The following is a 267,224-nucleotide window of genomic DNA, read 5'->3' as shown; positions in this document are numbered from 1 at the left end:
GAAATAAATGGAATCATCATCAGATTTTTAAGTAAAGCTTATGCGCTCAGAAGCAGCTTTATTTGAACTAACTGAGAAGGCAAATGTGTTTAGTTGCTAACCTGCGGGCAAAGGGGACCATACTTTGCATTCCTTTCAATGTTACTTACAAATAATCAAGCAAATCAAGTCCCCCAGAACACTAATTTTGGGGCCCAGGGCCCAGGTCAGACACATTTGCATAAAAAGCCAGGCTCTCGTAAATTACAGTGATGTCTCAAGAAACACTCACCCCAGTGCTGAATCAGAAAATGTGAACTGAAGTCACAGCCCTTGAGGGGATTTCAAAGGCACTCAGTACCTGCCTGATGCTACCACTTCTCCTCGAAAGAGGTATCAGAGAAGGGGACAAGGTGTCAGATTTCCTGGGTTCTGTTCTTGGACCTGCCAATGACTTGTGGCGTGACCTTGGGCAAGCTCCATCATCTCTCTTTGCCTCGGCTTCCTCATCAGTACAACCTGTCAGGAGTAAATAATTAATAACTTGACCAATATTTTCAGACCTAGGGTGGAAAGGCACTTTAATAAGTTATTACATTTTTACTTTGGAAATCAGGTACTGAAAGTGTTCATAGACTCATTGATTTTTTAAGGCCAAAATGGACCACTATGCTAATCTAATCTGACCTCCTGCATAACACCAGCCCTTAGAACCTCACCCAGTAATGTTTGCAGCAAGCCCATAAGTTCTGTTTGAGCGATAGCATATCTTTTAGAAAGATATCCTGTCTTGATTTAAAAGCTCTAAGTAATGGAGAATCCACCACATCTCTAGGTAAATTGTTCCAATGGTTAATTGCTCTCACTCTTTAAAAAATATACTTTATTCCTAGTCTGAATGTATCTAGTTTCAGCTTCCAACCAAAAGCTGTTCTAACTTTTTTCCATTAGATAAAAAAACATCTTCTACCAGAAATCCCTTCCCCATTCAGGTACTTGTAGGCCATGACTGAGTCACTTCTTAGTCTTCTCTTGGATAAGCTAAATAGATTTTGCTTCATAAACATCTCACTGTAAGATATGTTTTTCGAACCTCAAATCATTTGTGTAGCTCTTTTTTGAATCCTTTCCAATTTGCCAACACCCTTTTTGAAGTATGGAACATCAGAACTGACATAGAATTCCAGTAATGGTCTCACTAAAGCTGTATTCAGAGGTAACACCATTTCCCTACTCCTATGTGATATTCCTCTGCTCATATGTCCAAGCATCACATTAACCTTCTTAGCCCACAGCACTGCATTGGGAGCTCATGTCTAACCGGTTACCTTCTATGACCCCTAATCCTTTTCAGTGTTCCTGCATTCCAGAAAGTATTCAGTGCTGACTCTCAGGTACCCTGTTTGTGACTTGATCAATGTTTAAAATTAGGGATAGGTTGAGGAGCTGGAGTTCTGATCTAAGTTGGCTTAAATTAGGCAAGGGTTCAGGGTTTGGGTTGGAGGTTGAGCCCCATTTGGGGTTGGGGTTTCAACTGCCATATCTTGAGAGCTCTTCTTGTAAGATTTCAGCCCCAAATGACAGAATCCTTGGAAATCAGCTGTTCACACGAGACTCCTGCCATCTTCTGCTAAATCCAAACCACATTTGGAAAAGTGGCTCCCTTTGTGCTTTGCTCTGACCTGGAATAAAAGCTGGGGGAGCAAGTTCTGATCTAGGGATTCAAATCCAAGCCACCCATCCCTGAAATTTGGGGTTCTATTTCAGTTTCGAGTTGGGGATCCATCTCTGTAATACACAGAAGATGGCATTAGGCTTATAAAAATGGACTGATATTACTCCTCTTATGATAGCGACATTCAACAAGTACACAGCAGAGAAATGGTGCCAGAAAAGAGGTGGGAAAAATTATTTTAAAATTCAAGTCAAGAAGACGGGGGAGGGAGAAGTAAGATTATGCCCCCGCCCCAACCCTTGGAGCGGAGCAAAAGGAAAAATATACCATCAGGGTAGCAGAAGGGGGTAAAATTATACATGTGAGAAGGGGAGAGGCAAGAAATTTAGACAGGGGGAGATGAGATTTTACTGGCATGCATGTGAGTGTGTGTGAGAGAGAGAGACTTCTGTCCTCTGCTGGACGGAATGTTAGACCAGTTCAAATCTGTGCAATTCTGCTGCCCTCTACTACCCATAAAGGTTTCTTAATATTACGCACAGACTCATAGAGGGTCTGCCCTAATGCCACTAGAGATTACAGATCAAATGGAAAAGGCCTGCAGGAGAAGACCCTTAGTTTTGTCCCTATGACTCTAGGGCTGTGGAATTACATGATCCTTCTCCTACACCATTGCACAAGATCCTTGAGTTACTGTGGGACTAGCACAGAGGAGTCTTAGATACACCCAATAAGGACCAGTCATAAATGGCTGGTTGTAAGAACATAAGAATGGCCACACTGGGTCAGACCAAAGGTCCATCCAGCTCAGTATCCTCTCTACTGACAGTGGCCAATGCCAGGTGCCCCAGAGGCACAGTCGCATCAAAGTATGAAACAGCTCAGAACCTCTTTGAGTGACTAGGCTGATAATGTAATTTTCAAAAAGGGATATTTATTAAAAATTAATTCAAATAGAAAAGCTCACACTACTTAGAAGTGACTGAGAGATGCGCTGTCTTCCAAGGAAAGGGGAGGCTACAGTTTTACAGGAGGCCTAGGATTTTAATTGCCTCTAAACTAGCTTCTGCCATCTGCACCGTCCTTCGTTGATTTATTATTACCCAGGTTCTACTCTTTGGTTCTGTTGTTTTACATTTGCCCAATCTTAGTTGTTAATGAATAGACAGAAAGGAAAAATGCATCAGAGCAAAGCCCTGGCCCACCCTGGGATCCAGCCTTGTAAAGTCCTGGTGCTCTAGTATCTCTTCAGGTTTGTTTCCTGTAACTCATCAAGACAGTAGCTGTACTTCACAGAGAAATTATCTGGGTCCAAACTAGGCAGGAGGCAATAACTCTTGGTGAGAGGAGTCTGCACAGAGCAGCTGACTCCACTCCTGTGCTTCAACCACAGCCATGCTGAAACCTGATGTTTAAAAAGAAACGGATTTTCACAGCAAATTAGTTCCATGACTATTACTGCAAATGCTCCTCGGAAGGAAGGCCCTACATTCCAATCCTCTACCTTCTCACTGTAATATAACAGGTTGATCACTACACCTGGGTCCTAGAGAGGCCTCCTATGGCAGTTTCCAGCCTGCATGTTCAAATAGCTACATATAATCTTCAGAGAGATTTCTGTATTGCAGTGTACAGAATTTGACCAGCGGAACAGGCAGTTGCATTATTTACCATTTCATACGTTAAAAACAGCAGATGATGGCACTGCGGGTATTAGTGTGTCCAGCGGAATCTGTTGTGCTCCTGGTGAAGAAGCAAGCATTTCCCCCAGGATTTCAATCAATAGAATGCTTGTCTTAATTCCTATTATTTGCCTGTTTTTCTCTTCTTTTTGAGTTTCTTATGATGAGAAAACCAACACTCTGTGATGTGCTCCGAGCTCTTTCATTGCTCTGTTCTGTGCCAGTCACTGGAGCAGCAGCTACAGCAAAGATCTCATGCAAAATCCATCTGGTTTAGGGAAACCCAAGATTCCTCAAGGAAAGGGAACACTGAAAAACACCCAGCTGTCTTGGGCCATAGTTGGTGCTTTCCAACAAGATACTTGAAGGCATTATGTGTGGCTTAGCCTCATGATGGTGACAAAAGCTACTTATCCAGCTATAGTAGCATTAAAGCTTCCCAGGCATAAAGGGCTGGAATGCGAATGCTTATACTTCTGATACAGACAGCTTTTTCTCCAAGACATCTGGCTTCTGTGGTGCTTTGTTTACAAGACAAACAGGTTTATGCTACTCTCAAGCTCAATAGGATCATGCCAGTGTAACAAAACCTCCTCTTCATGCCTGAGAAGGAGGCAGAGCAGTAACCTGTAGCAGTAACCTCTCGCTACTTGCCAGGGGTGGAATTATGGAAGGGTGTCCGTTGACTAGAGAACTTCCAAGGGTGAGGGAGTTGGGGTGGAACCAAGGGCTGACTGTCAGACTGCTGAGCGGAGAACATGCTTCATCTAATCAGCTCTGGAGCAGAGCCTTGCCTGCCGAGGCTGAATAAATTACCATGATATCTGCAACAGCTATGTTATCTTCTGTGCGCCCCCCGCCCCCGGCCAAGCCTGCCCCCTGCTGGGCATGTGACAGTTGCTGATATTAGCCTCGTAGAATAAAGTTGTCTCTGCCATCACAACCTACCAACATCAGGAATAGCAATGGAGGGAGGGAACAAAGCTAACGAACCTTTGTTCCCATTCCGCGGGTGTCTCCCCAGCTCTTAGTGCTTGCTCTGACTCACTTCTTCTTTCTGGGGGTGCCTTTATCCTCCCCATTCCTCCAAACCCCTCTCTTGTAGCTGAACTTAACGTGGTCTAGCGATTGGAGCAGAGCTGTGAGAGTCAGGTTTTCAGGGCTTATTCCCAGCCCTGGCACTGACTCACTGAGTCTGGGCAAGTTGACTAAACTCTCTGTGTCTCAGTTTCCCCATTTGTAAGATGGATAATACTTACACCACCCAGGAAGGCTCAGTCAGTGTTGGCAAAGGGCTTGAAGCTCTTTGGATGAGTGCAGCTGTAAAAGTGCAATGCATTATTACCTGTGGCAGAGCAAAGCACCATTCTCCGACTAGCAGTGGTTACTCCGGAGAGAACTGTAGTCGGCTGCTCACACCCGATAGATTCCATGTGTTGCTGCTGAGATGGTGCCGCTCTCTGCTGGTCTGAGCAAAGGGAGTCACCGCTAAAAATAAAAAACACATGACTGCTTCTCATCACTTGTAGGCCAATTTTTTAAAGCGTGGATTTCACGGACATTCTCTTTTAAAAAAATATAAGAGCAAAAAAACCGCTCCTATAAAGAAAGGTAAAACCAGAGGCCTCAATCCTGCATTGAGACACACCTGCCAGCCTCAGGGCAGCAGAGAGGCAGTGAGGTCTACTGAGGTGAGCACAGGCTGGGGAGCCTGGAGTTCCTAGACCTATTATCTGTATCACAGCAATGCCTAACGGCACCGCCTGGGATTGGGGCCCCGCTGCGCAAGGTGCTGTGCATACATGGAAAGAGTCAGTCTCAGCTACAAAGAAGTCATAGTCCAAATAGACAAGACAAGAGAGTGGGTGGGGAAACAGATGCACACAAAGTAAAGTGACTGGCCCAAACTCATGCAGCAGGTTCGTAGCAAAGCTGGGAATAGCATCCAAGTCTTCTGAGTCCTAGTCCAGTGTCCAATCTACTAGACAATATTGCCTCTATTCCCAGCTCTGCCACTGATCCTCTCTGTGGCCTTGACTAAGTCACAACAGCTCTGTGCCTCAGTTTCCCCAAATGTAAAAAAGGTTACTAATACCTACCTCGTGGGGGAGGAAGGGATGTGAGGATGAATTTGCTCCATTTTGGACAGTGGTTTGAATGTGCAAAGTGCTACATATTGTTACTGGGTTTTGGCACAATGGTTTTACATGGCACATCAATTCTTTAACCCCAGTTCAGTGCCAGCAAAGCTAAAAATTCCTCTGAATTTTGCTATCTGTGGATTACATCCAGTTAGATTTTAGGCTCAGTGGTGCTGTAGCATTGCAAGAAAAATAGCCGTACTTCAAAGGAAATCGCTGCTGAAATGTCATGTCTTCTGGACTGAGATTGTCAGCTAGGATGCAAATTAGTGCTAATTGGGATAGTGGCTTTGATGAGTCAAACACTAGTCCAGTGGGAATTGGATTAAGATCCCTAATTCATTCAATTTAGGCTTCTGAACAGATATCAGATGTTAATTACACGGTTGGTCACTACTGCCCTGGGTCACACTGGAACCCAGTGACTTAGAGGTGAAAGTTCTGTCTCCCATTAACACGTCCCTTGTATCATCCAATGACTCCAAATAAATGACATTGGAATATTAATTTCAGAGTGACTCACCTGTGCTTGGTGTTGCCTACATTCCGAGTGCATTTTGCATGTGCTAAGTTCTTTGTGAATACACAACCAAAACCCTGGAGAAAGTAAATAATTTCTACACTGGTAGGTCCCGCTACTTGACAGACTCATTATATAAAAGGATGCAGGTTTATGATGGGAATAAGCCCATTCTTGTTTCCACTTTTGAAGAGGGGCAGAAATGCTTTGGAAATAAATAGGGACAAGCAAGCCAGGCTGGAGACTACATGAACCCACATGGTCCGTCATCCAAGACACAAACTGATCTCAGAGAAGATCTATTTTGGAGGAAGAATGACCTATGTCCTTCCTACTCTTTTTCATTTAGCTGCTGCTCTGCCCTGCCAGAAGTAGAAGCAGAATAATACTACAAGAAAGGCTGTTTTGGTGAAAGTGCTCAGTGCTGCTCAAATACAAAGTTAGACAGTCTATAGGGCTGGTCAAAGATTTTCCATCAAAATATTTTTTGATGGAAAATCTGGGTTCTCAGTGAAATAAAACATTTCATGGCAAATGTCTGCTTTCCTTCAGAAATTTCAATTTTTCATTAGAAAACCTCAAATTGCCAGCTAAAAAACAATCTCTCCCCCCTGCCCCGCTAGAATTTTGGCAATTTTCTGCTGAAATTTTTCAGTTTTGGGGGTTTTGTCAAAGTATAAAAAGTTTCCATCAAAAAAAAATCCATGTTTCTGACCAGCTCTATTGGTCTATGGTCCCAAGGATCTTTTTGTATAAGTCAAATGCAGACACTAACGTCCAAAAATGATAGGTTGGAAGTCTGAATTTCAAGCATTAAGAGGTTTTGCATTTGTGGGTAAATTTGTTTGTTTGCATACATGTATCTATACATGTGGATTATTGTTGCAAGGCTTCCTGGGGGAAGTGTACTTTACCAAGGGATACAATACAGTGTCAGAAGCTGTTTTTCTGTTCTCGTGCAATTGCCAGCTCTGTTTTGGAGACCAAAGAAAGTCAGAAAGTTCAGGCAAGGTGCTTACATGAGCCTCGAAAGGTTTGCTCCTTTGCTTCCATCAGTGGAGTATGCTTCTCACTGGGCACGCGACACCTTCATCTTGCTCAACTCAGTTCTCTCCCCACTGAAATGATCTAATTAAAATGACCCTCCCAGGAGCAGGATGAGTAACCCCCTGAGTAATGAGGGTGATGGAGCTCCGTTGAGACATGCAATCAGTCCTCCGTGACTGACTGAATTGGTTGGTCCTATGCAGCAATCTTTGAATGTGACAGAAAAATAGGAGGAAGGGGGGAATTCACAAAGGATTCTCACACCTTATAAAACAAAAGAACCAGCCTGGAAGTGCCCAGGATGCTAAAACAGACTGTTTGGTTGGGGCAAATCTGTCTGTGTTATGAATTCACCTCTGTGAAAGGTGAAGAAACATTCCCTAAGGAGAATACCCCTCATCTTATGATAAAAGGCTCCACTTCTCAGTGTAGCTGGTACCTGAGCAAGGAAAGAGGACAACATGACAAAAATGGAGGAGGTCACGCTTTTCGAGTCTTCTTTGGAGAAAAACATGCTAGGAGGGTGAAACCTCCTAATTATTGTTTGAGCTGACTGGCATGAGCTTTGGGGAAGACTGTGGTGGTTAGAAGAGAATATCAGCAAATGCACTCAAATGAGGAGGCACCAGGACAAAGAAACAACAGGAAAAACAATGCGTAAAACACAGACACAGCTTATGCAAATGTGAGTCTATGACTTTCCAGGCACTGACTGGGAAATAAATTTGATTTACTTATGAGCCCCTTCAGCAGCAATGGGCTGTCTTTTAAGGCCCCCGATAGACCTGGTGTTGGTCCTGCTTTGAGCAGGGGATAGGACTAGATGACCTCCTGAGGTCTCTTCCAACCCTAATATTCTTTGATTCTATGTCCTAATCCAAACTCACTCCTCCCTTCCTCAGCTCCTGTTTTCTCCACCTTAGGTCATGGCCAGGATATTCAGAAGACTAGCAAGTTAGTGAAGTCTTCCATTCAACACATGTCCTGTAAATGAGGCTCAGGACATGGTTGATGAACTGATAAGGGTTGTTTTGAACTTGTCCTGAGTGAAAACTACTTTTTGAATATCTTATGAGCTGCACCTTTCTTGGTCTTTTGGATGCTATGATATACGGAGATTTGTCTCCCATGTACCCATGTGAAGGAAGGTCTGGGAGGAGAGGAAAAGGAAACATACTGAAATAACTCTTAGATTAGGCTTACTTATTGCTGTCCTTACAAGAGAATGCAACTTTCCCATCTACACTCGTAGAGGTAGGGTGAGATAAGAGATACCAGATAAAGGACATTTTGAGATGGTAGAAATACTCCACAAGAATCAACAGATGGGATCCTTGATAATAAAGAACCATGTGGTCCGATGCTGAGTATCACTCACTACCAGGAGGATCTTCTGACACAACAGAGGCCACTTTCTACATCTTAAAGGAGTACTTGTGGCACCTTAGAGACTAACAAATTTATTTGAGCACAAGCTTTCGTGTAGCTCACGAAAGCTTATGCTCAAATACATTTGTTAGTCTCTAAGGTGCCACAAGTACTCCTTTTCTTTTGCGAATACAGACTAACACGGCTGCTACTACTTTCTACATCTTGCAAGCTACCATCCTAAACCCATTTCTTCTTGACAACAGGACCAGCTGAGACTGGCCAATGGCCTTTTTCATTGGCATCCGGCCACTTGTAGTTGGCCAGGAGCACAGGCATGCCAGGAGGCATTATGGACCTCTTCACTTAGTACTATGGGCTGGATTCCTGCCCAATGTGACAAAGCTCTGTCCTTGTCTCCGTGGGTCCTGCGTTTCCTGGTGGATTTCGCTGGTGACCCTTCACGTAGCCCTTCTCTCTCTAGAGGCGAAGGTCACAGCCTACTGAGCCATTTTCATCATAAGCCAGTGAGGGAGGTGAGGAGAAGCTATCCTCCCTTGCATAGACTCTGCTGTCTCCTAGTCTCAGTGATTAATCAGGGGGCAAAAGTGGGGAGCCCAGGCCCACCCTCTACTCCAGGCTCCAGCCCAGGGACCCTAATAGTATCAGCTATGGTAGCTGACTTTTTAGAAACAGGATGCATACAATTCCCTGGGCTACTTCCCCACAGCAGCCCCCACTTCCTCAAGATCCACTTCACTCTTACCACAGGGCCTCCTTCCTTGTGCCTGATATGGTGTGTACTGCTCAGTCTCTCCAACAGCGCAACTTCCTCCTACAGCTGCTGACATGCACACCCACCTGACTAACTGGGAGGCTTTTATCTAGTTTCAGCCAGCCCCGATTGGCTTCAGGTGTCCCAATCAACCTACCTGTCCTCCCTGCCTTCTGGAAAGATCTTAATTGGCTGCAGGTGTCTTAATGGACCTGACGCAGCTGCCATTTGCTTATACTGGTAACAGGGATTTGTTTAGCCTATGGCTAATATATCTGTCTCCTATTACTTTACTATAGCCATCTGGCCTTGCCCCGTCACGCCAAGCATATGGAAATTTCCTTTCATGCCTGGCATTATGGTGATACGCCTTTGCCAGTCAAAAGAAGAACTGCAGCCATTTAGAACATACTCTGAAGCTTGCACTGGAGAAAATGCAAATGTCCAGAGCCTCTCTCTGGCTTGGATAAATAGCCACATCATCGTTTTAGAAGGGTGAATGTTGTGAGCACCAGTAGACTGTTAGGCAGCCTATGTGACATGAGCCTATTGGGTCCATCCCTTTCTCAGTGGACAGGTCTCCAGATAACAAAACCCACTGCCATAGCTGGCTCCCTTCTGAGAATCACAGCACAGACAGCGTGGGCCACAGAGTCTGAACTCCCCGGTGACCCATCGAGAAAGTACCTCCCGGTGAGGCATGCAGAGTAGGGAATCTTGTGTACTTCACTGTTTAGTGTGTGTTCCACATGTCACCTCCAGTACCAAGTCCATATAAAAGGATAATAAGCTCGTTACAGGTGCCAGCTAAGGGGCTTAGTCATTTGTGGCTTATGCTTTTACCATTGTACATTTTGGGGTCAACCCCACTAAGGCTGCCTACAGCTGAACAGCCACTTCCGTGCTATACCTGTACTATGGATATACAATGCACTCCACACTCCAGGCTCTCAAACAGATGCTTTTCTAAGCATTACTGTGTAACTCCATCCTTTGGGTGGAACAGGCCTTCACGTTTCTACAACAGTCAAAGCAACGAACAATTTTTTTTCTAAAGTGAAAGCTCTCGGTACCTATTTTTCAAATTCCCTTTTGAAAACTGTTCTTAAATCTTGTAGCTTAATTTGCATGTTTTTTTTTAATTTCTCATCCTCTCTGGATTAAGAATTGAATCTGTTCCATGCAGTATTTACCTGCTGGAGAAAGACTTGAGTCTTTTTCTGAAGTCCCCAGATCATTGCATTTCAGCTTCTTTCTCCCCAGCTGCCTTTGCCTCTTATTATTTCCTGGAAGGAAATGTATTTCATTTGGTAGCAGTTACTAATCTGTCAGTCAGCTTCTCAGGGATATTGAATCTATTACAGAGAAAAACCTGCTTTTAAATTACATTACACATTAAACTACCTCATTACCTCCGAAGTGAGATGAAACACAAATTTATATGTATTTTATTGTACTGCTTAATATCAGTCTCCATTCAGCGGGGCTGTGTTTAGCCTAGAAGATTACAGACCAGGCAGTAACCAAAAAACGGACAAAAGGATTTACTCAAGTCATGTCAAAGAGACCTCATAAAGCATACGCAGATCACAGTGCTGCCCCGGTACTAGCCTGTGAATTTATCCTGCTGGATGAATGGGGGCATTTTATAGATTGGGCAGAAATGATATGTAAGAGGATTCTATCTAGAATAGGTGTGTAAATTACTGGTGCTTATCTGTGAGTATTTCCCTTGCATATGCTGTCTACCCACTTACAACCTATGGCAGAGACTTAGATTACCTTAGATTCAGAATTGCTTTGGGCTAAAGAAACAGCTCACCTCTATTGGGTTGCATTTATGTATCTGGCTGGGACCATCAGTGGGAACGGTCTAGAAATGGACACTTCAGCTACAAGTTTTTAAAGCCAACCTTCCTTTTTGTGGACGCGATTGGTGTAATTTAACTGCCTGATATGCCTTAACTGTCTGTCTGTTTTATATATAATATTTCTAATGGGTCTGTCTAGGTGCCAGTCAGAGAGGCAGACATTTAAGGGCATGATTTTATGGCCTGTCTCTCTTTCTATGCCTGTGATTTTGAGGGCACAAATTCTGCAGGCATAATTGCAGTCAGCCTATAGGGCAATTGCACCCACAGCCATTTGCACTTATAAAACCATGGGCCTGATCCCAATCCCAATGAAAATTTTTCCATTGAGCTGTTCAGATCAGGCATTGTTTGTGCAAACAACAAGGGTGGGCCGCAGCCAGGATGAAAACCAGGCACTCAGTATGCAAAGAAAAGTGATGAAAAGTTAGGATGAAAACCAGGCACTCAGTATGCAAAGAAAAGTGCATTTCTCAATGCTCAGACATTGAGCATATCCCCTCTGTCAACATTATCCTCCACGTCTCATGCAAACATTGTATAGGATTTGCTTGGAGTGAGCTAGGTTTATAGCTCCACTACTTCTCAGAAATGAGATCACTACCTCAGATCACTACCTCAGCCTTGAGGTCAAAGCAACTCTTTCCAAGAGGGGTTTGTTGGCCATTGAACCTTATCTTATGGGCCAGTGCCAACTACATCTGACTGAGAGGCAAATTCAACACACACAAAAACCTCAGCTGATCTAAGACATTCAGCTAACCAGAGCAAAGCAAATAAACTTACCTGTGCAGAGCCTAGCATAGCAGGTCCTGGATTGGGGTTCCTGAGTGCTACCGTAATATAAATAATCATTATAAATTGGGGTTAAGACATTTTTTTTCAGTAGATGATGTTTACACTTCAAGATTTTTTTTAAGTTCATGCTGCATAACTAGATCACCGTTCACACTGTTATTTTACCTAGAAGTAATAAATAAAGCTGGCTTTGTTTGCATGGGTGTATTTCCAAGTGAGGGAAGATGTGCAGAGCCAGAATCTCATTTTTTGTGCTCAGGGCGCCCCGGCAGAATGTTACGCTTAAGGTTTTGGTTAAGAAAACACTCTAGTAATCAACAGGAATAGGCATCCTTATTGGCTTTTCCCATGAGAAGCACACAAGTCAGTTTGACTTTTCATACATTGCCTGCAAATCCAAATGACATAGACACTCCATAAAGGCTAGGGCATCAGTATAGGCTCCAGGTAGCAACCTGTATCTCCTGGGCCTAAAATAGTGCCTCAGAGCACTAGGGGATCTCGGTGGATGCAGTTCACAGTTCCTTGCTGGTGGAAGTTGCTGTTAAAAATTAAAAATCACTTAGACAAGTTAGATGTCTTCAAGTCACCAGGCCTGATGAATACTCATGGAGCTGACTGCAGAGATATCTGAGCCATTAGCAATTATCTTTGAAAAGTCATGGAAGACAGGAGAGATTCCAGATGACTGGAAACGGGCAAATATAGTGCCAATGTATAAAAAGGGAAATAAAGACAACCCAGGGAATTACAGACCAGTCAGCTTAACTTCTGTACCTGGAAAGATAATGGAGCAAATAATTAAGCAATCAATTTGCAAACATCTAGAAGATAATAAGGTGATAAGTAACAGTCACCATGGATTTGTCAAGAATAAATCGTGTCAAACCAACTTGATAGCTATCTTTGACAGGGTAAAAAGTCTTGTGAACGGGGGGAAGCGGTAGACGTGGTATATCTTGACTTTAGTAAAGCTTTTGATATTGTCTCGCATGACCTTCTCATATACAAACTAGAGAAATACAACCTAGATGGAGCTACTATAAGGTGGGTGCATAACTGGTTGGAAAACTGTTCCCAGAGAGTAGTTATCAGTGGTTCACAGTCATGCTGGAAGGGCACAATGAGTGGGGTCCCACAGGGATCAGTTCTGGGTCTGGTTCGGTTCAATATCTTAATCAACGATTTAGATAATGGCATAGAGAGTACACTTATAAAGTTTGTGGATGATATTGTGCTGGGAGGGGGTTGCAAGTGCTTTGGAGGATAAGATTAAAATTCAAAATGATCTGGACAAACTGGAGAAATATTCGGAAGTAAATAGGATGAAATTCAATTAAAAAAAAAGCAAAGTACTCCACTTAGGAAGGAACAATCAGTTGCACACATACAAAATGGCAAATGAATGCCAAGGAAGGAGTACTGCGGAAAGGGATCTGGGGATCATAGTGGACCACAAGCTAAATATGAACCAACAGTGTTACACTGTTGCAAAAAAAAGCTAACATCATTCTGGGATGTATTACAAGGAGTGTTGTAAGTAAGACAGGAGAAGTAATTCTTCCACACTACTCCGCGCTGATTAGGCCTCAAGTGGAGTATTGTGTCCAGTTCTGGGTGCCACATTTCAGGAAAGATGTGAACAAATTGGAGAAAGTCCAGAGAAGAGCAACAAAAATTATTCAAGGTCTAGAAAACGTGACCTATGAGGAAAGATTGAAAAAAATTAGGTTTGTTTAGTCTGGAAAAGAGAAGACAGAGAGGGGACATGATAACAGTTTTCAAGTACATAAAAGGTTGTTACAAGAAGGAGGGAGAAAAATTGTTCTTCTTAACCTTTGAGGATAGGACAAGAAGCAATGGGCTCAAATTGTAGCAAGGGAGATTTAGGTTGGACCTGAGGAAAAGCTTCCTAACTGTCAGGGTGGTTAAGCATTGGAATAAATTGCCTAGAGAGGTTGTGGAATCTCCACCATTGGAGATTTTTAAGAGCAGGTTCGACAAACACCCGTCAGGGATGGTCTAGATAATACTTAGTCCTGCCATGAGTGCAGGGGACTAGATGACCTCTCAAGGTCCCTTCCAGTTCTATGATTCTATGCTGTGGGTCTTCTGGCTGTATTCCTTTCTATGCTTGCCCCAGGCCCCTCGCTCTATTTATCACGTACCACTATAGTGGTACATTTCATTACACAGAGTTTGTTGCTGATGTCAAACCAGACACACTTACCTACACTGTTGTGTTTTGATTTCCACTGCAGTTGCTCCACATCCACACAAGAGCTATATAGATGCACTTACTCCTTTCCATCCCACCTTCTTCTGCCCTCCAAGCATCATGTCTTTGCTACCAGCTTTGTGGCTAAAGAACCCGTCCATGTAGTTCTTAGTAGCACAGGAGAGGGAGAATTTCTGGTTTCAAATGTAAGGAAAGAAGAACACAAACCCTGATAGATTCAGCAGCTGGGACCAACCCTTATTATTCAGGGAAAGATTATTAAAAGTGACACATTGCCTGCCACTCCAGAGATCTAGTCTGGCACTCCTTCATTCTCCCAGCATTAAACAGAGTCAATTGTATTTCAGTCCAGCCAAGCCCTGGTAATGAACGCCTTCGTGTCAGTTAGGAAACCCCTAGGGGGGTCTACTCTGTGGAAATAACTCCGCTTGCTTTCAGTAAGGCCACAAGGTTGGTCAGAACAGGGCGCACCCCCTGCTAACAGAGCTCCCCGTCGCTCTGGCTGCTGGCAAACTGGAGGAGCCTTTGTGCCAGGGGTTCAGATTGGTTCTATTCTGTCCCGTTTCATTTCTGGGTCTTAGACCACATCAATGGTCTCTGTGTGCTGTGTGGAAAAACCAGCTTCACGCAGCGAGATACCCACAAGTCTAAAGCTGGGATGTTTCGCCCATGGCGCTCTTCCTAGTGTAGAGTGAATGAGGTGAACCAGAAATCCATGGTGCTTTCTCTCTCTCTCTCCCCACACACGCATACACTCACACACACACTCAATCAATCCCATTCTCTCTCTCTTACAGTCTCACTTTCTCCCCTCCCCCTCCTCTCCAGTTACGTGAGGTAATTTTTCAGGGAGGTCTATCCTTGGGGCAGCCCTTATGTAAGTGGGGGAATAGTCCCGCTATTGTGGGGAACTTTCCTGGCTTCTGCACCACCCCGGTGAAGTGGGCCAGCGAAAGGATCGGAGTCCTCGCTCCCACTTCCTTTACCCAGTGGCCTCCCTGCCCTTGAGGACTCCCCTTCCACTCTCCTGTCTGGCAGAGTCCTCATAACCCTGACAAGGCTGGGCCCAGGATTCCTGGGGGGCTCGACCCCCAACCCTGCTGTGGTCACATAGGACAGGGGCTAGGGTGTCCCCACTCCAGGGTACTCTCTCTGCACTGGGCACTTCTATGACCCACTGACCATTACACACAAGTTAAAGCAAATGCAAGTTATTTAATCAACAATTAATTTTAAAAAGAATAAGGAAAAATGGGAAAGGTTAAAGGAAACTCATCACCCCGCTCTGTGGCAGGGAACATCACAAACGGTAACTCTGGAACATCAGGGCAGTTCACAGTCTGTTCCTTGTAAGTCCCAGGCCTTCTTCTCCGGCCCTGGCTGTGCTGCAGGGATGCTGTGGGTTGGACACTCGCTCTGGTGGTGGCCACACGCTCTCAGGCTCTAAGTGGTAGGACCCTTCTTCCCAGTGTTGCCCCTGACCTGTCAGGGTTACGATCCAAGCCTGGCCTGCAGAGCCCCTTGGCTGAGGCGTCTCCCTGTGCTGGGCCCGCTGCCCAGGGTCCCCCTCGCTCTCCCCAGCTGCTCACAGCACCCAGCTCCGGTCTGCTCCAGCCCCAGCTGCACTCTGTCTCTGCACTGCTGCTGCTCTGCCTCCAGCTCCCTGGGCTGCTGCTCTGGCCCCTCTGGCTCTGGTTGCTGCAGCTCTGCTCCCAGGCAGGTCTGCTCTGCAGGCTGCTTCTGTGACTCTGCTCCCAGCACTGACCTGCTTCCTGGGCTGCTTCTCTGGCCCCTCTGGCTCTGGTTGCTGCAGCTCTGCGCCCAGGGCAAGTCTGCTCTCTCTGGGCTGTGCCTCTGGCTTTGGGGCTGCAGCTCAGCCCCCAGGACAGAGTCTGCTCTCTCTGCGTTGCTTTTCTGGTCCCTCTGGATCTGGCCCAGCTCTGCTCCCCAGCTTAGCTCAGGCCCCTGCTTTCTCCTTAGCTCGGCCCCACACTGACCCAGGCAAATCCAGCTCACAGGGAGGACGGGACCTCCCTGGCCTCCTGACTCCCTGATTAGCCTGCCCGCCCTGTCATTCAGGCTGACCTGGAGCATTGGCCTCTCCCCATTGTTCCTGGGGGCTGTCAGTCTCAGGGTCCTGGTTTCCCATCGACCCTTCCCTCTTTTTAGTACTGGGAGCTAGCAACTAAAACACCCCCACTGAATGTTAGTAAGGGGGCAACAGTCCCCTTACACTTAGAGTACAGACACCGCATGCCCCACAAGCATGGCTCTAAAGAGCAGTGTAGACAGTGAGGCACGGCTTAGACATGCCTGAACCCTTAGGTTCTATCCCTACATGGCTCTCTACTCACCCAAGCGGTGCTGTTTTTAGCAGTGTAGTGTCCTGTTGCCTCACCACGGCTGGAGCCTCTCCCTGCCTCAGGAAAAGACGCCGGCCGCAAGGAAAGGCTCTGGCGGGGAAAGGCTCCGGCACCCGGAAGCTGCATGTACCTTACTCACCACCGCAAGTGTAGACAAGACCTTGATTGCACCCTTACCCAAATCAGCACATCAGACAGATCTAATCCCTCTCCTCACCTGCACACCCTGCCAGGCTTTCCCTGGTGTAACTCTCCCTGCCTCGCACAGGGCAGCACAATGAGCAGGGCACAGAAGCAGCCACCACTTGGAGGGGGCCAGATCCAGGCAGCAGCTGTTGTAATCGTGGCAAGCAGCAGGCGCACACCATTTCAGAGGGCACATTTTAAAGATGCTGACTCAGTCAAGCTCCCCTGGCTTCTGAATACCATCCAACTTGCCATTCTTCTGGTGGCCCTCAACCTGCAGCTGGTAGCATCACTCACTCTGTGCATCATGGAAATGTTGGCTTTGGGGTCACTGGGCTTGCCTCTTCTCCCTGGACTCTTGGCTTCACCTCACTGAGCTTTCTTCTTTGGAAAGTGCTAGGCAAAGAGCCCTCCAGATGGTTGAAACATGGCCCCTCTGAACTCGGGTTGGGAAAGACCTCCCATCTCCTGCTGCTCCTATTTTCCATGGCCAATGCAGGATTGCTTGCAGTGGGATATTGCCCAATGGATTTTAAGTATCCCAAGTAGTAGAACCTCCACTGCTTCCCTTGGGAGATGAATCATTAGCCTAATATGTCTCCTCCTCAGCAAGTGCTCCCCATTCTTCTGAGTCAGAGCCTGCCTTGTGCTCTCCCCAGAAATTCCTTGTCCTCCTCAGTGACACCTGCCCTTGGCCTCTGCAGCACTGGGAGCCACTCAGAGCTCAGCTCCCTCTTCCTAGCTTCAGCCTGGCTCTTGGGGATGGCACAGTTGGACCCGTTTCCAAAAATGCTGCCTTGTCAGGGGAATTGCTGTGGTTCACAGATGAAGGCTCTGTTTCCTCCTGTCGCCTCCTCCCCGCCACCTCCCCACAAACCCTCACGAGGGTGATCTTGACGAGAATCCAAAGAGACAGTGTGTGTCCTGCTGTTATTTTGTATGAGAAGCTGCCGGGCCAGATTAAAGCCACGTGGGAGGAAGCGCCTTTGCGCTCGTCTCTTTTGCTGACATTTGCGAGCTGCCAGCTGTCAGCCAAGGAGAACCTTTAAAACAAACCTGAGGCCAAACCTTCGATTCAGCAGCAAACGAACAGCCCCCGAAACAGCCCCAGACATTCACTGAGAACAACACCTCATCCCGCTGCTCTGGGTCTGGGTGTCAAGTCAAACAAAGCCACACGCAGGTATCCTACAAACCACAGGGTTGGCTGAGTTTTCAGCGCCAAAGGAAACTAGACTGAAGGAAGTGTGCAACCAGTATATTTTCTCTCTCACTGGCAGTAGGTTTCCACCTCAGTGGCTTGTGAGCCTGGATACTATTTCTGCCTTCTCATAGCACTGCTGCAAGATGGATCCTCTCCCCAAGGGGAGAAGAGTCACCTTGCTATCTAAAAATAGCCTTAAAGAATGCAGGGTGACTCAGATAGCAGGGAAACCTTAATCTGATTAGCAGCACAATGGCAACGAGCGAGAGGGACACATATATACAGATGAAAGAAAAGGAGTACTTGTGGCACCTTAGAGACTAAGGATGCATACCCAATGAAGTGAGCAGTAGCTCACGAAAGCTTATGCTCAAATAAATTTGTTAGTTTCTAAGGTGCCACAAGTACTCCTTTTCCTTTTGTGAATACAGACTAACACGACTGCTACTCTGAAATATATACAGATGGATCCTGGTTTGATGGATCCACAGGAAGCATGGGAAGGACTAGAACATACTGCCACTTTGGTGCCATGTGAATGTGGACTTAGACAAGGCCAGGTCCATCATGGGATTACTACTGGTGGTAACAGCAGAGTAGCAGTTTGCTGTATGCAAGTACACATGCCCTACTTGCCTTCATTTCCTCTAACAGGGATACTGGTGACTTTGCCTGGGGTTCCCATACGGCTGGCATGCTTGCTTCTTTCAATCCATGAGTGAGTTTACTGCTCGCAGTAGGGTGAGCTGCAGCCCCATAGACTATGAAAAGTGCTATGCAAACTCACCCCACTGGCCAATGCCTCTGGGGCACTTCACTCGTGACCTGTAGTCCCCTCTGCTATCCCAGTTGAGATTCTCTACCCACCTTCCCCCCCAGGGCTGCCAATGCATCTTCATCCAAGTCTGCAATATCCCATGCTTTTCTGGTCAAGGATCATCACGCAGCTCTGCGGACACCCCTCAATCCTGGCATGCAGCAACGCCCAGTGATTCAAAGTCAGGCCCTGAAAATAGCTCTGCTGATCCACTTCAATCTTGACTCCGCTCTGAGCCCCACTCCCCAATTTCTCTACTGATGCACTCAATCCTGACTTGTAACGCCCTTGCTGTTGTTGTTATTCTCCAGAGCACAGACTGATTGTGCTGCTGAATGCAGCTAAGCTGCGTGGTACACCAGTTCTCTGAAGTGCATACACGTCACTGACTGGCAGGCTGTCGTGTCGGTTTCTTGCAGATAAGAACAGACATTTGCATAGCATGTTTTATCCAAAAATCCCAAAGTGCTCGGCAAACCTTACAAAGCGTGTGCACTGGAATCATGTCACCCATTGCTGAAACGCAACTACCATTGGGCATAAGTATGGCAAATTTTAAACCACCCAGGGCAACACTGCACAAACATTCACCACGGAAGAAAATGTACAGAACAATAACACATTCAGCTACCACTGTGGCGGAGCATTAGCCAGGACATTAGAAATAGCACCCCCTACGTTTGCTAAAAAAGCCTGGGGATTGTAATGATCAGAAACAATCCAGGCCTCTGAAAGATGGAACTTCCTTCTGGGATCACAGCATTCCCCTTGCTCAGAGACCTCATCACCTGCTGCAGTATCCCGAGGCTCTCTTGGAGGTCTCCCGGCTGGAGAACCACAGAAAAGACCTAAAGCCTGATTTTCAAAAGAAGCTGGGTACTCACAACTTCCACTGAATTCAATGGGAAGGGATGCTGTGGGTAATCAGCACCTCTGGCAGATCAGACCACTTGAGTCTACCTTATAAGAGGGCTGAAAACTTCCGGAAGCTTCAGAACAGATTCCCTATTAAAAAAATCCATACTGTAAACCATAGGCTCCCTGAATGAAGAAAGTAATATAAAGACAACAGAACCTGTGTGTACTCGCTGTTCGGAGCAAGGACAGCTGGGGGGTTGGTTTGGCACCTCTTGGAAATAATCAATAACTGTCTCTGTACAAATGGATCTCAGGATGCAGAAGGCCTTTAAAAGATGTGCTCTTTCTAAAATCTGTTCTTTCTCTAGAGCTTTTTGACCTTTTCCAAGCTGTGACCACAACTATGCTAGGGAAAAAAAATTCCTCTCCTTTAATTCCTCCAATTTATGTGCTTCAAGGGATGAATCAGAGCAATGAGCATCCATCAGTCGTGCACTCAAGAATGCAGCAGCAAATCAGGTAATGCAGCCATACATCAGGGTGCACAGCCAATGATCCTTATGCTGGGTATTTCAGCCATAGGATGCCTGTGCTGGATGGACTCACAGCTGGCAGTTGCCTCTCACCACTGGTACTGCTTTATTCCCACATTTTTCTTTATCGTTTCTACTACAGCAGCTGAGATTGGGGCCCATTGTGTGAAGTGCTGTACAAACACAATAAAAAACGGTCCCTATCCCAAAGAGCTTGCAATCTAAATAGACAGGACGGACAAAGAATGGGGGAAAGGAAGTTGTCCCTCTCCCCATTTTATAGAGGGGGAAAGGAAATGGAGGATTAGAAGTCATCTGTGGCACAGCTGGGAATTGACTCCAGGTCTTTGGAGCCCCAGTCTAGAGGCCTGAACCACAAGGCTGTCCTCCTTTCTCTGAAGGGACCCTCATCAAATGAAACAACAAGAAGCCTGAAATTCAGCGAACACCTTGGTGGCATAATTGTCACCTTCAGTAACTCTTCTGCTTGACCCCACCAGTTATGAGCAAATACATATGCTATAGGGAGCCTCCACATGATACTGTCCATGATGACAGGTGACTTGGAGATCTCTGCAGAGGCAGGCTTGGTGAGCTGTCCACATCTCCATGGCAAAATCTGTGCAAGCACAGATGGGCAAATACATCAGTGACGTAATTGTGAAGCTTCAGGCAACTAAATCCTGAGAATTTGCATCAATGGTCATTGTGACCTCTTCCATTCATTGGCCATATGAATGGCCTCTTTGCTTGCAAGAACATTTGCAGAAAGGGAAATTCTCCCAAATACACACTCAAGTGAAGGTTCACAATGAAAGGACACATGCAGCCAATCTAAAAATCTCTATTCTGTTTATAAAAGTTTCAGTCATTCAGTAAAGGAAGAGAAATATTCTGACTTGGGTAACTCATCACACATGACAGAAAATAACAATGAAATAATGGCAGGTAGCCAAAAACATAGCTCAAGTGAACCAGTAGACTGAGATATATCTCTGAACATGTTTGAATAGGGAACACATTCATAAAAATGAAAAGTCTTTTCATGAACAATTTATTATCAGCAAAAAGAATTGTATTTGTCATTTAAATTATTCACTGTGAATATGAAATAACCTCCTGTCTGGGTTGTGAGCTGGGTTTGAATCCAGGACCTCTGGATTTGAAAGTATAAGTATCTACCACTTGTGCTAAAAGAGTAACTCTCACCTAATAGCTGTAGTAGGTTGTTAACCACATATGCAGACCAGCCACTTGAGGGGATGTGAAACTCACTGAACTAATGTGGATAACAAATACTATTCCCAGCTACCAGGGCAGGGTCCTCAGGTCAGCTCTTCAGCACCATGCACAAGAGCTTTGTTGCTGAACTGGAAATCATCTCTCTGTTGTGTTTTCTCACCCATACTCTGATCGGGATGTATGCTGAAGGCATTTCATCTGAATTTTATACCATAGGCCTCAATTCATCAGATCTTTATAGGTAGGGCCCTACAAAATTCACTGCCACGAAAAACATGGACCATGAAGTGTGCCCCCCCCCCCCCCGTGAAATCTGGTGATTTGTGTACTTTTACCCTATACTTTAAAGATTTCACGGGAGAGACCAGTGTTTCTCAAATTGGGGGTCCTGACCCAAAAGGGAGTTGCAGGGGGGGTCACAAGGTTATTTTAAGGGGGTTGCGGTATTGCCACTCTTACTTCTGCGCGGCCTTCAGAGCTGGGCGGCTGGAGAGCGGCGGCTGTTGGCCGGGTGCCCAGCTCTGAAGGCAAAGTCACTGCCAGCAGTGCAGAAGTAAGGGTAGCAGTACCACAACCTCCCCTCCCCTGCCCCATAACCTTGTGACACCCCCCCCCAACTCTTTTTTGGGTCCGGATCCCTCCAATTACAACACAGTGAAATTTCGGATTTAAATAGCTGAAATCATGACATTGCAATTTTTAAAATCCTCTCACCGTGAAATTGACCAAAATGGACCATGAATTTGGTAGGGCCCTATTTATAAGGAGAGAGCAGATCCAGACACCTCTCAAATGGTGGAACCTACCTGTGGAATCTGTATAATCTCAAACCATCTTCAAAAGCAAAGGAATCCATCAGTGCAGGCGTTCTCCAGAGATCGCCCTAGGCCTCAGGTGGGATTTAGGCTTATCAGGACACATTGAGTCCAGCCCAAGCCTTTGTCAGTCAATTCTTTTATCATGTCTGCCAAGTTTTCAGATCCAGTGACTGTCTTTAGAAAAATAAGGGGGAAAAAAGGAGTGTGCGTGTGTGAAAAATTAAATCAACCTCACAACAGATGCTCTGACGCTGCTTCTCAGCCCCTCAGCAAACGCAGCGTGCTCTGGTGCCCTTATGGCTCACTCCTGAGAGACCGTGCCGCACAATCACTTAGCGTGAGAGTTTCGGCAGGGCATAGATATCTTGTGTTTAAAGTGGGACTTCCGGATCTGTGTGGACAGTGACTCTCAGTCTCCCACCCTTACTGCTCTATGATGGTTTGTGGACTGTGTCAGAGGACATTAAAGACACAGCTTTAAAAAGGTGTCCATTTACTCGTATCCACATCATCTTCATCATTCCAATCATCTTGCCGTGCTTCTCCTTTTGTAATGACTTTCTCTTCCTACCAGCCTGGATGAAAACCAGTAAACTAGAGACTTCAATGGATTTTTAAAGTTACATAAAGCTGCGTAAACTTTCTTGCTCCTCAACAAGTTGCATAAACTCTGTGGGGGTGTCTCGCCCACCATTATGGTATGTTTGTTAACAAAACCTTCTCACTCGCTCATTAATTTATTTTCCTTGGGGGATACTCTAGTGACAAGGAGGCAGATGGGTTAATTTTTTATCAGGAAGCCAGCAGAGAAATCAGTATTCAAATGAAGACAAAGTCACGTGCGTTGCTCTGAGAAACATTTATTTTTCATGTGTTTTTCCAGGGTGTGATGATATCGCTTTTATTTTTTAACTCATATCAAATCCACTGGGCGGAATGCCCTGCAGTGTAGACTGCATACTGCCCTGGCTAATGCTACACTGCTTCTAGGTATAGAAGAATCTGTCATTTTCAATTAATCTTGTGTAAGTGGACACATTGTAACAGGGAAGTCAATAGGCGGCTTCATTAAATTGAGCTCCGAGAAGTGAAAAACTCATTTTCACTTCTCTCGGGGAGGTTAAGTTGTTAGATGCAAGTACATTGGGTTCTATGAATGTCCTATAGAAACACATGTGCTGTTTAAACTCTTTGGGGAGGTTGTTACCTTTAAAGAGAAATGCCTCAATGAAGCCAGCAGGGGCTTTGTTTTGGGTTTTTTTCCTAGTGTGAAAAATATGGAGAATGAAAATGTTCAGTAGATTCTTAGACTGTTTTCTCCGGAGGTAACTGAAGGACCATTCTGGTACATTCAAGCTTTGTTTGCTCTGAGTTGGAGTGTGAGGAAAGAAGAAGAGGTGAAGGTTGCTCCGGCACTAAACATACCCAAACTGGGTTTTCATTACTTTTTAACCATGGAAAAGGTTTCTTTATTGTTCTGGAGCTCCCACATACCAACCACGGTGACACAAGACTCCAAGAAGCGCTCATGTCACTCCTGGTAATTCAGATCAAGTTCAGCCCATGAACCCAGCTTCCCTGGCAGGTGTGAACAGAGAAGGAGATTTGCTCCAGTAAGGTTTATTTATGAAACCTGAGAACTCCCTTGTTCATCACCCACACATTTTTCCTTTTCACAGATATCCTTAACATTCATTTGAGAAGGCTGCTTTGCTAATGGAATAGTTTTAGTGCAGAGAAAACATATTTATGTAACTGATTTATTCCTTTTCTCTCATGAGTTTTCTATGTCTTTTGGCCCCTTCTGCTCAGAAAATATATTTAGCTTTAGCAGGTTTTATTTCTTCCATCCTTTTAAATGCCCTCTCTCTCATGCACACATTCATGGAGGTGCCTATCAAAAAAACACATGCAAACACAAATACACATGCATTTTGCACACACATGCACCCTCTCACACACCAGCCCCGAAACCTACCAACACACACTAATCTACACACACCCATCCACTGAACACCTGCATGCACACACATTCAAACTCTGCCAACACAGGTACACATCCATATGAACACTCACATATCTAATGCCACTTTGAACCCCCCAACTGGCTGCTATGCAGCTGCCCTAACATCTGGCTTAGAGAGTCCTATTGAAAGCCTGGCCCTGAATTCTATGTGCCTGATTTCCTCGCACATCAGTTTTGCAGCTCCATCAAAATTCAGTGCAGCTACTCCTGCTTGACATCAGTGTCAGTGTAATCAGAATCAGGCCTTGAAAGCTAACAAAGTCCCTTATGAGAACATGCCCACAAACTAACAACATTTAATATGCTGTTCACGTAGAGTTTCATGGTCTGAAGGTATAGTCTGTATATATGGACAGGTGGAATGTGATCCGCAAGGTACCAAATTTTCTTTAGGCCTCACCTTCTGTTGCAAAGTGAGTTCTTGTGGTGGGCAGCTTGTGATTTGCAGTACAATAACCTGTTATGTGTTTCCACATGCACTTTCAGATTCGCTGGCATGTTTACAATAGTGGCAAATTAAACACCTCTTTGTCCAAAAGTTACTGCAACAAAAAGCTCCACTATTCTGTGGCTCCAGGCTTTGCCCAGCCGTCCAGATTTCTTTCAAGTGGCTCTGCTTCAATCCAAAGTCACAGAGAGGTTGTGTGTGTAAATACTGGATGAGTGTTAATTTTGGTGGGGAATTAATACATGAAATGAACGTTGAAGGCATGCTTCAAAAACACAGACCAGCTGGGAAATGGTCTCATGGATTCTACGGGGAATGCATCTCATGTTATTAATCCAATTAGTCATTGGATGCTGCCTCTCCTTCTTAATCATGTTTCTCTGCTAGCGTGCTGCCCACATTTGCAGGGCGTTAAACTAGACCAGACTCAGAGCTTATCTACACAAAAAAGTCAGGTATAGCTAAAGCCGCACAAACTCCTCAGTGTAGATGTAGTCATATTAGTAGTGACAACACCAACGTAGCGTATGCCCCTAAGGGAAGAGGAATAAGCGATACAAGCATAATCGCATATAGACTTGGGCTTGTACAGGTAAAACTAGACAGTAAAAATCACATCCCTAACCAAAATACTTAAATTGGTAAAAAGACCTGTGTAGATCAGGCCTTACTGTTACTGGGGGTTAAGCAAAGGCATGGGGCAGAGATGGAGTGAGCTGTAGCTCACGAAAGCTTATGCTCAAATAAATTTGCTAGTCTCTAAGGTGCCACAAGTCCTCCTTTTCTTAGAGCTAATATAGAATCTCATGGACCCAGCATGCATGCATGCAATGCTCCATGCTGGAGACTTTACTTTCATGTTTCTTGCTTTGTTTCCCTAAATCTTAAATGAAAGCCAGCCAGTCAAAACTGATTAGGCAGCTGGTGTGCTGAAACCACTGCCTATATCATGCCGACCAGTATTTTCTCATTGTATCCTTGAGTTCTTCTGCCTGCCTGTATGCACCTGTTATCTTGTCTTTCACTTAGATTGTTCCTTTCCCAATCTCTTGTTCTGTGTTTGTGTGGCACCGAGCACATTGGGGTATTGGTCTATTCCTGCAGCTACTAGGTACTACAGACAATAAATAATAATCAAATGTGGGCTGGTTGTATCTGTTTTGCTTCTAGTATGTGCAGAAATATAACCCCATACGACTGACGTTTGTGTTTATTGAGCACAATATCTAAGCCTCCTAAGTGGTTGCATTGGCACAATTTTCTCCTGCAGTATAGAAGACAGTCTGTTCATTTGGGGGCAATGGAAAAGGAAGAGTTGAATGGCATCGGGCTGGAGCTGACTTGAGTAGCTTGGTAAGGTAGATCCTAGTGCTCCTTCTGTGTCCCTCCTTATCTGTCTTGGTCCAGTGTAAGGGCAGGTCTACTCTTCCACCGCTGCAGCTTGTGCCACGGTAGTGCTTTAATGACGATGCTTGATGCCGATGGGAGAGAGCTCTCTTGTCAATGCTGGGTTGGTGGGAGAAGCTCTCCCGCCGACATGCACTGTCTATGGTGGTGCTTAGGTCGGTGTAACTTACGTCGCTCAGGGCTGTGGATTGTTCACACCTCTGAGTGCCATAGTTATGCCGAAGTAATTCTGTAGTGTAGACCAGGGTCGAATATCCTTACCTGACAGAAGAGAAACACCAGTAAAAGCCTGTCTGTCTAGAACACACCTGCTGTTTCAGAGCTGTAGCTGAAAGAGAAACCTTTGAGTTTCCAGTCTGCTGAAAGCACCCACCTGATTTTATTACACTCTATTAACATTCTGATCCAGGATCTCTCCCTAAAGAGCTGGGCGGTAGGTCATGTTAAGAGTGAATGTCAGAGCTATCAATGGGCAGGGTCAGCTGCCTTTAAAGGGATAATTCCTTTCTTATGGTGATGAGACTCCCTTGGATTTACTGTGTGAGAAGATGGCATTATACCACATCACGGTAAGTGCGTACAAAGGCAAAGCTAACCTGGCTGCTGATAGACCTGCATGCTGAAAGTGCCTGATTAGAGTCTGGTTGCAGAATCTTTTATAACAAGCAGGGGTGATGAGTTAACTGTCTGACAAGGCACAAATTCATGCTCGTTCCTGACCTATATTTATTACAATGGATACACATAGGAGGGAGGAGAAACTATGCACAGGAAGCAAACACAATAGGGGCATGAACACAGGCAAAGCAAATTCTTTTTAACATTGGAATGAATATTCCCAGCAAACATGTCATGGTATGTGCCCAGCTCTGCTTCCCTGTAGTAAAGAAACTACATTTTAGGAGGATTGTCAAGTTCTGTGCAGATCCAACAGTTTCTGCTGGGCTAGTTGCTGAATATACATTGCATGTGTTTTGGGGCTATTTCATGTTACTTTTGCACTGGGAGAAAGGGGATCAAATGTGTCATAGAGTCATAGAGTCATAGAATATCAGGGTTGGAAGGGACCTCAGGAGGTCATCTAGTCCAACCCCCTGCTCAAAGCAGGACCAATCCCCCTGAGCCCATGACCCAGACCGTGCAGTCGAGAATCCCCACACATACTCTGGAGTCACTAGGGCACAGTGGTGCCTCTCCCCTCTCCCCAGCTATGTGGCGGTGATGCTGGCAAACCAGGCGCTAGCTCATGCCAAGGTCCCCAAATCTCAAGTGAACACTGACAAATACACAGCTGGAGTCAGGCTGGCTCACCTGTGTGCTAGCATTGTTAAAATAGGCATTCGAATGATAAGAATGCGTTTAGTGCTTAGCCTTTATTAAATACGTGTGAGTTGCTGCCTGCATTAATCTCACTGATCACATTTGAATCCTGTGCTGTAAGGCAATATTTGAGAGGTTGTACTGCCAGCCTTAGGTCTGGACTACACTGGGGAGCGGGGAATCAATCTAAGTTGCGCACCTTCAGCTACGTGAATAACGTAGCTGAAGTCGACATACTTAGATCTACTGACCACAGTGTCTTCACTGTGGTGAGTCAATGGCTGCCACTCCCCCGTCAACTCTGCCTGCGCCTCTTGCTCTGGTGGGGTAGGAGTTGACGGGAGAGTGCTCGGTGGTCGATTTATCATGTCTAGACTAGACACGATAAATTGACTCCTGCTGGATCGATTGCTGCCCATCAATCCTGCGGGTAATATAGACAAGCCCTTAGTGACTGTGAAAACCATGAGAGCGGAGAGAGACATTAATTAGTGTGGGGGGCTGATCTTCAACAGAAGGAATGTTCTACAGACACCAGACTATTGTGGGAGGTTGCAACTGGAATTTCCCTACGTATCGTCTACAAGAGGACAAAAGACTTTTGTTCTGCTCTCCTTCCTGCGAAGATGAGTCGTGCAACTGGACTCCTCCCACCAACTGAACTAGCAGCTCAGAGCATATGGCAGGAGGGGAATAAAGTCCTGAACAAGGAGGAACTGATTATTTCTATGCTGCTTGGACTGGGAGGGTGGGAAGTATTTTTAGGCATAAGCAAGAGATCCCCAGCTGCTTAGCCTGGGTTAGCCCTGAAGGACATACAGAGCTTGCTTATTAGAGTAGCTTCTATTACCTTTTGAAACTTAAGCTTGTAACTCATTTGTGTATATATGTCAACCTGCTTTAACCTTGTAAATAACTCGTTTCCTTTTCCTATTTAATAAACCTTCATATAGCGTATCATAAGATTGGCTACAAGCAGTGTCTTTGGTGTGAGATCTAAGGTGCAATTGATCTGGAGTAAGTGACTGGTCCTTTGGGAGTGGGGGTAACCTGAATATTGCTGTGATTCTTGGTGCAATGACCACCCATCAAAAAGGCATGTTCACTTGTGGGGTGACATAGATGGAGCACCCAAGGGGAATTGACTGGGACTCTGTTAAGGCTGTTAAAGTGTCTGAGGGGTTTACACTTGATAATTGGCTGGTAAAATCCAAGTATAGGGTTGGCACTCATGCTCTTAAATCAGTGAAGGCAGCATTACAGCGGTCTTGGAGAGAAACTGCAAGGAGGAATCGGCCAGAGGCTCTGGGATGGTAGGAGCAGAAGCAGGCAAAGCAAGGACCTGTGGACATTCAGACAATTTCCTACAGTTTTTACTGGACTTTCTCTGCCCTGACCTCCTTGGCCATTTGCTCCTGCCCTCCCTCTCCCCCTCCCTCATAATCTCTTCACCTTGCTTCACTCCATAGCCCCTCTTCCCCCTTGCCCTATCCTCCTCATCCACTTCTCTTCCATTTTCTTTCCAGTTTGCCGATCCCCTCCTATCTGCCCCCACCCCCTAAAAATCGTGGAACTAACATGCTGTGTGCTGCCATTCCATTGTTCACTCTGCTTGTGTGTTCTACCCCTTCCCCCACCCTGTGTCTGGCCTGTCTATTTCCCTTGGAAGCTCTTTGGGGCAGGGACTTTCTGCTCCTCTTTGTGCAGCTCCTAGCACAATTGGGTCCCATTCTTGGTTGGGCCTTAGGTATTCCTGTGATAAACATGATTAATAATAATAACAACAACAACAAAGCTTGGATCAGGACAAGGAGGTTGGGGATGACAGCAAAGACATACATCAAGGAGGGCTAGAAGAGAGGGAGGGAATTAATCTGAACGGGCTATTTACACTGGTAATGTGTCTCATTTGTGGGAGAGGACCTTTCTGATTAAAATGAGTGGCGTAGCACACTCACATACTGCACACAGCTGCTAATTAGGGAGGCCTGAGACCCCAAACATTAATCTTCGAGTCTCAAACCATTAACTTGACCAGGTGTAATGTCTTCCAGGTGACAGAGGTTAATAATCTGCATCCAAAACAAAGCTCTTCAGTAAATACAGTCAGCTAGTTTCAGTGGCAGAGACAGCACCATGCTGGGTCTGGAATGCCCAAAACAGGGGCTTAAAAATCATGGTAAAAGAGAGACACTGCAGTGCTGGACACGCTGCTTTTGGGGTGGGATGTACCACTCAGGGCCGGACCACTTATGGCAACGGAAAGTGGGTAGCGTCTTATGCAAAGAGCTCAAATGCTAGCCCTGGTGTCCAGATCAGATTGCAGTACGGGTAGTTACTAGATCTGGTAAAAATAAAAATAAAAATGCCAATGCTTTCCAAGAAGTGTTTTCGAACAAAACAAAACAAAATTTAATTTCATTCAACATTTCCCCCCCCCCCCCCCCGCATTTTCAGGGTTTTTTCGGGGGGTGAATCAATGCCAATAAAAATGTTTTGAGTCAAATTGAATGGAACAGAAACTGAAATATTCTGGCTTTCAGTCTTTGTTGATTTCTTCTATTTACCCTTTTCCTCACCAGCAAAGGGGGGGGGGGGAAGGGAGAGAAAACAAATAGAAACAAAACAAAAGCACTGAAAAACAATAATCCCATTGCCGTTGAACTAAAATGAACGTTTCTTATTTGCATCATTTTGTCAAAAATTGGAAAATTTAGATTTTTTTTCACAAAAATAGTCATATAGTTTAAACAGGCATTTTTCATTGAAGAAGAATTGATGCAAAATGTTTGCCCATCCCTAGCAGTTACCATTCACTCTTTCTTGTCAACTGCTGGAAATGGCCCATCTTGATTATCACTACAAAAGGTTTATTTTTCTCTCCTGCTGGTAATAGCTCACCTTAACTGATCACTCTCATTATAGTGTGTACGGTAACACCCATTGTTTCATGTTCTCTGTGTATATAAAATCTTTCTACTGTATTTTCCACTGCATGCATCTGATGAAGTGGGCTGTAGCCCACAAAAGCTTATGCTCAAATAAATTTGTTAGTCTCTAAGGTGCCACAAGTACTCCTGTTTTTTTTGCGGATACAGACTAACACAACTGCTACTCTGAAACCATTCACTCTTTGTCGCTAGTAGATATAAGTATCTCACACCACATCCTGTCCTAGTCTGCGTAGTGTTGCTTGGTTCCATGCCACAGCTCCCGCAGTGTCTAATAACAAGGAAGGAATTACCTAGGTCACTAGACAACAATAAATGGTACAAGTGTGGAGTAACCCTCATGGCTACCTAGACCCATTTAACTTAAGCCCCCAGGGGCAATTGGACCAAACTTACCTTCCTTCCCCTCTCTCGGGAAAGACCCCTTGCTGGAGATGAAAAGAGAAGCACTGCGCAGAAGTTAGAGAAAGAATATCTGAGGGATCCAGTGTGACTCTCCCACGTTGCTTTGCAGGGTTCAGCCCACGTCATCACTTTGATTTGTTTTTAGCATGAGGAAAGACTTTGCTTCTCATTAGGTGAACTGACAGGAATGAAAAGCTGAATAACGGAGACAGTTTAATTAGTTGAGCCAGCAGTCTTGCCCCTCCCATCCAGACCCCTTAAATGTCCATCTCCCACCCCCTGTGAACCTCCTCACTCTCCATCACACTCCAGTAAGCTCTAGCTCGCACTTCCTGCAAACATCCAGTAGGCCCCAGTTCTCTCCCTCCATAAAACCTTCCACTAGAACCCAACTGCCTCCTCCTCCTTTCAATAGGCCCTTACTACAATCTTCCTTGTGTCCCCCAAATATGCCTCTGCCAAATCCCTGCTAATGACTTTCCAAAAGGCCTCACACCCCTCCTCTTTCCCCATGACCCTTCAAATGGACCACGACTCCCACCCACTTGTACCTCCGGTGTGTGTGTGTGGGGGGGAGGGGCTGCATGTGTGCACATGTGTGTGTGTGAGTGAGAGATGGGTGACTTAGTGGGGTTAACAAAGAAATATCTAAGACCTTAAAAGCCCCATTGCTGGGGCTGGGAGCTCTTTGGCAGAGGTACCCAGACAACCTGGCCAGCCAAGAACCAAATAAAAGGATTGCCAAGGAGATCACCCAGTGAGGCAGAATAAGAATGAAAATAGTGCTTTTAATATAATTTACAGCAAACTTACAGTATACATTTTCACATCACGCATTTCTAAACTGCTCATCTCGAAAATATAGCTGCAAAAATACAGAATGCAGTACTCAAAATATACTGAGTATATGCTCAAATAAATCTCTAAGGTGCCACTAGTACTTCTTTTCTTTTTACTGAGTATGTAGTTTCTTTTTCTTTCTTCTCTCTTTCTTCTCCCCACCCCCAAATCAATCGTACAGTAAAATATTTTCTTTTCCAAACCAGGTTTGGATTTATTTCGGAAGTGCTGCTAAAAAGCCCTCAAAATCAGAAGCAGTCCAGATAGCACATTTCAAAGAATTTTTAAAAGAATCCTTCCACTCTGGCACAATAACAACGGATTAACATGCAGCCCAAGGTGGGGAAAAGTCAGCTCATCAAGGTTCAAGGGAAGGAAGCTGCAGGTCACTTGTGATATGAATTCTTGGAAACAGATGTGGCATCAGCCTATGCAGAGAGGTTCTTGCACGCAAAGGCAGGGTGGCATATACAGGGGGCTCTAAGTGGGCAGAGAGAAGAATGTGGAAGGCTTGCATGTTCATAATCAGAGTAACCTCCACTCAGCCATCTTGTATATGCAGCCGGGGGACCTCTGTGGAAGAGTTTCATAGGCACAGGCAAAGCAACCTAGGTGGGATTGTCTTGCATGTTCAACAGGATGACCTACACATGGAAGTGTCTCATGGGCATGGCTAACGCTGTCTGACAGAATCATAAAAATGCAGGGCTGGAAGGAACCTCGAGAGGTCATTACATCCAGCTCCCTGTGCCGAGGCCAGATCAATTAAACCTAGACCATCCCTGATAGGTGATTGTCCAATTTGTTCTTAAAAATTTCCAATGATGGGAATCCCACAACCTCCCTTAGCAGCCTCTTCCAGAGCTTAACCACCCTGATAGTTAGAAAGCTTTTCCTAATATCTAACCTAAATCTCGGTGCAGATTAAGCCCATACCTCCAGTGAACATGGAGAACAATTGATCGCCATCCTCTTAATAACAACCCTCAACGTATTTAAAACCTTATCAAGTTATCCCTCACTCTTCTTTTCTCAAGACCAAACATGCCCAGGTTTTTTAACCTTTCCTCAGAGGCCAGGTTTTCCGAACCTTTTATCATTTGTGCTGTTCTCCTCTGGGCTCTCTCCAATTTGTCAACATCTTTCCTAAAGTGTGGCACCAAGAACTGGACACAGTTCTCCAGTGGAGGCCTCGCCAGTGTCAAGTAGAGAAGGACAATTAGCTCCCTGGCTTACATATGACACTCCTGATAATACACCCCCAAATGATTTTAGCCATTTTTAGCTAATAGAAGATCTCATGCACTTGGGGATGTCACCCAAGGAGGGTCTTATACCCAAGAGCAGTGACATCAAACTTTTGCCAGTGAAGACTTGAACTTTCTAAGAATGGGGGAAAAAATTAAAACAAGATTCCATCAGGATTTGGAAGTTCTCTAGAAGGGCAAACATAATGCTGACTGGGGCAGGTGGTAGGTCTTCTGCATCTTGACACACTGGCACTTTGTTCCCTCTAGTTTCACGGAGCAAAAGATAAGGAGGAGAGAATGGAGGCAGGGAATAAAAGTCTCTAAAGTTCCCATTTGCTTAAAAGCCTGCAATGTTTTCTAGAGCCCCGGAGGGATTAGCTGGCTGAGTCGGATCAGGGAAGCTTGTTTCCCAACCGGCTCTGATCTTAACACTCCCAGTCTATTCAGTGGGAACTACAGCTGAAAGATCTCAGGGGATGAGGAAAGTAATAAAGTCACACTGGCATGGCAAACTTTCCTAACCATTAACACCCTACATAAAGAAAACAATGAAAGAGAAATCAGATCCTCAGTAATGTTGCTTTTCCCACCATCATGAATGAGATTGACCAGTTCAGGCTGGGAAATACTGGTTGTTCTACTCACTGCCCACTTTAACTAAAGAGCTGCTCTTTCTTGTATAAATCGCCTGCCTCGTTGAGGTTCTGATGGTGCTCATGTATCGTACATACGGCAAAGCAATGCTGTATATAGGCAGTGTTTTCCCATTGAATGCCTTTGCCACATTTCTAGTTTACACAGTCACAAACATTCCCAAGTCTGGAATGGTTTTTAAGCCCATATAGCAGAAGACGAAATATTGTTGTTGTGGGGTGCATCACAACTCTAATGAATACCACATTTATGATACTTTATTTACATGGTAATCACGTATAATACAATGCAAAACAACACAGCATTCCATTTCAACGGTAGGCACTATGGGTTTAAAAAGGTCACAATTCTTCTCCCCCACCCAGTTGGGCATTGCACCAAAGAGAAACAAGAGATCACTTTTGCTTGAAAATACTATCTTGTCCCAGGGCCACTGGACTTCCCTGCTGAGCTCTGATCTAGGACAGATGCTTTCCAGGTGTGGATGATGGGAACTGCTTTCATGCACTAAGGAATAAGACGCAATGGCTAGAACTCTTCAGCAAGTGGAAATGTCAGGGAGCCACCAGGTGCCTTAGAGCATTCAGGTCTGGCAGAAAGCATCAGAGACTGTGGGAGAAGGGTTGCATCTTTATTCGAGTGTGTGTTAGCAAGAGACATGAGGACCCCAAAAGACAACACTGAGATGAGGGTTGACAACAGTAAATGCCTCAATGTTTGTGAGAGACTATTCTGTAGGAAGGATAAGCATTTTGAAGGGTAAAAAAGTATGGGGCAGAGAACAGATACCTCTTTGTTGTCCTGACGATTGACAACCTGGTTAGGTAGGTGGACTATGTTAGGCCTTTCACAACGCTGACTTCTACGATTCTGTTGGGCTATTGTGCCTGATATTATAGCTGTACAAACAATGCAAACAAATTTCCACAAATACTTAACTTTTGGTACCTGTTTGCTTTGCCAGTGATCATGTTTGTTTTGTGGTTGCTCTCTGGGATTATTCTAATGAAGGGACTAACTGGCAGAAATGTTCTCAGAAGCAGAAAAATTTAAGCAGCTATTCATGTACCTGAACAGTGAATTTTTAGAGTCAGATCCTCAGCTGGAATTAATTGACCTAATTTCTGTAGAGCTATGCTGATTTACACCAGCAAAGGATCTGACCCTGGACTCCTAATCATGAATAGAGGCACCAAAAACCCGATTCTAAAATTACATCCATCTGGTTTGGAAATAGAAACATCCCGCCTGACTTACATGTCCAATCAAAATTAACCAACCCAGGCCAAGTATCAAATATTCTTAATAAGTGGTTCACAATCAATCTACAGGTGAAGGGTTATATGCAGAAATTTTGGGCAAATAAATTAGAGAAATTTTAAAACTATTCCCTGACAATTCACAAAGGGGGGCGGAAATGGAAATTCAGCTAATAAATTATTTGTCCACTCTTCCTGATGTGTTTCTTATTGCTTATTGCCAGTGGTGACACCCACTTCATGGAGAATCGCTCTAAAAATTATTGCACTTGAAATTATTGGCATATAACTGGTATTTTCCTTTTTTATTGGGACTCCTCACATCAGACTGTGACTGTCTGCTCCAGCCCACTTGACAATTGGCAGCTTTTGTTCATAATTTTCTCTCTTTTCTTTTTAATCACAAGGATAACATATTTTCACTCATTCCAAGGAAAAGAACATGACTAATTTGCTCATAATTACCCAGAACCTGCCCTTGCCCCATTGAATTCAGGGAACAAGATCAGAGCCAAAGATTTTACTAGGCAACACTAGTTAAAAGAAAAATACCCAATATCTAAAAACTGTCTAGAGAGTATGTTCTTGTGAAGCAATTGAATTAAGACTTGCATTTCCTGGAAAAGTCAGTGGAATGATGGAAAAATGTCATTTACACCTTATAAGGAATGACAGATTTAATATGTAAAAGCAAGAAAAAATGGGTCATGTTTTTAGTGTAGCTGATGGGCCGAAACTAAATGAGATGTTCTGGTCTCTCAGGCCAATGCAAATGACAGTGTTAATATCTTTGAATAGAGATTATTGGCTTGATAGGACTAAATTGCATTATTTGCATTTGCATTATTAAGTGGGGGGAGGAGGAAGGCACCATCTAGCTAAAGGAACTTTAACAGTCTTTTGCAAAATTACTGGTGTGAAATTCAGGCTGGTGAAAGAGCCCAATGGACAGCCTGTAAGAGATGCCTAAAGGCGGAGGCTTTGAAATATGGCTAAAATCCAAATCTTATTGAATGCTAGCTGAAGTTGGGTGCCTAATTCTCTTAGGGACCTTTAAAAACCCAGCCACAATGCCCCCTCATTGTCATTTCTTCCCTTCTAGAGTCCGTCTGATCCATCATAAGATCACACCAAGCTTGGCTTATACTAAATCACTAGAACAATCACTGGCTCATGCTCATTTACAAGAAGTGTATTTTAGCCATCTCTAAGCAAGGATATACTGCAGGGGACTGAAACTGCCAAGTCACAGCAAACTGAGAGTGCCACAACCTTCCAGGATTGGAACCCCGGCTCAGTGGGATCATAGAATCATAGAATATCAGGGTTGGAAGGGACCTCAGGAGGTCATCTAGACCAACCCCCAGTTCAAAGCAGAACCAATCCCCAATTTTTGCCCCATATCCCTAAACGGCCCCCTCAAGGATTGAACTCACAACCCTGGGTTTAGCAGGCCAAAGCTCAAACCACTGAGCTATCCCTCCCCCCATGGTGAGTCATGAGAGGAGTAGGTAACACGGGAACAAGTGAACTTTGCTTTAGACAAGGAGAAGAGCGCAGGGGCCTTTGCCTGTTCTCTCTCGCTCTCTGCAAGGTCAAAGCAGCTCAGAATCACAACCTTTATTACTTATACTTAGGACGTGTTTTTCCAGGGCCCCAGGCACAAAGAAATGGTGTGAAGTTTGCACACATTAATCACATCTAGTGAGCAAGAATGTGTGAGTGATTTGGAAGCCTTATATCTATAAAGATGGCTCATGTGACACTAGGGAGGGATACATATGGATAACTGGCTTTAAAGGCAGAATGGGAATTTGTTTGGAAACCTCTCTGAACAAAGAACAAAAAAAATGTTTCAGTCCTATGACGTATTTGCCTAAGAGCTTTTAACACCAATTTTCCCCACTCCCTCTGACAAAAAACAAAACAAACAACGCACCTAGCTCATCTGAATCACAGGGGAAGTGCTGAGCCCAACGTGTCCAGCTGTGAGAAATATTCTCGAACAGCAGCAGCAACAGACTCTGCCTCCTGGTAAAGTTTCACAACTCACAGTGTTGGTAGCCTTGAGAAAAGGAGTACTTGTGGCACTCCTTTTCTTTTTGCGAATACAGACTAACACGGCTGTTACTCTGAAAGGTAGCCTTGAGGTTACCTCTGGGTCTGTTGTGGAGTGAGACTGCTGATTGCTAAACTGAGTCTGCTTTCCCTCCCAAGACACGGTGCACCCTGGGAGAAAGCACAACTGGCTGATGCAGAAAGGTGTGGGTACGATGCACAGCCCTTAGCATCCCTTTAGTTAATGAAAAATAATTGGGGATCACATATTGCATTTTGAAGGGAGAATATAAAGATAGTCTAAAGATTTTCTTAAAAGATTCTTTTTACATGCCCTAACTATTGGGAAATTCTTAAACCCCTCTTCAGATGTCTTCTGCTCACCCCATCATTTCATTTGTAAGCATTGCTAGTTCAACTCCATGGGAGTGAATTACTCCCCTCTCCCATAAGGCTCATATCCTTCTCAGACAGGATAATGGTAGCATGAGAGCTGAGATTTGATGCCTCGAATGTATGGGCTCTCCAGAGCGTGGTGTAGGACCCTCCTATTGAACAGGGGGAAGTGGGTGGGTTTGGCTTGGTAATTCAAGTGATCTTAAAATTCTCGTCATGTCATCGTGCAACCAAAACGCTGGGGAAGGCCGGAAATTTGAATGGAAAGATGTCTCCTCCTCCCGACAATGCTCTTTGCTCTGGTGAGATGCACAAAAGGGTGGGATAGGAACTTTGAGAGATGATTTCCACAAGTATAAAGGGATGGTCTCAAAATGCACCAAGTCATTTAAAGAGCCCAATGTGCAAAGTACCAATGGCCTGATTCTGCTCTCACTTGTGCCACTTTCACACTGGGATCCCCCCTACACTAATTTCATTGGAGCCACTCCTGATTTACATCTGTGAGAGTGAGAAGAGAACCAGGCTCCAAATGGTATGCTGCATTTCCCAAAATATCTCCTTAGAAGGCTGTCACCAGGCAGCAAGCACAGGGTTTGGGGGCATTGTTGATTCTGAGATAGGCTCAACAAAAAACCTGAATCCAAAGGCTCTGAGCCTGGGGGAAGTAGGATCTGAGCTTCAGAACTTGGGGCTTGCCTCTGCTTTCTCCTCTCAGGAAGAGAATCTTTCCAATTCCATCTCCTGCATGGTTAAGTTATTCTTGAAAAAGGAATTGAAGTGCCCCCTAAAGCAATGTGGCACCCATTTTTGGGGTGTAGGAGGCGGAGTTGAGATTATTCACCCCTGACTGTACAATTAAAAGTAGGGAACATGCAAAACTTTGAAATGAGCAAAGCAAAGAAACAGCTGGGGCACTCCGAGTATTTGGTTTCAAGTTTTGTTTTACATGCATGGATACACCTCTTTCCCCTGTGACAGCACCAAAACTCTATGATTAAAGCCCTTGATGATACTGGGATCTGACGCTTCCTAAAAAAGAGCATTTCAAAAGCAATGTTATCAAAAGAAAGAAACAGAAAATCACAATTTCACAAGATACAAAATAATTAGGTACAAAAGTATAAAACAACCCAGCTCAGGCTGAGCTTCCCATACACAACCAAGACATCAGATTAAGATAAAAAAAAAGGAAAAATAAAAAAATCCCCCAAACAAACAAGTGAAGTGACAGTACATGCCCTGCAATCTTGTTTCCCGTAACACTGGTAAGATGGGCTTTTGATTGTACATTCAATTACTGGCAAACCATAGCTCTAGAACGCCTTTCAGTTTGTTTTGCGTCATGCCAGCATATTATTCTCATTCACCCTGGATTTTGAGAGAAAAAGAATCCAAACCGCAAAAGGGGTTATAGATTTTCAAGAAATCAGGCATTGAGACATGTTGTTTGTGACGCGCGCGTGTGTTTAGTATAAAACGATGAGTTAGCGTCTGAAAAAGGCAGCATTCTATAAGCAATACATTTTCAAAATAAGGAAAACTGTACAGAAAGATTTCAAAGGCTTATAATTGACAATTATACATATTTTATGAGACAGTTATGCAACCTGTCCCTTTGTTTAATTCATTGGCTTATGGATGCAGTATCTCTATTTTAGCAGACAGGATATAATAAACTGATCTAAATATCATTTACCACCCAATAGATACAAATGGTACTGCATAATGCTCCTTTCTCCCCTCCCACTCCTCTCTTTATCAAATGATTCTGAACAAGGCTCCAAGCCAAGAATAAAAACATATATAGTTACAATATTGGTTGAGTATTTGGCACAGTGCAGCTTATTTGATATACTGGGTTCTTTGCCCTTTTTGTTGCTGAACATTTAATGCAGTGCATAAATTACAAAACACGCCAGTAAAGTAAAGTAAGTCAGCTGGAAATTGTCTTATGCTGCCAGCTTTTAATTGTCTCAGTTAGAGCAAGGTCTGCTAAAATGGTACTGAACACGAGTGGCAAGGTAACTTCACTGTTCCATTCTGAGGATTTTGGTGTGTCCATTGCCAGCAATGAACATGACTCTGGGAAGCTCACCCACTCCTGGGATACATGGGAGTTACATCCTGTGTTTAGTCTGACATGATGGGTTATGTTTCTAAATGTTTGCAGGTTCACAACCGCTTTAAAAGACCAACCAAAAAAACCAGGATTTTGAATTAATAATGCTAACCCTTAAAATGCTACTGACATTTACTCCATTGGAAACATGGCTGGTTTCAATTATGGTTGGAGAAAATTCATTACACACAGCCACTTTTTATTGCTTAACAGTAGGAATGTCCTGGAAAAAGATCATATAGGAAAAGTCCGATCCAATGCCCACCGAAGTCTACAGAAAGACTCCCCTTGATTTCAAAGGGCATTGGACAAGACTCTAATTCAAGAGATCATGCCAGTTCTTTCCGAGGATCCATGGGGGCATTTCCTATAGAATCTGGGTGTGATTTTCAAAAGTGCTCAGTATTGCCCTAACTCTGGTCCAAGTGAGTAATGGTCAATATTTGGGTGCTTTTGAAAATTCTGCCCCTTTATGGGAGCCCTGAATGCAACTCTAAGGGCAACATTTGGCCCTTAGTAAGTCAGATCCTGCACTGTTTCCTCACTTGAGTGGTCTCCTTGAAATTAATGGGACTACTCATGTGAATAGAAATTGTCTAAGTATGGATTGAAGGACAGAGCTCAGTATTCTCTCTCTCTCTCTCTCTCACACACACACACACAATAATTTTAAGGAACACTCCCATCTGACCTTTGACTGCAAATAATATATATTTAAAAACTGGAGAGTACATAAACAAAGGGTCTCTCCATCTATGTATTCACAGAGCCATATGTCATATGAAGAAATAATCTGTAAATTATTATAGTATACTAGAATTCTCCAACTGATAATTATTTTCATAGAGACACAGAGCATTCACTCTCTCTTTTAATTTCTTTTTAATAATGCATGTCCTCATTGGTTTGACAGTGCATCAGAAAGAAGGCATACAGATTAAAAAAAATGCAATGGATTAGCTGAATCCCTGGCATGATGTTGTGGCATATTGAAAAGAAACCAGAAAAAAAATGCAATTGGTATAATAAGTTCCTCCCATCGAACACGGTCAGTGATTTAAGGGTTAATATAAATTTGAAAGTAGTTTAAAAAAATCTTAAAAGGATTATACAGACAAATGTTTGGAATTTTTTAAAAAATGACAGAACATTTGGCAAGTGTAAGCAAATGACTTGAACTTTACTGGGTTTTAAAGATCTGAGCACAGCCATTCACAGAGAACCGAAATCTGAGGTCTGCTGGAAGGACAGTGGAGCCTTTTGACCATCAATGTGTGCTGGCTAGAAGGTATACGGGCGCATTCAAAGTATCTATCATGGAATCATGGCTGGTGACAGAGTGTAAGTAGTTTAATAACTCCAGCACTCTTCCCTCTCTGACATCACTGAGAGAGTGCATTGGACTTCAACAGCACCCAGACTGGCTAACCCTTTAGCCCATATTGCAGAGATGACAGGGCCACACAGATCCCTAATGGCATGCAGAGTCACTAACGCTTATTCTGGAATTGCTGTTATTTGCTTGTTTCTTCTCACCAGGTGCCCAAGAATGTCCATCTGATGAGGTCTCCGACAAAACCCTGGGTTTGCAGCTCCCAATGCCCTTGCAGGTGATTCTATCCTGGAAGATTGTACCATCATCAAAGGGGCTGGTACCCAACAGAAGTGGTTTCGTGTTCTCTCCAGCACTCCGGCAGGATTTCAAAAATGATCCCATTAAAAGATTTTGTTATTCTGAATCCTTGGCTCTGATTTTTGAGAAAAGGACAAAAGTTTCCTGTTTTTTAAATTTTATTCTCTCTCTCTCTTTTAATTAAAAAGGACCCATATATTATTAATATAGAGTTCATCCATCCTTAGTCACTATAAAACAGACTCCATGTTTTCACACCATTCGTGATCTTCAAGGTTATAGATAAATTTTGTCCTCTGTGACTGGTTTTGGGGCACAGAGTCCCGCCCCAGATTGTCTAGAGTGAGAGTAGAGGCAAAGAATTCACTAGTGGTCAGCCCACCTTCATGGTTCTTGATGTATCTTTTATAGTTTTTCCTCAAGCACTGCCAGGTGGTTGTGTATAAGATGAATGCGAAAGATTTCAGAGCTATAGCAATGCTAACATACAGGTATCTATAGACGACATTGTCATATAATACGCAGGCTCCTTGCTCGCCGCAAAACGTGCTCCAGAACAGACAGGTTGAGTCAATTCCAGCCCCAAAGATCAAGGGTGGCGGGATAAAACCTGTCAAAATAAAAGAGACATGCTGTAGTGACCCTTGGGGTAAAGGGACAGGACTCAGCCATAGTGAGTGCAAAGGGGATTTTTAATTAAGGCTGGTGGATGCCGACAAATCTTGTGGTTCTCTCAGGATCTCTAATTCCAAGGCAAACTAAACGTATCTGGTGGGGACTGTCACCCCACGTGATCCCCTGAAGAACTGGCCGGGGTTCAACAGTTATGGAGGGGATCACTCACTATCCCACAAACACCACAACTCAGTTTTAAGTCGTTTGTCCTTACACTTCTGATTTGCTGTTTGAACATAGCCTATTAAGGCTGGTCACAGAGTTTCATAAAGAAGCAGAGAGGGGCCTAAGCTATGAAACTTGGCTCTGGATGGTTCATGGTGTTCACATCCAGGGTTTTCCTGAAGTCCACTACAAAGTCTGAAATTAGCTGTGGAGTTCAGATCCAGATCTGAACTTTCCCCAAGTTTGGGGGCGTCCAGATTTAGGATCTAAGGAAGAGGGAGAATGATCTCTAATAAGTGCAGGGGAATGGACCTGAAAGAAAGTGATTCTGTCATTATCCCACAAAGTGAAATACCACAGCAGAACTCTCTCCTTGAATCACTGCAGTTAAGGGCAAATCAGCATTTCTCAGCTGAACTCTGCTGCGAGTGGTTCACAACAGGGCCATGACCTTAAAGCAATGCTCAAAGTCTCATTAAACTCACTCAGCAATACAATCTTTGGGTTCCCCTTTCTGCTTGGATACTGCAGGGGTCTTCAGTCTTACATAATCAAATACATAAATGTCTTTCATTCTGACAAGATCCACAAGTGCTTTACAGACAGTGGGCACCGAAAGAGGAGATTTAAATCCCACCTTTGAGCACATAAATTGGCATTTGTGCACACCTTAACAATCAAAAGAAAGTTCTGGAAGCTTTATGTAGTAGGAATCATTTCACTCACCTCTAAGATAGTTTTGGGTAGTGGAAAACAACATTGATTTAAAACTGATTACTAACATCACTGCTAGGGTTTAGGACAGGAAGTGAAGAAGAATATAGTCTCCAAGAAAACAACAGAGCCAATTTTAGGTTGGCAGAACATAATTTCTCCTTCTGGAATTTGGCCAACACCCCATTTCCAGATACTGAGGTGACTGGAGCTCTAGAAATACGAATGTAGACAGAGAGACATATGGGTTGCACTATCTGGCAGAGGGCTGATGAATTAAGGATCAAGCTTCACCATTAACTCTGGATTTCTTGGCATAAATGAGACACCATTCCTTAGCTTGACATGAATGCCATTTCTTTGCTGTATGACAATATATGGCAGGAATACAAATACGTTGTTTGCCTTCTCCTTTGCCTCTGGGATGTGAAACCTCTTTATTTCACTCTGTTAATGACTAGAACTCTGCAGATTTTTGTTTGATCTTTCACATTGGCTAATAAATGCAGAAGTTATCAGGCTATGTCAGCTTTCAGTACTTCCTTTAATCAGTTATTAACACCAGGGATATAAACCAGTAAATAAAAACAGATAACTGGCCAACAAAAGGATATTCCCTTCAACTGTAAAGTGTGGTAATGCCCTGAGAAATGACACTGCACCTCTTGCTATTTGTTTTCTTAACGCTTTCCAGATCAAGCTGGGCTGGTTTGCAAGTTAAAAGGTGATTTTCTTTTTAAATGAGTGTGGACAACCACAAACTCAACCTCGGATCTGAAAATTCAGCTCCAGAACCAAGCTAACAGATGGTGTTGATGATACACAAGGCAGAATGGAATCCAATTTACTCTCCCAGCGCTGAACTGGCTCTAGAGTGCCATAATAAGAGTAAAAACTAGATGTTGGCATGAACAAAACGCCCTGGGATCCTTAAGCTCTTGGGACCTGTTTCATTGTCCCCAAGAGCCAAACCTGAGCTGCATAGGAGCTGTGAATAAACTGAGGTCTTTAGGGAAAACAGCTGTGAAAAACTTTCAACCCAAGCAACCAGTTTGCGTTGAAGACCTTTTTGAGTGCTATCTCCACAAGGACAAGGGCTAGAGACTTCCAACAAGTGAGACTAGACTTGACATGTAGAGTGCTTTGGAATTAAGGGAGGTCTATGGCCTCCAAAGCCTGGCTCGATGGACATGCCTTGCACTTTCAGTGTGTCACACTGAGTGATGCTAGGAGGCTGGATTTAAAACAAAACTATCAGAAACTCCATTGGTAGCCAGATATTGCACTTGAGCTGCATGTTTTGGGGACAAACTGCAAACACCATCTGGAAAGGGGAATGTCCAGGATCTTATTGTCATGCATAAATCTATTTGCCATTTCAGTCGTGCATAGTTAATGCTGACAGTTGCCAATGCAATCAGGATGGAATTACCAGACATGTTTGACTTGTGCCATTTGCAAAAGTTTTTTCACCTTTAGATAAGCCTGAGATGCAAAGTTCCAATCCAGATCTGAACTTCCCCAGCTACTAGGAGTGGGGTATTTAGGTATGCACTTTCAACTCAGGTCCTTTCAATGACAGCATATATGAAGAAGTGAGATGGTATTTGGAAAAGAATCTCCATATCAGAGCCTCTTATACAGTAGCTGAAGCTTTCAATACCATGGGGGCTCCACCGGAACTGTTTTAGTTTCTTTTCTAAGAACCCACAGTAACACTTTCATACCAAGACATTAATATGCTGCTCTATCATATCAGAATTCCTATGGAATAAGATAATACATCTGGCAGGATATCAGGAGACTTCAGTCATGTTTCATGTTATTACAGTGAATATTAAAGAGATTCAATCATGCTCTACTTCTTATTGCAAAGTGTTGAACAAATTGCTGCTATATACATTTTAGAGCAGAAACTGCAGAGCTGTTTAAAGAAGCATCCTCTGCCTTACTAAAATCTATTAACTCAGATTGCACCTCTGGGTCTCGTACCTCAGATATTTAATACTCTCCTTTGGTTCAAGAAGAAGCTATTATTAGTCCCCTTTTAAGTCTAAGCTGAAAGGTGAACTGAAAAAGCTTTTAAAATCAACCTACCCAGAAAACCTCAAATTATTAAGGGCGCGTTTTGGATATCTTCACTCACATTGAGTAATACCTTATCCTCGTGTAGTCCCCCATAGCTGGGCTGATATCCTCCTGGCTGTATTATCGTATTCCACAGGGATTCTGCTGCGATAGGGCAGCATGTGTTTTGCTACAAAAAAGAGTTACTGCAGTGTCCCGGGGACTAATGGAAGAGTAAGGTGCTTCTTATCCCAAGTACTGGTGGCAGAAAATAGCCCTCACAGAATCATACATGCAGACTTCTCAAACAACAACAATAATAAGCTACAATACAATAATACAAAATTAGTAACTACCATCGCAAATACATTTACATTTGGAATGTAAAATCAAAATCCCTCCCTTGCTTAACTGCCAGGTCCTGCGTTTGGGATTCTGCATTCAACCTGCAAGAGCTGAGAACAGGACAAGAACCTAAAACAGTATGGACAGCAAAAGCAAACACCGTGCATTAAGGGACTGACCCAAAGTCAACGAGAAGACTCCCAGTGATTTCCCTGGGCTTTGGATCAGCCACCAAAGTCTTGTGGTGTTTTCTTCTTTTCTGAGCACTGAGCAAAGCGTTTAGCTTTTGGTGAGGGAGTGCATTTCAGACCTTTGACCAGTGCTGAAAGATTCCCATTGACTTCAGTGGAAGCTGGATTGGGCCTTTATGCTCATGCATCTCACTGGCTCCTGGAGAAAAACTTGGCACCAGAATTCTGATGCAAAATAAGGACCTTACACTCAGAGACCATTCAGTGGGATACATGGGACTGTGGGGTTTTAAGCCCCTCTCTATGAAAGAAAAAAGGCTGCCCTAGTGAAGGCCAATGAAGGGATAGCTCAGTAGTTTGAGCATTGGCCTGCTAAACCCAGGGTTGTGAGTTCAATCCTTGAGAGGGCCATTTAGGGATCTGGGGCAAAAATTGGGGGTTGGTCCTGCTTTGAGCAGGGGGTTGGACTAGATGACCTCCTGAGGTCCCTTCCAACCCTGATATTCTATGATTCCAAACTGCACAAGTAAATAATCGCCTAGTAGAGAAGAAACGAGTAGCCAAATCCTGAAGGACTTCATTGGAATAGTGGCACTTCCGTCTATACCACACTGTCATAGTATGGGGTAAAATCCTTCTACTACAACCACACAGTAGATGGATCTACGCTACAAAAAACTAACATTGAGCTAGATTCTGACATATCTACTCATATTGAATTGCACCTTGCTCAGTGAAATCACTGGGAGCACTCATAGAATAAGGGACTATTCCACTCCTACTGGGTGAGAGTGAAGTCTGGCCCACTGAATCAGCAGAAACCCACGAGTAGAATACCAACAGAACACATCAGTGAGACCGACCCCAGAGCAATGCATCAGACAAAATGAGGTCCAAAGTTCTGAGAAACAGGGTCTGTGCCTTTAAGCCCACTCCCCCACAGTCATCCCGTTACAAGGGAAAAGACAATTACAGATAACGTTTTCTCTTTTATTCAGGCATGAAGAGACATACATTGATCCAACGGTTTGACCAAATGTATTTTAATGGGAGATTAAACCCGGCAACAGCATTCAGATAAAGCCTGTTTTTTTTTTCCTTTTGTTTTCCTCCCACAGAGACCAGGAGGACTCAGCTGCCACCCAATGGAATAACAAAGCTCCTATCCTCAAAGTGGTGTGAAATTGTTTATCCCTGTAAGTCAGCAGCACAGTAAAGAAGTAATTTCACAAGCAGCTGACATGTTAATAATGACTGTGGAGAATTAACTAGCTGGGAGGGAGGCTATCTCACTCAACACCACGATTTCCAACATGAGCGTGATTGAAATGGCAGGAGAGCCATGTGCCATGACCCTTGGAGGCCTTTCCATCCGCACTGCAGAGAAAGGATTTGGATCTCCTCGCTTCAGACCCCAATGATAAATGACAGCATAGGACAGGCGTTCAACATCCAAAGAGGGGGAATCAATGGGCACTCACACCTTGACGCACATATAAATATTTAGTTACTTTTTAGGGTGTGGGGGAAGAAAGAAGAAATCACTGCACGTACCTAGCAAACGGAGCAGCAGGAAAAGCACACCCAAAGCATAAGACTTAAGTTCAGGGCTCACTGTTCTGTATAGAGGAGAAAGGGAGAGAGGAAAATTGATTGTTACCATACTGCTTTCATTAACAAACCCCGTCGCTGTGCTTTGCTGTCAATCAGGACGCCACTGTCACCTCTTCAGAAAATCATTAACAGGCTTCTTCTCTTTTTCTTCCCCCTTGGTCCATCTGCCTGAAGCCTGAAAAATAACTGCAACTGCAGCCGCATGATGGGTTCTGGAATTTAGCTGCGTTGTTAATAATGGGAACTAATCTTGTCATTGGAAGGGAAAAAAATGCAAATCCATCCCAGTAAATTATCATTGATAGAATCCCTGTATTATCTTTCAGGCCCTGGCTGCTTTGAATCAGTAGGTTATAAACCAACAAAATCGTTTTTATTATAACTTAATTGCGTGTGAGATGGGGTGGAGGGAATGTGAGTGAAATAGCAGGGAGGACAAATGACCAACTTGTCATTCCCAGGTCCAGCTATTAAATCAGCCAGATCAGCAAAGGTTGATACGCCGACCTGCCCATACAGGGTGATGTTTGTGAAAGTGAGATTAGTTTCTGATTAGTTTTAAATTGGGAAGATAATAGGCCAGGCTAATCGTGGCCCTTCACTTTGAATGTAACCCACTCTATCTGGCTGGCATTAATCTCTGAAGACACCTTAAGAACAAGCATTAACTTCCCATTCACATAATTCATATGATGCTATAGGCTAAAGTCATGCCACTGGTATAAACCCACTGAAGTCATTGGAATTTTACCAGGGATTAATCTGATCATGAACGTGCATTCTCTTATTCAGCACTTTATGTTCCACAGAGCATAATGGTTCAGGGAAGCAAGGCAATGAACCCCTGATGAAAAGGTCTGTGTTGAAAGGAAACTTAAAAGTGTCCGGTCCCTGCTTCTATTAATCCCTTGCATGGTCTCGTTAGGTGTTGTTAGTGACACCTGTGCTTGAAACGGGTGCCTGCCATACATGTGCAATGGAGGGAAATAGTGTTTTGAAAGACAACCAGTCTTGATTTAAAGACTTCAAGTGATGAAAAATCTACCTCAACACTTGCAAAGGCATTTCAGCGGTTAATGGCCTGGCTCAAAGGAGGTCCTGTGAAAGGGAGGGAAAAAGTGAAAAATAGACGGTTACCAAACTTAACCTCAGTCAGGTTTCTTACATAGGTTGTTGTGTTTTGTTTTGTTGGGGTTGTTTTAGAAGTGGCTAAAGTTTTTCAGTTGAAACTTTTAAAATAAAAAATGGCTTTTTAAATTTTTGTTTAAAATTTTCAATTTTTTCAGTTAAAAAAATGAAAAATTGTCAGTTTTCGACTTTTCATTGAAAAATTTGAAGAGGGATTTTTTTTTTATTTTTCTGTGTGAAACATACTTATCAACCAGCATTAATGTTCTTCCTTTTCTTCCATCTGTTTTTGTATATTTAGAATCTTATCTAACTCCCACTGAAGTTAGTGTGAATTTTTCCATTGAATCTAATAGGTACGAGATTGAGTGTAAACTCTTCAGGGTGCCACCTGTCTTAATTTAGGTCTGTGTAGCACTTACCACACCTTTGGGTGATGGATAAATAACAACAATAATAACACCAGAGAGTCCCGAAAACGTCCTTTATATCTCTGATCACAGCACTGTTAGGACATCCCGGAATGACATGAAGTTATCTCCCATAGTCTCCTTAGTTATCTGGTTCCAGGCTGTGTTGAAAACTTCAGTGCCTGAGATTACAGTATGGACATTTAAACCAGACTTCAAGGTTGTGCAAAGAGCCAGATGTCCTGGTGAATCCTCTGAATATGTCCCTGCTGGCTGGACCAGGAGAAGACACTTCCCTGCTCAGCTGCATTCGGCACAATTGCAACCGGGTCAGCCAGGGATGGGCTTCACTTTGGCTGATCTGGGAGAACTGGGAGTTCTAATTCAAACTCATCACTAGTAACACCTGGGACCCACATACCAAGTGACATTGGTTTGTGGAACCAGTTGATTCAAACCTGTGGAGTGTCCAGAACACCAGGTGATGCTTGGCCCGTCACTGTCTCTTCTTCTGTGCATTTATGATAGATATTGGTGGTTCTGGCAGGAATATAGTTAAGATATGACTTTCAGGGCTGTGAATTGTCAATTTCAAAGGGTTGTGAAGTGAAGTTTTTGAATCTTTCCACTTTTCTCTTGTGTTCTCTTTCCCACCTGGACATTGGCTTGTTGTATTTGAAGATGCACATTAAGAAGACTCTGTTCAGGATCCTACGAGTGCTGATAATTTCTCTCAACAAAGAACCCTTCAAGCCTCAAATTACCTTTGCCACAATATTGATCACTGAAAATTTGATTTCCGTTTAGCTACTACAGATGCCAGGAGAGAAATGAACTAGTAGGTGGAATATCTCATTCTATTCTCTGCAGGGAGACCTGCCCTCACATAAGCGATCTGCCTGAGATCCACTCAAAAGTGTTTCTAACACAGACCCTATTGATTGAACTTTACTGGAATTTTCCAGACCGCAGAATGGATCTGCTTATTGCCCCTCAGATTAGAATAGGCTGTAAGCAATGGCATGGATGGATGCAGTGATTCTGAATAAAGGCGAAGTTAGGTAGACACATGCATCTCAGGGGGCAGACAGTTGTGTGTGTGTGGAAATAGCACACAGTAATTCAGCTGGAGATGATGCTTTTGTCTTTGTATGCATGTTGGGCCAAATCCAGAGAGATACTGAGCATCTCTAATTCCCACTGATGTCAGCATTTGGGCCAGCATGAGAGTTTTCGCTTCTGGTGATGCGTGCATGTTGTCCTACACTAGCTCATAAATTCATCCCTAGGCCTTTTTGGGTTTCTTTTTGCAGCCTCCTAGGATCTCTAGGCTATATCTAAAAAAGCCTCATGAAACCACTGCTTGCAGGTGTCATGCAGCTGCGATCCTGCCACCTGACTGATTTTAGCTTGAACACATTTATTCCCTGCAACAGAAGCAGAACTCTCCTAATTTCCTTTCCACTTCATGGTTTCTAGACAGATGGGGAGAACAAGGTCTGCCCTTTTCCTTTGCAGCATACCTGCATGGACCCCTCCTTACCAGATTCACAGCCCTCCTTGCCCCTTGAGCTGCACAGAATCAATTCCCTTATTCTTTCCTCAGGTCAGTATTAGACACTGAAGTAAGTGGAGCTACCCCAGCAATGAATGTGGTCATGCTGAACCTAACAGAGACCTGCAGAGACAAAGTGATTGACGTGTGCACAGCATCCAGCAGCTGCCACTGTGCTCGGGATGCGGAGATCTTTTGAAACTCTGGCTGCTTCTTTCAGATGCCTAAATGGGAGATGAGCATTGTGACGTTGCACTCTATATGATTTTATGAAAATGTGCTAATGACTGTGAATATAATGTAACTGGAATATGCTTCAGGCAAAAGGTCTCTTGTAAGGTATCATTACAAAGCTTATAATCTACTGAGTGTGGTCATCCTATTTGTATGTATGTAACATTCTTGTATCTGAAACTAGAAATATGACATATAACTCTGAGGGCCTACTGTAATTATGCAAAGTGTGGGCCGTTAATGGTGGTTTGGAATCTTGATGGCACCCATTAACCAGGACAATTGACTGTGGATGGCTCTGTTTGCAGGCAAGCCTTCCTGTGAGTCAGGCTGGGAGGAATGAAGGCTTGTGTGTCTCACAGGACATGTGACCGTGTCACCTGGCACTGGAATCCATTTTAAACCTGGTGCTTTTCCATTTAGAAGGAGGGGTGGGAACACAGAGAGGGACAAAGGATTCCCGCCTTGTGCCAAAGCTATATAAGGGGGTGGAACAGAACAAAGGAGGCAGCAATCATGAGAAATCCCCTAGCTACCACCGGAGCTGAAAACAAGGGCTGTGCCAGGGGAAAGGATTGTGCCCAGACTAGGAAGGTGTCCAGTCTGTGATAGAAGCTTATTGAAACATCTGAGGGTGAGGTTTTATCTGCATTCAGTTTTCTTACTGTACTAGGCTTAGACTTGAGTGTTTTATTTTATTTTGCTTGGTAATTCACTTTGTTCTGTCTGTTATTACTTGGAACCACTTAAATCCTACTTTTTGTATTTAATAAAATCACTTTTTACTTATTAATTAACCCAGAGTAAGTATTAATACCTGAAGGGGCAAACAGCTGTGCATATCTCTCTATCAGTGATATAGAGGGTGAACAATTTATGAGTTTACCCTGTATAAGCTTTATACAGGGTAAAATGGATTTATTTGGGGTTTGGACCCCATTGGGAGTTGGGTATCTGAGTGCTGGAGACAGGACCACTTCTTAAGCTGTTTTCAGTAAACCCTGCAGCTTTTGGGGGATGTGGTTCAGACCTGGGTCTGTGTTTGTAGCAGGCTAGCATGTCTGGCTCAAACCAGGCAAGGCATTGAAGTCCTAAGATGGCAGGGAAAATGGGCTCAGAGGTAGTCTAGGCACATCAGGTGGCAGTTCCCAAAAGGGTCTCTGTGACCCAACCCATTACAGCTGCTTGTTTGTAGTGCCTAAATGGTTTAGGCACTACATAATAAGGGGCCTGGTTTTCAGGGGGCCCGAGCCCCCATTGAAGCCAAAGGGAACTCTCAGGGTGAATTCAGTGCAGCTGAAAGTATAAGGTTGGGTAATTTTGTAGTGCCCTCCCACTCAAAGCAGGTCAAATCTTGAGATTTGCTGAGCATCTGTGGCTCCTGTCAACTCCAATGGTAGTCAGAAACACTCAGCGCCAGGAGTCCATCCTCCCTACACACCCATGGCCTGTGGGCCACCACGGTCCCCCTCGATCTAGACCCAGGGGAGGAGCCTTTCAGTTTTCAATTAATCTGTGGCAGCCTGTTGAAAGAAGCGGTGGATTGAGAGTCAAGCAACTCATCAGATCCTCAGCATGGCTCTTACCTGATGAGTATGATAACTGACGGCGTCTGTGCCATGGCTCCAATCATGCTGCAAACACACATCACGCAGAGGAATGTCAAGAAGGCCTCTTGGCAACCAGGACTGGGGCATTTTCCGTGCATTACTGTAGCGTTCTCGGCTGGGACCAAACTGAGGCATGAGCAGCCAGTGAGATTCTGGAAGGGAGCACAGGGCACGGAGGTGAAGGGAGAACAAGGCCCACTTTCCAAAACAACAGGCACTTTACAAGGAGGGGTTTGCCGGCTGGCAAGTGTGCACCCTCCAGCGGTCAATTAATTAGCTGCTAATAAGTCATGTGCTGAGCTGGTTTGGAAAGGCTTTTCAAAAGAACTCCAGCTCCAATGCATTCTACTGGCAGGGTAGCTTCTCCTCCTCCTTGTTCTTGGCTTCCTGTCCTTTCGCATCCCAAACAAATGTGTCTGTAAGAAAATTACCACCAAATTGGACCCTTGTGAAAAGAAGAAAGGAAGGATCTGTGTACCTTCATCATGATAAAATATTGCCATATTAAAGTTACAACTACTTCCCAATATACCCCTGGCTGTGCATTTCAAGAAGGCACATTTCGCTGCTGCGGGTTCAACTGCCTCATTCTGGCGTCTTTAACGATGGCAGGGAGCGTACCAGGATGTGTGCCTACTCTCACAGCGAGCTAGGTATCAAAGGGAAGGCGACAGAGACACTAGTGATTATGGAACCAACCTCAAGGGTGTTACAGGGCTAACAGATGCCACTTAGTTTAGAAGGATTTGCACAGAACTGAAAGCTGCAGTCAGACAAGATAAAGTTTATCAATATGCGATCAGAAGGAGGAAAAAGCAACCCCATTCCCTTTGATCTTTCCTGCAAGCACAGGATGTCAAAAGAGGCTTTGTTTTCCAGTCACAGATGTTTTTGCGCTCACCCCTCCCGGAATTTCTGATGGCGGGGATGTCAGCACAATTAAGGCACAGAATAATAGCCAGGAATCCCTTAATGAATACAGAGCAAAAACTATCATAAATGATTCATTGCTTGTCTGTCTTTGCAAGGCTGCTAGGCTTGCAGGTCACATGCGTGTAAGAAAAAGGAGCACTAAAATAAAATAAAACCAAACCTCCAGTATTCAAATAGAAATTCCTATGCTTTTATGCTGGGGTTTCTTTAGGCTCCACACTACCACATGTTCTAGTTCAGTGCCTCCACATATGCACGGATCCGTGGGGACCCCAGTCTATTCTTTCTGACATTGATCTCTTTTTCTGCATAGGAGTCGAAAGCATTGCCTTCTAAAACAACTGCATGGAGTGCGGCAGAAACAGAAACTCAGAGCTCGGTGAACGTTAATGATATGACTGCAGGTGACTATACGGCTGGCAGGCACTAATGAATGCAAAGAGGCCCTCTCCCAGCAGTGACATGGCCACCTGAAGGCTCGTCTAGACAAGGGCAAATAACACTAGTGTAACTATATTGGTGTACTTACACCAATGCAAAGTCTCTAATGCAGATGAGCTGCACTGGTGTGACTTGTCCTGGCAACTTAACAGGGTAAACCTCAGCCATGCAAGCCCTGCATAGTGCATCTCCACGGGGGGTTGCACCAACATGCTCACATTGCAGTAACTATCCTGGTGCAAAAATCCCAGCATAGACAGGGCCTAAGTTAACTTTGCTAGCCCATCTGTTACGGGGATGGCTGACTGTTCAGGAAGCCAAGTGGGTCACATCCCTGTGCACTGACCTGGCTGATCATTCCACATGACTTATATACAGTTGGAAGGAGAGACCCATCTCTTCTGTGCAGCGGGCCCAATTCTGCTCTTACGTACGTGAATCCAAATCTGATGTAACTCTATTGAAGTCAACGTAATTAAACTAGAATAAAGCTAGCATGAGGTCAGAATCCAGTCTCCCTGCATTTATGGTAAGTAAAGGGCTAGACTGTGCTTTGTTACTTTAGAGAGAGTGACAAGGGACTGCATAGGAACTGGAATCTGATTTGGCCAGGAATCCTCCTGGATGCTGGCAATTCAAATCAACACAGCAGTTGCACCATCCGTAAGAAGCTCATGGCATATCCCCCAGTCCCTGTGTGTGTAGCTCCATTGCCTGATCCTTCTCCCCTCTGCCCCGTTTCAATCACCGTGCACCAAAGCTGTTATCCCAAAGTACTTTAATGTAAACAGAACTGAATGCAACAATTTTTTTGGTGCTCTTCTGAGTTCTTCCCTCGGAGACCTTTGATCCTTTGTTACCGACACTGTAACATGTGCTATAGTAACACACCGACATCGAACACTGACTTTCATCCTCTTCTATGAAGAGGCAATATTTTGCTGCATGTGCCAAATTGCTATTGATTTTCCTGAACTACTCTGCAATCCCATCACCATTCTGTTGTAAATGGAACTTTTGTCTTTCTGCAGCTCAACAGCTCATGCACCAGGAACGAGATTTTTGAACGTGCACGTGTACAAAATTTGCACACCCAGGGGCCTCAATTTCTTGTGGAAATTATGTGTGCAAATGACCCATGTGTTGTGGTTTTAAAAACCTGGCTCTGATTGGTTAGGAACAGGCTGGCATGTTGATGTGAATCCCTAAGACTTCAGTGCTACAACATTAGATTTGGAATGCATATTCCCCCAGCCAAAGGGGAAATAGAAAAACAACACCATGAAACAAAAAAAGATATATGGACAATGGCTTAACTCACAAGGGTCACTGAGAGTAGAGGACTGGTTAGAAAAAGAATTCGCTGAAATAAAAGCGCCACCCCTACGCCCCTTTAGCACTAATAAACCCAAAGCCTCTCTGCAGACCAGTTTCATCACAAAGAACAATGGCATTCATACGAGAAAGGTAAACTAACTCAGTAGACTACAAAATACCATTAGAGACCATTCACAGAGGGAAAGGGAAAGCAGAGATACATGACTGGACACATACAGTGCAGTAAAGTTAAATAAAACATTCAGAGAATTTTATGCCCCAGTAAAAAGCAACTCTTGGCTCATCACACATATATAATAGCCACAAAACCCTCTAGACAGGTCATTTTCTGGATTATGGGCTTAAAGCAATTTGGCGTTGCTTCAGGGCCATTACATGGCCAAACTGGTCCATAATTCTTGATAATGCCCTTTCCAGAGGATGCTGTTGCTTCATTAATTCATGTCCAAAACCACTATTTTGAAAAAGCCAAGATGATGGTGCCAATGAAGAGGTTAAACTGGAGAGAGCAAGTGAGAAAGAGGAAAGGGAGGAAGAGAGAGGGAGACTTTTGCTGGATGGGTTTATGCTTATAGAAGGTTAGCTCTGATAGTTACATAGCAGAGAGACTTGAAACAATTCCTGGAGAGAGAGTCTGAATTTTCTTTACTATGCTCATTTCTAAGGAGCAATTGGTTTGCTTTGAGCAATACAGTGTAAATGCAACTTTTACACCCTGCCACTAGCTAGCATTATTTTTCTCCTTGCCAATGAATGATTTTGGCACAGCAGGTGGATGCTTCTTTCCTACTGACACTTTGCTCCGTGCCAAAAGTTTTGCTGTCTAAACAATCACATTGAAGTGAAGTGCTAGTTGTAAGGCAAATGGCAGAGGAAACACATGAGATTAACATGTACAGCTTCTGCAGCTTTGCATCCAATGATCCCAGATAAAATTATTTTCTTAGCTATAACATGAAGATCCAGGAGTTGGCATCATGCTATCTCCTTTGCGGCTAAACACTTCGGTAGCTCAGAAGCCATTTCACTCATCTCAGTAGAATGCAAACAAGTCAGGTGCTTGAGTGGGAAGCCAGAAGTTAGGGTAGTAAAGAAGAAGTCCAAATATGCACCCACTTGTTGTCCCCCTCCCCGCCGCACACTTGTCCTTGTACAGTTTACTTGCAATGCCCTGAGGTAGAGGTTGCAGTTTACCCACAGACAGGTGAACCCTTACTGAATGAGTCTGACTTGGGAAAGGATGGTTTACAAGCAAAGTGAGGACCTGAGGATGTGTCTGGAGATGAACACAGACAGAGAAGGGTCACCTTCAGCTCCCAGAATTCTGCTTGTCTGGGCCAGAGGGGCACTTAGAGACATCTAGCAATGCACTAACTAGAGGGCTAAATGGAGGGCCATCCAAATTCACTTGTCACAGATGCCACTCCCTCTGGCAAGTAAAAATTGCCAATGTAGCACCTGCCTACTGACACTCTCTGACTCTGTAAAGATGGCCATGAAGTCAAAGTGCCAATGCTGCGGCTCCACGGAGCAAGGGAGCTAATGGAGACAAGATTTCTGTTCAGCTGCTGCGGTGATTCTTCACTTGTTAGTCGGGAGCTTTTCTCTCAGCTTCCTGGCACCTCCAGGTCCATTAGACACTTCAGGGAAGGAACCAAGGCTTTGCTACACACCTCACCATTTGGGTTTGATATCTCCCCTCTCTCTTTTCCTAAAGCACCAGCCTGCTCTTTGGAGTGGCCTGCCCCTCCCGCGCACCCGCCAGCAGCACAGCGGGTACGTCTCTGGACTCTCCCATCTGTGCTTTTGGCACAATGGAGAAGGGGAGAATTTTCCCTGAGAAGTGGGGATTTACGCTTCCTGCTGGAGTGTTTTAAGACCAATCCGAACTGTCCACACATTACAGAATGGAAAGGAGAGGCTCAAGATATCGTAAGAGATTCCTTATCTTAACAGGTATCTTAGGAGATTCTGAGACCCCAAATAGCAGGTCTCCTTCACACAGAGAGGGTTTGCATTTTCTAAATGAAATAAACCCTTAGGTTTTGGGGATACAGAATACCCATGGCTATTAATTTCAGGGGGTTGCTGGAGGCCCCGCTCTTCATTTGCTCCCCTGCTCTTGGTGTTGACTCAGAGAGGAGAGGAGGACAGGAAGTGAGTGAAAGAGGAGAGGAAACAGAAGAAATGGAGGGAAGGAGCGAGAAGAGGAAATGGGGAAGGCAGCACCAGGGGACAGCAGGAGGGAGGGGAGGAACAAGGGAAGGAGAAATGGGAGTGAGCAGAAACAAGAAACGAGATGTCTGTAGGACCTGACGGTAACAGAACACAGTAGTCCCCATGATGGGACTAGACTCTGCCTCAGGCTGGTTGGTCGGCCTTCGAGTTGTGCTCTCTCTATTTTGGTGTCTGACTGATTTGCATTTGCAGTAGGGAGCTGTGGGTCAGCTGATTTTCATCACATTTGAGAGGCTAGAAGCCAGGTGGCAAGTGCAGACCGTCCTGTAGCTCTGCCTGTGGTCTCCCTTTGAGTGATTCTGCCCATGACATGGCTTCCCACAGAGCCTCTGGGCTAAGAGGAGACAAGCACCACATGTGCACCCAAGAGCACAGAGTCCCGTGGATGGTGGAGAGGAGAAGGGAGCTCCCTCCTCACTTAGAGACGATCCCATTGGACCACGGCCAGAGCTAACAGGACATTTGCATGAGAGAATAAAAAATGAGGTACTCAGTTTCTCTCACCCTTAGGTGCGAAGATTCAGCGAGGCCCTTCACAGTCAACCCTCACCCTACCTATCATGTCTCATTCATGACTGAGCTGTCAATGCTCACCTCTGATTGGCCCTGATACCAGCCTCCATCGCTCACTTGTTACATTTTCAAAAAAGCACCTTTGCGTTTTCTCCCATGCTGCCCCCTAAGCTTGGGAGGTGCAAAAACTAACTCATGATCCTCCTTCAGAGTCCTCCTCAACTCTCCTTTGACGTGACACCTACCAAATACTTGACAATGGTCATGGCTGTTGGTATGGATAGACCACTGCCGATCATTGACCAACGTTGTTTCATTTTCCTTGTGCTTCCCCATCTGTCTGTATCCATCTGTTGTCTCTTGTCTTAAACTTAGATTGCAAGTTCCTTGGGGCAGAGACTATCTTTTTGTTCTGTGTTTGTACAGCACCTAGCGCAATGGGTGCCTGATCCATTGCTGGGGCTCCAAGGTACTATGGTAATCCACATAATAATAATAAGAAGAAGTCAATCTCTGGGGCCTTCAGACATCCTCAATTGTAAATGAATGACTCTTACTGTATATACACTAACCTCACAACCACACATGGATAGGAGATGTTGAGTAAATCACGACAATTACCGTGCTCCTGCAGCCCGCGAAGCAGGCGGACAAGTAGGTGATCCCATCTGCCCCACAAACTGGAGTGAAGGAATCGGTTTGGCATTCACAGTTGTTATTGCAGGGGGAATATGGGTCCAAGGGCAAGGTCGGAGCTGATCTGCAAAAGAATCAGAATCAGAAATGGATGCACAGTGCAATAACGCCAGCTGGCTTTTCTGAGAAGCGTCACACGAAGGGGGCTTAGCCAACCACTGCAAACAAAGGGAGAGAAGGGTGGGTGGGGTGTTTGGGTGCCAGCAGAAGGGACCTGAGGCCATATGCTCCTTCTGTGACAGAAACACATTGAGGTTCATTATTTCCGGCTCCCACCATCTCCCCAGGGTGGCTCAGGATGGTGCTGGAAAAATCTAATGTGAAGTTGTGTGGGCGTTGTCTCAGCCCTGGGATCAGACCTCCAGGACAGGAGGGGTTGTATTTACCTAGCACAACAACAGCAAGCTGAAGATGTGCTGACGTTTTCCTCCTCAAAGAGCCACTGTCCCATGCTGAGAAACTTTGGAAATACAGAATCATTCTATCTGTGTTAGGACCCAGCTCTGCGGGGCCTCCTGAGTCCTAATACCCTGCCTCAAAATGGGTCTCACCTGCAGCCAAGCAGCAAGTGGGAAAGCGCCTTTTGCTCATCATACAGGCCCCAAACGTCCAAAACTGTGTGCCTAGAATTTGACTCCTAAATCCCCTTTAGGCCACCTCAGTAAAAGCACCCACAATTTCCCTAGATTTCAGTGGGATAGGTAGGTGCTTAGCACTTGCAAAGATCAGGCTGGAGTGGCTTCACTTATTTCAGTGCTTTCACTCTGTGTTTACACCAGCCTACTTGAGAGCAGAATCTGGCCTCATGTTTCGAGCCACTTGGGTCAGTTTCAGTTAAGCTCAGTGGAATTCGGCTCTCAAACTTGTTATTGTTCCGACTCCCCCAAGACACTTCTATAGAATGGGCCTAATACAGCCACGGTGGAAGTGGGTGCCACTCCACTGACTTCAATGGAGTCCTCCCCACTTGTGCCAGGAATGCATTTACTGTAACACTATTACTCTACACTGTTCCTTACTCCTAGAGAGACAAGGTGGGTGAGGTAATATCAATAAACAGATGTTGGTGCAGTAAAAGATATTACCTCAGGCCACAGGTGCCAACTCTGTGGGTGCTCCAGGGCTGGTGCTGAGCACCCACCAGTGGCCCCACTGATCAGCCTCCCCACGCCTCCTGCCTGCCGCAATCAGCTGTTCAGGGGGAGGTGCGAGGGTGGGGCATGCTCGGGGAGGGAGCAGAATGGGGCAGGAAGAGGTGGGGCAGAGCGGGGGTGGGACTTTGGGGGAAGAGGTGGAGTGGGGGCGGGGCCTGGGATGGAGCAGGGGTCAAGCACCCCTGGGGAAATGAGAAAGTTGGCCTGTGCCTCACCCACTTTGTCTCTCCAACATCCTGGGACTAACAGCTACATCAGCACTTCATACAACTTAATCCTAGAAGCACTCAAATATCAGTGATGTGGGTGGTATAAAACCCTAGAAAAATAGAGAAACAGCACTGAAAAGAGCAGGTTAGTTTAGCTAACACCGCTGTGCTATACTTCCTGGGTGGTATCATAGGGCTGGAGGTGGGAGACGGAGCTGAAATTCTCTCTGTACTCACTTGTTTCCATAGGGAACAGTAACCCCAGCTACGGGCCCCGTGTCACAGCCCAGGAATAGGAAAGAGACATAGCAAGCTATGGACACTAGGTTAACGAGCATGGCCATCCTGATGGCTCCTAGAGCAGACAGGCTGAGCTTCTTCACCAGGAGACCGCCCAGGAATATGCCCAGACATGCACATGGGATCGCTGTCATCCCTGCAAGAAGGAAGAAGAGTCAGGAAGATGCACAAGGAGAAAGCAGGAGCTGAAAAAATACACTGCATGTCGAAGCATTTTATTTTCCAGTGACTAGATCAGTGCACTAGTGATGGGGGAAGCGCTAAAGGCTCAGAGTACCCACTAGATGCTTATCCATTCATGTGGGTTCTCCTTAGGAGTGACTATGTGAGACTTCAGGCCCCAGAAGCTGTTAGCACTCACCTGTAGCAGAGTTACATCGTCCCTGGGATGATGGAAAGGCTATAGGTCACCGCTCTCTGCCTCCCTGTTGCCCCAGCCAGCAAAGAACTGGTCCTCCACAGTGCTTTGTCCAGGCAGTGGAGTCTCCACTGCTTTTCCCAAGGGAAACTAATCCACAGTCTAATAGATCTTGTGCAAGATTTCCAAAATTGACCAGTGATTGTGGTTGCCCAACATGAGACACTTTCAAGGGGCTTGATCTTCAGGGGAGAGGTGTTCAGTGCTGTCTGAAAATCAGGCCTCTTTATGAAGTCTCAAGTTTGGTACTCAAAATCACTAGTCACTTCTGAAAATTCAGCCTCCCACTTCGGGAAAGTTCTCACAATATTCAGCCTCTTTTTGCTCACTTTCGCCCCATCGCTGCAGGCCATACCCAAGCCCATTCTGCAAAAAGGTCTCTGGATTCTGGGGCAGGTGGGAAATTCTGCAGCAATTTCATTTAAATTTAAAAAAAAATGGAGGTTTTCAATTAGTTCAGCAGAAAAATGCATAACAATCAGGACAGCAGCCTGTGTGCTATTCCTTTTGATATTAAACCAGTCTCATTGTATGCTGTCAGTGTTTGATAGGTCCATGCCAGGGGCCCATGTGGATGGTGGTGATTGCAGGTTATTCAGAATCAACACCTAGATGCCTTAACTGGGCGCTGGGGAAAGGATGCCTGTCACAAACAGAGCACTAGAACTTTGTGGGGAATAAGTGTCAGGAGCAGATGAATAAAGAGCCTGTGTTCGTATCCGTGTCCTTTCATGTAAAGGAGGGAAGAGGAGAAGCACAGAGAGTACAGGGGCAGCAGCAGGATGGCTCCGAAAGAAAATGTTGTAGTGGTGACCAGGATGTATCAGATGGGCTAGCAGAACAACTGCTTGCGTCTCTTTTGTTGGCTGTGTTTCCAATTTGACGCAGGCCAAATTGCAGGGGAGATGGGAGCTCAGCTGGGGAACTGGGCTCTCCACCTCAAACTGAGAACAGAGGGCTCATCAGGCAGGCAGTTACGGGGCAGCACTCAGTCAGACAAGGAGTTCTGCCCCTGCGTTCCCAGGTTTCCCGCATAGCATCGTGGGCAGCAGGCTGGCATCTCTGCTTTAGGTGAGGAGCTCTAAAGGCTATTTATGCCCTTGCTGCAAGAATGAAGAATGATTTCTCACAGAAACAACTGATTCTATATAAAACAATTTATGTGAGCCCTTGGGGAGGGAGCATAGTTTAGTGCATCGAGCATGGGTCTGGAAAGGATGACTCCTGGGTTCTGCTCTTGCCTCTGTTGCTGACTGACTCTGTGATCTCAGCCACTTCACTAAGAACCAAATTTTCTAATTGAGGGTGACCCATTTTTGGGGTGCCAAATTTTAAGACAGAGCAGGTCTGATTTTCAGAAGTGCTGAGCACCTCCCTCAGTTCCCAATGGATTCAAACTGCACTTGTGGGAGCTCAGAACCTCTGAAAACAAGGCCCTTGGTGTCTAAAATTGGGTTCCTAAAAATTGAGGCACCCCGGTTTTATTTATTTTTATTAATATTGCGCCTTAGCCGTAGGCCACTGCTCATAATACTATAAAGACAAATTGTAAATTCACAGCTCCAAAAACCAGATACAAATTTTAAAAACTGATACCTTTTCACATCACCACTCCTTAAAATATGTAGGAAAATAAGAAAAAATATTAGGAGTATATTATTTCACTTAAGTCAAAATAGCCTCCCTTTCACATAGTTTTCTTATTTTTGTGGCTGAACAGGCACCCAGGACAACAGCCTGTGCAAGTGAAACATTTGCACTATGTAGCCAGGATCCTAATTTCTGAGCTGGTGTGGCAAAAGGCCTCTGAGCCAGGAATGGAGATAGCCGTTTAGTTCTCAGGTGGCAGTACAGGTCAGAAGGCATATAAATAGTGTGGCCAGTCTTCAACCTGGCTAGACCAGCATGGACAAAGATGATTACGGCTTTCAGGACATAACTGCATAGTTTGGAAAGAGTAGGAGACCTATACTGGTCCTTCCAGGGGTCGGCACCATCATGTTGGACGACGGACTCTTGACAAAATTACCGTACTTAGTGACAGACATTGGTGGGGGGAAGGGTGTTATGTCATTCAGTCATACAATTTTTCAATTGTTCAAACTTCTTATTCGGCATTTTTTTTATATTCGCTTCTAAGGATAGCAAGTTTCTTACTAGAATCTGGGGAACCATTATTTCTAGCAGCCCTTGCCATGATCTGAAGCTGTTTCTTCTGGCTGGAGCAATCTGAATCATACCAGATGCTTTTACCTTTTAAAGGTAAACATGACCCTTGGTGGTGGTTAGGTCATCCTGTAATTTTTCAACGATCTTAATAAATGTTACATGGACTCGTGCTGAATCGCTAAAGTGAAAAAGCTGGTTCTTTAAAACTAACAAATCACTGGATGGAAGTTTCTTTCTGATTTAACTAATGGAGTCAACTTAATTTGCCTTGAGGCTAGAGCTTCAGAATTAGGAGTAATACCCAACCTGCCAGAATTCATCTGGGAAAAAGTGGCTGGAGGTCAGAAATTCACTTGCAGGGGTTGGTGACAGCTGTCCAGTTTAAAAGCCACTAAATAGTTAGAGAAACAAGACCAGCGTAAAATCAGAACTGTGATATAATCTGTCGCACTACTTTCTCTAGAAGAGGTGACTGTAAAATGACTCTGCAAATGATCACCATCTCTACCACTCTACATCTAAAATTACAGAAAGTTTATGACCCGAAGAATTTCTTACTGGGGGAAATGGAGGCAATACCCCTTTACTGAGTTACAGGAAACCTTTAACATTTTCTTATCCTTCGCACCCAATCAGGTGTTTAAAGCTCCCAAGAGTACAAAATTTGCTATTGGAACCTTTTCCATAAACCGGTCAATATCCATCAAGCTCTGTCCATAAAGATTCATTACACAAAGGAGAGCCCAAAGGAGGCAAATAAACATTCAGAGCTAACAAAATAGATTTAGCTGAGAAACTAATACGATAGTCCTGGAAATAAGAGTTATCGAAGACATTAACATGCTAGTTATGACTCTTAATTTGGTAGAATGAAAAGGGCCAGTCCACATGCCAGTCTAACCATTCTTAACGTCCCTTCTCAGAAGGATTCAAAGCCCAATAAATAAAAGGACTCCTCGTTCGTAAACCAGGTTTCCTGGAGGAAAACTAAATTAAATTGAGACAAATAATTCCTAAAATCCAATTCCTGGGATTTACTTTTGAGGCCTGTAATATTCTATGAGGCAATTTTGCTAGAAATGTTACAAGAATCCTGATCAAGCCTACTTCATCAATCCACCTCCCTTTTAAAGTCTTCAACTGAGAAACTATCATGAACAATAACACCATTAGCTTTTGTAGCTAGGGCCAATTCTCCTAGAATTATCATCTTCAGCCTTCTGAATGTGATCTTGGTCAATTCACCGATGGCCACATTTTCTAATTTGGGGCAAATCATTTTTGGTATGCAAGCATTTAGACAGCTCGGGCTTGATTTTCAGAAGTGCTGAGCACCCCCCATAATCAGTGAGTTCAACTGCAGTTGTGAGAGCTCAGAACATCTGAAAATAGGCCCTTGGTGTCTAAATTTGGGTTCCTAAAAGCCAAGGAACCCAAAAATGAGAGGATTTATATACACATACACACACACACCTCACCTCTCCAGGACCCATTTTCTACTCTGCAAAATGGGGATTCTAACACACTCTGTCTCTCTTTCTGTATACCCACTCATTTCACAAAGAGCTCTGAGATCCTCGGGTGAAAGATCCGCAGGTGGAAGGCCAACATATTAGAGACAGCAGAGGGATTGCGTGGCTGGTTAATGTAGTTACTTACCCAAGAGCTGATTGGCTGATGAGGTGGTAAGGTTGAACTGCTGTTCCAGGTACTTCCCCAGGAAGGCTGCAAAGCCAGCGACCACAGCAATCTCCATGCAGGCAGCAAGGATGATGCAGGTGAAGACAGGATTGGCCAGCAAGTGCTTTGTTACTTTAGGTATCACTGCAACAGAGGAGACAGAAGACATGGTTTCATTAAGGTTCTTCCCATATACTGAAGAAAGGGATCTGGGAGTTATAGTAGATCACACACTAAATACGAGTCACCAGTGTAACACTATTGCAAAAAAAAAGAAGAAGCAAACATAACTGTGGATGTAATAACAGGAATGTTGTAAGCAAGACACAAGAAGTAATTCTTCCACTCTTCTCAGCACTGATTAGGCCTCAACTGGAGCGTTGTGTCCAGTTCTGGGCACCACATTTGGCAAAAGAAGTGGACAAAATGGACAAAGTCCAGTAGAGAGCAACAAAAATGATTACCAGGAAACATGACCTACCAGGAAAGATTGGAAAAAAATGGGTTTGTTTAGTCTGGAGAAGAAAAGACTGAGAGGGGACATGGTAACAGTGTTCAAGTACGTAAAAGTTGTTACAAAGAGGAGGGGGATAAATTGTTTTCCTTAGCCACTGAGAACAAGACAAGGAGCCATGAGCTTAAATTGCAGTAAGAGATTCAGGTTAGACATTGGGAAAATCTTCCTAACTGTCAGGGTGGTTAAGCACTGGAAGAAATTACCTGGGGAGATTATGGAATCCCCATCATTGATGGTTTTTAAGAGTAGGTTAGACAAACACCTGTCAGGGATGCTCTAGATAATACATAGTTGATGACCTAACAAGGTCCATTCCAGTCCTACGTTTCTATAATTCTTTCATTTCTTCTGTGGGGAAAAAATACTAAGAGCGCCCTCTGATTCCTGGTTTCCTTCTCTCTACCTCCATCTGCCTTCTTCCTTGTCCTTCATTATTCCACCCAGTTCCCGCATTAGCCAGTGTGTGTCACGGGTACTCAGGTCAATATTACACCTTCAACTTCTTTTCTTCCTTTTTTATTTATTTTGCAAACTTCAGTCATAAGCAGAGGTAGATTTTAGCTGCTTTCACTTTTTTCTGTAGTATGAAGAAGCTCTTTCTCTGTCTCTCATACACACACACACACACAGAGCAGAGACTTGACAGCTGTGATGGACTGGGCTCCACCCTCCCAGACACACCCAGTGGTGAGCTGGAGCCGATTCGCACCGGTTCGCTAGAACCGGTTGTTAAATTTAGAAGCCCTTTTAGAACTGGTTGTTCTGCGAGGGACAACTGGTTCTAAAAGGGCTTCTAAATTTAACCAGCCAAAAGTGGCACCTTAAGGCACTGACTCCATGGATGCTCCAGCCCTGGAGCACCCAAGGGGAAAATTTGGTGGGTACAGAGCACCCACTGGCAGCTCCCTCCCCCGCCCCCAGCTCACCTCTGCTCCGCCCCTGCCTCCTCCCCTGAACGCGCCGCCCCGCTCTGCTTCTCCTCACCGCCCCCCCCGGCTTCCCGCGAATCAGCTGTTCGCGCGGGAAGCTGGGGCGGGCTGAGAAGCAGGTGGCGGCTTCCCGCTCAGGCCCAGGGAGGCGGAGATGAGCTGGGGCAGGGGGTGGGGGGGCACAAGGAGGGCCACCTGCGCCACAGCAGGTAACCCCGGGGGGAGGTGCTGGAGAACCGCTCCCCGCCCCAGCTCACCTCCGCCACCCTCGGCCTGAGTGTGAAGCCGCCGCCTGCTTCTCAGCCCTCCCTGGCTTCCCTCCGAACAGCTGATTCGCGGGAAACCAGGGGAGGGGGTTGAGAAGCAGAGCGGGGCGGTGCGTTCAGGGGAGGAGGTGGAGTGGAGGTGAGGTGAGCTGGGGCCGGGTACGGAGCGGGGAGCTGCTGGTGGGTGCTCTGCACCCATGAAATTTTCCCCGTGGGTGCTCCAGCCCCGGAGCACCCAGGGAGTCGGTGCCTAAGGCACCACTTTTGATGTGATCAGAGGGGGGAGTGGCCGCTCCCCCTGCTCCCCACCTAGCTACGCTCCCCCGCCCCTAGGAGCCAGAGGGACCTGCTGGATGCTTCCTGGGAGCTGCCCTAGGTAAGCACCTCTGGGACTCCCCACCTCGCCCCCCGGCAGGTGCCTCTGGCTCTTAGGGGTGGGGTGGGCACCCACTACGGTGGCCTACGAGACCCTCCTGCTCGGTTCTGGGGGCAGTCAGGGGACAGGGGAGGGGGGTGGATGGGGCAGGGGTCCTGGGTGGGGCATCAAGGAACGCGGGGGCGGTTAGATGGGGCAGGAGTCCCAGGGGGGCGGGGGTGGGCAACGACCCCCCTCATGGGGTGAGGAGGGAACCTGTTGTTAAGATTTTGGCAGCTCATCACTGGACACACCCCACCAAATCCACTGACTGAGAACCTTGTACTAAGCTGCAATGCACACACTGAGTGGTTAAATATGCTCACTCCATCCCCATGATCCCCTGGCCCCTCTGTCTTTATCCATGAAGACCTGAGATCCTCTTGGCCCCATTTCTCTATTTCCAATAAACCAAACATGAGTTGGGGTGCAATTACCTTACAAAGAGAAATTTGACTAATGAATCAGATACCACATTTGCTACTTCAGTGAGCATTTTAATTATTCCAGAGATAAGACAGCTTGAACAGGATGGAATACTAATACAGGCGAGAGCCTTGCTTTATCTTAATACCTGGTGACTAATTTCTCCCTGAATTAAATGTGAAAATCATTTAGTTTAAAAATTCTCTCTCTGAAGTGCTGGTGAAGCCTCAATGGGCCTTGTTTGCATTTTAAAATATTTCCCCCCTCATTCTGCTCTGCGTATTAGGCTCTGGCAGCCAACTGATTTCTCCAGTGCACACCTCTGTTTTCTCACAGGTTTTTCCTTCTTTTTGCAAAGTTTAATAGCACTGGGCAAATGCAGGGTCTTTGTTAACGCTCTGCTTGGGTTCCATTGGTGAGACTATAATTAGCTCGATCTGGCCCTTTGCAAAGGGCTATTTCAGTTTCAAGTCCCTTTCATCCCAATGGTTTTCCATGCTGCACAAAATACTTGCTTCCTGAGGACTTACTGGGCATAATGAATGTTCGACGGAGACAGCATTTTTCAGATAAACTGAAAAAAAATTTCAGCCTCACATCAGTTCCCAATGGCCACCCTGCCATCTCATTCAGTCCTTTGGTGGCCATCTACTGAATTTGTCCTCTTAGCGGAACTTGGAGGATGAAAACAAAGCTGAGCTCAGAGAGTCATATTTAATATGTTATCTCCTCTTGTGCCTCTGGAGTTCAATTAGTAGAATACCAATGGATTCTGCAAGATGCTGGTTTGCCCCAGCTCAAAGGTAGACACAAAAAAATCTGATAGTTTTTTACAACAGCAGGATACCTTTTAAAGTGATGGAAAAATATATCTCAGAGAGTCATTTAGACACTCTACATGGCCAGTGCCAAAAATACCTTGCAAGACCAAGGGCGAAAGCTTTATCTTGCACTGTACCAGCTTAGAGAGAACAAAGATTATCTTGCAGTATTAATTATCTTGTACATCAGAGGCAATCTGATCACTGGACAGGGGACTGGATGGAGAGGCAGGAGACTTGGGTTTATTCCCAGCACCACCACTGACTCATTGTGTGATGTTCGGCAAATCACTCCACTTCTCTGTGCCTGTTGCCCATCCCATCCTTTGTCCAGTTAGGCCATGAGCTCTTTGCAGTAGGTACTGTCTATTATTGTGGGTATATACTGTGTCTAATACAATAGGGATCAATATCAGTTGGAGCTCCTGTAACATAAAATAGAAATAGTTCAAAAGGGAAGAGGACAGATATCGTGCAGCCTATGTCTTCTCATCAATAAGGTCCACATCATTTCCTTTAATTTTACACAGGAAAGAAAAACAAATTGGAAGCTTTCCATAGAAATAGAACTCCTTTCATCTCAGCTCTGCCACTTGCTCCATTTGCCATCTGATACTGGCTGAGGTGCATCACTGCCTGGGGTGAAATACCTCTGGGAATTAAATTAAAAGTTGTCATGGAGTTTTAAATTCCCTACCGGGAGGGAGGAACAAATGTTGTGCTTGTGGCTGTCTAGACTAGGGTGCAGGAGTGAGCAGTTTGATGGAGAAGGGCTAATCCATGTGTAAACTGGCTAAGTGTGTCTGTATACTACTCTGTAGCTGATCCACAGTGGAAGCCACCTGCTACTGCTCCCAGCTAAGGCTTTGATTCAGAAAAGCACTTAAGTATGTGTTTAACTTTAACATGTGCTCAAGACTGGTCAACTTTAATGGGACTTAAGCACATGCTTAAGGGCTTTGCTGAATGAGCAGAGTCGTTGAGCTCACCTGGTGGACAGTTGTACTTTGGAGCTACAGGCCTTAGTTTCAACTCATACCGATAGCCTGGGAGCAGGGGTTTGTTGCATGCAAAATAAAGAGAGAGTCTCAGAGAAGAATCTGTCGGCCAGAGCAGATGCTGTGAAGGAAGAATCACACTGGGATACTTGAAGGGAGTAACTCATCAGTTCATGTCCCTACCACTATCACCACATACTAATACTGTGGAAATAGATGTCACGAGAGATTTTTGCTGTCATTGCAATATCTGTCTTTTTGATTTCCAGTACAATCATAAATGCCTGAGTTTCTCCTCACTATGAAACGTTTCATTCAAACGCTTAACAGAAGAGGGCTTTCCACTTTCAGCCATTCGCTTCCCGCAGACCCCTCCCCTTCCTTTTCTTAACATCTCTACCCCCTTGACTTCACTTCTATAATACTCCATACTCCTTCCAGAATCAACAACAAGGGGGCTGATTCTCAGAGGTGCTGAGCAGTCCTGGCTCTAGTTGTGGTGGCATTTTGGGTGCCTGACTCTTCTGACATTAAGGCCCTCAAAGTCATTGGCAAGTACTTTATTTCCAGTGAGTAGCTTTGATTTGCACCTAACCACTGGAAAATACAGGGGATAACCTCCTTATACCAGGGTTAGCTATTCTCCAGAAACAACAAACTACAATAATCATGCTTGAAATGAATTGTTTGGGACACTATTATTGTTGGGGGCCCTTTTTCCAGTGGGTGCATCTTATGGAGACATGTTTTCAATTTACAGTAAAGACAGGAACATAGAAAGCATTGGGGGAGAGAGGTTTAATAGCCTAGTCCTCCTACAACAGTGCAATGAGAAGAGGGTCATATTAGGTATTGAGCCTAAGACCCATTCCCAAGCAATACACATCTTGTATCTGAATCAGAGACACAGGCAAAATATCAACCTGGCTGCAGGGTAAGAAAAGAAAAAGAGGGAAAGAAGATGAAGAAAACATCTCATGGAAAGAGACAGCTCATAAAAAAGAGAAGATGGAAGAAGCAGAAAGACATCAAAGATAATGAAATTTACTTTAATATACCAAGCTGTACAAGGCCTCGAGTAAAATTAATATCACAAAGGGCATGAAGAAATCAGATGACACCATGTCAAATGGGTTTCTTGTAACAGACATGGGCTCGAAACAACTACAAATATTCTTACATTGCCATGTACTGTGAAAAGGATTGCTGATCCTTCTGATCTATTATCCTGCCTCTGGCAGTGGCCTTTATTTGACTCTTCAGAGGAAGATGCAAACCTCCCTCACCCCTATCAGCCAGCTGTGCAATACGACCTCATGGAAACAGATTCTCTTCCTGACCCCAGCTGCTGATCAGTTTAGTATGCCCTGAAGCATGAGGCCTGCAAGCCCTTGTGAATTAAGCATAGCGAGTGACATGCAGATGCTGTACTTGAGAAGGGCGAGGAAAGAATGTGCAGATACAGATGACGTGCAGACAAAAGCTCAAGTCACCAGGAACTCTGCTACACTGATGAGAAGCATCAAAGCCTTCTTTGACATGCCCCTACCTAGTTCAAAGAGCTACAGAAAGCAACTAGGAATGTGATTTGGGGCCACGCAGCATCACTTGCATTTTTATGCTGATGAACTCTGTCTAGTTAACAGCTCTGGAGACTGTTCGCACTACCCCTTTGCCCACTTCAGACTCCCTCTGACCTCTTCTCCCACCCCCAGCTCCATCCGTGCTGCTGCCTAGTATGCCCTCCCTGTCCTGGTGCCACAAGATCTAACCCTCTCCTCTTTATCCACAGAGCCCATCAGGGTTGCCTCCTCACCCTGCTGAACAGTTGAAATATTAAGATTTCTCAACATTCCTTCTCACAGGCTGCTGAGACATTAAGTATCTCTACTAGTGATGCCCTGGAGCCTGATCCTGCAAGGTGCTGAGCTCTTCCTGGGTGATGCTAAATCAATGGGAGTTTCAGGGTGCTTGGCCCCTCTTATGATCAGACCTCTGGTACGTTAGGGGCTTTAACTGAGTTCCATGTTTGTCTTCTGGACTGTAAGCTTCTTGGGGCAGAAGCATCAAACACTGGGGATGCGCAGGGAATAAACCAATGAATAATAGTAAACAGATGCTCATTAGAAGAGTTTTAGGCCATAACTCCCCCGTTCACCTTTACAGAGTGACTTTCATGTTGGGGCATTCTAAGGGGGATCATTCTAAACCATGAATCCATTTGTCACCCAGAATCTTCCTTGCTACCTTAACATTCAAAGATATTTGGCGGGGGGTTTCAAAGGCACCTAGGAATGAAAGGGAATTGTACTATTTAGCTTAACAAAGAGAAGGTTGAAGCTAAATAAATTCAGACTGGATATAAGGCACACATTTTTGACAGTGAGGGTAATTACCTCAGGAACAATTTACCTAAGGTCAGGATTCTCCACCACTGACCATTCTTAAATTGAGGTTGGATGTTTTTCTAAATTATTTTGGAATTATTTTGGGGAAGTTCTATGGCCTGTGTTATACAGGATAGCAAGCTAGATGATCATCGTGGTTCTTTCTGGCCTTGGAATCTATGAACCTAAATCCTCTGGACAGCTTTTATGTTCAAGCAAGAGGGTTTCATTCGTAATTGAACTTTGTAATGTTACAGTGCCTTTTGCATGAGGATCTCAAAACACTTTACAACCAACCAACCAAATAATCAAGGCTTGGGAAGCAGGTCATTCTTGTTTCTTCTTTTATAGACGAGGACCACCCAGTGAAGTAACTTGTCCAAAGCCACACAGAGGCAGTGTCGGAGCTGGAGCCGAGAACCCTCGCTCCCAGTCCTGTGCTTTAACCACCAGACCATGCTTCACATTTATCAAATATCAGAATAGCACCAAATGTTAAATCTAGAATGATCCTATAGCATCAGTATAAGGGCAGTATCATTGTAATACCTCAATATTGGGGCATCCTGGGATAATCAGAGCGGGAAGCAGAAATACTAGGGCATAAGAAAAATTCTTCTCATGGCATCTTTGACCCAGTCAAAACCAGGCAGCTCTGGGACTCTTACAAGAGAACTTGATCGTGGTGCGATTGCCAGACCAAATTGGTTCACATCCCCAGAAGCACCCAAACCTTTGGAGGCTTTTCCATGTCTAGACAGAATGATCAAATCTGTGGCACCATTTCCATGGTACCAGAATGCAAAGTGGTAAACCAGGGATTATAACTGGGCTGCAGGATTAAGGGATCAGGCTCAGATTCTAACACATACACTGCAACTCCCCTATCTCCCATTCCACAGACAGGATGCAGAAAACGACAAGGAGGTTATAAGGACAAATCTAATCCCATTAAAGTCAATAGCAAAACTCCCACTGAGTTCAGTGGGAGCAGGCTTTGGCCCTTAGTGCCTGATTCATTGCCAGTGAAATTAATTGGGAAGATTCCCATTGACTTTTAAATGGATTTTTAGGGAGTACATATTATTTATATTACAGTAGAGCCCAATTGGGATCAGAGCCCCATTGTGCTAGGTGCTGTACAAACATATAGGAAGAGACATTCTTTGCCCCCAAAAGCTTCCAATCTCAATATCTACAGGACCTTTTAACTCTCTTCCAATATCACACCCCTCTTTAAACAGACAAACAGCCTGTGGAAGTTGTGAGCGTTCCTCACCCCACATGATCAGACCCAACCCGATTAATCTCTGATGCGGCTGCTCTGAAATAAGCCCTAAGGGCAGAGTAGTTCAAGCATAGAAGCTGGAGAGTGGGATGGAATGAAAATGTCATCCAACAGATTATGCTCAGCAGAAGCAAGATAAGCAGACTCCGAGTGCTAAACTCTGTTCTAATTTAATCCTGGCTGAATCCAGAGCAACTTCACTGACACAACTGTTTTACACAAGTGTAAGTGAGAACAGAGTACGGCCCAGAATATGATCCGTTATGCCTCTGATTTGGGGGATTCTTCCCTTTGCATTACCATCGAGCCCAGACAGACAAACGCAAGAGGAAACGTGCTAGGTGAGAGTACATCTAGAAAGACAAATTGCAGGGTGAAAACCAATCTCCCATTTAGCCTGCAGAGCAAGGTCTCTCCAATCACCAGCTTCTCACAACAACAATAGGGCTGAGAGGCACAGCCCCTAATTAAGAAAAATGTAGCAGAACACTAGCGCTAGCTGGGGAAGGATGGAAAGGGCATTGACAGGAGCCAAGGACGGAGCAAATCACACTATCCATGGGCTAAGAAGTGATTGCAAGGGGCAAAGTGCAAGGGACTGCCCCAGAGAGAGCACACCCCCACCACTGCTGCAGACGGGGTGCACAGGCTGCTAGCTGACTACAGGCACTCTCACCCAGCCCCGGCTCACCAAGGCGTCTGACAGTTTTCACTAATGATCAGTTAGCGCTTTGAAGGTGGAAACCATTGTGCATGCTAATGGTTAATTACGATTATTATTATTATGTCCCGCTGTGGCGTACAGCCCTTTAATTGCCTGGAATCCACCTGTGGGATCTGGGAGCCTCTTGCCAGCCAGCAGCATTCTCTTCCCAAGGCAGAGTTTCCTGGGAGGTGGAACAAGGGAATTTGGCAGCTGTCACACTCAGGTATCCAGAAGCACAGCAAGGAAAGCTGTGAGGAAGGCACTGGGCAAGGAAACAGGGCAGCTGTTCTGTGCAGACAAAAGCTCATATATTGCCGCAGAGACGAGTAGGGGACTGTTGGTTAGTGGCAGAAGGTGCTGCCAGTTATCATTCATTTGCAATGGTAGAGCTAGGTGGCAATCCCAGGCCTAGATCAGCTGGGGGTACAGGCGAGGACTGAGGTACAGTGGCAGAGTTGTACACTGTCCCAGAGTTGGAATAGCAGGGTTGGAGGGGCAGGTCAGGACTGAAGGTAAATTAGCAAAGCTGATCTGAGTGCCAAGCCCTAGGATAGCAAGGGATACTGCAGGTCAGAAGTGAGGTGCATTCACAGGGCTCTATGTGGGGAGCCTAGGACTGGAGTAGCAAGGGGCACTCCAGATCAGGAATAAGGTGCATTGGCAGAGATGCCAGGGAAAACCTGGGCAGCATCTGCCTATCCTTTCCCTGCTGTAAACCCGTGCTATTAGCCCTTCCCTTTCCTGCACTCTAACACACATTCACATTTAATGACACACAAAAGAAGAAAGAGAGTGTAGTATCCCATTCCCAGGTGCAACAGTGTAAAGCCACCACCTGGATTGATCTAGAATATGCCAAACTAGGGGAAAAAAGGATGGGCCAGTTGATTAGGTGCTTGTTAACCAGTGTTCAATTCCCTGTTCCACCCCAGACTTCCTGACTGACCTTGGGCAAGTCACTTAAATCTCTCAGTTCTCTACCAATAAAATGGGCAGAATACCATTGTCCTACGTTAGAGCAGTGCTGTAAGGATAGAGACTATGAGATGTTCAGACACTACAGTAAAGGAGGGCCATAGAATCATAGACTATCAGGGTTGGAAGGGACGTCAAGAGGTCATCTAGTCTAACCTCCTGCTCAAAGCAGGACCAATCCCCAACTAAATCAGAAGTACCATAGATAGATAGAAACCCAGGTAGGAATCCACTCTGGTGCCTCCCCAGATGTAAATTCTTGCCCACTAGAACCAGAACCCCAGGGTAACCTCTAATAGCCCATTACACAGAGTTTCATCCTTCCCTCCTTCCGAGTGGGAGCAGAGTTCCTGGGTCACTCCCCTAGGCTGGCCAGGGCACAGCTCCGTTCAAGAAACAGGATTTGATGATCAAGCGTCGTTTTGAGTTTTTTACTTCTGGAACCATGGAGCGACTATATAAGCCAAGGCTTCAGATGACATGACCGGAGTACCTCAGCCAGTGCTAGGTTCTTCAGGGAGTAGGTACAACCCACACAAGTAATGACCAATTGCTTCCTCTCAGAAGCCGTGAGACAATTAACCTACTTAGCTCTGGAACCAGATGAGCCTCCTGCAGTTCTTGGTCATCCTCCTATCAGCTGCCCAGAACCGCTGGTTAAACCAGATGGCACAGCTCCCACTGAAGTCGGGGGGTGGGGTGGGGGGTGGGGGGCAGTGTTTGGGGAGGGGCCGTCACTGTTTCCTTCCTTGAGGTCTGCTCATACGTGATGCCGTTCCATCATTAGAGACCGGAGAAAGCTGCGCTAGGAGCAGCTGTGCAGGCAGCAAGGCGACTCCGCTGCCTTCGATGGCCACTTCTCCTTCTGTTGTTCAAAGGCACAGCTTTCATTCCAGGTTTTAAACTCCTCTGAAGGGTGCTTCTCATCCCAGCATGAAAATAGGCGGGGGCAAGATGCCTCTGCCTCCAACCGGTCGGTCCCTCCCTCCCGTTTAGACCTTGGCAGAGATGTGAAAGGCATTTCCAAGGCTTTGAGTTGCTTGCTTTTATACGAGAGTCACATCCTTTCTGTGTGCTAAGATCTGTGGAGAACCAGGAGTTTCAGCCGATTCCTACGTTTTATGGTCTCCCAACAAAGCTTGCCAGCCCTCAGAACTTCCTTCCACAGCCCTGACTAAAGCATGTTGGTGTCTGGTGTGAAGCACACAGCTGGAAACATCTATCTCAAAGTGACGTGGCTCCTCAGTGTCCACTCAGTTCTTAAAGGTGCAAGATATGGAAAGGACTGGAGAAAAGCATTCAAAAGAAGCTTATTTGAACCCTGAAATTCATCCTTCATATACAACATACACACACAACTCCCCCAGACAGACAACATTTGTCCACACAACAAACCCACAAGCCCCTCGGGAGAGAGACAACATGCAAGTTCCCAGTGTAGACAAGCCCATCAATTGACAGAAATGCACATGCACAAAAACACACACACAACCTCCCTACACAAATATGCACACAGAACATCATCCAACCGGAAACATGTATACACCTGCATATTCACAAACAACCCCCACACCTACCCAAAGATATATTACACAAATACACCCACACACGCACACACACACAACCTCCCTGTGCACAGAGATGCACATCCACACAAATCCACACACACTACCCCATGCAACCAGACACACATGGACATACACACCCGTCCTCCTCGACTCAGCTGCACAAATACATAAATACCACAACCTCATGCACCCAAAGACACAAACACACACTAGCCCATATATACCAACAGCCCATATTTAGAAGGGATGTCACTTATTTTTCAACAAAATAAATGCCAACTGCTTAACACTCCCAAAGGCAATTGTAGTCCAATGGATTTCACAGAAACAGAGAAATTATAGGGCTGGAAGGGACTTCAAGAGTTCATCTAATCCAGCCCCCTGCACTAAGGCAGGACCAAGTATACCCCAGACCACCTGTGACAGGAGTTTGCCCAACCTGTAAAAATCTCCAACGATGGGAAATCTACAACCAGCCTTGGAGTCTATTCCAGTGCTTATTGTTAGAAAGTTTTTCTCAACATCTAACCTAAATATCTCTTGCTGCAGAATAAGCCAATTGCTTCTAGTCCTGCTTTTAGTGGACATGGAGAACAATTGATCACCATTCTCTTTATACCAGCCCTTAACATATTTGAAGACAGTTATCAGGTCCCTCCTCACTCTTCTTTTCTCAACACTAAACATGCCAGGTTTTTTTTCCCAAACATTTCATCAGAGATCAGGTTTTCTAAATCTTCTAGTTTTTTGTTGCTTTCTGCTGTACTCTCTCCAATTTGTCCATATCACTCTTAAAAAGTGGCACCCAGAATTGGACACGGGCCTCACCTGCCAAGTAGAGCAGGACAATTACCTCCCATGTCTTACATATGACACCCTTCCTAATATACCAATGATATTAGCATCACATTGTTGACTCATATTCAAGTTTCGATCCACTAACCCCCACATTCTTTTCAACAGTACAGCCGCCTAGCCAGTTATTCCCCATTTTGTAGTTTTACATTTGATTTTTCCTTCCTAAGTGTAGTACTTTGCACCTGTCTTTCTTGAATTTTATTTTATGATTTCACACCCATTCTCCAATTTGTCCAGATAATTTTCAATTCTAATTCTGTCCTCCACAGTGCTTGAAACCCTCCTAGCTTGGTGTCATCAGCAAATTTTATGAGCATACTCTCCACTCCATTATCCAAGTCATTAATGAAAATATTGACTAGATCCAAGACAGTCGCCTGTGGGAACCCACTAAATTCACCCCCCTAGTGTGACAGCAAAGTCCTCTTTAAATATTTTTTTTCAACTGTTTTGCACCCACCTTACAGTAATTTCATCTAGACCACATTTCCCTAGTTTCCTTATGAGAATGTTATATGAGGCTGTGTCAAAAGCCTACTATAATCATGATACAGTTCATCTATATTTCCCCCCACCCCACATCCATTAGGCCAATAACCATGTCAAAGAAGGAAATTAGGTTGGTTTGGCATGATTTGTTCATGACAAATCCATGCTGGCTATTCTTTATAACCCTATTGTCCTCAAGGTGCTTACAAACTGATTGCTTAATAATTTGTTCCAGTATCTTTCCAGATATCAAAGTTAGGCTGATTGGTCTATAATTCCCTGGGTCCTCTTTTTCCCCCCATTTTAAATATATATGCTACCCTTTGCCCTTCTCCAGTCCTCTGGGTTCTCACCTGCCTTCCCTGAGTTCTCAAAGATAATCACTAATAGCTAGTTTCAGCTAGTTCCTCAAGTACCCTCGAGTGAATTTCATCAGTCCCTGGCAACTCAAATACATCTGTTCTTATAGGCTGTTCTTTCCCTATTTTGGCTTGTGTTCCTTCCCCTTTATTGTTCATATTAATTGTGTTAGGTATCTGGTCATAATTTACCTTTTTAGTGAAGACTGAAGCAAAATGGGCTTTAAACACCTCTGCCTTGTTCATGTCGTCCGTAACTAGCTTTACTTCTCTGCTAAGTAGGGAATTTTCCTTTGCATTTCTCTTGTTGCCTTTTATGCCCCTTGCTCTGTATAACTCATTTTTTCACTTGGCCTTTTTGATTTTGTCTCTACATGCCTGCACTGTTCTTTTGTACTCATCCTTAGCAATTTGTCCATGTTTGCTCTTTTTGTAGAATTCTCTTTTGATTTTCAGGTCATTAAAGAGCTGCTCATGAAGCCATGTTGGCCTCTCACTATTCTTCCTAGCTTTCCTTTGCACCAGGAGAATTTGCTGTTGTGGCTTTAATATTGTCTCTGAGAAACTGCCAACTCTCTTGAACTTGTTTTTCCCTTACATTTTTTCCCCATGGGACCTTATCTACAAGTTCTCTGAGATTATTAATGTTTGCTTTTCTTAAGTCTGTTATCTTTATGCTGCTGCTCTCTCTTTCCCTTTCTTAGAATCTTGACGACTATCATTTCATGATCTCTGTCAGTTAAGTTGCCTTCAATCTTCAGATTCGCAACCAATTCTTCCCTGTTATTCAGAATCAAGTCTAAAATGGAGGTCCCTCGGTTTACTTCCTCCACCTTCTGCAACATAAAGTTTCAATGGAATTTGAAGGTATGTAGTATTCCCTTCCAAACACCCCTAGTTATATCTTGCCATTGTTTGCAAGAAGTGTCTCCTCTCAAACACACAGAAGTGTACACACAGCCAGATTTATCCCTGGTCTCAGCCTATCGACTTCAGTGGAATGGTTTGTCCTTGTCCGCTTTCTGTTGTAGTACTAACCAATCAGAACATCACCCTCTTCTGGAGTGCATTTCTAGGGATACAAACACTATCTGGTATAACTGGGTGACACACAGGCCCCTAGAGCATACACAGTACCTATGCTGCAAGGCAGTCATTCAGCAAATAACTCAATAATGCAGTCTGCTCCACACCACTCTTGAGCAGAATTCCTTCCACTTGGTGCAGCAGGTAAATTGTGTTACATGTTACCATACACGGTTGTCTGAAACTGAGCAATGACCCAATTGGTCTGAACCTCTGCTGTCCTTCACGTGAATACAATGCTCAGATCCAAACACCGATATTCAAATGCTATGGTACTGACAGCCATGAAATTATCTAGATGGATGGAACAAATATGTCCACTGGCAGAAGGGACTGGCGGGTGGAACAGCCAATCTCCACCCATGGAACATTCCACTTCCAAATCCCTGCAGCCTGAAGGATTGGATGACAGCAAATTTTTAAAATATTTCCTCCTTTTATGCTCAAATTTTTGAAATTTTCTGATCACAACTGACCTTCTCCTAAGGAGCAATAACATCCATTACTCAAAACGTTCTCTATTCAAAATCCTTCCAAGCTTCCTTTCTCCCCTCCCTGCATTCGCACCACGCACGCCCCAATTAAGTCGGTAAGGGTTGGACAGGATTAAATGGTTTGGCCCTTGTTTATCAGGAAGCTTTAAGGGATGAGGAAACCAACCCTCTGCTGTGATGACAGCAAGTGGGGGCTGACCAGATGCCCTAGGAGAGCTGTCCTCTCACCTAAAGAATTCTGTAATACTACAGATGTACATGGTGTGTACACACACACATAAACACACCTCATCTGGTGTAATTTGACCTCCTTGGAGTTATGCTGATTTCCACCAACTGAGGATCTGGCCCAGATTATTCTATTCTGACACGTGTTGGCTGTTTTATGCCCTAACAAGGGTTCTGTTGATACTCAGACTGTTCTCTGGCCTTGCCCTTTCTAAAGGCTCCCTCCTAACCCTATTCTGTGCTCTGGTATTTTGCTGTGTCGGTGCCCAGCATTTACTGCTTTACACTCAGGAGCATGGGGTTCTGTTGGCCCTGCCATGGCTCCATCAAAAGGCAGCTCCAAACCTCTTTGAATCAGTCATACTTGCTTTCTTCCTGTCCCCACTGTGCGAGCCGCAGGCATAGCCAAGCTACAAGACGGTGAGGTTCTAGAGAGTAGAAACTCAGCCAAGCTACAAGACGGTGAGGTTCTGGAGAGTAGGAACTCACAAAGTGTCTTGGAGAACTTCTGTCGTCCACTGTTTTATTCCCTCCATTCTCCCCCGTCCCTCCCTTAGCCCCATTTTTGATGAACCCTAATGGCTTTCTCTGGATTTCTACATCTTGTAGCTTAAACCAAAGCCTTTTAAGTGGAACAATGTCTCCCACTAAAATGAGTGCACTATCAGGGATAAGTAAAAGTGCGGGAGAGAAATTCCAACAGGGTTTTTGTGGGGTGGGTGGGTGGGCAGGTGGGGTAGCCAAAATCAGAGCCAAATTATGAATCTAATGAGCTATGAACCTGCCGTAGAAACGCAATGAGTTGCAGGGGAGTTTGTCACCTCTCAGCTGCTGGAGGCAGGAGGCACCGTCCTCCCCTTCGAGTGAGTGCCGCAGGATCCCATTGCTTGGCTTGGGCCTTTCGTAGTCCCGTTCGGGGAGCATGGCTTGCTCGCTCTCCACTGCATGCTCCACCCTGGGGGACAGGGACTGCGGGAATCCAAACATCAAGAGGGACGAGAAGAAAAGTAAGGCACCACACAGCAAGAAGCCTGCCCACCACGCGCCGATCCACCGAGGGTCATCGGGGGTGATATCCAGTTTACCTGCAACGGCAAAGCCACACATCAGTGATTCCAATGGAAGGAGAGAGACACAAAGGGTTAAAGACCCAGAGGGCTAAAGTCAACCCCAGGATATCCCCATTGAGTAGCAATCTAGGTATAAAACAGACACAGAAAGAAACTGCTTGGGGCAAGGAACCTGGCACTTTGGCTTGTACAACACCTAGCAGAATGGGGTCTTGATCCTGATTGGGACTTCTAGGTCATAGAACTGTGAGTTAATATTATTACTGATGAGGAGGGATGGAGGGATCTGGATCACACGATTGAAGGCTGAATGCTTCTGAAACTCAGAAAGGCCCCTTGGCGTTTCTGCGTGACACAAGCTTGCAGACTCAAAACAGCTAGTTGAAGTGACTGTTATCTATTAGTGGCAATGGGATCCAAACAGTGATCTGCTCCATGACACTGCCCCAAGATCACTCATCCCTCCCCAATTACACGCCCCTGCTTATGCTACTGTTATTTGTAGGCGCTGGGTGCTGCCCAAACACACAGGAAACAAGCTCCCTGCTCAGCAGAGTTTTCATTGTAGGGTCACGATCACTTTCAGGAGGGAAAAGAAATGAAACACCACGAAAGGCAACTGGGAAGGAACCTCCCCTGCACTTTTGCATTCCCAAAAGTTACCTCATTCTTCCTCGAGTGAAAAGACCTGTCGCTGGTAGCGGTGGGGTGGTGGCTCACTGAGAGGGATAGGAGGGAGAGTCTTGGCTGTGGGGGGAAAGGAGGGGAGGAGAGGGGCTGGCTTCAGGCTCAGAAGACAGTTCCTATTGCCATTCCTAAGGCAGTTCCTTTGCAGCTGGTGCCCAGCACTCTGTGCTTCCCCTCCAGCATCCTGTGTGCCAATCCCCCTTGCCCTGGTGCTGGTCCCCTGTCCCCCACCCCTCCCCAGCAGCTGCCACCCACACTCCCATCCCTCCCTCTGGCCAGGTGTCTCCACAGGAATCCTGGTGGCTGCAGGGCAGGGAGAGGAGCGCTGACCCTACCTGCTCCCCAACAGCCAGCCTGATCTTGTGTGCCGAGAGGGTTGCTCCAGGCCCTCCTCCTGGTCCCACCCTCACAACACATGCATTGCAGAGGTAGAAAGATAGCCGGGTTCCCCTCTCACCTCAGCGAGATATTGAGGGGGCAGAAAACTTTGCGGGGGGGACATACATCAGTCCCCCAACATTTCCATTGCGGGCGTTCTATCCCTCTCTGCCCCCCAATTCCGCTGCTCCTGCTGGTCATTATGATCAGGCTGTGAACCCCACTCCACTGCACACCTTGTCATCCACACCAAACTTGTTTGGTCCCCAGCTCTCAGCAAAAGACTTCCTGAGCAATTGGTTCAATCAGTTCTCGTGTTACAACCTACACTCTCATGCACTTACTGATGTGGGCTCTCCCATGTAGCAGAGAAAGGTCTAATACGATCCAGTGGCTGGAAGTTGAAGCTAGACAAATTCAGACTGGAAATAAGGCGTCAATTTTTAAAGGTCAGAGTAATTAAATATTGGGACAATTTACCAAGGGGCATGGTGGATTCTCCATCACTGACAATTTTTAAATCAAGATTGGATGTTTTTCTAAAAGATCTGCTTTGGAAATTACTTTGGGGGAAGTTCTGAGGCCTGTGTTGATGATGATCACAATGGTCCCTTCTGGCCTTTAAAAAAATCTGTGAATCTAGGTACCATCATGAGCAATGAAAATTGAAGGGCAATTGGTAAAAGATGCATAAGTCCAAAAGTAGCATAGTCCAATAGATAGAGCCCTGGGCTGAGAGTCAGGAGATCTGGGTACCGTTTCTGAGGCTCTGTCACTGACCTACTGAGGGATCTTGGCCAACTTACTTCATCTCCTCGTGGCTCTGTTTCCCCTCCCATCTCCTGCCTGTTTCGTCTATTTAGAGTGTAAGCTCTTCATGGCAGGGACTGGCTCTCACTGTGTTTGTACAGCTCCTAGCACAATAGGGCTGATCTCAGATGGAGCTCCTCTGTGCTCTCATAACAAATCATAATTAAATGGATGAATAAAGCACATTTAGTGATGCACTGGTTTTGCTCCCCTCTGGCATTCGCTCACTCACTGCCCAAATTCAGTACCTGGCACCCAGTCTCCCAAGTGCCTATGTGAATTAGTGAGGCTGGGCTGGACATCACCCAGTAACTTCTGAGCCCCTGGAATGCGTTACTCTGAGCAGGCCCCTCAGCCACCCACATCCGTTGGTGCCTTGGTGGGACAGCCTCCCTGGAGAGCTTCTTGCTCTGGTGAGTGTATGAGACCACCCCATACCTGACTCACTCTGAATGTGCTTAGCGTGGCCGTCCAGCTGAGTGCAGGGGAATGATGAGCACACTCTGCTGAGCGAGCGTGGGAGCCTTTTTGCCTTGCTCCTCAGTTTCCCCTGTTATTCCAAGTCAGCAATAGATCCGGCTTCATTGAAGGCCATGGCTGCAACCCGTTTCCTGAGTGCGATTACTAGACCAGGATGGGATGTCTTGGCTCCTGGTCTGTAACCCCCCCCTACCCCCGGCAATCAATCAGCACACAGAAAAAAGCCCATCTGTAAATCATGAGAGTCATTCTGGGGGATAAAATCTGTGGCAGATGAGAACTTCTCTTTCAGACGGAAAGCATAACATTGTGTCCTCTGAAGAGATCCGCTGGGAAAGCAAGGCCAATGTGTGCCTTCGCTCCTGGGAGCTCATTCTTGGTGGGGGTTTGCGTGCGTGTGCGGCTCGAATAACAATCTCCTCTGTGTGTTTTGCGTTATAGTCAATCTGAAAAGCTGTGTCTGACGTGAAGTAATCAAGTTGTCTCTCAAGCGGAGAGGGAAGGAGACACTTCAGTCCCAGGGGAAAATACTGTATAGCTCGAAAATATTTTCATTTTTGAGGGATTGAATTTGTGCCCGTTATTTCCCCCCCTCTGAGATGCATTTCTTTAGCTCCCGGGAATGGTGCCAGATTGACAGCCAGGCCTTCTGTATATTCCCCAGACAGGTGCAGTATGGGCCGTGGAGCCACAATCTCTCCCCCTCACTGCTCTGTCCCTGTGCCTGAGAACTGGCCTGGGAATAAGAGTGCAGTTCAGTCTCCTGGAACATTCCTTTCCTGGCCTCTGCGCTGAGACTGCAGGTCCAGCTGGGGCGTGGACACCCTCATACATCTGAAAATAGATACAGGCCGCCCGTTTGGTTTCCACCCAGCAGACCTCTGAACAACCCTCAGCTGACAATAACAGGCCGTCACCAACCACCCAGGCCAGACCTAGAAAGTTCTCTATGCCCCTGATCATCGACTGAGCCATCCCATCCCATCCCGCTGCGTTTCCCAAAGTTCATGGTCCAATGCCCTCGTTAGCAGTGCCATAGTGGTACTAGGAACAGGCCACATTTGATTTTATTGTTCAGCAGTAAATGTGACCATGTACGCTCTGGAGTGGTTTAGACTCAGTAGTCTGATGTGTGCATGGTTAAAGGAGGACTACACTGTCTATGAGGCAGTGTGTCTTAGTGGGCAGAGCACTGAACTGGGACTCAGCTAACCTAGGTTCTAATTCCTGGTTCTTCCACTGGCCTGCTGGGTGACCCTGAGCAAGCCACTTCCCCTTCTCTGTGCCTCAGTTTCCCCATCTGTAAAATGGAGCTGAGGCTACTGACCTCCTTTGTAAAGTGCTTTGAGATCTACTGATGTAAAAGCTAGGTATTATTATTATAGGGCCAAATTCATCATTGGTTTAACTCCACTGAAATCAGTGGATTAAATGGGACCACTCAAAGTTTGAACAAGGAGCCCCCTGGCAGGGATGCTGGGTAGTCAGAGGCACTGCCCAGTAAGTTATATTTACAGGTGGGCAAGCAGCACAAAGAAAGCCAGTGAGTGTCTGGTTTTCAGATGAATTTGTACATGCCCCTTGTGTATGATAGAACAAGATACAGTGGCTGTTTCGCACCTTTGAGCCAATTTGCAGAGGCCTGTTCCGAGCCCTGCAAGGCAGCCTCATGGGACGTACAAAATACCGTATTTATGGTGTTGTGATGTGTTGCGATATCACAGAAGTGCAGCACGTTCCCAAAGGGGACAACACCCCTGAAGAAAGATGAGAGACGCTGATAGAGCCTGTTGGAGGGGAGACATAGGCAAAGGCCTTTGAACAAGGCGGAGAAAAGTTCTACAAAAGGGAGAAGCTCCAGCTTTGTAAACTAACCAAGCAGTCAGGAAAGCAGAGGAGAGGATCGGTTGGTTTATAGCTCCCTCTGCTGGCAAAGGGATAACATTGGCAATGAACAAAGGGTTCTGCTTCTTGAACAATAATGTACCCATCCACCTACAAAAATTTAAGCAGGAATAGAAGTTACTTGAAAACGTTTTGACACTCACACATAAGAGCTGCCACATGGATCAGACTACTGATCTAACTAGGATCCAGCCTCTGTCAGAGACCAGCTCCTGACTTTCCTAATAGTCTGAGTTTGTGGAATGGCGGGAAAGTTGGGAATCAAGACTCCTTGGTCTCCTCCCCAATTCTGTCTTACAGGGAAACCCAGGGCAAATGACCCATCACAGTGCCTCCTTTTCCCCATTGGTCACATGGGGATAACAACTCAGAGTCCCTGACCTACCTCCCCTGAAGTTTTATCTTTGGCTAATGGAATAAAGTGAGAGCATTATTACTGGTAGGCTTTGTCACAAAAATGGGAATTCTTTTCCAATAAAAAAGTTTCAAACAGAATGAAACATTTTCATTTCATTCGAAACCTCAGTGTAATTTTTTGATGAAATGATTCAAATGAAAAGCGATCATTTCAAGTGAACTTGGAAATTTCTGATTTGTATTTTTCAGGCTTTTCCTCCCCTATTCATAACCCCGTCCTGTTTTCCAATGGCAAAAAAGAACAAACCAAATAGAAAAATTTTCATTTTGAATCATTTCATCAAAAATTTGGAAATTTTCAAATCCACAAACATTTTTCACGAAAAATGTCACCTAATTTAAAAATATTTTTAACCACTCTGATTAAGACATTTTTCTGTTACTAAGTTTTAGCAGCATCCTGGCAGGAATTATTATTTGCTTTTGTGAGAGCTTTACCCCCATAATTAATACCAAGGTTCTATCAAGGTCACTTTAAAAGTTCAGTTCTAAAAAGTCTTATTTATGAGCTTGCTTTCCACTCACAAGTAGGCCCATTGACTGAAGTTATTGCATTGGCTTCAATGGAATGACTCCCAGGTATAAAATTAAATGTGTGCTTAAGTCTTTACAGGATCAGGGTCTAAATAATAATTCCCTGTCTTGGACCATGAACATTTTTATTATCTATCACCCTATTGTTTCTTTCCTCTTCCCCTTTCAGAGGTGTGCTGGGCTAATGTACAGTGTAACTGGACTCTACTGACAAAAGGAATAATATCTCTAATAATAGAAGAGGAGACAGAAAGACAGATCAAGAGAGAGTGGCATTTAGAATATCATTAACTGTGAAAAACTAAAGAGTAGGGCTCAGAGAGGAGAGTCACATAGCAACTATCACCAAGAGAGGTAGCACACAGATAGCACCAGAAGCTTCCTTTTTGATATGTCTCTACGCTGGGCTGCAAAGACTTCCTGTAGTGGGAAAATGGGGAGTTCGTTCTCCATGGCCTATACTGTCCCCAGTCCCTTGGTGGAGGGTGCATGCATGGGAGCTAGCTAGAAACCAGCTGTGATGGTGGCATCTCGATGCAACGTCAGTCTACAAAGAACGGGGCTGTGATCCCCTCAGCCTCATTTAACATAAGATTCCAAACCGTCCCAGATGGGAACAACTTCCAGCCGCTTCCAACCGCTTCTCCACTGGAATCGAGGCGAAAGACTTTGAATCCCACCCAGCAGCTGAGTCTCTCTCAAAAGGATCTCCTCCTGCCTTGTTATGCTCATGAGCCTAAGAGACTCAATGAGAGGGGGCTTTATGAGTGAATCTCAACATCTTATCCCACAATACATCATCAATGCTCTTAGACAGCAACTCAGAAACAATTCGCCTTACTTGTGTCAATGAAGACAGCGTCCACATAGATTTTGGTACAGAAGGAGCCCAAGATAAATCCACAGGCTGGTCCAAATACCAGCATTGTAAACAGGATCCCTGCAAAGAAGCAGAAAACAACACAGGGAAATTAAACACTAGGCACAGATCGTTCATCACACATTGGGCCAAATCCAGGCTCTACTGACATCAAGTCAAGATTTGCTTCCAAAGAATACTGTAGAGCAGGGGTTCTCAAACTTTTTTTCGCTGGGCCGCTCTTTGAAAATATTTCGGGCTGTGACCCCCCGCAAGTGATAGCAAATTACGGTACATACTCATAGGTGCATACTCATGGTATTGCCACCCTTACGTCTGCAGTGCTGCTGTTGGTCGTGCTTCCTTCAGAGCAGGGTGGCCAGAGAGTGGCAGCTGCTGTATCCCCCCCATCTCCCCTTTACCCCCCCCCAGCGACATTGGGGTGATCTGGATTCAGGTTGCGGGGCTGTCTGTAGGCAAGGACTGGCCTGTCTCCCAAGATTTGTGAGAGTGTTGGGTCATCCTTTAGGATAGGTTGTAGATCCTTAATAATGCGTTGGAGGGGTTTTAGTTGGGGGCTGAAGGTGACGACTAGTGGCGTTCTGTTATTTTCTTTGTTAGGCCTGTCAGAACGCCACTAGCCGTCACCTTCAGCCCCCAACTAAAACCCCTCCAACGCATTATTAAGGATCTACAACCTATCCTAAAGGATGACCCAACACTCTCACAAATCTTGGGAGACAGGCCAGTCCTTGCCTACAGACAGCCCCGCAACCTGAAGCAAATACTCACCAACAACCACATACCACACAACAGAACCACTAACCCAGGAACCTATCCTTGCAACAAAGCCCGTTGCCAACTGTGCCCACATATCTATTCAGGGGACACCATCACAGGGCCTAATAACATCAGCCACACTATCAGAGGCTCGTTCACCTGCACATCCACCAATGTGATATATGCCATCATGTGCCAGCAATGCCCCTCTGCCATGTACATTGGTCATACTGGACAGTCTCTACGTAAAAGAATAAATGGACACAAATCAGATGTCAAGAATTATAACATTCATAAACCAGTCGGAGAACACTTCAATCTCTCTGGTCACGCAATCACAGACATGAAGGTCGCTATCTTAAAACAAAAAAACTTCAAATCCAGACTCCAGCGAGAAACTGCTGAATTGGAATTCATTTGCAAATTGGATACTATTAATTTAGGCTTAAATAGAGACTGGGAGTGGCTAAGTCATTATGCAAGGTAGCCTATTTCCCCTTGTTTTTTCCTACCCCCCCCCCCAGATGTTCTGGTTTAACTTGGATTTAAACTTGGAGAGTGGTCAGTTTGGATGAGCTATTACCAGCAGGAGAGTGAGTTTGTGTGTGTATGGGGGTGGGGGTGTGTGTGAGAAAACCTGGATTTGTGCTGGAAATGGCCCACCTTGATTATCATGCACATTGTAGGGAGAGTGGTCACTTTGGATGAGCTATTACCAGCAGGATAGTGAGTTTGTGTGTGTGGTTTTTGGGAGGGGGGTGAGGGGGTGAGAGAACCTGGATTTGTGCAGGAAATGGCCCAACTTGATTATCATGCACATTGTGTAAAGAGTTGTCACTTTGGATGGGCTATCACCAGCAGGAGAGTGAATTTGTGTGGGGGGGGGTGGAGGGTGAGAAAACCTGGATTTGTGCTGGAAATGGCCCAACCTGATGATCACTTTAGATAAGCTATTACCAGCAGGACAGTGGGGTGGGAGGAGGTATTGTTTCATATTCTCTGTGTGTATATAAAGTCTGCTGCAGTTTCCACGGTATGCATCTGATGAAGTGAGCTGTAGCTCACGAAAGCCCATGCTCAACTAAATTGGTTAGTCTCTAAGGTGCCACAAGTCCTCCTTTTCTTTTTACAGAAAATAAACATCATAATGGAACCTCAGGCTTTACACTTTAAATTAGATGAAACCCCTGTTGTAATACAAGGTTCCTATTACCTTTGAACAGTGTCCCAGTGTAATGCTGACAGACGCTGGTTGTCGGTGGGCAGGATCAAACCAGGGACCTCTGGAGCTTAGTGCACGAGCCTCTACCACATGAGCTAAAAGCCAACTGGCTGTCAGCTAAGGCTGTAGAGCAGACTCATTAACTCTCTTTCTAAGTGGTCTTGGTGCCACTAGATGGGACAGAATACCACACCCTGAAGGTGTGTGGGTTACACCAGCATACCTCCTAACTGCAAGGGCGATCAGTGTTTCCCAGACAGCTTCCAGCCTAGATGTTGTCCCTCAGTTTCAGACTAGATTTCACTTCAAAACCCTTCTCTTTTAAAAGGGGTTGCAGTTCTCTCTCTGTCTCTCTCTCGCATGGTCACTGAGAGCAGGAGAAGTTCCCTCTTGACTTGATAGCCAGGGTGTCTCAGTGTCTTCCCATTCACTGTAATGGCCCACCATTTGTCTTCTCCTAGGTGCTTGGAGCTAGTCTCATCTGGTTGGGGAGCCAGCCCCTCCCTGGCTGACTGCCCACAGCCCCGTCAGGAGGTGGAGCTGAATGTTGTAGCACAAATTAGGAGTACAGTACAGTTTTATACATACAGACAAATACATGAACTCGTGATGGCAGTTTGTATACATATCTCGAAATGACCATCAAGTTCAGAACATTACAAGCTTTCATAAGAGACCTTACTCGATATACTTTTATGCACAACAACATTGTATACAATCAGTTAATTCAATTGCTTATTCTTTGGGGTTCAGACCCCCTGTTCTTCTGTTGCGGTGTCTGGACCCTGATTTTCACAGCAAGTGCAGCAAACAGCTTAGTGGCCAGATGTGCCCAGGTCTCAACTGGTAGGGTCACTTCTCAGGATGCCTTGCTATGAGCACAAGCTACTGCAGACACAACTCTTCTCCCAGGGCAGATTCCACCAGGGAAATCCTCACCTGTGTCCAGCCAGGTTAAATACCATCCATTTACCAGACAGGCATGGATACTTTCAGCGCCTGGGGCCAGCCTATCCCTGACATACTGAGCTGCTATAATATATGGTGTAAATGTGCCTTTTCAGCTGTTGAAACACTCCCTTACAGTTGCAGCTCCCACCCTGCCACTCCACTGAGGGGCCCCAGCATCACAGTGTTCCTGGGGGTGGGTGAAGGGGGTGTTGTCTTGACATCAGAGGAGCTGAATGGGGCTCATTCCCCACCAGGGGCTGTGGGGCCTGCAAGGAGCTATCTGAGTCCCAGCTGGGACATTTCTCCCCCCACCACCCTGCCTCTGCCTGCACTCTGTATATTGAACTCACACTTCAGTTTGGCAGTGGGACGCATCCCTTGTCCCCTCTGCGAAGCCATCCAGAGAAGCTGTCTGCCGCTGTCCGGACATCTCGGCGGATTGGTAACGCACTGGTTAACCACAGCCTCCCAGCCCTTTAACCCGAAACAAGATTTCAGCCCGAAGCATTTTCTCCTAGCGCAATTCTCAGCAATCAGAGAAATGACCTGCACAGCTGGGGGCAGAGAGAGGAGCTGGAGAAAAGCAGTGGCCTTTTAATACCCGTGACGGAACACCAAGTCTACTGAAACAAAGCCACGTGCCCTAATGAAAGCCTGGCTGGGCAGCAAGGAAGAGTTTGCCTGGCCAGAAATAACTTTGCCTTAGTTCTGTGCATGTGTGAGCTCCTTCAAGAGCGCGGCTTGGCTTTAATAACTGATGCCACGGAGCAACCATTATCCCCTCCAGCGTCTCGCATGCAAACGGAGCTCACCGATACCGGCACCGAAATCAAGACCAATAAGGGGAGAGAGAAAGGGAGAGGCCGGGAGAAAAGAGCGGGTTTCTGAGGAGATTTTTGTAAATGATGCGAGGGAGAGATGGTGGCCTTGTGGTTAAAGCACTAGGCTGGGAGATCGGGATTCGATTCCCCTCTCGAGTGCAAACTATGGGTGTGACCTTGGGTAAGTCACTTATGGTAGGAATTTCAAAGGCCCGGTGTGTGCCTAAATCCTATGGAAGGGTGATGGGACTTGTGCTCCTAAATCACTTGGCATCCTTTGACAATCCAAGCCTTAATCTCTTTGTGCCTCTCTTCCCCCTCTGTAAAATGAGGATACTCCTCCTTTACTTCACATTGGTGAGGAAAGGGTACGTTCACTAATGTCTGCCAGGTGCTCTGAGGGGGCAGACACTGAGGGGGTGGGATCTCCCTCAGAGAAATGGGGTCCAGGGAAGACTGTTGCAGGGGGTGGGAGCTGCAGAGGAGAAGGGTCTCTTGCTATCAGTGTAAAAATGCATGAAGGAAGCTGGTGCTATGGGGGAGGGAGAGGCTGGATGAAGACCGCAGAGGTTTCTAAAAATAAGCAGATCAACTCTCTACTGGCCCCTGGAGCACTGTGGGGCTAGTGGATTTGTTTATGGGTGGCAGTGACATGGATGGATGGGGGTCAGAGGGGAAGGGAGCGTCTCCAGATACAGCAAGAGGTGATGGGCAGTACTAGGGCTGGATTTGTCCAAAGCACCATGCTAGCCTGGTGCTCTTAACAAGGTGTATGGTTTTTAAAGGGAAAACACTTCTTGATATTACTAGTTATCTAAGAGGATTAACTTGTAATATTGTCTTGACACACTTTGAGAGTCAAAGGTAACATTGCAAATAGACCTGCTGAGAAAGAGTAAGTCGCAGCCTACAGAGCACGGCTGAACTCAGCATAATGGGAAATGCTGAATTTGAGCTAAGATAAATCATATTCAGTCCCCACTTCAGACTGTGTGCTGGAGATTGCTAGATATGATCCCACGCTGCCATCTGCCACATTTCAGACTCAGGCATATGGCACAGTGAACGTGCAGGATAACCTCACTAACCTGAGACTCTACACTAAAGCTGGCAGGATCTCCTCCATCTATCTGCAGTACAGCAAAAGCCGCAAGTGACAGAGACACTGGTACTTTTATCAAACACACCGCAGTACACGTACTCAAACTCTCCCAGCATTCAAACCAAACTACAACTGACAAAAGAAAAGGAAAGGAGCACACTTTTTGAAATGCAGCATTCAGGCTTTATCAGCATGTTTGAACTCTTTTTTTGCTAGTTCACAAGGTTCACTAATTCACAGGTACTTTGCCAGTCAACATGGGAATGGGCAAGGATCTGCTATATGTGTGTGGGTATGCACAGAGTTATGCACTAATAATTTGTTTATATGCCACTATGTAATATTAATCATAATAATAGTGCTAGACAGTAATAATAATTGTGTGTGTGTGCAAAGTCAGACTTTTGTTGACTGGGGGATCCGTTGCAAATTAGCCCCATATGTGTTATTGCTAAGGCTGTGTGTCCATCACAGAGGTCATGGAAGTCACGGATTCTGTGACTTTCTGTGACCTCCGTGACTTTTGCAGTGGCCAGTGTGGCTGGCTCAGGGGGTGCCCGAAAACTCGGGCAGCCCCTGGGCCAGCAGCAGTTTGGGTGTGGGAGGGGCCTCAGGGCTGGGTCAGGGGGTTGGGGTGTAGGGTGGAGCTTATCTGTGGGGGGGCCTTCCCGGAAGAGGCCAGCATGTCCCTGCAGCTCCTAGGTGGAGGAGCCAGGGGGCTCTGTGCGCTGTCCCTTCTTGCCGGCACTGTCCCCGCAGCTCCCATTGGCTGCGGTTCCCAGCCAATGGGAGCTGCGGAGCTGATGCTTGTGGTGGGAGCAGTGCCTGGAGCCCCCCTGGCCTTCCCTCTCCCTAGGAGCTGCAGGGACATGCCGGTCAGAGCCAGGTAAGGAGCCTGCCAGCACTGCCAGCCCCCCACTCCCGCAGTGCCAGCGGGGGTCCCAGGCCCCCCCCCCCAGCGCCAGGTCCTGGGCAGCTTGCTGCCACCCACCCATACCCTCCAGCACCAGCGGGGGTCCCGGGCTACCCCCCAGCACCCGTGTCGCCCCCAGACTGCTACCCCCTCCAGAGCACCCACAGCCCCCCGGCCCAAGTTTTAGTCAGGGGTCATGGTACATATAGTAGAAGTCATGGACAGGTCACGGGCTGTGAATTTTCGTTTACTGCCCATGACCTGTCCATGACTTTTACTAAAAATACCCGTGACTAAAACGTAGCCTTCGTTATTGCTCAATACCTGTAGGCACACGATAAGGCCTGGATCCCGGAAGTCCTTGCACAGCACACCATGTGCAAGCCTATTGCACTCTAGTATATGTATGAGAGGAGGCTACACACGGGGGCGCCTATTGTTAGGATATAGATATTCAGGTCTGTCTGCACAGGCCTGTACTCTAGAATTTAGGTGTATTCTTATCACTTAGCTAGCTATAGAGGTATAAAAGAAAGAATCAAAATCACTGTCTGCCGGTGTAAGGGCCTTCTCTTACGGTGACAGTCTGAGGCCCTGTGCTTAGGCTCAGGCCTTTGGCTAAGCAGCAGAGGCAGCCGTAAGCTGGGAAGCGACCGGTCACCTCCTCACATTCCAAACTAGTCACATTGAAATAAGGTGCTATTGGGCTGTGAGGAGTACAATCCTGTCCTGATCATGCCTATCGCCTCCAGAGAAAGGGAAGTGCCTAGAAGATGCAAAAGGAAACTTAGTTTGATAGCATCCTGTCTGGCAAGAACTCACTTATCAATAGCTGGGATGTGAAATCCTCACTTCTGCATTGTTTTGTCATTATAGTTCCCACTTTGCTGTTGTTTGTCTGTATAATCTCTGTCTGGTTCTGTGATTGTTCCTGTCTGCTGTATAATTAATTTTGCTGGGTGTAAACTAATTAAGATGGTGGGATATAACTGGTTAAATAATCATGTTACAATATGTTAGGATTGGTTAGTTAAATTTCAGGAAAATGATATAGCTAAGCAGAACTCCAGTTTTACTATGTAGTCTGCAGTCAACCAGGAAGTGTGTGTGTGGGGGGGAATGGGAAGAGGGAATGGGGGTGGGGAAATTGGAATCATGTTTTCCTAAAGGGGGATATGGGAACAGGGAATGGGGGTGGGGAAATTGGAATCATGTTTAGCTAAGGGCAGGAATGGGAACAGGGACACAGGTAAGGCTCTGTGGTGTCGGAACTGGGAAGGGGGACACTAAGGAAAGAAACTGGAATCATGCTTGCTGGAAGTTCACCCCAATAAACATTGAATTGTTTGCACCTTTGGACTTCGGGTATTGTTGCTCTCTGTTCATGCGAGAAGGACCAGAGACGTAAGTGGGTGACGGAATAAGCCCCCTATCACCTATGGTTAAGCACTAGGCGTAGGTAGCCCTCTGCAATGAGCAGAAGTGAGTCTCAAAATCCCTGCCTCCTTGCTCTCAAGTGCACAGGGCTGCAAGGGAGGGTGGGGGGCAGAACAGGCACGTCTGAGCAAACACAGGGTCAGAATTTCATCTGCTGAAAATTGGCATAGCACCACTGAAGCCAATGGAGATGGCTCTTGGAAATCAGCGCCCAGAGTCCAGAGCTCCTGGGTAGCGGTGGCAGCCGGGAACCCCCAGGGCTCCCCAGTGATTTAAAGGGTCTGGGGCTCTGCTGCGGTTGTGGCAGCGGGAGCCCTGGGCCTTTTAAATTGCCCCCAAGCCCCGCCTCTGCAGCTGGTAGCTCGGGGGTGATTTAAAGGGCCCCGGGCTCCCAGCCGCCACTACCGCAGCTGGAGCCCTGGCCCTTTAAATCTAGATTTAAAGGGCCTGGGGATTTAAGGCCCTGCCTCTTCCGGTCGAGGCCACGCCTCTTCTGGTTGAGGCCACACCCCCTGCTCAGGACTCCAGCGTACTGGGAGGTCCTCTAACTTACTTGCACCCCTGGGCTTAACGTGATCCCCAGCATATGAATGAGACCTTATCTAACATGCACTCTTTGGGCCCTTGCCCAGCGAGCGCACACAGATGATTTGCTCTTGGGAAGCACAATGCTCTCAGGCAAACACGTCCCCATATTATTGTTACAGCAGTTACAGAAATTGCTCTCTTCCTGAGATAAGGTCACACAGGGCAATAGAATGGCTTAGAGTGGTGACGGACTCCCACAGACATCAGTGTCCTAACAGCCACACTAAAGCCAAGACTAAATTCCCAGTACTCCCAGTGGGCATTGTGTATGTGGATCGAGGGTAATCCTGGGTCAGCAGATGGGCTTTTCCACCAAGTTCCAGGGCCATCACCATGGCAGGCGACATGTAGCTTTCTACAGCTTAGAATGAAATACACGTGGTGTTGGGCTGGAGCCCAGAAGGCAGGCTAAGCCAGCTGTGATTGGGGTCTGACCTGTTCTCCAGAGCCAGCAGGGCGTCAGTCCTTTCTTTGTAACCACGAATTGTAGCCGCTGATTTTCACAAAGTGTTTTGCACTCTCTGGAGCGCTGTGAACTTTCAAAGGCTGCTGTTTGCTGCCCACGCGGGATCACTGGGGTAAGTCACACGTGGCATGTCACGAGAGGCCAAACCCTGAAATCCTTAATCCTCTGGCAATGGGGTCATTGAAGTCAGTGGGAGTTTGGGCTGAGGAAGGACTGCGTTTGACCTTATGCTGTTTTCCTGCACAGTGACAAGTCCCAGTTTCAGTTGTGTCAGACTCCAGGGGTATGTAAGCCGGCCCACTTGAATCAGAGCTTGGTTTGGGACTGCAGTGACCAAGAAAGGGACAGAGACAGAGATCCGAGGGAGCAAGACATCAGCATGTGAGAAAGGAGATCCATTTTCTAACACAGGGAACGAACAAGAATGTGTTAGGCGAGCTGATAAAGCACTAGAGAGACTGGTAAAACTGAACACTGGAAAACGTCACTCTGAACGTTCAGCACTAGAGGGCGCTGTGGGATTAAAGTGTCTGCTAAAAGAATGGACTTTTAAAGTATCTTATGCTAAAACATTAAATTATCTTTCACCTCCAGGTTAATTGCAGTTACCCCCCTTCCCCCAAAGGTAACTGTGTTTTTACTTCCCTTAAAGTTTACCCTAAAAGCAAGCTCTCTCCGTGTTCCTCTTCAGAGGATCCCATCTTAATGCCCGCCATGTACTAACAATATACTACAGACAGTCCTCGACTTTACGATGTTCGAGTTAGGACGAACAGTATTTACGACGTTTCTAAACGGAAATCCTGTTTGGACTTTCTGATGTTGCTTTCGACTTTGCGATGCTCAAGCCAACATTGTTCCTGTGGGAAAATCGAGTTACAACGTTTCGACTTCAGACGTGATTTTCAGGCCAATTGTGTCATGAGCCCAGGGACTGCCTGTACGGTATTATCCTTTAAAATAAAATGTAACTCATCTGAGGGTTCCCAAAGCACAGCCCCTACGTACAGCTATTCTGCACCTGGCATGGAAGTGAAGTGGAAAGACAGTCCACTGGGTAAGTGATCACCTCAAATTTGTGAGACAAATGTTCAGTTTCATGTGTGACTTTGGGTGGGCCACTTAGTCTCTCTGTGCCTCGGTTTCCCAGGGGTAAGATAGGGATAACAGCTCTGCCATACTTCACGGGGGTGCTGTGAGGACAAATACATTACAGATACCTACAGTGATGGGGGCCATATAAGTACCTAAGATAGGTGGACCATGACAGAGGTTCAACAGAGCATGCCACAATGCACAACAGTTTGAGACAGGAGCTGAAGAATACTGTATCCAGATTTAGGGGAGTGGAATAACCCATGTTAAAGTTTTCCAGTCACCCCCTTCCTCTGTGATCTTTAATGACCCCACTCATTAAGAACGCTTCCATCTCACCCACCAGCAACAAAGAGCCCTTAATGCTATCAAGGAGCAGGAGCTACTTATTAGTAGAGATAGGCCTGACCCAATATCCTGTCCCAAACTTGGGGGGAAGGGGGTACAGTATGGAAAGGAGGGTGTTTTAAAATCCTGAATCCTGTGGCTTGGCCTATCTATCCCCACTTGTTAGGCCTTTTCCAGTGTTTGCCTCTTGCTTTGACATCAGCCTTATGTGGCTGTGGAGGGCATGAGGGACCCCTAGGCCCTGCTAACCTGCTAATGGAAAACTACTCTTCCAAGTAGGCTGTGATCTGTTTTCAGCAGCAGAGAGACTGTGGGTCAAATCTTGGCCCCACAGTAATTTGTGGCAAAACTCCCACTGACTGCAACAGGCCCCAGGACTGGCCTGGTATGTCTTGCTTCAGCCTCCTTCCTTTGGTTGTCTCTGTGTGGGCTCCTCTCTCCCAGCTTGGGCTCAGCTGCAGTGTGTCATCACCTCCCTGCCTCAGTAACAGGCATGAGCAGTGGTGGACACAATGCTGCCTTGGAAATGCAGCTCTCCTGGTCTTTGGGACAGCTGCACTCACTCCAGCCAGTGTTCTGTTTTCCCAGGTGATAGTCACCTGTTGGGCCCCATGGTTAACCAACTGCGGGAGTGTCTCTTTTTCAGCATTTGACTCCTATACAGAGCTGGGCAGGAATTAGTTTTCCCATCCCAGGAAAACTTTTGAGATTTCCTATCCCAAATCAGGACGAAAAGTCATAATCTGGACAATGTTCAGTAACTGACAATCCAATAAATAAAAAAAGTAAATAAATAAATATTTGATTCCTATATTTTGATTTCAAGATCTTAATTAACCCCCTCACCACCATTAAATGTCAAACCAAAAGTCATTTCAAACAGAAATAAACAGGGGTCTTTACTGCTTAGAAAATGTCAACATGAGATCTCTTTGAAACTTTTTTCTAATTTTTTTTCAAAATGAAAAATTTATTTAAAAAAAAAATCAGTCCTTTCCCACAAGTTTTGGTTTCAACAAATCAGCATTTCCCAACCAAAAAAGGTCATCAAAAAATTCCTGACCAGCTCTAGTTAATTATAATAAAACCTAGCGCGTCAGTCATGCTTTTCATTAGAACTCTCCAAGCACTGTACAGAGGGGAAGGGAGGAGTGATAGGAAGTATCATTACCCCCCTTTGCACATAAGGAGAAACCGAGGCACAGGGAAGGTGAGGTGATCTGCCCAAAGTCACACAGCAGGTCAGTGACAGAGCTGGGAAACATCCCACTGAATGAATGGTTTTCCACATTGCAGTGAAGCAGAGCAATCCTTAGGCAAACCCTGCTACACACTGCTGGCTAAGAGATACTGAAGAAAACTCAAGCTCCCTGTGTTTGCAATGAGAAGTGGGAGAAGCATCTGTCCTGAATCCCTGTAGTGAGTTAACATGGAACAGTAACTCACAGCAGAAATGCCTCCTGGCTGGAAACCAGACTCCAACATGAAAAATACCCGGACGAACATGCTTGTTCTTTAGGGAGCCTGTTTCATGTTCATTTTCAGGAAGGGATCACTCGTGAAGAAGAGCAGCTCCAATGCACAGTGGTGGGCTGGATAAAGGCAACGGGTCACGGAACAAGAACTTTCACTTCAAAACCCGTTAGTGCTAAACGCTAAATGCCAGTTCCACTGCAGGTGCTTGAGCAAAAGGAGAAGAGTGCACCTTGCAGAGACAAACATGAAGTGAAGCAGGTCAGAGCAAAGCCAGAATGCTTTGCTGTGATCTCTACTGGAAAGCTTTGCAAAGCGATCCATCTGCCATTTAACTACTCTGGCAGCTGCCTCCGAGTGGGGATTGGAGCTGAGGGAATCCAGGTTGTGCCCAAAGCAAAAGAGCAAGAGATGGCTATATTTCACAGCATTCCTGATGAGTGATAGGTGCGTAGTACGAGAGCAGGTGAGAAATGCCAAGAGAGTGACAATATTTTCTTATCCACAGGGCATTCATACAAGGGTGCATGTGATCATCGGCTATTCAGAACCCACAACTCTAGTTAAGGTCACATAACAGTTTCCATTCCTAACCTCCCATTTTCACTCACTCAGAAATTTCCCAGGCTTGGTCTCTGCCCAAAGTTGAATTTATTTTAGTGAATGACTGAGACAGAATGGTTGAGCTGTTTTTGAAGAGAGTAACGTATAATATTTATACACACATGCACCCCCACTCCCTGGAGGATATATATTTATATATTGCTCCCTGCAAGATTTAGAGTTACGGGCTTAGGACCTGATGAAGTAGGGCACTTACGTACGTGCTTAACTTTAACCATTGACTTCAAAGGAACTTTTCATGTGCTTAAAGAGGAGCTTTGCTGTATATTGGGGCCTTATGTAGGTGATGAGCCCCAAGCAAGAGACAATGAAAGGGGAAAGGTTAACAAGGGGGGTGAGAGGTGAAGTGACACAGCAGGTGTGTTGAGGCATCATAGGAGAAATATAAATACATAAGCAGACGTCTTTATTTAGTGAGTCTCCCTGAGATGTCAGCATCCTTTTAACATGCGCATCAGAAGCCAATGTAGAAAAGGGCAGCTGTATAAAAAGGTGCGAGGGTGATATCCTTGTGGCTAAGGTCAAGCAGAGTAACAGTTTATTTTAGGGGCTCTCAATAACTAGTTTCTTATTTGTTAGCAAGGGAGAGAGTGCTCTTACTGTGTCCCATTAAGCATGGCCATTTATTCAGTAATCCTTTCCCCCGATGGGGGATTTTGCTGCCTTGACTTTATTATTTTTGACACATTCGATGTTCTGGATCAAGTCTTGCAACTTATTTTTTTGGTTTAACAAATTGATTGTAGTTCACAGATTCACTTAGATCACACTAAGAGAAAACAAAATAAATGCCCATCCAAGAATCCAGAGGGAATCCCAAATGGAATTTGAACATGCAGCTCTCTGTGCTAAATTCCTATCTACCAGTAAAATTACTGCACATTACACTACATATAGTAAAATTAACTGGGTTTTTTAAAAAAAACAGCTAAGAATTTTCAGGTGTCACATTAGCCACCAGAAGGCGCTCTGCAATCCCAAGAACTAGCAGAGAGCCACAGAGACTGACAAAATCTCATTAATGATTTTACATATGGACTATATAGTTCTAACAAAATGCATCTCCTCTAGTTCCTACCAGCCTCTGCAATCAGACCAAGTCATTGGAAGGACTAGGAATTAAGTCCTGAGTTCTCAACCTGGCTCTGCCACTGACACACACTGTGGTCTTGCCAAGTCCCTTTGCTTCCCCATGCCTCAGTTTCCCCACTATAAAACCAGCCTAATACTACTAGCATTGCCAACTCGCACAATATTTGATGTTTTACTTAAAGCTCCAGCTCCCAGAGGCATGCAATCAGGTGAGAATCTCTGTTTTCATTGTTTTTTAGCCCTGGTGGTTGCAGGGAAGAGCTTGGAATCACAATCTGACCCGAGGGCACCTAAAGGCTCAGGAGGCAAAGAAAAGAAGCCCATGTTTGTTAGATTTCTTTTAAAAAAAAATCACAATTTTTAGGAACCTGACTCATGATTTTTGAACCCTTAGAGTTGGAGATACTATAGTACAGACCCACCCATGTCTGTGCAGCGCTCTGAATGTGGAAAATACTATGTATTATTAGGGTTCCAGAATGAATCGTTGGGTTGGGATAGGCCTTTAAAGTGAGACAATGTAGCCTAGGCAGCCGAGCTCAAACATATAAGTTCTTATAGTCACTGGCCTGCTGGGTGTCCTTGGGCAAGTCACTTCCCCGCTCTGTGCCTCAGTTTCCTTATCTGAAAAATTGGAATAACTATCCTGCCCTCCTTTGTAAAGTATTCTGAGAGCTACTAATGGAAAGAGACTTAAGTGCAAGGTATTATCTCTATATTATATTATATTATATTATATTAGAGACTCTGCCACCGAGTCCCTGAATGGCCTTGGCCAAATCACCTTATTCACCTCCTTGCCTCATGTAGAATTTTTCACTGTTCCTTGCGTCATGGGGCGTTTGTGCTGCTGAGTTAGCATCTGTACTGAGTGCTAATCTTGATTGTTATTTCTAGCTCCCTATCACAGCCTAGGAATTATTATTGTTTATGCAGGCTATTACCACAACACTAATTTAACTGTAAATTCCTTTATTAAATCCAGTCTGAATGCTATTTATACAACTGCTCTAACCAGGCCTAAATAATAAGTAAATTGACTACATCAAAACAGTAACAAACCATTTATAAGCATTTGATCAAGATATTTACAAACAGGCTAAACCCTGGGATGCTCAGACTCATATTGCTCAAACAGGTCGCGTTTAATAAGCAATAAAGTCATAGAGGAGAGAAGAAATCAGTTCTCAGGGTGGGGATCTACTGAGCACCGAGGGCAGGGGACCTAGATTTAGAATAGCTCTCGTCACACAGCTTCCGGGCGAGGCACAAAAGCAACTCACTGGCCCATAAAGATTCTGAGTATCCTTTTCAGAAGCACCTTTGTGATTTAGGAACCTAACCCCCATTTTTAACAGTGACTCAGGTGCCTAAGTCACGCTGCCTCTGAGAAGGTTACGCTCTCTCTCCGCTGAAAATCATGCACACCCACCCCAGCAAAATCATCGTCCCTTCAGCAGAAGCCTTCGTCCTGCCTTGATGCCTAACACCGGCAGAGCAGTACAATTTCAGAGCCCAGAATCCTCTACCTAAGAGCAGCCTGCCCCCAGATGTACACATCTCGGGCTAACAGGCAAAAGCATCGGAGCTGGCTTCAAGTGAAGCAGCAGAATGTTAGGGATAGAGGGGGGGGGGGGCTCATAAGAATTGCACTGGGTCCCCCGCAAGACAGACAAGTCCCTGGCATCAATACTGAGGCTCCAGTGTTGGTTTGTGAAGGAGCAGTGGTTGATCTGGGCTGCGATGGGCTGAGATCCAGAGACAGGATGCCGCTGTTCCAGGAAATCAGGGTGTAGAAACCTGCGCCTGACTCAGAATGAAGCAAGTGGGGATCCCTGCGCTGTGCTCTCCCAGACACCAGCTGTGCTGTCTAGTACTGAGAGCCAAGGAGAGAAAGTGACTGGATCTCCCTGTGCCTCTTAGGGTTGCCAACTTTCTGACTGCAAAAAAACGAAAACCGCTGGCCCACCCCTTCCCTGAGGCCACGCCCCTACTCACTCCATCCACTCTTCCCCACCCTCGCTCATTTTTACCAGAGTGGCCGGGGGTGCAGGATGGGGCGTGGGCTCTGGGAGGGAACTGGGGTATGGGATGGGGCTCACGGCTGGGGCAGGGGGGTGGGGTGCAGGAGGGGATTCAAGGTGCAGGCTCCGGGCAGCACTTACCTCAGGCGGCTCCTGGAAGTGGCCGGCATGTCCCTCTGGCTCCTAGGTGGAGGCGCGGCTAGGTGGTTCTGCCACCCATCCTCAGGCACTGCCCCCACAGCTCTCATTGGCCTCGGTTCCTGGCCAATGGGAGCTGCGGAGCTGGCGCTCAGGGCAGGGGCAGCATGCGGAGCCCCTGTGGCCGCACCTCTGCCTAGGAACTGGAGGGAAATGCTGTCCACTTCTAGGAGCTGCATAGAACCAGGGCAGGCAGGGAGCCTGCCTTAGCCCTGCTGTGCTGCTGACCGGACTTTTAATGGTCTGGTTGGTGGTGCTGACCAGAGCTGCCAGGATCTCTCTTCAACCATGCGTTGCAGTCGAAAACCAGACACCTGGCAACCATAGTGCCTCTCAGTGCCCCATCTGCAGAAAGCAGCTGAATGAAAGCAGCTCACAGAATCCTCTATGGCGAAACAGCACCTGCCTGCATTGTGGGCATTTTTATTCCCACACACTGATGAAGGAAGCAGGAGAGAAAATATTGAATCATTTGACATGAGTGCAGGACTGCTCCCTCCAGGAGGCCTCCGGTCAATCACTTGAATTCCTTTTGCCTCAGTCAATCCAACTGGAAAAACCAATAGAAAGAAGGGGCTGCTCTGAAATCTGGAGGTTGCTGCCTCATAGTTGAGCTCTCCGGAAGAAGTATGTTAAAACAATCAGAGGATGCCTGCGCCACAGCTTTGTTTTACATGTAGGACCTACCACCATTTTTTATTTTAAAACTGCCAACTACAGTGATGTCAGGAAAACCAGCCTCATGGGTATTTGTTAAGAGAGAAGCCTGATTCTGCAGCCTTCTGTTAATGGCTGGCAGGGATGCAGGCCCGCACTGTGGATGCATTATATCTCCTGGAAAAAATATTGACAGAGAGATAACAATAGGTTCAATGGGGCAGATCCTCAGGCCCCAGTGCAGCTGCCTGCCATGGCATAGGGGACACACCGTGATTGAGTGAGGGGCAAGATGGGGTGTGTGGCTGGAGTGGCCTGCGCTCCTGTGATTCCTGGCTGGTTGAGAGATCCCAATGGGACTGTTGCTCAGCCCCAGAATGGGTGGCTTAGAAGCATCTTTCCCCACAGCTCCTAGCCCCAGGTTCTGTCGAGTTCATCTCAGTTGGGCCCAAGGGCCTGGCCCAATGTATTATTTATCAGCATGGATGGGAGTGCTGTCCGGTGGGTAAAGGCAGGAACTGACATGTTGGGTGCACTAGATTCTACTCCTGGCCCGATCACTGGCTCACAATAGGTTTGTTTTTTATTTCTTTGGTTTGAAGGGAAGAGAAAAAAAAATCCCCCTAAACATCCAGATTTGGAAAAGTTTAAATTCTTAGTTGCTGAGAATGATCCTGAAGAGATCATTCAAGGGCAGCAAATGGATGTGTGCACGTGTATGGTGGGGGGAAGGGTTACATGCATGTGTACGGTGGGGGAAGGGCTGCATGCGTGTGTGTGTGTGTATGGCGGAGGATGGGGCACACATGTGTGTGTGTGTATGGTGGGGAAGGGGCTGCATGGGTGCATGTGGGTGTATATGGTAGGGGAGGAGGTGCACACATGCATGTGGGTGTGCATGTACAAAGAATTAACACTCGGGGGTGAGCTTCCCAGCCTGCTGGGCATGGGTGCTTTCTACCCAGCACTTGAACGATCTGTTCATTACAGCAAAAGGGGACTGGCTGCATATGGAGCATGCCAGATAATCTCAAAACCCTGCCTGTCCCAAATTCCCTGCTTCTGTGGTGGATGGGGAAGGGGTGGGGCCGTGTGAAGGGATTACTGTGGGATATACTCAATCCATATTGTCATGGGCCCTTAAAGAGCCCCTGTTGCACTGCAGCAGGCGTGAGCAACGGGAACATTTGTACAGATTCAAGGCATTGTACCGAGCGAGCCCATGGCTTCTAGAGGTGGCCTCAACCTGTGACATTTCCATCTGGATTTCAACCCCCAGCCAAGCCCAGCGACTCAGAGCTGGGATTTTGTTTCAGCCCATTGCAAAAGGTCCTATTCTTTACAAGCCCTGGATCAGGGTTCTGAATTCAAATTCCCTAAGCACTTGGATCAAGGCAGGTGGTTCAGCCCATCATAAAGACAGGGGCCGATTGGTAAAATCCACAGTCAGAAGCAGGTGCAGGTGTTGATCCTGAACACATCTGGCAACTGGGCCTTGCTCATGTCCAGGGTTTAGGCTGTGGCCCATTTCTGTTGCAGACAGTCACATCTGAATGAGGCTACATCTCTACTGTGGGCGAGGGGTGTGATGCCCCGGCTTGAGTATGCACACTCGCATTAGCGCTCATCGAGCAACCGTGAGTATAAATAGCAGAGCAGCGGCAGCATGGATTAGCTGTGCCGAGTACAAATCTGCCTGAAACCGGTGGGTATGTACTTGGTGCGGCTCAGCTCCATTGCCACTGCCCACGCTACCGCAGGGACACTACTATCTATACTCACGCTAGCTCAGGGAGCACTAGCGTAAGATTAATAGATTCAAAGATATTTAGGTCAGAAGGGACCATTATGATCATCTAGTCCGACCTCCTGCACAACGCAGGCCACAGAATCTCACCCACCCACTCCTGTGAAAAACCTCACACCTATATCTGTGCTATTGAAGTCCTCAAATCGTACTTTAAAGACTTCAAGGAGCAGAGAATCCTCCAGCAAGTGAGCCTTGCCCCATGCTACAGAGGAAGGCGAAAAACCGCCAGGGCCTCTTCCAATCTGCCCTGGAGGAAAATTCCTTCCCGACCCCAGATATGGCGATCAGCTAAACCCTGAGCATATGGGCAAGATTCATCAGCCAGATACTACAGAAAATTCTTTCCTGGGTAACTCGGATCCCACCCCATCTAATAGCCCATCACAGGCCACTGAGCCCATTTACCATGAATATTTAATTACCAAAACCATGTTATCCCATCATACCATCTCCTCCATAAACTTATGGAGTTTAATCTTAAAGCCAGATAGATCTTTTGCCCCCACTGCTTCCCTTGGAAGGCTATGCCAAAACTTCACTCCTCTGATGGTTAGAAACCTTCATCTAATTTCAAGTCTAAATTTTCTGGTGGCCAGTGTATATCCATTTGTTCTTGTGTCCACATTGGTACTGAGCTTAAATAATTCCTCTCCCTCTCCGGTATTTATCCCTCTCATATATTTATAGAGAGCAATCATATCTCCCCTCAACCTTCTTTTAGTTAGGCTAAACAAGCCAAGCTCCTTGAGTCTCCTTTCTTAAGACAAGTTTTCCATTCCTTGGATCATCCTAGTAGCCCTTCTCTGTACCTGTTCCAGTTTGAATTCATCCTTCTTAAGCATGGGAGACCAGAACTGCACACAGTATTCCAGGTGAGGTCTCACCAGTGCCTTGTATAACGGTACTAAAACCTCCTTATCCCTACTGGAAATACCTCTCCTGATGCATCCCAAGACCGCATTAGCTTTTTTCACGGCGATATCACAGCTCATAGTCATCCTATGATCAACCAATACTCCAAGGTCCTTTTCCTCCTCTGTTACTTCTAATTGATGTGTCCCTAGCTTATAACTAAAATTCTTGTTATTAATCCCTAAATGCATGACCTTACACTTCTCACTATTAAATTTCATCCTATTACTATTACTCCAGTTTACAAGGTCATCCAGATCCTCCTGTAGGATATCCCTGTCCTTCTCTAAATTGGCAAAACCTCCCAGCTTTGTATCATCCGCAAACTTTATTAGCACACTCGCACTTTTTGTGCCAAGGTCAGTAATAAAAAGATTAAATAAGATTGGTCCCAAAACCGATCCTTGAGGAACTCCACTGGTAACCTCCCTCCAGCCTGATAGTTCACCTTTCAGTAGGACCTGTTGTAGTCTCCCCTTTAACCAATTCCTTATCCACCTTTCAATTTTCCTATTGATCCCCATCTTATCCAATTTAACTAATAATTCCCCATGTGGCATGGTATCAAATGCCTTACTAAAATCTAGGTAAATTAGATCCACTGCGTTTCCTTTGTCTAAAAAATCTGTTACTTTCTCAAAGAAGGAGATCAGGTTGGTTTGGCATGATCTACCTTTTGTAAAACCATGTTGTATTTTGTCCCATTTACCATTGACTTCAATGTCCTTAACTACCTTCTCCGTCAAAATTTTTTCCAAGACCTTGCATACTACAGATGTCAAACTAACAGGCCTATAATTACCCGGATCACTTTTTTCCCTTTCTTAAAAATAGGAACTATGTTAGCAATTCTCTAATCATACGGTACAACCCCTGAGTTTACAGATTCATTAAAAATTCTTGCTAATGGGCTTGCAATTTCATGTGCCAATTCCTTTAATATTCTTGGATGAAGATTATCTGGGCCCCCCGATTTAGTCCCATTAAGCTGTTTGAGTTTTGCTTCTACCTCAAATATGGTAATGTCTACCTCCATATCCTCATTCCCATTTGTCATGCTACCATTATCTCTAAGATCCTCTTTAGTCTTATTAAAGACTGAGGCAAAGTATTTGTTTAGATATTGGGCCATGCCTAGATTATCCTTGACCTCCACTCCAAAGATGGGTGTGTCTATGCTGCAAACCCCCCCTGTGGCAGCATGTCTCCGAGTGTGGGTCAACTGGCTCGGGCTTGCAGGGCTCATGCTACAGGGCTAAAAACTATCTGTGTGGACATTCCTGCTCGGGCTGGAGCTCGGGGTCTGAAACCTGGGGAAGGGGAAAGGTCTCAGATTCCGAGGTCCAGCCCGAGTGGGACCATCCACCCTGCTATTTTAAGCCCTGTAGCTCAAGCTGACTGTGGCTTTGAGACTTTCTGTTGCATTTCCCCCCCGCACTTATCTTATATGTACACAAACCAGGAACTCACACCCCTACCTCATAGTTTAGATGTGGCCTAAGAGCATCTCTCCCGCCCAGCCCAGCTTCTCCTCTTTAGTCCTGCAGCGTGGTCATAACTCAGTGTGTGACATCACAGCCTGTTGCCAAGGAAATGAATGTGACCTCAGCATTACACCGTACCGAGCAATATTCATGAGATCAGTGCTGTACGGAACCCAGAGGAGAGACAATCTCTGTCCCACAGTGATTACTTTCTAAGGGGAGCTCTCCCACTAAGCTCAATTAGAGACAAGGATGCTTGGCTACTTGGGACAATGGTCAGATCTCTCAGTGGGGTAGAAAGCCCTTTGCTGGGTGACAAACTCCCTACCTGAGCGGGTTACTCTTGAAGGCTGCAGAGGGAGCTGAATAAGGAGCAGCCAGTTGTTTGGTGCACAAGGGGAAGAAGGGAATTCCAAGCATACGAGGCAGCATAGAAGAATGTGTGAAGGCAAAAGTGGTAGAAGACTGCAGAAGTGGTGGTTGGAAGGACATCCAGGGAAATGTGTGGGCAGCATGAGGAGGGGAAGCAGGAGGAAATGAGAGTAGAGATGGGAGGATCAGGAGCTCAGTTCTGCTGCAAAGCACAAGGGAAATATCATTAAGAACTTTATTACTGTTAACCTCACATAGTTAATTTTAACTACCATTTAATAATTAAATCTCACGGCGCCCCTGGAGGTAGGGCGGTGTCATCACCTCCATTTTACAGATGGGGAACGTGAGATGCAGTCCGGAGAATGCCTAAGGTTGCATAATTACCAGAACAGAACCGGGCATTCCCACTTCCAGACTCCGTGCTTGTCCCTAGGCGTCATTTCTGCCCACACCCATCCTGCTGGTTGTGTCTGCTGCGGAGGATACTTCCTTGTGCTGAGAGCACCATGTGAACACAACAGAGCCACCTGTAACTTGACGGAGATCTTACCCATTGCCCCATCCAGCAAAGCCCAATGGTTATGAATACAATCGTGTTCAGGTTTAGGTGGGGCAATGAGCAAAGCAGCATTGCGCTTTGGAGAACTCTTCCAGAGTGCACCGGTGAAAGGTTATGGAGGCCACAAGCACAGAGCCCCCATCCATGATGCTCACATACTTCCCCATTATGACACAACCGTGTGAAAGCAAAATAACCAGAGCTGGAAAGACTCACTACAGCTTCTCTTCTTGCAGACTGATCTCGCTCTATCAATGCAAGCAGCAAGATGACCGTTGAGGAGGCCTTGAAACTAGGAGCTCCCTTATCATCCATAACTGAATTGCTTAACAAGTACTCACTGAGTCCTTGAGACCCAGACAGGCTACTGACCAGCACTTGGAGAGGTCTCTCTTTGCTCCCACAGGAGAACAGTGTGTTGATTAACTCGCATTATAATGTGTTCTGTTCATGATCATTCAGCGACAAATGATTTGCTGCCTCAGGCACTAGGTTTCCTGAGGGAGGAAACTTTTCTGCTGGCAAGGAACTTTGTAAAACTTCCCCAATAAAGGCCAGGCAAACTGGCTGCGGCCTGACTGGGGGAGAGTGGGGGCTGGAATCCAGTGCATACTACCAGGAATGTACTTTGCAGGGACACTGCAGGAACCTTAGTTTTTTCTCCGCCTCTTGGCAGGGGCATGAGCTTTTTAGCCTGGCCTCAGCATGATACATGTACTTTTGCCAGTAGGGGCTAGCACTCAAGTCAAGCAATTTTGAGGAGTTCCCTACCTCTAGACTAGAGTCAGCCATGATGGCCTTATTACTTTACCATCCCTCTTCCTCATGCTCTCTCTCACTTCCCTGACTTCCCCATTGATCTCCCTCCTTCCCACCATCTTCAGAAGGGTTAATCATCCTCAGGCAGTTTGGAAGATCAGCTCCTGGGCCCAGATCCTCAACTGGTGTAAATCAGTAAATGCCTTTGACTTCAGCGGAGCTACTCCTATATGCACTAGCTGATGATCTAGTCCTTGAGTCATGCGGGGATCAGGATGCCAGGAGGAGAAATCTGGTTTGATAACTTCTTGGGGTCAAATCCTTTTTAGTCATAATCCTAATCCTCTTGAAACACAGCATGCCAGACAGCTCTCTGTTCAGCAAGTGCATCAAGCTGCCCCTGTCCCCATTCCTGCCTGACCCTACAGAGCTGATCAAAGAACCTTCTACCAGGAATCAGCTCCTGACATTTCCCCAACCCCATTGGGGCATTTTTATCTCTTTGCTCCATGGTTACCCAAGAAGAGACATCATCTTCCCTGATGTATATTAACTCACATGGCACGAAGCCTGCATCCGTGGCACCATTACTAACACCTAGCTTTATTTTTGTTGTGTAATGCAGAAGCCAAGATCAGGCATCACCCAAAAAAACTGGCTCACTTTGATTTGTTCTGCTTCTTCAGTGCAGCCAGTGAAGCAAAGGGAATGTCAAAGCAATCCTGACAGATGTTTCGAAGTGCCTGCAGCTGCTAATTAATGAGGAGCAGTGTTGGGATGGTTCACTTTAATGTTTAGCCTCTATTCTGATGGGGATCAAAGCAGTTTCAACTATACACTTGCATCAAACAAACAGGGGGGGAAAGGATTGAGTGTTTTTTTAAATTATTATTTAACATTTTAAATATAAATGGGATTGCACAAATGAATCACTGATTATGATTGCACCTGGCTAGCTATATCTGATGCCAAGTGCAGCTGGGTTTTGTGGACGGCCAAAGGGGGTTCATGGAAAGTGCACAGACTCTAAGAGCCAAAATTTCCAGCGCTCAGCGCCAACAATTGGGGCCAAATCTTCAGAAGAGCTCAGCACAAATGGGTCCCACATGTCACAGCGGGAACTCCTAGTGGGGAGGACGGTTTGTGCCTGCAAAATGAACTGTGGGTATCAATCCAAGCCCTTGTGCCTCTCAGGGTATGTCCACACAGCAACTAGACACCCATCGCTGGCCCATGCCAGCTCTAGTGCCCTGCGAGGTGGGAGGGTCCCAGAGCTCAGGCTCCAGCCTGAGCCCGGAAGTCTACACAGCAATGGAACAGTACCACAGCCAGAGCCCTGCGAGCCCAAGCCAGTTGGCGCAGGCCAGCCACGGGTTTTTCTTTGCTGTGTAGCCATATACCTGTTGGATCTATGACTGCAGTTGGATAGTTAGATCCATTCCTACAGTGAATGCATTACCATCATCATCAATCATTTGTTTGGCAGTAGCGCCTCGAGGTGCCAATCAGGATCCCTTTGTGCAAGGCGCTGCACAAACAAGTAGTAAAGGGACCGTCCCTCCCCCAAAGAGCCGACAACCTTGTAATTGCAATGATGCAACCCAAGCAAATGAAACAAACGAGTGAGGGGGTGAGGCAGCGAGGACAAGGGAACGTGAATACCAGCATGATTTCCCACGGATCAACTGTGTGCAGAGTCTTTTCCCAAGTTCCGCCTTTGGCATTCATTAGCCAGCGTTACTAACCAAACAATGAGACTATAACCATGCTGCAGAACAGAAGCCTTATACTGAACTGTATTTCTCCAACCACCCCCAAAATAATGCCTCTCCTCCTACTCTCGTGGTATATATGTCTCTCCAAAGCCCCTTGAAATGCATGCCCCATAGCCCCGATTCTGATTGTGAACTGTGATCGTGGCTTTGACACCTGCTCGCCAATGCAATCTGCATCGGAGTTAAACTATGAATTTTATGCCGCTCAGAATGCCTGTCTGAGGATAGCTTCCCTCAACCCCTTTCCCTACACTCCCTTAGAAAACCATTCTTCTCTGCAGCTAGACAGGGATTTACTAAGTCACTTTCTGGTAAGGAAGTTAACCTGGAAAACATCCATCAGCTACTATTTTATAATTTTTTTTAAAGATGTTCCACTCTCCACGGTTTGTAGCGTACGTTCTGATGCTGAGATATGACTTTACCCCTCCTATTTAACAGACCGTTATATTTATATTTATTTCACTTTGGGAGGCTGGTGCAGCATTTACTTTCTCAGGAGGTGGCAGCACTGTGCTAGGGACAACGATTTCTGGTAACATGACCCCCGCAGAGCAGTAGAGGAAGCTCACACAGCATGCTTTCAGTGTGTCCACACCAAAAAGGTGGCTACTTATTTCAAGGGCTTTGTAGCACGGTAACAATGTCTTTGTTGTGAAAGATATTTAGAGTCCAAGTGTCAATCCACAAAGAGATTGCTAGAATTTTAAGGTACATAAAAGTTAGGCATTTACCCAAGTTGGCAGTGTCCTTTTAAATACCGATTTCTATCAGAGTTTAGAAGGCTATCTCCAAGGTGATCTCTGTTGATAGAGAGATGAAATGTGATTCCTGTAAGCAGTTATTTTGCCTGGTGAGTCATCTTGCACCTTCAGTTATTACTGAGCCTTAAAGTTTGTTTTTTCAGCGACTCCTCATTCCCAGCGCAACATATGCCATTAACTTGCTGTCTCAGGAGATCCAGATGAGCACACAGTATTGTTTGTGCAGGAGCTCACAAAAGGATTGGACACCTAGACTGGGAGCTGGGCTGACCAGCCAGCCCAGAATTTCCTGTGACTATAATTACACTTCACGAAGTCCAGAGACACAGAAGGTCATTAGTCTCTGCTGTGTTCCCTGATATGATCTGAAGTAATGAAGACACAAACAAAAGGCAGGTTTTTGCTTGTATTGGTCTGTTGGATCATTGCCTTGGCCAGTAGCTGAAGCACGGTGGGAATTAAAAAAAAAAAGAAAACAAACCACCACACCAACCTGAATAAGATTGCAAAAGTAAATCCCCTGGAGATCTATGTTAAAAATATTTGAATTAAGCTGACACGCTGCAGCTGGCGATGAGAGTTTGATATTCCCTTTGTCTTAAATATTCTTCCTGATTAGAATTCAAGCAATGGAAATGCTGCTCCTTTTCTATCATCAGTTGTGATAAAACTTAGAGCAAAGTTGTTTATGTTAAACAGTCCACAGTGTGACTGGTACTAGATGCTAATCCTGTAGCAATCTCCATCAGTCTCTGCATATTTAACTAAGGAAGTGAACTCTCGAGTAGGATTAAGAGTGAGCCTGCATTGTAGTAGTATTTTCCTATTTAAATCACAGCAATTCTTTCCCTGTCTCCTAATATTTACATACACTGTGTGTATAAGCAACCTACAAGAGTCTCAAAAGACCACAAAATTGCCATTCTAGCAATCTATGTGTGCATTCTTTGCAAATCTACGTACTCTGACTACTGTTTTAAGGTGCATCTACTTGCACTGTACAACACCATGTCTCCATTACACTGTCCTGCACTGGTTTTTATTCAATGATGTTATTTATAGAGCATTCTCCTGGAAGGTGCACACATTCCGTAGCAGCCCTAAAAGACCATGTCTCTTCCCCAAAGAATTTACAGTCTAATTTAGACAGACACGCAAGCAAGAGGTAAGAAACTAACAACAAGAATTGGATCAAATACCTTTGGAAAGGAGACTAATGTTGATTTAGTCTAGTATCCCATCACCCTCCGTAACAGAAATGAAACAGCATCCATTCCATCTGGTGTCCCGCTTTCTGGTACACTAACAGAACAACAGTTTGGTATTCTGGCCCCTGCCACCCCTGAAAAACAATGGTCCAGCTAATCCCCTATCTTGTCTTATTGTGTGCCTGAAGAGACCAATGACTTGCTTCGTTCATATACTTTTGCACTGGAACTTGTCCATTGTCATATCTTCAACAGAAGCCAATTCAGCAGGCTGAAGAGGAAGGTGCTGGCCTCAGAATGCATCTAGCTGCAGATCACTATTCTGTGCTAGATTTATTACACTCTGAAGTCTGGCCCAGCCGGGAATTGAATTCCCTACCTTTGACATACAATGCAAACATGTTACTAATAGCCTTGGACCTGAATGGGAGATTTCCACATTGCAGACAAACATCTCTTCACTAATTTCGGTGGGAAGCAGCTGCCATTTACTGCAATGAAGATAAGTGCACTTAGAAGACAAGTACACTTACAGGGTTTGAATAACGTGTTTTTGTACGGTATTCATTCCAGTGTCATCCCATCCATTTAAAACAATACCTATCTTTAATACCAAATACGCAGTGCTGCTTCATGCCAACTCAGAAACACAGCAGGCCTGATTAAATTGCATTATCTCATCCATTCCAGTGGGATTGCTCGGACAGAGATTAGGGCAGAACTATACTATTTGGTCAATTTTGCTAGAGTATTATACTGTAACTTGCCCAGTGGCTAGAGCAGGGGACAGAGAGCCAGGACTGCTGGGTTCTGTTTCCAGTTTGTGGGTTGTCATTGTTCTACTGAGCTCTTCCTCCTGCTAGCGTCTACGGGAGCGCAAAAAGATGAAATCCTGAAGCGAATTTGGACACTAATAGTATAGTAGCCTAATAGTGACTATTGACAACGGCTACACTGCTTTTTGTAGCTCAATCACGGGTATGTCTCCTCGAGCTGGGAATCAGGCCTTCTGGTTCAAGTGTAGCCATACGTTTCTGAGGGCAAGTGCAGAACACAGACACAGTTCTACAGCTGCACTGTTCCACCTGGCAAAGCTTTCGGCCATGTGCCTACATCATGCTGCTATTTCCTACACCATCAGTAGTGAGCAGGTCCCTCAGTCTTGCTTTTGTGGGAAAACTCCCCCCTACACCCTCCAAAGAAGCATAGAGATCCCCAAAGATTTTCCTTCCCTCCAGCGTATGCGGCACCTACCGCCATCAGAGTGGGGATTTTGCCCATAATTAAGCAGCTATAGCCAAAACTCCAAAGTGAAAACAAAGCCCCTTTGTCTTCTAAGGCAGGGATAAGATGGCAGTGCTGGATGACGCGAACACAATCAGCAGCCCACCCACCAAAGCGTCACTATCATCTGGCGCTTTCTCAGCGTGAGAAGCGAATTAAACACATCCAGATTCTCCACTTAAAGCTGGCTCTTTGGGGTCAGCTCTGGGTCTGAGGAAAGCAAAAAAGGCCTGAGATAATGGGCCAGCCACACAAATCCTAACATGAACATTGGGATGTGTGTGTGTGCCATGACCTGATATATTAGCCGCTTGCCTCTCAAGACAAGAGGTCCAAATCAGCCCTTTGATTATCACTGAGAAGTTGCTCAGCAGCCTTTCTTAGTGTAGTAGTGTAGCTCAGTGGAGTCCCTGAGGCCTGCATTAAAACGCCAGCACCACCTCGCTCGCAGCCTCAACAGAGGCTAAGGGCCGAATGGAGCATAAAGTCAGGGCAGCTCTGCAGTTAGACACATGTCAACGGTAGGGATAGGGGCTGCTTAGCATGAGAGGACTGCCTGGCAACTTCCCGTGCTGTGGCTAACTGGAAGCCTCCAATTTCTGGTGCTATCGACCCAGCAACTTTCACCATTGCTAAATTCGCTCATGAATTTTTTTTTAAAAAAGGCTAATGCTCTCAGCGTGAATGAGGCCCAGCCAGGACACCTATTCTCAAAGTAGGAGACCATTATTCTGTCATGATGTTCTATTTCTTTACAAGTACAATGCAGTACTGTAATGGAAACCTGTGAGCAATCTGATCAGACAATCAGAACCCAGCTCCCAGGAATTGCAATTGCTGTCAGCGGCACAGACCAGTGCAACGGCTGCTCGCTGCATCATGGCTGATGAATGGGTGTGTGGACATGGATTGTGCTCTGACCAAGGCATGAAGCAGGCTGGCACTCAGGGGGATCACAGATGCAGACAAAGAGATTATTTTAAAATGAAAAAGAAAACAGGTTTTCTGGTTTTGTAAGTCAGTATATGCAATAAAATAAAATAAAATAAAATAAGGAGGCGGAGGCCTGGAAATGCCACAGTAGAGGTTGGTCAAAACACCATAACTCTGCCCTCATGCCTTCTTACAACTTTACTTACAAGTTCTCAAATAATACAATATCGTTCATATAGTTTCAACCGTGGTTGGTACAGATAAAGGGGATCTTGAATTACTGTGCACTCTTCTGTACATCACACAAAGAGTAGGTGATCATTGATCAGAAATGTAGCAATATAAAATTTCTTTGATCCAATGTACTTGAGCAACATAGGAACAGAGAGTGTATAGGAGCATTATGCGTGGCCTACACAATATGAGAAGAAACAAATGGATAGCGTCAAAACTCAGTCAGTTAATATAATACATCACTCCCTGTTTTGCTTCACAAGACTATCGTATTGGACCAAATTCTGTAGTACTTTTCCAGGCTCAACTCCAAATAATTTCAATATGGTCAGGGAGTGACAGCTTCAGCGTGTCTTTGAGGCCATTTATAGGCTTGGCTTCAGCTAATCAGAACCTAGCCTCATCTACTTTCCCCCCAATCTTCCTGTTATGACAAGAAACTGGGCTGTGCTTGGTTGAAGTTGCCATAAACCAGCCCCTGCAGTATACGCGTTGACTGACAAATAGCTACTGCCACATGTTTCATCTGGTATCATTTTGGAGGATGATCTACTTATGTTATTTTTGGCAGAGTTTGTTGTATTCTTTAGAATAGTAATTACATTTTCCAGGAAAGGCTGTCTGCCAGGTGGTCAATCTGGTAACCAAGAGGCCCACTTTAATCACCTGTTAGGAATCCAGCCTCGAGTCGTTATTAAAACCCTGCTGGAACTGTTGCGAGAAGCATTCATTTCCAGCTATGGTAGCTTTCATGTCAATCTTCCTGCTAGAGTGTGGTGTATGCTTGGAAGGTCCTGAGGAATAGGGGGGAACATCAGCAGCAACCCCCATGACACAGGCTTGTAGGGCATAAACCAGCACAGATTTTGGAGCGTGGCACTGCACTGGTGTAAATACAGGCACAAATCGGTTCATCTTTTGGCCTCATTTCAATTAGGGATACAATGTTCGGATGCAATCAGAACCGACCCTCATCTCCACCCAGAACTTGAACCAAACTTATTGCAAACCTGGAACTTTATGTCTGAACAAGTTCCGGTTCACTTTCCCCCTTTATTTTTGTTTTTAGGCTGTTTTTGTGAAAAGCATCAAGGGCTCTTGGTAAGAGTGAAGAACTCAATTTTATCTTTCATCTTCCAGGCTGCCCCTCTCACAGCACAATGCACCAACCCCAGGCTGGGGTATTAGTTCGGTTGGCTCGTGAATGGCAGCTTCTTCTGAATTGCCAGAACTAGCCCCTGCAGCAGAGCCTAGAACAACAGTGATCAGTATTGGCTCACAAGGAAGAACACTCCCTAGTCAATCACCAGCACCGTGTCCTACAACACCTTGGGTTTTCCTTGCATGTTTCCCATTCAAATTCCTATCCAAGCCCAGCCCTGCTTTGCTTGCGAGAGCAGATGAAATCCCTTCCTAAGGTGGTATGATCACAATGTGCTAAAAACAGAAAATCGTGTGTGCAACACTGGCATGGCCATGAGACCTCATAATGGGCAAAGAGTCATCCCCTTACATCATTCCCTAATTTCAGCAAACATGCCAGGTAACACCTGGATTCTGGTATGAGTAATTTGTCTTACTTTGAAGCCCCGCGCTGATGTGACACCCCCCTTTCAATGATACAACCAACACAGGCTGATACATCTCCCACTTCCTCCAAAGTTGACACAGCTGTCCCCTTTCACTTGGTCCCCAGATGCTGACATTAGCCTGAGAATTCGACTTTGGTTCCAAGTGTTGGCTGTGGGAAGTCAGAATTGCTAAGATTGCTTGCTAGCTCATTAGCACATATTTCTTCGCTGCCAGAGCAGGGGGAGGTCACAACAGGAACTTCTGCAGTGGCTGCAAATAAAAAGTTCCCTGCCGTGACTGAAATGACATCATTCTGACCTTTCTACCATTCTCAGCCGAGCTCCAGGACCAAAGGTCGTGAAGTAGCAAACTGACCATAAAAATGTGCCCCCTTTTTATTTATAGAAATTAAATGTATTTACTGCAATTATGAGAAATGAAAAAGACCAAAGGATGTGACTTTGCAGTTCATCTGCAGCAGGTAAGAGGTAATAATTCTGCCCTGACAGGAGGAGAGGTCTCCTCTAACTTCTACCATGCTAAGGTTTCTCCAGGGAAGAAATGGTGATTGCTGACAGATACAATTCATGATGGAGAGACAGCCAGGTCAAATCTGAGTGAGTGGTATTGTGACTTGGTGCAGGGGGTCACAATAATATTGTGGCAATAAAAAGTTTCAATGTGGGTTGAAAGCTGTGGTTTATGCAACAAAATCACAGCCCCTGATTTTATTACCGCCTTACCTATTATTTTTCGATTATGCCACTTTATCTTCTCCAGTAGGTTTTTATTCTGGAACAGTTGCACTGGCTAACTTTAAATGTACCCATTGCAGATCTAAGAAGCAATTGCTTTGCCCTGGCCCCTTGATAGTTTAATCTCTGCAAGGTATGTTTGTAGAGGCAACAAAGCCCAGAGCCACAAATGCAACTGCTGAGACCTGAGGAGGCCATGTTTCTTTTTATTATCCACTGGTGTCCCCCCTCTCTGTGTAACTACAGTTCTAAAGCATGCTCATACCTAGTTCACTTCCCCTCGTTTTTCTCCTGATGTGTTGGCTTATATGCACCCATATTCTAAGTTATTTAAATGGGGCTATTGCTCTGTAACCACCTACATGTACAGACACAACTGGGCTCATCAGCAAATTGCACACAATGCAGCACAGGGACCAGAACTCGCAACTGGCAGTTCCAATGACACAGGTCTCTACGGTAGGCTAGAAAAACAGGCCTAGCAGAGCTGGTCAAAAATGGACTTTCCATCCCATGGGAAATTCCAAGATTTTGAAGATTCGTGTACTCCCAAATCAGGACTAAAATAAAAATCTGGGCTTTTTTTTTGCAAAATAAAATATTCCAAAATATTTCATTTCACCTTTATTGAAATGTTTCATCTCAATAAGGTAGAAATGTTTCATTTCGATTTTACTGTTTCAATACATATTATATATCATACTACATTATATTCACGTTTTACCTTATCAAACCAAATCATCTCAACAATTTCCTTTTAAAAATTTCAACAAAGTCAACAAGTTCCCATGAAACATTTAGATTTTGTCAGATTAGTATTGTCTGACAGAAAAGTGATCCATTTGACAATGACAAGTCAGAGTTTCTTGAACTTAATGCAAATGTTATGAACATTCTCTGACAAACTGATGGTGCATCAGAGAATTTCAACAAGGCAACACACACTTCTGTGACATCTTAAATGAGATTATAATTGGAAATACACTACTAAAGGATATTGCCTGGGTATTGGATGATGTATTTTATCATCTGCTGTGAAGAAATTGAAGCCCTCAGGAAGATTATGATGTTACCATTTAGGAACAAGAAAAGCAGGTTTCTTTCATTGTCACTGACCATTAGCCAGACTATAAAGTGGGTTAGTAACAATTCTGAATATAAATGGAGGTATGTATTTACAGAGTGGATACAGATTGCAATATCAGATCAAACCATCTAGTCTGGCATTAGCAAAGTTTATAGTTAAATCATTGTATTATTCACATAGGGACATACAAAATGCACATGGAAAAGACTTATTAGACGGGGGTAGGCAACCTACGGCACATGTGCCAAACGTGGCACGTGAGCTGATTTTCAGTGGCACTCACACTGCCCGGGTCCTGGCCATGGGTCCGGGGGGGCTCTGCATTTTAATTTAATTTTAAATGAAGCTTTTTAAACATTTTAAAAACCTTATTTACTTTACATACAACAATAGTTTAGTTATATATTAAAGACTTATAGAAAGAGACCTTCTAAAAACATTAAAATGCATTCCTGGCACGCGAACCCTTAAATTAGAGTGAATAAATGAAGACTCGGCACACCACTTCTGAAAGGTTGATGACCCCTGTATTAGACCATATCTACTTGAATCTCCACGGACAATGCAGGATTGCTTCTTCAAAAGACTGTACTTTCCAGTCTTTTCGTACGGGATCGATTTTCAGACATGCACATGGATAATTGTGTAAAACTGGGGAACTAGTAACTATGTGCACAGATGTCTAACTTATTTAGATTGCAGGCATATCGAGGGCAGGGAGTACAGGAGAAGATCTGGTCCATTATGTGTAGAAAAAACCACTGTTGCTCTTAATGAGACGAGGTGGGTGAGGTAATCTCTTTTATCTGACCAATTTCTCTTGGTGAAAGAGAGAAGCTTTTGAACTTACTCTTAATAGCAGATGCTTTAATGGCTCAGATAGTTTTGCGCTGATTGGGATATTTGCAAAATAAAACCCCTCTGGGTATATGCAGATCAATGATCCTATTTGTAAGGGGGCCTTCATTTATTCCAACATGACAGCAGAGTGGGGCAGAGCCACCAAAGGGGCATTTACTTCAGCCTGTGACCTGCTCACAAGCATTGAACCTATTCGTGCAGAAGTACATACTGTGATTACCACATTTCACGAAAGGAGACAGTGAACACAACACCTGCAGCTTGAATGATTACCCGGGCTCATTTCTCCTCCACTCTTCTCTGAGTCTGGAAAGTAAAATGCCCATGGGCCTTGCGGCAACAGTTGGGATAAGGAGGAGGAAAGCAGGTCTCCTTTTGGTGCACAGAGCAAAACCAAAAGGCTCCCAGACCAGGAGAAGTTTACTAGAATAGGGGGATTAAAAAAAAAAGAAAAGAAAAGAGGAAGTGCTGCCTGAATGTCTCTTTATTCTAGAGAACTGCTGCTCAGACTCCGGCTGTAGCAGAGAGGGCTTGTTTTATTAAGACTCTAAGACCAGAAGGGATCACTAGATCATCTACTCTGGCCTCCTGTATATCACACGCCACCAACACCACCCAACACTCTCACACTAACCCAAACAACTGAACTGAGACCAAAGTATTACAGCCCATGGGAATCTAGACTGGTATGTACCACAGGCAGTGAATATGAAGAATCAAGGTGCACCACTGTCCGAGACCCCCACAAAGGCAAGGAAACGACTAAGTGAGATGTACCCAGACAGTCCTGGCAAGTGACCCACACCTATATGCCTCAGAGGAAGGCAAACCTCCTCCCCCCAAGGTTAAAGCCCTAATGATGTTAACACTAATAGAGAGGATGTCTCAGGTGAGCATCTGGCTTGGTTCTTCTCCTGCAAAGCAAGTGCAACAATGGAACGCAAGAGAAAATACACTGAACCTTCCTTTCAAGTAGGAAGCAGGAAGAAATATCCTGTGGCTTCAAGGGTCTATGTGTAAGGAGAGTGGACAGAGGAAGTTCCGTGCCACAGAACCACTAGCGCAAAATGTGTTGATGTCGCAGTGCGGTGTTTGTGGTGTTCATTGCACCACACACGAGTGATGGATAGAACAATGCAACAGCCCATCACGACATCAGTCTAAAGTCTGGTGGCTTGCTCAAGTTCTATTAGCCAATGAAGCAACTGTTTAGTTCACCAGGCCTGAGGACCACAGATCTGCAAGGTCACTGGATCCAGTTACAGAGAGGGCGCATGGTCCAATGGCTAGGGTGCTGGACTGAGATCTGTGTTCTATTTCTGCCTTGGGCACTAACCTGCTGTGTGACTTTGGCAAGTCACTTCACATTTCCCTTCCCACCCTTTGTCTGTCTGGTCTATTCAGATGGTCTTTTACTCCAGGTCTGTACAGTGCCTACCACAATGAAGCTCCAATATCAGTTGGGGCCTCTTATTGCTACTAGAGTACTAGTAATTAACATTTTCAGCAACGTTAAATCACTCAGAGCACAATGCCATGCTGGTCACAATGTTACTGGACTGCTAGACATTCCGACTCCAGTTTAGCTGAACCATGAGCTTGAATAATCAGGTAGAGTGACAGCATTCATGGGTGGTAGAAAAGAGAATGTAGTGGGGTGGCCACCAGGAGAGCTATACCTCTTGATGTGTCCTACAAGGCCTGATCTAACCAAGGAGTACAGGTCAAGAATGAGTCTCATCTATCTGCCTATCTTGGGGTATTTATAGAAGGCCAGTTGCAGTAATTCATGGGTACCACTTACATTAAAACAATCAATAATTTGCTCTGCTTTGCCATCTTAGTAACTAGGCACTTAAACAAAGAAGTTTTTTGTCTGTCTCCTTATCTTCTTCCCAATCTTTGTCTTTCGGATGGCATTACTGTGGGTAGGATTCTGCAAAGAAGTATGGTTTGCGCCGAACTCTGGAGAGCACTTTCTGACCTCACCTAAAAGCTGATCAGGTAGGCAGTGAAAACAGAGGAAGTTAGAGAAAGGGGAAAATGTAGTATGAAGCTGTGGGATAATGTCTGAACCTCTTTCTAGCCTAGATCATCATTACATACTCTCAGCTCCTGACATTCAGAACACAGACTTCAGAGCTCCGTTTCTGTGCAAGAGAATGCCTTTCATCTGGAAATGCTAAATGTCTACTTCAGGTCTGCATTGTTCAGTAGCCCAGGGACTGGACTTCCACAAAACTGTTACAGCCCTTTCATTAATACTGGCACTTTGAGCAACTCTAGGGTTATGTAGAAATTTCAAAGACAGACCAGAAGGTCAATGTATTTGATAAGAATAAGGCCCATGCTTAAGACATCAAATGTAGCATTGCTGGAGTATCTGTGGCTCTGATCACCTGTCATTTAAGATGCCACTGAATTGCTGACAGCGCACTCATCAAAAATGGGAGGTTGATGGATTTGATAGTTTTCTCTTGATGCGGTGATGAGAAGTGAAAGACCCTTCAGACTGAATAACCCTAGTCTCATGGTCTGCTGGAGAATTTTTTTAAGGCTTCTCTAATGTGCATTTTGCTACAGTTCCGGTATTCTGACACATATGTTGTGAGCCCTACTGAAGTAAGCAGCAAAAGTGGCTTCAGTGGGAGAGGGAATTCGGTGGCTCCTCTGGAACGATGTGAATGGCATGCTACCTCCGAGTATTGCCCCTAAGTTCTCAAAGTAAGGCACCTTGCCATGCCTTCATGTGTGCCTCCAGACATCTTTATTACCATAGTGCCTAGGGGGCCAACCAAGAATGAGGCTCCACTCTGCTAGATGCTGTACAGACAGAGGAAGAGGCAATCCTAGCCCTGAAGAGCATACAGTGTAAAGGACAAGAGAGACACAGGGTTAAAGGGAAAAGGACTGAACATGCGAACAGTGATGGTCTCCAAATGCCATGTTCATGCCATGGCTTCTTGTTGTTACTGCTGTTTTTTGTTATTTAAAGCCTTATCAGTAGATCTCAACATGCTTTACACAGAGCTCAGTATCGTTATCTCCCTTTTACAGATGGGAAAACGGAGGTACAGAGCGGTAAAGTGACTGGGCTAAGGTCACCCAACAGGCCAGTGGCAGCGCTGGGAACAGAATCCAGGTCTCCTAAGTCCCAGTCCAGTGCTCTAGCTACTAGCCAGCACTGCCAGAACTGCAGCAAGCATCTGTGACAGTCCCTACCCCTGTACATCCACCCCAGAGAGCATCCCCCTCACACTGCATTTCTTAGCTTTACAGCTCCATTCTTCCCCCAAATCTTGGGCGAGATACTCAGATGCTGTTGTGTTGGAATCCACAAGTTATCGGAGATCAGGCCTCTGCTAAAGATTGTATGTGGCAAAATTTTACATACTTAGTGGTAGATTCTGCAGCCACTCCTGTACATGAAACTGCCACTGACCTCCATGGGGATTCTACAAGAGGAACTATACATGTAACTCTAAGCAAACTTCCCATCTGCCTATCCTTGCGTTTATACTAGGCACATCAGTGCAGTATTCAACCTTCTGAACCAAAATGGTGACCGTTTTACGAGGCACCCCACATTTGTGTGATGTGAATTTCAGGTTGTGGATGTTCTGAATACTGTTTACGGTCAGTACCATTGGAGTTCTTAGGGGCGAGTTTATGAGGTGCTTTGACAGCCTTCAGGTGCTGCTGTAAGGGCCACACAGTGTATTTTACTCACAGCCCCATGTGTAGGGGGAAGCATGGAGCCATCCTGCTGCCAGGGAAGCACCAGAAGAGATTTTGCACCATCAATGCACACTCTGTGCCATTTGGAAAATACAGATGGGTGTATCTTCTCCTCACAGCCCCTTTCTAGGGATTGCCTCTCCCAGGAAGGGCAGGGTTGAGCAGTCCCTGCTCCTGGGTGCTCATCAGTTCAACCCCCATGCTGACTGCAGGATCTGGCCTCTCAGGCTCACAGTGATGGATTACTTGGGAAGAATGTTACACAATCCTTTGTCAAGCCATAGAGCAACCTGAATTCCAGTCAGGTGCTTCTTTTTCTTGGCATTCCTGTTCCAGAGGCGAGTGATGAGGTAAAAAAAATCACCATTGTAACCAACAAAGTCACAGCCTCTCATGTCTACACGGCAATAAAACATTCAGGCTGTGGGACTGTAAAATTGCAGTTTAGGTATCTGGGCTCAAGCTGGAACCCAGGCTCTGGGACCCCTTGCGGGGTGTTTTACTGCAGTGTAGACATACCCTCAGTGCATGATGCAAGATCAGGTACTTACTTCCCTGAAAGTGCAGCTGAGAATAAGTAACCATCAGAGACTTAGGGGGCAGAGAGACCTGCGAGAAAACCACATGTCCAAGCATATATGCCCCTGTCATCTCTGGGATCTGTTGGCTATGCTGAGGGATAAGTGCCCACAGCCTCTCAGTGCTACCTTCTCTGTACCTGGGGCCAGGCAAGGGGAAAAATGAAACTTATGCTTGTCTCTTCCCTCCCCACAAAAGAAATACAAGAGCATCTTAAAATGGGAGAGAGAAGATGAGGTTAGAAATGGGCCTGAACCAACCCTCCAGATCCAAGCACCCAGGGATAAATCCCCTATCAGATTCCAAATTTCGCAACTGACCTTATTTCTCTAATGGACCAAGGCAAAACCGCAGGTCCAAATACCCTCCCTCCCCCAAATTATGGTCTGGATCTGAATGTTGTAGCTCAGGGAAGAGGTGATTTGCCTGACGAAAACTATTATATGCAGCAGAGTCACAAATCACATTTGCTATATATTAAAACTGTCACTCTTGCTAACAGTGAACTGAAAGAGGTTCTCAAATGCATCAACATAAGAAGATTGAGCAAGCTTAGCCCTATGGTGGATTTGTCCCTCCTGCCCCAAATCACAGTCCCTGTGACGTCACAGCCAACTCCAGCTCAACTCCGAGACTTGCCTTTTTTTGCACCAAAACATCATTTAAGCCTGAAAACGAAGATCTAAATTGTTCATAATAATGCAGTTAGAGGTAACACTTGATACCTCATGATTTGCTATTGGTATTTAGGCAGCATGTTGCCTGGCTGGTGAATAATCCACAGGGAGAAGGCAAAGGCAGATAGCATATCTGAAGGAGATGCTGCAGTTTAGGAAGAGTTGCAGTGCACAGACGCTACGCTGCACAATGGCCCTGTTTAATCTTTGCTGGCAGAAGGAATACAAATTCCTCTCCTGTCTCCCTTTAGCCTTGCTAGTAAAGAAACAGCAGGGTGTTATGTTGTCATGAATTAAACAACAACACAGAACAGCAGAAGCTACCGGGCTGAATATGCTGTTTTGTACCCTCCTAGGCTGGAGTTCAGCCTGTAAGGGTCACATGCTCTGGACTTCCATAGTTATTAAAGAAGGGCTGTGTAATGATTAGAACAGGGGACTGAGAACCAGGTCTCCGGGGGTTTCCACATTCAGCTCTGTTAATGACTCTGATCTTGGACAATTCACTGAATCTCTCTGCACCTTGATTCCCACCTCTAGATAATAGTGATATTACCTGCTGTAGAGGAGGTGCTGTAAGATGTAGCTTTTATATAGCACATTTCATCCACTGATCTCAAAGAAGGGTAACACTCATGATCCCCATTTTTAAAAATAAGAGAAACTTAGCCACAAAATTTACTTGCCCATGTTCTTGCAGCAGGTCAGCAGCACAGGAAGTAACAGAAGCCCAGTCTTCTGACTCCCTGCTCAGCACTCGATCCACTGGCCTACATTACATTCCTGCTGTCTGAAAAGCAATTTTACATCTTCCAGCGAGGTGTCAGGGAAGCAGATGGGGCCAAACCATGCAGCACTTGGAAACTTTCCTCAAAAGGGTCTAAAGAAGTTAGACTGGGGGTATCTGTTCTCTCTGCCTCATAACTCAAGAGCAAAGGGACATTCCATGAAATTAAAAGGTGGGAAAATCAGAACTGATCGAAGGAAAAGCTTTTTCACACAAGTTGTGATTGGACTGTGGAACTCACTGCCACAGGAAATTGTTGGAACCCAAGAATTTAACAGATTTTAAAAGGGATTGGACATGTATATGGAAAGCAAGAATATCCAGAGTTATCACTATTAATGATAACACAAATTCTGGAAGAGACATTAAACTTCATGTTTCCAGACTGAAGGGAATCTCTAGCTACTGGAGACCAGGATGAGACCGAGCATAGGGGACAGATGTACACACATCCGCTCACTACTATTGCACTTTCCTCTGAAGAATCTGGTGCTGGCCACTCTCAGAGACAGGATACTGCACTGGATGGACCTGCCAATTCCTGTGTTTGGGGTGTTTATAGGATTTTGATTCAGGCCCATGTCTTTATAGAAGTGTGAAGTGTAATGATTACAAACCTCACTGGATATGTTTACATAGCCCGCGGGCGCGAGCCTCCCAGCCCGGGTTGACAGACTTGGGCTCATGCTACCGCACTAAATATATGTGTGTCACGTTGCGGCTAGGGACGGGGAGTGGGCTTCAGAGCCCGAGCTGCAGTCTGAGCTGTAAGTTCAAAGCGCTGTCCACACAGCTACTTTCAGGGTCGTAGCCTGAGCCCGTCGACCTGGGCTAGGGGGATTGCTGCTCAAGGCTGTGTAGACATACTCACTCTGTCCTAACTCAGGGACTAAAAGGTCATGATGGACCTAATTTTCACACAGTGTATTGCACAAAACCAACTTTTTTAATCATCCGCCTAATGTGCACGTACAATGACTGTAATATCACACCCACCGGCCATTTGCATGCCTGGCTGCAGTAAAGGTGCAGGCCTGATTTGGAAAAGTGGGCCTGAATGGCACAAAACAACCTCATTCACTTTTAATATTTAAACTGAATGCTGCAGGCTCATTCAGGCCATTTGTTTCTGCGTAAAAAGGCATCGCTTCCCTGTCTGCTTTACAGGCTCAGTAATCTCTGGGCAATTGGTCACTGCAGCAGTTAATGTCCTGTTCATCAGAGCATTAACTGCCCTTGGCTTTGTCATGGGCCATTAGCTGACTAACTCTTCATTAATTTGCTGGTAATAATTTCTAGAGGGCTGAATTTTCGCTTTCCTAAACATCAGATCTTGCATGGTGCTGAGCCATGGACTTCCATGGATTTCACTTGGAGCTGAGAACGCTAGCTCAGGAGAGGTTCAGCACCTCACAGGATCAGGCCCATTAACTGCTAATACAGGGATAGGGAGTTTCAGTTATGGGGCTGAACAGATCATTTTCCAGGATTTGAACCTGTACAGGCATAATCCGCTGCATTCCGGTCACTGTAATCTGACTGTGGACCGTGCTGCAGGACAGTGCTCTGGAGTTTCCCCTCTGCAACTGTGTCACCAAGTGGCCATATTACTGCTCTCGTCAGCTGCAGCAGCTCTGTTCCTGCTCGACCGTCTCTGCAGATATTTTTATTCATACACGAACGAGGAAGGAGATGCTGAGCTGATGCGCTGGCTCCCCTGTCATGGAGAATTCCCTCCCACTCCTTTCCTTCTCCTCTCTCTCTTTTGGATGAAAGCTCCCCTTTCATTCCACTATCATGATCGAGGCAGCTCACTTTCACTCATCTCACTAAAGCCCTTCAAGAGTGGAGGCTGCTGCATTCTGATAATACCAGCAAGCACCAGGATTTCAAGCAAAGGCTTACAGGCTGCTGCCTAATGCGGAGCATTTGTGGAGAGAGTGAGGCATCCAAAGATGCTCTGAGCGAGGGGGTCTAAACAAAACTGAATTGTGCTCTCTAACCAGTAAAGCCTTTAAAAGCATCCCTGGCCCCACTCTCCTTACTTGGGAAATGGATTTCCCTCTGAAACTGCAGTATGAACAGTCACATTTCACTAGCTAATTTCCCAGGGCCAACGGGTCCCCGGTAAACCCTCATATACCTGTATTAGTAGTAGGGGGCTCTGTAAGCTCCAGCCACCAGAGGGCAAAGTCACACTCAAGTTTGGAGATGTCAGAACCGCAGGTCCCTAATAGGAGGAATGTGGCTGATCATACACACTGGAGCAAGGCTGACAGGAGGATTGGTGGACACAGAAACACAGCCAGTGTTCTAGCCGCACCTTTCCCATGCTTCACTAGAGGAAAACAACCAAAATAATGATAAAAGATTGCTTACCACCTCCATCAGATGAGAATGCTGAGGCTGAGATGGGCACCGGGAAGACACCTGATGCTGGTGTTTTTTAAGAGGTACCAATGATATTTGCATAATTGCCAGCTTTTCCAAGAGTCCAGCCAGGCTCATCATGGTCTCGGGTGTTGACCACATGCTCGTGATTAAAGGGATAGCGTGGCAGAGTTACCTTAACAGGTCACTTGTGATAAAGTCATTGTCACAACAGCATTGTTAGCCTAGCTTTGAATCAGGAGGAACCACTTGGGGAACATCCAGACTAGATGGGGGCTGGGAGCTCCACGAGGAAAAATTGGACATCATTGGTCCAAACTTGAAGGGCTGGCAAGTAGACATTTAATTGGGACACAGTGATCTCTGCCATCAGACTTGAGCGGTTTGTTTTTCCCCCCAGGTTGTAGAATCCCACTGCCAAGAAAGATAAAACCAACTTGTTCACAGATCCACAAAAGCATGAGTTATTTAGGATGCATATCTGGAGTTATCAAGGACCGTTCTGCATTATGCTTGCTGCCCAGATTATTTCCAAGGAACGAGGCTCATCCTTCACTTGTAACTTTTCCTAGTTTTTGTGATGGAGCGATACCACTTTTGCAGCTGATTATTATGTTTCCTACAACCCTCCCTAGATACAATGTAATCAGCTCTCAAACTAAGCAGTGTTAGGCCCAGTCTGTACTCAGATGGGAGACCCCAATTTGGTTGTGCGATAGCCTTTCCATAAGATTCCATAGATCAGGAACAGCAGGGAATGCAACACCACTCTAACCTATACAAGTGATGGTACAGCACATCCAAGAGAGGGCATCAAAATGTAGAAGCACCAGACTGTTAGATCTCATCCTCCAGAACCCTACTGCATTCTGTTCAGTGGACAGATAAGGCGGAGATGTGTAGCCACAGAATCAAGCATCTACCCCCTCCCTATCTAACTATATCCCTACCTCTATCTATAAGAAGGGGAATAAAGACAACTCAGGGAAATACACACCTGGAAAGATAATGGCGCAAACAACCAATCAATTTGTAAACACCTACAAGAGATAATGTGATAAGTAACAGTCAACATCGATTTGTCAAGAACAAATCATGTCAAAGCAACCTAATATCCTTCTTTGACAGGGTAACAAGCCTTATGGATAGGGGTCAAGTAGTAATAGCTCGACTTTAATTAGCTTTTGTCACCATCTCATATAACCTTCTCATGAACAAACCAGGGAAATATAGCCTAGAGGAACCTACGATAAGGTGGGTGCACCACTGGTTCAAAAGCATCCTCAGAGAGTAGTTGTTAATGGTTCACAATCGAGCTGCAAGGGCATATCGAGTGGGATTCTGCAGGGAAAGGTCCTGGCTCTGGTCCTGTTCCATATCTTCATAAATGATTTGGATAATGGGACAGAGTGTACACTTATAAAGTTTGTGGACAATACCAAGCTGGGAGGGGTTCCAAGCGTTTTGGAGGACAGGATTAGAATTCAAAATGATCAGACAACCTGGGGAAATGGTCTGAAATTCAATAGGGACAAATGCAAAGTACTCCACTTAGGAAGGAACAATCAATTGCACAAATACAAAATGGGAAATGACAGCTTAGGAAGGAGTTGCTGGAGAAAGGGATCTGGGGGTTATAGTGAATCACAAACTAAATATGAGTCAACAATGTAACACCATTGCAAAAAAGCAAACATCATTCTGGGATATATTAGCAGAAGTGTTGTAAGCAAGACGCAAGAAGTAATTATTCCGCTCTATTCAGCACTAATTAGGCCTCAACTGGAGTACTGTGTCCACTTCTGTGCACCACACTTCAGGAAAGATGTGGATAAACTGGAGAAAGACCAGAGGAGAGCAACAAAAACATGACCTACGAGGAAAGATTAAACAAACCTAGTTTTTTCAGTCTGAAGAAGAGAAGATTGAGGGGGGACATGATAATAGTCATCAAGTATGTAAAAGACTGTTATAGGGTGATAAATTGTTCTCCTCATCCACTGAGGACAGAATAAAAAGCAATGGGCTTAAATTGCAGCAAGGGAAATTTAGCTTAGACATTAGGAAAAACTTCTTAACTGGAAGAAGGGTAGTTAAGCACTCAAACAAACTACCTAAGGAGGTTATGGAATCTGTCACTGGAGGTTTTTAAGAACAGGTTAGAGAAACACCTGCCAGGGATGGCCTAGATAATACAAAGTTCAAGGGGCTGGACTAGATTATCAATCGAGGTCACTTCCAGTCTTACATTTCTATGATTTTATGGTCAAAAGATCAGCAGAAAGCCTTGTTGCTTGCTTTTGGCTCCCTTATGCTTTCCCTGTACTGCCAAGAGGTCAGGTCATTGTGACCAGAGGTCACCGTTAACAACTTTAATATTGCCATTTGCAAGTCATTAATTAATGTTATAGACAGTTATGTTAATCAAATTAAAGGGAAATTTCGTAGATTTAATGATGACTGGGGCAAAGACACTGTGAAGGGTTAAATATGGCTGCAAACTCCTTCCAAGAGTTCCCTTTCTTAGTCAATTAAAAAAAAACCCAAAAAACTACAGACCGACCTGAATGAAATGGGCCCTAGTGGGTTTTTAAAGAGATTGCATTTTGGTAAATTTAAAATAAATGCCATGCAATTTACTTTCCAGGGCTTTAGCCAGGAGTAATATGATCCTGCTGTGTTGTCTTCATCTGTCTTCTAATAAACTGATTAGAGACTAACCCATTAAAGCCCTGTGCACCATTATCTATTATTCAGGGCCCTAAAAGATGTTAATTAACCCACATGTCCTGAGACGCTCTATTGTAAGACATACAATAGGTGGCCACATGGCACAGTCAAGGCACGTGTTGCTTATTCGTTGTGACTTAATTACATGGGCAACGAGCCAAGGCGGTTTGGAGGAAAAAAACATTATTGCTCAGACGCTATCCAGATAACACACATGCTGGTTTGTGGCTCATTATTTCACGAGAAAAGGGAAAACACGGACTCTGGCCACTTTTACACTATCAAAAAAAATGGGGGCAGGCCAGATCCTCAGCTGGTGTGAATTGGCACTGCTCCACTGTGTCTTGTAGTGCCGATTTACACCAGCTGACAATCTTGTCTAAACTGCTTCTGTGCCTTTGGGCAGTTGCCCCAGAGTTATAAACAGTGTGAGCTGCTCTGCACTCGTACCCAGATTAGCTCCGGGGAAGAAAAACACTGATTTTTTTCCCCTACTGTAACACATGCTCTGTATGGTGCGTCAGGGAGTGCAGATTTCAGCAATCAGAGCACGGATTTCCCTTTCTAAACTCCTTTGGTCCAGTGTGGCCCTCAGAGATTCCAGCTCGAGTCTGCACACGGGTGAACGTTCGGGTTTGCGTTTAGATTCAGCGGTGCCATATCTCCGTGAGCCACTCATGAGATTTAGGCTCACAACAGTGGCAATCTCATGAGAGCAGCTGATCTCACAAGATTTTCGTCATCTTGGCATGTGTGAGGCAGATCCACAAAACAGGCCCCTTCTGGGTTGGGATGCAACCTACACCCAAAATTGTTATGGCAGGTCTCAATCTAAGGGTTCAAATCTGGCCCCTAATTGCTTTGTTTTTAGACCCTGTATTCTACCAGTTTGCCTCTGTTCCCCTGGAAATTCAGGAAGTTCTAGTTTGGCTCCATCGCCCCCATCTCTCCCCTTCCCTACTCCCACTGTCCATTCCATTTGGTGGATGATGTAATACAGGGGCTGTGATTGGACCCTTTCCCTTGCCACCTGTTTCCAATGTGTGTATCTTCCATTATGCACTCGGAGTGAGTCTGGTACCACTGAAGCAGATGACAAAATTCCCATTAACTTCAGTAGGGGCAGATTTCACCCTCAGTGCCCACTGGCTTGGGGAAATGATAGACTCTTGGCCACCCTGATGGGAAAAATAGCAATTAAAGTCTCACGATGCATACTCACACAGGGCCTCAATGTTGCAAGGGCAGACACCAGGCATGGGACACTTCAGCCAAAACGGGTAAAGTTTGGCAAAGTTATAAGCAACTGAAAACAGCGTCTTCGAATGAGAAGCGTCAGGCAACCTTGGCATTGCTATCTACTCTGCTTACAATGAGGGACCCAAAGTTGAACGGGGTTCACACTGCGCCCTGCTGGCCAGCCAAACTGAGTTGAAAGTGTGTTGGCTGAAGCAATTTAAGACCGGTCAGCAAATCCACATTTAGCTTCAGTGTGAACGGGGAGAGAGAGAGGTTGTCGGCACCTGAGCACTTGCTCCCCAGTGTGGTGCTGCTGGCTGACAGGGTCCTCACGCCCTATTTGTTTGAAAGTATTTCTCTGAACTGTCTTAAGTATTTGTGTATTATTGTCCTCTACTGGATAGAATAGGTCAGCCAGCTTGAATTTTGCCCTGAGCTGTGGAATGGGTGACCTGCTCCTTCCACTTGTCCCCGTAGAGGGGAGTGATTTATTACTAGCGGGTAGAAGTCAGGGTGATAAGTGCCATGTGCTGCAGGCATGAAGTCAGCTGGTGCCTGTTTTGTTTCTGTATGTGTACATCCATGGATTGCAATGTGGTAACCCACAGGAGCATGTCACAACCCATGTATATGTTACAGGTGCCCCTTTCCTGTTGTGACAGTCAAATCTTGTCTTTATGTTTAGTCACAAGATACTGACTGCTGCTCAGATAACAGGCAGTCACTGTCTTAACTTACAAGGGGGTTCTCACAGCTCGCATCAGATGAAGTGCCACTGTACACTGCAAAGGGCAGAGTAACAACATAAATTAGATAGAGAGGAGCAAATTATGAGCAGGGGAAGCCTGGTACTGCAGGGTGGGCAGTGGAATAAAATAGCATTTCCTGGGCCCAGGAGGCTTTAGAGACTTTAAAACCCAGCCTTTAGTTTAAAGACCACTGAGAACTTAATGGAAGGAGGATAGTGAGTGCATGTGACTTGAAATGGGTGTTGGGATTAGACCCCCCCCCCCCCACACACACAAGAGACATTTGGATTGGTTAGAAAACAAACACTGGAAGAAGAGTTTAGGGCTCAGATATAATGTATTTATGGACATTCGAACGTATCACCAGTGAGTGGACTGCGCCGTAATAATCTCACCGTGATCCAGGCCACTGGATTCCTGACTGATTCATCCCATGCATATGAAACCAAATCAGGGAGTCCTTAATCAGGCAGAATTTCCACAGATACCAGCGCGAATTTTGTCTGAGTGAGGCTTCCAGGATCTCATCTGTGGTTTCTTCTGCCATGCACCCCGACTTCCTTTCCTGTCGACACTGGTTGATCATACTGGTTCAGTTAATAAGTAACGTGCTTTCCTGGATCACAATGGTGTGAATCCAGAGAAACTCTACTGATTTTCACTAGTGTCACCAACAGCAGACTTTGACTCCTGTTGCTTTGTTTTCAGACCCTGTACTCTATCAGAAATAGATTGGCAGGATGCACTCTGTGGTACTGCAATGCCACCAGAGGGACCTAGGCATTTGGACCATATCAAGGGAGGGATTTTATAGAGATGCTGGGGCTAGTGTAAATCTGTGCAGATCCAGTAACTCAGAGCAACAGCCCTAGAAACCAGGCTGAGGATGGCTCAAAAGTATTCAGAGCCATTCAGTACCAAGTTAACAACAACAACTTGATATCACAGCCAGCGTTCTAATGGCGATTCTTCAAGAGGTAGCACAGTGCCCATGTATCAGATAATGCCAGTGGTGTCAAACACAGAGACCAGCCACTCTTTAAACCTAACATACTAAAGAATGACTAGTGTGGTCCCATTCCATGCCCTGCCCCTTCTGTGCTGTAATGCCAACAGACAAAACCTTCTCTTGCCAGGCTAAAACTGCTGTTTCTCATGGGGGTGATTAAAGAACTCCAAACAACAAAGCTGGTGGTTAAGAAATTATATTAAAAACACCTTTCTAATATCTCCACAAAATTTAGGATCAGGTCACCATCAAGGGCATAGGTACCAGAGTGGCATGACTTGCTAGGAATAAGTGTGACAAATGTATTTAAAGGTTTGCTCCTTTATTATGGATTCATCAAAAAGGTCTTTTATTGACCACTGACATTAATTGGTGCAAAGATGTATTCATGTAAGAGCTTTGTTCATCCAGCAGCTCTGATAATAATTATATTTCACTGTTTGAAGCACAGGAATTTAATCTTTGAGCAAGTGTATCCGCGTAGGTATCTAGGAGTTTAACACATATTGTTAAGGTTCCTCCCCCACTCTGAACTCTAGGGTACAGATGTGGGGACCTGCATGAAAACCTCTTAAGCTTACTTTTACCAGCTTAGGTTAAAACTTCCCCAAGGTACAAATTAATTTTATCCTTTGTCCTTGGAATATCCACTGCCACCACCAAACTCTAACTGGGTTTACTGGGAAACGTAGTTTGGACACGTCTTTCCCCCCAAAATCCTCCCAACCCTTGCACCCCACTTCCTGGGAAAGGTTTGGTAAAAATCCTCACCAATTTGCATAGGTGACCACAGACCCAAACCCTTGGATCTGAGAACAATGAAAAAGCATTCAGTTTTCTTACAAGAAGAATTTTAATAGAAATAGAAGTAAATAGAGGTAAAGGAATCACCCCTGTAAAATCAGGATGGTAGATACCTTACAGGGTAATTAGATTCAAAACATAGAGAATCCCTCTAGGCAAAACCTTAAGTTACAAAAAAGACACACAGACAGAAATAGTCCCTCTATTCAGCACAATTCTTTTCTCAGCCATTTAAAGAAATCATAATCTAACGCATACCTAGCTAGATTACTTACTAAAAGTTCTAAGACTCCATTCCTGTTCTATCCCCGGCAAAAGCAGCATACCAACAGACACAAACCCTTTGTTTCTCTCCGTCCTCCCAGCTTTTGAAAGTATCTTGTCTCTTCATTGGTCATTTTGGTCAGGTGCCAGCGAGGTTATCTTTAGCTTCTTAACCCTTTACAGGTGAGAGGATTTTTCCTCTGGCCAGGAGGGATTTTAAAGGGCTTTACCCTTCCCTTTATATTTATGACACATATATAAGGGGATCTTTACCCAAAGATTCACACACACTACGGAAACACCCTCAGCCATCTTTTTATTTTCCTTCACTACATTTCCATCGGTTTTTCCTGTCTTCAATTGGCCTACTTATCTTGGTGTTCAGGGGAAAATATGCTGCCCATGAATAAGCAGCCCTGAGAATGAGTCCCTCCCCGACTGGTATATTTCAAGTCAGCTCACTCACATGCATTGCATGAAACTAGAGTTGTGGGAAATTCAGAATTTCCATCCCGTGGAAAATTCTGACATTTCAACATATGTTTCTGTCCAAAATCGGGATGAAAAGTTGAAATTTTGACATTTTTCATGGAATGGGAATTCTGAAAAGTGTCAGTTTGGAAATGTCCGCGCAAACCGTTTCAACATTTTTAATCAAAACGAAACATTCTGACATTTGCCAAATCAAAATGTGTAACTTTTGACTTGTTGAAATGATCCAGAACACTTCATTTCAAGTCATTTAAACATTCAACTGCATTTCCCCATTTTGGCACATTGCCTTATGGAAGTTGTGGCTTGAGAGCCTGATGCCCCATTCTTCCCTATGAGCTAGGCTCCCCGGCTGGACTACGTCTCCCATGATGCACCACATAGACCTGGGATCAGCAACCTTTGGCACATGGCCCATCAGGGAAATCTGCTGGTGGGCCAGTTTGTTTCTGCGATTGGCCGAACCTGTGGACACTGCAGGTAAACAAACCGGCCTGGCCCGCCAGCGGATTTCCTTGATGGGCTGCGTGCCAAAGCTTGCCGATCCCTGACATAGACCATGGTCAGAAGGAAATCTACATTTCCTTGATGCAGAGAGCTCAGAGAGCAAGAGATGCAGGGAGCTCAGCCCATAGGAGAGAATGGGTGCCTGAAATACAATTCCCATAAGGTAATGAACTGACAGGGACATGCTATTTAATATTTTATTGAACTGATACGAAAAAATGTTTCAGATCAGTTCAACAAAACAAGTTATTCCAATTCAGGTTGAATTGACCAAAACCAAAATATTTCCTCAAAGAAAAATCTTTCCTTCTCTTTTTTCTTCTTTCAAAGAACACAACCCCAGCAGATTTCACCTCCCTGCCCTCACCCAACACTTTGATTTTGTGCAAACTACAAATTCCTGACCAGCTTTTTTGTGAAATGTTCAGACTCCCGCATGAAGTACATCTGAAGCATCTTTAAAGCACAGAAAATCCCACAGCTCTCGGCCTGGCTCATATTCTCCTATTAACTCTTAGTGCAGTAGCAAGGGTACCATCTGATCCACCTCCACTGCACATGGTGGAACCATATCATACACATCTAAACGTGGCTCTTCTTGAAATTGTCTTACGAATGTTGTCTCTGCTGAGCACAAATTTCAGCTAATGTACCAGCCACCTCTGGGAAAACACTACTTCATGTGAAAGGGGTCTTCACAACACACATGGCCTTTATGATGTCATTATGGAGGTCTCAGATTTCAAGATTTCTTGTGCAAATCCACAGGGAGAATTACGGATAGTCAAAATACACGAGAACAGTAATCGCAAGACAAGCCATAATGTTTGTTCCATTTCTCAAAACTTTCTAATAGTTAGCACTACCAACAACTCTTTTGGAAGGGGTATTAAACCTCATGTTTCAGGACTTAAGCTAACTACTAGAAGGAAATCTAATATGGCGGTTGGGCGCCGGGGTGCAGACCTGTCTATTGTGGAGTTCTTACACCTTCATTGAAACATCTGGTGCTAGACAATGTCAGAGACAGGACACTGGACTAGATGGACCTTGGATCTGACGCAGTCTGGCAATTCCTATGTGCATACACTTTCTTTTGAAAGTAAAAAGAAACCTGTAGTTCCTGAAAATCTGCTCACTAAACTACGACGAACACACTGGGTCTTGTTCTGTTCTTGGTAATGCCACTGTAAATCCACTCTGACTTCCCTGATGTCCGTGGAACTGCACCAGTGTCACTGAGCTCTTTGCATCTAAGCTGACTCTTCTGCAAGTCTACAGAATAGTTTTCAGGGTTGAAAACAGCAGTTTTGTGCTACCAACCAATATTGATGTAGGTGCCATTAATATAGCTATCTATCTCAACATAAGTAATAGCACTTTATTAACTGAATCATTCACCATTAGCTTAATCAAACATCAACACTGTGGGAAGTTATATAGGGAGCATTTTACCGTGCACCATAAACTGCCTTTAGGAAAAGCACAGACAAAACAAATCAGAAGAGGATTAGAGGGCTTTCAGATCTCCTAGAAAGGGGAGAAGCTGCTGAGTGCCTTTACTGTATCAGCTTTGTTTCAAGTCTTTATCACACGTGGTACTATCAAAGTAACTGCCCCACTTTTGGTTGCTGTAGCGTAAAATGTAATCAGATAGGGTTGTGACACAATTATGCCAGAATCCTCCAGCCAAACTTGGCGTTTCCGTGGCAGACTGTGCAAAATATTAATAATCTGCTCCGAGTGCGGCTGCCGCAGTGGATAAATCCTGTATTTCACAGCACCCTGGCACGTCTCTTATGCCTAGTGCTTTCATAAAGAAGAACTTGTCATTTGCTACACAGTAAGGCTTGCAAGCCAGAAATCCAACCCCATCTAATATAGAGTCACAATGCTTTTAGAGATTATCTAATTCAGTAAACACCCCCCACACCCAAGTTTGAATCTGAAGGTCCCCAAAGTTCATAGATGTTCAGATCCTTCTCATCTGTTTAGCTGAGTCAGACTGTAAAAAATGCACAGAAGCAAGGGAGGATAAAAATCCCTAACTTTGGCTGCAATCTTAGCCTTGACGGGAAACATATTGTAATAGAAAAGCTAATTCCAGCCATTACGCCAAATTACAAAGAAGAGTAAATCACTAAAAATAATGGTTTAAGTGTCTGAAATATAATGAAGAATAATAATTAACAAATCAAACAAGGAGATGCCATCTTGAGAGCCGTGTAAATCTGGGCCTCCTGCTGGGACGCGAGGGGCTGTATCAATGAAATGGCAGCCTCCACTGCCAGAGACGTTAGGCCCATTTCCCACGTGGCGATACCAGCAGAATGAAAGGGATCACTGAATATTCCTCTGAAAATTGAGCTTCAATATAATATAGCTGGGCAACGGGCTCTTCACCCAAAGGCAATAGTGACAGGGAGGATTGAGCCCATAGTGTTATTTAGGCAATACCTATTTGACTCTCCGAGAGAGAGAGATTGCGACTTCACCAGGAATAAAGGGGCAGTGGCCCGTAAAATACCAGGGACTGTGTTATGACTCAGACTTACTATGTGGACAGTAGTCCCTTCTCTTGCTCCATAGGGGATATAATCTGCACCAGCCTTTTGGCTGGCAGAGATTATTCCCCTCTGTGCCAGTTTACCTGTGCTAGCCAGCACATTTGGATGGGGGCCCTGCCCACCCTAATTTCTGCTCAACCACCCCACAACCACCTCTGCAAGATGGGGAGTAGCAGCCACTCAGAAGTTGCACTCCCACAATGTCACCTGGATAGGAAAGTCAGGAGGTGCCATGTGCCTGCTTACTCCCCATTGTTGGTACATAACATAGGCCACTGTTGTGCCCTAAGGTATTATAATCAGCGCCAGTTCTAGGGACAGTCATGAAGGGAAGTCACCCTGGGTACCAACTTCCAGAGGGCGCAGTACTGCTGGGACGCTCATCCGCACACGGGGCAGGGGGAGGGGCAAAAATGGTTTTTGCCCCGGCCAGCAAAACAGCTAGGGATGCTCCTGATTACAATAGATCACTGCAATGTTCATTTTCACTGCACTGCTTCTGTGCCTCGATCTGGAGTTACACCATCACCTCTCTCAGTAAGTGTGGCCAGGACATTTGGGACTGTCCCAACAAATGAGAAAATCTCAGTAAACCAGGGCAGCCCTTCACCCTAACCCTAGCAATGGGAAATGAAAAAAAAACTACTTGAGCAAAACATATTAATTCTTCTGCCAAACCAGTTCCTTCCTGCCAGGAGTAAAATGCCTTTGGAACAGACAGGGAAAGCAGGTGCAGGATTATATAGCTAGTGATGGGGAAACCTCAGAGCTTGTCTGGTTCCCATAACCACGCAAAAATTCACACATATCTCGGAACCTCTTGGCTCTGCAAAGTGGAGATGCAATCTGACAAGAATAATCCATCTCCTGAGATGCCATGTACCTCCTGTTCCCACTGTGATGGAGGCACCATAAGAACAGCCTGTCTCATAAAGGCGGGATTATCCAGTCGTTAAGGCATTAGCCTTGGACTTGGAGTCAATTCCCTGCTCTGCCACAGACTTCCTGAGTGACCTCGGAGAAGTCACTTAGCCTCTCTGAGCCTCAGTCCCCCATCTGTAATATGGGGATAATAGCAAGGCCCTTCTTCACAGGGATGTTGTGAGGACACATTAAACACCTAGATATGATGGTGATGGGGCAGTGTAAGTACGACAGACAGACAGACAGACATCATAGTGCTGTAACATGCCCACTTGCAGTCCCACTCCGGAGGTAAGCAGACAGGATGATAACACTTCTGTGAAGTGTCATGGACCTCAGAAAGGGGTTTCAGTTATGTTCGTATGATAGAATATTAAGTAACCCAGGCCTTTGTCCAGCTGAATGGATTCTCCCGTCCCTCATTCGAGCATCATAGCGTCAACCATTTTTTCTCAGCCAGGACCGGGGAGTTAATCTGCCTTTGGAGCTGAGGTCTTGTCCCTCCTCCTACTTTCCACATTCTCTTGATGGATCTAATTTATACGTGTAAAATGAACAGAGATCTGCAAGAGAAGGAGTGATCACAAGGAGATCAATGTAGCAGATCAGATCAGGAGAGAACCAGGACCACCTAGCAATCCAGGGGCAGTGCATGGGAGTTCAGGCACCGAGGTGGGTGTTCTCTGCTGCGAGACTCCTTGCTGAAGCTTGACTGTGGACAGACTGAAAGGCAAGGCTCACTTTTTTTTTTACACTAATGTCTTTCCCCAGTTATGATTTTTTTACCCATTAAAAAAGAGTGGAGTTATGGGAAGGCAGAGAAAAGAGCACCCCTTGGGAATTCATCGATTTTAAGGCCAGAAGGGACCATTGCAATCATCCAGTCTGACCTGCATAAGATACCCAGTCTTTATTTAAAGACTTTAAGTAAAGCAGAATCTATCACATCCCTAGGGTAAGTTATTCAGAGGGTTAATTACCCTTACTATTAATAATATGTATCTTATTTCTACTCTAGATTTGTCCAGCTTCAGCATCCAACCATTGGATCTTGTTATGCCTTTTTCTGTTAAATTAGAGAGCTAGCTACTATTAGATATTTTGGTCTATTTAAATAACTATGTCTGGTGCGGAGATACCAATGTAATAGGTGCTTTAAGAATATGATATTATAAACTTAGATCAGACAGACACATACATGCCTACAGACAGACGGCATTCATCAGCCATACAAGAACCACCTCTCCCCTGTAAACATGCTGGCAAAGTTCACAATTGCCAAAGGAAGTATGCCAGCAATCAACTTCAATATAAACAAAGGCCTCGCTCCATACAAATTCCTTTATGGGGCTTAATAGCACTTCATAAAATCTGTTAAGTAACTTTAGAAACGTTTGTGCTGCTGTTTTACAGCTCTTTTTCCAGTGGGAACTCCCAGGGAGCATTAGCTCTTCGAGTGACGTGCTGCAGGCTCTCTGAAGCATGGCTAAGCAGCAGCCAATCGTCTAGACACACAGGACTGAAAGAAACATCTGCATTCAATGGAAAAAAATCACTCATCAAGGAAGCATGAGACACTTGGATTAAACAGTGCTGCCTAGTAAACAGAGACACTCAGGGACCTGGGTTCTGTTCCCAGCTCTGGCACTGGCCTGCTGGGTGTCCTTGGGCAAGTCACTTCCCCGCTGCGCACCTCACTTTCCCCATCTGTAAAATGGGGATAATGATACCGACACCTTCTTTGTAAAGCGCATGGAGATCTGCTTATAAAAAGTGCTAGGTATTATTTATTGTTGTTATTATTAAACTGGGAAAGAGCTAATTTGCTTACACCTGAACATTCACTACTTTCAAATGATGAAAGCCAACTGAGGAAGAATTTCTGAATATTTAATCTTGCTAAGTTTCACCACACCACTCTTGAAAAACCAACACAGCTTGGTCCATATGCTTCATAGCCACAGTCAACGTCTATTAATTGGTTAGGGCCGGGATTCTACCCTAGGTTAAAGAATGACTGGATGAACCACTAGAGAACGTGCAGTAGGGAGCAATCCTGCATTGGATCCTTGGGAAGGGGGATGAACTAGATGGGGACTAAGCCACTTTCTCTAGCCCTGAACAACTGCCCCAAGGCTGCAGATTCCAGCTCTGTCGCAGGAAGGAGACTCCCACAAATGCTGACAATTGCCAAAGCAAGTTTAGCCTCGAATGTTGCTGCGATGCCTGGTTACGGGTTCTCATTGGGGAGCTCGGGCGCAGGGTCTCTGATCTGCATTAAAGCCTTGGCAAATCCCTTTTGTTTTTCTTTTCTCCTACAGGGCAAAGCAGCGGGGCAAGCCGAATTCCCAGTCGAACGCGACTCCCAAGAGGCATGAGCAGTGCTGTCCTGTACGGTATCTATTAAGTCAGAGTCTGGGAGGTATTCTCCCTCCTGCTACATCCCTCTGCCAGTGCAGACTGCAGAATAGCTGGGGGTGAAAGTCAGGAGGGGTGTGAACTACAGTATCCCCGGGCCCCTGTGCTGCAGGGTGTTTCAGCAGGTATGAGCAGCTGCAGAAGTGATCAAAGCAAGGTCTGTTGCACTGGGCTGGAGGAGGTAAAATGGGGTCCAGCCAGGGCCAGCCCTCCCCCCAGAACTTTGCAGGGGAGACCCACCATTTTGGGGGCACCAGGGGCCCCACCCTCATCACATAGCTTTGAGGGAAAATGGCAGGGCAGAACCAGCCAGAGACTCAGAACAGAAGCAGTCACGTGTTTGGCCGTTCAGAAAACTCCCTAGAGTTCTGACTGGACTTTCTCTGCCCCAGGAAGATTGGCTGTTTGCTCCAGCCCTCCAACTCCTCATCCTTCACTGTCTCTTCACCTCCGCTCCACTCCACACCTGCCCCTCTTACCCTCTTCTCCCCTGCCCTGTCCCCCTCCCCCTTTCCCTTCAATGTCCTCCTTTTACTATCCATTGAGCGGATCCCCTCCTAACTAAACTCACTCCCTAAAAAATAAAACATACTGGGGAACAAACATGACGTTTGCTACCATTGCATTGTGCACTCTGCTTGTCTCTCCTACCCCTTCCCCCACTCTGTGTCTAGTTAGATTGTAAGCTCTTCAGAGCAGGGACTGTCTTGTGTTTGTACAGCACCTAGTGCAATAGGATCCTGGCCCATGACTAGGCCTCCTAGTTGCTACAACAGTACAAATAATCAATAACAATACTCTGTGTTTGCAGAGTGCCTAACACAATGGGGCCCCAGTCTTGGTTGCTTTTTATGTGCTACTATTTGGAAGGGACCATTTCTTGGACTAGCAGACCCCCAAGGTGGAAGTGAACTGCTTGGTTTCTTGGCCCAGGTCATTGCAGCTCCATACTGGCAGTGATTCTTCACCACTTAGTGGAGCACCATGATTCCTCTTGCTGCACACGATGTTGCCTTAACCCAATCAACCGAGGCTGGTCAACATCAGGACCAGGTCATCCAGCGTGGGAGGGGACTGGAATGAGAGAGTGGATAGAAACATAAGAACTCAGTCTGTAGAAGGATCTAGGCCCAAATACTTGGAGCTGGGATACCTCTCACACAAAGCTGAGTTTGGAGCCTGGTGGGAACCAACAACCAAGTCCCACAGAGACCTCAGTTGGTGACACCACCTGCCTCCATCCTTCTGGGCAGTAGGTGCTAGTTCATTTTTCTCTTGGTCCTGGCTATATCCCCATAGCCTTTGTCCTCTACGCTGACTACGGCAAGGCTCACCCTTAACCTGAGAGGGGGGAACTGCCATCTCATATCGTCGAGGAAACGTGGCTGCAACTTAAGCGTGGGGAGGCTACTGCCTCTACAGCGGATCAAAGCAAGATAGTTGGATGCACAGTTCCGTTAGCCCCACCTCCCTTTCCCTAGCCCTCAGGAGGCAGCGAGCATCCTCACCCCATGGCACCCTCACCCTTCCCTGATCTTGAGGAGCAGAAGTGCCAAGCTCACTCCTGTAGCTGAGGCCTCCAATGGAGGTTACACAATACTCTTAACTTTCCCATTCAGCCCCTCTGCTTTAACTTGTGTAATGTCTCTATTACTGTAAATGTTGTGATGGCTCCACCAACATGTGCGATTTTGCTCAGTCATTGCTAACCTGAATTTACTTTTACTGAGCCACTGCTGGAAGCAAGATTAGCTAAGCCCCCGCTGCGGGGCGGTGGCTCGGAATAACGGCAGAGAGAGAAAACCAACAAAGTCATATAACTAAAAGGTAACCACTTTGCCACTGAGAAACCCAAAGCAGTTAGCATGAGTCTATTGTTCTGTAATGCCCAACATGCTTTCAACTAAACAATAATACGGGAATGGTGTAAATTCCATCGAGCAGCCATGCTAGGCAGCACTCTTGTTTAAAAATAGCACAGCACATGGAAGAGGCAGGATTTGCAACCTCCAGAAATAGCCTGCCCCAAAAGGATGCCCTTTAGCCTGTTCAGATGGCATGTGTGCACCAGGCCTGTTAAGCTGCTGCCAGCAGCCATATCAGGATTTATCTCAGCCCCACCTCCATACTGATTAAATACTCAGCTCTAACCTAAGATTTAAAACAGTGAGCACTCATGGTAATGAATAATCCCAGGCACTGCATCCACAAGTGCTGTCTCTCTCAACTTGCCAGCAGACAAGTATGTGAGAAAAAGACCCCAAAATGCAAAGCAGATTCCGAACATGGGCTCCGTTTCCTTAGCATGACACACATCTTTTGTGAGCCTCTGTTTCATGTTTCAGATGGCAGTCTTTTCCAGTAACACAAGTGAGATTAGAGAGCAGCTTTGCGTGGAACCGGAGATACACGTGGGTTGGAAAATTAAAGTTCCTATGAAATGGAGAAGAGCAATGTTGTCACAGCATAATGGGCTCCAGCTGTTATGCTACAATACGTGGCGACATTTACAGCACGTGTATATACAGTTAACAAATCTGGCTGGCCTGATGGCAGAGCTACAGGACAGAAATGTTAAGACTTGGGCATCGTTTCTGGGAAGCGGGAGGGGAGTTGTGTCAGCATATAGACCATTACGTGTGGTTAGATTATATCCTGCAAAGTCTTCAGGGGGCAAAAAATGGAGCATGTAGACCTATGAAAAGTTTCGGCGGGGGACAAAGAAAGGTTGGAGGGAGGGGACGACTGCCCCTTTTGCTCCCCGAGCAAATGATGCCCCTGGTTCAGGAAGGGCCAAAGTATTTATAGGATGTGGCGAGTGTGATCCGTGGATGACACACTCTTAAAATGACTTTATTTTGGGGAATTCTAAAGGCTGGTGTAGGCTTGATTATTGTAGACGATGGATGCTGTGATTCTGCAGTTCCCAGCCTTTTCAGAGTCCAGACTAAAATCTTATCCTTCTATTCAGCAGCGTGCGGGCTAAACCATTCTGGCACTTGGGCTTCTCTCATGCTGTGAGAGCAGCCCACGCAGCTGTGTATCTGACTTACAGAGAGATGGGCAGGTACCACAGCAGGAGAGCAGGGAGTTTAAATTTTTCCTCCCCATTTTGACCAATGGATAATGGTTAACAATCCAGTAAGATGGCAGGTTACCACAGATTCTTGCTGGTGTCACAAGAGAGATTCCCACCATGACTGCTGGGAGGCATGGGTGGAATGGGTGAAAATTAGAGAGGTCTGGTTTCCCTTTGATGCAGTCAGACTGAAGAGAGAACATTGTATATCTCTAGGCATTTGGTATTTTTAAGCCAAATGGAATAAGCTGCACCCTCTAACGGCAGCACTGGCCATTACCAATTTTCAAAAGTGACAAGAAGCCTCAATTCTTGGGAGCCCAACTGTGAAGATATCTTAGAGGCCTGATTTTCTAAGGGCTTTCTAAGAGTTATACAGCGCTTTCAGAAAATCAGTGCCTTTCAGATATCTCAAGTTGGGGGACCCAAAAACAGGCACCCAGAATCACTGGTCAATTTTGGAAACCTTGGCCTCAATTCCTTACTATTTTTTGTGTTACTTTCACTTGGTTACTTTACCATGGTTACTTTTACTTGTCCTTTAAAAAAAGGAGAGCGAGAACTACAAAAGTAACATTTAAAGAAACTGCAGCACAAGAAGGCCTGCACTGAAATTGGAGGAGAGTGTGTGTGTGTGTGTGAGGGTGGTGGGGGAGTGCATGCACCCATGCACAGGCATGTATAATTTTTGGAGATGTCATTAACAAACCAGTCTCGGATTCTCCTGTAACTTGATCCAGCTTTGCTAGCTTAGCACAGGAGCTGCATATGGCAGACTTACCCATCCACTCTTTCTTCCACATGGTGGGCTGGCTGCATTTATAATGACCCGCTGGTGGCTGACAGGTCGGTTCAAATGTCACAGAACAATTGTAACAACATGCTTGAAAAAGTCTGAAATTTCTCAGGGGACTCTGGCTACGACGCACTACGGTATGATACAGTTGCTGTGGTAACCCTACCATGCAGCGATTGTGCTTTATGTGCATTCAAACCATTTGTCTGTTAAACCCTCCTCATGGCCTCCAGGAGAGGCTCGAGACAGGCTCACTTTCCATGACCTGCCTCATGGCTTTTCTTTCAGGGTTACTTACAAGGGACAGAGCAGCCTATGAAAAAGTCACAGTGTACCTCGCGCCTGTCTGTGCAGCCCAGATGTCTACTGGCAACCGGCTAGGAGAAAGACAGTTCTCCTGGTGCTGGCCTGGATAGCTTCACAGAGTTTAAGGCCAGAAAGGACCACTGGAAGATGATCTAATCTGACCTCCTCCATAGCACAGGCCAGAGAATTTCCCCCAGTCACTCCTATGTTGAGCCCCAAAGCTTTATGCTTGTCTAAAGCTTATTTTCCAGAGAGGCTTCCAGTCTTGATTTGAAGACATCAAGAGCTGGAGATTCTACCACTGCTCTTGGTAGTTTGTCACTGTGGGATAAACTCTCTCTCTCTCTTTCTCTCTCTCTCTCACACACACACACCATTTCATATCTATATTGTATACCTTGGCATGACAGAGAAGTGGCAAAGGTAACACATTATGCATGAGAAAGCCAATCTCTGCTCCCAGACCTTTTGGTTTCCAGACCTTTGGTCCGGTTGCAGGGCTTGTCAGGCACTTAGTCATTGCTGTGGTACAGCATCCGACTATCTTAGGATTTGCAGGGTCCTGTGCAAAGTCTGATGGGTGGAGGCCTGAGGCAGACCCCTGCGGCTTGCCCTATGAAGCATAATAAGCTTCCAGTCATTGGGAAGGGGGTCAAAGAACTTGTCGCCACTGTGGTGGGAAGATTTTGGCACCTGGGAGTGGAATGAGGGTCAAAAAGTAGCTGCTAGGGAGGATTGCTTGTTGCTGGGACTTGGATAGGGTTGAGTCTCCAAGTTTGTCTTTCAAGGGGGAAAGCCATGGCAGGCCAGGAAGGTTGTAGATAAATGCAGGGGAAAGGGATGCTTATGAGAAGGACCCCAAAAGCACACATCAGGCAATCGGGCTGGCCCTGCCCAGCTTGGGGAAGCCTGTTCCTTTATCAGGTCTTACCATGGAATATTCATTTTCTCTCCTTTATTATTATTATTATTATTAAACAACTGAGGCTGCACCTCAGAGAGAGACTTTTAATGGTCTCCCATAGAATCATAGGAGTTAGAGATGGAAATGAGCCATGAAACTCTGGAGTCCATCCCCTACACATGCAGGACACAGCCAGCGTGAGAAGACGCCACAGTACTATGTCTTAGCAGAAATGGAAATGGTGACTGTACGCTAATCTCTGCTGGAAAAGTAAGCAGCAATGAGTTTACAGTAATTGTTTTCTTCTAGCAACAGACTACTCACAGGGAGAGTGACAATCACATCATATAAATATATGGCCTAACTGCATTTGCTAAAATAACCGAGTGCTGAAATAATCCACTCTTGAGGATGAATCAAAGGCATGTCACCACATCAACCGCTACAGAGCCTGCCCCGTGAAGCAGCTGAGTAATAGATACACTAAGGGACAGCTCTTCTTGAGGTTGTTTTATTCTATTTCTATAATTTGCATCCTGTTTTCTTGCTTCTCTTCTGAATCTTCTGCTTTGAAGCCACTTTTCTTTGCTAGCAGCAACATGTAGCATGTTCAAAAGCTGTAGAAGATCACAACTCCTCTGTCCAGCGTGAGACGATTCCCTACAGAATATTTTCTATTGCTTTATCTAGCCTACTTTTTTAAGTGTGACCCACGGGCCAAATGCAAGCTGGGAAGTTCCACACCATATCCTGCAGCTGCTCTGGGAACTACATGTCCCAGCATGCAATGTTCCATTTTGATCTAAGCTGCCTGGTCAGTTGGCAGGAGGAGCATAATTTGCTTAGCCCACAGTCTTCATGGAGCACACATCCATACAGAAGTATAATCGTGATGCAGTCAAAGGGAGCTTTGCCTGCAAAGAGCTGCAGGACGTAGCCCAGTGATAACGATTTGCACTTGTATGACACCTTTCACTGTATGATTTCAGAGCAGTTTGCAAATCTGAACGAATAAAGAGCACCCCCAGGAAGCAGGTCAGAATCATCATCCCCATTTGCAAATGGAGAAACTGAGGCATGGAGCGATTTGTTCAAGGTTCCACAGGGAGTTAGTGGCAGAGTCGGGAATAGCAGGGGCGGCTCTACCAATTTTGCCGCCCCAAGCAGTCACCGCCAAATTGCCGCCGCCCCCGGAACAGCGGCAGAGCTGCCGCCGAATTGCCACTGCGGGACACGGGCTGCTGCCCCATTCTGAATGCTGCCCCAAGTACCTGCTTGGAAAGCTGGTGCCTGGAGCCGGCCCTAGGGAATAGAACCCAGGAGTTCGGGCTCTTTAGCCACCATTCCCAAAACGAGATAATGAGACCCTCTCCATGCCTCTATCCTTCACTGCACGGGAGGTGGTCTCACAGTGTTATTGCCAGGGAGCCTGGACAATGCTTAATTTGTGCCAGGGCTGCATCTCTAGGCTTGGCAGTTCTAGCCCCGGCACCTCTGGGCTTGCCATGTCAGTTATGAAAGTAGAAAAATTGCTTGAGCCCCAGCACCTAACTGTTTGAGCCCTGGCACCTCTTTCATTATAAATTAAGCCCTGAGCAACTGGGTGTTCCAGTACAAAGGCATCTCATGCTGCCAAATCTCCTTTTTGTCACTGCAGGTGAATGTGTGATCGGCATTTCTCCAGGATGCACTCTATTTTATGCAACTCTACAGATGGGTAGGCATCAGATCTTAACCCTTGCACTGCTGCAGCGCTCTCTGCACACCTTGAATGGATGCTCTTTTCAAAACTGGTGCTAAACAACTGCAATGCCAGAACGTCTGGTACCTCCATGTGCACTCATATCATGGACCTGCAGCGTCAGATGTGTCTTCCAGGGGTTATATTACTTCAACACTCTGCCCTTTGCATGGCTGTCTTTTAAAGCAGCACATTTAGGTTGGACTGAGCTTTTATAAAACCCCAAAACTCAGCTGAATGTACCCAGAGGTTAACAAAGGTCAGACAGCTCAGCAGTTATGGGAGCTAACACAACCCCTTCCTCTCCCTGCCCAGTTGTATTAAGTTCTTGACTGACTAGCAACTGGGTCGGTTGGTCACCAGAGGCTTACACATCTAACCTTCTTAGAGGCAGAGAGGAGATGGGATGATCCCAAGGGCAAAAACTTTTTATTTATTATTCTCTTGAATAATGCAATAGCAGCAGTACAGAATCCTGCCTTGTGCCCCAGTCATGATTTCCCAGTCATCAGGATTCCAGTGATGGGTCTCTAATGCTTTCTGATTTTTAAAGGTAGGTACTTGACAGCTCACTAAACTAAACTGAAGTGAAGGCTCAACAGAGCACAAAATTTGAGGCTAGTTGCAGCCCTTGATCCAGACTGTTATGATATTGTGGGTCAGTGAGTAGGAAAACAAGTTGGGATAGAGAAATGTCAAAGTGTAACAATGTCAGAAAAAAATGTCAAAACCAATATACTTGAATTTCTCTCTGCCGAAGACTCAGTTTATGATGATACAAAATCGTTTTACACATCAGAGATCTATAAAATCTTCTCAGATAGAGTGGCTGCAGCAGAGATCTTGCTCTGGACCTCAGCTGTGAACTTCGTCACTCTTGATTTCATATTTCAAGAGTTGATTTTAACTATGACATTCTACCAGTAGCACATAGGATTTTAGATATAAATAGATGATGCATGGCACCTCTTAGAACAGAGGAGACATTATTTTCTTTTATCTTCTCAAAAATAAACCTAGGAAATTAATTGCAAAAAACTCTGCACATGCAACTTTAACGTTACAGAGGGATTTTTTTTTAACAGTCAGGAAATATAAAACAAAAAGTTTTGGCACCTATTGTTACACTTGGCACCAAAAAGTGTTCCAGATAAATTTATAATGTTGTCTTGTTTTGTAAAATGACTTTTCAATAAAAGATGTGTAATACATCATTGGAGAGATCATTTAGGGAACGTTGTAAAGACATTTAAGAGATCCACATTAGCCAATTTTGCAAATAAATATTTTTGTTCAAATCAGTGACAATAAAGGGATTAAATTAATTCACGATGCAAGTCCATTGCTTCAGTAGAGTTACACCTTTGGCCCAAACGCTATAGATAGTGACTAGTATAAAGGACTGGTGCCCAGTTACTCAACGGTATTTGAACATCTAACTCCCATTGATTTCAGGCCCAAAATCTGGCTTGACAGCTAGGATCATGAGTTCTATTCCCATTTCTGCCACTCACCCACTGTATGACTTTGGAAAAGTCACTGAAGTGCTCTGTGCCTCAGTTTCCCTTTATGTGATGTTGGTGTAACAACTACCGACCTCAGAAGGGTGATGAGCAGCTTCATTCAAGCTCAAGAAGAGTTTTGAGATCCTCAGAGGAAAGGGGTTTCACGCTGTAAGTGGAACCATTGCTACTACTACTAATGAAAGGCCAGATTCTTCTGCCCTTACTCCCTGAGTAGTAACTTTCTCTATGACTAGTCCCACTGAAATTGATGGGACCTTACTCCTGGAGAATGGCACTGTTCATCATGTGTAAGGGTGGCAAGGTCTGGCTCCAAAGAAAAGTACCCGAGTGCTTTTCGGTTTGAAATATTAAGCATACAAAAGCAACAAGAAAATATTTGTTTTTCCAGAAGCAACCAAGTGAGACTGACAACTAGCAGCTTAACACGTGTAAAAATACTGACTGGCAATACTGACTGACTGACTGGCAATACTGACTGGCAAAGATTTTTCCATAAAAATGAAGCTGTGATTGATCCCGGTAAGACGCTTGGAAAACAGGGCATCTCATAGGTGAACATTTTAAAGACATGCCCTTAAAAAAGAAGGTGGGAGAAGCAACTAATTACAACTGGAGCTAGAATGTGTCCCTGAAAAGACTCATTTTTGTGTGGAGGAAATTGAAGGATCTCGATGGCTCACAGGATTATGGAATACAGAGGTTTACAGGTGCTAATCAGGAATCAGGTCATTAGAAATCAAAAGTCACTATCATCTGACAGCTGTTAAGTGACCTATGTAAAATGAGTTGGTGGGCCTCAGTCCTGTCCCTGGTGATTGGCTGTCTACATGACAAATGGCCCCCACCCTAAATCAGCACCAGTTGGCCTCATTTGTGGGACATCTCAGCAGCAAAGCCAAGAATCTGAATAGACATGAAGAGTGAGTTCACCCCTAGAGGTGATCACTCCCGGTCTGGGATGAGGCAGATTGGCAGGTGGTGGGCACTGTGTGGGGTGAACTTTTCACTGTTGTTCCTGTTCTGGGGACAGAGAAAAATTGCTCTCTGAGGCTGTCAATCTGGCAGACCTCAGAAGCACTAAAATCACTTTCAATATTTTTTAAAATAATGGTTTTAAATTAACATCCGTTCTCCTTTGGATAGAAACTGTCAAATTGAGTAATCCTCTCGTTCTTCCCCAGGGGGGTGCTAAGCGTAGGCCCCTTTTGTCAATCATAATCTATTAGACTGTAGAACAGATTCCCATGGGGCACCCCATCAGATGCGTCATTTAAAACTTGACTGGACAGAGCACTAGAAAGTATACTATAGGGAATACTCTCGTGTTCACTGGGAGGACAGACTTGATAACGTTATAGATGTTCCCTAGCTCTAATTTCTCTGATTCTATGGTGTAAAGAGGACAAAGATAAGAGAAAAAGCCAGAAGTAAAACACCCACTTGCAGCACCTGTTGTGCTTGGTCTAGCTGCGTCAAGGTCTCCAGCTTTAAATCTCACACAGGAGAAGGCTTTGAAACAGCCAGACTTTACTGTTTTCAAGTGGGTCTATTTCTACAGGAGAGCTTCCTTTAAAACAGCTGTGGTTCTCTCTGAAATAGGCACTGGCCCTCCGCAGAAAATCTGTTGCAGAGCCAGGAACTGACCCAGGTCGGCCAAGGCCAAGTCTAATGGTACTACATGGTCATTCAGATGCTTCAGCTTGAAACCTTCCTGCCGATACAAACTACAGGTGCTGTGCATAAAGTGACTGCTGTCTTCATTGTTCCCCATCATTTTCCTCTTGTCACAGGTGCTTTTCATTTTGTGAAGACTGACCATGTTTCTAGCTCTTATTTGCTGGCTCACAACAGCTACAAAGTAGTCAGCTCCAGGATTTCTCTGTCAGGTTAATAACGCTGCAAGCCAAATAACATATAAGAAGAGTCAACGTTTTAATTGAACCTTTAAAGAGCCCTTAGACTTTCAAATACATCATCCCCCTTGCAGTGATATGATTGTTTTTGCATGTGTGATGCTGGCAGACCAGATGCCAGCTGCTGCCAAGACTGTAGGCATTAGCTTAAAAACTAACAAACTCATAGCTGGAAACCTGACCAGTTCACCCCTATGTTAGTTTTGCTCAAAGTAGGTATTAGCTTTATAAGAATATATCAAGTGTTCAGACTCTGAAATGCTTGTAAATTGCTGTACGCATTAATCTCACCTGTAATGTCTGTATTCCATGCGGTAAGAAAATAAGTTTTGCTTTATAACTTTGAAAATATGTGCTCTGTACTTGTGCCCATGAATCCTCCCCCAGGCCCATCCAAAAGAACTATCCAAATCAGATGGGCCATCAAGAAACATTGCAATATGAAGGTCTGGTTAAGGCCCTATCACACCCATGGAGGAGAACATGCAGAAGTATCATCCCATTGCTTTGAAGACTGGGAGCAGAAAATAAAAAATAGTTGATGTGAAGATTTTTCATCCCTTTGCTGTTTGAACTCTCACAGGGCCAAAGCAACCAAACTGAAGCCAGAGATTGCCAGGGGTTATCTCCTGGCTCTGCCCTGAAAGACACTTTGAATGGACAGAGCACTACAACTGTGCTACTCTTAGGATTTAGATATGTCATTTGTGCATATGTTTGCTTGCTTTAACCTGTTAATAACTCTTATTTCTCTGTCCTGGTTAATAAACCGTTAGAAAGTTTATTACAAGATTGGCTACAAGCATGGTCTTTGGTGTAAGTTCCAGGCTACCAGTTGATCTGCGGTAAGTGAGTGATCTTTCAGGACTGGAAGCAACCTGAATATTGTGTGATTTTTTGTGTAGGTGACCATTTATCACGAAGTCCAACCCTTGGTCTGGGTGGCAAGGTAGACATTCCATCAGTTTTGGGTGTCTGCCCTGAGGTAGGCACTCACATTGTGAGCCACTCCAGACAGCGTGACAGCATGTACCTGGGCAAGGCGAATTTAGGGCTCTATTATTTGGCAGAAATAGAGTTCCTGCAGGTAACATCTATGAAAGTCTTTTATTCCTTAGAGGTACACATGGGCTCATCCCTCTAAGACTACAGATTTAACCAGTACAACTGCCCCATCTCTTGGATTCCGTGCCTATGACTACATGAGGAAGATGTCCATCAGTGCGTAATGCTAGTCATAATCCAGCCTTCTTTTTCCAGGAGATTGGAAAGCTTCCCAAAGAGAATTGGATCTAACAATCTGTCCTCAGCAGCCTACAGAGCACAATCCCTTCCTGAGCTCCCACCATGGTGGTGCTGCTTCCCAAACATGGGCTGTGTACGAACTACACAGCCTGGCCCTAAAAACTTGAGTAGGAACAGTGTGAGCTTTCATCAGTTTAAGGAAGACCAGAGCTGGTTGAAATTTCCTCATCTAACTTTTTTGTAAATGAACCTGGCAGCAATGTACTGCACCCAATTAGTATGATGGATTTTTTACCTCTAGGAGGCCAAATTAATGTAAAATATTAATGTAAAATATTAGAGTAATCCAGCATGCATCGGCATCCTCAATTCCTTTGGAATGGGACATCAGCCTGGCCACATTTTGGAGATGATAAAAAAAAAGTGGTCCTCTAATATTGGCGTGTTGGCAAATACAAGACCCAGGATTTGAGGGAACCTCAGATGACAGCAGTGAGACCTCAGCTGAGGTGGGGAGCTCCAAAAGGCCATGAATGTCTTTGCAGCCTTGGTTTCTATTCATTAAAATAACTCCAGCTTTGCCCAGGATTTTCAGTAAGCTTCTCTTCACCCAGCAGATCCCCTGCCTTACATCTCCCCTCAACACCAAGCCAAAAGGATTCCCCATCCTTCTCGGCGCTGCACCAAGCGGATACCCTTTGGCATAAGAGCTGCCTCCGGCCACTGGGTGAATGCTGAATGCTGGCTCTAGATAGTGCTTTGCAAACCGCTCTGCAGAGACAAAGCAAATGGACACCTACAGGGCACTGGGTTTTCAAACTGTGGGGCACGCCTCTCTGAGGATAGGTGCAATGAGGTAATGGGGGTGGGGGGGCACGAGATGGGACATGGGACTGTGGCTGGCCAGGTGCCTGGGCCAGGGCAGGGCAACAGTGGGGAGAGTGCACAGGAAGTCCCTAGTTGTCAGGGGAGCTGGGGTGGGGGGAGAAGAGGCAGAGCAGCCCCACCCTGCCCTGGCAGCAGCCTGCTGCACCCTCCCCCAGTCACTTCCCTGACTGCTCTGCTGACTGCTGCCCTGGCCTGGACACCCGGCCCGTCACAGCCCCCATATTTCCCGTCAATGAAATGGTGATAGTAATACCTCCTTTCTCCCCCTCCTTTGGCTTGACTATTTAGACTGTGCACTCTTTGTGGAAAGCACTGTTTCTTGCTATGCATATGTACAGCGCCTAGCACAATGGGGCCCTGATCTCACTGGGAGTGTGTGGGCGTTACTTTAATGTAAATAACAGTCACAGTGATGACAACCTTTCTCGTGGTACTTGGGTTGTTCCAGGCCCAGCTGGAGTCCTGATGTGCGAGGGCAGCCACAAAAATGAACAATAATAAGGGAACCGGGGGGGGGGGGGAAGAGGGAGCGCACAAAAAAGAATTTTTTAAAAACAAACCTCAAAAAACGTTCAGTTTGAGTTTGGGGGTAAACTCTTATCTTAACTAGTTCTGCTGTATCTACCAATAAACCCAGCATGGGATCTTGACACAGCTGGGTTCAGAGCAATAATGGGTATGGCATTAGGGCTGCAGACCTTCTAATTGCAGCATAAATATAAATATTAAGCCAAGTTTGTGCTAAAAAAACAGTGCCAAGTGTTTCTATGACAAACATGAGGGAATCTCCCTAGAATAACATCAGTGAATGATGCACACAACACAGTCCATCTGTCTGACCTGAGGTGTGCAGTCCCCTAAGGCCAACTGTATGATCGACCTTTTGTTCCTTTGCCTTGTCCTTTGTTCCATGATGCCCTGGGTGCAAATTCTGTAGGCAGATTTCAGATGTTGCTTGCTTCTATGGGTTCAGCATTACTCAGGGTAGTTATTATGCCATGACTTTACCAAGAAAATTTGCCTACCTGAACACCAGAAAAAGCAGAAAGTTCTGAAAACTGACTGATCTTCTTACCTAGGACAAGATCTTGCCATCCTTATTTACAATGAGCAGTGCCTTATCCCAAGAACTGTTCCCAACTAAAAATCAATCAGGCTGTTAAATGTAGCAAAACCTGGCCCTTAGGAACTTCAGCAATATCAGTGGAAACGTCAATGTGCCCAGCAGTTGCATTTCAGCACAAGGTCGGCTAAGCAGCAATAATTCCCCAGTACAGACTAATGGTTTTTATTAAATCCACTGAATTCTTTGGGAGTTTGTGTGTGAAATCAGAAAACAAGTAACAATAGTTCCCGAGTCCCACAGCAACATAGAAAAACAGAGATTTACCCAGAAAGGGTTGTTTTCTCCTATGTAAGGCATATTGAAAGTGCATTTAAGAACCTTACCCTGTGTGGCTGTACAGTTATGAGAACACTTGTTTTTCTTTCCTTTTCTTAAAGCTCCTTTTGGCAGGTTTACCCAAGAGCACAACTAAGCAACACCTGTAGACTGCTTCAGCTCTAGTTCCCCTTTTCAAGTCTGCCAAGAGACATCATGTTTAGAGTGTTAATTGGCAGCCAGTTTCAGCATTGGAGACAGGAGGGGCAACTTTTAAGATCAATTATGCAAAGAAAGAAAGAAACAGCCAGGTCTGCAGAAAGTAGTGGCGTGGGAGGGACAACTGATGGAGTGGCAGATGGATAAGCAGCAATGTCCTGCCCTCCTTGGCAGCTAGCAGGGCTGCCCTTTGAAATGTTCCTGTGCCCCTGGCAATTTCACTCTTGTTGATAGCCTGTGTTGACTAATGTTCGCTCTCTGGTTCTCCTGCATGAGCCAGATGTTCCCATGCTCAGGGACCAAACGCTGCAGGAGTGTATTGTTTCTTTAAAAATAAACTTTTTCCATTGCAATTTAAAACAAACACGATATTGGGAACATGTCCAATGATTTTAGGATTCTGTTGAGTCATGCTAATTTACAGAAGCTAAATTGGAGACCCAAACTGACTTTACGCTGTTTCTCTAATGCACTTACAGGCTCCAAAGTTAGTAATGTTCCAGTGAGGCCTTATGTGGTAGGCAAAACAATGCAGCATAAACCATCACCAATGCTGGCCCACATATCTAGTCTCTACGGAAATGTCAGTGCTGCAGTGGAGTTAAGCAGAGAGAGCGCGCCAGTGGCAAAGGATCTGTTCAATATGAATGTTTCAAGCAGGTTATAGAGCCATCTACTTAGGGTTTGGAAATTATAGTCCTTACCCCTGGGAGAAGCACAGCCGTTGAAACTACTCACTGGAGTACAGCTGTACCATCAGACTAAGTGAGTAGTCGCCATCAAAAAGCTAACATTTACCAGCAGTCACCACAGGACCGTACCTGAGATTCTGCAGTTATTTCCTGTTGTAAGTTCAGGGTAAGGGCAGGAGGATCTCAGGGGCAGGCCAGATCCTGCTTCCACTGAAATCAGTAGACGTTTTGCCACTGACCTCGAAGGGATGAAGGTTGCACTCTCATCATGCTTGATGAGGACCATTGTATCTACTTATCCAATATGCAATCTGCCTAACAGTGCAATGCGTGTATCATTAAGGAATATGAACTCTCTAAAGAACATTAGCTTCAACCCAGCCAAAGGGACCTGTGGAAAATTTGGGAGGAGTTCAGTACAACGGGTCTCCTTGCACAACATATCAAGACAGGGGCAGGTATGTGAGCAAACGCACCTGGCAGTCCTAACGTGTTACCAATCCTAAAGCCTCATTCCCTTTCCCAGGAGAGGAGAGCAGCAGTGGGTTCAAGTGTGCCTGAATGCAGGAAAATCCCAGAGCAAAATTCCACAGGGTCAGCTCCTCTCACAGATGTCACGTGCTAATGAGTCTAAGGAAGTTTGTTATATTGCTGCTATGGAATTATGATAATAATGATATAAATAGATGATGATGAGCTGTCGGGGTCTGTTAGACTTGGTCAGGTGCGGCATTAGCAGAGACGGCCAAGGACAGCGGTTAATCCCACAGCCAATGATAACTATTCTACAGCTTCCTTGGACAGTTTTGTTACATTGCTGGTACCATTTCCACAGCTAAAGTTTGGTTTTTTCTTATAGCCAACATGAATATCGCTGCTCTCCCAACTCCATCATGTGTATCAACCAGGTGTCATTTCCATCCCACACTAGGATACACAAGGTGTCACAGGGCCTCAGCAGTGCCAAAACATAGCGCAGAGTAATTACACCATTTCAAGCAGCTAGACATGCTGAAATCCCATGTACGGCCAGGTACTCTCTAAACCGCTTGGTCTCTCTCGTAGCAGGCTTAGGACTCTAGTGCTGTGTAGTGACCTACATCATAAACAATATGACCACAAAGAGAAGCTATTTAGAGCTAAATGAATGGCCTAAAAATGGGAAGATTTGGGGGATTATCAGATATCTGAGGCTGGATTTAGGTCCTAATCCTAAATATGTGTCTGATTTTCTGCACTAAAATGAGATGTGTGCGTGCTAGAAGTTTGCACCCCCTGCACTCGTACACAATCAAATAGCATTTCTTCTTCTCTCTCTGTCCCCAAAGGAATGTCCTTAATCAAAGCCCTGAGGATAACCCCCTCCTTTATCCTCCGCTTTCCTGCCTACCCCACTCTCAAAGTCACAATCAGCCTTTCACCGCCACCACAATTAAAGGGGGCTGTGTCCAAAAGGCGGGGGCCCAACCGCCCTTTTTGTGAGTACCACTTGCTCCTCCAATCAAATGACAGCAGAACTTCTAGTCTGGGCCCAATGCCAGGTAGTTAAGAGATGCAAGTAGCGAGATTTGCTCCCACAATTTAGATGTGGATACAGACTGTGATGGCAAGAGGGAAACTCCCTTCCTTCTTAAAGACCTGGCCCTCAAAGATTTAGCGGTTTCTTTCAACCGAAGAAGCCTTTTGAAAGAGATACCCTTGTCTTATGACTGCGGAGGTGGTAACAGGTCACTCTACCTTGAATGCTTCCTTACAATATATGCGCTAACTACTCATGCTACACCATCTTTTCCACTGTGCATTTTGTTGTGGGGCTGGGAAAGAGAAGAAGAAGAGCTCTGTGTGGCTCGAAAGCTCGTCTCTCTCACCAACAGAAGTTGGTTCAATAAAAGTTATTGCCTCACCCACCTGTTCTCTCTAACATTTTTCCATCTCCATCTTCAACAGCACCATGCTCAGCCTCAGGATTTCATCTGCTACCCCTATTCCCATAAATATCACAGAACAGGAGAATAGAATTTATCACACTAAAGAGGCAGCAGGAGGACAAGACTGCTTAGAGGAGAGAGTCAGACAGAAAGGATACCCTTATACATTCATATCCATGAGCTGCTCATCTGAGGATGAGAACTTTGAAAGGTGCGTGAAAACGTGACATTTAAACAGAAATTCATTACCTTTTCTGATTAAGCTTGAATGTTTATCTCCAAGCATTCAGTTACTGACAGGATAGCATCAGAGTGGGGAGACTACTTAGAGTAGAAGGTCAAGGAGACAACTGCAGTTAAAAAAAAATGTTGCACTTGCATGGTGAAGTATGCAAGTCTCTTTAGGGGATCCACAGGCTTTTTGTGGGGAATGCGATACAGTGTGCTGGCATTTTCTGGAGCAGGCAGCTCAAATCAAGGGCTTGTCTACACTAGAAAGTTTTGCTGCTTTAGCTATATTGGTGTAGTTAAAGAGGCAACTCTCTTCAGCGCCCCACAATGTGGATACAGTTACAGTGGCATGAGTGTAAACTGTACAAGTATAACTTCATCCGTGCTAGGGCTTTTACAGCAATAGCTAGTGAAAAAAAAGTCACACCCCTTAGTAACATCCTTATACAGTACTGGTATTACTTTTCTATTGTAGACCAGGGCTCAGATACTGTAGTGAGGAAGGCAACATAAAAACATGAACAGAATGAAGTTACATGGATTCATCAAAAAGAAAAGGAGTACTTGTGGCACCTTAGAGACTAACCAATTTATTTGAGCATGAGCTTTCGTGAGCTACAGCTCACTTCATCGGATGCATACCATGGAAACTGCAGCAGACTTTATATACACACAGAGAATATGAAACAATACCTCCTCCCACCCCACTGTCCTGCTGGTAATAGTTTATCTAAAGTGATCATCAGGTTGGGCCATTTCCAGCACAAATCCAGGTTTTCTCACCCTCCACCCCCCCACACAAATTCACTCTCCTGCTGGTGATAGCCCATCCAAAGTGACAACTCTTTACACAATGTGCATGATAATCAAGTTGGGCCATTTCCTGCACAAATCCAGGTTCTGCTGCAGTTTCCACGGTATGCATCCGATGAAGTGAGCTGTAGCTCACGAAAGCTCATGCTCAAATAAATTGGTTAGTCTCTAAGGTGCCACAAGTACTCCTTTTCTTTTTGCGAATACAGACTAACACGGCTGTTACTCTGAAACCTGTCATGGATTCATCAGTCTCTCTCGTTGGTGGTACTTCACCGTGTGTTTTCCTCTAGGCAAGACCACACGGTTAGCAGTCTCATTACACTTTCCCCAGCATCCCACCCTCTGTGCTGTACAAGCAGTGGTTTAGCTCGATATCACAGAATCATAGAATCATAGAATATCAGGGTCGGAAGGGACCCCAGGAGGTCATCTAGTCCAACCCCCTGCTCGAAGCAGGACCAATTCCCAGTTAAATCATCCCAGCCAGGGCTTTGTCAAGCCTGACCTTAAAAACTTCTAAGGAAGGAGATTCTACCACCTCCCTAGGTAACGCATTCCAGTATTTCACCACCCTCCTAGTGAAAATTTTTTTCCTAATATCCAACCTAAACCTCCCCCACTGCAACTTGAGACCATTACTCCTTGTCCTGTCCTCTTCTACCACTGAGAATAGTCTAGAACCATCCTCTCTGGAACCACCTCTCAGGTAGTTGAAAGCAGCTATCAAATCCCCCCTCATTCTTCTGTTCTGCAGACTAAACAATCCCAGTTCCCTCAGCCTCTCCTCATAAGTCATGTGTTCCAGACCCCTAATCATTTTTAGAATTATTTTTAGAATAATTTTTTAGATATAGAAAACCTCTCTTCTTAAACAATAAAAACTTCTCCCTGTAGCAGGATGAATTCCCCCAGTGAACAGGGTCTTTACCATTTTAATGCCAAAACTTGCTCACTTTACCCAATGGCCCTTTACCCTTTAACTTTAATGGGATGAGAGACAGGCACAAAAAAACGACATGGTCCCCTTCCCACACAGGAGAGCAGGATTTCTTATAATAATAAATGATGGTAAAGAATAACAATGCTTGGCACTTACATAGGACTTTTCAAAGCAGAGGTACATTATTATTAGAGCGGGTTGGGATTTTTCAATTAAACATTTTTTGTTGGAAAATGCCGATTCATTGAAACAAACCTTTTACGAGAAAGGGTCACTTCCAACAAATTTCTTGAATCAAAATCTTTTTTTAAAAAAAAAAGTCTCAAAATTGTGAAAGTATTTTGTTTTGACATTTCTTAAAAACAAACTAAAACAGTTTCCCCCATTTCAAATAATTTTTTTTTTGTTTTAAAATGTGAGCTAATTGTACGAAAAAGAAATATGACATGGTCAAAATAAGAATGAAACTTTTTGAAAATTTTCAGATTTTCAGTTCACAAAAACGTTCAGGATTTTGACTTTTTAATCCCAGTTTAGGATCGGAAAAGTTGTTGACGTCTCGAGAACTTCCATGGGACAGGAAAACCATTTCCCACCCAGTTCTAATTGTTATCCCTGTTCGGGAAACAGTCACACAGAAGTGAAATGAATGGGACACATAGGGAGTCAACTGCAAACCAAGGAAAACAACTGCAGTGGCCAGCCCATTGGATTGTGTGATGCTTGCTTTGCACTCGAGCTTTGATCTATCTAGCTCAGTATCCCGCCCACTATGGGTGGCAGGTGAACGCGCCCTTTGGGGAGCCCCTGGCCTCTCCCGCGCTGCCGTAGGCCCTGCCCCATCTGCTTTCCCTCCCCCTGTGCCTGAGGCCCCGCCCTTTCTGCTCCCCCTTCCCCACTGGAGCCCAGAGCACACTGCCCCCACACGGCCACTGCCCCCCGCCGTGCCCCAGCTCTGGGCAGGCGGCGCGGCCAGAGCGCCCCTGGCCCCAGCACGGCCGCGGCACTGGGAGGACGGGCAGCGAGGCCCAGCGTGGCCCCAGCCTGGGGTTCTTGTGCGCACCGCAGCCCCCAGCCCGCCCCAGCCTCTCAGCCACAGAAGGGAACAGCAGGGAGGAGGGGGTTTGGGGGCGGAGCATAGGTGGGGCCATGCCAGGCTGTTTGGGGAGGCACAGCCTCCCCCTGCCTACGATAACCACCTCCCATGCTGCCCACAGCAGAGGACAATACCCCCTTCTCCTTCTACTTCCATACACCATTCACTTGCATCCGGCCCTGTTTTCCCTCCCTATTGCTCTCACTCTCTCTTAACAATCTGTCATGCAATGGGTCCCTGCCCTAGGCGCAGCTCCCCCCTGCCCTGCTGCCGTTCCCCAGTGGGGCTGAGCGTCTGATGGCCGTACTGCGGCTCAAAAAGCTTAAAAGCCATCAATTCTGTAAATCCCCTTTCCAAACACGCAAGCAGTAGCTGCTGCCGTGGCACTGGCTAATCCACTCTTAATGCAGAAGAACCCAGTACTTTAGTAACCACTGTGGCTTTGGTATTTAGCTTGTAATTCTTACAGGGCACCTTCTCCAGACGGAGCCAGGACGTTTCTTCACCCAGCAAAGACCTCAGACATTCATGCGTCGGAAGCCACAAGATTAAACGTTGTATGTACTGGCTTCCTGGGCTGCTTTTAGTCCCACATCCTGAAATTCATGTGCAGCTAAAACGGAAGCAAAATAGACCCGCCCTCCGTGCACACAAAGCTACCAGACAACATGTAAACAAACCCTACCGCAGCTTTAACCCCCTTTTGTTTTCTTTTTGCTGTTTGAGCTGCTCTGAAAATGATCAGTCTGGGATCCCAAACGCCCACTCCACTAAATAATGTAATTAAGCACTTGGATGTGGAGCACTCTCGTTAGTCAGCAACCTAACAATGGAGGTCAGAGGATGTGCAACTAGCACATTTTACCACAGAGGGACTCGCTCACTTGCTGTGCCCAAGCAGCGCATGAGTATGCTGTATGCATCCGGGGGAGCCTGCGATACCCTCATACTTGTGCCCTTGCTGCAGCTGCTGGGCATTACTGCCGTCCCTGGCTCCTTCCGAAGCAGAGCTTTCCCTGGGGCAGTAAAGATTCTCCCTCCCTCTAGCAGGGGGATGTACCTGGACTTGCTCCCCTGCACCTGTACATCCTCAGCTTGTGTTACATTCAGAACAAACAGGGCCAGGTCTGACTGGTATTTGGATGCAGAGAGGTGGAAGTGTTCTCTCTCCTCCAGTATCTAGCCTGTGGCCCAGTCAGACGAAAAAGGGAAGGGTGCCACTGGGAGCCCTGTTTTCAAAGAGATGTTCACAATGTTCTCTCTGCAGAAGGCCCCAGTAGCACTGTCAGTCCATGTGGGAGCTGTGTATTGGGGAAGCAGCTTTCTTATGCTACCCAGGGTGGGCACAGAGAAGGGCAAGGACTGTCTTTTTGTTCAGCGTTTGTACAACACCTAGACTAACAGGATCCTGGTCTATGGCTGAGGCTCCCAGGCTCTCTACAACAACACAAGTAAATAGTAATAACTGAAGAGGACTACATTTGACAAATACATTATTCACCATTATTAGCTTGTATGGCTCTGCACTTGGTCTTTCATAAGCGCCTCTTTATCTGAATACACATTTTTATATGTGGCTCTATTAGGTTTGAGGAGTTCGCTCGAGAGTCCTGGACAAACCCGTCACAGTGATACATGTACAAAGGGGAATCATGAATAATGGATGCTTTCTAAAAAATTCATTGTTAGTCTCCCTGTTATATTGCTGTTTCGGCAAATAGGTTTTCATTAGCTGGTAAATGCTGTGATAGTACAATTTTTCTATGAGAAATCAGGTTGCAGAACAAATTAATGTGGCCACAATGCCATCTACAGTCCCTTTTATTCCAAGGGGACTATTCTTTCCCCCACTGATCAATGCACAGGGAAAGGAGATGCTCATTATTCATAATAATACTTTCCCTTTTATCCAACAATCTCAAAGTACTCCTCTACATTATTACTGTTTGTTATGGTAGCCCCAAACGAGATCAGGCTCCCATTGTGCTAAGCACCATACAGACACCTAGCTCTGGACAGCCCCTTCCATGAAGGGCTTACAATCTAAACAGACAGGACAGACACAGGGTGGTAGAGGAAACAGAAGTAAAGTGACTTCTGCAAGGTCACACAGGAGGTCAGTGGTAGAGGCTCACTACAATACATGGAGCCTCACACCACCGGATAAGTACTATCTCCATTTTATAGATAGGAAAATAGAGGTGAAGAGAGATTAAATGATTTGCACAAGATCCCACAGTAAGTCGGAAGGTCAATAGAACACAGACATGCAAATACCTAGTGCTCTGCCCTAACCACTAAACCATGCTCCCTTCTTTGCTCAGATATTCCTCTGAGACCCAGAGAGACATGACTTCCCCACAGATACCAGGAAGGATCTATCTATATCTGTATCCTTTTTCCTCTAGAAAGCTCATCTTGTTTCCCACCTGGGCTGCTGGCTGATTATTACAAAGCTGGCCTGACAATGCTAGAGAGCTATTTATTTATTTATTTATTTGTCCTTTCAAACTCTATTGATATCTGCCCCAGTGATATCAAGATAGCAGCTGAGGCCTCTTTGCCAGCCATCCTGAAGAATTCATACATGAGAAGATAAAAATAAATCTTATTAACTGCTTGGAGATGGGAGCCAACAAAAAATAAACTTGAATAGAGTTGGATATGCATATAAATCGAGATCCATCCAGAGCAAAACACACATGAAGAGCATTTTCAAAAGCAGTCCACAGGGAGGGACCTTTAATATGATTTAAATATCTATAATGTTGCATATCTAATTAGAAAACCATTTTCTCAGACTCTGCATAGTCCTATCTGCACTAGGACATTCATTCCATACTGAAGACAATAATCTCTCCTTCCTTTTCAAGTCCAGACAGACCATGAATTTCCCATCTCTCCCTCTCCCATATTAGTGAGCAAAAAATTTAAAGGGCCAGCACACATCTTATTTAATGAGAACTAGGATGTTTTTATGCATCTATTAAACACTGTGCAAGAGATGCCATTTCTCCCCAAACCTTTATACAAGGCTGTTCAATTAGCTGATTTAAATAACAAGGTGCTTTTTAAAGACTTAATCCTGAGAAGTAATAGGATTACTTTTCAAATCAAAAAGTAACAAGAGTTACTTTGTTACTTTTCCTGGTGCTTAGAGTTGGTCAAAAAGTGAGAACATGCTTCATCAATTGTTGTGAATGTTTTGCCCCTACCCCCGAAATAATCTGGTTGGTTTGGGATTTTTTTCTAAATCAGAAATTTCAATGAAAAATCATAAAAAAAAATCAAAATTCGGATCAGCTCAACTCCTGATTCTATCTCAAGGGTGAGCAATGACAGCTATGAACATTATCACTTGCTCTGTGCAACCCACAGTTGGAGCTGGAACATTGCTAGCTAGTTCCAGGAGCAACTCCAGTACCTCACCAGACCATAGGAAAACTGACCCTCTCCATTCTAGCATTTGAAGTCCCACACCTTGCACAATACACAAGTACTTCAGTCTTGTATTTCCATGAGAAAGTCTAGTTATTTCCAGAGAGGCATGGTCTAGTGGTCCGAGCACAAGACTGGACTTTAGGATCTCCTGCTTATTAACACTGACATCAACAATTTCTCCCTCTGTGGCCATATGTAAGTCACTGAGCTCTTTACCTTTGTTTCACTCCCTGTCAGATGGAGTTAGTACTCAGTTACCTACCTCACAGAAGAGGTGAGAGTTACTGTACTATTTGTTAAGCCTGATGGACAGCCTGTTTGGCCCAAGATGAGAAGCAAAAGGAGACATTGCTCATAAAGGCACAAGGAGCAGATATTGCAGTGAATTTGACAGTCAGAATCATTAGAGCAACACCAGGAGTGGGCGATGCTCTGAGGAGAATGTTTGCACTAATCTAAAACCTTGTAATTCTCCACAGAAGCATCAAGGGGGGAGAGAGAGAGAGACGCGAACTATTGATGCCAAACTATGGGGTAAATATGTGAAGGGGCAGCCCCCGCAGCTCCCATTGGCTGGGAACTGTGGCCAATGGGAGCTGCGGGGACAGTGCCTGCAGACGGGGCAGCACGAAGAGCGCCCTGCTGCACCTCTGCATAGGAGCTGGCGGGAGAACATGCCGCTGCTTCCGGGAGCTGCTTAAGGTAAGCACCGACGGAGGCCTGCACCCCTGACCCCCTCCTGGGCCCCAACCCGCTGCCCCAGCCCCAGCCCTGATTCCCTTCCTGCCCTCTGAACCCCTCAATCCTAGCCCGGGGATCCCACCCTCCTGCACCCCAAACCCCTCACCCCCAGCCCCACCCCAGAGCCTGTACCCCCAGCCAGAGCCCTCACCCCCTCTCACACCCCAGTCTCCTGAGCCAGCCCGGTGAAAATGAGCAAGTGAGTGAGGGTGGGGCGAGTGAGCGACAGAGGGAGGAGGGATGGAGTGAGAAGGGGTGGGGCCTCAGAGAAGGGGCGAGGCATGGGTGGGGCCTCAGAGGAGGGCACGGAAAGGGTGTTCACTTTTGTGCGAGTAGAAAGTTGGCAACCCTAATCCTTCCTATCCCTCCTTGTGCCTACTTGGTACTCTCTAGGAGTACAGAAGAAGCAGAACCTATGTTCTCCAGAGCGCAGGGTCTGCACTTCTGTCTGGCCCCAGTGCAGGCTGAAACAAGGGAGTGGGAATTTCTCCCAAGGCCCTTGCCTTCACACACCAGTGGGGATTGATCTACCCCTTGGTTTTCACTCATGCAAACTCATTTCCATGGTCCTTCCTCCCAGCAGTTCTGTGTCTGCACATTTATATTGCAAAAAGAACCCACCACACCACAGTGAGTCTCAGAACTGGTTCTGCAGTCTCGGGCTCTTGTTTTAGTGCTTAAAATAGCCATGTAGACGGTCCCGCTCAGGCTCTGAGATCCATGTATCCTGTGAGAAGTAAGGTGCTACTCAAGGTAAGACTGGCAGAATCAGCCTCTCAGGAAGGGTTTCCTATCATTATTTCTGTCTGCCACTTCTCCCAGAGCAGTCCATTTGAACAGCAGCAATGGAAAGAATGATACAGGCCAGTTCGCTCAGCCTCTGTCTGGCACAGCTGGGGTGTTTGCTCTTTTCTGGACTCGTATCAGGAATTTTGTTTAGAAAGAGTCTTTGCCAGGTCCAACTGCAGGAGCCGTTCTTTAAACCCAGCAGCAGTGAGGGCGCTCGTGCAACTGCAGAGATTCTATCTCTCCCGGTGACTCTGCTCCCTTTATTAACAAACTTTATATAAACTGGTTTCAGAGGAGCAGCCGCGTTAGTCTGTATTCGCAAAAAGAAAAAGGAGGACTTGTGGCACCTTAGAGGCTAACCAATTTATTTGAGCATAAGCTTTCGTGAGCTTATGCTCAAATAAATTGGTTAGTCTCTAAGGTGCCACAAGTCCTCCTTTTCTTTTTATATAAACCGATTCAGCTGGAAAATATACTATGGCCTCTGGTTCCAGATTATGGCTGTTTTATGGACTAGAAATGTAACATTATTTGAGCACATTTTAGATATATTTATATAACCAGAGTTATATATAGGTGCCCAGAAGTTATGACCTCTCGCCTCTTGGATAAAGTCCCCATTGCTCTTGACAGCAAGTATTATGGCAGAATTTCCCACTGGGGGTGGGGGGAAAAATCACTTCCTTCAAAAATCAAACCCATGTATTTTTAGTGCATCCAAACTGCAATGGGAATTTGTTGTTTTAAGTTGAGCCAAGTAGTTTTTCTGACCATGGTGGCCTAAAAATCTTCATATAAAGATTGTTGAAATCAGGCCTAAAAAGAAAAAAGAACACAACAAAGCTTGGTGTGATTGCAGTAGAGCATTGTTTTCATTCAGTCGGCAGCACTCTTACCTCTGGGGCTGAAGGTGGTGGGGTCTAAACTCCCTCATCACCAGATCTTGGGTTCATATTGTGTCAGATATGGCAATTTCCTGCACTATCTTTGGGAGATCTTACTGAATTAAGTTTAAGTGTCTTTGGAGTCCATTGTATTAAATGCAAAGGTGATGTATTCTTGAGGGCCTGGATGATCAAAGAACTATACTGAATAATGTGGCAGACAAGAATGAACTTCTGGCACAATACGTGTGAAGGGGATTTCCTGTTAAATACTGAGGGGGAGGTGAATTTAAATCCTGCCTCTGGTTATGCAAAAACTCAGCCCATTGGAACTAAGTCATGAGGAGAAAGTGATTGTCTGCTGATTATCTGTTCCTAGGGTCCCAAGATCAAAGGTCCATGCTGAATAAAGATGTGACTCAGATTCATGGGAGTGCTTGTTCTGAGGTAAGAGCTTCTGCAAACTTGTAACCACAGAAAAATCCCTTGGTGGGGTGTGAAGGACTAATCACCTGTCAGAGTCCTTGCTGGAGTTGGGGCGATCTCTGGTCAGCTTATTAGCATGCATATAGGTTCTTTAATGGTTTAAAGTTTTGACTGTAATGCTGTAATGTAATGTGGTAACTTAACTGTGGGCTATTACACTGTTTATAGCAGCTGAGGAGAAAGCACAGTAGGCCTGCTTAGACCGTCTGATTCGCCGGGGAACTCACAGTGTAGATGGGGAACTGTGCAACCTGGAAAAACCCTGGTCAGGAGGGGGAAGAGAGGCAGGTCTCTGCCCAAGAGAGGTGATGGCTAAGAAGCCAGGAGCCTAGAGGGGGTGCTCTACTGGGCCATGAGGGGCAATACTGGTGCAGTGGCCCCGAACAAATTAATTGCTGACACTATAATGCAGAACAAGGGCAAGTGGGGGGTTGGTGGGCTGTTAGGTGTGCCATTCTGTAGATGTGGTGTTACTGTGACATCCCTACTGACTAAGGGCCAGATCCTTGATTAGTGTAAATCACGCAAGGAACTGGCCCTGTGTCTGATGAAAGTTAAATACCTCCATGGCACTTCTTGGAAGGAATAGGTGTCTAACCCTGGTACAAAGAAAAGGTGAAGTGGCACAGCCAACGAGCATTGGCCTGAGTACGTGGACAGCTCCTTTATTACCATAGCTGATGGTGGATTCTGCTGGTGTACAACTGCACATGACTGCATGTCATTATATGAGAGAATTGCTGTCTTCCTTTTCAAAACTACGCTTTAAAGCTAAGGAGAATTTTCCCTGCCTCTCAGTCCCGCAACTGTGCGCTTCCATTGCTGACTGTCAGGAAAGCACCTCATTTGGCCTCAGAGATCTCCCACATCTGTGCATTCCTCCTCAGTCTGATGCTATATCAGTGGTTTTCAACCTGTGGTCCACAGACCACTGGGAGTCCACAGACAAAGTCTATGATTTCCAGAGAGGTCCGCACCTCCATTCAAAATATATTAGGAGTCCGCAAATGAAAAAAAAAGTTGAAAACCACTGTGCTATATGCTTATTAAGTGCCAGTGTTTCAAAACCATAAACCATCAGCTCTTGAAGTAGTGGTGGATGCCTACATAAAAACACAAGAACGGCCATCCTGGGTCAGACCAAAGGTCCATCTAGCTCATGTCTCCTGTTTTTACACCTCCACATAAAGATCTTGTCTTGCCAGCCCTCATTAGACACTTATAAAGAAATACATCCCTGGCTCAGGATAAATGGAGTTCCAGAGTTTTGTGGCAATTCATCTGCAAGCATATGTTTCCTGTGACCAGATGTTTTTGCACTGTATTGCATAGTTATTGTGTGGGCTGATACGTTTGTATACTCTTTTGATTGGTGATGTCTAAAGTATATATATCGTGGCTTTCAAAGGATTTCACACACAAAGAAATGTGTATGTTAGATAGGTTTAGATCCTGATTCAGCAAAGCACTGGAAGCATGTGCCTAACTCCATCCCTAAGGTAGCTGCTTAGCTTTAATCATGTTACCTTTTAGCACTGACTCCAATGGGATTTAAGCATATGCTTAAGTGCTTCCCTAAATTGGGGCCTTAATTGATCAAATCTCATCTCAATATTAATTCCAATAAATAGCTTATTGACTGTACTCAATTGTCTGTGTTATAGTGTACGCAGGGAAAAAAAGCATATTCCATAAAATAGAGATGATTGTGGTCAGCATCACCAGGTCTAACCGCTCTATCAACTACTGAATGAATAGGTCACCAGGGCTAGGAGAAATAAGGAAATATAATTGATGCTGCCTGGATAGCCATAATGAGTGCACTAATAATGACACAAAACAACGAGCGAGTGAGCGAGCGTGCACTTAGATTTTATACAGAACTTTTCATCCAAAGATCTCACTCCAAGCCCTTCACATGGAGGGTAAAGTACAAATACTCCCACTGTACAGATGGGGAAGACCGGGCACCGAGAAAAGTGACTTGCCTGAAAGCATGCAGCTTGTCGATGCGTCAGCTGGAAACAGACAGACAAGCCAAGCTGTACATACAAAGAGCAGTTGATAAATTGCCAGCTGACATGAGGCTGGAGGGGAGGAACTGAGGCGCTCGGTGATTTCAGCTACCCAGCCAAGAATGTGGTTTGCAGCCTTCAAAATTTACTGCTCCCCACCTGGGTGTTGAGGGGAGAACACTATGGCAGAAATGGAATGTTGATCTACATCATACTGAGCCCTGGCTATTTGCATGGCTGAGACGTCGCTTCTTAGATGTGTGTGAACAGTGCACACTCCCTATTTATAGCTTCTACAAACCCGCCTTTGACAAGTAGCAAACAGCTGCACTACACTGTATTCTTTATGGAACCTGCACTTCCAGAGAGGGTCATGGTGGTTGTGTGCATGAGATTTTGATTCCCATGCACTGCAAGGACAAGTATAGAAAACTCCTGCTTTTTGGTCACATTTATCACCCCAGTTCTGGGAAAAGTAAGCTTGCTTCTTTTGTTCGAGGCTTGTTAAAACAGGAAATGAGACATCCCTGGGATTGTGTTTGGGTAAGTATTGCCATGACACCAAGTAAAACCCATGCCAAAGTTAAGTTTGTGATCCCTCTATAACTCAACTAGGAGGGCTTCCCTTACAAGCTTAGCAAGAAGTGCTTGTGCTTTCTCTCCAACTGCTGGAGATTGGGAGAGGAGAGGGGCCCGTCCCTGAGGGATGTTGTTCCATAGTCAAGATGTAGTTGAAGGGATTAGACTGAGGGCAAAACATTCAGCCATCCTCAAACCAGCTTCTCAATATGCACACGCAAAATTTACAGGCAAAACACAACACACACAAATGGGCAGTTCTGCACCCACGTATCAGATGGCTCAAAATGAAATGACTTGATTGTTGCCCTTGTTACTCCGTGTGTGGAGTCAGAGATGGGCTGGGCATGCACAAACGTGGAGACCGTAGGCCAGATCCCAGCAGGTGTAAACTGGAACGGCTACACGGACTTTACTGGCGCTCTGCCAGTTTACGCTAGCTGAAGATCTGACCTTAGGTCTGAAAATTCAGACCTTATGGTTTTGCAATAACTGCTGTAGCTTGATTCTCCCACCTTTACACACAGTGGGCAGTGCCTTACTCTGCCAGTAGGCCGTTCACACAGACCGCACCTCCTGTGCTTCTACATCCTCCAGCCATCTCCACAAAGGAGGAGACATTATGTGCTGCCCAACCTCTCCAACGGTCTTTGTGGCAGGGACTGTCTTCATTGCCTATCTGATACCAGTCCAAGCATAATGGGCTTCCCCGCCCGCATTAGCTGGGCTGCAGGTGGGCCTGGTTTGTTGAAGGAGAGGCTGGGGGAACAGAAACAAAGTGTTCTTCTGGGCGCAGCCACCTGTCACCAGGTCGAGAGGAGGCAGGCGCTGCCGTGTGATGGCGCTGCCTGCCTTAAAGTGCACTGGGTGTTTTAAACAATGTGGTCTCACCACAACATGGTCTCACCACATGCTTTCCGATACCCCAGATGCTACAATACTGTCGGCAACAAACACTTTAATAAAGTAATAATAGTGCCTTAAAATGATCATCATTTTCGTTGTGACACTATTGACATGCACGACGACAGAATCATTAAAACCCGGCTGGCATGAGGAGTGCAGCACGCTTTGGAGGTTACCGCGGTCGACAGGGGCGATGCTCTGAACTCCTCTCCTACTAGCTATCTTGGGCACAGCACTCTAATGCTACCCGCAGCTCTGGAATTCAAGTGGGATTGAAGGCCAGCAGCAGTAGCCCATGAGAGCACCACTGACTTGTTGAGCTAAGCTGGTAGAGAGTGGAGGAGGGTGAGTAGATGGGGTGTTTTATTTATAAAACGTTGCCTTTGGGGGGAACGGAGCAGCTTGAAACCGCAGCGGCAGGTGTCTAATTGAGACGCAGTTAAGGAGAGAGGCATAGTTTCTGCTCAGAGATTTCTCTCCACTCCAGAGGTACAAACCCAGAATTAGAATTGGAATTAAATATGAATGATATTCGTGACGTTAGGAAGGCTGCCGCATTCAAGTGAGCTTCACACAGTGAGCAGTGCAAGCCCTTTATCGCTACAGAAATCCCGGGCCTGCATGGCATCAGGAAATCGGAGCTCAAGGCAGACGACCATAAAGTGAAAAGGCAAATGCCCCGTCCCTTTTCCTTTCAGCCCTTTATGAATCCTTTGTATTTGCTTCACTTTTTGATTCCGAAAATAAAGCTGTGGGAATAAAATAAATAAATATATGGGGGGAGAGGAGGTGGTCACTGCTGTAAGATATCAGTCTTTGACTCTCAGCTTTCTCCATCAGTGACTTACTATTACTCAGAGTGTACGCTCTTTGGAGGAAGGACCGTCTTTTCGCTCTGTGTTTATACAGCACCTAGCACACAAGGGGATCCCGGCCCATGAGTGGGAATCCTAAGTGCTACTGCAATACAAATCATAAATAACTTAATACGTATAGAACAGTAGTGTTTAGAAGCCCCAGCTGAGATCAGAGCACCACCATGGTACATACTGTATACACAGTAACACACAATCCCTGCCCTGACTTCAAGGACACTTAAGCACATATTTAACGTTTAGCATGTGCCTTCATACTTTCCTGAATTTGGACCGTGAAATCTATTGAACCTCATCCCCCACTCATTCTGAAAGTTCTGACAGTCATATTAGTGGAGGATCACTAGCTCCTGGTTTCAGCTCGTGCCAGGCGTAACACATCTGCAGCATTTTGCTATTTTTGCCTCTAACGCTAGCAAAAATCCAGGGGTAATTATAACATCGGCACTTATCACCAACACAGGCCTCACTGAAATATCAGGCTTCCACACAAATGATGGAACTTCCCCAGCATAGGAAACACCATGGTGAAAACACAAAATGTGGTAGCTATAATTCTCAACCAAGGAGACGTAAAACTCTGTGGCGTGACAAAGGTTGGTACTCGTAGTGGCAACCACTGCAAATAGCACTTTACAGATACCAATCAGTAATATCCAAAACACCGTGGGAGGTTTTACAAATGGGGAAACTGAAGCACAGAGAGAGAGATGTAATCATTTACCCAGGTCTCAAAGGGAGCTAGCGTCAGTGTGGGATTATAATCCAGGCCATCCTCTTTTCCACTCCTATACTCCGAACACTAGATCACACTCATCTCTCTATGGAAGAGCTGAGGACTGAGAAACAGCTAATTTTCCCACCACAAAGATCCACTTTAGCCAGGCTTCCTTGGAGGTCAGTATTTCCACTCAGTCAACTAAAGATCGTGGTTACAGAAACACAAAGGAAACATCTGACAATGAAAAATTAAACAGATTCCTTCAACCATCTCAGCTCTGTACAAAGAGCAGATGTTAAAACCTTAAACTGGTGTCAAATTATCTCTCTCGGAGGTGGCAAGTTTTGAATGGCTTGGTAATTAAAAACTCTAAAGATTGTTGGCATGGGCTCAGCACATTTTATGTCTACAGAAAGGCTCATTTCTTCGCTCTGCAGTGCCAGATATCAATGCATAGCAGCAATATTTAAAAAGCTACCCAACAGCCAAATTCTGAGAGGGGAAAAGCTAAAGCCAGCCGTGCGCAATCTCTATAACACCTGCAGGAACTCCTGACATATCATTAATCTGCATGGACAATAAAGGGAAGGGAATAAAAACAAACAAACCCACAACCGACATTGGTACTTTGGAGGTGAGCTGCATGGTTTACGTGTTTGCTTTCTGCAAACATTGTGTCCTCTCAGTACAGAGTCTGCTTACCGGCTTCCACAAGTATCTCCCGGAGAGCTTTTCGAGAGCACATCTCAGCAGGACAGGCAGTGTGTGTTCTTTATCAGGTAAATCTAATGAAAAAAACTGAAAAAGGAACATGGTTTCCCTGGCCCCTCTTGCCACCTCACTGGTGCTGCTAACCCTCCTTTATTGAATCAGTCTGCTAAAAAACAACATTATTCACATTACATCCAGGCCAACTCACTTCATCCTGAGGTAACACATCTCTAGCAAGGACACCCTCAAACTTGTTGTCTGTGACACTGATATGTATCATCTCTATTGCATGGTCTCCCCATACACTGGGTGCTCAGGGTACTTATGTAGGTAACTGCACTGTGTGCTTATCCTAGACTAACATAATTCAGCTGCAAGATGAGGCACAGGCGGATTTTGGAAAGGCAATTACTTGGTCTGGATTTTCCATTTCTCCTTAGCTGTACGGAAAGCAGCTTCCCCATAGGGAGGGGAGAGGTAGAAAGGGGAAGACACTCCAGGCACATAAAGACGAAGGCAAAAGCACAACAATCATGGTTTATCCCTAGCAGCAGGGACATGAAGGGTGACCTCAGAACTTCCAACCTCCTTTTCTGGCAGCTGGAGAACAGGCGCCCCACAGAGAGGTGAAACTTGGTCTCCAGGGGAAGAAAAAATGAAGAGTAGAGGGGGTACTACTAGGAAATGAAAATAATCAAAACAGGATATTAGGAGCAGGTATCCTCGAGCTCTTGCTCTCTCTCTCTCTCTCTCTCTCACACACACACACAGGAGTGGATGGGATTTGCAAAAACCACTCACTGTTGGCTTAACTCTCCTCCTGGGAGGAGGGTGAGGCCTAAGACAAGTGCTTTTGAAAATCCCATCCAGCGTGTACACAGCATACCTATCCTCTCAAATATCCCACAGATATCCTACACACATGTTCAATATCCTGGAGAAAACAAATTCTTCCCCTTCACTGAAATTATTTTTCCATACTCAAAACTTCACAGGACATCCCCTGTGTTTATGGGATTGATTTTTCCACTGAAAGGGTTTAAAAATGAGAAATGACAGTTTCTGAAAGCGTCTCATGCAGAGGTTTACGTCACCCACCCTCCCATGGACTTTAATGAGTACCTCATAACTGCAACTGTGCGTGGAGCTTTCTAGAATGTGGTGGGCTGTGGTAATTTTTACTTTAATGGCCTGAGAGTGGTGCGGAGGACAGAAATCCTGGAAAAACCCCACAACCCTAGTGTGTGAGAATATGGCTGTGTAGAAGAGACTGTATGTTCTCCTGAATGATTTCAGGGATGAGAAATATCCATTACAGTTAGCTACTTTATGTCAATGCCACAGAAGTTCTAATAACTGACTAGCAGGGATCATTTGTTTACAAGATGAGGGAACTGCTTCTTTATACATGGGGAGGGGATTTTGTACTGGGAGGGAAGGACACCTGGATACTTGGATGAAAGCTGAGAACTGGAGATGGGGGAAATTGAGTTGTGGAACGATGACAGGGGAAAGAGGGAAATTTCAGCTATATCATCGCCAGAGCTGGCTGGGAACCGGAATTCATGTTCCACAGAAAACTCTGAAATTTCAAATCCGTTTTCATTCTGAAATGGACCGTAATATCAAAATGTTTGGAATTTCTTGCAGAATGAAAATTCATAAAACTGCATTTGAAAAAAAAAAAAAAAGAAAAAAAAGGGGCAAAGTAACATTTTGTTTCCACCTTTTCAAAATGTTTCCTGCGCTCCACAAGCTGCCTGGAGCCCTGACAACCTGGCAGGTAGAGAGCAGGGCAGCTCAGGGAGGCTGAGAGTTGGGAGCCCTGGAAGGCTGTTCCACAGCCAGAGAGGCTAAACTTCCAGCAGTGCTGAGGAGTGCAGGAGCCATGAAGTTAGGAATGATTTTCCCACAGAAGAAAAAAAAATCAAAATTTCCCAGTAAATATAAAATTTTCCCATGAAAAATGTCAATTCTACAGAAAGTCAGTTTTCTGTCTGAGAATCTTCCTGATGAAAAGTTCCCAGCCAGGCCCAATCATTACCACAATCACCCACCCAGTTCCCTTGTTTATCTGGGGGTAGGTGATATAAACAGTGCCAGGACCATACTCAGTGCTCTGCATGCTGCTGGGCGTATTGGGAGACAGAGGCTCCATTCCATAAAATCCACCCCTCCCTCTTGCCCATCTTCATGGTTATGTGGGAGGCAGCAACTCTGTAGAGCCCACTTTTCCTCCCATGCTACAACCTGTGATACCAGCCCAAGGGAGTAAGTGGGGACAGTATTCCATGATTTTGCCCTTTAGTTTAAAAAACTAAAATGCTTGCTCATGCACCATGTGATTATTACTACCCTGACTCCTTCTCTGGGGATGTCATATCCCTTATCCCCACCCTTTTCCCATCCTTGTCTTTCTAGATTACACACCTGTCAGAGCAGGAACCGCCTTCCGTGTTTGCAGCGTGCGTGGTTAGTGCGCTGTGTGTGCTGTAGCAATCTCAATAAATAACAATAGGTCTTGCATATCGTATCACTATAAGCTGTCTCTCTCCTGTAATTACTCCATTTAATAAAGCTGTCTCTGCTCATTTAATTATTATTTTTTAAAACACTTGTAAGTCACCAGATGAGGCTTCAAGCTGCAAAGCCTGAAACATGATGCAGAGAATTTGCTTCATTCGCGTCTCTTGGAAATTTTCAACTGAAACGCCAGTTTTGCTTCCATCTCTTCTATTCCTCTGCTCTTCCTTCTTATCGTTATTCTAGACAATTTGCATGACAACACTGGATTGTTGCTTTATTTTTAAAACAATTCTCCTGCTGCTCCCAACATCACATTAATAGTGTTTATATAATGTTTCAAAGCCCAAGCAAACATTAATTAAGCCTGTCAACATACCTGTAAGATGGATAAGCAAATATTATCATCCCCATTTTATGGATGATAAAAATAAAACAAAGGTTAAGACGCTGAGGGTCTATTTTCAAGAGTGCAAGTGAAAATGTGAACATGCACTTCTGCTTGAGCAGAAAAGCAACTGGCGATGCACACGCTATGTATACATAAACCCAAGCTAGGTTCTGTGCTCCATTGGGTCTCAAGGATACACAGCTAATGAGTGTCAAAGCCAGGAAGAGAAACTTTATTCATGGTTCCTGTCTGACGTTCAAGCCCACTAGACCACACAGTGACACCAGAGTCCAAGGTGAAAACATTGTTTGTTGCTTGTGGAGAAGATACTGATTACACAAAATAGATGACTGGGAAGAAAGTCAGAAATAAAGAACAGAAGCAGAGCTCTTAAAAAAACCCAACTGGGTAAGTGGGCTTTCTCTCTGTCAACATGTAACTTTGATGCTCTGTGGTTCTCCAGGTGAAATGCACAATGTGGGTTCTGACCTATAAAGGCCTAAAAGTCTAGGATCTGCCTACTGAGAGATGCCCTCTCCCTCCCTGGATGCTGTCACAACTGATCAGCAGAGGTGCTCGAACAGGAGCTCCTTCAATATAAAGAAGAAAACAGTGTGGGCAGAGTATCCTCCAGCTTTGAAACGTGCTCCCTCATTGGTCAGAAAACAGCCAATCAACTCCTTAGTCCAATGCTCTTCATGCAGAGGCTCTTGGAGATGGGGATTGTGGCTTGAGATGCAGAGCTTATGCGAGTAGCTTATTCTCCTTGAGTTCCCCTTTTGCTGTAAGGCTTAGTCAGTTTTTGCTGTATATGGTGAAGGATGTTGCTGGAGTTGTTTTCATGCCTGATGTGTGTTTTAATACAATTGTCAAAGGCACCCAGAGCTTGGGCTAGGTGCATTTTTTTGTCTTGATCTTAAATGCAGCAGTGAATGGATTAATTACTTGCTCAAATGCGAGAAAATGAAAGGAACTTAAAAAAAAATTAAAAGTCTTCGAAAGGGGCTTGTCCAAACCCCCGAAAAACAGGAGGATAAAGAAAAGAGCATCAGAATCTGCACAGTCTAATTCACATGTCCCAAAAATCTTCTGTGAAGTGTACATCGAACTGGGAAACAGCTTTGATCTTGGGCCAAGTCATGTTTCCTAGCCTGATGCATCATTATCCAGCATGACATTGCATTACGACACAAGAACGCTGATGTAATCCACAGGAAGGAGATGCAGACCAACGGCAGGTGAGGAGGAATCAAAACCTGAACATTTTCATTATAAACAGAACTTAATAAAATACTAAATATGAATGAGCTCAGGCCAGATCCTTGGTTGTGAAAATCAGCATTGCACCATGGAATTCTGATTTACCCAAGCTGAGGAGCTGTATAAACTGTGTAGGTAGGATATGTTCAATTGTGCACATGGACTCTGATCTTCAGAACCAGCATGACCTAGTGATCAGAGCAAGGAACAAGGAGTAAGGACACCCAGGGTCCTCCTCACGACTTTGTCGTGGATTTGCTGTCTGCATCACTTAAGGCCTAAATGCTCAGATGCCATCTACGCAACTACATTTAGGCGCCCAATGTGCTGAGCTCTTTCTAGATTGCCCAATACCTAATCGGGCAACCAAAGGCCAAGCTCTGTTCTTGGTTACCTCAATAAAATGACTCCTGATTTACACCAGCATATCTGGAAAGCAGAATCTGGCCATAGGATTTTATTCCATCTCCCAGCCAGATGCCAAAGCTCCCTGTTCTGGCCAAGCTGGATATTGGAATTTGAAATCCAGAAGCAAAGCAGAGATGCCTGCCAACACCCAGAATCCATAGCCTGCTCCCCGCTATTTCAAAGTGAGGCTGCAAGCTTCTGAGCTTTCCTAGGAACCAGCCTCATGGCTTGGGGAGCGCTTGCAAAGACACCCAGGGCTTGAATTTTCAAATTTATTATTTATTTACTTACAGTGCGCTTTTAAAATTCACTAAATTTTCTTCACAGCAATTGCCTCCTCCTCCTGCCCCTGCATTTATCCTCACAGCCACCCATAAAGAAACAAATAACTCCCATTCCCCAACTGTCTGTTCTTATTCGCTTGACTCCATTATTTCAGCTCTTCCTGGCAGGCTGCGTGGGAATGAGTGCCTAGCAGCTGAGTGTAAAATATGGCATCAGATTTATATTTGATTTTTGTGGTGTGCATGTGGCCTGACTTTCTCACTGAGTGGGTCAGATAGAATCTGAGCTGCTTGGGATGTGGCCCAGCTCACACGGTTCCATTCCCAGTCTGTTCTGCCCTCATATTCGATGGCAGCATAATTTCATATTTAGGTATTAATACAAAAGAGGTTTAGTTTGCTAACCTTGTTTCAGCCAGAAACTCTCTAGCTGGGTATAAATATTCTGTTTCCATGTGCATCCCAGAACAACAAGTCAAAACAAATAGAACCTGTCTTGGTTTGTTGTTTGATTGAGGGTGGGGGGATGCAATGTTTATCGGAGATTTTAGGCCTTTCAGTTCCATTAAACATCATGTTCTTCTGCAGTCATTGGTAAATACAGCAATATTGAGGCAACTGGGCTTACAGTATTTCTGGTTCGTGGGCATCACTGTTCTGCCTCACTTGATAATTATCCTTTCTGTTCATTCCCTCTGAAGCCACTGGCCACTGTCGGAAGACAGGATACTGGGCTAGATGGATCTTTGGTCTGACCCAGTATGGCCGTTCTGTTCTTATGCCTTTGGACAGATGACTACCAAAACAAGGCAACTTGTGGGCCTCAAAAACAAAAACAAAACAAAACAAAAAACTTGCAAGAGGATTAATTCTACCTGAGAGGCAAGTTCTCAAAGATGGGCTCTTGAATATTTACTAAAAGCCTGGTCTAAACTCTTTTATATCATAAGGGGGTATAACTTTTTTCCAATATAATTATACAAGTGTGGATGCAGTTGTAGTGGAAGAAAGATGCTGTGTACCACTGTAGCTTATTCCCCTTCCTGCATACACATTTATACTGGTAAAACTGTATCCACACTAAGGGGTGTACTGCTTTGCCTATGCCACTGTAGTTAAAGTGGTACAACCTGTGTGTGTAGATAAGGCCTAAGATATCAAGGCACTGTAGAAATATTTAAGACAGCGGCCTCGCACTATTTATTTGCTTTCAATGTCATTATCTCAGGAGAGGAGATGCACTGAACACAAATAGTGAAAAGAAGCATTGCACTGATAAATGCACATATATTTAAGGGAGTGTATGTTACCAGGTGGTTAATACAGAGGTTGTGACTCAGGAGACCTGAATTCTGCCCCCAAATCTGCACCTGACTTGAATGCTGGGTGGTTTGGATGCTTATCAAATCCCTTATGCCTGTAAAACCAGGTTGTAAATCTCATGGAAATGAGCTTTCATGCAGCATCTCCAGCTTCGTGTCCCCTCCAGCGACACTGTGGAGGAGGGTATTTTGGGGCTCTGGCATAAAAATAGAAGATGATATTTGTGTGCATGGGACCAAGCAGGAGGGTTTGATTTTGATGGGAGTTAGGCACCTAAACACTTTTGGATCTGGCCTCAGTTCCTTGTGTTATCCTTGGGATTGAGACATTTGTTGCTTTATGACAGGGATCGGCAACCTTTGGCATGCAGCTGCTGACGGGCCGGGCCAGTTTGTTTACCTGCAGCGTGGTCCGAGGGATATGCTGGCCGCCCTTCCCACAGCTCCCATTGGCCTGGGATGGCAAATCGTGGCCAGTGGGAGCTGCGATTGGCCGAACCTGCAGATGCTGCAGGTGAACAAACTGGCCCAGCCCACTAGCGGCCTTCCCTGGTGGGCCGTGTGCCAAAGGTTGCCAATCCCTGCTTTATGACTCGGGTTGAGAATGCCTTTTGGACTTTCCAAGATACACAGTTCAAGTGTTTGTTACCTATGCTATCCACTAACCTAGGAGACAGATTTGGGAGAGGGTTTTTTTGGGGGGGGCGCGCATTATCTCTGGAATTAATTGGTCTCGTGTCCCTTTTCATCTCTCTACAAAACCTCAGCCATTTCCAGCTCTTGTAAAACAAAGTTCCATACTAGGGATTCTAAAGCTGAAGCCTCTTTCAGCAGGGGACAAAGACTGAAGTGTTCTCTACGTGTTCACCAGACTCTCCACCTCCCACTTTTCCCAAGCACCGGGGCCGTCTCTTTGAGATGAAGAGTCACAATCTGCAATGCAGGCAATTATTTAGAAAACAAAACTGCCTCCCAAACATTCTGCAGAGGGGGGGACCTAGTCTTCCAAAGCGACAGCCTACGGAGTGCTCCGCCACTGTATCCAAGTGTCCATTCCTGTGCACAAATGTGGAGCTTGTGGGTACAGTCTAAGTGACCACGTTTGAAAACCAGTGCGAAATAATAACCAGAGGAACAACAAAGAGGCCCTGGCATGAAGGCCTCCAGCTGAGATCTGAAAAGCAGTGAATATTAAGAGTAAAGGACAGCAGAACAATGGGCACAGCCACAGCCTTTGCAGGTGTGCGGGTTAGCTGGGAGTAGGGTGACCAGATGTCCCTATTTTATAGGGACAGTCCTGATATTTGGGGCATTTTCTTCTATAGGCACCTATTACCCCCCACCCACTGTCCCGATTTTTCACACTTGTTGTCTGGTCACCCTAGCTGGGAGGCAGATGCACTTATATATTGAGACAGAGTGTGCAAATGTGGAGTTCTGCAGCCAAAATCCAGATTGGTTTTGCTTTTGACTGGTCACTGCTGCAGCCTTTCATTAAATGGAGAGTTGGTGAGGCAGAGAGAGACAGCAGGAGGCTGTTCCAGACAGCGGAGGCTACAAAGGAGAAGGCTCTCATGACTGTGATGGAGTTACAGGGCATTTTATCAGGATGAGAACAAACGTGGCAACTTCCTCCTCAAAGTGACAGTGCATGACTGAGCCTAATACAGCATCCAGGCAGCTGACCCTGCAGAGGTAAACAGCAGAAAGGAGGGAGGCTTTAGCTGAAATTAAATAGACAGTGGATTAGTAAAGGATTTTCATCCTTGACCTGGCTTTCTCCATTGCAGGCAGCTTACACCCAAATATAGTGGTAAATAGAAACCAGCAGAGCAATGATGCAGCTTTGATTTGGTGCAGCCTGAGGGGGGGAAAATTGGGAGCTATTTGTGTTTTACTGTAAAAAAAGTAAAATTTGTTTTCTTCAGAACTGGGAAGTTCCTCTAACATGCAATGCTAACCATAGTTACAATGGCTGAATTCTTTACGAGGTTACTGCCACTCCTCCAAATGGAATAAATAATAGTAATAAAAAAATAAACCAACTTCTTATTTTATATGTGATAAGGGAACAGGGCATCAAAATAAAGTCTTATACTTGAAAACAAACGTAATAATTAACGAGCAGCGAACATGGCTATGAACGACGCAAAGCGGGTACACTCCTCTTTCGGTGGCATTTGGAAATGCTTGAATGAATCACAAGAGCTGCCTAGAAAACTTGCTCTGGCCCTTTTGTTCAACTCCTTCCCCATCTTTAAGAAGTCAACTGCCTTCCACAAATGACAGTCATGTCAACCGCTGCATGCCAGGGCCTGATGTAAAAGAGGTTCTAGGCCAGGGGTGGGCAAACTTTTTGGCCCGAGGGCCACATTGGGGTGTGAAACTGTATGCCGGGCCAGGTAGGGAAGGCTGTGCCCCCCAAACAGCCTGGCCCCAACCGCCTTCCACTTCCCGCCAGCTAACTGTCATCCAACCCCCACTGCTCCTTGTCCCCTGGCTGCCCCCTCCTGGGACCATCTGCCCCAATCCGTGCCCCCCTCCTAGGGATCCCATCTCCTATCCAAACGCCCCGCTCCCTGTCCCCTGACTGCCCCAGAACTTCCGCCCCATCCAACTGCCCTCTGCTCCCTGCCCCTGACTGCCCCCCGGGACCCCCGCCCTTAACTGCCCCCCGTCTTCCCCCCGGGACCCTTTACCCAACCCCTCCACTGCCGTGCACGTGCCACCACCACTTACCATGCCACTCTGAGCAGCGGGAGCTCACAGCCCCGTTGCCCGTGCGGCGGCATAGCTGCGGGGGAGGGGGAACAGCAGGGGAGGAGTCGGGGACTAGCCTCCCGGGCCAGGAGCTCGGGGCTGGGCAGGACAGTCCTCCGGGCCAGATGTGGCCCACGGGCAGTAGTTTGCCCACCTTTGTTCTAGGCCAAAGTCTGCTTTCTGTTACCCTGGTTCAAATTCAGAGTAAATCAGCAGAGCCACCAGATTTACACGGTGTGAGGGAGACTGGGAATCTAGCCCTGTATTAATAAATCATTGCTACTGAGCAACTATTATGGGGTGTGGGCAGCCAGGCCTAGTGGATGGAGCCAGAGTCAGAAGTTTGGACTAGGCCAGGAAAGGAACAAAGAAGGAGCGGAAAGGGAGCAGGTTAGGAGCAAGGCCTGTTGTGGAAGCCAACTGGGGAGTCACCTAGCTGCACAGACACCTTCCCGGTGTTCCCTCTGGGCTTAAGTAGTGTGGGCCAATCAGGGACCCCAGGAGCACTGTGAGTCTGGCTCTCCGTGGACGGCACATCTTGTGGTGCTCAGGCCACAAGGCTCGCAGCCTGTCAATCACTACTCTGCCAAAGCTGTCAGGTGGCGGCATGGATGCAGCAGTTGCTCAGGGAGCGCTGGGCTCAGCTGAGCAGGGGAGGGAGGAAGCAAAGAGGTCCTTTGCATCTATCTCCCTCATCCTGAAGCCTGCTCTGCACTTAACTGATCCCCAACGCAGATCAGAGCAACCTCAGAGCTGTCCTAATCTGTGCCCGCTCCCAGCAGCCTCAAGGTTCATTTAGCCACAGACACACACCCCTGCAGCTGAAGATAGTAGTGGCATAGCTGCTGCCAAGGTGGCTTTGTATGTCCAAAGGATTCTCCTCCTCGGTCCAAACTTTAGAGCAGTTTTTGCCTCAGAGCTGTGGATACGGAAGGGGATTGCAGGGGCTGCATCTGTACAGAGGCAAGATATGGGTCTTGGGAAGGCCAGTGAGGAGGAGTTTACTGCATTCCCTAGGACGAGAGCTGCACCGATGCTTCCAGGTGCAGCACCGGGATTCCATCAGGTCTATGTCAGTGCATTTATTGCTGAAACAGCGCCCTGTTCAGCGGCTTCCAGAAACGCCCTGGCAGTAATGATCTTGGAACGTTCAAAGGTGCCAGAATCATGAAGCACTCAAGCCATCCAGAAAAGAGAAATGCCTCTGCGGAGTAATGAAACAGCAGCTTTGCAGGAGAGGCTACATCAGCTGGCATCTGAAAGGGGTTTGGGCACCATTCACAAGTGTAAGGAAGCTGAAGGCCAAGTGTCTCTTGTTCAGCAGGCAAAGCAGGTGGTCTTTGATCTGCTACAAATGAACAGTGCTCACAACATGAGCCTTCTTGCTCCTGGACCAGCGTGCTGTCAGTTTAAGTCGCTGCTAGGATCTGGGTTTTAGGCTTACACCTGTGCTGATGCTCCCAGTGTTCAGAAGGGAGAGGAACATTCTCCAGAGTAGCTTTAAACCAAAACTGCTTCCTCACAGTGTGAAGGTCCCATGACTCTGGGTGATGAGGTCCAACACCTTCCTCTCCAGAATATTTGTAAAATAAGATGATTTCCTAATCTCTTTCAAATCCCTTATTCTGTTCTTTAGTTTATTGCACTTAAAATATAAGTGAGCATAACAATACAGCTGGAGAAAAATGCCATCTTAAAGATCCATAGTACTCTAAAGACAATATACACGTATCACTTTGCCCACCTCTGAATTGCAACCACCTCTGGGGTAGACCCTGGCAGCTGATTACACAATAATTTTCAGGAGAGCAATTGATGCTGTTATTTAAAGCTAGAAAGACAGGCCTGAGCCAGAATCTCAAATCCAACTTCACACTAACCTCCAGATCTAAACCCACCACAATAATTTTGAGTAAGAACTGGATCTCACAATGGAAAAGGCCTTTGGCTCCCTGAACTGGATTTAATGCAGCACAAGAGGGCAGAGATCTTTAGGAATTAGTCAGTTTCATGAGTGTTCCAAATTTTACAAGGAGAGCTTGCCAAAAGGCTGCATTGTCAAAACCCTACACTGTCTGAAGCCTAATACGGACCCATTTCTACTAATGCCTTTCAGAGCATTCTCTAATTTTAATTGCAGTGAGCATGAGCCACCAGTATAGCTGGCTGGAAGTTTTCCATCACAATGTTTTTCGACAGAGAATACAGTTTAAGCAAAATCTAAGTTTTCCACAGAAAACTTTCAATTTTGCCAGGTTTTTTTTTTGTTTGTTTTTCCTAAAAGGAAAATTGAATCAAAAAGTTTAATGTTGAACAGGACTGAAATATTTTGGTTTGTTGAACCAAATTGAAATATTTAGTTTTGAGTCAGTTCAACAGAAATCTGTATCTGCGTGAACTGATGTGGTGCCTCATGGGAGTTGTGGTTCAACGCCTCTTGTCCCCTTTTTTATCTGTGAGTGGGGCTGCCCTGCCAGACTACACCTCCCTGGATACTCTATAGTCATGGGATTCCCACGACTCATCGAGACAGGAGGCAATAGCCCACCATGGGCACGTAATCCAGTTAGGCAGCCTTGCCAATGGAGCAGAACAGGGTCACTAGGAACTGTAACTACAACTCCCATGAGCCACTACGGCACCTCAAATGCATGCAGTTCAATGGTGATCTGAGCCAAAATAGAGCCCTTCAGTATTTCCAAATTTAATTTTTTGCTGAACTTTCTATCTGCAAAAGACTTAAAATTTTAACTTTGTCCGTATTCAGGATGAAACTAAAATGTTGACATACCTAAATTTCCCATGAAATGGAGATTCTACTTTCCAAATCAGCTGGTTAAGTACTCTCAGAGGGAATGTATGTGTAGGTATGTGTGCACAGCACTTTACAGATATTGGTTCTCATGCATACACAGTCCTTCCTCACTTGTGCAATGCTTGCCCTGTGAATGTGAATCAGGTATTTGGAAAGCAGGAAGGTTTGGCAAAGCAGAAGGAAATCAATATGTGACAACTATAATTCTCTGCTCAATAATTACACAGGACTTACACTGCTGAGTAGGCTTCCCGTATTGATTTTTTACACAAGTATTTACTACACGAGCAATACAGGTGTAAGGCTAAATCTGTGGCTCTGCCTTTTCTCTATATTGATTTTTAAAAAGCCATTGCTATTCTATGTAAAACTTTAACATCTTAGCCCATATGACTACACACACACACACACACTCATATTCCTTTCCCATATCCGCTTTGCAATTAATTATCCGACAACTACTCCCTAGTCCAGTACATTTTGTGCTCAAAAATGCTACTCTCTTGATACGAGTTTAACAAATTTGTTGCAGTTCACCAATTATTAAACTAGATGATGGAACTAGAAGGACCTATTAGCTAGAGGTGCTTGGAATAGCTAAGTATGTTTAATGAAAAATTTAAAGATTTTTTAAATTTCAGGTGAAATTTTATTTTTTGTTTGTTTTGTTTTAATGGGGTAAGTCCTACTCTTTTTTAAAAATTGTGTCCTCCTCCTTTTTCCACTGAGAAAAAAATTAAGGTATAAAAAAAGAAAGTATGGGGAGGGGAAACTGAGGTAAACACATTTTTAAGTTTCTGAAAAGTTTAAGGAGTGAGACAATTTCAAATTTGTCATTTAAAAAAGTTGATTGAAAAACGGTTTTCTTTTTGGCAAAATTTATTTTTTTCTGACAAATATTTCATTGGTCATTAAAATACCGTTTTTTAAGGATTTTGGGGGCGGGGCGGTGGGGGTCATCTGAATGAAAGGAGTGGTTACATATAAAATACCATGGGAAGCAGAGACACAGAGGTTTTACATACTTGCTAAATGATTGGAATGTGCTTGGTTCTTTGCGGTTCCCAAAAAGACCAAGGGTCCAGAACCAGCTGGGTGAGGTCTTCTCAACTTTTTGGCAAACATGGCTCAGTACCTAATTTCTACTAGAAACATGGCTCATCTGAGAATTTTGACTCAGTTTTGCTTTATATTTTTGAGTGTTCAAAACCTGAACTTAATGCTAAAAGATGAATTGTGGAAGGAATATAAAACCTCATGTTTCAGGGCTGAAAACCATCTTTTACGCAACCTAGACTTCCATGGTTGTCTATTGTGGGCAAGGTATGTTCAGCCACCACCAACCTCAGCCTGGTCCAGTCCACACAAGAGATCCACTTCCTGGACACTACAGTGCTAATAAACAATGGTCACATAAACACCACCCTATACCGGAAACCTACCGACCGCTATTCCTACCTGCATGCCTCCAGCTTTCACCCTGACCACACCACACGATCCATCGTCTACAGCCAAGCTCTGCGATACAACCGCATTTGCTCCAACCCCTCAGACAGAGACAAACACCTACAAGATCTCTGTCAAGCTTTCTTACAACTACAATACCCACCTGCAGAAGTAAAGAAACAGATTGATAGAGCCAGAAGAGTTCCCAGAAGTTACCTACTACAGGACAGGCCTAACAAAGAAAATAACAGAACGCCACTAGCCGTCACCTTCAGCCCCCAACTAAAACCCCTCCAACGCATTATTAAGGATCTACAACCTATCCTAAAGGATGACCCAATACTCTCACAAATCTTGGGAGACAGGCCAGTCCTTGCCTACAGACAGCCCCGCAACCTGAAGCAAATACTCACCAACAACCACATACCACACAACAGAACCACTAACCCAGGAACTTATCCTTGCAACAAAGCCCGTTGCCAATTGTGCCCACATATCTATTCAGGGGACACCATCACAGGGCCTAATAACATCAGCCACACTATCAGAGGCTCGTTCACCTGCACATCCACCAATGTGATATATGCCATCATGTGCCAGCAATGCCCCTCTGCCATGTACATTGGTCAAACTGGACAGTCTCTACGTAAAAGAATAAATGGACACAAATCAGATGTCAAGAATTGTAACATTCATAAACCATTCGGAGAACACTTCAATCTCTCTGGTCACGCAATCACAGACATGAAGGTCGCTATCTTAAAACAAAAAAACTTCAAATCCAGACTCCAGCGAGAAACTGCTGAATTGGAATTCATTTGCAAATTGGATACTATTAATTTAGGCTTAAATAGAGACTTGGAGGGGCTAAGTCATTATGCAAGGTAGCCTGTTTCCTCTTGTTTTTTCCTACACCCCCCCCCAGATGTTCTGGTTTAACTTGGATTTAAACTTGAAGAGTGGTCAGTTTGGATGAGCTATTACCAGCAGGATAGTGAGTTTGTGTGTGTGGTTTTTGGGAGGGGGGTGAGGGGGTGAGAGAACCTGGATTTGTGCAGGAAATGGCCCAACTTGATTATCATGCACATTGTGTAAAGAGTTGTCACTTTGGATGGGCTATCACCAGCAGGAGAGTGAATTTGTGTGGCGGGGTGGAGGGTGAGAAAACCTGGATTTGTGCTGGAAATGGCCCACCTGATGATCACTTTAGATAAGCTATTACCAGCAGGACAGTGGGGTGGGAGGAGGTATTGGTTCATATTCTCTGTGTATATATAAAGTCTGCTGCAGTTTCCACGATATGCATCTGATGAAGTGAGCTGTAGCTCACGAAAGCTTATGCTCTAATAAATTGGTTAGTCTCTAAGGTGCCACAAGTACTCCTTTTCACATTTTTCAAAGGTATTTAGGCACCTAAAGATATAGATAGCTGCTACTCTGAAACCTGTCATAGATGCTTTTGACAATCCCAGTAGGAGCCTAAATAGATTAGGTGCCTAACTCCCATCGATCTCAATGAGAGCCAGGTACCCAATACACTTAGGTGCATTTGTAAATCCCACTGGATGCCCACTGGCACCTTTCAGTGTCTAAATACCTTTGACAAGCTGGCCTACAGTGTCTTGCACCCTTCTCTGAAGAATCTGGTGGTGATCTCTGTTGGAGGTGGGATAAAAGACTAGATGGACCATGAATCTGAGCTAGTCTGGCAATTCTTGTGTTTCTATGCAGTGAGACAGACACAAAGAAGGAGAAGGGAAAAAGTCCCCATGAACTCCTCGCAACTGAAACTGACAATAGCCCCTAAACAAATATGCCCTGTCTGAGAGCAGTGGTCCATGTTTACATTAACAATGCACGCAGAATGATTGCTAGCAGGTGTACAGCAACCCAGAGCTTTACATTTCAGAGTCTGGTTTCCTGCCTGACCTGAAGAACCTGAGTTTCCAAGTGCACGGAAAACAGAGACAAGCAAAAAGCCGAATTTACAAGAGAGCCTTTACTCCACAATCCTGTGCAAGAACATTAACGCTATTCATGTGGCCCCAGTGTCATACCAGTGGCTCACGTTTTCTGTCATTACTTCATTATTTTTTAATCGATGATGGGGATTTTGAAAAGAACAATACTAGATGTCTTGTGGAGAGCAGAGCTCATCTATTCTGAGCTTGGCACCAATGCCACTGCACATGCAGCATGCTGTACAATATTTACACTTTATAAACCTTTCCGGGGAACTTAGTGCAGCAGCGCGGGGATACCTGGCAGATTAGATCTTGAGAGATGCAGGAGACAGTTCCTTGCTGTTGTCTGTTGTAATTACAAGCAAAGCGGAAAGGAGGTGGCAGGGCTTCCAGGAGAGGAGTCTGAAAGGTTGGCTGACTAGGGAGTCTTTGTGGCATGGTAGATGCCCTGTAGATATACTACCATTCCTTTGTTTAACCCTCTTTTGCGCTGATCCCATACCCACAACGAGGGCTAGAGTGTTTTCCTTCATGTGGCAAACTTCAATAGCAAGAATATTTGCAAATATTGGGGAATTAAATCTCATTCCACCACTATGCGGAGGGCTAAATATTTATTATCCTCAGTTTGCAGATGGGGAAAGCTAAGGCAGAAAGAGGTTATGGGTATGTCTACACTGCAATCAGACACCCGTGGCTGGCCCATGCCAGCTGACTTGGGCTTGGACTAAGTGGCTGTTCAATTGCAGTGTAGATGTTTGGGTTCTCGATGGAGCTCAGGCCTGGGACCCAGCGAGGTGGGAGGGTCACAGAGCTCTGGCTGCAGCCCGAGCCCAAACATCTACACCTCAATTAAATAGCCCCTTAGCCCAAGGCCAAGTCAGCTGGCATGGGCTAGCCATGAGTTTTTAATTGCAGTGTAAACATACCTTAAGTGACTTGCATAAAGCCACCCAACAGGTCCAATTCTCTGCCAGCGTTAATGGGTGAAATCAATGAAGCTACATCTATTTACACTGGCACAGCATATGGCCCAGCAAGTCCATAGCAGAGTTGGGAATAGGACTCTCTTTCCCAGATGCCTAGTGCCAGGCTTTCGGCACAAGGCTCTCATTCCCTTGTGTGGAGAGGCTCTCTGTCCCACTGCAGGTGAGCCTGGTTTCTCAAGACCTTGGTAGCTGTGCATGATAACACAGCATCGCATATGTCCATAGTGCCAGATGGGTAATACCCTGAGACCACAAAATGGAGAATACTTTATCATCAAGTGTTGCAAACAAGTATTTGCTGTTTTTGAACAACCCCACAACTGGCAACAAGCGAAGTTTCTAGATCTCCTGCTCTCCAAGACCCAAACCTCATTTTTCTGTCCTCCTCCCTTCCAATGGTGCCCTATTTTTTGTAACTTTGCCCAGCAGCCCTCATCAGTGAAGCAAAGGTTCCCCTGAACCCCTTAACCAACCGCACACCAATAGGACTTTGTCCTCTTTTCACAGTGACAGAAACACACATGCAACACAAAAAGCTGTGCTAAATCAGCATGACAGGTTTTCTTCTCGACTAAAGGCTGATCCTATTAGCATCAAAGTGCAGATGTCAAGAGTCAGCTCGGGCAGTTCACACAGCAGCATGTAGGAGATGGCATCAGGAATGGTGAAAATGATACTGGTGCCAGTAAATTGTGACTTATAGCAAGGAACCACAAAATAACATTCAGTTATATTCAGAAAACTGACCTTGTGCACCTTCAAAATCCATTCTCTCTCAGCACCTTGCAGATCATATTTGCTCTGTTTACGAGTCAAATAAAGCTAAAATTTTTCCAATAGCAAATTTCCCCTGGGAGCTGAAAACCTGATCTTCCTGTCCCCTACATCACCACTAGTCACAGGGACACTGCAAGTGGAATTTGCCGGATGTTTGGCTGAGGATGAATGAGCAGAAGAGAATCCAGCTAGCACGCCCAGAGCTGTACCGGCTCCACAAAAAGATATTAGTCAATAAGGTAACAAGATTGGAGTCAGAAACACAGGAAACAACCCTTTGAGTAAGAAGGGGCTATTCTCAGAGAGTCACTTTGCAGATCCTAACCACGCCATAAACTCTTAGCATTGACAATGGGGTGGGAACGTAGAGTTCCCCCAGGGTTCAACAGTAGGTGACAGTAGGCAATACCAATTCCTAGAATCAAAGCATTAAAGGAAGGGGATGGGAAGTCTATAAACTGTTTAGGACACATTTCTTTCCACAAATGAGCAGCTGAAATGCCTCACACATTGCCAGAAGACTGAAAAAGCATGTAATGTGAATTAGCTCAAGAGGAGATGGAGGGTAAATTGGGCTGGGGAGCAGGGGAGGCAGCTACAAATTGGATTCCTGGACTAAAGATAAGAGGAGAAAGTCTGAATAGAGGGGTTGTGCGAGAGGGAGTTTTGGGGGGAAGTATTTCAAGGCATATCCACCACAGCAGGTGAGACAAGCATGACTTAATGCTCCAACAGCTGGCCTTTACGGTGGCCTCACCAACCAGAAGAAAGAAGCTGCCATTCTGCTTCCACGTGAATTCTGCCCACCATTTCCAGGCTTGGATTTGTTTTCCCTCCACCTATGAAACATCTACACTGGATTTAAACGCCACTTTCTTTTACAGAAATACTATGGTTCTCCATTATTCAGCACTTATTCCACATGAATGAAGACTGTTGTCCTCCTCAAAGAGCCTTCCTGCAGCGGGTAACATTTTAATAGCTGTTCCAAGCTGAAAATAATATTTATTTTCCAAACTCTTACTGTTGACACTGAAAGAGTGTCATTCAAAGTGCAGGAGGGGAGAGACGGGAGCTTTGCTTGCCATTGCTCTTCTAGGGCAAATTCTGCCTTGAGTACTGTAGGCAGAAACATACCATCTTCACCCCCTCCTGTCCTTTTGCTGGCAACAGCAGAGAGCTCTTGAGTGAGCCAGTCCATACGAGTTAGCCCTGAATGTCATACCTTCAAACTGCTGCTCCAGGACATGATGCATAAGCTTTATCAATCTTAAATCACTGGCTCGGCAGTGGAGTGAGATCCACCACACCTCAGGGGTAAACAGTGGGTTTCAGTACAGCTTCTGCTGCTCAAGGAGTCTTCCACCTGGGAAAGCAAGGTGCGTGTTACACAGAGGTAGCTTACGGCCGTTTTCAAGGGAGCTGTGAACTAGGCTTTATAGCATTATAAAGAGAGTGAGTTTTCAAGAAAAAAAAAGATAGTTGTCTAGTCATCAGTAAGGATATGAGGGCCCAGTCCCACTTCTGCTGAAGTTAGGGGAGAAAAGGCAGAGCGGGAGCTGAATCAGGCCCTAAATAAGAGTGAATGGTTAAGAAAAAGTAATAATAAGAATGACATGGCATTAATTCCTTCCTCCCACACGCTCAGTCCAAAGTTAAGACTCCCCACTTTTTCAGCTCTGGTACTCACTGGCAACTCTTGCTGCATCTGCAACAGAGCACAGAACTGCGATCTAATCAAACAAAGGAGGAGCTAGCCCCAAATCTCCACCTCAGACAACCCTCCATTTGGGAAGGCTCAGGTCAGAACATAGAAATTCCCAGACTGGATCAGACCAGCAGTCCATCTATTATCCTGCCTGTGTCAGGGGGCCAGCCCCAGATGTTTCAGAAGATGGTCCAAGAGCCCTGCAAAAGGCAGATGTGTGATAATCTCCCAGCCAGGTCTCATCCTCGTATCTAAACAATTGGCTTAAATCCTGAAGCATGATGTTTAATGTTCCTTGCAAAATTTTTTACTATCATTAATTGTGATAGATCCAAATTTCACACGTGGCCCTGACACAAATTCTATAAGGAGCCAGACCAAAGCCCCAGATCCAGCCATCAGTTTGGGTGAAAGCTGGTATCTAAAACTTTGCAGCTCGGACCCATCTCTACATCAGATTAGAGCTCAGAAGGTTCAATTAATTATAGGACTACCTCATTAAACATCAGTTTGTCAGAGTCCAAATTTATTAACTGGAGGTGTGCATTGGGGACAAAAGCGATCCTGTTTCTGGGTGGAGAAGGAATGAGTAAGGCAGAGAATGAGAGAGAAAATGAATGAGTAAGGCAGAGAGATGGGCTGATGTACTATGCTGAAAGGCACTTTCGAGGACCCTCAGATAAAGAGAATCACTGAAATGGGAAGAGAAAAATAAAACCCTAGAAGGGCTCAGAGACAGTCAGCAGAATCTACCCTAGAGGAGAAGGAGAAGACACCACAGGGACAAAGGAGAGAATAAAAACAAGGTAAAATGTTGCACGGGAGGGATTTAGTCAAGAAAGTAACGGCAGAAGTAAGACCACAATAAGAAAAAAAAGGGAAGGGGGTTAAAGATAGGGAGAAAGCAGCAAAGAGGATGCAGAGGAGCCAGTAGAGTTATCTCTCACCCTATCCCGTGCTTTAACACGTCCCCATTTTTATTCTGGAGGGAAGGAGGGAAGAAGTGACAAGGAAGGAGATGGCAGCACCACCCAATTACTGGCCAGACCCAATCCCACTTAGCATGCAATATCTTATAAGATCACAGCCCAGGAGATATGACCACCTTTGAAAATCATAGGCCAATTAGAAAAATCAGTAACTGAACCAGCAGCTACAATCCAGGAGCACAGGAAAGGAGGGAGGGGAGGGGAACATTAAAAAGCGAGTGAGTTAAAAGCTCGGATCTCTCCAACTGCTGCGACAGCGGCTTGCATTTAGCAGCACTGTGAAGCTCAGATACTAAGCTTAAGCGGCAATATTAAGGCTCACGTGGCTAAGGAGATATTGGCATTCAGGCAGACGTCAGCAATTTTTTCAAGCGAGTTACAGATACAAGGGCTGGGAAGGCAGCAGGGTCTGTGCTGTGTAAAAACGTGACCTACCAGGATGCTTATTTTGTTGCAGACAATGATCCTCATGCTCTAAGCGTAAATGCTGGGCTTTTCAGCCAAAAGAGAAACATTCCTCCATTCAGTGTACGTATCTGTCCCAACTGTACCTGGGCCCGATGGCCACCGTTTCCATATGCTCACATGACATGGGCAGGCCTCAAGCCTGCTTGGCTCATGTGTGAGGGAAAATGGTGGGGAAATGCCATTGCTTGAGACATTGAACTGTTTATGTCCACAGATCAGGTAGCGAGAACCTTATGGACACAAAATCAGAGGTTGCTTCTGCAAGTCAAGTCTATATTGTCTGTTGCACAATCGGCTGATAGTCTCATACTGTTTCTGTAGCCTGACCCTTTAAGAAAGGCCTTTTTTGCTTTCCTGTACTGTGTGTGAAGGAAGCACGATGGAAAATCAGTCTGCTGGAGAGCTTGTGTGTGGGAGCTCTGCCAATTCCCATGGCGAGACAGACCCAAAAATCACTGGCTTCTATGACTTTGCTTTAAGGATCTGTGTGAGTCTCTTTCTGAGCGGAGCCCTGGAGGCTAGAGTAGCTCCTCAGTGATTGTTTCTGACCCCTCAGACAGAACACAGGCTTCTTAGCTGCTGGCAAAATGTAAATGTCACTTTCAGCTTAATTTTCAAGGGCAGGCTTGGTTACCTGGAAAACGTGCCAAGGATCTTACACCTTCGCCAGGAATCAAGCCACTCATGAACTGTCAACTCCCCCAGCCCGCCAAAACAAAACTAAAAACCTGTTGAAAATAATTTTTGCAGAAAAAAATTTCATATTTGAGTTTTTGGCTGAAAACGGAATGTTTTTTCAGAACAAACGTTTGATATTCAGTCATTTTTTAAAAACCAGAACCAGTGGGTTTTTAAAGCCAAAGTTTTTGTGGTTTTTTTAATATAAAAAAGCCACAGGAAATGTTGAAGAAAATGCTTAAAAAAAGAATTCCCAATAAACAATCATTGGCATTTTCCACCCAGCTCTTCAGTTCACCCTCTTCCTTAGCTACAGCAGCTGGAACACCATGTAGGGAGTGGAAAGGGGAGACACACTATGTCTCACACTTTGGACCAGATCATGCTCAGTTGCTCAGCAGATGCAGGCAGAGGGGAGGGAAAGGCTCGTTTGGCCCACCGTCTTGTGTTCCTGCATAGCAGCCAAGCACAACTGCAGGCCCTGTGGTGCTCAGAGCTCTCTCCTAATGCCTTCTGGAAATCAAGATGCCACAAAAGGAGATCAAGTCATGACACACCTCCCACCATGTGCTCCTGGTAGCAGAGCTGGCCGGCAGTGCAGGAGACAGCGTGTGGCACCCCTGAGCAGTGGCAGGCATGCTCCTTTCTGCACATTGGGGAGCTCCCTAGGTGGGGAGGCTATGCACTGCCCCTTAAGTAGACCAGTGCCTCTAAGGCATACTCAAACCCAGAACTATTAGTAGCTTTAATTTTGCTCCACAAAGAGATCCCATTACATTTAAAACATGTCAATTTCACTTCTCCTTGTGATGCACTTTATCACTCTGACCTGACCTCAGTCCTTCTTGGCTGTTCTTAATAATCTAAAATCCCCCATGAAGAGAACTTGCCTCTAAATGGACATTGACTTGGTACTGAGGGACATCAGTGGGATTAGATCATGGTCATCATTTTTATAGCCCCATGTGCGCCTGTGCAGCCTGTACAAATGGAGAGCAGGGCCAGACAAAGAACAGGTCCCCAGTCCGAAAGGGGTTTACGTTAATTACATTAATCCACTATGGACAGAGCAGAGTGATTAAGCAATCCGAACTGCCTGGGAGTGGGCTATTATCCTGTGCGAATCCAGGGCAGCGTGTGTTTGAAGTGTAGTGTTTGGGACAGAATGGAAGAACCATGGAGCAGGGACCAGGCCTGCCTCTAGATTTTATACCACATCAAGCACAATGACAGTACTCAACAAACAGTAAATAAATAGCATGTGGCTGTTTTCTAACTGCACCAGCTGGTACAGGACCGAACAAACAGCTCAATACAACACAGAAACAGAGTGACTGACGCTCAGCTATATTGATTCTCACTCAAAAGCACAGGGGTAGATTTGCGATTTCCCTGTGGGGACGTTAGCAGGAACCTTTGTCTACCTTCCTCTGGAACACTGTGCAGGGATTGCCCCTGAAGATCAGGTAAGCATATCAATTTACTAGGACTGAAGCGGGAGACCACTGGTGTCTTTCAGCCATTCTTCTTCTTCAGCTATGTTTCTGTGTAATAGTCATGCACACACCAAAATGGACGAGAATATGGTATGCAGGGTAGAAGCATGGTCTAGTGTAGTTATGGACTTGCCTAGGGGTCAGAAACTGGGGGCTCTGGTTCTTGTCTCTGACACGGACTTGCTGTGAGCCTCTTGGCAAATCTCTTGAGGCCAGGTTCTACCACGTGGCGAGTGCCTCCTGCAAAGCCAACTCCTGCAGAAGCCAGTGAGAACTAGGGACTTGATTCTCCAGTCCACTATCACTTTGCCTTGCTTACATGGAACAAAGTAGCTCTAACCACAGTGGAGAACTCCACTGCCCCTGTATAAGGAAATTCTCTACCACTGCAAAGCTGGAGCTGTCTCCTGCACCAGGGACTATGGGGGTAAGAGGAAGAAAAGGGCCTGTCGGGGTGGAACTGAGAGGGAGGGAGCATAGTAGAGCAGAGCTGTCCTTCTGCAGTGCTAGCCCGTATTGGGGAAAAGCTGCCCTGAATCGGGGAGCCTCAATGGGCTTCATACAGGCCCCCTCTCTTGGTCACATGCTCCATTTGGGCTGAACTCAGATACAGTGAAGAATCAAGTATTAAGAGCAGATGATGCTTACAGCTTGCAGGATTGGACCCTTAACGGCTCTGTGTTCTAATCTGCCCATCTGTAAGTTAACAGCACCCATTTCCCTACCTCACCTCAGGGCACTTGGGTTCATAAAACGCATTCGGACCCCTATGAAGGTGCACAGTGTCACTGTTACGGGAAGCAATATAGTGGGAGCTAGCTTTGCTTTCCCTCTGCTCAGCTCTTGCATTCTCAGCCTGGCAAACGGTTCTCTCAGCTCCTGACCTAACCAGCAGTGAGCTCTGCACCTGTGCTCTGATGCCTCTGCCTACCTGCAGGACACCTGGTGTAACAGGTTTGTTTACTCTCTGGCATGCTGGCTCCCATTTTCAAAAGGAGTCTTGTGGGAAAGGGAGGAATCAAGCAGAGTCCCCCAGGGTGACCAAATTCCCAGTTTTATAGGGACAGTCCGGCTATTCAGGGCTTTGTCTTATGTAGGCCCTATACCTCCCTTCCCCCATCTCAATTTTTCACACTTGCTATCTGGTCACCCTCCCACTGTTGGAGACAGAGAACTCACATGAATTGCTGTGCAACTTTTACAACCCTCCGTTGGGTCATAAATATAACGGCCGCCTGCTTGCCATGGCCTTTGTGCCACACAATACAGCTCAAGAGGAGAGCTGGCAGGGGAAGCGATGAGTCAGCTGCTGAACTCCTAACAAGTGATGCCGCTGGGCTGACCTCCATCCTGCAGCTGCTGGGTGTTCCACTCAGCCATGCAATGAACAAGGTCAGCCCTCAGCCTACTGGAAATCAGAGACACTAGGGCCCAACAACAAGGGCCCATTTCTGAGAGCCTGGAAATACTTGCATCCTACAGGCATCTCTGTTATTTAGCCTGCCCCTTCTTTTCATTGCTTCCCGCGTACCCAATAAACTAGCACTCCTGTACAGCTAACTGTGCTGGACCACTGTTAGCTTTGTGTTATTCCATAGTCGTACCGAATGAAGGGGCACCAGCACAAGACTGACACCCGAACGTCACAGGGTCAGCATCCCAAGGGATGGAGCAGCAAAGGGTTTCATGGCATTTAGAGCCCAGCAGAAGGAAGAGCAAAAGGGTCAGAAAGCTTTGGAAGCAGATCAGTTTCATTGATTGCCCTGTAGCTCTTCAGGGTCGTACCACTAGGGAGTGAACCACTTACCTATCCCCTTGTGAAGTTGCTGCTGTTACCATATTGAGAGGGAGGGACTTGAGGCCAGGAGAACGCGCCTCTGAATGCTTCACTCTTGTGACCACTTCTTCCTCCTCCAGAAACCATCAGTCCCACTGGTGCAGGGTACCTAGAGAATCTACGTAGACTCTACTATATACGCTATGGAGAAGGACCTGGAATGGGGCAGTTGGGATAAAGAGGACACACATTGAAGAGGAGCCTAATGGGTAAAATTAGGACTAAATCTGAAGTTCCTTAGAGGTCTAAGGTGTCTGGATTCTGTGTTTTAACCTCAACTCACTATCGAGATAAAACTAAAAGGAGTACTTGTGGCACCTTAGAGACTAACAAATTTGTTAGTCTCTAAGGTGCCACAAGTCCTCCTTTTCTTTTTGTGAATACAGACTAACACAGCTGCTACTCTGAAACCTATAGAAGTAAAGTAACCCATATCTGCCAGACTCAGTAGTAGGTGGAAGTAGGCCCAGTCTTTTGGTTTAGACCCATCTTTAATACAAACTGATGGCTTAAACTCCCCTAGAAGTGGTGGATCACTTTAAAAATGGCTTTGTATAGGTTCCATTGACCTCCAGTGACTAAACTCAGGTGATAATAGACTAGTTATATCTATATACCTATAGATCAATCAGTCTTCCTTCATACAAAAGACAGTGTGGCGGAGTGAAACAATCCTGTGACTCAGAGCTTCTCCTGAGTTTTCATTCCAGCTCTGTCACTGATGTGTTGCCTGGTCTTGAGGAAATCACTTAATTTCTCTGTCTCAGCTTTCCCATCTGTAATGCCATCGAGTAAAGTAACAAATGAGCTAGAGTTCGTGTTCCCTATCCAGGGATGTTGTGAGGATTAACTCATTAAATATCTGGATAGTGCCCAGTGGATAATGTTAAGTGCAGGTGCTGTTGCCTTCTTCCATGTGAATATCATTTGCAAGACACTATTTGCATACTGCAGTAGAAATCTACACTAGAGTAACCTCCAAGTTTTGGAGAACTTTAAAGCTCATACCCATCTCTCATGCCACCAAAAATCGTATTAGCCTAACTTGGCCTGTTAAAAAACCCCACTATATTCCTGCTGGTTCTGTCATCCCTGGAACCTCCGCTCAGACCGAAGTGCATTTTGACAAGTTTCTGACAGGATTTTTATTCAAATTCTCACATTCCACTCAAAAAACGGTCACTCCCGGAACGAAACGACATTTTCATTGGGTCGGCAGAATACGGCACGTGTCACTTTTCTTTTCCTCCCTGATCCATGGCAACCTCAGGAGGCAGGTTCACACAAAAGAGTAACTATTATTGGTTGCACAGTTAGGAACGAGATTTGACTTGTAGCTGCAATAACAGCATCCAGTTACACAGCTGGAGGCTCCCCAATTAATGAAATGGCCGCTGGGTCTTTTTTTTTTTATATAATCTTTCCTTCCTCTTCCACCTTCATTCTAAAGAAAAAATTGCCTCTCCAAAAGTGGCAGCCAAGAAATAAGCTCTGGAGGTCAATAGCAGGCAGCCTCACAGTGACTGGGTTCTTTTTACTTATTAGCTGCTACTCTTTTTTAGCACAGTTGTCAGCATCTTTGTGCAGTGTGTCTGCGTACCGCTGTCGGAAGACAAAAATAATAATGGGCTTGAGGCGATAATCAGGATCTTTAGAAAATGCAGAGATCTTGTGGGGAACTAGGATACACATTTCCCCCCAACACCCAAATGTATTGTATATTCATGAAATAGGCTCCCCTTTCAATAATAAAAAGATTGCTTGCATGGAGCTGTGCCTTTGGGAGGTACTCAGTCATTTCTAGCAGATTTTTAATAATGCAGAATCTCCTTAAATGTTCAGTGTATTTAAATCAGGATGCATCTGAGTTCTTATGACCCATATCGTGGACTCTGCTATAGCTCTGCATAGCTCAGACTGTAACCTTTGGTTTGTAAGGCCAGAAATTCCTGACCTTGAGCTTTCTTTTGGCTCTCATATTCCACCAGTCTGTAAATATGCTGATCCCCACCTCTGTGCCAGTATTAGAATCCCCTCTTATGTTATATTCCTGGCCTAATCACATCCAATCTCCACTCATGGAGTTCCTGAATCTTTACCATTTAGGGAACCACCCCACCCTTAGTCACCTTCATGAGCTTCCCGGTGCTCTGTAGATTTAATTCAAAATTGCCCTCCTGACTTTGTGTGCTTCGTCGACTTGCTTTACCGTATCCTATTTGATGTTATACCTTCTTACCTCTCCTCCTCTCCCTCCTCCCACTCATGCTAGAATTCACCAGCCCTGTAGGACTGACAAAGCCCAGCCTTGCTGACCACAAGGCACAGTGTCAGTCCCATCTGTTTACTCAGGCTTTGGAATCCAATGAAACTGTGGGATTTGAGCCAATATTGATCAATATGCCATTAGATTTTTGGTAGGCACTAAATATTGGGGATGCTCTTGGAGACCTAGTGATGGGAGATTTTTATAAACCTAAACAAACTGCCATTGTGGCTTCCCTATGTCCCCTCTCCACAGCTCTCTAATGTTAAGGGTAACCTTCACCTCTACTTCCCTATTATGTGGAATTCTCTCCTTCCCTCTGAGGCACTGAATACTTTTGGTTTCAATCTCACTTTATAACCTTCACGTCCCACTTTAGGCTATCGCTGAGGCTCACTCCCATACCTCTTCCTTGACCCTGCCCACATTTTTGCCTCTCTCCATCTTCCTGTGCCTGGGGCTAGCTTGCAGGAACACTTTCTTCCATCTTTCAAGTTTAATTTCTCTTAGCCTGCACACGCTCTCGCTCTCTCTCTCTCTCTCTCTCTCTCGTTTTCCCTCTTCCTGCCTGGATGAATCACGGTATCCTGCTGTGTAAAGACTATTCTACATGTCTGCAAAGTGGTTTCGATACATTTTATGAAGGGCTACATATGAAAACACTTGCTGTATTTGTTTTTAATGGGACAGTTGCATGAGCTACATGTTGGTGCATAACAGGAAGGAATGGGTTAATATCTTCAGTGCAATATACCTTTGATTGTGAGGTTTTATGCATACCTCAACCAGTCGACACCTCCCACCCCCCTTTACCCCCCCCGCAACATCTGTTAATCAGTCCCCATTATATTAAGAGTTACAAATGTCTGTTCTTTCACGAATGGCAGTGGCTTGAGTTCTTGAATGCTGGAATGACACCTGGCTGTTCCAAAGCGCATGCAGAGATGCTCATGCTTACCTAGTTGTGTCTCTCTCTGTTGTGGCGACCATCTTAGATTGGTACACAAATGATCACTAAAGGGCTATACAGTGACCTTGACCCACTTTGCCACTCTCGCGGATGTCATTGGAACTGCTGTCAGAAAGAGGGGCATATACAGCATTCAGAGTTGTTATGGTCAATATACAATTTGTCGGCAGTTACTCAAATAACATAGTTCACTGTCTAAGCTATAATACTGTGTACCAGGAGAATCTATTAAGAACACAGGTCCCATGGAGTGCTGCAAATTGGATTCATCCACTTATTTGGCAGAAGTAAAATGCTGTGGGCCCAACCTCACAGTCCTTACTCAGGCAAAGCTCATTTACCATCCTTACTAACAAAATGTACCTCAATGGGAGTTTTGCTGGAGTAAGGGTTGCAGGCTCAGGGACAAAGGAAAATAGCTTTTACTTTTAAAAAGCATCAGCTCAAACCGTATTTGTTCAGTTATAGGCAGATGTTTTACAGATAGGTCAAGTGAGACAAAGAAAGGTTTACAGAATTGTCCAAGATTATAAAGCAAATCAATAGGATTGTCAAAATAGAACCCAGGAATCCTGAGTCCCAGCCCCTAGCTCCAACCGCAAGAAACTGCCCTCATTGACAAGCATCAAAAGTTATGCATGTGTATGGAGAAGATCTCTCTTATAACCAGATACAGAATCTTGTACCTCTACCGAATTTAAGAGAAGCAACTGTGACTGTAGCCTCCTCTACCAAGGCTAAGAGGAACTCCTGCAAATTAAGCTAGTTCAGTTACCCTCAGTTGTGCCTCTCTAAATACCTCCACGCTCACAGGCAACTGCTCCAGAGAGCAGCCTGCTAGCCTGCCACCAGAAATACCGGTACATTCTGCTTTTTACAGGGGACATCCATCTCGACCATCTATTCCCATAAAGTACTAAGCTGTAAAACAGCCTTACATTGGGACGGGGGGGGGGAGATTTGTCTGTCAGAAAAGTGCATGAAGGAAAGAAAAAGCTACCACACTACATTTTCATATTGCAAACGATGCTGCATTGCTCTGATACAACATAAACGATCACAGCCCGGGCCCAAACGAGTGATTCAAAAACAGCAACAAAAACTTTGGCCTTGGTCACTGAAGAGTTGACTAGCACTCACATATTCTTCCTAGTTTCCTCCTGATGGGAGGTAATTCACTTCCCGCATGCCCCCTCCCACTTCTATCCCCAAAGTGGATTAGTCTCTCATGATAGCTCCAAAGACCAAAGCTCTCAAGCTTTCTCCAGCTAGTATATTATTCTTTGGATGATCAGTCTGATTGAATTAAGAGATCCATATGTCATTAGCTGATTATTAATAAGATGCAGGTAGTCTTTGATTGGGGAGGTAATTGGTATGTGCAACAATTACAAACAACATTCGCCACAGCAAAGCTGTCAATTTTTTTTTTTTATTTCCTGTAAGTTCTAATAAGAGCCATCCCCTCCCTGCGCATAAACACTCGGAAACCTAAAAACAAACTAGGATGACTAAATTAAGCAAGTGGAAAAGAAAGGCCCCCCCCCCATGCTTTCCTATCTAGAAAACATTCTTGTTGAATTTCCCCTGCTGCTTTGATCAGAGTGCCTTCAAATCCTGCCCTTCCCAGGGTAGGATTCAGCCTGGAGTAGGCTTTAATTAACATGAAATACTCAGAGTCAAACTTTATAACAAGTGAAAAATCTGACCCTGCTGCAAAACACCCATGAAGGCTATTTAAATCCTCAAATCTTGGACAATTAAGAAAGGGCCAAATCTTGATGTCTTCACTCAGACAAAACCTGCACTCAAGTCAATAGACGGTTAGACTGAGGAAGAAGATCAAATTTGGCCTAAGGGAAACTGAAGGAAGTAATTGGCACTGCAGTTAGAGGATCTGTGTTATCCTGGCAATAAGAAATTGGCAACTGATGTAAAGCACTGCAGTGCCATTAAAATAGTAAGCAAAGAGCTAGAACATCAGTGGCCTGTTCCTGAGGGGGCAAAGCCATTCAGAAAGCCAGTAGCAAAGCTGGCAGAGACCCCAAGTCCCAGCCTACCATGTAGACCACAAGCCCAACATCTCTGTCCCAATAAACAGCCCTGGTGCCCCCCAGTATCTGTAAATACACCAAAGGACAGAAAATCTGAGTCTGATTGCAGGAAGTCCGATTCTAGGCTGAACGATATAATTATAAAATTTATAAAAGGGGTGTGGATTTTGTTTCTGCCCTGCATTGTTTTTCAGTCTGTGCCAGCAAACACTTCCCTAGATTTGCCATGTGTGATAAGCTCGCTATTTTATTTGTTTTTTTAAAAGGAACACGCAGCACATTCTTTCTGTGACAAGCGTTCTTATTTGATAGCTTAGGCAGCTCTGAAAGATACTAAATCACTAGTCAGTTAGCACGAACACACCTTGGGGGCAATATACAGCGTGGTCTCTCGCTAACATCATGAGCCAGACTCACAGGAGTCTATGCAGGCTTTTGATGGCATAAACCCCAGGGCTGGCACCCCAGCACTGGAAAGTCTATCAGAGTGGGAAGCTGGAGAGCTCTTTAGAAAGCAGCCACACCCTCCCTCCACCCGGGGCCCACATACTGCACCCATTACCAGTCTCTACTTGTTGGTTAATAACATAAGCAAGGGGTGCTTCCTAGAAACTGATCGGTCTTATCCGCCTCCAATGCACTCATTACTATCCCATCTAGTGGTCAATTGCTGCTGTCTGTGTCCCCAATAATAGAACCTCGCTGGACTAGCTTTCTTGTCCCAGTCCCCACCTGGAATGACCATACATTTGCTGTTAATGGCATCATGCTGATGTTTCAACAGCCATGTAATAGCTTGGTCCCTTGGCTTCATGAAAGGAATACCAGATGTTCTGATGGGCCCTTTAACACCTGCCATGTCCACTCCCCTGGCATTCACCGGGTGCATGTATTGAACCCACCGCATTGATTAGCCAGCCCCTTGGATGTCTGATACCACTTACGCTTGCAGAGTTAAAGGCCATGGGGAAATCTCCTCCACCATTTGATCTGTCATCAATCCTTAATTCCCCCTCTAAGGTTTGTCTAAGTTCACTCTCTTACACCCTCCCCCCATGCATATGATTCCTAACAGTTCTGCTGCAATAGAGCCGCTAGATCAGTGAGTGACCTACACTGAAAAGTCAACGTACAGGAAGGCCGTCAAGATAAAAATTTAGCTTAATGGCAACTATGCAAGGTTCTTCCTACCTTCATATGTCAAGGGAACACGGCCTGACATTTATGTTTATCCGACTGTCTTATTCAGGGCTTTCCAAAAAACAACTTGGAGAAGGTTAGGCATATTTCACATGTCTGGCATCTGAAGAATGTGTGTGCACAGTGGGCCAAAGATCAGGAATTGTAGGGAGCCCCTGGCAAGTGATGAAAATTGGGTTAATGTGCCACCCAGCTACCAGAGCAAGCGGACATCATTCTCATAAGGACATCACCAGATCCTGAAATTAAGCCCAGAGGACATCGCTTACAAGTCTCTCAGACCTCAATGTGTGACCCTGGCCTTTGTGTGTGACAATAAATCATAACAAAGTGTCAATAAATGTGTGTTACATACATAAATGTGCACTTCGCAGCAGGAAGCATAAAATAAACCAAGGTTCTTGCACTGAGCGAGTTTCAAGTTTGCTTAGTTGAAACACCTTACCCTATAGATTATTTAGAGAAATAAACAGGGAGCCAGAAGCAAAGATGTTTGGGATGATGCAACACACATTGTTGTGCACCATGAATGCGGTCACTCACAATGAGGTACAGTCAAGAGACGTGGCAGAGCAGGTACAAAGGGACGCACACATCTTTGCATCAGTACACATTCTGGTAAGCTTCAGTAGCAGTAAGATACCAGCCTCAGTCGGTCATGCATGTGTGTGTCAGGATATATAAGAAGAGTGGTAACTATTTTGCAATTGTTAAGGCAGTGATTATCTTTTAACACTACTTCCTCTGACACTCTGTTCGCTGCTCACCACTCATTGCAAGGTTACAAGGACAGAGAGGAGAAATTCCTGAAAACCCTCTTTTGCTCATTTGGCTGAGGACAAGTGGGATAATCTTTTCTGACAAGTATTAAGATATCTTCCACAGCAAATTCTGTATTTGCTGCTATTGCTGAGAAGACTCACATCAGAGGCTTCATGCCAGGCTAGGGAGGCTCTCCCCTCTAGGTCATCAGTTCAAGTCGAGGACACTACTCCGTGTGTACTGAGGGACAACACAGCAGGTGAAGCCCAGGGGGCAAAATATGGCTTTAAACTTCCTTTATATTTGCCCAGATCCTGGGCCAGATAGGGACCCATGTATCCTCGGCATAAGTTACAGCAACACTGCCCAACACATGCCTGACAAGCCCCCTCTCATTCTGGCCTACTCCCTTCATCAGGAGCTTTGTACTCTTTCACTGGAGGAGATGTCCTCCAGTGAGTTCCAGTGCTTTTATGGCTACAGTACACCACTCTGGTAGCATTGCATGCAAGCTTTCGAGCCACACAGAGCTCTTCTTCAGGTCTGGGAAAGGAATTCCTAGCATAACAGCAAAATGAAAGGTAGAAGAGATAGTTTAGCCTAAGTAGTTAGCACATGGTCCCTTAGCACATATTGTAAGGGACCATGTGCTAACTACTCATGCTAAACAATCTGTTCTACCTGGCATTTTGCTGTGACGCTCGGAGTTCCTTTTCCAGACTTGAAGAAGAGCTCTGTGTGGCTCAAAAGCTTGCATCTCTCACCAACAGAAGCTGGTCCAATAAAAGATATCACTTCGCCCACCTTGTCTCTCTGATGACTAACAGAGCATTCAGAACCAACTTATCTTCAGAGACGAGCCCCTCTGTTTAATTGTCTCTAGGAACCATACCACAGAGTTCTGGGTAGTTTATTGTGTATTTTCCTTAGTGTGCCTACCAATTAAGCATAGAGCAGCTCTCTCTGTGGGGATGGTACATCTCATGAGACTCTCCCCACTGACAACCGGTTTAAATACAGCATAAAAACCAACATACATACACTCAAAGTGAGACTGTACTACAGACCCACACAAAATCAAAAGCAACTGCAGAATGCTTAAGGACTCTAAAGTAACATGCAAACAACTCCCAGCATCACCTACCCACCAAACATAAAATGAATTGTGGCTGTCCAGATGCACACTTTGTTTATTCAGTTCATGACACAGAAAGCTATTAGCAGAGGGCTAAGGGATCTGGAGCAATTGATGTAAAATAATGGAGCTCACAGCCGTTATGACTGTGTATTTTTGTAATTGAATAAGTACGTCCATTTAACAGCCTCCATTCTCAATTCTCCCGCCTGCAGTGTGTCAGGTTATTTCCATTAATTGGCTATTGTTGGCCCTCTAAAGCAGGCTACACGCTTGTTTATGTTGCAATTTAATTTTCCAGGATATTACTACCTGCATCAGGCTGTAAAAGGGGACATGTGTAACCGACCCAGCCCCACTCAAATACAGCAAATGAGATCAACATGGATTCCTCCAAAGTGCAATGATTTATTTTAAAACACTGCAAGGTTATCAATGGATCAGTGGCCTATGACAGTGCAGGGATATCCCTATGGAGCCATGCAATTTAATCTTATCAGAATCAGTATGGGGGTGGGGGAGGAGAAATGAATCTGATGTGAGGACACCTTTTAATGATGAAAAGATGTCCTTGCATTCAAGCGGGAGATGGCTCTCCTTTTTGTTTGGCATTAGTACATTGTCCCCTCTCAATATATACCCCATGGGGAGTATGTAGCCGAAAGAGAAGGTTCTCTCCAATCACCAGCCAGAAAAGGAGTTTACTGCAGTGCTAGCAAATATAATTACAGAATACTGCCAAATCCTTAAGGCTAAAAACATTACATACCTTTAAAACTGTACATACTCATAGGGAATTCAATGCTTGTGCCCAGAGTGTGTGTGAATGTGAGTGACAGAGTTGGAACAAGCAAACCTATTGTATGTTTATGATTCACAACATGTAGGATGCTTTCCAGCTATTCAAAAGGGATGGTCCCTAAAGTAGTGTAGTCAAGGGAAAACATCTCATTTGGAGAATCTGGAGTTTACCCACTTTTCATTTAAGAGATAAAGCATTTATTCACTCCCATTCTCCTGTGACAAGTACATGCTGGTTGTATGAACATCACAACTGCCATGCACGTTATCTACTAGTTAGTTATGCTCACCCCAAAGTGCATTTTAATGTCACTTCCAACCCCTAATGTCATCCTACCCTAAACCCAATTCAAAATAAGGGAATCCTCAGTGTCTACCAGGCCACTGCCCTGGAACACCAGGAAGGGGAGTTTACCCACTTCATTTTTTACCAGTACATCACTGGATCCCTACCCTGAGGAGCTCATACTGTCTGAGAGACAATCAGATAGAGATTAAGGGGAAGGAACAGGGTGCATGTAGACAAGCCAACTAGAGTCACTGTAGATGGCATGACGGAAGTGGACTTTTAGAGGGTCTTAAAGATGGACAAGGCAGAGGTCTTGTGGATGAGTTCAGGGAAGTAGGACCAAGCATAAAAGGGCCACAGGAGAGAAGGTACTGATGTGAGTGTGTGGGATATTGACAAGTGGATGGGTCAGGGGTGAGGAGAACATGGGCAGGATGGAGGGGGCTGGGAGCAATTGGAAGATTCGGCAAGTGCGGGGCAGAGATTTCAAGGTGGCCAGGAGCTTAAATTCAATGCAGCGGCATCTCAGCCCACCCAAATCGCACCCCCACTCCGCTCCCTGACAGGAGCGCTGGGCAGGTGCGCGGAACGGGGCAAGTCCCCATGCCTAGACCCTGGTCCCCAGCAGGAGCGCTGGGCCTGACCCATCTACAGTGTTAACAAGACACCATACTTTGGATAATGTGTTACATAAGGAAACATGGGAACCAATTTCCAATGGAGCTCCTGGGCAGATTTTCAAGTCTTCAGCTCCTATTTAGGCACCTAAATAAGGGCCAGACTTTTCAGAAGTACTCTGTACACCCAATAGCAAATACTGCAAAATGTATGGCCAGATTTGCAAGGATGTGATGAGCTCATTTGACAAATCTGGCCCTTATTTGAGTGCTCAGTTTCAGTTATGCCAAGTCATATGCTGACTATACAAAGGTCATTCACTCAGCTTCAAAAGGCAACAATTACTGGGGTGAAATGGGGCAGCCTTTAATGGCAACCTTATGCAACAGTTAAGTAACCTTCATCCACTGTCACGCAGAAGGACTTTAGGGAGATGGCTTATTTTACTTTAAGATGGAATTTTGCCAGGATATACAAATTAATGTCTAAACTGCTGGATGTTTAATGATCACAAAACACTCCTCCAGAAGGCAGCAAGTTTAAAACGATAAACAGGGACTTACATAAATATGTTTTCCCCAATTATACTATATGTCCCATATGGCATCCAATCCTTCTAGTAACAAAATCCCCATTGGCTTCAGTAGTGAAGATCAGACCCACGGGCAGCAGAACAGTATAAACACAGAATTCCTCATAATAAAAGCTGTTAGCAGGGGTAATGGGAGAGAATCACACTATTTAGAAGTTAACATTTATTTTATAGAAATAATTTACCATTTGGAAAAAATGGATATCATGAGGGAAGCGTCACTGTCAGTGAAGGTAGAGGAATAATGAGCTATGCAGGTTCCCCTGGGGGGAATTCCCCATCCAAAACTGTTTCTTTATGATGACTACAGAGAAACATACATGTAAAGTAGGTAAACTGCTTTGCAACTGCTCCCTGGCTTGGAATCTTTTGAGAGGAAATCAGATTTGTTTTAAAGAGATGAAACAGTATGATGTTGGATAAGAAAAAAAAGCAAATAAACAAGCTCTGAATCAAATCCCTTTCACAACCTCAATGATCTAACAGGTTTTTTGTTTTTTTAAAATCTCTTTGGCTCCCTTTGCTATTGTCATGACCTTTGAGCTAAATGAACTCTTGGTAGATGAAATGAAAGAACTTGTATCCCATCATTAGCAGGAAAAGATATCAAGAGACAGCAAAGCCTTGTCTATGTTAAGGCAAAACTGTCTTTCTTTTAAGAATCCTTGTATGGAGTGGGGATCTCTGATTTGATATTCCTTCAGTTACCACTAAGTTCCTCCTTCTTATTTTCCTAGGGCTGGTTACTTCAGCAACAGTCTGTTTGTGATTGGAAGCAGCATGTTGCATGCATCATAAACCCAAAGCACTGCTACTGTCTCTAGAAATTTGAAATATAACATAGCAGGAGCCGATCCCGATGAGATATCCTTCTGTTAGCATTTCACCCCTCGCTCTTTGCGAGGATGAAATCCAAAGAAGCTCCACGTCTGGCTCAGCAAGGTGCATATACATGGGCCCAGCTTTAACCACCCGAGAAGTCCCATATTTCAATGGGAATACACACATGCTTAAAGTTAGGCACATATTTATGTGTCTTGCCAAGTCAGGGCCTTGGACACTCTCCCCAACGCCATGTGTCAGATTTTCCAAAAGTGGAGGGGGGGAAATTGTGCATGCATAAATTTGCACTCTTAAACCTGTAACGGGACCCACATGGAATCCCACTGAAGTCCATGATGACGAGCACAGGCACAAGGATCTGCCCGCATGGATCCAACTGCTGGATCAGGGCTCTAACTAGGACACACACTTTTCACAATTGTACATGCAGCTGTGGTCAGGGTAGCTAATTAAACAACTTCATATGTGCATGTAATGACATATCTAAATTTTGTGGGACTATAATACACTAAGTTTGCAAAGTGTTTGTATTTTAGATCCAATGGGACTATTCACGGAGACGGTACAATTAAGCATATGCATAAGTCTTTGAAGGTTTTGAGCCTAGACAGAATGGTCTAAATTCATCCTTTTCTCCATCGTCTTCAGTGGAGTTACACCAGGAATGGATGGCCCGTGAACTGCAATATCTGTATCATTATGTAGTAACAAATTTCCAGCCCTGAGGCTCACACAGTTACATTCCTAATTTGTTTATCCTTCCCTTAATTCTATCAGGTTTCATGATAGTTTTCAAATCCATGCTCCACTCCCCCCCTGCCCCCCACACCTCATATTATGGTGGAGTTTCCCCACCACAAGCGTTTCCCAAATGTCAGTTTCTCACTAGATAGGTGGCATTAGACACCTTCTACAGTTACTTGCCAGAATGTCTCACTCTTGTGCAACATGAATGAATAGAAATAGACTCAGTACACTAGGACAGTTCCATCCAGTTCACTGTATGAGCACTCTTGAAGGAATTCTTATCCTTTCTGGTCAAGTCAGGGGTGAGCAGATATTAACTAATACCTAGGAGTCAGATAAATGCTTTGCCTAGCAAAATCATAGACCAGACACAATTTGCACATTATTGAAGTGAGCCATATGGCAAAAGTTACATAGTTTGGCCAAGAAATGATCATCTCTTTGCAGCTGTCTAATGTGACAACATGACTGTCTGGACTATCATTATTAATTAGTTTCTCTCCTATGGCAGTAATCTGTGTTCACTTTACTCCTGATTTAAAATGATAGAACTTATCCCAGGAATCTCTTATCCTGGATGCATACAGCACAGCCCCTACAGAGTGAACACTTTATTATAGGAGAAGAAGGTTGGTATAAAGTACTGCATAGTGACAATAAACAGGGAATAACTGAGGGTGTATAACACAATGGAGAATGAACCAAGGTCTTTTTGCCAAGGTCACTGAAAATTCCATCATTTGACATCACTGAAAAAGTCAACTAAATTAAAAGCTGAACAAATAATTCACTATCAGTATTTTATCTGAAGAATTTACCCTTCCTTCCTGCTAGTGACAAATACAAAGCAGATCCAGATTCCTTCTTGTTTATTTTATATTCATATTTATTCAGAGAATGATTTTCACTCTTTTACTCTATGAATTGATCACAGTCTGAAGAAAGCATTCGATAAACTGTATTTAACAAGCCAAGTTGTGATGCATGGATGCGATGGGTCAGAAATTACTCATTGATACTGCTGGTCCCCGACTGAATAAGTGCACACACATTTCTGGCACAAAATCATCACATTTTGAACTGCTAGGAATGAGTTTTCATGAACATTCATGCCAGTTTAACAAAAACACGCTGTTTGCAAAAAGTGAAAACCAAAACAGTTGGGAAGCAAGTTTATGAGGAAATTCAAATGATTGTTGAGTGGACTTTGTTTTGTCAGTATTTTCCCAGCATCAGTTAAACCACCAACTCTTTAAAGGTTATGTTAAAGCAGCAAGTTTAATGTCTCGAACAAAATTCCTGATAGCACCTCCTCCTTACCACCCTGCACACGTACCCCTCCCCAGTCCCGATCTCAGAGCTGTCATATCTATCTTGCCAATGTATCTACTCCACTGACTTAAGCAAATTGCTAATTTTTCAAGATATTTCTTTATGATCAATGATTCTGAAATCGTTATAAGACTTAATTTAAACTCCTGGTTTGTGGCATTGACAGAGTTGCTCCAGTGAATTCAGCTTTGTATTTACCTTGAGGCCCTTTGTTATCCTGTATTTTACACACAAAGTGATATATTTCCAGTCCTCTTTATACAGTGGAACCCTCACACAAAATTCAAGTAAAATGCTCAGAGCATAAAATTCCAGTGTGCGGAGCTAAATGCTGAAATAATGATTTTATGACCACTTAAGGAATGAATGGGCTGTGCCGTGCACATGCTGGAACCTTATTAAGTAGATGCAAGAGGCATTAATCTAGGAGAGGACTACAACAGCCAACCTATCCGATCGGTGTCCCCGCTGTTTCACTAAGTTTGATATCATGGGACATATTCAGAAATGGCAACAGAAGCTGAGCAGGGTTACCCGAGTGGTGATTCCAGCCAGGTATATTTTGTTCTATTTGGTAACTCAACCGGAGAGGTCATAGCAAGGGTGGTTTGTTGATGGGATTGTCTTTTGGCTTCCAGTCAAAGTAGGTCAGGGGGTGAAGTTTCTGTAGCCAATAAAATACCATGCTGAGGGACACAAGAAGAACACAGGCAGGCAGGCAAATTAGATAAGCAAATGCCTCCGTGCTTTGCTGAATTGGGGCCAGCAGAATTGGTGGCTAGTTACTACTGAGTCCTATGGAAATGGAGCAGATATAGACAACAGATGGACACAGAGTCTAGAGGCTTTCAGAGGACAACTTCACTCACAAAGTTTTCTGAAGCACAGTCACTGAGGGGTTCCTCGCAGAAACCCATGAGCTCTTTACCCTAAGGCCAGGATATTTCAGTTGATAACCAAAACCGAGCGTTACCCCTGAACATGTAACATCATACAACTAACTCCAAGCTGCCTGAGATAGAGTGAGTAATTTTGCAACATGATCACCACTATTGGGAGTTAGATGCCTAACTCCCCATAGATCACAATAGACTTACCAGCTTTGCCATCCTGCACCCGTATCGGTAACATTTTCTGGGGTCTTTCCACAAGATGCTGAGTAGGAGCACCTGCTCTACAAAGAGAACTTTGTCTGTCAGGGGTGTGTGCTCAGAATAGCTTTTCTAAGGAATTATTCGAAAACTTGCAAGGAGAAATGTCCCCTTGCAACCGGTGCCTTCATAGAGTAATCATTAGACATGTCAACTAACATGCTATGGAGGCCGCTAGGGTATGCTGGATAAGGTGGTTAATTATTGTCTTATGAGCTACTTTGATGTTCACCCTGTCTTTGATGTTCTGCAGCTAAAGCTCAACGACAAGTGACCAATATCATTGGAGTTTAAGGGACATGGGAAATTGCTATGAAAAGAAATACCAAGGGAACATCTTTCCTAATCATTCACTGCCTCATTATGACTGCCAACCCAAAGGATGACAACACATCACCAGCTTTCTCTACTAAGAGCGAAGACCCCTGCATTTCTCTGCCATGGTATTTTAAGTGGAAAGGGACAGGGAGGGCACAATGGTTATAGGTGGCAGAGAGATGTTTCTTGTAGTAGTTAGTTCTTGGTAGACCAAAGCCAAGGTACCTTCACAGACATAGAAGCACAGAGAAGAACCTCAAATTCATCCTTTCTATTGATGCCGGAAAACCAGACAACAGAATGAGCTGCAGTAGCAGGAACACCTCAAGTGCATTCAAGAAACTTCAAACTCTTACCTATATACAGGGAGGAATCTTTCCGTCTCACGTGGTCATCGATGTAGGAAACTCCTAGTGGCTGTACAGGGGTAGCACCAATGCCTAGGAGCACTTGCGCTCCAATGAGAAGCAAGTACATCATGTTGGTGGTAGTCCTATTCCTGCAGATAAGATCCGGGTCTGGTCCCTCGTTGCTGGTGGACCCGTTGGCAGCACATACATCCCTCCCTTCAGCCCCCCAGCGTATTTCCCCAGATTCATATTCATACTGATGGGTCAGAAATTCAGGCAACGCAGAAAGGAGGGCGCCCAGAGCCATGACTATTCCTCCGCATCCTATCAAACGTGGCCTATGCCCCCGGGCTCCAAAGTAGCTCACAAAGAGAATGAGGGCCAGGTTCCCAATCTCAAAGCTGCTGGCTATCACCCCCACATCAGCGCTCTGCAGGTTGAATCGCCGCTCCAAGGTAGTTAAAACACTCACCTACAAAGAGAGAGAAATCCAGAGACAATTACTTAAAGAGCACATAACCTACATAACATAAGAACGGCCTTACTGGGTCAGACCAAAGGTCCATCTAGCCCAGTATCCTGTCTTCTGACTGTGGCCAATGCCAGGTGCCCCAGAGAGAATGAACAGAACAGGTAATCATCAAGTGACCCATCCCCTGTCCACCCTTCCCAGCTGCTGGCAAACAGAGGCTAGGGACATCATCCCTGCCTATCTTGGCTAATAACCTGTATTCTGTTTACTCCATTTGCAGATCTTGCCATGATGACTCACAGCTGTTAGTATGTTTGGGCCTGATCTAGAGCCCAGGGAAGTCAATAGGAGTCTTTCCATTGATTTCAGTGGACTTTGGATCAGGCCATTACACTGCAAGTAGTCCCTTGGAACGTCTGCCTGCTTGTGAAGCAAGGGGCTATGGGACATGATCAAGGGTGCTAGTATAATCAGATGCTGTATTAGCAGCACTAGGCAAGGCAACCACAATGCCTTCTAGACCTTGGTGTAAGACCACAGGCAACATTTTCAGAAATGCTTGCATGACTTAGGCACCTAAGTCACATTCACAAAGAGGATTGGAGTCCTAAAAGCCAAAGGTTCCCAACTCCCATAGGCACTTTATAAACATTGACCTCAAAGTTTGAATCTGATTGGGTGCATGCATATCATTCAAGCACATCCTTAACACTGAGCAGCACAAGCGGTGAACCCCTCAAACTCACCCATGTTCCTCAGTACTAGTTTGAGTTCCCATCAGAAGTAGATATGTTTTGGAGGAGCTGGTATGTGCGGAGAGCTCCTTTCTACTGTGCACTCTGAAAAGCTGAATTGCCTGTTAAGGGCTCGCCTAACCTTTCACCCCTTCCCTTTTGGGACTGTGGTTTTAACACTGAAACCCAACTCTCCCATGGAGCAGTTGAAGAACGCACACCAAAACACATATCAGACAAGCTAGGCACCTGATCCCTTTCTGTCTGAACTCATGGCCTTGCTGACACACTGACACTTGGCTCACACATTGGCAGCGTGTCACATAACTGACTCAAGAAGCAGCCACAAAGGTAAGGAGTTGAGCCCCAACAGAAAGTTTCTTTGCTAAATAAATAAAAATTAAGTTGAACAAACATTTTAAAAGAATATTTTACAGATTAATAGCTGGGAGCTTCACTTACTGACAAGACAATTTCAAAAGAGAAGGCCAATTAAGATTTACACAATGCAAAGAAATACACTTGTGGGTTTTATGCAACATCAGTTTAGAGCCAAGAAGATGCAGCACTTGGTACAACAACTGCTCTCTGTCACGCTCATGGAAGAAATCCAACATACTTTTATTTTCATGGTCATGTCTCCTTAAAAAAGACAACCCAATTCCATCTTGGAAACAGGGTGTCTGGTTTTTTTCCTCAGAGATGGAGATGATATTTTTAAGGTCATCCTAAGATGTGCAGTTAGGATTCAAATAAAAAAAAGTGATAGCGATCTCATAATATAAGACAGCCCCTGGACAGTATAAAAATAGTCTCCCAGTGGAGGCGGTCAGAATGTTTGCTGATATACCTCAAAAAGCAGGAAATGTTCTGTCCAACTTTAAAGTATTCTGACAGCAGCTGTCCTCTCAGGGCAGCTAGACCCTATTAGGATACACCAGGATGCTGTTATGCCAAAGAAATGCCTCTTGGCAATAAAATGGACGAACAGAATAGCCTACTTCTGTTACTTTACTTGTGTGAAAGATAAGGACCTTGGGTTCCTGGACATCTAAAGACTCCAGTATGAAAAACAATTTTCATCATTTCTTCAGCTGCAACTGTCCTCCCCCGAATCCAAACCACTATTTTTTTGGTGCTAGTGACTTAGTGCCCCCTTTCTAATGTACCAAGAGCTGCATTTAGGCATCAGTATAATAGGCAGCCCCCATAGTGCATGACAGTTAGGAGACACCACCATGGTCACTCATCTGCAGGAGGTCAGTAAAATGCACCTTGCATGGGGAGAGACCAATCTCTATGTGGGGGCCTCTAAGAGCAGCCATTATCGGGATCCTCACTGAAGTCAGCACAAACGATTCTGGAAATGCTTTGGAGTGAAAGTGATGGTTGCCAGAACCAAGCACCCCAAATCTAGGGTGCACCTAGGGCCAAAATTCTAATGATTACATACCTAAAGGATCAAACACATGATCAAGGGCCAACTCCCATGAGACGCTGACTATAAGCAGTAGGCTGGCTCTCCATAGACATTCTGCAGCAGGAAAAGGTCAGGTCAGATACTGGGTGGGGCTGGATTTGAAGGGGTCCACTAGTAATATTTGCATATGGAATGTAAGACAACATGAGGGAAAAAATCAAATCCCATGCTTCAAGACAAAGTGATGGAAATATTTTTTCTCTGTACCCCAGAAATACAGCATTAAACAACTGGGTAAGTGCATTATGGAAGGGAGGGGACTGCTCATCATTCTCTCAAGCGCTGGGGTGATCACTGTTAAGAGGCAGGATGCCTGATGAGATGAAACAGTGTGATTCAAAGGAGAAACTGCTGTTCTGAGATACACAGCACGCCGAGGAACCCTCTCTAGTAAATGCAGCTTCTGCACTCAGACAGCCAGAACTTGAATTCAGAGTCCAACCCAGAATCTAAAAGAGATGGCATTGTTTCCACATCCTCTGTGGAAACCATAACCCCCATTGTGACATCCTGACACCCCAATATTCACCACTGTCATGTAATTAGGATATGCTTTATACAAAGTGTGCCTTGTGAGGTGTCATTCTTAAAGTCTCAACAGTAATATCTCGTTGGATTGTATGTGCTATTGTCATATGTGAGGTTATGAAGTTTGGCTATGTATGTGTCGCTGAAACATGTCCTGAGGTTGAAAACACCCACAAGCAGCCTTTCAGGTACAAGAGTAAAGAGGCCAAACAACGTTAATGGCTTACTGAGGAAATGTGCACAAGCACAAGGATTACCCCAGGAATTGTGTACAATAGAAACCTCTCAGAGTTAGCACCACACAATGGGAACTGTTTGACCTATGTCACAGCAAAAGAGCTTTCTAGCAAGTGGGGAGAAGATATAAAAGGGGGACAATGACATTATGGGGGAACATCACACTCCCTACAACAACACACCTGGAAACACCTGAGGAACAAAGACTGAACTGTGGGAAGTGATGGTCCCAAGCTAGAAGGGTCTTTAGACTGTGTATGAAAACCTGGGAAAGCCCAGGCAACTTGTGCCTTAAGAATCTGCCATCCTGCTTATCACTCAGGGTGAGAATTTGTTAATTTATATCCTACCTATTTAGTGTATTAAACTTAGTCTGTGTGTTTTGTTTTATTTGCTCACTAATCTGCTTTGTTCTGTTTGCTATCCCTTATAATCACTTAAAATTTAGCTTTTGTAGTTAATAAACTTATTTCTTGTTTATACCAAAACTGAGTTTGTGCAATTCATATCTGGGGGTTGGGGGTGGGAAGGGGCAAAAAGCTGTGCTTATCTCCCTCCACATTGAGGGATGGGGTGATTTTTATGAGCTTGCATTGTACAGAGCTTTCTATACAGTGCAAGACAATATTATTTTGGGTTTACACCCCAAAGGAGGTGTGCACATCAGTACTGGGTAAATCCCCGAGCTGCTCCTCCCACACAGAGATGATTTCAGTCTGTATCTGCAGCTGGGTGTGGCCTTCCCTGTGTGTGTGCTAAAGAAGGCTTGAGGGCCTGGCACAGCAAGGACAGGGTGAGGAAGCCCAGGCTCGTAGAATGGGCAGGCTCAGTGGGACTCCAGCATATCTGGTGGCACCCCGAAAGGGGGGTCCAACCTCTCACACCCATTTTAAAAGGGAGGAGGGGCAGGTTCCTTTAAGATTTATAAGCAACTCTCAGCAAGAGGTAGTGTGTCCATTATCCCATTTCCTATCCACCTAAAGCTCAGGAAACTTGAACAATTATAACTCTTTCCCATTATACCTTTCATCTGAGGAGTGCAATACAGTTTGCCACAGTAACACCTGCCCATCATCTCCATCTTATAGGTAGGGAAGCCAAGGCACACAGCAGTGATGATTCCCCCTACGTGCACTTTATACATTTCTTGCTCTTAAAAGACACTCTCTAGAGAATTTACCCTTCCTCTGGGATCAGCACTTTCATCTGTCCAGAAATGTTTTTTGCAATAATACAGAAAACACTTCTCTAGAGCTTCTCTTCTGGAGATCCCCCCTTGCCCTATGGGGCAGATCAGAATAGAAGTGACAATTCTTAATGTGTGTAAACTGAGTCACAGGTAGCCAAATTAATCAATGAGGCAAGTATGAGGACGAAGTTACTTGAGTTACAAGGTCAAAGTCAAAGGGAGAGTTTGCAAAGGTCAAAAGGCATCGAGGGTCCCCAACTATCCCTTGTGCCTTTGTCAGTCTCTTCCAACAGGATCCAACTTTGCTGTCTAAATTTAGTCCCTAACCACCCACCAATATTTAAGCACCTAAAAAAGTGGCCTGATTTTCAAAGATGCAGAGAGTCACCTCCTCCTGAAGTCAAGATGCCCTGTGGAGTACTGAACACTGCACAAAGTAAGGCCTGATTTTAAACAGTTTAATGTGAAAATTCCAGCTGAGGTAACTTTCAGAGCAGGCCAATGGCAGGCCCAGAAATGGAACCCAGGAGTAGGGTGACCAGACCTCCTGATATTATTGGGACCATCCTGATATTAGGGGCTTTGTCTTATATACGCAACTATACCCTCCCACCCCCGAAAAAAAGTGTCCCGCTTTTTCACACTTGCCATCTGGGTCACCCTACCCAGGAGTCCGGATTCTTATTCTGCTTCTTCAGCCATTAAGTGTAGGGGGTGGTTTGGTTTCATCGTTTCCTGAAAGCTAACATCCCACGTGGATGTGGCCCCAAGTCTCAACAATTCTCACGTTCCACCTAATAATCACCTCCATTCAAACACACGTCTGGATCCTCCTCGCCCCCATCACAAGCACAAGTTACAAGTGAGCAAGAAGTGTGGGTTCTTACTTTGTAACACAAGGATGTGGAACATGGGAGACAGGATGGATGTCTCCAAGGGTTTTATCAAAAGGGAATGTCTTCAGGGAAAGTGCTATTCCCCATCCTCTGCGAGAAGCAGATGGGAGTTCCCTCTTCCCTTGCTTGGTTTAGCCACATTTCCCAGACAGCTCCACCTTCTCCGTGGCTGGGGCACTGAGCCCCTCCCTGTCCCATACTGGGTGTGGTGGTACTGCCCAAGTGGCTACCAACGCTCTCGCAGTTGATATAAACGCTGCCCTTAGCTAACTGTCATTGGAAGCAAAGGGACGAGGAAATTGGCTGCACTTCTCTGGTAAGGGCAAACCCCATCATACCAGCGGCAAGCATCCAGGGGAAACTGGCATCTGCGAGCAAAGTAGCTGACATCCGTGCCAGCAAAGTGGCCTCCACCATTTCCAAAGCGTCATGGAAGAGCAGTAGCGAAAGAAAGGGATGTTGTTTGAGGTGTGCGGGGTGACTGTCGAACCAGAGGTAAAAAGATCTCATATAATAAACAGTGACAAATTACTGAGACAAAAATCAATAATCACCTTTAAAAAGTCAAAGCTAAAGCAACATTTCTTTTACTCCCATCACTAACACCAGTGGGGCTTTCGTTATGCAAGTTTTCAGTCATACTTGCTGTTTATCATTCCACTCTGCCCAGATCTATATATCTTGGCATCTTTGAGCCAACGTAAAATTGCTTATATAATCTGTTTATTTTATACTAATGTTCCGCAGGAACGCATGTCACATAAACCTGCTTTAGAGTGTTGCACTGCTTTATCACTGCAAAATGAATCCTGGGCTGGGGCGCTGTGACGGAATCAGACCTACAATGCACTGAAAATGAGTATCATATCGTTCATATCTCCAGTGATCAAGTCACATTCACATTTCCCTTCACAACCTGCTCCCCGCGAGCCTGAAGAGAAGTTCATTGTATTAATAACAGTTATATGCAGAAAACACATCGGCTTTATGCCTGGAGGGCATTTCTTTAAAGGCTTCTTTTTTAATGTAAAATACATTTTCTCAGCCACGTGGTAAGGGACTGGACTTGAAGAGACATGTCTGCAGTGCTACAGGGTGTGAAATAATTGCCTGGTAACTATATCCCCAAAGGAGAAACAAAAGAGAACAGGTTCCCAGAGCCTCCATTACAGATGCATAGAGCTTCAGATTCCTTGAAGAGCCAACACAACCTTACCAAGTTGCACAGCTTCCATCTTATACTCCACAGACAATTTATTTGGAACACATTGTCCTCTCCTCCAGCAAAGCCCACAGAATGGGAATTGAGCCCAGGAGAATCCCTAGGTTGGATAGTCTCCCTTACATGTATTTGGGAGCAGGAGGGGGGAAATGAATTCCTTTCCTCAGGAGTACTGGCCTCCCTGTTCCCCTCCAGGCAACAGAGCCCAGAGATGAGTTATTTTAAGGCCAGACGGGGCCATTATGATAATCTAGTCTGGCCTCCTGCACAGCACAGGCCCGAGAATCTCACCCAATAAATCCTGCCTCAAGCCCATAACTTGCAGCTGAACTAGAGCCTCTTTAATACGTGAAGACTTGTGCACATCTACACTGCAACGAGACACCTGCAGCTGCCCCATGTCAGCTACCTTGGGCTTGCAGGGCTTGGGCTGCAAAACTGCGGGGTAGATGTTCTGGCTCACATTGGAGTCTGAGCTCCGGGACCCTTCCCCATCACAGGGTCACAGAGCGTCAGCTGCTGCCCCAGCCCAACCCGAACGTCTACACCTCAGTTTTACCACCCCAGAAACCTGAGTCCCACAAGCCTGAGTCAGCTGACACGGGCCAGTGTTTAGTCGCAGTGTAGACATACCAAGAGCTTCCTTACTGCACCTTGCCCAGTACTTCCACCCCTTCCACAGAGAGGTGAAGGGAAGAAGCAGCAATCATTGCCACAAGCATCAGTATTAACCCTGGCACAGATGCCTGGCTGAATAATTTTGAGGGTAGGAAATGATTCTCCTGGACTCCAACCACAGAACCCAACCATGCAGCTACCAGAAGAATCCTTAAAGCCACAGCTCTACCCCTCCTTTTCTGCTCTGCCCAGTTGTGCTCCTCTCTGCTCAGGTCAGTAGAAAGGACCTTATTTATTTATTCTTGCATGACAGGTCATAAGTCACCTATTACAATGCTGTTCACATTCCAGTGAACTCAGGAACCCGTTCAGCTAAAGCGTTTAAAGCTTAAGCACGTGCACAAGTCCCACTGAAGTCACACACTTCAGTGCTTTGTTGAATAGGGATGAGATAATTCATGGGTTTACAGTTAAGCATGTGCTTAAAGCTGGGATTTTCCAAGGGACCCACGGGTGTTGGGTGCCCAACTTCCACTGAAAGTCCGTCAATGAGAAATGGGCATCTGGCTCCCTTAGGCCTTTTTGAAAATTCCAGCCCATGCGATGAATTGCAGCTTGAGGATGTACCGGGCAAATTCAACAGCATGGCATGGAAGAGGCTTTCTCCCTTCTGCACAGTACACCAGGTATATCAATCAGCAGCCATGGACATAGATGCTAGATGTAAAAAAATCAGCAATAAGGAAGGCTTGGGGGAGAGAGAGGAGTTTATTTTTGCCATCATTCAAATGCAGGATGAACTGGTCGTTTAGCCGCTGGGGTTAATGGGACTTTCAGAGCAATGCCCCCTGTGCACAGAGGGGAGAACTGTGCCAGTAAGTCTTACCAAGAATTGATACCTAACTTTATCCATAATGATACACATATACATGCAATCCATATATGAAACTGGAACAGCCATGTGATAAATTGTGGGAAAAATGAGACCACCATTATCATGCATCCTTGATGGCCTCATCTGCGGCCAGCCTACCAACCCATCTCTGCACAGGACTGCTCACAACATTGTGTGCGTGCCTCACGTGTTGTTTTAAAAATGACCTATCTGACAAAGGATTCCTTCTTTCTCCACCCAAGTGTAGGATGGGCAAGATTCAAGGTGTGATATCTCAGGAAGGCTATCCAGACCTGTGACTTTCACTGCTGGACATTTTTTGCCGACATTGCCCAGCCATATCTGCAGAAAGACATGAGTCTACTGGGGCTACCATGAATACTTGAGACAAGAGACTACAGTCTCATCTCAAGCAGTGAGGGGAAAAAAATACCTGCAAACCCAAGCCATATTAAAGCTAAGGAAAACCAAGAAAGGGGCTCAGTAATAGCTTGTGGTTTAATCTAACCTATCCCAATTCTGTAGGGCAGGGTACACTGTGTCTATTGTTTCTCCTGTAATTTCTATTAAGCCTCTTGTTATAGGCTACAGCCTGTAAAATTGGAGCACTGTGAAGGAACCTGTTGCCACCTAACCCCACTCCAGAAATGGTGTTTTTCCCAGGTTGGAATCCGTACACAGCTGTTCTACAGGCTTGCCCAAATCACTGGTTGTATCTGAAAGACCTGCTCTCTCAGCTTTCCAGCAGTCTCTCAGTCTGTTTTGTTTGCCCTCAGCTGTTGCAGGACACAGCTGAATGCAAGCAGTTCTGTGACACCCTTTTGCATGGTCCGAGCCATCCCACGCAATTTCTAGGAACCAGGTTATTTGTGCATCATGAAGAGATCAGACAACTCTCAGCATTCAGATGGAATATCCTGTTCGGTCAGGGGGTCGTAACTCAGAATGGAAAACCTTTGTCCATTGCTGACTAGCTCCCATCACACCCATCTTGTTAGTGACACAAGGGAGGCCGGACATTCTACAAGGGCATATGGGAGAAAGGAGGATAACAAAAAGAAGGGGAACCAAACACAGCAAGAACCCCTCTGTTCCAGCCACAGTAAGTTAATTGGGTGCATCTCAAACCTGACCCAGAACAACTTCAAGCTTGTCTGGTAAGCCTACAGATCATTATACATGCTGTTTAAAGCCATAATTCTAGGATCCAGATGTGTACAAGTAGATTTGTGCGGCCGTCAGTAACAATACTTTGCTGCCACTTTCTTTAGCATCCACCGTCCAAGGATCCCAAAGTTCGGGAGGCAGCCAGGAAGTAAGCCTCCCTCTGAGGAAGGGGTATCATCCCATTTTATAGAAAGGGATGATAAGGTAAAGAGGGATTAAGTACTGCGATTTGCTCCTCACCTCCCTTAACACTCATCCGCAAATTCAGTGAATCTCATATCATCATCATCATGGCAAATCCCAAAGGGACATTGTCTCCTAGCAGATCAGGCACCACTACCAGAATCTATTAGTACAGGAATGGCCCTTTCACAAGGTTCCGTTGGTCATTTTTGACTCACCAGCAGAGAAACTCTTGGACATTTCAGCTAGAAGGACAATTGACCAGACGGTCACAGGTAGTCAGCTTCACTATAAGCACCCTCACAACATGAATGTACTGACCACAGAGGGCCAGAGCTGGGACTAGAACCCAGTAGTCCTGACTCCTAGTCTCCTGTTCTAACCACTAGAGTACACTGAACTTCACTAACAAAAAGTATTTTTTTATTTTCAGAAATAAACAGGTATAAATCCTGACTGGGATCACCCCTTGGCACCTGGGATAACACTAACCATCATCACTCTTTCAGTACCCTCACATTTGGGATGCGAACCCAGTTGATTTTCTGGCCTGGAAAAACAAATCTACGTGGTAAATCCAGTCTAGTGGTCTGTGAGACTTACTGGTCTTTAATAATACAAATATGGTGAAGCCAGAGGCCATTTCAATTCTTGGTTATTGTTAAACGTTACATCCAGCCAAATGATGCATTACAAACGTGAAAGTGGAACATTCGCCTCGATAGCACTAGCAAAGGGCCGTGCTTAATATTGGATTGAAATGCACTAATGGAGTCTGTGCAGACTGTTTATACGGGGGTGGCTAAGGCATTGGGGACTGACCTTTGAAGCAGTCCCTGATGGGGTTCCTATTGGCCCTAATATGAACTTTCCGATTTCCCTTGTGCTCAGTGTGCAATTGCGTGGAGTAGAATGAGGACGTCTTTAATTTGAACAAAGGCGTTGATTTACAAGTCAGTTCGGACAAGATGAAAAGTAGGTCTTAGCCACATGACTCAGAGGTGAAACAGACAATAGAGTCATACGGTAGGGTAGCACTCTGCACTACAATATAAACACAGGTTTCAGAGGAGCAGCCGTGTTAGTCTGTATTCGCAAAAAGAAAAGGAGGACTTGTGGCACCTTAGAGACTAACCAATTTATTTGAGCATAAGCTTTTGTGAGCTACAGCTCACTTCATCGGATGCATACCGTGGAAAATACAGTGGGGAGATTTATATACATAGAGAACATGAAACAACGGGTGTTACCATACACACTGTAATGAGAATGATCACTTAAGGTGAGCTATTACCAGCAGGAGAGCGGGGGGTGGGGAGTGCGGGAAGGAAGGGCAAAAACCTTTTGTAGTGATAATCGAGGTGGGCCATTTCCAGCAGTTGACAAGAATGTCTGAGGAACAGTGGGGGATGGGGGGGGGGAATAAACAAGGGGAAATAGTTTTACTTTGTGTAATGACCCATCCACTCCCAGTCTCTATTCAAGCCTAAGTTAATTGTATCCAGTTTGCAAATTAATTCCAATTCAGCAGTCTCTCGTTGGAGTCTGTTTTTGAAGTTTTTTTGTTGAAGAATTGCCACTTTTAGGTCTGTAATCGAGTGACCAAAGAGATTGAACTGTTCTCCAACTGGTTTTTGAATGTTATAATTCTTGAGGTCTGATTTGTGTTCATTTATTCTTTTACGTAGAGACTGTCCAGTTTGACCAATGTACATGGCAGAGGGGCATTGCTGGCACATGATGGCATATATCACATTGGTAGATGTGCAGGTGAACGAGCCTCTGATAGTGTGGCTGATGTGATTAGTCCCTATGATGGTGTCCCCTGAATAGATATGTGGACACAGTTGGCAACGTGGAATTCCTCAAGGGCTTCTTTTCCATGGGTCCCGATGATGAAGATGTCATCAATGTAGCGCAAGTAGAGTAGGGGCATTAGGGGACGAGAGCTGAGGAAGCGTTGTTCTAAGTCAGCCATAAAAATGTTGGCATACTGTGGGGCCATGCGGGTACCCATAGCAGCGCTGCTGATTTGAAGGTATACATTGTGCTCCAACCCCTCAGACAGAGACAAAACACCTACAAGATCTCTATCAAGCATTCTTACAACTACAATACCCACCTGCTGAAGTGAAGAAACAGATTGACAGAGCCAGAAGAGTACCCAGAAATCACCTACTACAGGACAGGCCCAACAAAGAAAATAACAGAACGCCACTAGCCGTCACCTTCGGCCCCCAACTAAAACCTCTCCAACGCATCAACAAGGATCTACAACCTATCCTGAAGGACGACCCATCACTCTCACAAATCTTGGGAAACAGGCCAGTCCTTGCACACAGAGAGCCCCCCAACCTGAAGCAAATACTCACCAGGAACCACAAACTACACAACAGAACCAGTAACCCAGGAACCTATCCTTGCAACAAAGCCCCTTGCCAACTGTGTCCACATATCTATTCAGGGGACACCATCATAGGGAAATATGCCACGCAGAGGCCTTAATATAATTAGCCTAATTTATGGTCAAGAGACAAATCCGGGGCTACAGGCTAAGCCAGAGTTATGCCCACACTGCAGACAAAGGTGAACGAGGCCAATGGAATTGGTCATGGGAGCTTTCCCAGGCAGGAGCAGGGAAGCAGGACAGAAGTGACACATGCTGGCCATTCACAAGCAGCATTAACAAAAAAGTTTCGAAGGAAGCAGAGTTCAGGCCTCATGGTTGGAGGACAGTAGTGATTATACAAGGGCTACGTACTAAGCGGGGAAAACAGAGGACATGGGGAGCAGGACCTCTCTCTTCTGCTGCATATGTTCTGACAATATTGCTGATGTTCAGTCCTGTTCCCGAAACATTTAAGCCAATACAGCGAGGGGGGAAAGGGAAAGCCTTTTTTAAAAATGGACCTCACCAGATAGCCAAGTGGAGTTGCTGATCCTTGTGAGTCTATTGTAAGCCTCATGTTCTCTGGCATTTTTCTTAAAGCCTTGGCGGCTGGAATCAGGTTATTACCCGAGATTCTCAGCCTCCTTCCAAAGTGAGTTTGTATCACTGGAGGTTCTGGGGAAAAGCTTGAAAATGTGACTCTTCTCCGTGAAGAGAAATCAAAAGAACAGCCTTTGGGTAAAGTTCTTGTGATTTTTGAGCCACTCAGACCTTTCAGGACCCTGGCTCATAATTTTTTAAATACTTGGGGTGGGCAATGACACAGCAAATAGCCTAGTGACTTGGTATCGAATGAACCTCATTCTTCCCTTGCCCTCTTTCTGCCATCTCTCACTAAGACTGGGAGCCACCCTTTATGCATCTGCAAAAGGCCATGAGTAGCCATGAGGCTGTTTAAATAGCAAACAATTGCTCAACATGGGGGAAGGAAAGGAGCCCCGTGATAAAAGCACTGGTAACAAGAGATAGGCGTTCAATGCCCAGCTTTGTCAGAGGCTCACCACGCCTCAGTTTCTCCCACTAAATGGGGTCACTGATAGCCACCTCCCTCACCAAAGAGGGCCACACACTGCAGCAAGCAGCACTCTCAGAAAGCCAATTCATAAAGGCTGCTGCTCAGTGACTGTACACAGAGGGCTGAATTTTGCCCCAGCAGGCTGCGTGTGCCATCTTACTTTCTGCCATGTGCTGAATGCCCCACGAGAGCTAAGAGCACCCTTCCAGGGCCCTTGAAAGTTAAATATATTTAAGGGAGTTACATTCTTTTCTCCTCTACTTATCTGCCAAGATTCAAATTCAAGGCTCTTGTGTTTCTGCTGCAACCACTGATGACATCTCTGTGGCAGGTATTTTGCTCCCTCACATGCTTGGAACTCAAGTCTTGGCAGGTGAAGAGAGAAAAAAAAAAGCTTTCTATGAACAGTTAAATAAAACCAGACCCGATCAGGGACTGACTCAGTATCCAGTTGGTTACTGCTGCCAATGCAAGCCCTAGTTTTGTCCTTTTCTCCTTGTACTGCCTTTGGACTGCTCAGTTTCTCCTGCTTCTCATATCGCGGAGAGATAACACAGGCCACGCAGTATCTGAGGGCAATAGGTGCAGCACTCAGGCTGTAGAACAGGAGCCAGCCATCCCCAAGGTTACGTTCTACAGAGCTGCACAAATTCCAGTCCGAGATACTCTCCGAGCAAGGGAATGTGAAGGGACCCGTCTGCATGCCGTGCATTAATCTGGGCAAAGCAGAGCCACAGATCTCTCAGTAAAGCGGGGCATGCAGACCCTGAGCCTGGAAGCTGGTAGTGATGCTATGTGGACGGTAACCAAGAGACTTACAGACTAGCGGGATCACACTGGGTGTTGTTGGGGAGCTGAAGTGACAACAGAATGAATGACTCATCCCCTAAATACACACAGAGAAAGCAGGAAGATGGGCATCTGCTGGATGTCAGTCTCTCCTGCAGAGCAGGGAAAACCAAATAGCTCTGATGCATGATAGGAGACTCTTTGCCCCATTCAATTCCCCATCCCCCTTGACTTCCCTTGTCTTCTCCCTCTTGCCTTTAAGCCTTTCCTCTCAGCTCCATTCCCCCTACAGCTCTTGCCGCTCCTTCAGTTCCTTTCTTTTTACCTACATCCTCAGTTCTTCACTCTTCCTTTTAAACAAAGGACCCTCTGGAGCTATTTCTCCTTCCTAGAACACAATGGACACTTCCATACGTTCCGCCTAGTCAGCGTGGTAGCCCTGATATAATTTAATGGCCACCATCCTTATGTTTAGGCCTTAAAGCTGCTAGAATCTGATAAGTCAGGTTCTCTTGATTTTAAGTAGGGTTACATTTTACAAAAGCACTTAAGTGACTTAGGCGTCAAAGTCCCATTTTCAAAACTGACTTAAGCACTTAGAATAAGTCACTTTTGAAAACAGAACTTAGGTGCTTTTGAAAGCCTAACCCCAGACCTCTTTGTAAAAGCTACCACCCTGCCCCTGACTGAGTAAGGCAGCCCCCAATGGTCACAGCTGATGAAAGATTTGAAAAGCAAAGAGCTAGACCCTCAGGCCCACCTGACTTCTACACAGTGCACCTGGGGTGAGAGTCACACGAGTAGTTTTCCTCCCCCAATCATGGGGACAGCTGAGCACTAGCTGAAACAGCAGCACAACTGGACCACAACCTCCCCCATCCCTGGCATGATACCCCCTTCCCACCTCTCCTCCCCGAAGTGTCTCCTACACTGGGGCTGTGTGGCAGGAGCAGGCACCATAGGACTGGCTATATCAACTCTACAGCCCTCAGAGATTCCTTTCTTCAAGGTTAGGGAGGCTTCCCATCCCTCATTCCCCCCACCCATGGGACAGCCCAGAGAGCCTAAAAGTTTTAACTGAGGTTAGTTATCTATCCTAGAGCTGTTCTGAGATTTCCACTGATGCCCAGACAATGGCTCTAACTAAGACATGGTAGGTAGCACCCCTCTCTATCTATGCACTCTATGCCTGTGGTCATGATCAACATCCCATCAACTCCTCCAGCCACAGATTACATTTCAAACTAATATATAAAAGTGGCTTTACACTGCATTTGTAGGTAGCAATAAGCAGTAGGTCTGACCCTTCCTTTGGATAGGGCCCTGGGCCTACACTCACAACACTTCTGTTCCATCACATTTAATATGGTTTCCCCCACACAATACTGACCATACTACAGAAATGCAAAAAAAAAAACAGATGAAGTGCCATGAGGCACAGTTTGTAATTGTGTGGGGCACATGCCAGGGTTTGGTCCACATAAAATAGTGGGTTCATCCCAAACCTCTGCCAGCGAAGGCTCTACAGCATCAGATAACAGTTAGTGGTTGTGAGACCCTCACACACTAATGTATTTATCTTCTCAACACCCATGCTATTATCCCTGTTTTACAAATGTGGAACCGAGACAAAGAGAGATCAAATGACTCACTCAAGGTCACACAAGAAGTTTGAAACAGATCCAGAAATTGAACTCAGATCTCCTGGATCCCAGGCCAGTACCTTAACCACTAGACCATGCACCCATTCTTTGTTTCTTAACCACTGGTACTGTGAGATATACAAGGGTACCTGCTCCCATGACTGCCAGGTGTCACATCTGCTCAAATGCCAGTGAAAGCTGATTTCTCTGGGCATGGAAATTAAAGGCTTGACTCATGAAGGGAGACAGTTTCGATGTGACAGCTCCAGAGAGCACAATGCAGAGCAAGACTCCGGTTTTAAAACATTACCAAGTGCAGCAGGAATGTTGAGCAGTCCCTGCCAAAATGTCACTATCCACATTTTCTGCAGAGTGAGTGCTGGCTTAAAGCGAACAAGTTACTGTTTTCCCATCATTTAATCTCTCTCAGTTGTGTGTGGGGGTCGGAGGGGTAGGGATCAGGGGGAAGGCTAGGGAAACACATGATGACACTGTGTCCTGGATATATTCCATGAATGTAATTTTTTGTGATGTCGTTTGGATACAAAGAGTTCCAAGTGTAATCAGGACGCCGGGAACCAAATCGAAAAAAAATGTCTGAATCTGTACACTACAAGCCATTGAAAAAAGAAGAAAGCAGAGGTCATTTTGTTTTCAACTTACATTTCCAGTACCTTGGAGTTTTATTTAGATTTATTCAGAAGCACACTTTGCAACATCACAGTGATGACATGCCATGAAAAACGGCATAGCATCCTTGGCCAAATTCTCCCCTGATGTAAAGAAGCAAAATTCCACCAGTGACATTGAAGCAGTGCCCATTTACAACAGGAGAGAATTTGGTCCTCTGTTCAGAGCCCACTTTCTTCAGCTAATAGAAATCTTTTGCCCATCTCGATCGCCACCTGTTCAAGGATCCCAAAGTGCTTGCAAACGTTAATTTAGCCTCCCAGCTCAACACTCCCAGGAAACAGACTTTTTTACAGATGAGGAAACCGAGGCACAGAGTGGGAAATAGCTTGCCATAGGTGCACAGGAAACCTATGGCAATGCTGGGAATACAACCCCCAACTTCCATCTCTGTGCCAAACCCACAAGTTCCACCTCCCAATGTGTGCTATTTTCTATATTTTTATATTATATTATATATAAGAATAAGTCACTTTTGAAAAATAGGATTTAGGGGCTTTTGAAAGCCTAACCCCAGATCTCTTTGTAAAAGCTACCACCCTGCCACTGAATGAGTAAGGCAGCCCACAATGGTCACAGCTTATGAAAGATTTGAAAAGCAAAGAGCTAGACCCTCAGGCCCACCTGACATCTGCACAGTCCGCTTGGTGAGAGTCACATGGGTAGTGATGCTTTGATGATGTAAATGGGGAAACAGACAGCAGGAGCAGATGAGTCCTGCCATGAGTGCAGGGGACTGGACTAGATGACCTCTCGAGGTCCCTTCCAGTCCTATGATTCTACGAAAACATGGGGTCAGAGCATGCCTCCACTTGCCATTGCAAAGTGCTCTAAAGTCATGAGACTGACTTTATAATCATGTGGTTTTAAAAATATTTTTAAAAATTGGGGATTTTTATTTGCTTTCTGGTGTCTGAGTCTTTAGGGGCCACTCAATTCTTATTTTCAAGCTTTTCTCCACCACCACCACGAAGGAGAGAAATTTACTTTAAAAAAAGCTGAGATTCTCATGTAGTCACAGGAGTCCAGGAGCTGGGGCTTAAAATAAAAACACCAAATGTTATGAGACTCACGATGAGTCACAAGAGATGCCAACACTGCCTCCTACAGAAGAGACAGTAAACTTCCAGGAGACTCCACTCCAGTAGTTTCCTGAAATCCTTCCATCAGGAGTAAGGTTTGCCTCCTGCCCTCTGAAATCCACTAAAATCTGTGGGTATACACACAGGACTAACCACAAAGAGGCCACACGCCCCCAGACCTACTGTGGCTTCCTCTCGGTTCCTGGAAATACAGTTCCAATGGAGCCACATTACCAGGATTTCCCCCACCTGCCATAGCACCATTGTAAAGGGATTCCCCAAGCACAGAGTGGGCCCCATGGGGAAGTTAACCACCACCCTCCTGCCTCCCTTCCAACCTCTCCCCGTGCACAAATCCCCAGATCTGAAGAGAGCACATATGGTCCAAAGTCTGAAGGCTGGGGGTGGGGAAAAGGGAAGCCCAGCTGCAGCTGATCCACAGACCCCTCCACTCCATCCCAACTGAGTGAACATTACACACACACACACACACACACACACACACCCCTACCTATTGGATATTATCTTGCCCCTGGATTCTGTTTTGGGGATAAATTCCTACTGAAAGAAACAGATAAACATGACACACATATACACTGTGGTAGCCCCAGACATGGATCAAGGCTCTATTGTGCTAGGTGCTGTACAAACATAAACACACAGATGGGCCACACCCCCAAAGAGCTTACGTCATGTTTTTAAAACTGAGATTGTAAGTATAAGTCTTTCTAGAGACCGTGTCCACAGCTTCCTATAAGCCATCAAGTACCATTACAGTAAGAGACTAGAGATCTATTTAAATGACAGATGGCAACATAAAAATACCAGCAGAAGCTTAGCCAGGTTAGAACTAAGTTGATTGCCCAAATATATTTGGGCATATATATATATATATATATATATATCTCAATCAATACTGCCTCAGCTCTCAGAGCCGAAATCATAAAATTAAAGTAATTCCATGAGGCAAAGACTAGAAATTTGAAATGCTCACCTCCCTAGCAGGGAGATAGCCCTGGCTCCCACCAACACAACACTCCTAGGTGTATAGAATGACATCTACAGCAGTCCCTTAGGCAACAAAGTCACTCATGGAAGAAAACATGCCAGAGTTCTGTGATAAGGCTCCAGAATGCTAAAGATTTTATCCCAACAAACCAGCTCAAGTTTCAAATTGCAGTCGAATAGCCAAGGCCACACACTCAGCAGAATAGCATGCAAGCGCCCCAGAGGCTGAAGTGTGCTATCCTAAAGCAGCCAGCAGTAACTCCCACCAAACAGGTTTCTGGAAACTGATCTGTTTGTGGAGGGACATACGAACAGAGAGTGGGACTTAACCAGGCAATTAAGCAGTTTGCTCTGGATGAATTTGTACAGGTGAGTATACAGCACGTTTCATTGGCTCAGCTCTTGCTTCCAAGCACATTGTAATGGTGGACTTGACTCCCAGTCCCTTATAGGAAGGGATTACAGTAGCCATGTGCAAACTGTCCAGAATGGCTGGTTCCCCACTCTAGGAAGGTCTCTAAATCTAGTCTCCCAGCAAAGGACTTCAAACAGAAAAGAGAAAAACTAAGCTAGTACTGGGATTCCAATGCTCAAACTAGCAATAGGGCATTCGATACAACACCGCTTTGAGGACAGAAGTTGAGCATAGGACGGGATCATTGCCCTCCAACCCCAGAGCTGGAGGAACCAAAGCCACCAGCAGATCCCTGCAGAAGCACTGCTGAAGAGGGTGCTCCATGGTTGTCAGGATTAAGCCAGTGCCCAGGATCCATTTTGTGAACTACAGTATCTTCTGAACTGGCTGATCTTACTACAGCTAATGCTACTGCCCTTAGGGAACAGCCACCAAAGATATGTTTGATTCCCCCTTTAAGACAAGGCTTCCCTTCTACTAAAGCTACCAGCGCTCAGCTGCACTAACTTCAGACATAAGGGCTTGCATTATAACCAGCAATATGCTGCAGGAAACAGTGCACGTCTCCCATGAAGAGGCTGAAAGGCCTCATTGTAACTAAGTTGCCCTTTGTACTGTCTATCCAACAAGGCACAAAAACAAAAAACACAGGCTTCTCTCTGCTGGTACTAGAAGTCCAAATAAATGTTGTCTTTCTAAATGCCACATGAAGAACCTAAACTGATGAAGACTTTATAAGAGCATTTATTCCTTCTATGCACTTTACAAATGAAAGATACTATATACATTTATCAGGGCGTAGCCATGTTAGTCTGTATCCACAAAAACAACAAGGAGTCTGGTGGCACCTTAAAGACTAACAGATTTATCTGAGGAAGTGAGTTTTTTACCCACAAAAGCTTATGCTCAAATAAATCTGTTAGTCTTTAAGGTGCCACTGGACTCCTTGTTGTTTTTATATACATATAGCATTGCTCACGCCAATGAATCTCAAATTTTATACACACACAATTATTCAAGATCACTATACATGTAAGTTACATCCACATGAATGGTTTCGCCCACCAGTGAAATACACCTCTCACTTGGGTGGAACATGGAAGCATCAAACAGCAATATTACACAACAGTTTCAGTCAGGATATAGAGACTACTGTGTGCAGTTGAAACTGCAGGAGGAATTCATGGATGGAGAATACTGTTTCCCAAATGGAAATTTGGCCAGGACACTGGAGTTAATACCAATACTTGTGCAAAAAGTACAAAAGGATCTTTAGTGACTGCAAGTGGTTAAGGCTTTCGTTTCAGGTCCAAAAGATGGCACCTTTCTCAGAAGAGCATATCCACCACTGGACTGGGGGAATGTACGCAATACTGTTTCAGCAGGATCAGGATTATTATCAAACCACTCACACCACTTCCAGTCCTGTCCTTGGAGGTCTCCAATCTAAATCCTGGTCAGGTTAGAAGGACATCATAGCCTTAAGAGCTATGGGTGCGCACTTTGCCAAGAGGATGGATACAGTTTAGAAAATGTAAAGCTTTGGGAGAGTGACTTTGAGATAGACTTTGCTAAGTGAGCTGTGACAATCAATTCTACCTGCCGGTGAGTCAGAAGTTGAGAACCAAGCAATAGGATTGAAAACTTAAATCCTAGCTCACATCTTTAGAGACCAAGAATCTTCCACCTGTTAAACATTGTATCTGTCTCCCTTACTATCTATTGATCTTTTTATAATCTGGTATCTTAAAATAAATGGTGCACAATACAAATGTCAAAGCAAAAAGTAAACATATCTTCACACTAAAAAAAACCCCATGAATATGGCACAAAAGTAGCTGGAAGAGTTCAATGAACATTAAAAGTACATCAGGGTGTTTTTCATAATTTTCCAAATGGTTTTCTTTAACTCGCCTTCTATAACTCCTCCTTGGAAACTTGACATTGAATCTTTGCATTCTGAATACTCCCCATTACATAGGTGTATGCACACACAAATGGGTTTTGTGCAGTGTTGCTGGTAAGGGCTAGACCACACACACACCAGTTTGTTATTGTAGCATTGCTTGTGGATGCACAGCAGGGATTTTTGTTTATTTTTTTTTAACATAGGTTCTCATGATAGTTTGGCTGCACACAGGTTTGTTATTGTAGAGTTGCTCATGAATGCGGGGCTGAACAATTTGGTTTGTTATTATAGGGTCTCAATCACTGGGCTGCACAGACACACGTTATTGTAGAATTGCTCACGAATAGTGCTAGGCAAAGATTTTGGGGGTGGGGGGGAACTTTTCACTGAAAAAAATGCAGATTCAGGTTGACTCGCACATTTTGAAAGTTCTTGTCAGGTATGCTGAATTGCTCTGATCAAAACAAACAAACAAGAGATCTGAATAAAATCCTTTCTAATTTTGGATTCCAAACAATTTTTGTTCCAAATTATACTTCAATTTTACTTTTTTTAAATGTAAAGGCCTCTTAAAAAAATACCAGTTATTCGCACAGCTTTCCTTGCGAAAGCTGGTTTGTTACAGTAGGGATTCCATGAGCTTTGGGCAGGGCACACTCTGGTGCTGTAGCATCATGCACAAAGGTTGGCCTTCTAAAAAAAAGGAGCAAATTAAAAAAACCCCTCAAAATAGGATTACACCATAACTGCAAACAGATACAAGAAATATAAAGTAAGCTGACATTATTGCCTCTAAACACACAGTGTCTCTTTAAAAAGAAAGGAAAAATGCAGAGCGTGACATTCCATTTGCATTTTGCCCTTTTTGCCCAAATATGTCATACTGTGAACTTAGGCAGCAGTGAGGATTCTTCCTGGTGCTGCACTCAGGCCCTAGCGCCCACGGTCTTCAGGACTTCTGTCTGAGTGAAGACCGCACAATTCGGCCCTAACTCCTCTGTAATAATGACACTCAGCAATACACTAGTCCTCTGTTAATGTCATGCCAATTTATATTCTGTGGGTGAGAGGCCAGAAGTGGGTAGAAGTAGCAGCTAATTCACATCCTCCCTTTCAAAAAGGCATTTGCAGCACTTTTCCTGTTGGAGCTCAATGAAAAACACATTCATTGTTTAACAGGATGGGCTGTAAACCTGAGTAGTACAGTATTTTCTCATTCCATTGTTCCCTCACAGAATGGAAGTAATAAAGCAAACCTGTAGCTACATGAAATTTAGGGCCCTGTCCTGATCTTTAACGCAGAAATGTGTATCCATCAGTTTGTCACAATGAATCTAGGCATCATATGGAGCATAGTTTTCCTTGCTATTTTCTGCCCACCCAGCATTTAGGTGCTCATAGGCATCCGAGAATGTTTGAGCCTCACCAAATCTAAAGTAGACTCCAAATGCACTCAAGGGGAAAAATATTTACATTTCTGCTTATATGAATTCACATACAAATTCATCTGTTTCAGAGTGCACACGACATCAGGCCACAGTTGAACCTAGGTGCCAAGTGATGGTGCCACCTGGTTTCAGAGACAGTGAAGAAACTGAATAACCCCATGTGAAGTGAGTCATTCATGCTTTTTAGATGCTAGTGAGGGGGTGGGAGAAGGGAGAATAGATTCAGATTTTCAAGAAGAGATAGCTTAGTATGTGAAATAAATAGGATTGCCAACTTTCTAATTGCAGAAAACCTAACACTCTTGCCCCACCTCTTCTCTGAGACCTGACCCCCCACTCACTCCATCCCCCCTCCCTCCATCACTCACTCTCCCTCACGCTCACTCATTTTCACCCAGCTGGGGCAGGGGCTTGGGGTGCAGGAGGGTTCCAGCTGGGCGGGGGGCAGGCTCTGGGATGAGGCCAGAAATGAGAGGTTCAGGGTTCAGGAGGGGCTCTGAGCTGGGGCATGGGTTGGGGTGCGGGCAGGGTGAGAGCTCTGGCTGGGGATGCAGGCTCTGGGGTGGGGCCAAAAACTGGACACCTGGCAACCCTAGAAACATAGAAAAACAGAATTGTGAAAGTTAAAAACCAAACACCCAGCTTTTGATCAAATATTGTAGTACAGGGGTGGGCACCCTGCGGCCCATCAGGGTAATCAGCTGGCGGGCCATGAGCAGTTAGTTTACATTGACCATCGGCAGGTACAGCCACCCGCAGCTCCCAGTGGCTGCAGTTCACCATTTCCGGCCAATGGAAGCTGCGGGAAGTGGCACGGGCCGCAGGGATGTGCCGGCCGCCCCTTCCTGCGGCTCCCATTGGCCGGGAACGGCAAACCGCAGGCACTGGAAGCTGTGGGCAGCCGTGCCAATGTAAACAAACTGTATCTTGGCCCATCAGCAGATTACCCTGACGGGCCGCCTACGGCCCACGGGCCACAGGTTGCCCACCACTACTGTAGTATAACATTTGTTATTTCAAGTATTGACTCACACATAACTGAAATAGAACAAATCACCACTCATGCTTGTATCTGGGCCTGGCAGGTTTGGTTTTTTTTAAATTTCAACTGATATTGATATAATTTTTCTACATTTGTGGGAAATTATAGGTGAGGGGTCAGACATTGGGGGAATCAGACAATTTAATGACAGAAGTTGCGATTCAAAAAGTTAAAGCTTTATAACCATTCAAACACAGAACTGTCAACATCACCTGTCAAAATATAAACAGTAAATACCCTGAGAAAGGCTGAAATCAAACTAAAAAGTTCTCAAACAGCATTGTTTTGCCTATCTGAAATGTCAATTATCGATGTTTATCAGTTTGTGTGGGTAGGGTGAAATCAATGTTTACTGGCATTTACTGATAAAAATCTAATCCTCCCAAGCCTAATGACATGTGACCATTATATGCCAAATCTAGAATTAAAAAGGGAAAACACATCAAGTACTTTAGGCACAAAATTCAGCCAATTGGACATTACTTTAAAATGTATTTTTGTTCTGTATTTGTACTGTGCCTAGTACAATAGGGTCCTGATCCAAAACTGGAGCTGCCAGGCACTACAAATAACTATATAGAGTCTTCAAAGCAACATGCTCTAGATATAAAGGGCTGGTGTCAACTTGATTTTGGCCCAGAATTTACTTGAAATGCCAACTAAAAATATTTCTACAATTTCCCCCCAAAATCTTGATAAAAACAGCCTGGTCTGTTTTTTTACAAAAACTCCTCCCATTCCCCACAGTAGCAGAAACAAACATTGAGACACCAAGCACTAAAAGTGAAACTGTCTTAATTACTTTATATACTACAGTGATTGGTGTGGTATAAGGACCTCGAAAGAAGCAGCATTGTCCAAGAACTTTTTAATAAACACCATGGAGTGACAGTAAACTGGCAGTTTTAAATTTTTCCACTTCCAGTAAGCTCAGGTGCTATTACTAACGTAAGTGAAGAATTTAGATTGTTTATGATGTTAGGGCTTTCCAATGACATTTAAATCATTTTTGAAAAAAAAAATCTCCACCATTCTATTGCCAAGAGGAGGATTGTGGGGAAAGTAACTCATTATGTAGGACCTAAACAAATACAAAGTTCTGTGCTCCCATAGCTGTTAGCTAAGACCTGGTCTACACTTAAAACTTCGGTTGATAGAGCTATTGTGCTCAGTAAAAAAAAATTCATGCCCTCGAGTACCATCGCTGTGCCAACCCAGCCCTCTGTGTAGATCAGCGGTTCCCAAACTTGTTCCGCCACTTGTGCAGGGAAAGCCCCTGGCAGGCCGGGCCGGTTTGTTTATCTGCCGTGTCCACAGGTTCAGCCAATCGCGGCTCCCAGTGGCTGCGGTTTGCTGCTCCAGGCCAATGGACGGCGGGACACGTTTAGGAACCCCTGGTGTAGACCCAGTTAGGTCAACAGAAAAATGCTTCCATCAACCTAGCTACTGCTGCTCAGAGAGGTGGAGTTCCTACAGTGACAATGCCAATCTGCATCTGCACAGCAGGGTTATAGAGGCATAGCCATTCTATAGCAGTGTCCATAATGTAGGTAGGACATAAAAAAGCCAAACAACCAACCAAAAGTACCATGCTGTTCTTACAGTGGTGCTGTCATCCAGGAGGTAGATACAGAAAACAAAAGATAAAGACGTGTTAATTTCAAGGTCAATTAGAAATGCAGGGAAATCAGATCCGTGATTGCCAAATGGGAAGGGACATCATCAGGGAAAACACATTTTGCTTTTCTGTTTCCTAAAGCAGCAGGGAAGGAAAACAATACATACACAAACAACTCTGTCTCTTTAGTTACTGAGTTCTCCCTTTCATGCCATGAGCAGTCATTTTGAAATCCTTGATTATTGGAAGTGTGAGAGCCTAGGAGCCCCATTGTGCCAGATGCTCCAAAAACCAAGCTAAAAGACAGTCCCTACCCCCAGACAGGTCAATTATTATATGTGCAGCTTCACCAGCATACTAGCGTTTCAAGTGGGGCTTGGAAACAAATTGTTGGCTGCTGGATTCAGGACACCTGAATTCAGTTCCCAGGTCTGCGACACACTTGTGTGCCACTGGGAAAGTCATGTTTCTCATCCCTAAAACAGGAAGTATTATTGCACTCTTCTCCCCTCCTCTGTCTCTCTTGTCTATTTAGATTGTAAGGTCTTTGGGACAGGGATTGTCTCTTCCTATGGGATTTCAAGTTGGGATTTCCAGGCAGTACTGCTGGTGGGGAGAAGTGCCAGAGACTCCATGAATTCCACTCTGGACTTTTCTGTTGCTATTGATTTTACATGGAAAGCACTCAGACATCACGATGGGCAGCAGTATAAAGCCCAAGACAGATCAATACGGTGATACAAATAATCAGTATGAAGAGGAAGAATGGCTGGTGGTTATAGTGGTGATGTGGAATCAGGGCTCCTGGGTTCTATTTCTCAGTCTGCCACTGAGTTATGAAACCTTGTAAGTCTAAAACATCTCAGTACTTCACAATTTTGTTGGCCCACCTAGACAATAGAAACAGTAGTTCTTACTTACTTCAATCAAAGGCTTGTTTGGCAGAGAGGTAGAGTGCAAAGTACTGTCAAGTAGTACATATCGATTTCATACTATCGTATGGCTATTCATTGAAGTACCTGGCCAGATCCTCATCTAGTGTTAACCTGCATTTGTTTGAAGTCAATGGAGCTACACCAGTTCACATTTGCTAAGAATCTGCCCCATTAAGTACTACTTTAATTGTGTGTGGAATACACTTATGTTTGCTTGTATGAAAGGATGGTTTGGAAGCAGGGTAAATACATAAAGAAAAGAACAATTCTTCTTTCATACTGTACATACAGAACAACTCCACAATGCTCTTGGATCCAGTTCATTCTGCTGTCCAATTCAAGGCCCCTTCAACCACTAATTATGTTTATAATACTTCAGGCCATTAAAATACACACAGATATGATTGGCCATTGCCATGCATATGTGAGGCAAAGGTATTTTGGAAGCTCAGGCTGGCCAAAGACAAGGAAAGCAGTAGAGGACTTTGGTCTTGTGATGGCTCTTAGTACTTTTAAGCAGCTGATCATTCCTCCAGAGATCAAAAGTACTTGTTGTGCCCCTAAGGAAAACAGCAGCAGAAGCTACTGTTAAGCATTTCTCTACTTAAAAAAAATTAATTCATGAAACTAATCAGCCCAAACGCCTGCTATAGGATCAGACATTTAATCCTTTACACATTTAATCAAAAACCATAATCAAAACATGCATTCTGCAAAAGACAAAGAACAGACACGTACTATAGTATTCTTCATCTTTATAATGCTACCCATATAAATACTTATCTATTAGCAGCAAGTAAAAGAAGATCCCAAACCAAAATCCCAAATACGATCTCCCCCAAGCTTTAGGGGTGTTCAAAATCCAAGCCCAGATCTCGATCAGAATGTTGCAAATGATTTGCAGTGGTTTGCAATGCAAAAGCTTTCCAATGGGTCAAACCCAAACTCCTGATCTGAACATCCCCAGGAATTTGAAGAACATCCCCAGCATCTTGATCTGGATGGGGTTGATACCCATTTTGCAGTCACAGACCCTCTCTGGCCCCAAAATAAGAAACATCAGAAGGATCCTGACACAACAAGTAGAAACGTTATCAAACCAGCAGGTTTTGTTCAGTGCCAGAATGACTTTCAGCTGCAAAACAGACAATATTCTCTAATGGAAAAGGCGCATCAGAGACAGCTTCCCAGAAATAACACAGCCAGCAAAGATGTATCACAGAAAAATGAACTGTAAATGACAACCAGACAATTCCTGGCAAATTCCATCCCAACCAAACATTTCTTTTCACTTTACATTATTTTAAAAAATACCCAAGTGGCAAACATATTAACTTTACAGGTAGTTCCTCAGCACTGCTAAGAAAGAAGTTTTAATGCAAATTCTCACTATAGGAAAATAATTACTTGAATCAAAATTATGTGATAAACTAGCAGGAGAAAGCTTGCCTTGTGGTTAAGCCAGTGGTCTGGAGCTCTGGGTTCCATTGCTTGCGTTATCACAGTCTGACCTCGGATGAATCAGTTGGGCCCTGGTCCTGCAGTATTTAACTCAATGGAAGCTTTGCCACTGAGTTCAATGAGCGTAGGATCAAGCTTCTGTGCCTCAGTTTCTCATCTGAAAAATTGGGATGATAGTTCCCTCCTCCCATTGTTTTTATCTGTCTTCTCTAGTTACATTGGGGGCAGGGAATGCCTCTTACTATCTGTCTGTACTGCACCAAGCGTGATGGGGCCTCAGCCTCAACTGGGACTTTGAGGTGCTACTGTAATACTGCTAGTATACTCAAAATATTTCTAAGAAATGTCCAATGAAGATCTGGATTCAAATCCTCCTCCCATGGGAGTTGGAGCATGTCTGCATCACTGGAACATCTTTTTTCTTAGTGACCTATAGTAAAATAACTGCATAATAAGTACCATGTTTGCTAATTGTTGGTGTCTGTGTGGGTTTTTTTTTTAAACTGACGCAAGCCAAAGATGTCAGAGCCAGCTCAGTTATGCTGGTCACTAAGAACTGTATTCTTGTGCCTAAGGGCAGAGTCTGGTTGAGGGGCTTTTTGATTGTGTATACCACTGCTGGAATCATTTTGATGATTATTTCTTCTTGAATTCGGCATTTAAAAAGCTTTGTAACATAATTCTGGATACAAAAATAAGAACAGGCTGAGTATTTCCTCAGATACCAAATGCAAGCACATTCCAATCTCATACAGACCTAAAGCACACTCAGTTTTGCACATATATTAAGGGGGCCTGTTGCCAGCTCCAGCTAACATTTATTCCATGGTAAAGCTCTGCAGAGGGAGTTGAGTACAGTCCTCTAAAGTTTTCTTTCAGGAAACTAAAAAAACAGTTTTGCATTCATTTCCATTTGAGCTCCAACATACTAAGAGGTTCCAAAAGTTATTTTTCCTTTGCATCCTTTACGCTAACCAATCCTCCTCCATCACTCGACAAAACACATGAATAACTGCATTCAAAGCTGTTTATAGCAAACAGACATCTCAGTAGATCCTTGTAAAAACAGGTGCACAAAAGCATAGTATTTTTCAAACATATTTCCCATATGTATGCCCGTTATCTAAACGGCCCTTGACTTCAGCAGATGTTATGTCCTCACAACTAGGTCAGTTTGCACTGGAGCTATCTGAGACTAAAGACAGAGGAGAGAAAATTAAATTGTGCTCCTGCTCCACAGATGTTGGCTGTCAAACAGATCTCTTCTCGTACGCTAAAGCAATGAATTCACCACCAGTTATGCAGAGATTTGAGTGGCAGGGCGATAAAACAACTTGGTGATCAACCATCAGGTGCACTTGCTGCATTATCTCCACTTAAACTATTCCAAAATATAATGAAAGTAAGAGTTTAGGGAAATAACTGTTGCCAAGGTATCTGAATCAGCCTCATCTAAATCACTGTCACTGCGCATGGCCAGCATGACTGATCATACTGCTGCATTTGTTTGAAAGATCTTGGCTCCGGGCTTTCACTGTTCGTGCTATTGGCACTTTGTTCATCATACACACAAGTAAAGACAGTAAATCTCGGTTTTCACCTGTGGGCCTATGCTGCAGAAGAAGAAAAAAAATTCCATCTTTTCCAGTTGCTGCTTAAAATCTTGAGCCACTTGTTGGCAGCCATCTGCAGCAGGAAAGGCTGCCGTTGATGAGCTGTTCTTTCACTGCTGTCGATAAATAATTACCGACAAATTCTATTTTCAAAAAGGACACAGGACAATTTGACTAAGCCAAACAAATTTTTCAGCGAACATGCAAACAACAGGGAGCGTGCCCCAGCCTCAAAAATTAAGCATGCAGAGGAGGTTATCATTTGCATATGCGATGCAAAACAGGCTCATAATAAGGATAGGTACACACAGTCATTTCACATATGTAAATTACAGCAGACAAGTGCAGTGTAACTGACAAATGCTCTGGAAGGTAATGACCATCAAACTTTCCATAAGGTTTCACATATAATCTCAAAGAGACAGTCTGATTAAACATATACATCTACTACTTGGAGTCCTGGGGTATTTTGCCACTGAACTGAGCAGGACGACTGAGCTATATAGATGATTACTATAGAATCATAGCCATTCATGGTGCTTTACAGACACACAAAAAGAGAGCCGTGAACACAGCAGCTACAGGATGGCTGGAGAGAGCATGTACACACACAGCTCATGCTTGTGTGGGTATGTAAATAAGATTAGATAATACACATGCAGAATCTGCACATATGTAAGACATTTTTTATTTCCCTAAGAAACCAGTGACCACTAGCAAATTCCATAGTGTCAAAGCAAAGCACAGCCAGGAGTGAGTTATTCAGTCAGGCCTAACAAGCAAGCTCCTGCCCCCCCGCTTTTCAGAAGTTAAGTTTTCCAATCATCCTCACTGTGTGTGTGACACAGCAGAAATGAATTCTGAGCAAGCCAGTCTGTCACTCCCCCTCTAAAAGGTAATCCCCCCCCCCCCCGCGGCTCCAGGAGTTACAAATAACTAAGGAAAGTTATGTGGTCAAGCAAAATGGAACCATGGATGTGTTATTTGGTTATTTCTAACAAGGCAAAATAAGGAGTTTATTCAACTTCCCAGCAGTATTACATATTGTAATTATACCACATAGCATTTCCCTATTTGCTTTTCCTTCTCTGTTCTCAGTGGCTTCCTTCTCAGCCAGAGTTGTCACTCAGGGCTCAGTCTTGCGATCCATGCATGCTCATGCAAATAGTCCTTACTCGTATGAGTAGTTCCAATGGGTTAAATTCTGCTCCCAGCCACCTCTGTGCAATTCTGTAGTACTTCCACTGATTTCAATGTACAGTAGTTACTCCAGATTTTCACCACTGTTACTGAGAATAGGATTTGGGACACCTTGTCTGAATAAGGACCAGGTCCTCAGCCTTGACATCAGTATTTTATGAAACATTTCCCACGCCTGCTCAGGGACAAGTTCAGCTCCACAGGTGATAGCGCAGGTGGGGAAATGCTAGTGTAGACGCAGCCATTTATATATTGCTCTTCAAATGAAATTCCACATTTGCATCTGTTAGTTGTACTAAAGACTGTCTGGTGTTTGTTGAGGCTGAATAATAAGTGATACAGGAAAGCAGCAGCTCTAATCACTGGCCTTGGTTCACGCTGTGGTATTTTTCATTGGCTAGTTGTCTAGTACTGTTTATAGATCTGGCTGGGTGTTAATGCAGGATATCCTCCTGTACAAGATAAAGTTTGACGATAGCATGCTGTTAAAAGAGATGGAGGAGGGTAAAATTTAGCAGGGCCTATGTCGAATTTATACCCCCAAAAGGCAGAGGTGCCAGAGTCTCCCTGAATTCCATCTGGAGCTTCACTGTTGCTACTGATTTTACATGGTCAGCATTCAGATACTACGGTGATGGATGTGCATAAACCCCTACAATCGTAAAAATTCACATGAATTCCCTCTACTGGTGCCGCTGAAAGCGAGACCATCTAAGTGGTATATTATTCCTTGGTTTATTAGTCTAGCATCAGGTTGTGCCTCACTCATTCACACTGACAGGTAGCTCCCACTGAAATCAGCGTACCTACCCATGAAGTAAGATACTACTCAGTGTGAGTAAAGCATGGCACAATCTGTCACTTAAAACATTAAATATCCGTAGAAGCTCATATAATCTGATTTCATTGCTGAATGTAAAGTGTGGTGCATTTTATTATACATATATAAAGCTACATGCTTTGCTACATGGAAACAACTGCGAATTTTTATTTAATATGCTAGGGCATATTAATGGTGCTTATTATAGTTACATATCGGTTTAAGTTACTTACGGTCTACCATACTATGCGGGATGAGAGAGATTTTCAAGAACCTATTTAGAAACGCACGTGCCATGGGCTTTCAATTGGATCTATGCCCCTAAATCACCTAGGCTGTTTTGGAGAAAAAAAATCCCACTCATATTTACACACACTGAAAGAAGAATATGTTTCACTTCCGGAGGCTGTCCCAACACATATGCAAGGGTGTGCGTGTTTTTACAAAGGTGTCCCTAAGTTGTTCACACAGAAAGCAAACTCAGTTTGACGTACATCATTTTCTCACTCTTTTACTATTACCTCTGCCTTTGATACCAGACACAGGGAGTGTTGCACCTTCCCATAACAACAGACCTCATTATGTAGCTTCTGTGATAGACAATCTACAGCACTTTTACCTAACAGTAAAGATCTGGGATAGTGTTGACTAGCACAAGGAATACCAGTAACACAGGGGAGATGGAATAAATGCCCTATTCTATCTACTTCGTATCTATTCAACAGAACTCGGGCACTGTGACATTTGATCTCAGTTACCGGCCAGCTGGAAACCCAGCAACCCTACCGATCTATTCTGTACGCCCATTAAATGCGCTTGGGTTTGGAAACCAGCCCCCTTGTCTCCCTAGAGTTAGACAGGCAAGCGAACAAGAGACACAGAAGAAGGGTAACCCCTCAGCAGTGCTGAGTCACTTACAACAGCCAAGCATTTCACAGTTTAAACACGATTGCTCCCCCTTGGGATTTTGCAAGCCACGTTGCTGTGGGTTAACGGAAACACCCTTCCACTTCCCCTCGTCTTTTTCTGCAATCATCAAACACTTTCACAGAAGCGGCCGATAGGAAATTCACCTTTAAGCATTAGCCAGAGAAAGTACAGCGACTTGCAGCCGTTCATCAGGTATTGTAACTTTAGCCACCGCCGCAGTGGAAGATGGCTCTCGAGGAGAGGGGGGAAAAGGAAACCGCTACCCATACAGCCCGGGGCCCAGATCTGGGCCACACACTTCACCGCATCGAGCTTGTCTGTTGCATCGAACAATTGCGGGTTGCCAAGTGGGACGCACAGAAAGTGTTCGGTCAATTACGCGTGTGTGTCTGTCTGTCTCCCATTTACTGGCGGGGAATTAGCAGAGAACCGAAAGACACGAAGCGAAGCGAGGAGCACACCGCTCTGGCGCTACTAAATACAGAGCAGGAAGCGGAGGCAGGAGTGGATTTAGCGGAGACGGGTCACCCCGGCCGGGGCCAGGGCGCAGCGGCCAGCCCCGGCACTGGGGAGACCATACCGCATCAGGCTACCTGAGGATCGAAAGCCCAGCCCCAGGGTTAGCTCCCGGCCCTTTCCCCTCTGCAATCTGGGGCGCCAATGCCTCCCGGCCCCCTCCCCGATGGCTGGGGCTCTCCATCCCCTCTGCAGCACTTGCTGAGAGCCTCTTGCTCGGGGGCGGGGGGAGCGGATCCTGCTGTCCCTAGACATGCCCCGTGCCCGGGGCCGGCACACACTCACCAGGTAGGCGCCCACCGTGCCCTGGGCCAGCATCAGGGCGCACTCGGACACCAGGAAGATCTTGATGTTGGAGAAGCAGGAGACCTTCTTTTTCCGCTTCTTATTCCCCTGCGCCTCGTCCCCCTGCAGCTCGCCGCCGCCGCCCGCGGAGCCCCCGGGCTTCTTCCCCTGCATCCTTCCTCCGCCGCCGCTTCCCGGCGCCCAGCAGCTCCCGGCTCCCGCTGCTGCCGGGCTGCCAAGGCGCTGGAGGGGCGCAGCGGGGCTCCTGCGTCCCCGGCTGCTCTCCTCCGCCTCTGCCGGAGCGGGGTGTGCCAATCACAGCGGCCGCTGCCCGGCCCCTGCCTCTCTTCTGGCTGCCAGGGCCAGCTCCCCACCTCCTCCTCCGCTAGCCCTGCCTCCCTCCCTCCTTCCTCTCCTCCTCCGCGCACGGGCTGGCAGCGCCGCTGTCTCTTGCCAGCCCGGCTCCAGCCAAGCGCGCTCCCTCTCCTCCTGCGGCTGCAGCCGGCGGAGGGCGGGGAGTGGCTGTGTGGGGGGCAAAGAAAGGGGTTTGAGCCTGGGCTAAGGGGGCTGCTGGGCTGGCCTGTCCCGGGACAGACAGGGCAGGGAGCGATGCAGCCCCTCCCAGAGTCCCCGCGGCAGCTCTTAGCAAGGGGCAATGCCCATCGCAGCCCATTTCCCCACGGTGGCAAGAAGGATCCAGCTGCTGAACGGATCCAGCCAGCTCTGCTGCCCCGGCGACCTCCAGCTGCCCACCCGCTCCCTGGCACCCAGCAGCCCACAGCTCCTGGGCACTGACTGGTGGACCCCCGCTCCCTAGCCCACGCCAACCCCAGGCAGACCCCCAGCGCCCTGGCGCTGACCAACAGAGTCCAGACAATAAACAGACAATTCTCGGGCACCAGCCAAGGATTCAGGCAAACCCACTGCTCCCCTGCACATCGGTGGCGTCTCCTTTCGCGCCAGCACTCCCCAGGCGGCTGGTTATATATACTGACTGCGGGGTGCCTGCCCTTAGCGTGTAAGAGCCCCCAGAAATATCGGATGGAGAGATTTTTTTTCGAGAACAGCCATTAGCCAGCTCCTTTCCCCAACGGCGTGGTTCAACTCGGTGCTGCTCCCTCTGGCACTTTGGAGGGAGAGGGGGTGGATCCCAGGCTACCAGCATTACAATTCGCTCTAGTTTTTGGACCCTTGTGACTTTTTCTCCTAGTGCAACCTGCTTTACTGGAGCAAGACCAGTAATGTTAGATGTTCCCATGTTTTTTAGGAGCAAGACCAGAAATGTTAGATGTTCCCATCAGGAAAATGGGAAGGGGGAAGGGGAATATTCTGATACCATGGGGAAGGGCCCAGTAGGAAAGTCTAGGTAGAGAGAAAGCAACGTGCAGAAGTTTGTTTGAACACAAGCCTCGGCTGTGGACAATACAGCCAGATCCTCAGCTAATGTGAAGGGCCATAGCTCTGCTGAGTGCAGTAGGGGTACAATGAGCTACAGCAGCTGAGGATCCAGCCCCATCTCGTTTCTGGTCATGCACTTGCTTTTATGTGTCTGAAAACAGGGACTTTCAGCCACTAAGAACCCTACCAAAAGCAAGTTATGCTGCTGGCAGACAATTAATGAGAATGGAAATCCACTCCCAATACCGCTTTCTATGCCCCTGACAAGCTCTTATTCTAAGGTATATGCATGACCATTTCTCCTTCTAATCCTCACTTGCTTTACATTGTCACCAGCTCCAGGAGTTCTAGTGTCAAGAGATCTCCTTTTAAAGACCACTGCATAGCACTTCTACCATTACAGATCACATTCCTTCTCCGCCCAGCAGCAAAAACCTGAGCTCCTGCTTTTCTCTGAGGGCATACTTTTCAAGTTTGAGTGTGCATTCTCATATTCTATCATGGTTTCTTACCTTATTAATTCCCCAACCACTGGTATGTGGACCAGGCATTACGGGAAATTCTGGTTTTTGTGGATAGTACTTGCATTTGGAAATTCTGCTTGTTGGGCTTTTTGTATGGGTAGCTGGGTAGTGATCTGTGACAAAGGTCAGCATGGATGAGCTGCTAAACCCTTCTAGCCTCCAGTTCTATGAGGATATAGGATAAGTGCCATAAAAAGTGCCTAAATGATTCAGGAACCCAAGTCCCACTTTCAAAAGTGATTTAGGCACTGATTGAAAGTGTCACTTTTTCAAATGGGACTTGGTGCTTTTGAAAATGTTCCCCCATCATCAGTCAGGGCATCAGATAACCACTAACTGGCTTAAAGTAGAAGGATCTTCATTTTTCATTTGAAAAATTGCCTTTTTGAAAAGCTGGGAGGGTTGCAAAAAGGCAATGAGAAATTAATAACTGTTTGATAAGCTATTGCAATCATATTTAAAATAATTCATTTTAAATCTCTTTAAACTGAAAAGGGTCCATTTCAAACACTTACTAAAAATGCTTAAGTTGTTTTCATTTCAAACTAGTTTTTCCATTCCTTGACCAGCCCTCCATTCAGGTTAGTCCATATAGTTGCCTAGTAACGGCTTCCATGACTAAACAAAGAACAAGCACCTTCCTCTGAAGTGTGCAACAAGTCACTGTTAGGGGCAGGATATCAGAGGAGATGGACCATGGGTCTAACAATTGCGTTCATCTTTCTTCTCCCTCCTTAATAGGACAGAGTGAGAAGCTTCAGTGCCTGGGATCAGGGAAGCGAGAGTCTTAGGTCTCCTTGGAGTGTCACAAAAGATTTCTCTGTTAACATTTCAGGTTGAGGAGGCAGATGCACTGACACATCTATGACAAGGAGAACAGCTTCCTAAGGAATCCAAGTTTCATACCGATTGCCTGAGACTTCTGGCTGGATTGCAGGGCATTTTTATTCCAGCAAATGGCAGACATCAGGTACTCTGTCCTCCAGAGACAGCGTACCTGATTCTCCTCTCATTTATACTGGGTTTCAAGCATTGTATAACTCCATTGACTTACTGTGAAATTGATCTGGTGTTAAGCAAAATAATTAAATTCATTATATTTTCAGTCAGATACATCAATAGCCCTGGAATTCCCTTTTCCAGGTTTCCATAAATCTGTGGCATTGAAATATTTCAGCAGAGAATACATTGCAATTCCTCTATCTTGCTGAAATGTGTTCTACCAATACTGATATTTTAGTAAGATATGTCATGTTCCCAGACTTCCAGGCCAGAGGAAATCATTCTGATCTAATCTGACTTCCTGCATAATACAAGCCAATAATTTCGACATCAACCCGATAACTCCTATTTGAGCTACAGCATCTCTTTTAGAAAGATATCCAATCTTGATTTAAAGATTTCAAGTGATGAAGATCCACCATAACCCTAGGTAAGTTGTTCAGTTCTAATGGTTAATCACCCTCACTTAAAAATTTGCACCTTCTTTGTCGTCTAAGTTGTTTAGCTTCAGCTTCCAAACATTAGATCTCATTATTCCTCGTCTGCTAGCGTAAAGAACTGTCTATCAGCAGCAGTTTCTTCTCCATACAGGTACTTGTAAAACTGTGATCGTTTCACCTCTTAATCTTCTCTTGAACAAATCAAATAGATTGAGTTTCCGTCGTCTCTCGCTATAAGGTTTCAGAGTCGCAGCCATGTTAGTCTGTATTTGCAAAAAGAAAAGGAGTACTTGTGGCACCTTAGAAACTAACAAATTTATTTGAGCGTAAGCTTTCGTGAGCTACAGCTCACTTCATCGGATGCTGTATTTTCCACTGCATGCATCCGATGAAGTGATCTGTAGCTCACGAAATCTTATACTCAAATAAATTTGTTAGTCTCTAAGGTGTCACAAATACTCCTTTTCTTTTTACTATAAGGTGTGTTTTCCAGACATTGATTCATACTTGTAGCTCTTTTTGGCTGTTTATTGGTAGTCTGAATGAAGAATTATGCCTTTGTTGTGGGCTATTTTAAGCTGTCGACACACAACTTTTCTTTTCCCATTCCTAAAATCAGCAGCTATTGTTCACATCATCAAGCAAACATTTTCCTCATTTCTAGCCACATCTTTACCAGTTGATAAAGATTTTTAGAAGACAGACTGTTAGAACTATCTCAGGAATTTATATAGTCCCCCTTTACCATACCATCTGAACACCTCACAGAGGAGTTGTGAAGGTAAATACATTAAAAGTCATGAGGCACTATTCCCCCATTTTAGAGATGGCGAATTGAGGTGCAGAGAGACTTAAGAGACTTGTCCAAGGTTACACACAAAGCCTCTGGTGGAGCAGGAATTGAATCTGAGTCTCAACGTAGACAAGAGTGTAGACGTACTGTAGACAAGCCCTGAGTCTAACCACTGGACGAACCTTCCTCGCTGTCTAAACACCTTTCTTTGAGTTCCATCCACAAATAGCAACCACAAGTTTTTGCAATAAACTAGAGAATCCAAAACATTCATAGCAAAGTAGCCAAGGACCAGACTTTTAAGTCATTATACCAAATGTTTTCAGGAATCTGCTTCCACCAAAGTTTTATTATAGATTATAAGTTATTTTAATATAAGCCTCCAAAAATGCAATAAAATTGTGATTTCTCCTCACTGAATAATGACATAAATTTAGAATTTTATTGATGGCAAGGAAAGAAAATATTGCAATGCCTCCATAATATGTTTTCCCTTTTAGAAAAAAAGGGGAAATGATTCCTTAAGAAGAAATCTCCTGGTATGGTTTGTGATTGGGACAGCAACTCCTGTCCAGCTCCTGATATCGTGCGCAGATCTACACCATTGACATCCACAGAAAACTACTGGTTAAGAGTTTCAAGGAGCCCTTTGATTTCTCTTTGGTGTTAAGCTGGAAGCCAGCTCTATAATAAATTTTGACTTCCCCGTCATGCTTTGCTTCAGGAAAATACAAAGTAACTATTGATGCCTATGTTGTTATAGTATGTCATTAATAAGTTTATAAGCTTGGTGAAAAACAGACTCATATAGAACACAGAACTAATAAAGAAAGCTAATTCTGTCTTTTAATGGTCACTCCCTCCCCATCATGAGAATACTTTTCTGTGCACATAAATCCCAATAAAGCCAATGGAGTAAGCATCTGGGGGAGAATAAGCTTTGGACATTTTGCCCATTTGTTTCTTGAGGAAAACTAGTTTTCTTTCTTTAAAGGTGAAATGAAATTATCACCACCCGCTGAGGCCCAACCAGGTTGAAAGGAAGGAGGAAGAAGAATGGGAAGGTGGCTCAAAGGGTTTGAACAGGCACCCAAGCTTTCCAGGATTTCTGCAATATGCCACATCCTGAGAGCTTCACCCTCAGAACCTGCCAAAGCACAGAGCAGATGAAATACTTCACATTTCTCCTGTACCTTCCATCCAGAGGCAGTAATTCACAAAGACTCTACTCCCCTAGGTCATCAGTGGAGAAACTGAGGCACAGATTAACTGACTTGCCCAGTGTCACACCCCGAGATAGTGGCAATGCTAGGAATGGCCTGAGTGAAGGTGGGATTTTGTGCTGCCACCTGACATTTGCTCCCTCCACAGCTCTACCCTGTTATTTCCTCCTCCTAAAGGACATCCCGTAGGGTCAGACCTCTGCCGTGCCCTACAATTCTTTGCTTCATGCTACTTTTAAAGCCAGTACTGCAATGGGTGTTACAAAGGATTCTGAGTAGCAGCCGTGTTAGTCTGTATTCGCAAAAAGAAAAGGAGGACTTGTGGCACCTTAGAGACTAACCAATTTATTAGAGCATAAGCTTTCGTGAGCTACAGCTCACTTCCTCAGATGCATATCGTGGAAACTGTTTCCACGATATGCATCTGAGGAAGTGAGCTGTAGCTCACGAAAGCTTATGCTCTAATAAATTGGTTAGTCTCTAAGGTGCCACAAGTCCTCCTTTTCTTTTTACAAAGGATTCTGGGACACCTGTAACCCAGAGGTGGACACTGCAGAGGACTGTGCAGAAGCAGATGGAGGCCATGTGTGCAACAATGCTCCAAACAGCTGGTCAGAACTGACCCGTTTGCAACAGATTGCAGTGACAATCCACCAATGCCCCCTTGAGATGTGGGGCCATAGGTAGCCTTCTGCTTAGCTTGTGCCTCAGGTCAACCCTGGTTCATTACAAACCAAGCCAAGATCTCTCTTCCCTACCAGCACATCAAGTTGTAGAGCTGTGGTCCCCAAACTTTTTACCTCGCGCCCCTCCACCCCATCAATGCCCTGCCCCCGCCCACGGTTGGGAGCTGGAGGCCAAGGCCCTGGGTCCGGAGTCGCATCCGAGCCAGGGTCCGAGGCTGGGGCGGTGACTGGGGGCAGAGCCGCAGGTGGGCGGGGCTGGGAGTGGAACCACAGCCAGGAGCTGGGGCAGAACGGCACTCCCTCCCCGCTCCCAATGGGGGCTGGCCCAGGCTCCACCGCACCCCCTACGACTGTTCCTTCATGCCGAGAGAAGCACACCCCCAAAGTTTGGGGACCACTGTTGTGGAGGCTAAAAACTCTCCCCCAAGTTCATACATCAACAGTAGCTGTCACCATTAATAAAGACTTCAGAACTCACACCTAGCAGGCAACTGTATTAATAGCAGGAGATGGAACACAGAGCAGCTTGTGAGTCCCCTGTAGGGGGGACGGGGGTGGGCACCTCCTTTATCTGTAGGGTGACCAGATAGCGCTGAAGTTACACAGGAAGCTGGTCTGCACCATCAAGTGCCATCCCAGCAGTCCCATTCAGAGTCATATTTATAGACCCCAAACTGACTATTTAAGTTTCAGCACCTCAGTGGGATCAGGTATGCCTTACACTACACTACAGAGGGGATAGGGCGGAAGGGCTCCTGGTGTCCTAGGTGCCCACTCAGGAGGAGCCCAGGGGAGCAGAGAGAGGAGTTCAATTTGGGCTACTGCAGTGCCAGGGCTCTCAAAGGGGACAGGTCTGTGCAGGGGGTGTGCTAGAAATTCCAGCTAGAGCACACTGCTGCGAGCACAGGCTACCTCTTTCCCGAGATTTCTCGGCCTACTGCTCCTGGTATCTCTGGCAGTATTATATAGGCAGAATGGTCGTGATGAGCCTTCTGCTGCTCTTATTTCAAATGGTGTAAACCAGGAGCAGCTCCGTTAACGTCAGTGGAGATTCCCCAGGGAGATGAGAGCCAGGCCCAAGGGCACTGCTCAGACGGGGCATTTCTTTTCCTGTGCAACTTGCTATGTAGAGGCCGAGTTTAGCTCAGCACGAGCCATTCGGATGAAGAGAACAGCCTTACATTGTGGGAGGTTTGCTCTGTCAAAATGCATTTACAGGTACCATAAATCGCATCTGCTTAATATCTGCCCACCCTGCAAAGCCCCACTTGGTATATTTGTATGGAGGAACAATGTCAGGCTAAGTAAATAAGGGATAATTTCAGAAATTGTTCAAAGCTAGGAACTAAAACAAACCCCCCGGCCATGCGAGATGAAAGCCTTCCATCATGACCTGGACAGAAGTTGTGTTCTGCAATTTTCTGATGCAAAATCCTGTGGAGGAGTCTGCCCCCTTAAGGTGGTGACAGAGAATGATTTTAATTACTTGCTAGCGCAGAATGCATGTGTGATTAAGGCATACAACTTGTTAAAGAGTTGCAGGGAAGTCCAGTGAATTGACTACAACAGAGATGGTGATGGGGAGTCAGCTTTACATTGCAGTGACTTGTGGATCAGCAACAATAATTACAGGGCACCAACGACATGCTAACTTTCTTAATACAATTGCTTTTCATACAGATGTCAGACTTGATCACATTACTATTTTGAGTTCTGCCAGAGACCTGGGCTCGTTAAAAAGGCATTTCCTTCAGACAGACTGATTAGGTGCCTTGTTCCTTTCCCCTACATGATGAAAGACTGGACAGCATCTCACTAAAACTAAAAAAAATGTGGAAAATTAAGACATCCGTTTAACAAGAGGTACAAGTTCACCTTGAAGTCTCCCACTTAGCAAGTGGTCATAAAATAGGAGAGAGATTCACAAATGAAAGAACTGGATGACAGTCTACATTTACACTGTATAAACCTAGCTCCTAACCCATAATTATGTTTTTCCAACTAATCAGGGCCCAAACCTGTGAGGTGCTGAATATCCCCAGCTTCCATTGACTCCAGTGGGAGATGAGGGCACATTGCACTAGGCCCTCAGCACTTCACAGGATCAGGCCCCAAATGGAAGCCAGAGTAACTTTTGGATTAAATCAATGTGACCTAACAAATACAGTGTAATTGCAGCATACCTGCAAATATTGACATGGGCCTTCCATTGCATTTAATGGGAGAGGTCATTTGCAGATTCAGAAATTGCGGAGCAAAGTACTAGACAATAGACTACACCTTTCCATCCTGTTAATCAACATTTCATAAAGGAAATTATAATCCAAACTATAAGTCAATATTCAATAAAAACATTTGCTTAATTGCTTTGTTGTAAAGGAAGAGAGCTGGACACTGTAATGCTAGAACATGATTCTATCATTATTAGACCCATTTATAGAAGGGGAGACAGAAGCATGTGCTGGACATAGAGTAAAGGTAAATAAATAGCAGTACACATGCTGGAAAATAAAATGGGATTAAATGCTAGTTTAATTCAAAGGGGTTTTATGAGCATACGTTTCTTTCTGTTTTGAAGCACTTTGGAGCTAGAGCTTAATGCCTTCCCACCGAAGTGAGCTCAGTGCAGCGTGCGGAGCTTAGACAGATTCGTGTGCATTTACAAAGCCAGTACAATACTGGTAAGAGATATAGGTTTCTACAGAGCTAGTCTTCTACTTAGAGCTGTAATAGCACTTTGGGATGTGTTCTTGTCCAGTCTCATTAGCAAAGCTGCATCGGACCTAGTCAGCACCTGAATGGGAAACCTTTAAGGAAAACCATGGTTGTGCAGAGAGCCGTGCTAGCCGAACTAGGGGGGTATGTTTCCCACAAACTCTGTTCAGAACTAGTTTTCCAGATAGTAGCGAGTGCCTGGGTAGTGGTGGTGTGACCTTGCAGATGAGAATTCAAACCAAGGTCTCTCACCTAATGATACCATGACACTTTGTGTCCAATACAAATGCTAGCCCTAGCATGTCAGCCAAAGAGCCCTTTGTGCATTGCAGCTCCGTACTTTGTTTCTCTGCTTTCAACTGGATACAGAACAGTTAGGATCATGTAAGTGTTGTCAGACAACTGCCACTTCCCCCATGTAGGTTAATGCATTTCAGCATTAAGGGAAGTAAAGGCCTCTATAAGTAAGTTGAAAGTGCTTTGGGATCATCAGGGATGGAAAGCAATTGAAAGCAGGTGGAATTCCAACTCTATGCTGAATAGGATATACACACTCTAAAAAAGCCAAACTTACCCTTTCTTGGGGGTTGATTGTGTTAGTAAGAAACAACAGCAGTTCATCATAAACCTAAGCCATCTCCCAACACTTGGCAGCTGCTAATACCAGCACCTTCCCTGCAGTATTTCTCTGGTTTTACTGTCCACCCTTAAACTGGCTTCAGCCCTTTTATAATCTGGTTTGAGCTAATTGAATGCACATGCAAACATGACTCAGCAATAATTACTGACTCCACATGTTCAAGCACCTGATAACAGGATGACTTAACAGAGGAATCCAGTGCGGGGTCCTAGAGTTTGCTAACGTTTTACAGAATTACATAATTGCAAAATACATTGCTGCACTATTTTCATCATTTGGTTAAATCCCCAAATTCCATGCAGGACTGGATGTTGAAAACAATGTGAAGACTTGTACTGCACAAATAAACAGCAGGAAAATATGCCTTTTTATTTTTGGTTCCCAACAAAAACTCAGAGAAAAAACAGTCTGAGCCTTAGGTGTGATGTCTTTGGTCATGACATACTTTGCCTATTAGGCAAATATAGGGAATGTTTTTTTTAAAAAAATAAAGACTTTGCAATTGTAGCAACTCCCTGCAGGGCTAGAACTCAGGACCTGTATTACTGTAGCACAGACAGCTAACATATGAGCTAAAGGAGCAACTCCATTAAGAGAGCAGTATTAGGTTATCATCTTACATGGACCAGCCACTAGAACAGGATACACATAAAACACATCGAACCAGTAGGTTACACACAGATGAACTCAAATAACACAAAGACAACCATGGTTGGCTGCTTCTAGTTGGAGAGAGAGTGACCAATGTAATTTAAAACCTATTGGGCCACATTTATCCCTGCTGTAACTCACGTGAGGTCAGAGCAACAGGATGAATTTGGCCCCATTATGTTTATTGGTTAATAGCAAAACAACCTACTGGTACGGTTCCCCATTTGATGGCAGGATCTGCTGCCTACATATTACTGCTACAGAGATGTGAGTTAGATTCCCTAGGATGCAAAACTAATAATTCTACCAAGGAATCCCTCTGGCTGAACCTGTAGGAGATAGATCAGCTTTTTTCTGTTTTATAACCACATTGGTTATGTGCATATGACTCAATCCCAAAGTCCATGGAATTTTGCCTGGGAAAATTTTGACTAAGGGAATTTTGACTAAGGGAAAACAGAGCAAGGACTTTAGCTTTTGGCCCATATTGAGTTCAGGTGTCCTGGTTTTTGCCTAGGACTGAAAGATGTAATTATTTTTATATTCTTATAGCTACTACTAAACAACTGGCCAAATCATGTTCTAATGTGTATCAGCCTCTTTAGTCATGGTATATTAGGCACAAAGATCTGCCACTTTCCATTTAGGAAGATGTTAATTCTGTCAAGTAAAGTCAGTGACACTCATGGAACAGTATCAGATTAACCTCTGCATGGACAGCAGTAGACACAATCAACCAACAATAAAAGAACAAAGACAGTTAGGAAACACTTAATAGAAATAGCTTGATTTTGAAATAAGCAGGGAGAGTGAGAGAGAGAGAGAGAGGAACTGTATAGGTCCCATCCTTTGTTATGATGGCTTCTTAAAAAGTGAAATAACTGTCCCAAGCCAAGTAATATATTGCAGTTCTCATTAGCCAGAGTTGGAATTCTCACCGGCTGTTGACTAGTGGACTCTAGGAATTGAACAGAGGGATCGATGGCTCCCTTCTCAGACCACTTAATATGATTGTTGGGTGTTAACCGGCATCTGTTCAAGTGTTATGGAGGGTTCAGGCTGTGCAAACTGGATCAAGCTAACCATTTTAAAAAGCACCTTTTTCATCATCTAGGCACACTGTCTGCATTTTCATTCCATATAACTGGTCACAGAAGTCACATAGTGATGTGTCCTGAATTGGATGGCAATCTATTGGAGAAATAATCACAAAAAATAGCTTTTACAAAATGTCAGTGACAGCATTTCTGGAATGAACACTTGAGTGAATATTTATTTCTGCCAAAATTCATGATGCTTCTACTCTGTCTTAAATTCAACTCTAAAGTCATTGGGTGCAGGGTCTCTCTCTTGCTAAGAAAACTCGGTACAATAAACTGAACATTCTTGTAGATCACATTTGCTCTCTGGAATATTTGCAAATAAACAAACGGATGGTGGTAGGCCTACCAGCAAAGCAATCAGAGAGATTGATTAGTTTTATTCCAGAGAGTTCTCCTATATCCATCCAGCTTTCTTCCTCAGGCAGGAACCTTGCCTTCCTCGGGGTTTGTAAAGCACTTGAGATGACTGCAACTCTGTACACTGAAATATCTATAGCACTAGCTACTGTAGTAAATAATATTTCGTTGTGATATTCAGATCCAGATCCTCAGCTGGTGTAAATCAGCACTGTTCCATTCAATTCAAATCTGAATAGAAAGTCGATCTTGGGGTTAAGGCATTGGATTAGGGCTGGCTTCATACCCCTCTCTACACCGAACTTCCTGTGGGACTCTAAGCAAGTCTCATCTCAGTTCTGCATCTGTAAAATGGGGATAATCAACCTCCTTTTGTCTGTCTTGTCTCTTTAGACTTCAAACTCTTCAGGGCAGGGACTTTCTTATTGTGTGCTCACACGGCACTTAGCACAATAGAGCCCCACTTTCAGTTAGCTGCTGCTGCAGTACAAATAATAATGCAGAACCTGCGGAATCAGAGGAGGGAGATGTTGTTTACCCTGCTAGAACTTTGATTAGCCAGGGGAAGATAAAGAAGATTCACTTGCTCTTGAACTTACTCTCAAACATATAAACAGGGATGGGCAAACAAAGGGTCAATCAAAGGATAAGAACAGGTTGTTCAACAGCAATTTAATTCCTCACCAAGCCAGCAAATGGTTTTCTCAGTGACCCCAAAACAAGCTGTGCCTTTGGGAAAACAAATACAACAATTCATTACTTTCTTATTATCTTTCAAGCCACGGAGCTAATAAAGCCAGTATTTTCAGCTAGGATAACTGCAGAACCTTCATGTGAAAACCACAGCAGAAAATGACAGGCCTTAAAGGCATGGCATGGGAGGGTAGGGAGTTATTAAGGGAGATTTGCAAGCTTGTTATCTGGGTCCTGAAGCTTCCCAAATGTAACCCCGTCTGGCTCCAACTCCAGAACACACAATGAATGTAAAGAAAATGGAGCAAAAATGAACAGAAGCAGCAAGGAGAGGAAAAACTGGCAGCTACTTACTAAACTTACATTCCTGCTCCAGTTTTCACGGCTGTTTTAAAAAAAGAACAAAGTGGGTTCATTAAAGTATCCTAGAATCTGTTCCATGGATGTTGGAAGTTACAGTTAGTTTTATCTATGGGCAAGCCTTTGGAATTTCATAGGTTGAATTTGCTCCTCAACAACAGGTGTAGGGGATTTCAACCCCATGACTCAGTGGGAAATTCAATTTTATGGCTACCTCCTTCCCCCTTGAGGGTATAGATGTGAAGGCTTTGGATTACGATTATCTATCAGATCAGTGAATTTTCATGATGTGTATATGTACAGAGAGAGAATAATTTTCAGCTGAATTCTCATGGCACATTCAAATACCCTTGTCCTTCTTGTGATTTTTATTAATGATTTATTTGTATTATGGTAGTGCCAAGAGGCCCCAATCGAAATCAGAGGTCCACTGTGTTAGACAGTATATATAGACTTAGTAAGAGACAGTCCAGGCCAAACGAGTTTGCAGTCTAAACAGACAAAGAGCAGAAGCACCATCCCCAAGCACCCAGATCTCCTGTGTTATAGCCCACAACACTATCCTTTCTCCCTTTACCGTAGAGTATCCTCTTTCCCATTAAAACTAATTAAACACAGTGAAACTTTAGTCACACCCAACATCCTTACTTGTGGAAATCATCTTACTGGTACTATGAGATCCCAAGCTATTTTCATCAGAGACATTTCCTTGAGCTCAGTAACAAAAATGGTTCAGTGTCCATGCAGCCATGGTGACTGGTAACTTCTCCTTAAGAATGGCTGCTGAAGAACAGTAGTAAATCTATAGCATGGCTAGCAGAAATAAAGACTTCACACACACTGGGCCTGACTCTCCACTATCTTGACAGGTTTCAGAGGAGCAGTCATGTTAGTCTGTATCCGCAAAAAGAAAAGGAGGACTTGTGGCACCTTAGAGACTAACCAATTTATTTGAGCATAAGCTTTCGTGAGCTACAGCTCACCTCATCGGATGCATTCCACTATCTTGCACACTGAGTATCCATTTAAACTCATGCAAAGTGGCTGTAATATGGAGTGCTTCTCCAGTCAGTCCCATTATCCCACCAATGTGTGTCCTCTTGACTTAGGGGAACAATCTCTCTTCATTCATTTAATGTGAAGGCTTGTCAGCAAAAGAGCTAAGTAGCAGGGTGGGTCAAAATATTTCTACAAACTGTGTTGGTCAAAAATTTGCCTTTTTTAAAATTAAACATTTTTGTGAAAAATTGTTGAGATTACTGGGGGCGGGGGCAGCGGGGTTTGTCCATTTTTTGCTTGTGAAATTTGCCACCATATTTTTATCACGAATTGGATCTAAATCGGTTTTGAAATCACGATTGAAATTACTTGTTTCCTTGGTATTCAGTAAGAAGATGCAGCTTTCAGTAAACAAAAAAACCTGTTGACAACAATGCTGTTGAACATCAGATTGATAAAAATTATGATAAAAATATTGATTAAAAACTATCATGGGAGATTCCATGAAAAATGGAAAAGGAGTCCATTTCTAAACTTGCGAAAGGGAAACACCTTCAACATTTCAAACATCTCCATGAAATTGTTTTCCTCTTCCCCCCTCCACCCCCCCCCCCCAATTAGCCAGTTGTACGTTGTAAACCCTTGGCTATTAGAAATGGGAGTAATAGCACTACTGAGCTTACCTAGGGCTCTCAGCAGCCATCAGATGATAATGACTTACATTGCCAACTTGGCTTTGTGTGACTTCCCTTCCACCCCTGCACTCCCCTCAGATATACAGTCTCTAGAGGGATACACTGACAGGCTTCCCCTGATTTATGAGTACTTTTTATTTGCAGAGAAATTACAGATTAGAGAGATTGTGGCGAGTCAGATCCATTTAGATTTCTTTGATGGTTCTTGGTTAGTTTTAATGTAGCGTCCCAGTAAATCAGGTGTCTGTGCTTATCGACGGCAAAGTGAAACTGTGATTCATTAGCTAGCAGAAGAGACTTTCCTAGAACAAGAAGTCTTAAGCTAGAAAGCTTATTTACAATAGGCTCCAGTGGAAGGTGGCATTTACAGCATGCAGTCTCCTCTTATGGGACCCGCAGGACTTTGCTGGTTCCTAGAAGGGGCATTCTGATGGGGACATTTGTTTGCTTATCTAGTCATTTATTTTCCCAGCTCTGATGAAGGATGTAGCTTTCATTGAGCTCCTGTGTTTTAATCAGTTTTCCAGCTGGCTTTATCTGGAGGCACAAGAGTGTCAGGTGACTTTACTCAAGGTCATGGACTGAATCAGTGTATTTGGAACCCCAGAATCCTTGGGCCTCTCACCCCTTTGCTTTGATGGCTGCACCAGAGAGCTTCAGAAATAATATTCTTGTCTCTTTTAAGTGTTAGAGTGCATTCAGTAGAGGGGACTTGAGCTTTCTCGGTCCCAGAGATGCATGCCACATGTATTCATTTGTGAGCAACATTATAGTACAAAAAATTCTTACTGAACTTAGAACTGGCTGCCATGGAGTCCCCATGCCACACATCAGCATATGAGAAAGCCAGTCCTGTCCCTGAGTCCTGGTTGGTTAGGGAGTGGGCACATAAGGGGAACTGGTCCCTGTGCCCCACAGAGTCACAGCTGGCTAGGAATATGGCATGGCAGGGAATCCCAGCCCTAACTTCGTGCTACCAGCCCTTCTCCCATTTGGAAATCAGGGGTGCCACTCTACTGTGAAGTGTGGGGTGCAGGCAGGGGGTGCATGCCACTGTTGCTGGGACACAGCAGACCCTGAGACTGAGATGGACCCAGGAAGAAACTTGGGTGAATGGCCACTACAAATCTGCACTGTGTGCAAGAACTGGACAGAGCCAAAAGGGAAGGAAGTGCCCTAATCTTCAACGAAGGAGCAGTGTGGTCTGTCTGTTTGATGGAGTTAGAATCCATTTTGTTAAGCATACTGGATTTATAGCATATGACTCTCATTAATCATTCATTTCAATGACGCTTTGGATCTGTCAGTGCTGATCAAGGTGTTGGAATAGATCTGTACACTGGAGTGATGCCTGGCTGAATTCCTGCCGCCAAAAAAGTTCTAGGAGCTGTCTCCTTCCCAAGGCAAGAGGGTGGGAATTTGGAACAGCCGAGCAACCAACGGAGCCCCCACCACAGTCATTTCAAAATGTCTCAACCCGTCTGAGGTGTTTCCTCCACAATAAGAATGTGGATTTTGGAAATATCCAAGCATTAATGAGAAAGAGCAGCTTTCCTGGGCAACACTTTTATCGCCTCTCATCCCTCTCTGTGCTTTCTTCCACACTGCCCCTTATGCTTGAAATGTCCTTCCAAAAATCCTTTCATTCAGGCCCCATCATTGCCTCATTCCGAAAAGCTCACATGTGCTGTTACCTACAAAAAATGAGTGTATTTTTGAACTGGTCAGGAACTTTCCAGCAACATGGTTTTTCATCAGAGACAGATGAGGCATTGAAACTGAAACTGGTCCTGGGGAAGGGTTAATTTCTACAAATCTCCACACTTGAAAATCTTTGGGGGGAAAAAAAAGTTTCAAAATTGCTGAAATGTCCCATTTTGACATTTTTAAAATGAGAAGTTTTTGGTTCAAAATGACTTTTCATTTAGAAATTTCAGTTAATTTATGCTAAAAAAAAGATTAAAAACTAAAAATAGGTCAAAACTGAAACAAAACATTTTGAAATTATCTAAACAAAACATTGCAAGTGATCCAGTCAGAATTTTTTGGTAGGAGGCATTGCTGGCATGTGAACATTTTTGAGATTTTAACTTTTCTTCCCAATTGAGGGCGGGGAAAAAATTCAAAATGTCAAAAACTCACATTTCCTGCCCAGCTCTATTGGATTTACACTCAAACAGCAAACAAAATGCAGCATTGGTCTGCCTAAAATGAGTAACCTTACAATCATACAAATGTAACCTTGTCCTTTCCCTTCCTGATATATTTTGTATGTTCACTTGTCTGTCATGTCCATCATTTCGATGTTAAGTTCTTTGAGGCAAGGATCCATGTTTATGTGTTTTCTGTTAAGTGCCTAGCACACCTGGGAGATAAGGGAGGGCTATTAAATAATAATGAGAATAAGAGACCCTTGTATAGCCAAAGTCCTTTTTAGCATTAAATAGAAGGATGAAAGCCTCTCAATGTCTCTTTCATCTCAAGCTTCTATGGGTATAACAGATGCATCTGTTCTAAATGAAGGCCATGCATGACAAATAATACTGAACATGAGTACATGTGCTTAGGAATTCTGTGAATAATTGGCACGTTTTGATTAACTCCATGTGCTGACACTACCGTGTAACCCATGAAATGCCCAGATGTGGGCCAGATTCTTACCTGAGGTAAAACAGCAGAGCTCTATTAAATATGTCTACCAGTGCTCTGGTTCCTTATCAGCACTGTCTTAGGGTGTTGACTAGGTTGTATCTCATTCCAGGTAAGGTCTCTCAAGGGCGGGGACTCTCAGGTGCAGTCAGAAGGGGACAGAGTCTTTGCCCTCCAGCCGAGTCCCTCTGGATACCTACCTCTTACTGTGTCACAGGGGAACAAACACGCAACTGAGGAGCCAGGAAATGAACAAAGAACATATACAGAGACAAGGTGGGTAAGGTAATATGGTTTAGTGGGCCAACTTCTAGTGGGGAAAGAGACACGCTTTCGCACTTACACAGAGCTCTTCTGCAATCAATCTCAGTCAGGCAGCTGGCCTTTCTGCCTTCAAAGGAGCCTTGGACAGATTTCCTTCTGGCTCAAAGTCTGCTGATTCACCAGCAGAGGTGCATAGTACAGCCCCCTCAACCTCAGGGGCCTTGGGCCTACTTTTCATAGAATCATAGAATCATAGAATATCACAGTTGGAAGGGACCTCAGGAGGTCATCTAGTCCAACCCCCTGCTCAAAGCAGGACCAATCCCCAACCATCCCAGCCAGGGCTTTGTCAAGCCTGACCTTAAAAACCTCTAAGGAAGAAGATTCCACCACCTCCCTAGGTAACACATTCCAGTGTTTCACCACCCTCCTAGTGAAAAGTTTTTCCTAATATCCAACCTAAACCTCCCCCACTGCAACTTGAGACCATTACTCCTTGTTCTGTCATCAGCTACCACTGAGAACAGTCTAGATCCATCCTATTTGGAACCCCCTTTCAGGTAGTTGAAAGCAACTATCAAATCCCCTCTCATTCTTCTCTTCCACAGACTAAACAATCCCACTTCCCTCAGCCTCTCCTCATAAGTCATGTGTTCGAGTCCCCTAATCATTTTTGTTGCCCTCCGCTGGACTCTTTCCAATTTTTCCACATCCTTCTTGTAATGTGGGGCCCAAAACTAGACACAGTACTCCAGATGAGACCTCACCAATGTCGAATAGAGGGGAACGATCACATCCCTCGATCTGTTGGCAAGGGAGTAGGCTCTGCTGTCTACCAGGCCTCTAGCTGGGTAGTGCAACCCTCTGCTCTCTTTCCACACCTGCCCATGACTGAGCTGAGCTTCTTCCCTTTGAACTCTTCCTCCATTCTTGACATGATGTGCAGTTGCACTGGGTCAGGGCTACTCCAGCCCAGAGCAGCTCCTTAATACCTGCCTGCCTCGGGTGGGGTTTAGATACCCCATCACAATGGCACATGACCTTTCTTCCTTAGTTACAGAACTTCCATTACTGGAAGAAGACCCAATGCACTTCTCTGCAGGTGAAGTAGTTCAATCTTGGTAACATTACCTAGGACATACAACAACTCTGTAGGAACACACTGCCTCCCATGCCTCATTGCTGAAATATTCTACTTAAGATTGTGAGCTCTTTGGGGCAAGGGCTGTCTTTTTGTTCTGTGTTTGTACAGCACCTAGCACAATGGGGTCCTGGTCTTTGACTGGGGCTCCTAAGTGTTATGATAATAAAATAATAATTATTATAAGACGCATGGTTCAGTGAATGTCTCGTTCCCATTCATGGGCATTTTGGTTGCAATACATTTTACCTAATACTCTACAAAGGGGAGAATTGTACAGCCCTTAGGGTCCAAAGCTATGGGGTGCTGAATGCTCGTAACTCAAGAGGACCCTATGTGTCTCTGTGTTATATCTCTTTCCCCAACCCTCTAGCTGTCTTGTCTATTTAGATGGTAAGCTCTCATGGGTAGGGACTGTCTAGTATGGTGCCTGGCACAATGGGACCCTATTCTTAATTAATTCCTAGGCACTATCATAATAAAAATTATTATTAATAATAATAGTCATCATCATCTTCAGGTTAATGAACAGAATATGAAGAGCCTTCTGTGTGCCATAAAGTTCTGTCTATGATATAACACAGTATATTTATTAAAAAGAAAAGGAATTAAGGAAGTGCTTTTTAACAAAATAAACCCATAAAATAATGACAACAGCAGTGAGCAAATGCTCTTTTATGGTTGCAAGAGCAACCACAAACTATAAACACAGGTTCCTACAAACAAAATGAGAGGACTGGAAGGAACATTGCATTTTAGATGAGAACAACTGATCTATCTGAATAAAGATGGAATGGGGTTGGCAATACACTGAAGAAGAATGTTAAATGGACACGAGCTATTCATTTTCACTGAGGGTGAAATTCATCCCCACGCAAAGGACGAGCACAAGGTATTAAGTGGTGTATGAGCCTCATGCTGACCCCTTGCACTAGGATGAATTTCACCAGGACTACACAAGTTCTTATTAAAGTAGCAGAAATATTTTAATTTCACCTTTAAGTTGGTTACTTCCTGAAGTGTTTACCCAATGGGCAAAAGTCTTATTTACATCAATGGGAGATTTGCCTGTAAAAGGACTGAGTAAAATCTCAGTCAAGATTTTGCACCTCTTTTTATAATTAAAATATTGACTTATGGGAGAAAAATCAATCTAGTCAATTTCACAAACAGCTCCTGTTCCCAAGCTCTAGGCCTTTCTCACACTGTTTAAAGGACAGCCTTTAAAAAAGAAACAGAGGCAACACACCTTCACCAATTTGGACTGTTTGGAATCCTGCCTTGTCAATGCACCAACATGCAGTGAGCTTTTAATTTCAAAGGCTGGGGGGACTCTGGAAAGTGGAGAACGTAATGCTGGAGATGATTTTGGACAGATGTGATGAAACTGGAGACGAGGTACAATGGGGAAGATGGAGAGAGGCCAAAAATGGGTAAGGGATTGAGGGCAAGCAACTGACAAAAGTAAAAAGAACAGATGCCAAATATTTTGTTTGTCTGTTATTGACAGGTGGATTTGTCTATTGATCCCAATCCTGAAAACATTTACATACATGAGGAATGTGATTTTCCTTAATGGTTAATGGGTTCTCATGGAAGCAGACTTCTTCATAAGAACAGAAGAACTTCCATATTGAGTCAGATCAATGGTCCATCTAGCCCAATATCCTGTCATCCGACTGTGGCCAGTGCCAGATGCTTCAAAGGGAATGAACAGGACAGGGCAATTTCAAGTGATCCATTCCCTCTTGTCCAGTTGCATCATCTGGCAGTTAAAGGTTATGGGATACCTGGATCATGGGGTTGTGTTCCTGACCTTCTGAGCTAATAGACTTTGACAGACGTATCCTCCATGAACATATCTAATTTTTTTTAATCCAGTTACATTTTTGGCCTTCACAACATCCCATGGCAATGAGTTCCACAGATTGACTGTCCATTGTGTGAAGAAGTACTTACTTTTGTTTGATTTAACCCTGCTGCCTATTAATTTCATGATGTGAGCCCTAGTTCTTGTGTTATGTGAAGGGGTAAATAACATTTCTCTATTTACTTTCTCCACACTAGTCATGATTTTATAGACCTTTATCATATCCCCCCTTAGTCACCTCTTTTGTAAGTTGAACAGTCCCAGTCTCTTTAATCTGTCCCCACATGGAAGTTGTTCCATCCCCGTAATCATTCTTGTTGCCCTTCTCTGTACCTTTTCCAATTCAAATATATCTTTTTTGAGATGGGGTGACCAGAACTGCATGCAGTATTCAAGGTCTGGGTGTACCATGCATTTATATGGTGGCATTATAATATTTCCTGTTTTATTATCTATCCCTTTCCTAATGGTTCCTAACATTGTTAGCTTTTTTGGCTGTTACTACACATTGAGCAGATACTTTCAGAGAACTGTCCATAATGACTCCAAGATCTTTTTCTTGAGTGGTAACAGGTAATTTAAACCCCATCATTTTGTATGTATAGCTGGGGTTATTTTTTCCAATGTACATTACTTTGCACTTATCAGCACTGAATTTCATCTGCCATTTTGTTGCCCTATCACCCAGCTTAGTGAGATCCCTTTGTAACTTTTAGCAGTCAGCTTTGGATTTGCATATTTTGAGTAATTTTGTATAGACTGCAAATTTTGCCATCTCACTGTGCATCCCTTTCTCCAGATCATTTATGAATATGTTGAACAGCACAGATCCAGGACAGATCTTGGAGGACCCCACTATATGCTCTCAAGGACATAATCATTTGTAGGTTCGGCACCTTAGATGGCAAGTTTTTCAATGACTGGGGTCTCTTTCCCCTTTATATTTGGAAACCACCTGTCACATAGCACACTGTCAATCTATCTCAGGGTGTTTTACTGCACGCAGCCTTGTAGCGTTTGAATGCCTTCCACATTAGCTTGGCAACTGTGAAGCCTCTAGTGGATTTCAAGGTTTCTCTGGCTCTTCTCCCATTTTGAGTTATTCAAAACTCTGCTTTGGGAAATTTCTTATAGTGGGGGGAACTGGGAAAGGCTGCATGGGCAGCTGATGTTGTGAATGCCATTCTGGTTGTTATGGAAAGGTGGTCAGGCTGGATTCAGCTAGTGGGAAATCCAACCCAATTGAAGTAAATGGCAAAATTCCCTTTGGCTACATTGGGGGAAGGATTTCCCCCCAACCTTTTTCGGAAGTTTGTTCCATAGCTGGATCCCTTTGACTCAGAATGCTTTATCTGGGGTCAGGTCTACACTATAGGGCTAAGTTGACCTAAGTTGCCAAACTCCAGCTACTTGAATAATATAGTTGGAGTTGATGTACCTTATATCAACTTATTGCGGTGTCTACACCACGCTGGGTCGACGGAAGAAAGTCCACCATTGATTTACCTTATGCGTCTCGTTCCAGTGGAGTACCAGAGTTGCCTGGAGAGCGATTGGCGGTCATGAGACCTGCTAAATCGACCCACAGTGGATCGATTGCTGCGCATCAATCCCACAGTAAGAGGAGACAAGCCCTAAGTGTCTCCATGGTTCATTCTGGGCCCTGTGATCTATAATGTCACTGGGAGGTTACTACCAGAAATAATTAGCATAATGATAACTATAAAAGAAAATTACCCATGAAATGCTACAATTTATCCATTTTATGCCCTTGAAGTACTGTCCCCTTTAATAAAATAAAATAACAACAAACTGCAACCTTCAGCTATGGGGGGAAATAAGTCACTCAGTCTGGGAAGCTGTATACCTTGCTATTCAAGTACTCCAGTTGGGTAGAGCTAAAAATAATGGTGTGGATACCTCATTATATCAGTCTCTTCAATTAGGATTGTTTCTAGGCCAGTCATCAAGGTCACGATACAATGGACTATATATCAAGTATGAGCAGCCACAAGTCAGTGTAACTGATGCTTTAGAAATTTGATTGCAGTTCAGTCAACGACTGGCCTAATGAGAGAAATGGCTTACGAGTGAGATAAGCTTATTGTGCAGCATTCATCTGCACTGCCTTTTTCAGAGAGACAGGGTAGGTGAGGTAATATCTTTTATTGGATCAACTTCTGCTGGTGAGACCTCCCCCACCTTCTCTCTAATATCCTGGGACCAACACAGCTGCAACAACACAGCATACTGCCCTGTTCAGACAGTTGAAACTCTAAAGTAGTTTGGTTGTTTTCTTTTTTTAAATGTACATTTAAGGGTGAAATTCATCCCCACTCAGAAGGCCAGTGTGAGTTCTATTTGTGTGCAACACAAGTCCCATTTGAATGCTCAGAGCAGTACAAAACCTTATCCCACGTATGTCCATAAGGCTTGATTAGACTTACGTGGCACTTCATCCTTTTGCTGGGCCTCTGCATGAGGGTGAATTTAACCCCAGACATCTTGCAACATCATAGATTCTAAAGCCAGAACGGACCACTGTGATCATCTAGTCTGACCTCCTGTAAAACACAACCCCTGGAACATACCCAAATCCAAAATGCCATGGTGAGGAACATTGCAGAAAGTGCTATGCGGGATGTCAACAACAAGCAAATCGCCAGGACCATCTCCAACCAAGATGTCACCACCTCCCTGAGCGGCTCGCTGGAAGTCGAATTCGGAAGAGACGGGGGAGACTTTGCTTTGCTCTGGACTTGTGTCCGCAACGCTACACAACGACTGGAGAAGCGTATCAGCTGCCGCTGTACGTGGTGTGAGGAACCCAGGAGCTGGGAGTCCTGGTGCCACATATGAAGAACACGGAGCACACAATCTTCACTCAGAGAGCTAGAACCATGCTGGAGAGGAACCTGAAGAATGCCATCCTCTGTCAATACGTGGAAAACCTGAAATGGAAGCCAGACCAGGGCAAGGCATTCAAGGCGACGTGCAAGTGGGATGCCAGCAACCACTTTCTCCCCGGGGGCTGCTTCACTCAATTAGCCGACTGGAGGTTCATCCACAGGGCCCGGCTCAACTGCGTTCCGCTGAATGGAGCCGTCCGCCACGGGAATCAGGACAAGCGATGCAGGAAGTGTGGCTATGCCAACGAGACAGTAGCCCATGTCCTGTGAAGCTGCAAGCCCAATTCCAGAGCCTGGTCTGTGGCATAACACGGTCCAGGATCGTCTAGTCAGAGCCATCCTGTCACCCATGGGGAAGGTTGCCGTGAACTCCACCATCCGCGGAACTGACAGCCAACTGCAACTGGACATCGCCATCACCAATGAGGACCAGAAGAAGATCATGATGGTGGACATCACAGTGCCCTTCAAGAACAGGACCCCAGCCTTCCATGATGCCTGAGGTTGAAAGGTGGAAAAATACACCCTTTTGGTCAAAACCTTGAGAGCCAAGGGTTACCA

General features: G+C 45.0%; 1 protein-coding gene and 1 long non-coding RNA gene across 2 annotated transcripts; one reads left to right on the top strand and one right to left on the bottom strand.

Annotated features, from left to right (window-relative positions):
- Positions 1–40,408: 40,408 nt before the first annotated feature.
- SLCO3A1 (solute carrier organic anion transporter family member 3A1) lies at positions 40,409–243,888 on the bottom strand. Its single transcript, XM_084640815.1, has 10 exons — positions 243,552–243,888; positions 211,069–211,534; positions 85,615–85,713; positions 79,314–79,577; positions 63,662–63,826; positions 59,353–59,551; positions 57,678–57,816; positions 51,570–51,745; positions 46,597–46,661; positions 40,409–41,495 (listed from the first exon to the last, which is right to left on the bottom strand). The coding sequence occupies exons 1-10, from the start codon at positions 243,723–243,725 to the stop codon at positions 41,116–41,118; spliced, it is 2,127 nt and encodes a 708-aa protein (XP_084496941.1). The 5' UTR covers positions 243,726–243,888; the 3' UTR covers positions 40,409–41,115.
- Positions 242,816–248,447, top strand: LOC311527149. Its single transcript, XR_014713261.1, has 3 exons — positions 242,816–242,942; positions 246,309–246,905; positions 248,209–248,447. It is a non-coding gene; the product is annotated as an uncharacterized lncRNA (long non-coding RNA).
- Positions 248,448–267,224: the final 18,777 nt, after the last annotated feature.

The sequence above is a fragment of the Lepidochelys olivacea genome (genome assembly GCF_965140295.1).
Source record: "Lepidochelys olivacea isolate rLepOli2 genome assembly, chromosome: 10".
In the NCBI taxonomy this organism is placed as follows: Eukaryota; Metazoa; Chordata; order Testudines; family Cheloniidae; genus Lepidochelys; species Lepidochelys olivacea.
The sequence above is the reverse complement of the archived record's forward strand: the minus strand, read 5'-3'. Positions and strand labels throughout refer to the sequence as shown.

What these genes read in the sequence shown, in the direction of transcription:
- SLCO3A1 (XM_084640815.1), bottom strand. Translation starts at nt 243,725, where the DNA reads ATGCAGGGGAAGAAGCCCGGGGGCTCCGCGGGCGGCGGCGGCGAGCTG. An exon ending in AGATTCCTCCCTGTATATAG is followed by an intron (nt 85,714 to 211,068) that starts GTAAGAGTTTGA and finishes GCTTCTTTGCAG; the next exon opens with GGATCCTGTTTACAATGCTG. An exon ending in CTGCCTCCAGCAGCTGAGAG is followed by an intron (nt 63,827 to 79,313) that starts GTGACAAACTCC and finishes CCTCTGTTGCAG; the next exon opens with TGATACCTAAAGTAACAAAG.